General features: G+C 37.8%; 4 protein-coding genes across 17 annotated transcripts in view; 1 reads left to right on the forward strand and 3 right to left on the reverse strand.

The window, feature by feature from the left end:
- Positions 1-34,808, reverse strand: part of HECTD1 (HECT domain E3 ubiquitin protein ligase 1) — a 60,694-nt gene extending 25,886 nt beyond the window's left edge. For 4 of the 10 annotated variants that reach the window (XM_041484128.1, XM_041484131.1, XM_041484129.1 and 1 more), the window contains exons 1-22: positions 34,656-34,808; positions 32,356-32,633; positions 16,965-17,199; positions 15,834-16,061; positions 13,011-13,292; positions 12,461-12,749; positions 12,063-12,139; positions 11,880-11,978; positions 11,445-11,559; positions 10,723-10,897; positions 9,250-9,388; positions 8,888-9,058; positions 7,584-7,806; positions 7,451-7,495; positions 4,801-5,076; positions 4,621-4,697; positions 3,061-3,195; positions 2,682-2,828; positions 2,273-2,367; positions 1,780-1,885; positions 737-871; positions 511-650 (exon numbers count right to left, since the gene is read on the reverse strand). In XM_041484128.1, the coding sequence (XP_041340062.1) occupies positions 511-650; positions 737-871; positions 1,780-1,885; positions 2,273-2,367; positions 2,682-2,828; positions 3,061-3,195; positions 4,621-4,697; positions 4,801-5,076; positions 7,451-7,495; positions 7,584-7,806; positions 8,888-9,058; positions 9,250-9,388; positions 10,723-10,897; positions 11,445-11,559; positions 11,880-11,978; positions 12,063-12,139; positions 12,461-12,749; positions 13,011-13,292; positions 15,834-16,061; positions 16,965-17,199; positions 32,356-32,495 (3,329 nt within the window). In that variant the 5' untranslated portion in view covers positions 32,496-32,633; positions 34,656-34,808. The remainder of the gene's footprint in view (positions 1-510; positions 651-736; positions 872-1,779; positions 1,886-2,272; positions 2,368-2,681; positions 2,829-3,060; positions 3,196-4,620; positions 4,698-4,800; positions 5,077-7,450; positions 7,496-7,583; positions 7,807-8,887; positions 9,059-9,249; positions 9,389-10,722; positions 10,898-11,444; positions 11,560-11,879; positions 11,979-12,062; positions 12,140-12,460; positions 12,750-13,010; positions 13,293-15,833; positions 16,062-16,964; positions 17,200-32,355; positions 32,634-34,655) is intronic. The other 6 variants (XM_041484132.1, XM_041484127.1, XM_041484130.1 and 3 more) reach the window with 4 other exon arrangements.
- Positions 34,809-53,121: 18,313 nt separating this feature from the next.
- On the reverse strand, positions 53,122-118,049 carry HEATR5A (HEAT repeat containing 5A). 5 transcript variants are annotated; one of them, XM_041484105.1, is made up of 38 exons: positions 117,841-118,049; positions 108,827-108,901; positions 107,118-107,365; positions 106,114-106,325; positions 103,244-103,352; positions 102,580-102,729; positions 102,142-102,313; positions 99,998-100,158; positions 97,244-97,499; positions 96,003-96,158; positions 95,033-95,283; positions 92,531-92,642; positions 91,513-91,665; positions 90,211-90,310; positions 89,433-89,542; positions 85,082-85,245; positions 84,789-84,964; positions 83,267-83,372; positions 80,552-80,742; positions 79,960-80,119; positions 78,668-78,857; positions 77,931-78,100; positions 74,700-74,726; positions 72,723-72,861; positions 71,690-71,869; positions 70,628-70,867; positions 69,737-69,918; positions 67,977-68,045; positions 67,372-67,551; positions 65,167-65,401; positions 64,529-64,777; positions 62,800-62,927; positions 61,743-61,890; positions 60,795-61,067; positions 58,223-58,447; positions 56,619-56,770; positions 55,056-55,269; positions 53,122-54,778 (listed from the first exon to the last, which is right to left on the reverse strand). In XM_041484105.1, exons 3-38 carry the CDS (start codon positions 107,241-107,243, stop codon positions 54,477-54,479), a joined length of 6,168 nt encoding a protein of 2,055 aa, XP_041340039.1. In that variant the 5' UTR covers positions 107,244-107,365; positions 108,827-108,901; positions 117,841-118,049; the 3' UTR covers positions 53,122-54,476. The 5 variants fall into 5 exon arrangements, with proteins under 5 accessions (XP_041340039.1, XP_041340038.1, XP_041340042.1 ...); XM_041484104.1 differs by having other exon boundaries at positions 56,619-56,773; XM_041484108.1 differs by lacking the exon at positions 74,700-74,726.
- An 8,759-nt stretch (positions 118,050-126,808) lies between these two features.
- On the reverse strand, positions 126,809-135,885 carry DTD2 (D-aminoacyl-tRNA deacylase 2). Its single transcript, XM_041484134.1, is given in 3 exon segments — positions 126,809-127,159; positions 129,112-129,181; positions 134,251-135,885. Coding segments are annotated over 3 exon segments (504 nt in total). The 5' UTR covers positions 134,359-135,885; the 3' UTR covers positions 126,809-126,833.
- Positions 135,886-146,770: 10,885 nt separating this feature from the next.
- NUBPL (nucleotide binding protein like) lies at positions 146,771-225,569 on the forward strand. The gene is made up of 11 exons (XM_041484116.1): positions 146,771-146,818; positions 147,727-147,874; positions 151,845-151,879; positions 162,388-162,478; positions 174,060-174,099; positions 174,190-174,280; positions 195,396-195,489; positions 206,178-206,263; positions 211,885-212,005; positions 215,881-215,963; positions 224,642-225,569. Exons 1-11 carry the CDS (start codon positions 146,771-146,773, stop codon positions 224,702-224,704), a joined length of 900 nt encoding a protein of 299 aa, XP_041340050.1. The 3' UTR covers positions 224,705-225,569.
- Positions 225,570-288,358: the final 62,789 nt, after the last annotated feature.

Here is a 288,358-nt window from a genome sequence, read left to right on the forward strand (position 1 = left end):
TAAAAAGAGAAATACACTGTTCAATTATTATGTAAATTTAAAAAAACCCAAAAAACTAGTTTGAGCAATATTTGACATTTACTGTAAATTGCATGTAACAGATCAGTTTATTACGTCAAAATTATTAATATAATTTTAGATAATTAGATCACTTTAGATATGTTCCAAACATCACTTTGTTTGTGTTTTTTAAAACACTGTGGCAAAGAAACAAAAACAAACCCAAACCAACAAAATCAAACAGAACCATGGCAAGCAAAAACATAGACCCATACTTCCCCACCCCATCTTTTTAGGGAAGCATACAAACAAATTCTGAACACAAGTGATTCATATTTTTCTATTATTTAAACAGATCAAGAGAAATGTAATTCTATTGATTAAAAGATATCTCCCACTTCTAAGAAAATAACAGATTTCATTTCACTATGAATTCTCAGTCCCCATCCTGCCTCATAGACTATAGTTTATTATGCCTGACCTTAAAATATCTAGCTTTGAAAAACTCACTTTGCATTTGTTCCAATCCAGTAAATAATTCCATTTTCATCAAAATCATGTTGGTGCCTGAACACAAATGTCTGACCTTCTCGTAGTTTTCGTACAAAAACAAATGAAGCCCTATCAAAGTCGTACCACTGCTTTGCTACCTACACATGAAAGAAAAAAAAATCAAATATTAAAGAAGCAGAAGCTAAGTATTCCCTGTGAACTCTGTGTGTGGAATGCAGCTCACCATTTTCAGGAGATACTGTTCTAGAGATTCAACAGTTGCCAATGGCTCCATCTTGAGCATTCTACCGGTTCGATCTATTAAAGACGTCTCCCCCGAGGCACGTTCCAAACGAAACCTCAAGCGTCTTGTCAGTATCTGAAAGAACAGCTAAACATTAATATAGGCTTTCCTGTTTAGGTTCTGGGATTTTAATAAAAACAGTGTATTTCAATACAACCATTTTAGTGGCCTATCAAGTATCTTTGTTGCTCTAATATTTCAATGAAATGCTTTGAAAAGTAATGTCCTAGTACTACCTTTTTTCAGTTAACCAAACAATTCTTTACTATGACAATGTGCAAGTCAATTTCACACTCAGCTAACATTTTCTCACTTTTCCTATGTCTTCATGCTTTTATTTGTTGACTAGAAACTGCAAACTATTTTCAAAATATTGAACAGCAACAGTGGTTTTGCAACTTTTTGCAACTATTTCCTGGACATTTAACATGAAAACAGAAATATTTATACTTCCCTACCCATGTTGCAAAACCCTGAACTGTGCTTTCAAATAAAAAAAATTAAGACTCCACACAAACTGGGAAACTGGGAAAAAACAAGTAATATTTTTAGTCAAGCTGCCAAGTTTCCTGTATAACTAGCTGCTGAGCCTGGAGGCATCTTGCATTACCAATAGAACACAGAGCTGTAGACAGGACCCTTTAAAGCCTATCCCCTATTCTTACTAATAATTGTCTCGTAATCACAGTACCATGCCCTTTAACTAGGGGGCATGTTCCTATATAAAGACAATACCTGAAGACAAAAGAAAGAACACATGATCTCTTCAATCAAAATTTACTTTTACCTCATAGTGTTTAAGTGACAGTAGAGGAACAGCCATGCATTTTAGCATTAGAGGAAACAGACGCCAAAATTTGCTTGTTCTTTACCTAATTCTACCCACATCTACAAGAATGTGACTCTTGGAGACAAGATGTGCAACATAAAACCTTCAGTTGAGCACCTCTCAGTGTGACATGCTGTTATCACTGTGCATTTACCTGAAGATTATACGTAGATCCTGGTGTATCATACAAGTGGAGAGGCAGACGTTCAATAGATTCTAACACTGCTATCAATTTCCGAATTAATGCAACTGCCGGACGACTGTGGAAGAGAACAGGTATTATGTTACCACAAAACAAAACAAAGAAAAAAATTCTACAGTATCTCAGAAAACAGGATCCAGCTGAGGAAACTATCTCAGCATGCTATTTCTACTGATGGTATCTGTTCTACTCACATGGTTACAGCACAGTAAGAAAGATACTAATCTGCACAGTGATGAACAAGACACCTTTATTTTGTCAATAGATGTTCTATAGGTTAGAGACAAAAACTTTCAACTGCTACCTCAATAGTAGATGCTGTCTTTTCAGATCAACTTTCTAGTCCATTGAAATGTAAAGAACAGGTACTTTTTCTTTAAATTATTTTAAACATTACTGTTCCAAAATTTCAAAGAGGATTTTTCTGGTTTGGAATTATTTTTACCTTTCATCATCCTCATTTTCACTGAATGCTGTTTTGAAAACGTTTATCCTCTCTACCAGTTGACTACAGTCTTGTTTCACATCCAAATCAACATTCTAGGAGGAAAAAAAACCAAGTTACAGACAGGCAAAGACACCTATGTAGTGTCACTGAAATCCCAATTTAATGTCTATATGTGAAAAGCTAATCATCAGCCATTCAACCTGAACAAAGTTGATTTATTTTCATTCAAACTAGTCATCTATTGTGATAGCTTATTTCAATAGGCAGACCAGTAACTGGAGCAAGTCTGCCAAATTTTCAGGAAGACAGGAAAAAGATTTATAACAGATCTTTTACATTATGGCACATGTCTCAACTTCATTTTGTTAGGAAGCTTTTCTTTAAACACCTCTGTCTATAAACTCACATTGTTTAAAACTGTCAGGAGTGACTGAACTAAGCCACTACTGCACATTTCATATGGAGAAATAGTATTCTCATCCTTCAACAGTACAATTAAGTTTTCCAGAGCAGTCTTCATTAAATCTCTCCATGTATTTTCTCCTTCAATGCACTGAAAGACAAAAAGATCATTATCATGAAACAAAGTAATCTGTCCACTTGCTTCAGCTGAAAAATCATGTCCTAGCAAAGTACCTAACTAGGTAATAAATGCATTAAAACTCCCCACATCACAGACGAGCTATCTCTGCTTCATGACTCTGCTTCACATCATGACAGACTAGTCTGAACATTATCTGATTTGCACTGATGTCACCCATTAAAAATAAAGGAGATACACTTACCTGCCTGTTTGCATGAAGTTCCCATGCAGACTCTAATTGTGTTGCTATGTTCCTCAGTGTTACAACTACTCCTCGAGGCATACTTTCAACAGCTTTAAAATGATCATCATACAAATCTCTTGCCATAGTGCGTACCTACAAATGGATTTTGATAATCACAAGTCATACCTTACTGTAATGAGACTGTAACTATACTCCCAGATACTTAAAAAAAATGTCCAAGGTTGCGTTAAGTCCACAACAGGCAGACAAATAGGGAAGAATAAAAACCCATGTGCATCACGAAATGGCAAAGGTTGTGAAAGGAAAAAGGTACAGGAGAAATAAATGGAAATACACAAAATCTTATTGACAGAAATGAAATTTACCATCATGTATTAGGTTACAGCATAAAGGGTAGTAGGAAAAGGTATGATTCTCAATCTGTCAATCTCTTTTAGAACGGTATCATGGATCAGGTAACATTTTTAAATGTACAATTAAGCAGGTTTAATACAGTTTCTGAATGCTCTATCAACATTCCTTAAACCAATTCACACTAAGTCCTACACAACCTCTTTTAGTAAGAATTACTCTTTCTACAAAGTATGGTTCACACAAGATACAGATTAGGTAAATTCTGATTAAACAACAGCTTTCTTTTTTAAGGAATTTCCCCAAAAATCTTGCCTTTTCATTATCATTCTATGTGCTAAAATAATACATTACACAAGCTTCAGAACTACACAGTGCAATCTCAGGTATAAGAGAGCACTGTCTTTCTTTTATCATCTTTTATCATCCATATATTATCATTCACACACAGTATTTCAACTTTCAATTTAGTGCCACATTTCCTAAAATATATGTCCTAAAATGCTGCAGATATAAGGTACAGAATATATTGGCTGCACTGTCAGAAACTGCAAGACAGATAAAGACTGAGGATCAGCCTGAGTCCTTGGCATAAGTGGATCACAAAAGGTACTGTGATTTTGTTGTTTTTTTGTAAAGAACTTAATACTTGATTTCTTAGTTCCTCCTTTTTCCCCTTCGAGGAAAAAGAAGAATTTTAAAGAAAGCTAAAATGAGGGTATTTACTCATTTTGCTTCACTACCATAACTCTTAACAATGCAGACTGTTCACTTCCAGCACCCTGTCACAATATCTAGTCTAAAATTACTACCTAGATGAACAGAAGTATTATATGCCTCTGACACAACTGTAGTACCGATTTCAACATCTTTTCTTTTAGCATAAAGATAAAAAAAAACAAACCACAAGACCTAAAGGATTATACAAATGCAAGTCAGGAAGACTGGATTTTGTTACATTTTTAAAAAATCCCAAACATTTTCCTCTAAAGGAGCACAGAATTTACCAAGACTTTTGGATAAAATCACCCAAAGAAGTGCTTTGTTCTGCTTGATGTTTTCCCCTTCAAGCCTCACATAGAATTCTATCTAGTTGTAATCAGAGATTTTTATATTCTAAGAGGAAACTACACCTCCCTAAGAATGTTATAATATTAAAAAAACTCAATTACATTCTAAATATAAAATTTACAGATGCTCACCAACCTTTTGCTTTGTCTTCTCCAGTTTAGATTTCAGTTTTCTTCCTCTTTTACCTGTCCAGCCAGTCACAAATTCTGACCCTGCAACATATATTTTAGAAAAGTTGCATTTTCTCATAGCTATGAAAAGCAACAAATAAAACTCTCTCTTATATGCTTATTCCTACCTGCACATAACACATACCTACATACTTACCCAAGGAAGTCTCAGCTGTAAACGAATGCTTTGTTCCTCTGTTGGATTCAAACACAAAGCCTGGCAGGTCTTCTTTCAGTATTGTAGCTTGCTGACCATCAGAATTGTGAATAGCAATTTCTCCTTCTTTTAAACAGGTCAGTGACCAATTTCCTACAGTAAGTTTAGTTGGCCCTGGTGTTGATAAAATTGGCTGGCTTGTGGTAGATGGTTTTACTTGGCTTCGAGCCCTCTGCAACTTCTCAAGGAACTCACTCCTACTTTCTATTTAAAAAGAAACAAATTTGTTTTTTTCCAACAACTGCTTCCATCATTATGTAGAATTTTTTTTTCAAGAGCAAAACAACTGAGTACATTCAATGCAAAATTAGCTTTGAAATTAAGGGTCTTAAAGTGTCCAAAATTTCAGCATAGTCTATTTCTGTACTTCAACAGTGATTTATTTTACGATCTCATCAAAGCTGCAATGCAACAATGCAACTCTTTCTGAGAGATGCAATTCGGATGCATTAACTCATCATTACAATTATAATAGGAAGATCAAAGAAATTCAGTATAAATTTTTAGTCTTTGAAAAATGGGTCTCAGAATGGTGAGCATGAACTATTCTCAAAAGTGAGTTTTCAGAAATAAGAAATTTTTTAAATTATTTTAAAAACCTGTTTTATTATAGTTCTGTATTTTAATCATTAAAATGCTGAGTACATAACTTTTCAGAAATTCCATTTAAAGCAAAAATGGAAACACCTCATTAAAGATTATTGCTGTTTGCCTTTTGCTGCAATGGCAAGCTCTAGGCTTTTTAAATATGCCCTTTTTTATAATACAAAATAATGCAAAAAATAAATATGCACTTTAAGCAGTAAAGAATGTTGTGCCTCATTTTCATAGCATATACAGAGAAGGTTTATAAAAATAATTGAGATTTGATATGTAAGATGAAAATTCTGTCAATTAAATGTTTTCAGATTTCCATAATTACAATTTAATAAATTTATTATATAGCGCATTGCACTGAAAGTACTATATTTCTACATGTTTGGGAATAATTTCAGGTTCCCTTGGACAAAATTTTGAGACTTACTTAAAGCTTCAGAATTACCATTAAATTTCAATTTTTGCATTGAATTTTTTTTCTAAAAATTCAAGCAAAACAAGTATAGAGTTAATGTGGAGAGGGGTGAGTACAGACCTTCCAAAATGTTCACAGTATATATATTTGACCATCCACCCCAACCTTCATCATGCAATACACACTAACAGATTTCAATACTCAACCCTCTATATTCTTGCCAGTTGTGAAGTTACTAAAAAGTATACCACGAGATTGATCAGTAATGATTTAGGACAGCAGAACATATAGTACAGTTCAGGACTTAAAAGATACCATTCTAGCCTATGCTGCACTGTAGTCAGTTAACAAATATTAATTTTTTAAGTAAAAAAGGCTGCTGCACATGCTTAGAGCTCATGGTTAAAAGTTCAGGCAAATTACACTGCAACATAAGCAATCTTAGTAGATGTCTGAGTACATATTTCAAGAAGCCTCATTTAATCCCACATTTAGCTCCTTTCCCTCATGATATTCAGACTAGGTATCTTATTTAAAAACTTTGGATTTATGCAATCTTTTTTGAAAGACTAATTTGAAGTAACATCTTAAATGCTCAATCTGACTTCCTCTAAGCTCTCTTCACTCCAAATTCATCTGAGCTGTCACCATTCCACACATCTTATACAGAAATAGTCTCATGCCTTTGCCTTGACCATTCGGAAGCAAAAACCAAAAATTATGGCATCCAGGGAATGCCAAATGAGAATTTAAGAATTCTATGAGAATTTAAGAAATTATCTTCATGAATCTTCTTAAAACTGTATTGTACGATAAACAAGTATCTCAACACAGGACTTATTTACCTTTAAAGGCATTAACCTTATTAAATAGAATGCAAAGACACAATTTCTCACCAAAAAACCCATAAATTTATAAGTGGTTTTCAGCTGCATTATGATCAGAAACATTATATAGCATTTTGTGTTCTCGCCCCAAACTTGATGCATGAAGTCATTAGCACTTCATTTCCATCCTGAATCATAATATGTTCTGTTATTTCACTCAACGGCTCATTGAAAACATCATAATATTGCAAAGCATTTTATGCCTGCAGGTTCATAAATGCATGAACTGCTGCAAAAAAAAAAGGATGAGACAATAAAAGGAGGGCTGTTTCTGCATCCAGAACAAGTTGTGTATTCTGTACAGAAAATCAGAACCAGCTGTGCATTGTCACTGCGTAAGGTCTGTTCCCTTATCCTCTCTCCAACAAACAATCAAGACACTGTAATTTGTTTCCCAATCTCGATGAGAAACTTTCCATTACTTTGTCTTCAAACACATGCAAATTCATTCTGCTAGCTAGAAGCAAACAACCAATCACCATTTCAACCTGCTTTTCCTGGGATGGCCACTACAAAGTGCTTTTAATGACTGGGGTGAAAAAATTAAGTATGCATGGAAAAGAATCAAAACAAAACGTTAATACGCTTTTGCTGGCAAGATGTTTACTTAACACAATTCACCAAGAAAGTCAAGTTATGGCCACATGCTATCTGATAAAATGCATCACAATTAACTGACCACCTTCCACCTGTTTACATCCTTTACTATTTAGTAAGCCAATTCCTGCAAAACAAAATAGCTCATATCAAATTATATAAACAAATGTAACGGTCTCAAAATTTAACCTGGACTTGAATTGCAAAAAGTCTACCTGAGCTATCGGATCCTCCTTCAGGGCTCCCACTGGAATACATTGTAGCCAGCTTTCCATCCAAGATAAATCTGAACCATCCATTACTACCATTAGATAGCTCCAGGGCTGCAGCATCACTCCAGATGTACAGGCAGTCCCTTCCCCTAATGATTGACCAGTCTCTCCAGTGGTACGGTTTACCCTGCTGAAGTTCTTTAGCATCCTCCTGTGGTTCATCCTCCTGTAATAACATTGTATTAAGCAATAACCAGAACCAAAAAAATCTCCAATCCATTTAAAAAAGAGGGGAAGAAATCCCAAACAAACAAAAAACCCCACAAACAAACAAACAAACAAACCTCAGACATTTTTAAAAGGAGGAGATTCTCTCTCTTTAGGAGAGAAGAATTATTCAAACCAAAAGTGCAGGAACTATACTACTTCTGCCTGTAAAACATATCCTTAAAAGTATTCTTTAATAGAATAAAATACTTCTTAGAAGTTTCCTTTCACATACAGCTTTATCTACTCAACAATAGCAATGGCCTACTGACTGCAACATCTACCTCTCTTCAAAACTTGAACTGTGAGAGAAGAATCACAAAATGACTGAGGCTGGAAGAAACCTCTGGAGGCCATCTAGTCCAAACCCCTGTTCAGGCAGGGCCACGTATGACTGGTTATCTAGGACCACATGACTTTTAATATCTAACCACTAAAATACAAAACCAGCACCCCGCCAAGAAACTCCAGACAACCCAAACCCCACAGTAAAAAAGTTTAACTACACACTTAACATTTAACTATAAATTTAATTGAATTGTTAACAGAAGAAGTCTGTTATCCATTCAGTTCATCTGAGTGGCAATAAGACTTGGAAACTGATAAATAACTTCAATATACACTTACAGCTTTCATTAATCAGAAAATTATTTTTTTTCATATATTTAACATATTTAATAGCAACATTTTAAACATCTCCAACTATTTAATGCATGGACATCAAAAGAGATACACTTCTGACACAAATACTTTAGGAAGGACTCATTTTGTTTACCAGTCACTTTCCAAACACTAGGCAAAATCAAGCACCAAATAACTTGACCACAAGGAAGTATGAATAGGAAAACTCAGCAGATAATAATATGCTAACAGAAGACGAAGGTAGAGAAGAAAGCCATTAAAACAAGTGGTATAAAATAAGCATTAATTTAATATCCTAACTCCCTTGCCCTGGCCATTTTTGTAACAATGAACACTTTACTGGAAGCGTCAGTTTTACAGTAACCAATAAAGCAAATAAATCAATTCCATACACTTACCTTCTCAGGTTTAGACTCCTCTTCATTTTCATCATCAGATGATGGCCCTGCCAAAGTTGACACTTTACTAATCACACCAAGTCTAGCCAGTTGGTCTAGAAAAAGATCACCACCTTTATCCACTAAATCCCTTATGATTTGCAAGGCTAACAAATGGCCATCATCATCATCCTGTAATACATTGGGATGAAAAGAAAACAACAAAGGAAATCTTGTTACTTTACACACTGAATTGCACATGTGGTCACAGATAGACACTGTAAAAGTTTTAGGGTTAGTTATTAACAAATATATGGAATCAATCAGTATAACTCCCTTTTTTATACTAGTTTCATAAAGAGTAACATTTTCATTCTTCCTACCTCTTGATCAAGCACTGTAGCTGTTATCTCAACTAGTATTGTGGGCAGGTTGTGGCCAGCATCAGAGTCACAAACCTCTTTCAGCAGCGCCTCAGAACAAAAATGTATCATTTTTCTAATGAGCGCAAGACTTGCTTTCCTGTAAAAGATCGTAGGAAAAAAAGTTCTTACAGTGATAAAGCAAGCAATAATCAAAGCAACAGAAAGGTTCAAGATAAGACTTCTTTTGTACTCTATTTATGCATGTTTTCAAAACACAAGAAATTTAATCTGTTTCAGTTCTTGTATTAGTTATTCTTACTAAGTTCTGGATTATCTTTAAGAATAATGCACCTCTGGTATTTTTTGATTCGACAGCGCTATCAGTCTGACATACTTTTCTTCTCAACCCTTTACTAGGTAAACCTATTCTACGTCCTGTCTTTATCCACTTTTACTGCTGGAAATTCATTTCTACACACTTTGTCACCCTTAGAGGTATTCAGCCCTTCATTTTAGTCATATATTTCCTGTTTCAAGATCCCTTTAATTCCAAACATACTATTAGATCATGCAGTTTCCCACACTAAGAACCATAATTATTATGAAAGCAAATCACTCTTGTAGGGTTATAGATGAATTTTTCTGACCAACTTGCAAAGGTCTGATTCATTAGGATAACTTTCAAGTAGAGAGCCAACTACTTCTTTGCACAATCTGCAACAACAACTAATCATGCATAGACTGTTAACATAGTTTCTTATTTCTTTTATTTACAATGACCTAGTTTAAGCTTTCTATCATCAGCTCATGAGGAGTCTGTCTCCACTAGAGGTCTTTTATCTTGCATTTTCACCCAAAGTACCTGTAAACACTGGGAACATAAATAAGAGATTGGAATAAATGTCATATTCTACTTTAAAAGGCTAAGAGGTTATGATCACATGCAACTTATCACAACCATTATGCCATGCACAGTATGCCCTTTTAAGTAACAAATTAGACTACATTTCTGCAATTCAACAGAATTAGAAGCAGCATCTTCTCCAGTTAATACACTGTTCAATAAGTCTCCTAAAACCTTCTAAAAGAGCTTCTTCTAGTCTTGCTGATTTTCTAATGAATGCATCTTGATATAATTTTATTAGTTTTCCTCTACTAAATTACAGCTTTCATTAGAGCGGCTACAAACAACTGTAACCAAACCCTGATGCACAGTCTATACAACACACTGTATGAACATAGCATTCTTTCATCATGCTGCTACAGTCAAGAGTATGCTCTGCTCTCCCATGACTAACCAGGTTTTTTCCAACACATCACTTCACCAGGAAGGAAAAAATGCTGCTTAAAGTGCTAAGTAAAAATCACTCTTGGAACCCTTTCCAAACAATCACTTCTACTCAAATACAAAATTGTCACTAGCATCACTTAAGCATTCAGATTGGCTTTTTTAAGCATGTATTAAGAAATCGTCCCTCATGATAATATTACCTTATTGAAGGCAACATAGTTTGTTGAAATGTTTGTGCAAACACAGGCAATAGTCTTTTCAAGTATATGGGTGCCATTTCTGGATCTCCTTTGGGTTCATTGCATTCTTCCTCATCCTTGTTTGCATCTTTCTTTTTCTTCTCATCCCCTTTGTTGACAGGACACATCCAATCCCCTGCAAAAATTTTTTCCCCCAACACATTCAATTGCAAAAGTCAACAAACCAAACAAAATCCCCTTCTAAACATCCAAGTTTTGTTTACTAACATCCAAGTACCTGAACATGCATTCCTAAAAATATAAAATTTACACATGCATGACTTCTTGAATAAAAGTATTTAATAGCAAGTATCACTGTGGCACCAGCATTCTCAGAAACAGGGAAAGTGCAGTTCCCATGCAGAAAGGATACCAGAGAAGCTACCAAGGCTGACAAGTTCTGAATCCACAACAAAATCCCAGCCTAGCCTGACCCCATAGCTGAAGAGCAGAACAGCTGGCACTGTTCATGCCCGCTCAGTTATTTCTTTAGTAATTCCCCTCATTTAACAACATCTTAAAATACTAATGCTTTTATGCATACTTTATGGGTTAAGGAAGGTAGGGCACAATTTCTTTTTTTTTAATAACCTTAACAGAGTAAAATTCTTATAACTGCATAACTTAACACATATCAGCATTTCTACAACAGCAAGTGTTATGGACTTAAATATTGCACTCACCTGGAGACTGAAGAATAGCTACTACTTCACTATGCCCCCTTTCCCGAGCTTTGTCCAGAGGAGTTTTCCCATCTTCATCTCTCAAATCCGGATTTGCACCATGTCGTAAGAGAGTCTAAGAATAAATATTTTTATGTATGAAAAAAAAATTGCATTTCTTCTTTCAAAGTAGCAAATGTGCTTTTTGTACATCACTCCTACAGTGTTCTTATGCTTTTAAGTATTCTGTGTTTTTTATATCTGTAGAGCCAATATAAACTACTTTTATTCATTACTGCCCTACTGCCGTATAATGAAAAATCTGTGTTTTGATAAATACCGTAAAGAACAGGAAAATATTTAAGAGTGCATGTGTCCAGCATATTGCATTGAAGATATTTTGAATAGAACAAGATGAAAAGTCAGCAGCTTTTTAAGGGTCAGTTTAAATCATACCTTTGCTACCTGAGGTCTTCCAAAACATGCTGCATAATGTAATGAGGATGACCTCTGACCTCTGTTAACATCAGCACCCCTTTCACAGAGGAATTCTACCTGTTAGATAAGAAAAAGGAAAACAGTCTTTATCTTCCTTTACATAAATAATGCCACTTCTTAAGGGTCTATAAATCTAATTACCATTTCCTGAGTTCCAAAAGCTGAGGCCCAGTTTAAAAGAGTTTGTCCTACATCATCCATAAAATTTACTTCAAAAGCTGAAAGATAAAATTAAATAAAATAGTTAAAGTTCCCACAACCATAAAGTAAAGTTCAAAAGTATTCTTTAAAGAAAAAGAAGGTCTTAAAAAATTAAGTGTCCTCAGTAGTTCTGGAAAAGCATTTATGCTCTTAATTGCAATAAAAAAAAAAGGTGGCATAGGTATGATTACTAACAACACTGTTGAGTATTTAACAAAGTAAGCCAACTTGTACATAATGATTTTCAATTAACTACTTCACCATTTGTTATGACAACTCAGATTATAAAAATCAAAGCTAAAGCAAGCACTTCATTTTCTTTGAGTATTTTTGCTTACCTCCTGTGTCAATTGCATCTATCAGTGCATCAGTATCCTTACTGCGGATGCAATCTATCAGTTGCCGATGAGAACGTTCCCCAGAACTATCCAGTCTTCGCAATCCTGGGATTCTGCCTGTAGATCCAGCACTAGATTTTGGCAGGGCTTTTCTGCCTTCAAACAGTAGCACCAAAAGAAGATCTACTAACCGCATGGTATCCAGCACACATCTCTCATCACCCTGCAACGCACTTTCTATAGAATCTGGAAGTTCAGATCTTAGGAGATCCTGGAAATAATTAAAAGTCTGAACAATAAAAAATATACAGGGCTTTAGAAAATACTATCAGAATTGGGTTTCATTTCCATATGAAATGTTTCCTTTTTCCCCCGCTTTAAAAGCATCTTACATGTACATATGTGTGCACATATATATATAAAAAAATAAGATTTATAAATATATGTATAGCTATCTATAAAATACCAACATAAATCTTGCATATATTCAAGTATACAAAGGGAAAAGCCCCATGGAAACAAAAAGCTATAACATAAAAGGATTTCTTACATGTGTTACTACTGGAGAGCCTCTACACAGGGTTGACAACAGGCTTACAATAGTTGACACCTGATTACTTAATTTAGAGTCTGCAGCTGTAGATGGTGCTCCAGTGCTACTCCGTCCAGGTTTGCAAGCTGAAGATGGTCCTGAGGCTGTCCCACCAGCAGCTGCCATGCGAGATAACAACTCCTCAGTTAATCCATGTTTAGCTAATGGGGCTGGGTCAACTCCACGCCGTGTGAATCTGTCAGCTAATGAAGCAAAGCATCTCAAAGCTCCATCTGAAACCTAAGAAAGATGTGCAAGAAAAACTGATGAAGTATCTTTTATTTAAGGTGAGAAGGTGCTAAGGGGATATCCACAAGAACACAGACCACATAAAAGAACTTTATTTTCCCATGGAGCTTGATCATTCAAGTTATATTTAAAGGTCCACATATTTCTCTTAAGCATAAGAAAGTTTTCAATTGGACCAAGCCTAAAAATAGGACAAACTGGGAAAAGGAAATTTTAGTCTTGGATAATGCAGATTATCTACTAAGCACCTGATACAGCGACATGCAAGCATTTTTGTGATAATAAAATACAAACTTCCAAATTTAAGTATGTCACTAAAGGGAGGAAAAAAATCCAACCAACCAACTGCACACAAAAAACCCCAGTGACACCGTGGAAACAAGGCTTACTGGTGATCCTATTAACAATCCAGAAAAAAATACTGCTGGACAACTGCCCAGGAAAGGATTCAACACATTTTCATGTCAATACTGAAAATAAAGGAAGGTTTTGCATTTAACATCTCTCTATCTATTCACTAGAAATATCTCAGTCTTTCACATCAGGAGGTTTGCACTGGTCTATCGAGATAAGTTGCTTCAGGCACATTTGCCTTTAAAGATGGGCAGTAGCAAACCAGACTGATATCAAGAAAAACCCCCACAATACCTATTCTCTAACTAAACTCTGAATCGCTACAGTTCTTACTCCCTAAAATGTCAACTCAGCAGTCCATTTTCAAAACACTGTCTGCTACCACAGAACAAGGACTTCAAGACAGTTACTCATCAACACTCAGAACAAGATTAGAATATTAGCCAGACTTCATGAAGACAAAAATCTTAAATCTCCATTAAATTTCCAGACTTCTGGAATGGTCTGTACACGCCAAACATTCTGCATTATCAATACTCTTTTGCACTGGAATTTTTTCTTTAATGTGCAATGGTCACTGTTCGCGTCCTCTGGCATCTTGCTCCAATTCTTTGACAACACAGATAAACAATTCTGCCAATCTTAATTTAATCTGCAAATTCTCCATAGATCTTTACCTTAACAGCTGTCAGAAATACACAAAAAAGATCACTTGTTTAACACACTGCATTAGCGGCATCAGCAAAAGAGTACTTGGAATGTACTTACAAAGCGAATGAGTACTTGGAAAGTATTCACATCTCTTCTCCCAAACTGCAAGTGTAACACAAAGGCTAAAGACCCAAAATTACAGATAAGATGCCCTTGGGGTCATATTAATTTGGCCTGAACTCATCCATCAAGTGGTGTTACTAACTGGCAGCCCGCACAAAAAGTGATCAAACCCAAGAGTGTAAAAGGACAAGGTAGGGAGCAACAAACTTGAAAAGGGACACAACTGGACAAATCCACAATACACATCCAATATCCACTGTAATTCTTGTTTCATGAATAACATATTTCTCAAGGATACCAGTATAGATATATTTTCTATCATCTGGGTCCCATTTTAAGAATGCTTATCTTTAAGCTTAACTGCTGAACAATTGAATTAATTTGAACTCTCATTCACATCTCCAACAGCCCCAGCAACTGGGGCTAAGCCCTAACTAAGCCCTAACACCTTATAAACTGGGAAACAGTTAAAATAGTACAGACTTAACGGTTTGAATTTCAAGGTTACCTTGCCTTAGAAGATTAGTGTATTAATAAAATTATTTAATGGCTAAAAACATAATAGCTTATTCTGAAATGGTTAGTGTATGACAGCCCCCTGAAAATTTTTAACACCTAAAAATGTATTTTGAAAAAATTATCTCACAGCCAGAGAGATTTAGTTTCCCAAATATGCTGTGCTTAATAAACCAAACTGGAGGCTGGATCTGTGCATGTAGAGAAAGGAATGAGGACAGAGGTCAGAGTGAAATGGGGACTCAGACTGGAGTATGGACAAAAAGCCTGGCCAGGCTCCAGCAAGAATTTGGCTAAATGGTTATTCCACAGCAACAGTATGACATACACAAAAGGAGTCTACTAGTAGAAAGATAATTCCTCTGGGATTCATTTTCTAGATTTTACAAGGGCTACTTCCTCAAGTTAGTAAAACTGAAATAAAAGAAGTGGAGCAGCATTTTACTTGTATCATTTAAGCTGGCTTCCAGTGTAATACTTTAGCATTGACTATGGATGTTTTTATTACTTCTCTTAGTTTGGTAAAAGAAACACAAACCAAATTCATTTTTGCCTCTTACTTATGCTCCATTTTACAGTGATTGAGGTACAGTCATAGAACAATAATTACTTCAGAAACTGCCTCAAAATGCACCAAAAAAAGTTACAGGATTATTTTTCAATACAATTTTCAGAGGTTAAATAAGACTATATTCAAACACCAGTACTTGGAGTCAAACACTAAGCAGTGTATTTATTCTCTTAACATCACAACTATAAAGGAAACTGTCATAATACCCAAATATAACAGGTTCTATGTAAACATACAGTTAGACAGGCTTTAATAATTCCTTTATTAAACATACTGAAAGTTAAATTCACAGCACATTGAGCCAACTATTACATTACCTGATGGTCTTCATGTTTTAATAAACTAGACAGTGATTCCACACAGATCTCTAATGAAGAATCCTGAGGCTCCATTTTGCCACACAGTCTGGATACTACAGCCATAGCTGAATGCAAAGTATCTTTATGAACAAGGTGTCCACTGTCACGAATGAATGTCAGAACACAGTTCAACCCTCCAGCTTCAAACACAGCTCCTGACTCACGGGTACAGATTAATTCTAACACCTATGCCAAAAAAGAAATTTAATTTGAATAAAGTACACACAAAAAGTCAGTTATTTATATCCATAGTCAGATACATACATCCATCTACAGAACTGGTTAAGAAAATGGAACAATAGGTGAAAAAACCAAACCTCTCTTCCTCAACACCCAGAAGGGGCCAAAGCCTCCAGTACTTTACTAGTTAGTAGTTACAGCTTTCTTCAAAAATATGGGAGCCAATACATTCCCCAAAGGCAAGGTCATAATAGGTGTTCATGAAAACAGATAATAAACTCTCATCCTGGGAGAAACACAACTGAGAATTTTCAAACTTGTAAGAGTACTGTTACCCCAGTGATGCACTTCTGAGTCAACTGGAAATAGTAAATAGGAAATACATGCATAAATTCTGATGTCATGGTAATCAAGAACTCCAACTATATGCTACCACATGGCCATGAGTTATTTGAGTCTCTTTAAATGAGAGATTGTTAAGGGTCTTCTAAATTTCTCTAAAAACGTCACAAGGGTGTAGGGGAGCTGTATCTAGTGCTATTGAAGAGCTAGTAGACAATTTTTTTACACCAGGTAATCTATCAGTATCGGGAGGAATTCTTCATTTCTTTGGTAGCATAAAAACAGCCCTTGGCGTTCCACCAACATTCTAGTCACACAAGACAAACAAGAAATTTCTTCTAATATTTTTTATTTCCTTTTCTATACATTTTTTAAAGAAAATTGACCTGTGAAGAGCACCAGACTGACAGTAAGGATAAGCAGTGCCAGCATGTACACTTTTGTCATAGCCTATATTTTTGCATCGCATTTTAATAAAAAGATAGGATTGGAATATAAGGATGCTCTTTGGAAACAGCAAATTATCCAACTCCTTCTTAAAAACATGAGGGTCTTAAGTATACTTACCTTCACACATTGCTCAGCCAAATCTCTGCTCGTTCTGTTGTTAAGTTCAACAACTACTAAACGATTACAAAGTGCTTTGATTGCTCCATCCACTCCCACAATCCTACGGGTGCATTCAGCCGACACATCCAGATAATAAGTTATGGCACGAGCTGTTACTTCCAGTACATTGTCTGGAGCACTTTCATCAAGAAAAATTTTGCACAGTGCTGGCAAAAAAGTTCGAGGAGGGCATCTGCAGGAAAAAAAACCACAATACATTACTATGTTGTGCACACTTCTCTACATTAAGCAATTTCATATGCTTCCACATTAATGCTTTCCATGTACTCATCATTTGCTCAACTAGTTTAGAATTGGCTCAGAACATTCATTTAGAACACTACATCTCATACATGCATGAAAATTCAAATAGGTAATCTGAAAAGATGTTGCTTTAAGAATCCAGAAGAAAAAGATACTCTTGAAATTTTAGTCATGCAGGGGAAAATATTTATGTTGTTGGGATTTTTTCCTAGGAATTAGCCTCATGTCACCAAGTGCTTAAAAGTGCTTCAAGGTTCATGATGATTAATAGCTACTTAATCATGAAATTTTATATACAAAGACTAAAGATTTTGGGTTTAATACACAATTTGATTTTGAGTGGTCCTTCTTCCCTATGTTATTTCCCTTGTCTTTTTATCCTATTTCAGTCTCCTCTCCTGCCTCATTATTTCCCCTTAATCACACTGAGAACATATTTAATTAAGGTAGCTTGCGTCTACTGCATTTTCTCTCCATACCCATGTCTCAGTAGCCTCTGTCTCTCCTCTTCATTGTTAGCCTCATTTCCATATGCAAGAATAATGAAGAATATTCCCAAAACTTCAATACAAAAAAAGCAAGCTGCAATGGTCCTCCTTCTATTCCTCTGACATTACAGACTATAAACTGAAATAATACTTTTCATTATTAAAATGTGGCTGTGTCTTAGCTGTGGCTAAGACTGATTTGGCTCTAAAGTTCTAAGACATGGAGCTATTATTTTAAATCAATTTATCTTTCAGCAACATATTTAGCAAAACTTAGCATTATGATGGCTCACCACAGTGATAAAACACTTACAAGGTGATGGAGGGGAATAAGTGAAGGGGATATGTGCTGTAACAGTACTCAAAATAGCTGGATACCTCAACCCTGGATGTAGGAGACCAGACTAAATCTACAGGAAGCAAATATTTCAAGTTTTCCTTCAAGTAGGGCTTTGGTTTTGAAAAAGATGGCCTAAAACTTTTCTAAATACAAAAAAGAAAGAATAACAACATATTTTTTAGTCTGGAAGACAGGTGATGTACTTGTTGATGAATCATTCTGAAGACTCAAAGGTCATTCAGTATCCCATCTGGTATGCAATGACTCACACAAAGACACCAAATCCTGGGACAGCAAAATGCTAATAGTTCCTTCAAGATCTTACCATGCTTTGTGAAGTAATAGCGCTGCCTGACAAATAAATACATTTCCCAACAATATTTAATGACAAATTAATAAATGAAGCTTCAATAAAGCTCAATCACATATGTAAAATTTATATTGGCCTATCCAGCCTGTACTGTCTGTTATTCTTAAGAAATTTGTTATTTAACTCCACATCTTTAAGGAGGGTTTATACAATAACTTTGCATTTTAGACATTATCCACTGGGAGGAAAAAAAGGTCTGAAATTTGTACTCATTATTAGATGGCCACCATATGATGACATAAGAAGCATGTCAGTACATAAATTTTGAAGTGGACAATGTATTCAAGGGTTTTGGTATTGGATCTTTTATACTGAATTTTATACAACACCAGGCCAATCACTAAAACATTACTATGAACAAGGTTCTTCAAACTACATTGCAATAAAAAAAATCCAATAAACACAAATCTCAAAAAGCCCCAAGCAAACCAAACCCACACACATATTACCAAGTGGAAGGTCGTGAGCTCCACTGTCTATTTTAATACTAGCAAGAGTAGTACACCTTTTTTCTTAGATGGCCACACAGCTGCAGAAAGTTAAAAGCCATACTTAGCAAATCTAAAACCTACATGTTTTTCTATGATTTAACAGCTTATAAAGAAGCACAACACAAAAGAAACACAGCTGTATTTTTTAAATGAAATTAAAGAATTAAAATTCCATCACCTATCCACCAGAGCCAATTACCCAGCAGACACCGTAAAATACTAAGTTACTGCGAGCATATCACTTATAATGAATTCTTTGTCAGCACACAAATGCCAGCGCACTGTATCAGCAATGTTGGCCTTAAAAAAGCACAGCTCTCTAGCCCAAACTTAAGGGTTGAGTGTGTTTTAAAATGACCTTTTTGCCAGTACCTCTAGCAAAACTAATCAGAGACCACTTTTTCAATCAGCAAGTACAGAACAATCTCCACTTGCTGTCAGTACCTCTGTTTTCTGACTTAGAGGAATGACTTCCAGTCTCCTCATAAGAAAACCAGGCTTCATCACAAAATCACAGAATAGTCTGGGTTGAAAGGGACCTCACGGGCAGAGACACCTCTCACTAGACCAGGTTGCTCAGAGCTCCATCCAAACTTGCCTTGAACACTTCCAAGGATGGGGCACCCACAGCTTCTCTGGACAACTATATTGGGTTTGTGTGACCAGGTTTTGGTAGCAGAGGGAGCTACAAGGGTGACTTCTGTGAGCTGACAGAAGCTTCACCCATGTCCTGCAGAGCCAATGCCAGGTGGCTCCAGGATGGACCTGCTGCTCACCAAGGCTGAGTCAATCAGGAATGGTGGTAACACCTCTGTGATAACATATTTAAGAAAAAAAAAAAAGTCATTGCATAGATGTAATTGTGGCCAGAGAAGAGCAGGGTGAGAATACGTGAGGCGAACAGCTCTGCAGACATCAAGGTGGGGAAGGGGCAGGAAGTGCTGGAGCTGAGATTCCCATGCAGCCCATGGAGAACCACGGGGATGCAGAGATCCACCTGCAGCCCATGGAGGAGACGCAAACTGGAGCAGACAGATGCCCAAGAGAAGGTTGTCAACCCAGGGGACTCACACTCGAGCAAACTGTGCCTGAAGGACTGCAGCCCGTGGAAGAGTGACCCACATTGCAGCAGTTTGTGAAGAACTGTTGCCCATGGGATGGACTCACATTGAAAAAGTTCCTGGAGGAATGTTACCTATGAGAGGAACCCCACATTGGAGCAGGGGAAGGACTCCTCTTCCTGAGCAGCAGCAGGAACAATGAGTGATGAACTGACTGTAACCCCCATTCCTCATCTCCCTTCACTACTGCTGCAGGAGGAAGTAGAGACTTAGAAGGAAGAAAGGGTAGGGGAGAAGGTATTTTTAAGATTTATTTTACTTCTCATTATTCTATTTTGATTTTGTTAGTAATAAATTCAGTGAATATCCCTAATTCAACTTTGGTTTGCCTATGACAGTATTTAATGAGTGATCTCTCTCCCACACCTTATCTAAACCATGAACCCCTCATCATATTCTCTCTCTCCTGTCCAATCGCAGAGGGAAACAACAGAGTGACTTTGCTGGGTGCCTGGCATCCAGCCAGGGTAACCCACTAGAGTAACCGTGTCCTGTCACCACATGCTTTTGTAACAAGTCCCTCTCCAGCCTTCTTGTAGGCTCCCTTCAGGTACTGGAAGGCCATAATTAGGTCAGTCCAAAGCCTTCTCTTCTCTAGGCTGAACAATCTCAATTTTCTCAGCCTTTCCTCATAGAAGAGATGCTCCATCCCTCTAATCTTCATGGCCCTCCTCCTCCATGTCCTTCCTGTGCTGGCAGCCCAGAGCTGATGCAGCCCTGCAGGTGGGCTCTCAGCAGAGCAGAGGGGCAGAATCCCCTCCCTGGCCCTGCTGCCCACGCTGCTCTGGATGCAGCCCAGGACACGTTTGGCTCTCTGGGCTGGGAGTGCCCATGGCTGGCTCATGTTCAGCCTCTCAGAATCCCCCAGTCCCGGGCAGGGCTGCTCTGGCTCTGTCCATCCCCAGCCTGTGCTGATACTGTGGCTTGCCCTAACCCAAGTGTAGCACCAGCATGCAGTCTTGTTAAAACTCATGAGAAATCCATGTGCACACTTCTCAACCTTATTCATTCCCCTGAAGGGTATCCAACCCTTCTGGTTTGTCATCCACACCACTCAGCTTGGTGTCATCTGCAAACTTGCTGAGGGTGCACTCAATCTCTTTGTCTATGTCATTAATGGAGATATTAAGTAACACTGGTCCCAAAACAGATCGCTGAGGGACACCACTTGCCACTGATGTTCATCCTGAGTCTGAGCTATTGACCACTACCCTCTGGATGTGACCATTCAACCAATTTCTAATCTATCTAACAGTCCACCCAGCAAATCCTTCTCTCTCCAATTTAGAAAGAATGATGTTAGGAGGAAGCCTGTCAAAGGCTTTACAGAAGTCCAGATAAATGACATCTGTAGCTCTTCCCATGTCCACTGACAGAGTCATGCCATCACAGAAGGCCACAGAGCTGGTCAGGCAGGGCTTGTCCCAAACAACCTCCCTGTCCTCTGTGTGCCTTAGCACAACTTCTTGAAGGCTGTTCTATGACCTTCCCAGGCACAGAGGCGAGGCTGACTGGGCAGTAGTTTCCAGGGTCCTCCTTTCCACCTTTATAGATGGGTTCAATATTTCCTTTTCAAAATTTTCTTTTTCTAGTAACTTGGGACTGCAATGACTTTTCATGGAGAGTGACTTGGCAACTACAAACAGAAAGGTTGTGGAGTCTCCTCTGGAGATCTACAGATTACACTCATAAGCACACACAGACCATACAGATAAATTCAGGTTCTTTTGGCCTGTTGAAGTTCCCTCAGGCTTTACCAGTGTGCCAAGTTCCTGAAAACAAGAGACTAGAAGTACCAGTTCTGTCATTCACACACAGTCTCTATCAATGGTTCAACCTGTGATAGCAGGCAAGCAGGATGTACGAACACATCCCTGGTGCTCCATGATCTTCTCAAACAGGTGGCTAAAGAATTACGGTATAAAATTGCCTAGCTGTCATTTTGAAGGACTTCAATCTTCCTGTTGTAGCTAACTTCTCTATCAATAACTGCATACAAACAAAAGGACACAGGCCAGCTTTATAGTGATCACCCTCTAACCCCTGAATCTGCACTAAGCAATGACATGGGTCTCCTGTGTTTGAAACCATAAGCATCAGCTCTACATTGTCTCAGGGAGAAGAATGTGCCTGTGTGAGTAGTGCCAGAGAAAGAACTAACAGGGCTAGATGGGAACACCAGCCCCACAATGAGAGATGAGGTACAACACTGTCAGAGCCATATAGCAAATGCCCAAAGTACACCTCTCTCTTCTGCTGAGGCAGCTCCACTGGGGATTTCTCTGTGCAGGCATTTGACCAATAAAAAGAGAGGAGAAATGTTGCTTTTATTCAGTGGATGGTCTCTATACCTCAAAACTGTGAAAATGGTTTTCAGAGTAGCCTTTGAGTCTTCACTCATTCCAATCCCAAGCAAAGGCGGCAGAGGTAAGAGAAATCCCCTGCTTACCTGGAAGCAACACTAGCAAACAGGCCAAGCACAGCACCTTCTCAGGACCAGCCTCTTTTTTTAATGAAGCAACAAGTAAGCAAACACAGTCAACACCAGCAGGAACCAAAGAGTGAATCACACAAATAGTTGTGTATGCATCACTGTTACACCGTAATTCCAAGGTAATTCCTTACTGGCTTTCTTAGGCAGCCCAAAACAGATCAAAAGGACCTAAAACTGCTTCAGATATTGGCTGAGGAATATTAGGACCCTACAGACATTCTTTCTGTTCCAACTAAGGCTATGCTCAGAACTAAAATGTATTTTGACAGGTAGTAAAATAAAGCATTCCAGGAATGTCCATAACACAGAAACACAGACACAGGCTGAACATTGGACTCACCTTTAGAAAACAGTCTACATGAGAAAAACAAGGCTGTCCAAACTTCCTGGGACATAAGGGAAACTGAGATCAAAGCTACAGCTCTGAATGAACTGATGAGACAGGATAGCAACCAACGGTCAGCTTTTAGTACACTTCCATCTACTGAAAAATGATGCTTTTGATTTCCAAGAGAAAAATACACCAATAAACCTGCCATTACTGCAAGCATCAACACCCACCAAGGAAAAGAAAAAGACAAGTGCATAATTTCTAAACCATCCCAGTATCAAAACCAGGTTCACATGTTGCTTTTTATCCAGACTATATATTAACTAAAAGCAGTATCTCAGAAAATCTCAGGAAAAAAAGAAACTACAACAAAAAAATTCCTAAAGCTGTAGGTGAAGAATCACTGTTCACAATTACCTATTTGCAGTGAAACTAGCAAAAAGATGGCAAGTTTTCTTTAATACAGAAAAAGCTATACTTTAATTGTGTTTATTCTTTCAAATCAGAAAATAATGGCAAAAAAAAAGTACCTCTGAAGTTCAGGTTTCTATTTAGGCCCTTCTTCTAGTACACATGAAAATGAAAGGAAAATCTTTTTACATTTTTATTTCTAGGGAGCTGTATTAATACCACTTTGGGCACTTCCTGAAGTGCTTCAAATGTGTATTTTAGAAGAGTGATTAGGGACTACTTAGTGAATTAATGAGGTCACTCTGTGTTACTCCTTAGTGAAAGACCGACTTCAAGTTAATGAGGTTACTCTACAACGCACACTAGAACTCTTGCTAATTACTTTAAGTCTTGCAGCTCTCAATGTCCACTCAACTTTATTCTTGTACTTCCAGGAGAAGAGCTGCTGTTAGTTACTATCTTCCAAGTTTTCCACCCACCATGTTTCAAAGATCTTGCTGAAAGATAGGTTTGTCCAAAATAGGCAAAATTCTTTATCACTACTTCCCATCTATATTATGATCCCATAAGATTAGGGTACTAGAGCATTCTCTGTCTCCTGTACTGACATCAAGAAGTAAACCACATTAAAAAGTGCTGATTCTGTATAATTTATATTTAAATAAATATAGTCATACTTTCAGGGTTAAAATGAGTTATTAGGTTGTAAAAAGCATAAAACACAAATTCTTTAATATGCATTCTTTCTCTGCAAAAAAAATATTTGATCTAAAAATATTTTCTAAATAATCATAATCATCTTGATGTCAAGAAAGACTAAAAAAATTTGTCAGTATAATTATATTACTACAGAATTTACAGCACTATAATCAGCATAACTCCCTATGCTGACACACTTCTGAACATTTACACACACACCCACCTCTTTAGGAACAGAAATATCCATACGGATATAAAATTCTTAAATAGCTACAGCAGTAAGCTCCTGCCAGTGCTAATCCCTTAAACTCTAATGAAGTGACTCAGCTGATTTTACAGCTTGCCAATGTAAAAAGATACCAAGGAAGTAAAAATAGTCACTGTAAACTCATTTCTGTAATTACATTTCATGTTTTAATGTACTTAATATCCTTAGCTAAAACAGAAACAATAATAGTGATGACTACACTACTGCCATGCTTAAAAAAAAACTTAAGGAAGGAAAAAAAAAAACCCAGTTCAGTTCATCCCCAAAATAGTTAACAACTACTCCTAGCATTAGGGTGTGTTACTCAATTCCAAAGTAACCGCTGGATTCAGTTGATGTGGAGCCCCTGGCATGTGACAAAGCCTTCAGCCAAGCTGCCTGGTCCAAGACATGTGACTTGTGGCAGAAAACCAAGCTCAGCTGCCTGCCAGCAATAGCTGGATCTTTAATGCATACCATCTGCTGAGACCAGTTAAAAGGGAGAAAATAAGGAATTATATGTGTCTACACTACTCAGTATATCATGATTTTAAATAAAAACTAGAATACTGAAGTTAACTCTCATTAGTAACAGTTTTTGAAGAAAAGTATACCAGATAAACATTTACAACAACACATCACAAAACTTTGAAACTTTTAAGAACATCCTGCACAACTGATTTTTCTTAAAGCAAAAGTAGTTTCAACTAATTTTTTATTAACCACTGTTTTTCCTTTCTGTAATTCTTTCTATGGAAAGAGATCTCAGACTTTCCCTTCATTGTTCTTCTGCTGGAAGACCGTTTTGTTTTCACATATGAACCAAAACAAACAGCAGAGTAATCCAGACCATCCACAAGAGAACCCACACACCTGCACTGCCTGTATGTATTCTTCCGGATTCATCACCAAAACACATTTTGCCCTGTTTTCATAAACACTGTTACAATACAAATGAAGTGTAGAAAACGTCACTCATGCATAAGACTTCAGACACACCATACTGTATTTTAAATGCACACAGAAAGGCAAAAAATTAACTGGCAATTTAGGAACTTCTTCCAGAACTACGAAACATTAAAACTTGCACAATTCTGAATCCCTACTCTTAATTGCAATCACAGCCCAGGCCAATAAAATTAAACTGGAGAATTAACAATTCCATCCTGTATTCGTTACAGTAGAAACTCCACTTCATTAAAAATGAGAAGAAAAATTAATTTAGAATTAGAATTTGACATTTTAAAAAAACTTTCAAGCTTTCTTTTAGCTAAACAAATGATGGAGCTGAACCCTCTTCTGAGTGTTCATTACTAGGCAGGAAGACAATTCGTACTGGACATTAGTATTCAACTACACATTCAATAAATATCACCTGTGTAAAACGAAAAGTAAGAAAAAACCATATGAGGAAACAGCTTCCACAGGATAGGTAATTTCTGTATTTCTAAATAAAATACCATTTGCTTTATTCCTGAATTTATAGAGGACGTGTTAAGCTGCCTTTTGCATTTTTCAGCATCTTATAAAAGCTATGTCATACCTCAGGGTAATAATTCCACATGTTTGTTCTCCAATCTCCAGCATTTTGTAAATATTTTACAGGCTCTTAGTCCACAATAGCTGAATAAACTAAAGAATGTGAAACTACAGGTCTTTCTGCCTACAATTTCCACTAGTAGCAACCTCAATTGTGCAAACAGATAATGCTTTGAGTACATATTACATCTGTCAACATTTCAAAAGGAAATAAACAATTTAAACAAAAAGTGTGATTTTGTATATGTGCCTAAATATGCACATCTAACCATTAGCTTCTTTTGGATTCCCAGGTGCTCAAAAAAAGAACTGACTCACACAAGAAAACTTCCACTTCCCCATTAGCAATCTGCTTAACATCTGTGCTATCTATACCTCTTCTTCAGAGGCCAATATTAAAAATCACTTGACCACTAGTCATGCAAGAAAGGAACCCCGCAATTTGAAATTCCTGTAACATCTTTTATTGGTCTCATCCAATCTGTTAGGAGCTGACACTTTCAAAAGGTCATTAACCTGATGCCTTAACATCCTGCACCCATCTTTTGCGCAGTACTTGCAATAATCACTTCAGTTTAATCTCACACACAAAATTCTGAACAAAACAAAGAATATTTGATGATATCACTAGAAAAAAAAAATTAAATGCCAGACTAGTAAACAGTGACATTGTGATGAGTTGTCTGGAATACCCAGAGGCATGGGCTCATTTAAACAAAATGTGTTTTAACACACACAAATGCCAAGTTACAGATCTTAGTTTAGGTAATACATCAAGCCATACCTAAGCAGCAAGCACTCATATCCTTGAAAGCAACTCTGAAGACAGATAACTAAAACCACACTTCCTGTGCAAAGTTTTGGAAACATCTAACACAACTTGGCATGTTTAACTGTTAACAGCAAATCAAAGGCACTACTACAAACAGCAGGGATGAAGGCAACACTGGGAAGTATTTCTGAAGAACTTTTAAACTGAAAAACTAGAGAAGGGGAGGAAGATCAAGAGATGATGAAATTTTTGCGTGCAGGTACATTTACAGCAAGAACACTACTGGCTTTTAATCTACATAGGAAAAGATGAACTGACTGTTGTCTACAGAATTCATCAGACTGGCCAATTCTTATGGAAAACAGCAAGTAAATTTCAACAACAAAGACAACTTAGGCAGCAGATTTAATAGCAAAACAGAGGGTAAAATTAGGTAGGATGCCCTCCCAGAAGCATTAGCTATACATTATGCTTGTATCAAACAAGATATTCAATACAGTAATGACCATATAAAATATAAGGGCCATGACAAAACAGAAGATGTCAATTTAGACTTAATTTTCCCTTCTGACCTTTGCAACCATTAAGAGTCTCAAAATAACTAGGCAAGTTAATTAATTTCCACAGTACCAGTGACAATGAGGCCACAATTTCCATTTTACAAAGAGCAACCAGAAGGACATTAGTATTTTAAAATTCTTTTAACTGAAAAAGAGAGAAACCCAAAAACAACAACAAAACAGCCCTAAAATCAGGGATAATTCTAAACATTACATTGTAACAAGACTGGAAATATACAGAGCACACCCTACTTCCATCTCAGAAAACCACTCTATAGGATGCTGAAGATCCCACTATACTGGAGGCCACAGAGTAAATTACCCCAGTGCTGGTATTTCACTGCTGCCATACCCTCTGCCTTCATTAAAAGAAAAAAAGCTTAGCAGAAATCACATGAGACTTGCTACTGTAAAGGTTACAAAATTTCACTTGGGAGAGATGTGTGCATCAGTGCAAACCAATAATTCACTAAGAACATATGCTTTGCATGGTTCAATATAATGAAAACTGTAGTCTATTGTTGACAGCAATACTTACTCTAATTTACTCATTGCCGCACTCGAGCACAAAAGTGTGACAATGATCTGACTTTATTTTTTCCTTAAAATAACAAAACAAACAAATCTGTAGGACACAAAATGTGAAATCACCTTGATACCAACAGAGCTGCTCTCTCAGCCTGCTAGTTTTTCCACAATTGTCAGAGGGCACTTTACTGTCTGAATTACAAAGATGCTTTGTAAGGCAGCCCAGATTGTAAATATATTCCTGAAAATCAGCATTCTGGATTTCTATCCCTATCCCTAAAGGAAATTTTTTTTGTTCATATATCTGATTTTGATTTACTGGAGTTTTGCAATCCCGATAAAGACAGAAGAATGTAGTTTTAAGCAGGTGGAGGTAAAGCTAAACTGTTCTACATTAACAGTCTCACTAGCTCACATCAACAGTCTTTGGTCCACTAGAATTTCTGCTTATACTTGCTAGTAAATGCAATAGAAAGATATACACTTCTTCCCTAGTGAATAGATACTTTGAAAAGAAAAAGGTTCAGTGTGAATTAAAGTAAACATATTTGATCTAAAAAATAAACTGAAAGGATTTCTATTTTACACATTAGAACCCTAACATATGACCCTTTGTACAATTTGTTTGTATTTGTCAAATGAGCTGATAACTCCTGATAATTTTTTGCTTACCAAGTCTGTTAATGCCAAATATACAGAGGTAACCTACAGAACAGCCAAACAGGAAGACGTTTTCTCCTTCAGAGCACTAATAAGGCCTATTTCATCTGCTGTGTAAAAAAGGTTTTAAGCAGGTCTTACTTTGTTATACCACCGCCTTAATCTATAAATTTTCATTGTGATTAATTGCTAAGTACTTTGACAGACAGCAACAGAAAGCCTGATCAGAAGAGCTCTAATTTTATTTCACCAAAAAAGTGAAACAATTGCACGAGGTGAAAAATAATAAATTGAAACACCTAGGCAGAAAAGAGCTACATTAATAATGTGAGATTGCAACTAAGAGCCTCTACATACATTTAAACTGTTACAGGTAATTCAAAAGACAAAAAAAGCCTTTAAGTTTAATTAAGTTTGTATTAAATGCATTCTTTAAACTCCTGTTCAAGTGGATTTAATAGCGTACAGTTTAACTACAATTTGGGACTAACATTTCTAATCACAACAGTTTTGCTGTTTTACTCCAACTAAACTACTTAACAAAACCATTTCTCCTCATTCATTACATTTCTGTGGTTCAAGTTAGTGGCTTTTGTTGCTGGTAGAATGTTAGCCATTCTTCATGCCAAGTGACTAGCGGAGTCTGTGACTCATTATCAGCAGAAGATGAATATGCCACTGATTTTTGTAATATTAACATATGAGTAACTCCCAAAATCAATTAATTGGACGTAATATGTAAATCTGGGAAGAAGTAAAGAAACACCAATTATTTGGCAGCACTAGCTGTTAGTCAGCTGCATACCCTGAAATCTGCTGTGATGCTGCTAGAACTCTGCAAGAACATTATCAAATACACCACCCTGCATGTGTGCCTGCTTCCAGTTTGGAGCTGACCTGAAACACTAGTTTCAATATTCATTACTCTTGTACAAAAGCAAACTATTACTTTTATTATTAGCTATATCATTTCCTTCAGAACACGTCTGCAAGTAACTCTTGCACAAATGAAGTGTAAGATTCTGAATCCAACATTTCAACACCTTTTTTTTCCATTCAACTTTGTGCTTTCTTGGCTAAATAAGACTGTGTATTGCACTTAACTCCTTAAGAAAGCAGTATGGAAACTGTGTCCTGGTTTTAGAGATGGTGCATAGCATTCATGACAATACTTCTAATGTGGTCTTGTTTCAGTTTTGCCAGTCCTCAGCATACGCAGCTTTCAATCACCAAATGTATTTCACTAAAATAATAGGCTTCTTCTTAGCTTACATCACAAAAGCAAAAAATTTCTTACGTAAAAGTGGAGTAATACTTAATATTTAAAGTTACTCTAAGCTGTGAAAAACATCCCATTTCATTCTCCAAGAAACTGTTTTAAAAGTCCATCTCAAAGTTGTTGAGTTTCATAGATGAAAAACTTTCTTCAAAATTTTGTCAACATATAACTAATAGAAATGAACAATTCAAAGATCTTCAAATAACATGCACACAGCATCCAAAAACCTGGAAATGTTGTTCTTACTTAGTAGAAGAAAAAAAATTTGTAAAGTCTAGAGGCTGATTTTCTTACCAACAGAAAAATATATCTATATTCTACATCAGGCATGCACTGAAAATATTTTCAAGATTAGTTTCTGAAAAAGAGAGTTTAGCAGCACACTAAATCTCCTATTTCAGCAAGCAGCAATTCCTTTTAAAAACAAGCTGAAAAACAACTACAAAATATTATCCATTATTATTGCAGTTATGCCCTCTCAGCTCATGACAATTTTGGCTACCTGAACTGTCATTTGGAAAGATTTTAAAAATACTTTTCAAGATATCATCTGTTTCTTACAGAGTTCCAAAATAAATGCATATTTATTAAAATAAATCCTTTAAATGCAGGCACTCATAAGCACACAAGACAATCACTGAGTTCTCCACTGAAGACTGTATACCTTTCTCTGCTTCTCCCATATTTCCACTTATGCAGTTCCACCTCCAGTGCTCATCAGACACCTCCCTACATGCTGTAACTCACTGTAACAGCAGAAAACTAACAACCTTCTTCAGCAGGTTCAAAGAGCGGCTTGCACTTGCAGAGAATTAGAGGAGTCCAGTAAGCCCTAACAGCGGCAGGAAGAAGAGTATGGTTGGGAGGGACAAAAAGAATGAATGATAAATGGGAAGGTAATGATCTACCATGTCAGCTCACCAGACACCATGGTACCAGATCACATACTTCACTATATTCCCAGAGCCAATAAAAAGTAGCAGTTTCAACACTATTGCAAAATCACTTCAACAGGCAGAGAACTTTGGCAACTTCTTCCCCTATTTACATTTCATTCTCTTCTTTTTAAGGAAAACTTACAAGAGCAAAAGAAACAGAGAACTTACAAGACCAGTAAAATTACACTATACCAACATTCAAAATAAAAATTAAAATGCCAAATGGTATTTTAAATACTTCTTTCAGACATAAATACTTTTAAAACCACAACAGTGCAATAACAGAGCATTCATTATATACACTTGAAGAAAAAAAAAATTTGGACTATCTAATTCATTTATATTGAAATAAAAGTCTGTTCTAAATAAGATGCATAAAATCCACAACAGGTTTGTTTTTTTGAAAGTTGACATGTCATTCCTGATTCTCAAATACCCAGAAGATACCCTAGAAAACACTTATGCCTAGTTCTACACCAGTATAGAACAGAATATCCTGAAGCAAGCAGTTCACACAGACTAATGAGAAAAATTCATTCTTAACTACCAAGTTTTTTTCTACAACGGTGAATTCTGAGGCTCCCCCAGTATCAGTAGTATGAGGATAGACAGATAAGTTGAACGGATCTCGCTACAGTAAGGCCCTTCAAGCCAAAATTTTACCTGTAAGCTCACCAAGGCAAAGAACAGGCAGCTTCAACTTCTAAAGCACTGTACAAAATTGTGCTCAATGCTCTGCAACTACTACAAATCCAAATTTTAGAGGTGTATGAATTTTACATTTCCTGTAATAAATACAGACATGAGAACAGCTTCTAATAGGTAAGTGAAAACTGTTTCCTTCAGAGCTACAAAACTAAACAGTGTAACAGACAGCTACCTTCTCAAGTGCTTCCAAATTCATACTCCTAAAAAGCAGGACGTACCTGAAAAACACTAGCCATATTTTATTATGAAAAGAAAGTGAGAGCAATGAACAAAACCATGGAAAGGAAGAGAGGCAAGAGCATGAAAATCAGATCTGAAGAAACCAACTAAAAAAGTAAAAGCTGTGATTGCTTACACTTTTGCCGCCTCTTCCAGACTAGTGCTGGGCTCTCACAGGAAGTAGTGCAACACAAGCACAGCAACACTCAAGTAACAGAAGTAATTATATCAGTATTTTGTGCTGTGAGAAATATACAAAGGATAGAGTGCAGGGACTGTGCTATATGACATGTACAAATGCAGTTGAGAAGGGGGGTGGCATGAACAGCAACGTGCCCCAAAGAACGGACAAAATATTTGTGTGAGCAGTGGTTACTGTAATTGTTTGTGATTTTTGCTTGGACCTGCAGAACTCAAAAAGAGCTACTATATCCCTTGATAAAAGTACTGTGAGAGTATGGATACTTATATATATCTATATTCCTACTGCAAAAGAAGTTTTTCTCGACCAAAACAAACCACACACAAAAAAAACAAAAATACAACCACCCCCCCCAAAAAAAAACCCCAAATAAACAAAAGAAAAACCAACACCCCACACATACAAACACACAAATCCTCATCACTTAATTTAAAGAAATGCATTAAGAGCTGCAACAAGCTCCTGTGTCAGAACAGGCACTGTGTATCACCCAAACAACACTACATTTTTAATCAGACAAGGGTACTTCACATGACATTAGCAGAAACACTTGATTTCAGTGATCTAAACTAAAGTTCAGTTTGTAAAAACATTTTTCAGGCTGAAAGTTTCTAGGAATGTTAAATATTACATTCAGCTGCAGAAAGGGGAAAACAACATTCCATAAATGAAAGCCAGAACTACTTACGTTTCAAAACAGCGATCCACGTTGTCTGACATCAGAAGCAGCATGCAGAGCTGTTCCAGTGCTATTAGCTGCATATCCCTTTCATCCCCCTGCCCCATCTGCAGCCATTCCAGCAACGTGTCTGGATCCACATCTGCCATGGTTTTTTATAACAAAAAAAAAGCCGCCTCCACTTCAATTAAAAAGTACCAAAAATATCCTTTAATTGTAGAAGCCAGACTAACTTCAGCACAATTAATTTCTCTCTTCGGTCAGCCTCACGCTTTTGCAGTTTTCACCTAGCAAGAAAAAGTATAAAAAGTAATCATCATCACAACCTTGTTGAACTTTCTGTATTTGCTCCTCTCTAAAATGTATAGCATATGTTTGGGATAAAATTAAGGTAATTTTCACATATCTTATCAGCAAATGGGGTTTTTTCAAGCTTTATAAGGAAATGAATAGTAAAGAGTTTGTTCTGTTTTGAGGATAACTCAAAAATAAAGCTAGAAAAATCGTGTTTAATCCTTTTGTGTATTCTTAAAGCTAAGAGAAAGAAAGTGATGTCTTGCCCATCCCCTCCTTTAATATCACTATTTTATAAAGTGTTCAGCTTTATGAGAGATGGATTACATCCCCATGAAAATATTCAAGTATAGAAAGATAATGAATTTCACATTTTAAATAGAAATCTATAAAATAAAAAACTGAGATGTACAATTATAGACTTTCAGAATCTTCAGAAACCTTTTAAAAGTTCGAATCCTTCATCTTTTAAAACAACATTCAAACATAAGTAAAAGAGGCTTTTTATGTCAAAGGATAAAAAAAGACAACTTAAAAATCACTTTAATTTTCAAGAGTTAGGGGTTTGTTGGGTTATTTGGGGACTTTTTGGAAAAAAAAAATTAATTAAGAGCTTTCAAAAATATCCAGTAAATAACTCAAATAACTCACATACATATATGGAAAACAACATTATTTGCTGGCCCAATGCCATAGTTGTACATGCAAGCTGAAGACCAAAAAAGTCCCCTTGCCTAAACTTTGTGTTTAACAAACAGACAAATTCACCTCCCTTGCCTAAAAACACAGCAAACATGACTATCTTCGTATAAAACCTAATGGGTTACAAACCAATCTCTCCAAATTAGGCATACAAGAAAAATAATACTCTTTCAAAACACAGCTTAGAGAAGAACAACTAGTTTATGAAACTCATAGGTAAATATGAAATGCTGGACACTATCCCCACAAACAGGGGGGAGGTGATATGGGAGGAAGAAGCTTGATCTGGACAAAGTCTGCCTACTTGTTTACTTGCTGCTAATGAGTTAATAGTTAAAAAATAACCCCATCAAGGGCATGTCTACAAAAGGGAATCAGAAATTAGTGTTATATGAAGAAACACACTGAATCAGCTCTTTCACAAGATCTTCAAACTCAAAGATGTTAAAGAAGTACAACAGATAGGATTTTTATATCATTTTAGGACCACAGTATTACAGATCGCTCATCTACAGCTTACCAGTTACATATTTGATATTATTTGACTCTAAAAAGCAATTTAATATTAGGAAACTGATTTTCTGTGTGTTAAACACTGCCTGTGACTCTCCAAGATGTTTACAGACTGCATTTCCTGCTCTAATTCTACATAAAACTACTTTTAGACAGTAAAAGTAGGATCGTATTATAAGTATTCTCTCCTGAACACGACTAAATCGTTATTTCCGGGAGCGGAGAGATGACTGATAGCGAAAGAAACAAGAAAATTAAGAGACAGCGAAAGTGGGGTAAATTCAACACAGGCACCTGCTGTTCTCACATCCCAGACGGGCTGTACAGGAACCCCCGACGGAGCGTGGCGAGCGGCCGGGACCGGCGGGCGAGCCGCCCCGGAGCAGGGCCAGGCCGCAGCCCAACTCACCCCGCGCCGCCCGGGCCTGCTCGCACACACCAGGCGGGCCCCGGGCCCGCGCGGCGCTTTGGGCCCCTTCCCCACACGGCGCCGCCCGGGGCAGGGGAGGCACCGCCTCCACCTCCTCGCCGCCCCCGCACGGGGCACCCGGTGGCGTGAGGGGCTCCCCGGCAGCGCCGCCCCGCTCTGCCCCCGGCCCCCCGCACAGACTTTCCGGCACTCGCCGCCTCCCCCGGCCCGCAGGTCCGGCCCGCTCCCTCCCGGCCCGACAGGCCCGGGCAGCGACGCTCGAGTTCCCGGCGAGCCGCAGGCCGCGCAGGGTGACCCGGCCTGGCTGCTCGGGAAAGGCGCCGTCTCCCAGCGCGGGCCGGAGAGGCCCCGCGCCACCCCCGCCGCTCACCTCAGCCTCCCGCAGCCTCCTCGCCGGAGCCGAGCCCTCCTCAGCGCCACGCCGAGACCGGAGCAGCGGCGCGGCGGCGGCAGCCCGAGCCCCGCGGCAGGCGGCGGCCAGCGGCATCCATGGCGCTCCGCCCGCTGCGGGGTGGGCGGGCGCGGCAGGAGCCGCGCTCGGGGCGGAGCTGAGGCGGCCGAGCGGCCGCTGGGGGCGCTGCGGGAGCCTCCGCGGAGAAGGGGCCGCTCCCGCGGGCCCGCTCCGCCCCGCGCCGCCGCTGCGGAGCTGCGAGCCGGGGCACGGCAAGCCCCAGTCGCGGCCTGCCCGGCCAAGGGTCCTCCCGGCCCGGGTGGCCTTCCCCTGTCTGCGTGGGGATTTATTTTTTTGGAGTTTACAGGTCATTTTATTTCTTGCCGTATTCTGGTTATTTACTTCAATATACTATTCTTTACATTTACGGCGGGGCTTATACTTTTCAGGGGCCACTCTCGAAAACACTTTGATCCCCCTCCCGAACCTCCATTAAAAGGGATCTGGTGAGCGGATTTGAGCGTCGCAGAGCTGGGTCTTAGAGAGCGAAGGTTTTAGTTTGCTCTTACCGAGCAGTGAGTTTGAAGAGCTGCAAGTACCTCGTGTAGCTTGAGACACCTTTTGCACTAGAGTGATCCGCTGCCATACCTGCTGCAAAATGCTGCGCAAGTACTTTGCACATGATTAAAAGACAAAGGAAGTAAACTGCTGAAAATTTAAAATGAGGGATTTTCAAAATAATTTCATTCTCTGTAGTATGACATGTTTTGCAAAGGAATTTAAGCCTATTAATATAAGTACAGTAAATAAGATTATTGTGCATTTGAATGTCACTCCTACCTACATCATAGACATTTCCTGTAATTAGGAGGCTAAAACTACACACTGAACAAAAAGGTAATAGCAGTCATGCTTGGTTAAAACTTGCCGAATGCCGACATTTTTATTGGTAAATGTGGTAATAACACGCCTAGAAGATGTTACCTTTATTGGTGCAGGTTTTATTCAGAACAAAATAGTAGTTCTTCTGTCTCTGTTTCTGATCTCTAAGGCAGCTTAGCCTTTCTATCTTACCATATTACATCTCTGGTAACTGCGACTTGTTCCAGCTCAGCTGAGACTTCAATATGTATCCTTTGCCTGTGCTTGTCCATCAGAGGTCAGGAAAACTTCTGATATGCTTAAAGTTAAGGACACAAGGCAATAGAAGGACTGAGTCTGCAGTCTTTTAATTTAGAAACTTGGTCTTCTTTAAGTTTTCACCATGCAGAAGCAGCAGAATTAGACCAGGCTTATGAGACCTGCATCTGCTAAGTGAGCTTGTTCCTGTTGCATGATGCTAGAACAGTTCCCTTTGCTTTTTTCATGAAGAAAAGTTTCAGATAAAGAAATATTGTTATTTTCTTCTGAAGAACAAAAACTTTGAAATCAAACAAACATTTCACTCTTTTCACATGGAATACAGTTTCTGGTTCAGGTGTCTGGACAGATACATAGTTATTTGTGGACAATATGAGGATATAAAAATACAGATCAATTGAGAACAAAATCAAAATTTCAAATATTGTACTTGAATATGAATCATGGACTTAAAGTACTATTAAGCAGGAGTACAAAACTTAAATACTAGAAATATCTTTCAGATATGAAGTTATTTCTAAAAGGAGAAACATACATACTTCTATGTCCTGTTGCATTAATTGCCCAATTTCATATATAAATTTATTTTTTTTACTCAAAGAAATACATTGAGTAATGTATTACAGCTTCAATTAGGAATCAAGATTTTTTTTCATTCTGATACATTTACAATATTTAAGAGCTTGCTAGTGATTTTTGTTCCTCATTATGTGATTTCTTCTCACCAGAACAAATCTGAAAAATAATGTTGACTAGAAAATTTCTGCTTCATTGATTATATACTTCTTACAATATATATATATGTTCATTGACTGATTGATACTTTTTTTCACTTCCTGTGCTGATGGGCATTCAAATTATTTTCTACACTCTCTTTGTCCTTTGAAATACAGCACAGCAAGTGATACCCCTGAAGTTATTGTTTCAGACTCCCTCTGTGTGCAGCACTGATCCAGACTAGACCTGCCTCTTCAAAAGTGGCTGGTTTTTAATACTTACTAAGAAGGAAATCACTAGCAAGCAAGAGTGCACTTAGCAGATAAGAAAGACATCAGAATTGCATTTGTACGGAATTACTGACATTCATTTGAGTTTTCACACAGCAAAGGTTTGTTCAGATCCCCAAGTTTCCAGCCCGTGTCCATCATTGCATTAGTGCTGGGCCTAAGACTTCTGAAGAAGGAGAACTTTACATGGATTAGTGCAGCCAGAAGGGGAAGGCAAGTGATGGAATATATTGAAGTGACAAGTAATGGAGCTTGACTGTCATAGCTGCTTGAAGAAATTGCTTTCACACACTGAGCATTGTGTGAAACTTGTAAAAACAACTCCCATTCCCCGTGCTTGTGCAAGGTACATACTTTTCAGTCAGTTAGAAAATTACCCAAATGCTAACACTAACTGGCACGCACTTCGTGTATGACCTTGGCCTAATCCCTTAATCACTGCGTGTCTCTGGCTCCTCCTTTACAAACAAGGAGATAGTAATGCTGGAGTCAGAAATGTCTTAGCACTTGTGGAACTGTGAGTTGCTGAGGCATGTTGCTATATTAAGTCTTAAACAATCCCATGTATTTATGACTACACTTGAGCAGACCACACGTGTAAGTGACTGACAATGCCTTTGGAAACTAGGCCACATAGGGTCAACATAGATTGATCTTTGTAGAGTGTTATATTGAGCAATTACCGTCATTTTTGCTGAGTATTTACCTGAAAATTAAAACCTGTCTTTAAAAGAGAAAATGTCAGCACAATTACTAGAATAATGTCAGGGACACATGAACAACAGTAAAATATGCCAAGAGGGTAGCAAGGATCAGGGATTGGGTTGCAGACACAGAGAGATTTTGAGACATGTTGTAAAGGACACCCCACTTGAGACAGCTTCTCAGCATTGCAGGTGGTCTCAAAAGGATTTAATTCTCTTTGAAAAGAAGTCACTTCTGGCTAAGATCCACAAAATCTTCTCACGATGGGAAAAAAACCTAAGTGTTTTCATTTATAGCTCCAAGAAGAATAACATTTATTCCTGCTTTTATATTATATTCAGGCTGGTGTTTTCTGTATGGTTTTAGCTGATAGCAGAAGGAATGTCATGGGCACTCTTAATGACACTGTGTGATGGTAAGGATTGAAAGATTCAGACTGGAATGACTGGGCTCTTGTTACAGAAAATACAAAATTGACCTATAATCAAGCTGAAATACACCTACGATTCAAACAAAACAAGAAGACTCAGAGTCCTTTTTTTTTATTGATACAGCAACTAGAAGCCAGGGTAACTGATGTTTTTGGTAGCTCTCTGCCTACTTCGGTGTACATGCCAAGTTGATGTTTCCAAAAATATCAGTTCTCTGTAGTAAATAGATCAGGAGGTGATATAAGCAGACCCTGAACACCTCCATCAGTTTAAGGGAGTGGTTTACACTGAAGCCCAGTGAAATAAAACTGTTAGGTTATTTATGGATTATTTATTCTTTCACTTTAACACTCTTTTCTCTGCCACCCACAGAATAACACAGTTGAAAACACTGAAAGTACCTACTCCTCCAAATCCAAAAGATTAGTAATTCCATACACTTCATTTTTTTGGATGAATATTATACTTCTAAAGAAAAAGTTACTAAATGTTTACTACACACTTCAAAGCAATGAGGTCATATATTACAGAAGCTTTCTTGCTATATCAAGTAAGATTTAGTTTTATGGAATGTGGCTATTTAAGTATATTGTTAAGATTTTCTTATGGATTTTTTTTTTTTTTAATAAATAAAAAACAGTTGTGAAAAGCTTTTTGGATTTAAATCCTCCTACGTTACCACAGTCTTTTCTTTGCCACTCCACTGTTGCACAAGCCTGGGGAGCACAAACATAGTGTCAGCGTCTTGACTTTCCAAAAGTGCGTGCCAGCCTTTGCAGCCCTGGCACTCGGCAAGCAATCCCGTGCTGCTCCCAGCGAGGTGTGTTTACGAGGTGGCTCTGACGCAACCGCAGCAGGAGCTGGGTGAGAGGTTTCCTCCTCGGGAGGCCAGCTCTTGCCATTGCGCGTCCGTGTGGTGAGCGCACAGTGCCGCTGACGTGACCAATATGCGAGCGACATGCTGCTGTTTACCGGGGCACGGGGCTGAGTCATTGCTCAGCGGGCGGGACTCCTCCTCGGCAGAGCTCAGCTTCCTGGAAGCTCCTTCCTCAGTCAGCTACCCTCACAGCTGACTGCAGAAGAGCGTGTTTTTCAGAAATCTGCCAATACTCTGAAATTGTCTTTCCTTCTTTCTGAAATTATTGCTCAAAATCATAAGCATTAAAGTGCTTTTTCCTAAGTAAACTCACTTACGTGGAGTTTTTTTGTTTGTGGAATGCTTTTTATTTCAAATTTACTTTCTTGCTGTTGCAGGCTGAAGAGTGAGAAGTAAGTAAACTTTGTATCAGTTAACTGGTTTCTACCTCAATTTAGCTTCAGTTATATCACTACTTTGGACAGAAAATAGAAATTAAGCTGCCCTTACTCATGTCCCTTCTACCTCCAGCTGCCAAGGGGAAAGTGAGACAGAACTTAGGCAAGAGGTCTCTATTTCAGGCTGCTAGCTCTACCCTGTCCACTAGCACTGTGGGAAACAGCAATAAATCCTGATCCAAGGCAAGTGCAAGGAAAGATCAGTGACTCAGATCACAGGACTTCTTACTGTTTTAATGGCACAGACTATGTTAGGACTTTCTGAATCAGAAGGTTAATTAAGATTTGGTATTTGTTCCTCATAGTTCTACTGTGTTGTTACAGGAGTAAAGCATATGTAATCCTACCAAGCATTTGATGTGTCTCCCAAACCACAAAAAATAATTTGAATGATCTTTGTTGACGAGAAGACTTACAATAAGAAGAAAGTGTCTTTATCATAAAATGATTCTTCTGTATTCTGGGATAAAAAATTCCATCTAGAGTTGTATTGAAAAGATTGTAAGTTTTACATATTTAAAAGCCTTTTACTGTTCTTGTCATGAAATTATGCCCTATTCACCACGATTAAATACCTTGACATGCAAAAAGAAGAAACAGTCTCAAGCTTCTAAAATCTGAATTTCTAGATTAGTTGCTAACTTAAAAGAGCTATATCGTTCACTCAAACAAGGAAAAATAATCCAAAGAGAGGGGTCGAGCATGGCAAAATGCAGTAATAGCACTGTTCTAGGGCACTTGAGTCAGACAAGAAGAAAATTTTATCATTTACTACTGTAAACACGAAAACTTCCTTGCCCCAGGGACATTTAGAAAAAATGACATTTAGTGAAAATGGGAAAGTAGTATACTTCACTGATGGTTTGATCAGAAAGTTAGCACTCTGCAATCTCAATCGACCTTGGACTGTCGGCTTTGTATGAAAGGGGCCATTCAAACAAGTTAAATCTATACTGTGTTTAGAAATTCTCTAGCAATGTAAATCCAGGTTTCTGCAGATCCTCAAGTCTGTACTTCTGCAAGGAAAGAATGCATATTCCTTAAGGAATATGTTACAGGCAATAAACTGTGTACCAAGTTTTCTCTTCATTACTTTTTGTTAATAAATGAAGATCACATTGTGCATGTATTGGGATTTTCCCTCTATTGTCACCTTTGAACTTACTCCCAGGCTACAAACTGTATTAAATAGAACTGGCTGAAAATGGGGAACTGATTCTGCGAAGACAGATTAAGGACTTTTCATATCAACAGGGCTGATTTTCATTCTCTGCCCATTGCTATTGAATGCAGTAAATGTTGCTGTAGGGATTCCTCCTATATTCTTAGCTTTTGTTTCCCTTTTGTTGATATTTTTTTTAAACTTCCTTAACAGAAATATTTTTAAAAGACCAGAAATAACCCATAAAGATCAAAGCCCTGAATTTCATTCTGTTATGTTGAATGTGAGGAAAAGGATGAGAAACACAACAAGGATATTAAAAACAAATTGACACATTCCTGTTTAGGAAAGAAGAAGCAGGTTGTGAATGAGAAACTCATATGTCTCAGGAGTCCTTACTAGGTTGTACTGGATTAAACAGCACTTCTGGTGGGAGAAAAGATGTGGATACATAGTTACGAAGGTTCCAAACACTATCTTTGCTTACTACATTTCAAACTGTGACCCAGGCTAATTAAGGAGATCTTTTTGATCTGATAGTAGACAGCTTTGCGGCAGAGCTGCATTTTTGTAGGAGAATAAGTGGCCATGGATAAAAATTGGTATAATTATCAGATCATTTGCCTAAGAGCTTTCAGTTAACTATCTAACAGAAACATAACGAAAACTACAAGTTGCTTCTTTTCTAAGGCACGGTTATTGGTGTGGTTTTTTTTAAAGTTTCACTGCCTGTGTTTAAAGTCCTTAGGAGTTCCACCTGATGAGTAAGTGAGTAGCACAGGATAAACAATTCATATCCATTTTTCTTTTTGTACCCATATTTTACCCATTTTGGACCCATTGACTTATGCTGGTAAAATTGAATATCCATGAACAGGTTACAGATTACTTCCACTAGTGTACCGGATTTTATACTTCAGTTTCTGAGCCCCTAGTACCAATACCTCAAAACATTAAGTCAGTAGTTCCAGTTCAATTCCAGCCCAAGTTGCTGCAGCTAAGCTTTCAATATCAGTGTTCTCATTGCATTGATTCTTAGTTATATGCAGTAAGACACAAGCAGTATCTTCTTATCCAAGCATACTGCGTGTGCTTTTTCCTGACAGTTCTGTGTTAAAAGGTTGTATTTTTGTACTGTAACATATTAGCTCTTTGGGGCTTTGTTGTCTGTAAAATTTCTGTGTAAACACTGGTCTCAGTGGACAGAGGTAACTTATTAAAATGATTAAGTATTTTGTGTCAGTCTGCATCAAAGCAAGAATGTACTCTACCCATTTTTTCATACAGTGCCAGCCTTTAGATCAGCAGGCCAAATTGTCTTTGTAAAAAAAAATGCCATTCTACAGATGTCAGTAAGGCCTCACCAGTTTGGGCCAGCATGCAATTGGGCTCAAATACTAGCACTGATTATAGGAATTTAGCTAAACTGTCTACAGCAATTTAAAGTTTTGTACAAGATTCTTAGCTGGCTTGACTTTTTAAGGTGACACCCGGACCCAGATCTCTACTGTTCATTTAGGAAGCAGCAAGTTGCAGATCAAAAGAGTACAAAGACCTGATAGACCTTTTGCTTGTATTTCAGTGAGAAGCATAATTGAGATTGCCTCTTGCAAGCTAATTTATAGGGAGCATTGGACAGCTATTTTGATAGAGAAATGTTATCTGCTTACAACATGTCCTCAAAGTAAGTGGTGTGCTGCACTGACAATGTCAGCAGTTCTTTTGGGGGAGAAACTTTTTCTGTGTCATTTTTGCAGTAACATTTCACATACAACAACTAGTCTGTGTCCCAGTTCCTGCTCTGACCCTGATGAGAGAAGGAATAGCCTGGAGCTGGTGAATCTTTTGCTAATGATTCCCAAGTATTTCACAGTGGAAGACCAGTGTCACTGGCAGACATTTTAAATATTGAAAGGCTCCAGTGAAGATTCAGGCCTCACTGTACATATGAGATAAAAGACATCTCCACCTTAGAATTAACAGCGAAGAGAAAATTCAGACAAAGGCCACAAAGCAGATCAGAGAGTAACAGTCCCTGCTGATAAGATGCTCAGTAGTTTAACTCCAAAGTCGACGTTTTAGTGGTCTCCCAACTCTATTGAGCTAACTCTATTGGATGTGCAAAGAAAGCCAGGAGGAAACCAGAAGCTGTTCTGCATTTGCCCTTCTATATGGAGCATGGCTCCAAGCTAGCCTGCACTTCCTGGCCAAGGGGTGACCCACAGGCAAGGAACATGCACTAGAGGAAAGGATTCTGTCTCAGCACTGGGAAGAAAGGGAACACACAGCTGGAAGGGAGCTGGGCTTCTCCATGTCACACCAACTCAGGGCTTCTTTCCTTACTGGGGAACTTAGAAAACAAACCAAAGCCAGACTCCAGCCCCATCTCACAGACGGGGCTGGTAAGGTTGCCCAGTGTTTAGCATTACTTGTAATATAACTTGATAGGAAAGCAGTAAGCAATGTTTTGAGAAAAACAATTCACTACTGGCCACAGAAGTTATATGCAAATATACTTGCAAGTTATCTCAAGCAGGTAACCTTAAGAAGCAGGCTTAAGACTGACATTTGGAGACAAATTGTGCCCTCCATAACAATATTGTACCCCACCAATGTAGGAAATTCAATCAGTAGGTGCTTGTGCATGTACATGTAGGCAGAAATTAACCCAAAAGCACATTTGAGAGATTTCCTCCCATGGTGTTAGCCAAGACAGATGAGATCTTTGTGTTCAGTGTCTGGTGCCTCATGTATACTTCAGCAGAACTATGCTGTAGCAACAGAACATCCTGTTTTAAATAACAAAGATAATGAAGACTTCAAGATTGTAGCCCTATCTGCTTTTATTCTGTACCTTGATAAACAGTTGTGGTAGATACCCTGGTGTCTCCTAAAATGGTTAGAAGATGCAACCATCAAACCATTCTCAGCTGTAAAATGATGCAGTTTTGTATCTCCTATACGCTAGATATCTGACTCCTTACTGCCTTCCAGTATTAACCTGTAGCTAACTGCACCTAAGGTGATGCTGTGCTCTGACACAGCAGTTTTAGACACCCCAGACGGCTGCTTTAGTAGTGCAGCAGAATTTGAAAGGTAGAGAGAGCTTGTGTCATTATCAACTGTATTCTATAAATCATAGTTGACAAGGGACATAGTAGGGATGTTCCAAAAGAAGAGGATTTGCAAACACCACCACCATCACCACACATCTGCATTCATTGTTTTTAATGAAAAAGTAGCTCACTGGAATCATACCATGAGATACGTTACATATCAAGCTTGAAAAAAGAGAAAATGGCACCCTTGGTCAGTATGTCATTAATATGGTGGTGCTGACTCTGCATTAGCTCCAGGCTTGTTTCACTCCCCACTCTGCTTCTGTAGCAAAATTAATCAGCTTTTTGCACTGGCAGGAGCCAAAACAGTGCTGGTGTATGCTGACACTTCTTGGCTTAGCTCAGTGATGCTTCATGCTGTCAAGAGTAAGCACAAATCACAGATGAGAACTAAAAGCAAGCTTAATAATTAATATTAAAGGGTAGTCCTGCCAGTACAAGTCGTGGTTTGTAAAAAACATAGAATAGCAGAATAAAAAATCATGCAAAACCAATCATGCAAAACTAAACTATTTTGTACTACGATCTGAAATACACAGTTGCATCAGAGAAGGATTCTCTTTCTAATAGCCTTAGATAGTTATAAATGAGACTGACAATTTAAATATTAGAATTAATTTTATTAGTATAAATTATGTAAATAGGAATGACAGTTTCAGTATCACTCCACAGTGATGCTGTTGGGTTTCATTTCAGGTAGCCTCTATTGGTAGAGCTATCTGGCACCATCAATTTAACACCAGACCTTGACTGACAAAAGATTTTGTTCCTCAGGGTCTTTCATGTCAGATGTAGAGCATTTCTGGGACTGTAGCAATGCCTGCCCCAGCATTCCTTTGCAAGAGCTTCCCATTCTCTCTCCCCTTTCCCATACCACTAACACCAACTCTCTGTTTGGTGCAGTTTTCACAGAGGTTAAAGGATTTTTAAGGAAACATATTTTGCTCTCCAGAGTGCCTTAAATAAACCTGCAAAATTACAGCTTCCATGGAAAAAGTGGTTCATTGCTTTTTCCATCTTTCAAACAGGCCTTTCCCACCTCATCCTTCAGATGACAGACATACCCTACACATAAACTTCTTCTATTAAGATCAAGTAGAATGGATAGAAGGGGGTTGGGAGTCCCACAGTGCCCCTGCACCTTGCAGGCACTAACAGTACACTTGTCCCTTGTCCTCTGCCACCCAACCCACAAGCTCCTGCCTTCCCTCCTGTCCCAGCGGAACCCCTTTTTGGGGTACCTTCATTCAGGCCTGGTGATGGGTGTAGCAAGGCTGGGTCTATCTGATAGGCCAGTGCAAACACTTCTCAAAAAAACCTCTAAACCAGTTCAACACCACTGATACAGTATTTCTGAAAAGTAGCCTCCTGTACTACTTTGTTTTCTCCCCAGAAATTATGCCATGTCTAAATCCAATTTGCAGTAAATTCAAAATTTTCCTTGACAGTCTGCTCAATCTTTTTTCCTCTCTCTCATTTTCACTTTACATGCAAAATGACTTGAAATTCCAGGAAATTTCAGTGTTTAAAATCAAGGGGTTGCTATAGAAACATTTGGATTTTATTTAAATTGTGCTTAAGTGTTGCTTTCAGAGCCATGGAATCAGAATGCTCTTTGTAGGCTAACCGTAAGCTCAGACTTACATCCAAGTTCAGATCACACCAGAAGATATCTGAAGAAAGCAGTAAGTGGTGGACCTAGAGGGAAAAAAATGGCTAACACATTTTGTATGTTTCAATACTTACAGAGTTCCACAAACTCCAGCTTGAAAACCAAAAGATTACAGTGACTGATCAGATACCAAAAGTAAAAATATTAAATTAATCTCATTACCACCCTTTCATGAATGTATCCCATCTGGTTTTGAGTCTAATCTACTTTGAAGAAATGGAGTAATGAGATTTTAGACCAGAAACAAACCAGGAAAAAAAGCTTCCCTATTCTTATAGAAACATTTTACTATGTAGTGATAAACAGCCAATTTTCTCAAGTTTACAAATAATATCAAATTGTTATTAAATTTTTGGAGGTTTCCTGGGATTATTTTGTTTTTAGGATTCTGTCTTACTTGGTACAATGGTTACCTTACTGAGAACTTATTCACCGGTTCCAGCATTCTAGATAGTAGAATAGGAGTCAACACTGACAGCTCAGCTAAGACACAGGATAATCTTGGATTTCGAAATGGGAAAAGTTTAAAACCTTGACCACCTCACAAACATTATTTTGGCAAGGAACAACTCTGTTATCAATGCCAATTGATTTGCCTTGCTGTAGCTGTGAAGGCATTCAGAAGCTCTGATTTCTAGACAGCGTTTGCTACCAGCTGCTATTAGGACTTCTAAACCAGACAACCTGTACAGCAGGAATCTTGTTTGCATGACAGTGGTGCCTTGGCCCCAGTGCATGTGTGCCAGGGTCGATAAGGCTCGTCTTTCCCAAGTAACTAGACCCTCTTTTGTGGGGCTGGGATGGGGAGGCACAAACAAGGGCACAGCACTATTTACTCTTCTCAGAATGTTTTCTCTGGCACCTCCATGATTTGTTTCCAGTGCCTCTCTCTCCCCCCAAAAGGACAACAAGCACAATTATTTGTGTTTCTAAAAATCAGTTCCTAACTCAGGCCTACTTTGTGCAGACTGTGTTATCAGCAGCTTCCATTTCTTAACTGGGGAGTAAGAACAAGCTATAATTAAAGGCTGAAGGTATTTATTCTTTCTTCCCTGCCCTGAAGGGACTGAGGTGTTGCCAGCAATTACAGGCAGCTGGCAGTTCCCTGGGATCACAGTACCCAGGAACCAGTAAGTGCACTCTGGTCCCATCTGCCTGCCCCAGAAAAACTCCTCTGCCACTGAACAGTGACACTTCCAGCTTTCCCCTCGCCTCTGAACCCACCAAGGAAGGGGCTTCTTTTCCAAAGAAGATTTTGACCATTTAGGTCAAAATCCTTATCTAAGAAGGGTGGTGAGAACTTTGCCATTCAATTCACTCCTTATAAGCAATTTCCAAACCTGTAGCTCCAAACACGCACAGCGTGTGTGCGCAGGTGCTGTAACCAGCACTGACACAGCAATGGGAACCAGGGCATGTGGCTGCTCTTGCAGCCGATGAGTTACATCACTGCTAACTCGTCCTCCTACTTTGCATAATACATAAAATTTTCCTTTTGTGTGTGTGTAACAAGGAGTGCTTTGCGATGAAGTTTCCGTCATTGCAGTGGCTGTTTTCATGCTCTAAGTGGAGACTGTACAGAATGCGATCCTGTTGTGGCGGCTTTGCATACTTTAGTAACAGGTAGAGACTCCCAGCATTGTGTGCAAGCAACTGCGTTACTTTTTATAGTAATGTTGTTAACTTGTCTCATCCTGTGCTGCTACTACTAAGTGTTTCGCTTTGATTTACATGGGTGGTTGCCAGGCTCTTCCTAAATAATAGGCAGGACAAAACAGAACAAGGAAATCTCACGTAACAGAAAATTGTGTGAAATTTACAAATCAGAGGAGTTTAATTTCTAAAATATTTTTTAGAATTCCAGTCAACTATTAAGTTATATTTCACACAGGCTGTTTTGAAGCAATGAATCAACAAGATGACTGATTTAATTGTTATTTTCTCTTTCTTCTTTTACTACCTAGGCGTGTGTTTCTTGTTCTGCTTCCCCATTCCTTCATTTCTGTCCTGTCCTAATCCTTCAGCATTTCTTTGATTTGAAAAATCTCCCTAGAATGTTGTTGCTTCCTCAGCAGCCTTTGTATTTGCTCCTTTCCTGCTGGTTTTCCCCTGAGCTGCCCCATCTCTGCTGGTTCAGGGGAGCACGTTGCCCTGCAGCACCTGCACCCAGCAGAGGTCACTCAGCAAGGCAGCGCTGGGCGTTGGCTGCCTCAGCATGAGGAACACAACCAGAAAAGGTCCCTAACAGCAAGCTGCACATAGTTCTAGCTAGTTCTGGGATGTTAGCAAGAAGAGGAGCTGGATTTCAGATACTTGCATGTCTGCCTAAGTCCTTACAATTACCAGAGATACACAGATACCAAAAAAAAAAAAAAAAAAAAAAAAAAAAAAAGAGATTCTTGGTGGAATTCTGTGTAGCTGAGTACAGCTTCACAAACCTAGAGGGTCTGGAGAGAACCCCTGACAGTTAATATATTCCTTACCTCCTGAAGGAGAAAATTATGGCATTGAAAGCCATTCCTTTAGGTGAAGTCCAGAACAAGCCCATGTTCTTGAATACAGTTTCAAATCCTGACCACCAAATGTAAAGTTGATCCAGCCAAGATGGAACCAGCCTGGAACAGCTGGTTTCCACAGGCTGTACTGCTTCTGCAGTCTCTCTGCTCTATAGCCAGTACAGTCAACAGCTATTTCTCCTCTGTCTTGGCCAGGAAAATCTCCAGAAGTCTTTAGGAGTGACTGCTGCTTATCCTAAATCATTGCAGTTCATGGCTCTGAATGTTGTTGGAAATGCAGAGAATGAGTAGGACATAGTGTGGATAAATACACATGTTCACAGGCTTCAGCAGCTGCTGCTCTGAAAGATCTCAGGAGAGACATGCTTACATTATGGCCCAGACCAATGTGAAGAGCAGCTCACTTCCGTTATCACTTGAATTTATCCACAAAGTCTGGTAGCACTTGACTAGCAACAGTCTCAGCACAGATCTGAGCCACCATCAGTGGCTGAGCAACACAAACCCACACACAGACACAGTCACACACACCCACACACCCCTCAGTGCTCCTGAGCAGCTGTAGCTGCAGGGACCAGGGGCATCCCAGAACAGGCACCTGCGTGAGGAGCAGGTGGCCACAGAAACCGATTGGAAATGTAGGAAACAGAAATTCAGCAAGAATTCACACATAGCTTCCCCAGGTGCAGCTGTCCTCACACAGAGAAAACTACTTTAGTGGTTCACACCATGCCCACTGACCGTCTCTCCACCCTGTACCTAGATGGGGACACATCTCCAAAACTCTGTGGGACAATCAGCATAGAAGCCTGCAAGTCTTTCAGCCCAAGGATCTGCAGGTATCTACATTTACTGTATGGTGTAGAGGGTGCCTAGAGCTATGTCAACTGGTTGTGGCTCCAACTCAAGACCACTCATTCTTGAGACTCTCTCTCCAACCAGCTTAAGAATTCTCAATCTACAAAAGTAAATTATACCCAGATTTGTTGTTTTCAAAAGGGAACTGGGAGGAATGGACTAAAAATAAGCCCATCTACTCTCCCACCCTCCCCCTGGCCACATTATGTGGCCTGGCAGCTGAATACCAGATTGCCTTGTGCCTCACATTGGAGGGAAAAATATATTCACTTGTACTGCCTTCTTCTATTTCCCCTCTTCAGCCCATCCTTGATTATTTAATAAATGCACTTGAAGAAGTGCCAGATTTTTCCTTATAAGTAAATTATTTTATTCCCCTAACTAAATTTCAGGTTCATTTGGTAGCAGCAGCTTGAACCAGTTATCCTTGTGTTTCCCATAAAACATGCATACATCTGTGACAATTTTTTCTTAGTGTTTGACATGAATTTTACATGAGAAAAGATGAGGTTAAGAGCATTTGCCTTCATAATGATAGGTTGTATTTTCAAATTGCATAATATTTCTATTTTTAGATATAAATCAAAATTGTTTCCAGAATCCCTGAGGCCTATACTTCATATTTCCACAGAAAATGTGTCTCACAAAAAACCTTCTTCTTTTTTTCATGGAAAAGGACACAGAGAACTGACACAGTGGGAAGAAAAAAATGCTTACAAAAATACCATAAACAAAATTGTCCCCAGAGAAGATTATAATAATTAAAAAAAAAAAAAATCCCACTAGTAGCAACAGGGATTCTCAGTAATTCTGTACTGGCAGTGAGATAGTTCACATAAATTTCAATACATTAACAGTGGTTTAAAAAAAAAGCCCTTTTTAGGCTACACAATTGAAGATTATAAGGCTGTAGCTTAGAATGGGACTTTATCAATCTTCGTCATTACTAAATTTAGCCCCTTACCAGCAACTCTTAGAAACAGATTTTCTTCATCTGCAAACCTCTAAATACATCAGTTTTTCTCTGCAATAAGTAGGCAAACTGGCACAGGCACTAATATGCACACAGACAGCAGCTCTGCTCTGGCTGCTCCTCATCCTCACAACTTGTTTCCTCCTGCATGTGCCACCAGCTGGAATGCAAGCACAGAGGAAGGAGATTTGATGCCACATTCTTCCTTCTGGAATCAGATTTTGACTTCAGATAAATGGGAGTATGGAAGTGACATAGGACCATAGACCAAAACAGGTATTTGGCTGCAGAGTGAGTGAATTTGGGTTAATGTACCACAGGTTACTGCAGGAGGTTTTAAAAGCCTGCTTTTGCACTGACCTGTTTCTCAGACAATATCTTCAGTCCTACTTTTACTATATTTAGATGCAACTTCCCCTTTCATTGTTATATGGAATAAACCACTTATTCTCCAGAGAATCCAGAGAATATTTTAGGGAAAAAAAAGCTTCAAAAATCCATAGCTGTACATCAAAATCAAAGTAAGAACTACACGTTTTGGATAAGATGGTGGTGTAGCACTGACATCTTTAGGGTTCCCTTGAGCAGATAACATCATGTATCAAATGCAGCTGGCTTATTTCATTTTGCATAATCAACTTTCAGTATCCATTACTTTAAATATGTTAGAGGCAGGTAGAGCATGCCATGTGTGACCAAATATGCCTTTTTATTTTTACGTCTTTGAATCTATAGCTCACTGTCATTAAACAGCTTGAACTGCTTGCTACATACTTCAGCTAATTGAATGGGAGTCCTCTGTGAAATGTCATCTACAGCAACAGCTTCAGGGTTGCTCCTGCTTGAGTGCTGTAGACAAATCTGAGCACTTCCTTTAACACTTGGCTGCAGAAAAGTCAGTTTATTAGCCAATTTTTAGGATTAGATGTTCTCATGTGCAAAAAGCAGTATCTAGGAACACCCACAGGACCAGGGCTGGCCAAGCAATGCTACTTTCAAGACAGAGTGGAGTGACTCTTCCAGTGGTTTTTGACACCACAGGACAGAGAAGTAGACAAATAATCCACCTTGCTGTATGTTCTCCCTAAACAAAATGTTAATTGCCTAAGGTTTTCCCCCCTGCTTTCTTGCCTAGTCTGAAGTACCATTGGCTAGGTTCTTCCCTGGCAGGAAGCACAAGTGGTTTATTCGAGACTAGTATTGGTCAAGAAACATCATGTTTTTCTTGGAAACTGTTTCTGACTTACTGTCTACTGATATGAGAATGACATTTCAGGAACATGAAAACAAAACATGTAGAGCTAGTGTTGACATTAGGGATGAAGCTTTAGAGGAGACTGCCACAGTGACCTCTCAGATGTCGTAATTGTCACAGATACATCCCACTTTATTCAAATTAAAGCTATATGAAATGCTGCTGAATTTTCCACCTGATTCCCTATTAAGCAGTATTATTGTTACTTCTGATAATCCAGCAAATGATCCTAGATGCCTCCACCACTCCTGCAATTGCAACAATTCACTTTGATACTGCTGTGACAGTGTCGAGGGGAAAAATCTCCTTGGAAATTCCAATTGGTAACTGACATTCATTAATAGAAAAATCTGCTATGCTTCCTATGGATTTGATAATCCTAATTTATGGCTATATGTGCATCACTGGACTGCTACCTCTGTCAGTCACCTGAAGGTGACTCCTGCACCTTGGAACATACTGGGTCAGTCTCAGACTTATTCTAGTCTAAGTAATACTAAGAGAAAAGCTGCTATTTCAGCTGCACTGCTACAGACTTGTATCCAGTTAGAACCCACCACATCCCAGCTGTGTGATGCTTTTGCACAGTTTTGACCAATTGTGGTTTGTTGCAGTCAACAGAAAGTTGTCTGCAAATAATTTTTGCATAGCATTTAAATAGTACATTCCATGATGTACTCATATGGGATATATGCACTTGAGGTTAGACATGGATGGGATCTTTTGTCACACAAACCCATTAAACTTCTTGCATAAACAGTGGAAACACAAAGTACATATGCGTGCAGGCCACATGCTTCATTGCAAAGACAATTAACTGAAAAAAGAGTATTGGTTCTTGTAGAGAAATGGCACAAAAAACAATGAGAAAGGAGACAAGGGACACAGGAAGGAGGAGTGCTGAAAGTGGGGCTCTGGTTTATGGCTAAACACATGTTTGGCTCTTTTTGCTTGGCTAAATACGAGAGCTTGCATGTCAAACAATGCCTAAAAGGAATGAGTGGAATTAAAACCAAAACTGCTCTATGGTCTTGCTTATTTCTTCAGGAAAAAAGAGAATTAATTACACAGGTTCCATGTAAGACTGCATCAAAGACACCTGATATCTAAAGGCCAAAATCTTTTTATAATTGAAACAAGATAACATCTGTAAGATTCTTTAAAAAAATTATAAATGAGTAGTGTCATTCATGTGATCCAACTCATTGTTTTATGTGTATGTAAGAGAGCAGAACTCAGGGCACAAGTATTTGTACTATGTGAATAAATTAATTATCTGGATAAATAAAGCTCACACATTTGTCCTAATTTACAAATGACATTAAGAATTAACAACAGTTCTCTTTATTGGATTAATTTTTGCTTCTGCAATACAAAGATATGTTGAAAATGGTACTTTTCCACATGTGGCCACAAGACTTGATCAAGAAATGTCAAATCACATAATTATGGCACTTCTCAATGCCTCCATTGTGAGCTACTGCAACATGACATTCTAAGAAATCTAGGACTAAGCTGCACTAAAATTCAATTTTTGGCTTTTAATAGCTTTCCTTGGTGCTCTTGCAATTTGAGTATACTTCTTAAAAGTTTTTGAGGAAAGTAGGTTTTCAACAGATTGTCTTGTCATCATCAAAAAAATGTTGGTACATTGCTATACATGACACAATACAAAAAAGCAGCCACAAATACCTTTTGTAGCAACTAACTTCTTCAGCAATGTATTTGGCCATTTTGATAGCAAACATGACTTGACTTTCATTTAAATGTTTTAAGTTTGCTAAGAATCTATGATTTTCCAGAAGCAGGCTTGGGAAACAGAACAAAACAAAACAAAACAAAAAAAAAAACACCCCACCAGTAAACTTGGAAGGGTAAAGCAATATGATAAAAAAAATTACTAATGAGATAAAGATGAGTAACTGCCAAATCTAATAAAAGTCCCTTTTAAGACAGGCAGCAACTACAGATTTTACTTCAATGAAGAGGTGGAACACAGGACTTCTGGTTCTCCATGGAGAGATGGAATGCATCTCAACCATCTTCTCACAGTTCACACATTTCAGCATTTGGCACAAACCAGGGATTTACACATAATAAAATCTCCCTGGTCCTACTTATTTACCCACTGTGCTACTCAGAACAGATGAAAACCTGCAATGTCAAGTCACAGACCTTGATGCAACCAACTTAAACATTTATTATCAGTTTCCTTGAGGCAGCATACAATTTTTTTCTGATACACAAGTCCTTTGAGTTCTTCTACTACTGGATAAAATAAGTAAGACAAATATTAAGTGAAGAAAATTAGCTTTATTTATGTAAATTAGAAAAAAGAATTGTTAGAACTTTGGTCAAATTGTTAATTCTGTACAATTTACAACTATATTTACATACAAAACTTCTAATAAAATACAGTACATCATACTCTTCCTGAGTCACAGTGTGTTTCTCAGTTCTGTAAATATTTTCTTCTTCCTTTTAAAGCAATTAGATTCAAGAAGGAAATAGTATCATCAGTTTGACAGTGTTTGGTTTAGGTAATACTGTATTAAGAAAGAAGTCAATATATTGTACTTAGAAAATACTTTGTAGCCATTGCAGTTTTGATAGTTATTTTTCTATATTAAAATATGTTCCTTGCTAAAAATGTTAATTACATACTTCTTATTATGAGCTTGTTGCACTCTATTTACAGACACAAGACAAGGTGACTTCAAATACTTCCATCTCTCACTGCAGAGATACAGAAATCAAGTTACACGTATAGATCAACGATCATTCACAGATCAGGGAACATCCATCCACTTAGAGCAGAGGTCTGAATTGAGGCACAGTATGTTAAGATTGCTGTCCAGTCCTGGACAGGATATGTAAGCTATTGCCTGGCTCCCCTAATACAAACTTATCGAAGTACACATCCTGAAAAGCGAGACTGTGTCAAGCAGCAAGGCACCGAGCCTGTCAATCCTCCCATGTGCACGACAGTCCCACTCTGGAAAGAGCCCCAGTTCCCAGAGAGGCAATGTAGAGCTGCATTTCACAGCATTTGTTACATCTTGGCCAGCTCAAGATGTTAGGATTAAAGCTATCCATATTACCTTTACTGAGTTGAATTTTCTGAGATCAACAATAAACTGTTATAAGGCTTACAAGGATATTTAATCTGTTTAATGAATGATGCAGTGTGTTAAATTAGTAATTAGCATAGATTACAACCTGCAAGTAAATTTATGTCCTTGTTAAATCCAAAAACCAATTACAGTAACTTATTTTTGACAAATATTGATTAAAAAAAAAAAGTTAACTTTACTTAATGGCTAAGTGTGGGATGCTCCTAAATATATCTATGGTAAAGTACACTATATCTTTTTTAACATAGGCATGTGCATTTCTGATATTTTAGTCCAAAATGATAAAAAAATATGGATTTGATGACCTCTGATTTACTCATAGTGTTTAGAGATATGTAAGAAGTCTTACACTAAGAGAACTTTACCTAGAAACTTGCTTTCTCTTATAAACTTTCTGTAATACTTCAGCACAAACTGAAATACATGATATTGACTCATGACAATCCTTTGATTAGAAATTAAAAGGGACTTTTTTCTGTTGATATCAAAGTGCATAAAATGACAATGTGGGGCTTTAAAGAAAATTGGTCTTCAGCTGAATGCTTGAACTTTTCCCAGGATTTTTTGTATGTTTAGTAGTCTTCACTTTGATGCTTTCTTGATTGCCTTTAACAGCTGACTCAAGCCTGGCTTTCATAGTTGGAGAGGAGGCCATTAGTTTTTTAAAAACTGATGAGTACTGTGGACCAATCTGCATCAGAGTTTGCAAAGCAAACTCATGTAGATTTTTTGCCGAGATTGTAGCAGAAACCAACGCATTTTCATCCAAAAGAAAGGAAATGAGAATGGGAAGAAAGCAGGCCACCAAGTGAGCACCTATAAACATGGAAAACAAAACTTAAATACACACCTTTTAAAAATAGTGTCAAATTCTAACTGGAAGTATTTCTCTAAGTTAACATGTAATTCAAATTGTAAAGCTGCAAATGTTAGCTGAACTGTAGGGTAAAAAACCCAACATTCCTGTGAGCAATTTTCTTGGCAATTAGTGTTCAGGACTGAATTCCTAGTGGTCATTTTGGTTTTAGTTTGTTATTTATGGCAACTTTGAGCTTTTTTAATGCTTCAGGTCCAAGAAATGGAAGTAACTTACGGTGCTGTTCCTCAGCAGCAGCTGTCAGAGCTGTAACCACCTTTATTCCCTCCTGTATGACTTGAAGTTCAGCAGCATTTTCAGGTTTTGCTTTTTCTGTTTCCTGCAGTTTCCCCACAATGGATGGTGCTAAAGAATGGATATAAGGGTAGGACACAGTTTTGTTTGGATGCTGAAAGATGGAGTGCAGCAGCTGGTAGCATTTACACTGTACCTAAAGGGAAAACAAAATTTGCAGTTAAAAAGCATTATAGTTCAAAATACATCTCTGGGTGCTAAATCTAACAGCTTGTCAGATAAAATTTTTGGGAGGGAGAAAAATGTGCCTCACATCTTTAAAATTCATCAGGTTGTAGGCTGCTCATGTATAATACTTTATAGGACCATTATAACTTGTAATCAATTATTAATAGAAACCAGATCATGCATTCTGCTTCTTTCCATCAAGTCTTATATCTTCTGACTTTTTTGAGTTAAGGAAAAATACTATTCTTGTTCGAAGATTAGTATTATTTAGAAAATACTCTCTTCTTAGCAGAAGTGCAATACCAAAAAAGTGGTGCTTAAAATATAAGCACCTGTCAAACTGTAGATACAATTTTAAAAAGCCTTAAATGGTGCAATGGCTTGCATCTCTTTGGAAGTCAATAGGACTGAAACTGCCAAGTTCCTACATAATTTCTGAACAGTTCTGATGCCTAAATACTTGGATGAAATTTGCAAATGCATGCTAATATTTCCTTGCAGTCACATTTGGCATTTTCAGTTTCCTAACAGTGAAAACCAAAGTTGACAACATTGGGAATGTACTGAAACATAAAAAAGTATTATCTTACAGTTATTTCTCAGGTAAATGAAACTTGAATTTTCTATTTTTACACAAATACATATAGGAGAGATACAAGAAAAGCAGCTTACATGGAATTCTGACAAATATGAAATCTAATGCATGTTATTTTCAGAGCCAAACTTGGAAAGGGAAAAAAAAGCCATTTGTATAAATGCTTTTTTTCCCTGATACATTTTTTTTGTGAAGGATAATAATATATTAACTATGGCACTATAATCTAATGCCACTATGTGAAAATACTTATGCTAGGTCAGAACAAGCCATGAATTTAGTTCAGTAAGCTGCATCCAGCTGTGGCCAGGAGCTGATGTTTATGGGACAGTAGCAGTTTTGTAGAAGTACTTGCTCCAGCTCCCAAAACTCACAGCTGAGGGATTTCCTGTGCTAAAGACAGTCCATGTGTGTCGAAGATAAAATGAACAAATAAAATTTGGCAGATGCCTGTAACACCACACAACTGTATTGTGTATTTAGCAATGTATAAAGCACTGAGTGTGATGCAGTAAAAAAAATGAAATGGGAATACAGAATTGCATAATGATTAAATGCACTGCTGGACATGTTCTTGCTCACTTGTTCAAACTTTATTTTAAAATACAACAGATATAGTCAGGAGAGAATTAACTTCCATCAACACACAGGACTAGCAACACAACTAAAATAATATTCATTTAGTACGGTAGTGACATTCTATTAACTTCACCAGTACTTACAAGAGGATCTTTTGAGTCAAGTGTTGTTTTAAACTTCTCAATACAACGCTTCTGAAGGCACTCTACAGTAGTAACTTCTGGGCTGGTAGACATAACAAATACTGTAATAGCAGTGAGAAGGCTGACTTCATCCAGTTCTTGGAGAAGGCCATCTACTATAAACAAAGTAAGAAAACTGTTAGGTTTGCATTAAAAATTCTATGAGTTCAGGTGGTACAAAGAGGTGGAATAGAAATATCAATGTCTGAGCGTCTTTAGGACCCTCACTTTTCAAATACACAACATCCCCTGATACAGTGAGATGGACTTTTACTGCCAATAAAAGCTAAGGACAAAATGGGAATTCTGGGGTGATCATATGCATATTTAGAAATTAGAGCATAATCCTATTCCATTGTTTCTTTGTTTGTACAACAAGTATCTTTGAAGAGCTGGTATGACATATTAAAGTACAATCTATTTGAGAGTAATATAAAATTTGCATTTAGAATATATATTCTTTTGCTCTAAGTTTAAAATAATTTTGTAAAGTTCAACAACAAATTACAATGTAAGAGATTAAACGTAAGGAACAATGATAATACTACAAACTCAGGAAGTTGAAGCAGCAGCACACAGTAAACTGATTCAAGACAAAAAATTCTTTTCTTGCACTACTGTTTTAATACCCTTTGCCTCACTAGAGACACTAACTCTTAGTGGAGAACCTGCACTCAGTGGACAGCTGTCTTTTATGCTCAGCTGTACACTGAAGCCATTGCTCCTGTTTATGCCTTCAAAGCATGGAACTACACTGTGGCACTAAACAATGCAGGAGTAAGCCTGCAAACCCACTGTCCTGGTTTCAGCTGGGGTACAGCTAATTTCTTCTCAGTAGCTGTTGCAGTGCTGTGGATTCAGAATAACAATGGTGTTGATAACACATTGATGTTTTGGTTTTTGCTAAGCCATGTTTATCCTAAGCAAGGACTTTTCCCCTAGTCTCATGCTGTGCCAGTGAGAAGATAAGCAAATGAAACTGGGAGGGAGCATAGCTGGGATGGGTGTCTCAAACTGACCAAAGGAATATTCCACACCATACAACATCATAAACTGGGGGGAGTTACTTGGAAGAGCAGATGATCTGGGTTTAGGAAGGGGGGTCTGGCATCGGTCAAAAGGTGGTAAGAAACTAAACAGTACCTCACTTCTTTTTCTGTTTTTTGTTACCATTATTATAATTTACCATTATTAATTTAAATTACCTTAGTTTCAATTATTAAACTGTTCTTAACCCCAACATAAAAGTTTTACTTTGATTCTTCTCCCCACTCCACTAGGGTGGGGGGAAAAGGGAGTGGGGGTTGAGTGAGTGGCTGTGTGGTGCCTAATTTCCAGCTGGGCTTAAATCACGTTCATGTTTTTGTAGATGATGACTTCTCACATGGACTGCAGGGACAACACTGCACTATAGTTTCAACAGTGCTTGGTAACCAGCTAATTCTCTTGTGACTAAGAGAGAAGTATTTTTTTAGATGTGCATGAATTCAATTTAAATAAAACCAAGCAATGTTTCACACCAACTTTTCTCATTTTTAACTCATAAACCCAGTATTTGTGCCCACCTTGATCCCAACAGTCAAGCACCGCAACCAAAGCACTACGTAGAAGATCAGTCCAAGCATTTTGACTCTTCTCTGCCCGAGCCATTGGAGAAGACAAGAGTCCTTTTAGAGCTTGTAGAGACGCAGCAACTGTCAGAGGTAACTGGCCATCTTGCAATTTCACAGCAGTTTCTTTAAGTACTCCAATAATTAGGTACAAAATAGTAGGAAGAACTGAAACACTCCCTGTAAAACAATGCAAATTAATTTCACAGAATATTAAAAAAATGCAGGTACCTTTTACATTAAAAATATTGAGGCAGTTTTCTTGGATTCTCTTTTTTATATATAATTTATAATTTTTAAGCATATCTGTGAATAGAGGCACGGGTAATTTGAAGAAAATATTTGAAATATTATGTGTCCTGCTAAAGCAAACAGGGAGTCAGACTGTTTGCATGAACTTAAACCTCTTCCCCTTTAAAATAAGCATTGTATATCTTTTCCTTGATGGTTTTACTCCATGAAGTGTGGAATTATGTCATATTCAGGGAAAAGTAAGAACAGAAAGGTCAGAACCACAGAGGAGGTGGTTCTTATGGAAGAGAAGACATGGAAGTACCCAAAATATAGTTGTGTGTACAGTATATACTAGTATATATACTGGTGCATAGTGAATTCTTTGTATATACTACTATATAGAAAGAAGAGTAGAAAAAGTATAAGCATCTAAGTATATTTTGCATGTGAAGACAATACAATGAAGGAAATTAACAGGGGGTAATTTCAAAACTGGCAAGAGCAATGTAATATAATTCTATCACATGATGTGTGGTTAGCCAAGGATGCCATGGCTCCAATCACTGAAGTCAAGAATTTAGTAAGAGTAATAAGGACTTCGGAATAAATATATGTATAAAATGCCCTAGAATTTGAATAGAAGCCTCTAAAAAATATCTTGGAAAAGAGAAGACCTAAGGAGAGAGGCAGATTGTTCCACAGGCTAATAAAGAGACTTTCATGTGTGAGAATCTGATAGTTGATCATAATAAGAGACCACTATAAATGTTTTAAAATTCACAGGAATAATGTGGCTTAGCAGTTTCACTTATTTTTATGTCTTTGAGACTAATAGTAATACAGAATTCTGCATATATTGGAAGTAACCTAGAAACCTGCATACTTATGTACTGCTCCTGTCCTAAGTCATGACTCAGCAAAGCACAGAGTTAAGCATATGGCTTAATATGCTCATCTCATTCCCTAAACAGCAAAATGCTTCTAAGATTCTAATATACTACTGTTCATGAGAGGCCTGTTGAATAATGAGGGTCACTGACTTATGCATAAGTATTTTCTGAAGATGAGGACATCTATTTTTGAACAGCCAAGTCTTTGAAAATTTACTGTTGGAATTCAGTAGGAAATGTAGGTCATGAACATCATTAACTTGAAATTTTTTTATGCAAACATATCATGACAGGTGCCTGAAGTAGGGGAAAAATTATGCAATTCCACAAAGGAATTCTCATCTCTTTGATTATGTGAGCCAACTTTTGGAGCTGCTTCTTTATTCAACTGACTGTATAAGCTAACTTAAGCTCCTCTTTTTAGTTACCTGAACAAAATGCTTAACTTCTCTACTGCAAACATTCCCTGTGATCTGATCCTGCAAATTGTTTGTTTGTGGAATAACATGGACAGCTAAAGACAAAAATAACTACAGTGAGAAGAAAATCAGAGATTATTTTTCATACAAGATAGTTGTCCTCAGATCTAGGCGATGTTTATTTCTTTTCACTTTACACTGATAAATAATGAGCTGCAGATGGAAATGTGAAAAGCAGATCATCACATTACAAGGACTGCAAGGGCTGCCAGCTATTCCAATTGGAGCATCATATTCCCCATAGAAGAACCATTTAACAGAGAACAATTTTTTTAAGAAAAGGAGAAATTTTCAGGGGTGGTAAATGCCAGAGATTTGCATAAGGTGTAACAACAATACTTAAGGTGGGAACAGAGGAGTAGGGCAGAAATGGTTTGTATGTGTGGCATTAATGGTACTGAAAGATATATATAGATATAGATACATGAATATGATATTGAGGCTTGGTGGTGGGGAACCATCCTAAAGTTTGGAGTGAATCCAAAACGAATCATGGATAAAAGTCAACTAATCTGAGAATTCAACCGTAACTCCTTGCAGCCATTTGTTAATGTTCAAATGATGGAAAGGAAAAACACACACTTCCCTTTTAAATTTAATTTATGTCTCCATTATAAATTCCAGAAAAGACAATTCAAGTAGCATATAATCACATAGCTGTTATATACTTCCCTGTAGAAAAGGAATCTATTAATTGCACTGCTATAGGGTGGGAGAAAAAGAGAATCTACTAACTTAGTTGCTTCAGTTTTGTAAATTGTTTTGCAATTTGACAGTCAAAAAATAATTAGAAAAGAAGTTGTCACAAGCAAATCAACAAAACTTGCTGCCAGACTTAGCCAGCTAAGAAAATCAGGTAATAACAAAGGGACAGAAGGACCTAATATTCTTTCATTTATCTTTTCTTGTGATGAAATAGCATACCTTCAGGAGAGCAGATTGCGGGAACATCAGAGAGAATAACTAATGCTGCTGCTACCAGTCTACTTCCATCTTCTGACAGCAACAGACGTTTTCCAGGTAGAACTGCAGGGCTACAAGTCAATTTAGGGTTGAGCTGGGGAAGCTGTCTGACAAGAATACAAACACACAGCTCCAGTGTTGCGAAGACTAATGATTTCCCAGGCACCAGTCCCCCTGTGTCTTTGCCCTCTCCAAATTCTGGTAATGTTTCCTTTTCTGCAGCACCATCATCAACTGAAAGAAAAACAAGAAATATGGCAGAAGTCTGCAGGCTGTTACTTGTTTCCAAAAAGTTTACTTCTTAAGACTGTTTCAGCACCAAATTATAATCTTGACACATATCTATGTGCATGGGTATATATTCAAAATTCTACTAGCAAGCATCCATCCTTCTGAACAAGCAAAGTAGGCAGTGATTGCCAAAAAGCAAAAGGGTGTGCAATAGAGTTTGACATACAAGATCCTGAGGTACCACACCAATATGGTGTCACCTGATACAAGCATTTTGATTCTACTCCCAGTTTTTTCCTTTTAGAAAATGAATGTTAGGAAGTTACAATCAGAGTACCTATGGGAACCCAGCTTGTAACAGCTGTGTGTGCCAAGTCTGTCCATTGCTCAGTTGCAGCTGACCCCAGCTTTTCACTAAGACTCCTCCCTCCCGGACCAGCTGCATTTTCTGCAGTTTTTCTCCTCACTTTCTGCCCTCTCTTCAACACATAAACCACCTGCTATCTATCACACCACCTGAATTTCTTATTTGAGGAGCCTGGACTGTCTTAAGTAAACTAGAATTAGAATCCAACTGTGAAAGACTTCCATTAAGACACATCTCAGAAACCAGTTTTCCAAGAAAGAATTGCTTTAACCCTGATCACAGGTATTCAAACATCTCACACAGTACTGTACCTTCTGCACTTCTCCGCTTTTCCTTCACATGTTCCTGAGCTGCAAAAAGAATCAAGCGAACCACTTCAAGGGCAGCAAGCTGAATATCAGGTGACTCCCTGGTCAGTATCAGTCGATGCAAAACGTTCAGCAGCTCTACACCCAACTCCTACAGTAAGAAAAACATCTAACAAATGTTAATTTTAATGCCGGAGTTTTAGGAACTTGTTACTACTTGTTAAAGCCAACAGTAATACTCTGATCTCACTAAGGAACACAATGTAACTGATATAATCCCAGGACTTGGCATTTTCTTCACCATCCAGCTCCCAGTAACAGCAGTCCCTATCAATTTTCCCAACAAAATAGTTACCATAGTTTTTTAAGATATAGGACACTTAAAACAACTGAAAAAGCCAAAGCAATCTTTATCTTCTGGCTTCTTAATTCTTGAAGGTGGGGACACTACATTGTACCCTTCCTACACTATATGCATTTGCTTAGACAGAGCATCAACAATCAGCAGAATTTAGCCATGTCCACAGGCTTTATTACTTTCACTGGGTCACACGCATGGCATACGGGATGGTATAAACCTTAATTTAAAGAAAAAAAAAAAAAGGAATTTCAGCTTAGTACTTTTTTTTTTGGATCACTGTTGTGGTGTGGGGGTTTCTTTTCGGTTTTGCCTTTTTTCTTCTTACAGCAGCACTGCTTTTGTCCAGTCTTCTTTTACCAACTTTGATTTTTACAGCAGAATTAATTCAACTACGCCTTGACAGAGAGTAAGAGAACTCCGTTTTCCAGAATTTTGTCTTTACCAGGCTCTCATCCTATTAATCTAATTACTCCTTCCTGACAAAATGTCCTCAAATTTTCTGCCCCTCACCTAACAGGTTCCACATTGTGGGGTTTTTTTTTTAATCTCCTCCCTTTACAGCTTTGGATTTGGGGAAAGCATATAATTTACCTACTACTTATATATTGCAGATTCCTGGAAATAGAAGAGATTGTAGAGGTACTGTTCAGACTAAAACTATGCCTTAATTTTGGGGAGCATTTGGTCATTATGCATTACCTGGTCACCACCTATTTTGGACCTTGGCCATGGAACATCGAAGAGTGCCTGCAGGGCATGTAAGCAGGCAATAATGCTCTCCATTGCTGCATCTGATCGAGGTGAGCACAGGAACTCCACACTAATTCCTATAAGCATCAGAAAAAAAAATCCCATGTATACTTGAAATTTTAAGAAGTAATTTTTTCCACTACTAAGTAACCTCACAGAAGGCTGAGCAACTATATAAGTAGCATTTTAAGTCAATTCATCTCCTACTGCTAATATCTTGGGGCAAGACCTCTATTTCCATCAAAACAATGAAAGAAACTTCACCTTCTAGACAGTATAAGACCCAGTTATAAATGGCTACTAACATGAATAAAACCCCACCAATTTGTGAATAAAACACAAGGTCCAATAAACAGACAGGACAATTCACAGTAAGTCTAGAGCAGAATATTTCCCTAATCACTCTGGTTTATGTAATAGAGGGAAATGCTGAAAGTAATAGTAGTTCACAAACTCTAAGGCTGAGACTTTATCTTCCCATTTAAAAAAATGCTAAAAATACAAACTACCACAGCTAGATAACCAGCAGTAAATAAATTACATGAAGCCTAAGTTTGTAAATCCTAGAGCAAGTAAGAGCTATCTTTTTTCTCAGCTTTCAGGACTCCTCAAAATATTGGAGATAACCTTCATATAAACTGCACTCCATATTCTCATCCCAGCTGTATGGCTGTAATTCCAAAACATGCAAAGACTTGGGAAACTAATCAATGTCCAGCTGTGCAACAGAAAAACAGTTTTAAATTCTTTCAGTTTCTCTGTAGGGAATGAAAATTAAAATGTTATTTTATTCAAAAGCAGAATAAACAAGCCAAGTGCCCACAGTCAAATACGGGAAATTTGATGCACTAAGTAGTAGAGGAAGCAGCTTTTGTATCAGAGGTCCCACTTCTAACTGAAAAAGCAATGGAGTTCAAAAGGGAGCTGGTTCTCTGCAGAAAGACTGGGATTCAAAGGAAGACATTTGCAACAAAGTCATACAAACTCATTCCATAAAGGGATTACAAAAGAAAGATACAAAAGAGAGGCCAAGAAAAAAAATATAACCAGAAATGCCTAACTGTGTAAACTTAAAGAGAACTGGGACTGAATTCAACTATCTGATTAGCTCCTGCAGTAGTGGAGGCTTGACAGAGCGTTATATCAATGCAAGGAAACACTTTACTGTGTGGGTGACTGAGCACTGGAGCCCGTTGCCCAGAGAGGTTGGTTCTCCATCCACAGAAATATTCAAAAGCTGTCTGGACATGGTCCTGGGCAGTTGACTTTATGTCACCCTGCTTGAGCAGGAGGTGGACAAAATGGTCTCCACAAGTCCCTTCTAACTTATAAACTATTGTGTGAAGTAAAACTGTACTTCAGTGAAAGCAGTCTGTACAATCTGTAACTGTACTGGTACAAACACTGTAAAATCCACCCTTAAACTTGCATGTTTATGAGCAGAGCAATAAGCATTTGTTTAGGGCTTGTTTAGTTCACAGTGGTTTTTGTACCACATTAGGGAAAATGCCTTACCATGTTCTCACTAGGACTTAAAATTTTTCTGACTGCATGCTTTTCCAAAAGATGCAATATTGAATGATGCAGTTAAATTTGAATAATTAAAAATTATTTGCTAACAGTTTTATCTACATTTTGAGTTACAGCATCTAGGCAGACAATGCACTCACTCACTAACCCAAGATAAGATGAAATCTGTCAGTATTCACGTCCTCAGGAGATTTCACCAGGGGTCTGGTAGAAGAATCTTGACACATGGTAGTTGGGGTAACAGGTCTGGAGAGATTTGTAACTCCTTCATCTGGATCAACAACAATGAAACCTGTGCTAGTGAGCCATAAAGCTGTAGCATAAAGTATCAGTGCCCAGGAGTTGTAGTAATGAGGTCTGGCATTTTCAATAGTCTCTGCTGTATAAAATGTACCACCTACAAGAAAAGAAATTAGTTTTAAGGGTGTAATTTATTTTCAACTACTGTATTTTCTCATTCTTAAAATGGGGTTGCGTTCTATGTATGACTTTTTTTAATGTTCAGTATTAAAATTCAGGCCAATGAGGGCACTTCATTTAGATTTATTTTGACAGAATGCAATAGATTACCTATTTCTTCTTTCAACCATAAAAATAGCCAACAAATAAGAATACCAATCACTCTTCACATCCATGAAATCTCTGTTTTCAAAAGCAGACCTGATCTTTAAATAGGTCCATAAGTAGGCTTATTCTCTATACCATTTAATCTTACTATGATCTTAACACAAGTCAGTTTGCTTACAAGGGACTTCTTAGAAAAATGTAACTCATTTGCCTTTTTACCTTCAGCAGGTAGTTGTGCTGCATATTCTGGAGGCAAATTTAAAAGAGCAAAATCCTGAAGTGCAGCGAGCCAGAGTTTGCTCAGTGTTCCAAGATCTGTCTGTACCAAGTCCAGAAGACCACTGGCTGAAAATGTTACATCTCTGTAGCTTTCTTCAGAGGAGTTTACAATTTTCAAACTGTGCTTGTATGTATCACTTTGATTTTTCTGCTTTTCAACTGCAACTATGTAAACCTGTTGATATATTTGGATAGAGAGTTACAAATATTAACACTTGGAAAACTACTGTGATCACAAGCATGACTGCCTGTTGAACAGGCATGAGATTTCCTAGTATCTATTTCTGCTTCAAGTCCAGTAAGCATGGGTGAACAAGCACTTTTTCTCTAAACGTTCTGAATCCTTTTCCCAGCTAATCATGATGCAAGAATCCCCAAAAAGGGGAAAACTACTAAAATTGCTACCTGCAATTAAGTACCCTACTCTTAAAAATTAATATATTATTTGTCCAGTTTCTGCTTCCAACCATCAAACCCTGTTATAGCTACAAAATGGAAGAACTATCAAATAATATACCTATAATAATGATTCAGAAACAACAGTTTGGCCATTCCTAAATCTTTTTTTAACCGAAATGCTACATGGCACTTGAAACTGACTTTTCAAAATTGTGTGTTACTTCATGTTAGCAGTAAAGAATGAAGAGTACAATCTTGCATACTTTGCAATCTTTGGGTGTTACCATCTATACGTTAATTTCAGTGGTAATTTCCCTAGATACCTCTCTGGTTATCAAAATGATAGAAATTAGAAAGTTTCCAACAAACAGCTCTCTGTAGTCTCTCCAAAATGGCCCTGGAGGGAAGCTCTTCTCAACTATAAAGGACACATTTAGATTCAATGAATCTCAAGTCAGCTTTGTTGAATACTAGTCCCCTGCAATTATGATTTCTGCATCTTTTTTCATCTTTGCTAGCTGTAGTGGGTTGTCCCAGACAAGGAACTAAACACACACCAAGCCCTTGTCCCACACCTCCCTGCAGCAACAGGATGGGGGAATTCCTTCAATTCCTGTAAACAAGAAATAGGTAAGAGTCTAACGGAGAAGGAACTGCCTAGGGCTTAAGTGAAACATTTGTAAATTACAGCTCACAAAAGCTTATAGGAAACTCTACAGTTTCCTTTGAAGAATTCTAGTGATCTTAATAATAGGCTAGAACAATCTACAGATCTTCACTTCTGACAGTTGAGTCTCACATCTAGTCTGAATTTTGTCCTGGCTTCTGACCAGTGAAAGATTGTTACATGCTATTAAAAACCTTTTCTTCATGTAATGATTTTAAATTGATCCCAGTACTTTATCTTTTTCTGAATAGATTAAATAGACCAATCTATTTAAATCTCTCAACAAAAGCATGTTCTCAAGATTTTTATTCCCACCTGCTAGCTTGTCTCCAAGGGCTTTGCTATTTTGTCAATATCTGTTCTCAAATATGCACATGAAACATTGATATATTTTTCTACAAATGTTTACATAAAAACTACCTGTTGCCTACTTTCTCCTCCAAAGTATCTTCCTGGTTATACACTGAAATATCATATATCATCCACCTTCATAACATGTTCACCTTTAGCTGGTTGTCAGCCATCAGCATCCAAGGCCATTACCACTACATCCTAATACACATCTTTTGGAGGTGATGTACATGGTTCACATTTTTGACTTTTAAATATTTAAACTTGCATTTACACATATTAAAACAAGCTGGATTTATTTTAACTAAAGCAGTACTGAACTGACAATATTAATTTTAAAAATATATTTCCAAGATATGAAATGTCAATAGGCAATGAGAAAAGTTACACCTATTTAAAATATTACATTGAGTGGACCATCACCATACATACCATCAACCATTCAAACAACAATTTCAAATCAATATTGAACTATTCAAATATATTAAGGAATTCATGTTTTTAAGTACATTATTCTTGTAATATTATTATTATATTATAATAAAACCTGTTTAATTAGCAGTGCTTTTGTCAAGTTTACAAAGTTCACATACTTTCAGAGGTAGCAGAGCAAAGCATCAGCACCTTCTGTTTAAAGAAGCATGTTAGAAATTGCTGAAAATTCTGCCTGAAAGGTTCTAACTCACCTACCCGATATAAGACTAACATTGCAGAGCTGTTGTACTAACCTCTGCCCAAGCCTTAAGGACAGCTAGTACTTCCATAGTTGAGGTGCTTTCATTATATTGTTCATTTTGTGCTTCTTTTCCAGCCTGCACTTTGAGCAAAGAGGACACAAGCAACTGGTGAACCCTTCGAAGGTCATTAAGATCACTTACTACACCACTTGCTATCCAGGCACTGCATACCTAGTGTTGTGAAACAGAAACCATGAGGAACAAGAAAAAACCAACACTGGATACACTTTTTTCCATCTGTGAAATTATGAAAGCCAGATACAGTTACTCTCAGACAATAACAACAAAATGTTGAACATCCCAGTTTAGTATACTCTAGCAGTGAAAACCAAAACATTAGTGGGGTGTCACAAAAAAAAAAAAAAAACTGCAAAAATATCAACAGCAACAAAGTTTCTCAAAAGACTTCAAAGTGACAACAATCTTTGAGTTGTCACAATATAGAGGTAACATAAGTGACATTATTTTTTGTGAATTGAGGATTTAAAGTTAGGGGATTTAGTTCCTTTTTCTTGTGTTGCTTATCAAGCAAAAAAAAAAAAAAAAAAAATTCAGAGGGTCTATTACCTAAGAAACTTCTGACTTTCAACACTTGCCTGACATGCTTTTGCTGTGACATCAGGAGGAGTTTCGGGAGCAAAGGCAGGCCTAAGTGCTGCTCCAACCTAAAGAGAAGTTATACAACATTTAATACATAATGAACAATTGACTTAAGACTTACTTTTCATAATCAGACTTTGTTACAGGTTTCCTTTATAAAACATAGCTCTTTCATCATTTTTTCACAGCCTGTTTCAGTGAGATTAAAGAACAGAGAAACAGTTTCAGTCATATTTTTATTGTTTTGCCTACACTGAAGACATTGTTCTCTTTGAGGGAGTCTTCAGGGCTGACTTTTATTTTCGTGCACAGTCTAAAACAGAAACAGTAATATCTTCCTTCCTGAATGCCTGACTTGATGAGGAGCCCACCAAAAAAAAAGCAATGTTCTGAACTCTGAATGACTTGCAAGACACCTAGCTAGTAACATTTCCTTACTCAGAAAAAATACAGATTTAAGAAAACAACCTACTGAAGCTGGCCAACTTTGGAAAGTGAAAAAAGGGGAGAGGACAAACCTTTACCTAATAAAGAATACACAAACATAAAGTTACTGGGCTGCAGATGTTTTACTTACTCTCACTGTTGAAAACCATTTCACTAAAGGCTAATAAAAGATTCCCTAGCTGCTTTAGCATGTATTTGAAAATTCATATTTAAGTTTGATGTACAACACTTTCATCCCAAAGAGCAAGTACTACAATAAATGTTTGCGAAATAAGTGAAAGGATTTGTTTTTAATGGCAATTAATGACAATTTCTCAATACCCTCTAAAGCTGAGACTTCATTTATGGAACTTCTGAACAATATGTTAGCAAGTCATTACTTAAGTCCAGAAAATTTATATCCATATTTTCTTGATTATTATGATGTTTTTAAGGAAAAAAAAACAAACCCAGACAATGTAGACTTGATTAACAGTTGCACATCTCCCTGACTTCTCTTAAATAGCTGATGAGGTCTGTGCACAGTATTAGCAGAAACACTTTAAGGGTAGAAAAGCTTAAAAGGAAAGTTATTAGCTTTACTTGTGACCTGCTTGATGGCTTTGGACAGCAAGAACAGATGGTTTATTTTTTCCCCTTGATAGTTTTAGACCAAGACACTTCCTTCCCACAAACAAGTGCCAAAGAATAGAATTATAATGGCAAAAGGAATGTCTTCAGTGTCTCTCCAATTCTATGAGAAAGTGATCTGACCTATTCAGTGCCTGCTAAAAATTGAAGCTTTATGAGGCTTAACACAGCTGTCTGTCATATTTAACACAAGTGTGGTATGGAATGCTAAATGTCTAGGACACCTTTTCTCTAATCTAAACCAAGACTTAAACTGAAATCGACCTTATGAATACAATCCACACTTTTCTAGCTTGTTTACTGGCCAAGATCTCTAAATGTGATGGCTGCTGTGCTAAGGCTACTTATTTCAAAGCAGAGTTTAAAATTATAGTTATTCATAACACTTATTGCAATACTTTCACACTCTGAAACCAATGCTTTCCAAAAAAAAACCCCACCAATGATCTATTTTGATTTTGTTGTATTCAAGAGGGGAAAATGCTGAAACTTGAGAATTTTGGATTATATGCCGACTGAAAAGATGACTTCTAATGAAGTTAAGTCCAAACAAATTAATAATACTTCAGTAACAAAGTAACTGAAATCCAGCTCCATACCTACACACTGCAAATGCAAATTTCTTTTAGTAATTGACTGCAACGCTAAACTTTTCTAAGTTATTATCAATGGTGCTTACATTGGCTTGATACTGCTCCAGGATTACATGACCTGGAAACTCTGGTTCTGGAACAGCGGCAAACTTGCGAACAATAATTTGCAACATTTGAAGCCCAGAAAGACGAAGTTGATCACTGTGATCTGTGGCAGCCATAAAAGCCATACGGACCAAGTCAGCTAAATGCAATACCAAAAAGTCATCTGAAAACAGAAATAAAAAAAAGAAAACAGTTTTATTAAATTTAAATTCAGACATAATGTGTTTTATAAGACTGTTCCAAACATTTTCAAAATGCATATTTTACATTTTATCGTAGTATGTACCAAGGATTCAGGCAGGTTACACATAGATCAATTTTACTTGCTACCTTATGTTAGCTGATCAAGTCTGCTTTCCATTTAAATGCAGAAAAAAATACTTAGAAGAAAGTATAAATATCTTCATGTATGAGACCTTCTAAAAAAGTGTTGAGAAAAACACGTCCAGATAAACACAGGAAGGTACTGAAAAATGGCATTATATTTCTACTGGTGATTATGTAAATTATGGAAAGAAAAAAAGGTGGCGTTTTTTTAAAGTCATACTCCCAGACACCAAACTGTGATGTTGTAGGCTGGTGCCAGCTATCACTTGTGACTGCCAGTGCTTACACAGAAACAAAGCCTTCCTACACATACGCCATGGTACTATAACCAGGAAACTAAGTTTAAATGCTGCAGTAAGATGCCATTCTTTTAGCAAATAAACATTTCTCTACACCTTAAAGAATACAGGCTTATAAACAGAGTAATTAAAGGCATTGATTACAAACAACAAATTTATGATGAATTTCATTAAGATGCAAAGAGCTAATACTCATTTTAAGCATACTTTGCATTCTATGAAATTCTTCCCGTGCTTAACACATACCTCTTGAATCACGCTGTTTCCTTTCCTGAGCCAAAGTTATATCAAAATGTGCACTGCCTGCATTTTCACACTGGCTTATAATTTTACAAACACACTCTGCAGCAAAAACTCTGGTGGACCATCGTGGATTTCGGAAAGGATGGAACCTGTCATCACTGTCAGATGTTAATACAGATACATCATCCCCTTTGGCAGTTTCCTCTTCTTGAGTGGTATCTATTGATGCTACTGTATTGAAATCTGTATTTAGGACACAGAAGCAAAAAAAACCAAACATAATATTCTTTCTAACTGAAACCTACCAAAAGAAATGTCTTTGAAGTCTGTCTCTAACCTCAAATTCATGGTAATTCGCTTCAATCTTGAGATCTTAAAGTAAATGCTAAAATTCAAATATAATGAAACTGTCAACATTTGGTTGATACTACGTGCTGTAAGACAAGACCAATACCATGAAAGTAAATTAAGAACTGCAGTGAAAGAAGCAAAACAAAAAAAAAAATCCCTTTTAAAATTAGTGTGATGCATTAGAAGCTATCACTGTTCCAAATCAAAAAACCTAAATGCAAGAAGTTTTCCTCCTGCACTGCAGGTTAAAAGAATTTCCATTACCCCCACCAATATTCAGCACAGTAATTGATTTTGTGTGCTCAAGACTTCCATTATGATATAACAGGCTTCTATCAGTTCTATCACTAATAGAAGAACTGGTCAGAATACTTTTCTTGCAGGCAATTGCACAGGACTCACAAGCTCAAACCTATTCTGTATTTCCATTTCTGCCATGGAAATGAATTAAGATCAGGAATTAAAACAACAAGCAAGACATCCTACGATGTTTACAAGAACTTGTTCAATGGCAAGAGGACAATCAGAAGAGGGGAAGACATATTCCTCTGAAGGAACTAAGTTAAAGGATCCAATCTTGCAATATGAATGATGATTATACATTTCATAAATGGCAAACATTCAAGGAACTTTAACACTTTCCCTCAGTGACACAGTGTACTGCTGCAGGCCTTATTCTGATTGTGTTCTCAACTACAGTGTATTAAGACTTACCGGCAGAGGCAGCAAGAACATCTTTACAAAGCTTCAGCCAAAAGGAGAGCTTCTCAACTGCCATTGAAGTAAGCATATGAGTCAGGGTCTCTTTGATATCTTGGCACAATCTTGGGTCCAATTCTTTGTCCAGCAAGCCCAGCAATGCCCCCTCCAGGCCTATTTCTCTGATGTTCACATCTGCTAAGAACAAAGTCTGTGAGCTAAGTACTGTACATCACAAAGCAGCATTAATGACAACAGAAACCCCACTAAAGATTGCACATAGGGTATACTGTGAAAAAGTAATTACTAGCCCTGAAATATTTTTGAAACCATTTTTTTTTCACTTTAACACTGCAGCGAACTCATGAATACAAAACAAATGTTGAGCTTTTACAAAAACATAGTAACAACAGGAAGAAAGTTAACCCCCATTAAAAAAATAAGAATGCTACTCTGAATTGCACAGCATTACCATCACCACAGCATCTAGCTCCTGAAAAAAAAATATTTCACTTATCTTACTTCATGCGGTAATTCTAAAACAATGTTTTAACTTGAAATGGAAGTTAAAACTATTCTTCAAAAAGGCATAAAACCAAACACGTGGAAATAATTTGTTAAATTAATATGACCAATTTTTATTTGACCAGTATTACAAATTTTAAATATCAGCAGTTTTTAAAAACGAGTATAGTCTATTTCTTCTGAAAAATTCCAAATGAGCTTGAATTGAAAGCTCAAGTGAAATAAATTTTTAACATCACTCACTCACAGAAAGGAACTTGAGGATGAATTAGTGATCACTCTCAGTCCTCTTAGCAAAAAGTTACTACAACAGCTACTGGCTAGGTGGGCTTAGATTTCCCTGGAAATTTCCTTGCATTTCCTCATTTTATCATAATTTGGTACTATAGAGACAAGTGAGATAGAAAATTTTTTACTTTAAGATTTCAAGAGCATAGCAAAGTTTTCACACTCTTAGCAAAGGGTGTTTAAAATTCACTGTCAATATGCCAAGCTCTTTCATCTCAAAATTTCAATACATTACCTGGAGTAAAATCTTCTTTGCTCTCTTTCACTAGTGCAACAGCATATTCTGACACTTCAGCAGCCTCTCTTTGCACAAGCTGACGTAAGCAAGCTACCACTGCACGTCTCAGTAATAAGTATGAGCTACAGAGATTCATCTGAAACATGCAAGAAGATACAGTAAGATGGCTAACAAACCTCTGTGCTGCCTCAGTAAGGCTGGTACTTTCTGAACACTTGCAGCTATAGCAAAATCTGTTAAGTCAGTAAACATGTAATTGATGCTCTTTTTGCTCAGCCTTCTTTTTTTTTTTTTAAATCCCCAAATGAGAAGTCTTGCCAGTCCAGTAATCAATTTTACAAAACATATCAGTTTAGCATTTTCTCTCCAAAGGCAACTTACAATATTGGTTTGATGCTGAATCCACCTCTCAACCAATATTGTACAAAAACTGCCATTAACTTCAATGCCAGGTGAATCATGGTAACTAACTCTTTCACTACTGGGTATATGCATACAGTGGGCTTGAAAATTCAGAACAGGTCATCATCAGATGTAACTAGAGAAATGTCAGTGAAACCAAGGGTGAGAGAGTCAATCAGGCCTTAGTGAAACAGAACTCCATGCATGAAAGGAAGTTCATGAGGGCAAAGAGAACACTGCTGCAGTTCTATCGTAAAAAAATATATTCAGTTTACGTTAAATTATGTTTTAGAGAAGTTGAGAGAAAGGGTGAGAATTACTGGTGAATGTATGACACTGAGACAGGTCAGCTCTCCTGAGCAGCCTCTAGCAAAAAAAAGTTCATAGCAGCATCATATTTTAACACCAACAGGCCAGTGTGCGGGTTATTTTACTGGAAAACACATGATACTAGATTCACTATTACTGGAACAGGGAGAAACACTTAAAAAACCCCAAGACAAGGGGGTCAAGGGTTTTTTGTTAGAGTGGAGCTTTCTGACTTTTATTTGCTTCTTTCAATTTTAAGACAATCCTTAAGGGAATCCTAAAGACATGATAAACTAGCTGTGCGGTCAGGCAAGATGGCTATACCAGTATTTATGCATCTTCTTCTAAATCAAGCTTAGGTTATCATAAAAAAATTGCTCTCTACAACTAAGCAGTTGTGCACCCTTAGCTGTTAACATCCTTAAAACAGATAGAGCTGAATGTCTGCTGCAAGAAAACCTTGCATTAGGCTGTGCTGCTCATTTGTCAGCAACAAATATAACTAATATATGTTAGTCAAAATGACTAATATATATTAGTTAACATATGCTTAAAGAAAGCAACTTAAGGACAAAAAGAATAAGCAATACAGAATTTTAGCTTTGTTAGATTAACAAAACTAAGCTTCATCTTCAGAATTTCTATGCATGCATATGAATCTACAATACTCAGAATTACATAATTATACACAAAAAGATACACTCTCTGCATAATTCTTCTATAAAGAAAGGAACCTGACTCAATAGGTATGTCTGCAAGGTACATTAATTGCAACTTAAGAAACAAGTGTGACTTTTAATGCAATATTTATGCAAGCAAGCTACACATTCTACTTCAAGTTGGACATGCATAAATTCCGTGCTCATTTTTAACAGGGAAAAAACAGAGGGCCCAACTGAGGCAACCGAAATAAAGCAAGATGCACATTTTTCATCTCTCTCATTCTCCCACATTCTAAGCAGGAGACAGGACTAAATGACAGACACAAAATGCAAGCATCACATTAAAACTTAAATGTAAAAACAGTTCCATTTCTGTACTTAACATATTAAAAACAAAAGTATCCCTCACTAAGCACATAAATGAAATGTATTCCTGCCATCTGCAGAAAGTTAGGAAGGCTCTGGTTAGGATGACAATAAAATATCACTTGACATGCTAAAAGAAATTACATTAAAATGGTTAAAAAGAAAGATAAAAGATGAAATAAAAACACCACTGCAAACTGCAAAGGTTTAGGATTAACAAGGCACAGGGACCTACCAACACAGAATTATCCAACAAGATTTCCTGCACAAAAACAAATGACAACCAGTCATGACAAAACCAAAAATAGATATCACAGTGATATCAACCACACATGGAGACTGTAACATGTAAGTTCAGCATATAAGAAAATACAGAATCTTATCTCAAACATGCCAAAAGCCTAATTTGCTTAGTTCATTTCTCTTATTTACCATGTTGAACACACTTAAATTCCAATCCAACTGCCACTAAAATTAATACTTAAACAACACCAAGACAACAGCACAGCATAGTTATTAACATTGTATAGTCATTGTGTTTCAATATTCATCTTATTGTTAATACCTTAGAACTGAAAACTGGCATTCACTGTGTTGAGGAATACTACACCATAAGCTTGCACAGATAAGCTCTTTAGAAGTCTGTGCTCACCTAAGTTAGTTTTAGAGCTAATTTTAGACATGATTAAAAGCATACTCTGCCGTATTCTGTATAGAATACATCTGTAAACTTCTATTCTGTTGCAGCCAAGAATTCAAATAGCAGGACAAGTATGCATGATTGTTAGAAGCCCCATGAAAGATCCAATTGACAAACAGGGAACACTCTCAGAAGCTGAAGAAGGGATGCTAGATAATGACAAGCACATGTACACAATATAAAACAAAGCAAAACAAAAAACCCACAAAACATGAACCTGTGAAGCAGTTTGTCCACTGCCTAAGTCCTGTTTCACTAGTGCTAGCACAGTTACAACCCGAACTGTTTGAATACACTGAAGACCTGAACCATCTCATGCTGTAGGGGCCTGACAGGTGGAGGAGGCAGCTTGCAGCTGCCTGCACAAGAAATTGTGTTAGCATGCCTAATGATGGAAAAAAGAAATTAAGAGGGAGAAGAGGGAGGACAGGGAGGGTTATGAGAGAGCAGAGGGAGATAAAAGACAAGGTGAAGAAGAAGTGGGGGGATGGCAGGAGAATGAGGACTATGAAAAGGCAAGTCCAAAAGCACAGACGTAACAGAATCCTCGGGCAAAGAGGGTGGAGAGGGGTGTTGGTTCAAATGTTACTAAAAAAAGTAAAAAAAAAAAAATTGGCATATTGGTTTTGAAGACTTTATAAGTAAAAATTCATGTTTCTATGGATGGAGGGGGAAAAGATCACTCATCTGATTGCAGATTCTTTGCCTCTCCTGTTTTTCTTCCCTAAATAAAGAATGCAGTGGTGAATATCCACGTGATCTAGGGTCTAGCTTTTGCACACTACTTCCCCTGAAGATTTCAAAATGCAATGCAAAGAAAGACCATGACACTTAGTTCTCCAAATTGCAGACATTTAAACTCATGAAGAATACCTAGCTGAGTGTCACCTTGCAAGTAAACAGCACATTGAGGTGCAGATTTCAAATCCAGTAACTTATTCCACTTCCCTAATGAGATGGTGATTTAGTGGGTGGAAACTACCTGAATGGATGGTGAGTTTTACAAATGCAGAATTCTTCTTGTGCAATTATCTTTTCACAGATCTGCAAAGCACACACTCAAAAAACCTTGTTTATGACACTCTTCAGAGATATAATGACATTACTGCATTGTCAGTGCCAGCAATATTGGCCTTAATTGTACAAGTTCATGAAGAAAAGGTCATTCATGTGAGGCTGCTGACTTTGGTGGACTCCTCTCCAGGAAGCCTACAGTCATTTCTGGGATAGAGAGGAACACACTCAGATACATGAACACACAAAGCCATGACCCCTACTTCTTAACTGACTAATTTAGTATTAGGAAGTTCATAAACTGCTGTATGAAGTACTTTGAGACAACTTGTAAAAACAATAAAAATCAGTAATATTATACAGACAGGACATCTTTATGAACTTTATGAACTTTGTATGATATCCTCTATATTAGTAGGTATTTGGTATTAGTAGAGAGATTGAAGCAGACTGTACATGGACTTACAAATGCTCCCAAAAGCTACCACACCCTCCAAGCAAGAGACAGACTGACATGTTTTGTTGTGATTTTATCAATGTAATAAAAACTATGTTATACCCAACAACCAGAAAATAATTGTTAGTGTACGTTAAAACAACACCTCAGATTAGTTGCAGCTCTTCTGCAACTAGCATATTCGTGTGTTGCACAGTGTGGGGCAGAAAAACCTTCTTCAGTTTTTCCTAGCTCCTACAATCATGTTTCTAGTCAAATAAATAAAGAAAACGTAAGGAATCTAAACCTGTATGTTTAGAATAAACAAAAATCTAAATCTATATGTTTAGTATTGATACACAAGTGCTACCCAATAGAAGATGTCAATAAGAACTGCCTTGAAATAGATGAGATTAAAACAAAATCCACATTAAAACAAAAATCACACTTGACTGTCTGTGGACTTTTGCTTCTCTCTGATTGACAGTGAGAGAAAATGCTATTTAAACAAAATTAACCCCTCAAAAACCTCCAACCAACGCCCCTGTACCCCAGCCAGCCCCCCAAATCCACCAAGGCTAATAGCTACCAGAAATTTTTTTTTTAAATTTTTTTTTTATAGAACTAAGTACTTAAGAAGAGCAGCTATTCAAAGACAGAGAGATACTGGGAGAAAAGAAAAGAAAACAAAACAAACCCCACCCAAAAAATAAACTCCCCAACCTCTTGTCAAATAGAGCTGAAAAAGTTTTGCTTATTTCTTCCAAAGACCTCATTTGACTATAACTTGTATGTTAGAAATTTTTATACTGACTGCCAAGATGTCAGTACACTGAACCATTACTGCTACAGAAATTACAAAACACAGAAATCTACAATTTTTCAGCATCATGGAACAATAAAACGAAACAAACAACTCACAGAAATTAGTACAAAAAAAAACTAATCCTTCAAGCAAGGCATAAAAAGCAGCAGAGGGAAAAAACTGGCCAACATAAACCAGCTGGTACAAATCCAGAAAAAGTTGTAATGAATAGTATAGCCTGCCAGACAACTGGCCTTAATAAGAACAGGAGAATGTACTTGCAAGCAGTTCAGAAGGCCAAGATTTCTACAGAATGTGCTCATCTTGTAAAGGGGAAGGAAAAAAAACGAAGATATATAGAATACTTGCCTGTAGGAGAACATGAAACACCTCACGCCTACACAACGATCAGTTCCTCTGCTTAAAGAAACATCTGCATTTTTTAAGTGTTTGTGAAAAATATGAACAAATTTTAAAATACATGGATAAGAACTAGTAAATATATACTTACACAGAGGCAGCTTACAAGGTTAGACAAGTTGACGTGTCGAGGAGCAAACATGTGAAGCTGCTGAAGGCAAGAGATGGCTTGAGCTTGAACAAGGCAGTCAGGATTATCCTGCATCACTGCACAGCCCAAAAGGCAAGAAGTTCTTAAGGCTGACACTGCTGTACTGCTGCCTATATTGAGAATAAAGAAGGTTATTTTTTGTTTGTTTTTAAAACATGTATTTCTTTTTAATAAACATGATAACCTGTCTTTTTCCCAAGCCAGCCATAACGTCCATCCTCCTAAATGACAATCCTTGCATCTGTGCTACACTTTGATATCCATGAGTAGGGATCACATTGCTTTCTGGTGATTTAGATGCACATTTTAAATGTCTCCATCATAACTAAAACATAGAAGGGCTCCTAACTCTTGAAATACGAACACCTTCTGTTCTCATGCTAGAATTAAAAGATGTAAGAAATATAAAATGTAAAATTCATGTAAGAATTTCAGCCCATGGCAAGGCTCGGAGAACCAGTTCAAACAAAGGAAATTACGTCAAGAGACACTATTTTTGGAAAACTAGCAGTCATGTAATCTTGATTACATAAAGTCAAGGCCTATGAAATGCTGTCTTACAACTGTGCAAAGAAACTTAGATCTGTTTATTTGTTACATTTGCAACCACACACATTCAGTGTTTAGCAATTTGGTTGCTACAGCAAACCAAGTTGACACATTAGTATGCTACACACCTTGCAGCTCGGGGCCCAGAGTGGTAATGAGTGTATTCAAACAGCGACCAAGGCTCTGATGGACTTCAGCGTGAGCCGGAGGCACACTCAGCAACAGCAGGAGAACGAGAGACAAGGTAGGTTCCACATGCACGTGATACAAGGGCCCAGCCAGATCTACTATTAGTGACAGAGAGTGCAGTGCCCATGCCTGCAAAATAAGAGAAGCAGTAATGCAATCTATATCTGATATCCATAAGACCTTCTAAAAATTCACTAGTTAAAAGTGAAATTCAGTGATGAAATGCAATAGAAGTTGCACTTTTATGTTTCAAAGAAACAGAGAAGTTACATAAAGAAACTTTACCAATCTGATGTTGAGTAAGTAATTTTGAATATTTTACAAGGAACTGTATGCTGTACGATGAAACAATAATTTAAAAATTTTCATTGTTAATAAACAAAAAATTGAATGTAATAGTAAATTCGTTTAACAGTGATTATTATTCCTTTATTATATTCTATTATTTAAAAAATTTCTTACAGTTCCTGGAGCAAGAACAAAATTCTGAAAAAATACTAGAGTTTCTGAAATAACCTATTGTTGTTAGTTAACAGTTAGTTGCAGCAATAGTCACATCTGTTTCATGTAAACAAACAGTTCCTCTTTGTGCAAAGATACTTTGGGAAAGCTTTAAAAATTATTTGATATTTACACAAATACATTAAATACACTTAATGTCTCTTAAAGCTATTCTGATAGATAGCAGTTTTAGCCACAGAGAAATAACATTAAATGGTCTTTAAAATGTCTTGTCTTCCTCAATGATGTATATCCACCAAGTTCTACAGTATTCAGGCTAAAAATCCCTTTTATTTACTATATGACCCTTCTACAAAATATGCTGTGAGGCTAACACTGTAAAACAGACAAAAACTGACACAAACAAAACAAGTCCCCTCATAAACAGAAAATCCTGGGTACTATGTAGTCAAAGTCAAGATATAGGTGAATGTGAAAAGAATCAATCCCTAAAACATCAGATACTGTTTTTGAAATGAGGCTTATTAGTCTCACAGATCATTGAAAAAGAATCTCCCACATCTCATCATAGTTCTTGCTATGGAAGTTGTTGATGGTAGATTTTGAGCAGGGGCAGTCTTCTACATTGCCTTTGCTGCTCCAGCTGTTACCTGTGAGGTATGCATGTGAGATTGTGAAATGTCTTATTCTTACAAGAAAAACAACCTTAAACTCCAGAATATAATTTAGTTAATTTGTAACATAACATTTTTATGTAAGTGACAAGTACCTGTACATCAGGAGAAGTACTGTCCTGAGACAAAGTATAAAGGATTCCAACACATGCATTCAGGTGCTGAGTAGAACTTATTCCTCCTAGGTACCTATACAGACATCCCAGAGCCAAAGAATGACCTGTTCTTGATACCACATCCCTAGCAGATTTTAGCCTATTAATTGAAAGAAAGATGTTAGTTTAATCACCAAGAATCTTACTGTCTAATAAGCACATCTACAAATAAAATTTCTGGCATATAATCAGCAAAAAAATGTATTAGACACTATTATATTCCCAAAATTCTAAGCTCATACATAGTCTCTCATCTGAAGAAAGCACCAAAAATATTTTAGATACACTTAAATGATGGTGCTAGAACAGCAGAAAATTTAATTCATTTGAAAGTCTACATGTTTGCTTAGTTAGTCTCACACTAAGAAATATATGCAGAACTCAGGCAGTGCTTTTTCCTGTTAATTTCTGAAGCGACATCAAATTCATGAAGGAAACCAGCCTTTGAAAATTATCATAATAGGTGTCAGGTGGATTTCTCAAACATTTTATAAACTCAAGCAGTCTCTTTTCATGCTTATTGTGAACTTACTTGTCAAAACTGACTTGCGCTAATCCAGCAGTGAAAGCACTGTCAGAAACCACCTGTGCCAACCTGGCCAAACACTCTGCAGCAGCACATCTTAGAAGTGGATTATTGCTTTCCAAGGCACCCATTACCAATGCCAGGGCAGATCTTCTAACTTCTTCTGAACCCAAACTTCCCCTGCAGTTAGCCAAGTGCTAAAAACAGACATTAAATATATTAAACAGTTAGACAGTAATCAGTGTGCTTCTCTGTCCATCATGCAAAAAATACAAGACCTGCAGAAGGATTTTGATTTTCTTCCCCTTTGTCTGAGGAATTAATCTCTTTCAATTTGCTGTTATGCGAGTTAGATGTCTAATACCACATAACTGTACATCACAGCACAACATTATAGTATCAACATTATGATTTTAGGAAATACTGGATTGACTGCAGTGACACCAGATAAAGCAACATATTAGCATAGAATTTAGGAAATAATATCAAGAAGAAAACCCCCCCCAAAAAAAATCTCAGTTCCAAACATTTGCCTAAGAAGTCAAGAATGAAAACTGCACATGAACAGAGAAAAATGCAAATAAAGCATTAGAGAAAATGAACAAATAACAGATAACTATGAGATCACTTTATTTTACCAATTGTTACATTTTTATTTACCCAGGAAGAAATACAAAAGACAGTGAAAAAGACAGAAATTACATAAACAGAATTTTTCCTTATCTCTTATTTGAATGACACTAGTATGGATGCTAGTACACTAGAGCGTACTAGAACAGGTTTCCCTAAAACTAATATTAAAAAAGGGGAAAAATTAAACAGTGATTCATTTGCACTCAAGAAAACGATGACATCACAAGACAATGTATTACCATAGAAAACAGGGCCGATCACCTTGATTGTTAATCAAAACAAAAACTTCTGTGTACTGTGCTGGTTTGGACTTGGGTAGAGTTAATTTTCTTCACAGTAGCAAGCATGGTGCCATGGTTTGGATTTGTGCTGAACACAGGATTGACAATACTGACATGTTTTGTTATTGCTGAGCAATGCTTATACAGAGCCAAGGCCTTTTCTGCTTCTTTTGCCACCCTACCAGTGAGCACAGTGGGGGTGCACAAGGAACTGGGAGGAAACACAGCTGGGACAGCTGGCCACAATGGACCAGAGGGAGATTCCATACCATATGGCAGTCAAAAGATAGTTATTTAGCATAAATAAGTTTTAAGTAGAATGAGTTACATGGAGGTAAAATACTCAGTGATTTAGGATACTTTCTGCCCAGCTTCACCGGCTCAGCATGAGTAGCTGGTTTAGGTAAAGCCTTAGGCAATAGACATCTAGAGATGTTATTTGCCACCCTACCAGTGAGCACAGTGGGGGTGCACAAGGAACTGGGAGGAAACACAGCTGGGACAGCTGGCCACAATGGACCAGAGGGAGATTCCATACCATATGGCAGTCAAAAGATAGTTATTTAGCATAAATAAGTTTTAAGTAGAATGAGTTACATGGAGGTAAAATACTCAGTGATTTAGGATACTTTCTGCCCAGCTTCACCGGCTCAGCATGAGTAGCTGGTTTAGGTAAAGCCTTAGGCAATAGACATCTAGAGATATTATCACATGGAATGGAGTTAATTTTCTGAGTAATTTTCCTAGCAGCCGGTACAATGCTGTGTTTTGTCTTTAGCACGTGAACACTGATAAAACACTGATGTTTTGATTGCTGCTAGGTAATGGTTATCCTAAATCTAGGGCTTTTTAGTTTTCTGTGCTCTGCCAGAGAGCAGATGCATCAGAAATGGAAATCAGAAGATCAGGACAGCAGAAGCTGCAATTCCTCAAGAACTACCTGCCTGCACAGACAGAGGGAAAGAACCCAATAACATATTAGAAGACCCCTTACCAAAAATCACCACTGGGCCCAGAGAAACGGGCAAGGCATGTAAAGAGCATATGAAGGGTAGATGCATAAATCATAAGCGCATAATTGCCTAGAGATTTTTTGTCATGAGTACCTCTCCAGAAGTACCCAGCTTAAGCTGACCTGATGCTGTATAAGTCTATTAAATAACTTAGTTTTTTAAGATTTGATGCCTGACACTCTGCTACAGGAAATCCAGAGTCATGCTGGAAGAAGGAGGAAGAACACCAGAGTGAGTCTATGTGACAATGAAGAGACAGAGGACACCTGTCTGCTCTCGGGGCTGCCTGCTGCAAAGGTGCTCCTGTCCCAGCAGCTCAAGTCTCAGATGGTCTGTGCTTGACTCCTTGAACACTGTGACAATGCTCTGGCAGCAGCTCTTCCTTTAACATGGAATTGTGATTAGCATATACAGCTGGGAGGAGCCAAGGGAATGTTTGGAGTGATGTTTTTTTGACTTCCCAAGTGACTGTTAGGCACGACAGAGTCCTGCTTTCCTGGAAACAGCTGAACACCTGCCTGCTGATGGGAAGTTGGAAATTAATTCCTTTTTCAGATATGCTTGTGTGCATGGCTTTTGCTGTCCCTATTAAACTGTCTTTATCTCAACACAAGAGTTTTCTCACTTTTACTCTCGCAATTCTTTCCCCCATCCCACTGTGGGGAGAGCGAGCGAGTGGCTGTGTGGCTGGGTTTAAACCACAGCAACAGATCTATTTGAACCAAGAGATGTTGTGGTTAAGTAAAAGAGAGAGAAAGAGAAACCAAGAAGAGAGAGAGAGGGAGCAGATTTACCTTTAAGGAAGTAGAAAAGGCTGACACAACATGTAGATGCACTATTTGCTGTCGAGATCCTTTCGTTTGCTTTATGGAATTCAACAACTGTTCTAACACCTGGAGCCTTAGACAAAAACAGAAAAGAAACCACATAATTGAAAATTAAGGAAATGAATCAATATTTTTTATTTTATTTTAAAATCCTGTAAAAAAAAAAAAATCTATCTATAAAACCAGAGGTGGAATAAATCAACTCTTGAGCATTTTCCTTCAACTGGCATTCCTTGTCTACTACCAAAAAAAATATTGTGCATTCCATATTAAAATATGAACTTCCATATATGAACATGAACTTTTTACATTTGTCTCCTTAAATGTATTCACAGATAATCACTGGTATCTAAGTAACATTGAACAGACATTATTGAAAGGAATCCATATATTATTATGGGAATAATGCATTTTAACTTACAACTGAGAAAGGAGGATGCAAAGGAAAAAGAAATGAAAATGTATTTATCTGCAGCAAATAATTCATGTCTTGAGAAACAAGTGAAGAAAACCAAACTGGTTGGTTGATTGGATGTCACCACCAAAGCTGGTGACAAATAGGGCAAAAAAACCCAAAGACAAAAACAAAATCCACAATAAAAGCAGTCAATGAATACAGAATAAAGAAGTAAAGACAAGTCAGAAGAACAAATAAATAATTTGGCAATTTTATTCGCAGGTATTCTCCTATAAAAACATCTACCTGGAACCTACACTAAACCCCAAGCATTTAAAGTTGTGAAGACATCAAGACTCAGGACTCATCAAGACTAAACACTCATCCCACACAGGAAACTATAAAACCATCACCAACCATAATGATCATGAGCTAACAATCGAGGTCTAATTACAGCAGGCTTTGAAACATAAAGCTATTTAATTTTAAAAATAATTCATCTGCTCTAAAGCTGCATTCAAAAATATTACCACACAGAAGTACACAGAAGCAACTGCATGCAAAAATCTTCAGGAATTTTATGCTTTAGCAATCAGTGTGCTTATAAATGTGAAACAAACCAAAATGCCATGTATGCAGTGAGAAAATACATAGACAAAAACCCAAAAGAAGTTCTTGATCTCTTTCAAGTATTCTTGTACCTTGACAGAACTGTGTTGAGACACGCACTCATTTCTCCCCATCCACTTTTTATGAAGAATGTATTATGCATTAAGCACCATAAAAACTGCATAATATCTCCCAAAATAGCTTCCATTTTGATCTGGCTATCAAAAAAAACCCCATTATTTTTCTGGGTCCACAGATTTGCTATGACAATAACCTCTTTTTGGATGTGCCTTTTTGTTGTCAGTAAATCCAAAGAGAAAAGTCCAATAATTTGGTGGTCTGATGCTATTCAGATGGTTTACAGACTCCACTTATGCAATTCATTATTTTTTCAGAACTGTTTTCTTCTGCAATCAATGTCAAACACTGTGACCATCTTACAACACCTCCTAAATTCCCCAGCAGTTACAGTTACTACTTTACCTGTGAGATTCTGTTATGTGGGAAAACATAACTCCAAAAAGTCGACTTGCTGCACTGATAACAGATAAAGCAGGAGGTAGTGGTTTAGGTACTGAATCCCCTTTTGCAAATTTCTCATAAATTGAGTAAGGGTCATACTCCAGGCTGCCACCAGCTATGCTGTTACCTAAAAGGAGCTGTAAGAAGGAAAAGAGTGATAGCCATATTTTTGACCAAGTCTAAATAAGCACTGACCTAAATAACTACAACTGTACAAAAATACAATAGTACCTCTATAACAGAACAAAAAGTACCTGCTCTTCAATAAATCGGTGGTCAGTCTCCTGCAGTAAGGGACCGAGTAAAAGGAGATCGTTCTCATGACAAAGGGATGGAAGCAAGAATGCAGAGGCATCAATCTGGCTATCTGTGACAGTCAAGTCAGTCACTAACTCTTTCAGAACAGCACTGAAGTCTCCTTTAAATTCAAGAAAAAATATTCGAAACTATTGGTTAGTTACTTGCCACAAGCAACTTCGGGAGCAATATATTTATACTGAAATAGTAACAACCATGTAACATTCCTCCTTAGTCCTCAAATAGTTAATTAGAGAAGACTCTGTTAGAGGGGAAGCCACAGAGCAGTAGCCGACATAAATAAGCTAAGCACCCACAGCAATCTAGAAGCAGAAAAACAGAGACCTTTTTCTTTACAGAAGACATAATGCCATACAAGTGTCAGTAAATTAGTTACATTTACAAATAAAATAGAAGGGAAATGGCAGTTATGAACACAGCCATATTTTCTTCTATTTCCTGAAAATTAATGCTGTGGAATGTATTACGTAATCACAAAGGAATACTTGAACTTGGCAAGCAGAAGTAATTTGAAACATCCATAGGTTTGATGAATAAGCAAAAGCTGAAGAACGCAGTCCCCCATTTTAGGAGTTTGCTTGCAAAAACCAAAGCAGGAGTTTACTGTAGGTTTATTGTAGGAGTTATTTTAAGTTATGATAAATTTCACTGTAGTTAAAACTTCCACATATTGTTGCACATAATATTTCTGATGAGGATGTACACAATACAAAAACAACAACACTGGGCATTTAGAGTCAGACTATTTAGGTGATTAAAATAGTCTTTGTAGTGAGAGAACATTTCCAGTGCTGAATCACATGTGATGAGAAAGGACTGGTTTGCAATTGTGTTGAAAAACACTGCAGAACTCATCTTAAAGAATGTACTTGGTCTTTATATAAATATTACATAACAATTTGTCTCCAGAGCTTTAAGATTGAAAAGTCAAGTCCCCATGAATTGGGAACTATCGCCACTAAGAAGTGGGGAGGGGGGAGAGATGGGCACTTAACACCACATACCAAATTCCTTGCATTCAATTTGGATGTTAGGTGATCACACAATTACATGTTTGCACTGAAGCTGCTTATAAATTTTCAAGACAGTTTCAAGAAGTTTCAAGAAGTGGGACAACACAGTTTTCAGCACCTCATGAGCACAAGCAGAGTTATTAGCATACTTAGAGCTGATAGCTGCAACCAGATACTTAACCCTCCCTGGAAACAGAAGCTATTCTGAGAAGCTGACTTTCTCTCCCCTACCCGTGGAACCCCTGGCCCTATCAGGCTGTTTCCCCTGCAGGCATCTGTTTGTTTGGCCTGCCTCCCTGGCTAATTAAGCAAGCACGTAATTTTTCCAAAAAACATTACTCAAATCTAAATGCAAAATATTTGCACTATCAAATGTATTGCAAGGTGCACAGATAATGTGTGAAAGGAATTGAAACTGAGCCTTTCAAAAGCTATTGCAGTTAACAACTAGAAACTGTTCTTTCATTATTACTCATCATCATGATAATTTTTTATTTTTTTTAATCCCCTACCTATGAATCATACCAGCTTTTGAAATAAAATTTCATGGAGATACCCAGCATTTTTTAACCAAATAAAGTTTTATTTTAGTCCTGGACAGTTGGCAATCCTCAACACTTTAAATTATATTGTAAAGCAGTTCAAAAATTGAACCCAGAATGCTGTTTCAGCATTCTAGCAATTCATCTCAACCTATTAAGAAAGAGAAGTGAATGCAGGGAACGCCTGTATTCAATTTCATGGTTTAAACTGTGGAACATAACAAGCACAAAAAGCTGAAGAATGAAAAGAACCCTAATGAGTTTTCTGACAAAACATATTAATTTCAGACAACAGAAAACAACAAGAAATCTAACAGAATTCAAGCCACTGAAGTTATTTTTGTGAAATTTTCAATTTGGACAATATAAAACCTTTTATATTAACTCACAAGAAATAAATGTTTAGCCTTGAAAACATGAGTACATTATAATCCAAAACCAATGACACATGAAAATGATCACAAATATGATTTGTCATCTTAGAACCAGCTCTCCTCAGCTTAACAAGTTCATACTTTGGATCAGATAAATTACAAATCTTATCCATTCATACACAAAGGAAGACAGCAACTAAAACATGTTAAATGTATTTCACTGATGTTCAAGTTTACCTAATATGTTCTTCTCATATCTGTCACTGCTGAAATAATGCAAAAAATAAATTATGATGCATGTATACTCATGGTAAAACTTTGTAAAATTCTGCTGTTTGAGCAGATATGATTTCTATGATGACAGCAGTGAAAGAAACACTGAAGAGGCAGAAAGTGAGCAGGAAAGGACCAAGCAGAGCCTAAATCATAGTATCTCAGACCTCAGAAATCTAAATGCATGCATTGACAAAGAAGCTCAGGTATATGAAAAGTCTGTTTTCAACTGTTTATTTTCCTGGCTATTTTGTTTTGTTCCTCTTGTGCTAAAGAAAACAAGTTTTGCACATTATTTACAAATACTAAAAGTTACAACTCCTGATACATGTTTCCATCATCAATTTTCTCAACAATTGAGAACAACCTACAGACTTCTATCATCTGGCTAACTACCTGGACTGAAGAAAACAAATACAAAAGAAATAAAATCATGAACTGGCAAAAGCTTCTCAATCAGTGTGTCACTCAGCCATGTAAAATGAGCCCTGCTGTGCAACACAAGAGTACTCCTAATATTGCTCCTATTTATAATGACTAAATGTAGACATTGAAAAAAACATCATGAGTTCCATAGTGACATTGTTTCTCCACACAATTTATTTTAAAAGTTGCCAGTATTTGCGAACACATACAGTTTCTGCATGAAGCTATCATACTGGAAATAAAATTGAAATAATGGTATTTGTTTCAAGTTTTACCTTAGAAACTTTTCATTGCACTTTTAAATGAGGCATACCTGTATGTTAAGATATATAAAAATAAGTTCTGGCAATGTATGCATTTCCTTTCCTTCCCTACTCTCATACTTCTGTATTACACATGAGTGTACATTTCTGAGACTACACCTGTGAAATTACTGTTTTGATTCTAAGGCTATTTTCAAAGATTTCAACAGGTGCCCACTTATTTATAATAAACTTTTCAGCATTTTCTTTATTTTTTGTACCAGAATGCAGCATTCTCAGCTAAGCTGCTCTCTCACAAGAGGTACATTTTGCAAGTCATACTGTAAAACACTGTGTATTTTCAATGAAGTTAGAACATATACAAAAATCCCAAACACACCAAGAAACCCAGCCATACCCAAATATTTGTATTCTGTAACATGTCACTCCTGTAATACAAGAACAAAAGCAATAACTTGCTCTCAGGGGTGGAGGTGTAATTTTCTTTCACAAATGAGTATTATACGCTATGCTTCATTATATACATACTTCTAACATGAGAACAGCTTTAAGGTACAGGTAAGGGATTTGTCCCAATTCCCTTAGCAGTTACCACTAGATGGAGCAGATTGAGTAAGGACTCCCTCCAAAATCCAAAATACAGAGGACACGGCCAATTCAGAGCATGGCTGCTCCATATCGTCTCTATCCTGAAGAATATCCTCTGCATCTCTTCACAGCTGACAAAAACACTATGGCTCCTTACTGCAGTCCATAAACTACTGTACAACACATGATTTAAAGACAACAAAGATATTAAATATTCTAGCTGAAAGTTAGACCCATCCAACTACAGATCAGAGACCTAGATTCTTTTTGTTATGTTCCCCCATAAAAAGTAAGCCGATCTCCAGATTTTGTTGAAATGCTTCTTTAAACACAAACCCTTTATCCACAATCTGCACAGGATCAGAGTAATATATCTCTAATATATACTTTGTTAAATCGATTAATTTGAATTCTTTCAATGGTCTGTATCCAATTAGTTTAAGCTAAAGTTACACCTTTGGAAATTAGGATTTAATGGAAAAGTAAAACAAGCATAAAAGAAAAGAAATTTTTCAACTAGTTTGAAACTGAAACGTTGTCTAACTTCAAGTATCAACCAAAAATAGAGCGAAAGGGTCTATTTGTAACAGAGGTCTGTACTGGAATTAGAAGGGAAAAAAGATCATGAACAGTAGCTTTTCAAAGTCACAGTGACTTTTCTACAATTCATCAAACTTAAATAGAGGGAATAGTTTGTTTTTTAGAAAAGGTGGAACTAATTTTTGCTGGCTGAATATGTGTTGGACAAAAACTTTAAAATGAGCCCATAGTATTCTTAATGGATTTCTCCTTGTATGGAAATACATACCTTCGTAGGCCTTTGGGGGCAATACTGCTAATAATTCATACAGTTTCTGTCTGTAAACCGTTGATGGTGTTTTTAAGGAATTTCCATATGATTTGTATAATGAAGAAAGCCTTAAAATATAAAAAGCACATTATAGATAGGAGGGACTTGAAGTTTTATGTAACACCCCATTTTCATTTGTACCACACTACTGATTGCTTTTAAAAACTATACATATTAGAAGTACATTTTGATTTGCACAAAGAACAATAAAAGAACACCAATTTATTTCACATGTTCTGACAGAATGTCTGTTGTCCATTTCCAAGCATTATTTTCATTTAAAACTAGAGAAACAAACAAGATTCCTATTTCCTTTGATTGTACCTATATTTATGACAACAAACTTTTGTGGATGTGTTTCTCTAAGTTAGAGCTTAGGACCCAAATACATTAAATTATTCTATATTCAAAAGGCAAAAGTTCAATAAAACCTTTTCCAGCTTAGATCTGAAATTAAATACAAAAAATATCCACGTCCAAAAGATGTTTTTCAAAGCATATTTTTGAATTTAGTGTCTTATTTAATAAAAAATAATGGTATATAAATGCAAATGAATACACAAAAATGACCTTAAAAACCCTGGTAAGAAAGTGTTCCTTAGATTTTTCACAACACTGGAATTTGCAAACATAAACACTGATTTTTGTCCCTTGGAAAGTTTTTTCTTTAGAAAGTGCACTAATCAAATACAGATTACTCCAGCAATTCAAATAACAGTTTTATACACACACTTACTGTGTCAATAAATCAACAGCACTTGGGAGAGGAGGAAGAAGTCTCTGAACAACTTCATCCGTAAGAAGACCAGCACAGTGGGAAACAAAGCTTTTAACAGCTAGAAAAGGAATTGGATTTCAATTTACTTAGTGTGAGATATGTTGAAGAAAAAAAAAATCACATTAGCAAAGTAATTACATTCCTACATGACTAATAATGAATAAAAGTAGAAATGAAAAAAGTCAGATGCACTATTTCAGTGTCTCAGCTCGGACATTCATATCCTGACTTTTAATTGCATACATAAATGCAATTATTTATTGCATTTTGTTAAGAACTAAGTGATGGTAAGTAACTGAACTTCAAGTAATTCCATAATAATTATTAAAAAAAAAAAAGGAGGATGATCAAATGCTTACTGCTACTGCTTACTTTACTAGTTTTCCATTAAAATTTTGTTCAATTACTATACTCCAGGAACCAATTAATATGTATATAATTTCAAGAAATCTAAACTTGAGTTTCATTTCCTAAAGCACCTAGAGAATAGACCATATTAAATACCTATTTTCTAAAGAAAAGATATTTAAAGGTTAATTGTTTACGTACTTCTAAAACGAAATAACTATTGAATTCCACACTTTGTGATATATCTTAGTACTGAGACAGAGGGGTGCTGACTATACCAGGGTTCACATTTCTGGAAAGCAAAGCACCCTTTAGTACTCTAGAAACACGTTCAGTATTTGAAGATCACTGGGGTATTTTCTTGAAATCCCACATTCAAAGTGCTCTTTCCTGGCTGAGAATCGCAACTATCTAATTGTAATTTTTACCCAAGTCCTTTGACTTTCACAAACACGTTTGAATGACTCATCAATTCTATTTTGTAAGTTGCTTGCAGAAAACAGAACCACTATTTTCCAAATATAATAGACTGTATAAACAACAGAACATACCCTGCTTTGGATCTTCAGTCATTGTTGTGATTTGTTTGCTAAACAAGAGAAGCAACCCTTCTGATTATCATTTATTGCTTGAAAATAAACTCATTAGAAGAAGGAGAGGAAAAACTCTCTCGGGTTTTTTTGTTTGGTTGGTTTTTTGTTTGGTTTTGTTTCTTTTGTTAGGGTTTTTTCCCTACAAAATGAAACATATATTTATACATAAACATTGATATACAAGCATGTATGCTATATAGGAAGCAAATATAGCCTTTACCATAAAAAATCAGTATGAAGTGTTCTTGTTCCTTCAGAAAGAAAATTAACTAAGAGCCAAATTATAAATATGCAGAGAAAGACAGCAAATCCTGCTTACCACAGAGGGCACCAGCACGACCTTCCAGTGTTACTTGCCAGGTAAATGCATCTCCTCGTGTCTTCTCTGTTTCCAGGTCTTTAGGAGATGATGGAAAGATGCACTTCCACAGTAACAGGATTCGTGGCAGATGATGTTGGACAACTGCAGGACCTGTAAATATTGGCAGCTGTCAGACCAATGCAAGGATTAATAAAATTAAATTTTCTTTCCTTCTCTTTTTTTGTTGTGTTCACAAAATCTTTACAGGAGTGAACTAAACCATATGCTACTTTCCCAGCCTTATCACATATAATTTCTCAAATATTTACTGTTTTGGTACTTATTTTTCATATATAACTACATACCCATTGACACATTTACTAGTACATTACCAAACCAACCACAATGTCTGTTTGTTACAAAGTACAGACCCTGTGGATCACCAGCATAAAAGATCAACAGTAAAGTTCAGAAAAGCAAACACTTGTTTTAGGTTAATTAAGTATAACAATGTTAACAAATAAAAAAAATTTTTAAAGAAAGGGTGTTGCTGGGCAGAAGTAATACCTGAAAACATTAAATATATGACCAAAGCCAATAAAATACATTCTTCATTAGTACTTTATTGATCACAGTCAATAATCTGACCAGTAATACACCTTTAAAAGTTCTGTAAGATTTCAAATGCTTAACAAGAGGGAAATACAAAGTATTAGCTCATTTTTTTTATTTTAAAGTTCTTCATGAACACTAGGACATTTGGTTAGATTCACTTAGAAATTTATTATCTACATTTAATTAATAGCAGTCCCACTCCAATCACTATTTTTCCGACACTGCTCCCAATGAACACCCAATAGTAAATTTGAAAGAGATAACATTTTTATCTCAGAAAGGTTTTCTAAATATTTCACCGTTTGGGGTTTTTACAATTGTTTTGCACCAGTAAATTAGACAAAACCTCAAACAAAAAAAATCAGAGACAGAGCACTGAACACCTTAATGTAGATTAAGAAGAATTGTAGAAAGCTACTACCTAATGTCATGAGAGCACCTATCAAGAGCCATCCAGCCTGCATTCGCTGCAGTGAAATGCGACTGTTCTGAGAAGCAGAACACAACAAATCCTCTGCTACTGTCATGATTACCTTCAAAGTAAAAGAGAAAAACAGAGAATCACATTTTGGTAACTACCAATTCTTTTTCAATACTATTTGGTGTAATACTTAATCCTATTCTCTTGCTCCCAGAGGAAGAGTGGCATCTTCCTCTTACACTATGGCAATAAACTCAAGCTCATGAAGTTGCAGTTCCTGACTTCAGTACTAGTCTGGGACGGCTTCAGCAGTTCTCTGGAGTACTACACAAATTCCTTTGCTGCTTTGTACCCTCTCCTTTATCAGCAGTATAATTTCCACAGGAACCTGCATTGGAAGGATACAGGTGTTCTGATATTCTGTTTATGTCACAATGTATGCATGACATCTATGAATTACAGCTCAGAAAAAGGGTTGAGAGTGGTAATTATCTTTTTTATCCTTGTTGCAGAATAAAGTCTACCATTCTCTCTGACTCTTTTTCAATTCAACAAATGGTATGACTGACAAATAAATTAAAATAGTGTAGTTAGAATTAATCCTATTTTAGCTGCTCCAGAATAATTGCACATGCCCACTATGTGCTAAATGCAAGGTGACTCCACTTGTTACAAAAAGGTACCTACAACTTACTTTGAGGAACACTCTTGTGTCCATGTACAATTACCACAGAACGGCTACAAATGCTCTAAGTATTCTGCATGTAGTTTGCTTCAATTATGTTTCACATATGCTAAAAAATATCTTACATCTTGCATTACATCCAGTCTCCAAAATAAACTGCTCATAAGTCAGTATTCCAAGTAAGAAGTGTCATTATCAAAAGTATAATTGAAAAGCTTCAATTTAAAAAACATCCGTATATAAATTCTTTTCACACTTAAAATGTTATGAAAGGTTGCACATGAAAGTTTGCTTCATTAATGTTTGAGATTTTTACACTTCCAAAGCTTCACCTGACATCTTTTTTCCAATCTGAAAGCATTAGTTTTCCCAGTTCCACAATGCTACCAAGTGGTTGTTAAAGAAGAAATGTATTTGTATAGATTCCTGCTAGAGTTAATACATTCGATTCTAAATTAAAACAGTATCTTTTTTTAATTTTACTACTAAAAATCACTAAAAACTTAGCATACTTACGCTACCTATAAAGCATACATGCTAGAATGGATGTAATTTAATTATTTCTGACAATTTTTCTTTGTGTTCTAGGAGGAATGCCTGATATTTGAAGAATTTTTAAAAACTGAATTATAAGCAATAGAACAGAATGTTAGATATATATAAACTCACTAATTACTTTGTTTTCTTTAGGTTCCACCTGCAACTCTAACTACCCTCTCAAAGGACAATCCATTAATATAGAACAGCTTCTCTACAAATCACTATTGTCTATGTTTGATATTTCCTTGTCAAAACTGCTCTACTCAACACTGGTCTCTTTCTGCTCCTCAGAACAGAAACTAGTCTGGAATCTGGCAGTGTTCCTAGGAAAGAGCAGAAAAGCGCTTTTGTCAACTGTTCTGTTCTTCCCCCGGCCAGCTTAGTACTGAATACAGTGTTCCTCCCACATTTTTTTTTGTGCCCTCCCATACCTCCTCCCTAGCCCTATTTCATCCTATTATATTCCTCTAAAAGAAATCTTTGTTAAGAATTATGTTTCTCTGTTAAACAGAACCTTCAGCTCTGCTTAGGTACATAGTATTTGAATGCCACTTCTTATCTATAAAAGTAGGCAAACTCCATTCATTTTGTTCTCTCTGCATGATCTTTCATGCAATCACAAGGAAAAGTTCATCAGTCAGGACTCTGAATGTCCAGAATGTTGTTAATGCCCACGGACACTGAAATAGCTGTTTCCAGAAGAAAGAATGTAAGTTTCTACATTATGCAAAAAAATTAGCACATACTGCTGACATTTCTGATCCACCATAGTTTTCCAAACATGAGTAACTCAGTGGATAAAATTCCCATTAAGATGGAAACAGCTCCTTCCCCCAGTCTTTATTTCTACAGCTGCATATCCTTAAAACTTCAGAGCACAGCATCTTCTATCTGCACTAGTGAGGAGATTGGCATCTTAGACTGAGTTAATGCAAGAAGCTGATTTCTGTTATATTCTGTAAAACAAAACAAAAGTGTCTATTGGTTGGACTTGACCAAATATTTTCAAGATAATCCATAACTGCAGTTATTGCCGTAAGCACTGACTACCCTGTACACCTGAGAGTCATTCCCAAGAAACAGGAATTTCTGCTCCTGATATATGTGAGAAAAACACATGCTTATTTGAGTCATGGTATGCTTCAAAGTCCTCTTCTTCATGAACCAAAGTATCCCATCAGTATCACTGGGTATTGTGATCAGTCACAAAGAAAACATGCAAATACCACTGCAAAAAAATATAACAACAGCCTATATGAAAAGTATTCATACCATACCTTCCCTTTTCCATGTGGAATTCCTAAAGGACAATGTTTTACTGCACCCAGCAAAGCAGCAACAGCAAAACTATAGCCAGTTACTGCTTCTGGGCAGGATTTCAAAGCACTGAGTCGTTCAATGCAACGATCCAACAGCAGGGACACATAGGAGGGCAGTGCTACTGCAATACAGCGCAAACACCACGCTGCTGTCAGTCTAACTGAAATGCTGGGATGAAGAATGACAGAAATTACTGCCTCCAGAACACCTGAAAAACAATATGCACAAACACACTTAAGAAAGAGCAAGCAGATTGTCAAACAAGCACAGGACTGGCAAACAACATGATCCTATTTCTATACTTCTCTTGAAAAAGTACTATTTTCTTATTTTAAAATAATTGTAACAAATTTAAATAATTAAGCTCTTTTTAGAAAAATTTATCCTGGATGAAATGTAACATTATGGAGAAAATCTAACATATTGCACAGTTATCCCCCAACATACATAGAAAATATCTGTAAGCTTCTGTAAGGAAGTAGAAATCCATGCCATGGATGCAGCTAAGTAAGAACAATAAAGGTACCCAGATCAATCTGTTTTATTAAAAACATTATGAAGTGTTGCAATTTAAATACAATCCTTAATGGAGTAAAATTTAATTAAGCTTTCTTTTTTTTTTTTTAATGCCTTTCTTGTACAGGTTAGGAAAGATATAGAACTCTTGGGGCAATGTCTGAAATTTTCCTACAGCCTGTAAGGCAGTTGACTTTTGCTCCTCCCCCTCACTTTTTTTTTTTCTTTTCTTTTTTTTTTTGTTTAAGTTTATTGGATTAAAACAGAAAATAATACAAGAACTATGGAGGATCCTGGTTAGGAGACTGAACACGAGAAGAACAGCCATAAGAAATCAAAGAAGATCACAGTGAACAAACAAATATAAATTTAATTTATACTCTGGTTCACAAAATAATTCAGGGCTTGTACCTGTACTGGAGTCTTGCAGTAATGGTGCTGCTGTAGTTCCTAAGCCATGAATGAGACTTCCAAGTTCCTGAACAGCACACACAAGCACATGCTGACTCGCTGTTAGATCTGTTGTATTAATTTTTGTTTCCAAGTTACCATCACTTATTGCAGCATCTGATAACAAATACAAGAAAATCACCACGAAATCATTACCAAAATCTAAAAAACAGATGGGAGAAATATTTTTGCCAGGAGTAGTAATTTATAAGTGAGCTTTTACCATTACCATTTTTATTATTGTTTTCATAAAGGGCTACCTTCACTGAGACAAGTACATTTCCTTTACTGAAAGGATGGTGTAGTAACATCTGTAAGGGCAAGAGTGTGGATAAATGGAAAATACCAAATTGCTTATCTTTACATGATGGGGAACAGTAGCTAGCAAGAAGAGTGCTATTGTCTGCCCTACCAAATGTAACTTGAAGACGACATACTTTGATATTACTTGCCCGATTGTACTGCATTGTAGGAAAAAAGAAAGGGAAGAAAAGAATGAAATCTTGCAAGAGCAAGCGAGAAGGCAGAGACATGGAATGAAGAGGGAGGGAAAATCATGATGTTTTTTGAGAGTTTATGTTTTGAGACACAAATCATTATGTCTGTTTAGACACAAAACATTTAGATATTTAAATCAGATACAACATGTACGCCAGAGGACAACAGGTTATGTTCAGGATTTTCTATCTTCTCCTCCAGAAGGACAACGGTGGAAGATCGGAGGCTTTTTCTGGAAGCAGTGTACAAGACCTTATCATGCAAGAGATCTGTTTTCTTCAGGAGAAATGCTCATTTGTCATTTAGGATCAAATGCTTCTTTTTTGAGCCTTCAGTAGTGTTAACTGCTCTGAACAGGAAGGCAGGATCTGACCAGATATGCATTATCTGCCAACCTAACACACTTTACAATACTGTCTGTATACTATTGCAATTATTTCATTTGTTAATGGTTAAAATTACATTTGCCAGGAATGGAGTGTTAAAAAAACCTGTATATACTTATGTGGGTACACACAGACACACACAAGTAAATAACCAGCCCAAGCTAAAAACAAAGCAGTCCATCAAAAGCCCTCTACATTATCATGGTAATAAATCAGCACTATATATTCTGTTTCTGTGGATTCTGGATTAGGTAGTTGGACAATCACTTAAAAAAGGAAAAACAGAGGCCCGAATGGATAATCTTGTTAGACCCATACCTACAACTTTCTTCAGTTTCCAGATGGCCTGACAAATCTCCTTGGCAGCTGCAATCTGAGCCTTTTCCCCAAGCAGGCCTCCTACTGTAGCTCGAAGGATGAATGAAACACAGCGGCGACAGCCGATAGCATCCATCGGACTCTGAACAGCCTTAGGGTGAGACTGAGACACCAGGTCTAGAGCATGGGATAGGAAGGCAGAGAAGTTCCTTTCAAGCCATTGTGCTCCTAGTGTAGAGACAAATACCACATATGCCTGAAAGAGATTTCAAAAGAAACATATTTTAGAGCAAAATATGTGGAAACTCACTGCTAACTGTCCTACATACTTATTTTTTAAATCTTCACATTGCCACAACTAGAACACTAAACTGTAATGATTTATAAATGTATGCATCCATAAATCACACACATTCTCACTCTGCAATTTTTTATAATATGTATTATTTTAATTTTTAAAAATAATTTAAATTACTATCAAAACTGTTATGGGTCCCTTCCAACTTGGCATATTCTGTGATTCTGCACCAGTAATATTCAGCCTGCTTTGACTGTAAGTTATTCAAGCTGCTTGCCCATGTCATCTCATTCCAGAGTGTGAGAAATGGCAGTTTACCCTGCACAGGCACTTGTTATGTAAAACATTGTGTTTGGTCTCACTGAACAACAGCTTTCAGCTATTTAACATTCTGCACATGAACCCCAAATTTAATGTATGAATGCATTTTAAGAACTACTATGTTACAAAACTATAACCCATAACCCAGAGAAAATTTGGTTATTAAAGGGTCTGAATCAGGGAATATTTGCAGCCCCCAAGCACTGTTCTTCAACCCAATGAATTTTAATAGTTTGCCGTGCAATGGAGGTACCATAAAAAGACTGTCATCACAAAGAGAAAGAATGCAGAATCACTTTACAAACCTAATCACCACAAGACCATTTATTTCGACACATAATAAGCTCCCCTACAATTGCCTTCTATGTGCATATGTTGGATGTTTTTAATGAAAAGATCAAGAAAACAGAATACAAAAAATGAGAATATGCAAATGAGCACACCAAATTCCTCATAAGAAAGGAACTTTCTACTACTGCTTGTATCAATCTACTCTCAACTACTGCTTATATCAATCAATTTGTGTATTTGCCTCATACCTACTTTGTCTTGTGTCTAACATTCACAACAAAATTACTCATGTAAAGGAAAGGGAACTATTGTAGACAAAATAATTACACTATTAGATCCTGTTAGCAGCTTATTGCTCTTGACAAATACTACTTTGGCATCATAATGCACCAGTACATTACCCTGGTTTTACAGCTTTGAAACCTGAGGAATTTAATAGGATAAAGACTTGTGAAGAGCAATCCTGCCATGGCTTCATTTTAAACTCTGTCTTGAACTTGGCTTGAACAAATATAAAATCTTCCATATGTAAGTAGTCATCTTCCTTATTTTTAAATTCATAATAAGCTGCAACTCACTAATTAACAAATTTTTTAGCTGCAAGTGTTTTCTATTCACAAGCACTGATAAATTCTCAATTTTTCAAGCTTTATTTTGTAGAAACATTGCACTATTTAAACTGTTCTGGCACAGTATGAGTGTACCTTCTAGCACAGGTGTTAACATAGATACACATGAAAAAGGAGACAACTTTCAAAAACCAGAACAAATAGTCAAAACATTCAACTGAGATATCTGATATATTCCTGGAAAACTAATAAAACTACCATGTATATAGAACATCCTGGAAATCTCTGGCATGCATTTTCTAGGCAAATAGCTGTCAAGGTATTATTGTTCCCTAGTTTTCTGTTCTCTCTGCCAAAAGTTAATGCTTCCACTCAGCATTACCTGAGCACAGAAGACAATTTGTAGCATCTTCTATCTGTTTCACTGCCAAATCTGGCAGCTTGTATCAGTAATTCAAGCTAATTTAAAGATCTTTTTCACAGAAGTTGAAACATACTGACAAACTGCCTTACTGCAAAGGTGGTTATCATACAGCTGTGGGACTGTAACATAGCAAAATAATCACAGCTACTTGTACATAAATGTTCATCATGACCTTTAGTCTTGAGTCACAGGTTTCACATTTGATTATCTACTATTCAGCATGTTTACATTTAAGATAATATTTGCAGGATGAAGCCAACCCAATATTATCCGAAAATTTTGTACTGTTTTTACCAGCAGGCACTACATGGCCTGGCTTCAGTCCTGTTCAGTTTACAAGGTTCTATGCTTTGAGCATCCTGGAACACAGCAAAACAGATGCTGGGTTTTTTCCACTAAATTCTGTTTTCCTTACTTTTCATGCACTTCCTCAAAGCAGAACCATCTTTTCAGAAGTAGACTTGGAGTTCCCTATACAGAAGGAAACTATTTCAAGTTCAAACATTTCTTCTAACTTCTCCCTTTAATTTCCAAATGTAAGGAAATAAGTTTTAAATTTAAAAAATGACGAATTTATTTATATTACTCATTTGAAATTCATATATGTGACGCTTTCACAAGTAGTACATATTTAATTTTTAAAATGTCACACTCTTGGGTAAACAATAAGCAACGTCAGAAATCTTTTTTTCTTTTCTTTCTAGTGTGACTCAAGACTTAAATCCTTATTTTGAAATACATACATCTCATTACCAATACAAAAAAAGGATGAAAGAAGATGTATATACAGAGCAAAGCAATTATACAAATGTTTGGCAATCTCAGAAAATCATAACTGATGTAATCCAAACCTGGGTGACTCCAACTCTAACATCTCTGCTGACTGAACTGGTCCCTTTCAACATATCACCACTGGCTCGTAGAAATCCACAACTTCCACGCAGAAATCCAGTTCCCAATAGCTCCATCGCATCTTCCAAAGAGATTCTGCGGAAGTTATGCTTGGTGGATGCTAAGAATAGATGTACATCTTTAGAGAAATAGTTCAAAAATCTTGCTACATTTTAGAAGTAGAGATTCAACTCTCTCAATTTTAGTAAAAATAATTTGCACAAACTGAGTAGCACAATCAAATCCAAATACTGTTTGAGCATAACTTCACAACAGAGACTAGGACATGTTAGCTCAGTGCTCCAGCAAAACACAGTATTTCTGAAGTTTTTCTGTTTTAACTACCTTTAAGTCATTACTTAATATGCATACTTATATTTAACCACCCTCAGTATTGACCATATATGCTCCCTCTGCAAAAAGGTCTGTAAGGTCTACTCCTACCACCCACAGCTTCCTGAAAGCCCTGGTTCTTACATATTCCAGCTTACCAGCAAACACAACCTCTATTCCAAACCTCAGACAGGGCAGATCCCCCTCTACTACACTTAGCCAGGTAAAGACACAGCTACAGGTCCTCTCAGAAAAAATATCAAGTCACCTTAGCATTAAGATAGTTCTCTAAAAGAGTGAGAAAAATAAAATATGCTTGCAATTGTTTAGGAAAATTATCCATCCCCAATTCCTATTCCAATGCTTTACTTCTTGATAGAAAGTTTATTTAAAATCCATGCTGAGACATGTACATGTAAGCTTAGCACGATGACAGCACACTGTGAAAACTGACCTAATATTTTCACTGCACTTTTCATTCTCTTTCAAGGATTCAAATGAGAAAAGGAATGAGAGGATTGGAGATAAAGATGTCCAGAAAAAAAAATTAAACAAAGCCCCCTCAATATCAGCAGGTTGTCAGACACAATACACAAATTACAGGAGTACAAATTTCTTCATGTGCTGCTCCCTCCATGTCTCCTCCAGCCCCTTCTAGTCCCCCTCCAGCTTCTGCCCCACTTAGCTATAACTTCTTTTTAACTAAAAATAACTAAAATAAAGACGAAACTCCTTGAAATAGCCAACCAAATAATTTATAAGCTTCTTACATAACCTTATCTTAGAGCCTTAGAAATAACAAGTACATTGCTTACATAGATTAAAGGCAACTAATGAGTCTATAAAGAGGTCAGAATATATATATTTTTTATTTTATTGAGAAAAGATAAGTGCTGGGTTTTTTTTTCTGTAACACAGCAATTCTCTCCAAAAATTTCTGGGGGAAATAATTTGTAAACCAAGACTTCAGAGTCTACAATGAAAATACAAAGCCTCAAGTATTTTGAAAGACAGTAAGTTGGGCTGAAAGGCATGTCATTTTGTCATTTGCTGGTTGTTGCACTGAAGGTCTTCTCTGCTGTCATTAAAAGCAGAACAATCAGTCTGAATCACACTTATTCTGCATCCTGTTATATTTTGCTTAGATTACACTTAGACATTTAGCTTGGGGCTTCTAAGAATAAAACCATTCAGTCTGAATCATACAAAGAATTGGAGATGGTAACTTTGTGCCAGGATACTTCAGTCAACCCAAGTCCTGTCTATCAGAAAAAACTGTTACATAGCTGTTGTGTGAACAAAACTGCCTGCAAATATCTGCTTTTGACCATCATTATACTGCTATCCACTGACAATCCAGATGCTGTATTGACTACTGCAGAAAAACACCTTAAAGGTATCCTTAACTTTTTAGTTTGACAGAGAGACTGCCTCAAATCTTAATTATTTCTAAACTGCTTAAATCCATCTTGCTTTTCAGTTCCTGAAGTTACTAATTTCTCTCCATACAACAACAATCTCATAGTGGAGAAAAAGTTTTACTAACTACTTTTCATTGTTCATTATTTTATGAAGATAGATAGACAGATAAACACAACCAAAAAACAGCACTTCACAAGAAAAAACTTCGAAAAAAGACCAAACCAGAGATATGAACAGTTGGAAGAAGCTTACAATGTGGTTTTACTTCAGGCTTCAACAGAACTTGAGTTTCTTATAATCTGACAGATTTTTAGAGATGAGGAATCAGCAAAGAAAGCATATATTTTACCTGTTATCTGCTTAGAGGTTAGAGCTCTAGCCAATAATGTGCCTAAAAGTTTTGAAACCGCTAATCGTACATCATAATTGGAACCTTCAAAGGATTTAAAACATAAGGTAACAACACTATCCAGGTCCGTAGTCCACATAAACAGTGCTTCATTCTGAAGTTCAAGAAGACACTAGACAAAAAAAGGGAAATAAAAATGTTTTGACATGGAAAAGCACTCAGTAAAAATTTTAGTTTGCTATATAATACAATGAGTTCTTCCTAACAAAATAAGCACCTTGCTTCATACTAAAATTACTTTTTTTTTTTTGCCAAGTACTATCAAAGGAACACACATAAGCAAAGAATGTTTCTACTTCCATGTTCATTTATCATTAAAACAAAATTTTATGTTTTAGAGAGAGGGAGCTACTTACAACAGCTATTGGAGCAGTTTACCTTAGCAGCAGCACAGCGGACAGCCATGGATCGATCTGTCAAACACGATCGGGCAGCTTTGTAAATATCTCTGTGACAGGGGATAGCAGCAGCTCCTAAACCATTTAATATATTTTGCAAACTAAGCATGATTTCATAACGACCTTGAGACTGAAAAATGAAAAAGAGAAATGTTGAAGTTTTGTAACCCTAAGCTCCTTGGAAACACAAAACGCCAACTACTGAAATAGGTGAAAAGGCTGGGTCTTATAGAGATCTATTTATACTGAAATAAGTTAAAGCAGATAACTCGCCCCAAAACTCTATAAGCAAATGAAAATAGTAATTCTATGTTCTATTGAAAAGCAATAATTACAAGTACAAAGCCCAAAATATAAAGTACGAGCTATAGAAAAAAGTTCTCATTAATAATGCAATTAAATTTTCTAATTTATCAAGAACGTTCATGAAATCAGATAAAGAAAAGCTGTGATACACCCTTTTATAGTCATAATCCATTAACTCTAGTATTTCTTTAAAATTTAGACACTGATTTTTATCTGACTTTTCACAATTTTTTTTTGTATTTTGGTATCATGCATTTTCTTTTATTCATTGGTCCAGCTACCAGCAGTAAAAATCCTTTTATTTTTCCAATCATTTTTTAAACATGCTGTTCCAATACCTCTGCATTCTTCATTGCTTTAAGCACATTCCCAACGGTGTCAGTAAAACTGTTTCCCAAAATTCTTCCCAATTTTTTGTATAAATAGCCCAAGCATACCACCGCAGCACTAAAACAAAAGCAAATCCAAAGACGCGTGAAAATGGATGCACTAAGAGATGAAAGGGATTAAGACGACTGAAGTAATCAATGTGCAAACAGCAAAAATAACTAAACAGGATGTCCCAAAAATGTAAGTGGATCATCAAAAGGGAAAAAAAAAAAGCTCTGTATGTGGCACATACCCTCTAGAAGAAATGCAGACACAAGGATTGCTAAAGTAACTTGGATAATACAAGAATTCAGGTAATAAATCTTCCAGGACATTTTACAAGAGAAATAGTTCTCATATGCATCTTTAAACCTTAATTTGTTACTACGCATGCCCTGTGCCATGCTGCAGCAGATGCTGCCAGAAGTAGTTAGGGAAAGCTTATTTACAACTTGATGGTTCACAGTAGACTGCAAATGGTCTAGTAATTACAATTCTGTCATTTATGTATCACAGTACGTAATCAGGAACTACCTTGAAGGAAATAAAACTATAAACCCACATTCCTTTCATTGTAGACAGATTCTGAATTTAGCATTCAGGGGAAATACCTGACAAATGGACTCTGTGCTCACTGGCCTTTCCTTTAGCAAAGGCAAAAAATGCTAATATTGAGGGGGAAAAAAATAAAAAAAAGGGGTGCCTAATGAAAGAGCATTTTCCTTTTAATAATTAGTTAACGAAAACACTTTGGTTTTGTATTGACTGATATACAACAGATCTATAAATCAATTAATTTCTTGAATACAAAGAGAAAGAATTATACGTTTAATCAGCTTTCAGCTCTTTTCCAGACCTACTTAAATATGTAGACATTGCTCAGCATCCCCTTCAGCAAAACAACATTTTGCTTATTCCCCAACTGAATTCAAGTACTACATATATAATTTTAAATTCTCATATTGAATAAATTCTTAATTTAAAAAATACATTTAATATTTACAATAATTCCCTGAATGTACAGTAAGAAAAACAAACCTAGTATCATTTATCTCTTACCATACTACAATATTACTTTCACTAAAAACCTGGTTTTTGTTATTGCTTTTATCCAACTCAGTACACACCAACAATTTGGATTTAAATTTTGTTCATGGTGTGCCTGGGCATGAAATTACAATTTTCCAATTTCCCTTCTAAATCTGATGGTCACAGGTACTCTCCCTTAATAAAGTAATAAGCTGCATTCATGCTGCATGACCTGTTTACCTCATTTGGCAGAGCATTCACATCATGCTGAGTTTTAGTAGCAAATGAGCACCTAACTAAGGTTTTATTTAAATGCTTGCCTAAAACATTTTCGTCTTCCACATATAGAAAAGAAGTGATAGTCTATGAGATAAGAGACCAATTCACTGGAATCTGTATTTAAAGGAGCTCCCAGGTGTATCAACATATTGTGAACACTGATGGTGAAGTGGTGCTACAAGACAACATGGGCATGCATGCTAAATATGGACAGATGGAAAGACAACGTTTAATCAAGATCAAAACAAAACAAAAAAAAGCAGTTTTTCTACACTCAACACCAATAATTCATATATTTGCAACCTAGGATGAAAGATTTTACTCAACACACAGTTCTGTAGTCCCAATTATTTTCTGTAGCCTGTAGTCTCCCTGTCAGTTCTACCAGAAATCCCTTTACCAAAACTTTATTGAAGAAAATAATGTTTTACAATTACCTTTTTCTCCATCTCTTTCTTCCTCTTCTTACCACTGCTTACATACCCAGGAACAGGTGGTGTACACTGCCACCTCTCTCTCCCCTGCTACTACTCAGCATTCTGGCTTTATCTCCCATTTCTCCTTTACTGCCAATGGTCTCCCACATCCCTCCTTGCTGTACTGACATCACCCACTTCCTCCAGTGTGGCACATCACAGCTGGAGTGGGAAGACCTGCAGATCTCAGTCCCACACTACAAATCAACTCTAATGTTAATGCATATCATTCTTAAGAATGTAGTATAACAGTAATTTACTTTGCAAGACTAAGATCCTTTATAGCAAAATTATTCCTAACTCAAAAGACTGTACAAGAGGTCAACTGGAACAACAAAGAAACCAAAAAAAAAAAAAAGGTATAAGAAAATACAACTTACTACTTGCAAAATCTATTTTCAGGAATCTTTACTTGTGTTGTCAGAAACAGGTTCAGCATCCGAAGTAAAAGAGGAAGAGAGATCCTGCTCTGCTTTCAACACCATATCATTAATGCAAAAGGATGTTCATCTATCTTTACTAACTTCTATCTCATCTTTATTACCTTCATCTTTAATTTGCTTCACTATAGTGAGTGATGTGCATAATTTTGGGAATGAAGGTTATTCATTACATTTCTGCACACAAAGATTTGGCTTCACATTCTGAAGTAGCAGTTCATGTTTCTCTGCTCTGTTGGTCAGGCTTTCGGTATTTAGTTACAAACATTTCAGATGTTTTAACTATATCCAGTTTCCCACCTGAATTAAGAAATGTACTCAGTAACTGTCTTTTATACCTGCAGTTGTGCTTGTCTGTTTTACTGCTCTTCTCAGCCCTCTCATAACTCTGTTATCCACTGTTGGTATTCTCCCTGGCCTGATTTTCAATTGTCTGGCTGGAGACCACCAGGTGTCTTCTACCCTTTTGGTTCCTGATGCTCATATACAACATGGACTACCAGCACAATCCTTGTTTTATTATGTATTTTGTGGCAGTGAACTCAGATGCATCTCACCACTTAAACCAGTCTCGTTATTACTGGATCTGAAGCTTGAGGGTAAAAACACACTTACAGTTTTGTAGGCAGATAACTTGGTGAGTCATCTTTACTCCGAATGAGTTCATTGCATTTGTCAATTGTTTGGTAAACAGAAAAAGTGTCTCCAGTGCTATAAAGTACAGCTAAATTCTTGGCAAGAAGCCGTCTGGTAGGAGGTCCTGGTGAATTGTTTAATAAAGAAGTCAATTGTTCAACCAGTTTCTTCTGGTTTTCCCTTATATCAGCCTGGAAATAAAATCAGTAACCAGTTAAAGTTCAGTTAAATTTAAAAGTTAGTTACAGATGACTAATTAAAATTGTCTTTACTTTTCATTATTACCATTCTGATAATGACATTCTGAACTACAAATGAACATTCTTGTGCATTTTTATACTTAAAAAAAGACATCTCAAGCATGTGAATTTTAAAGAAGAAGCTGAGCATTAGAAAAGAAAGAACTTCCCTTAAAACAATTATCCAGTCTTATATAAATTTTTTAATACTCTTTAAAAAAAAAAAAAGAACCTGGCACTGTTTTTCATTTATGTATTTTCATCACAAATAACAACCCTTAAATAGCATATGTTGGTTAGTTTATTCTTACATGTCTACATAACTTACTCAATATATACTAAACAGTGAATCAAACAATTGGAGAGTTGGCTGGAAACAGATCTTTTATCATTTGACTAGGAAAATTTTTAAAGAACAGAGAAAGATGTTACATTCCTACTTGGTAGAGAAGCATCAAATAATTGTGCAACATTAGGTGGAAGCATTACTGACATTCTTCATAATGGGGCTTCAAAATCTTGCAGTAATAACGGGAGTTAAAAATAAGTAAAATTCCTTTCATTGGACAAGTGGCTCTGTCACTAGAAGGGTTGTGACCAAGAACTTAGAACATTTAGAAAGCTCCTGTTAACACTGAATGTACTTTTACAAGACATGAGGCAAATAACATTGCAGACTGCTCTTTGATTTTAAACAAAGTAATAAAAAGATAGGCTTTTCTTCTCAAGTCTCATTACACTTACTCTGCTAGTCATTGGTAAAAGTTTTTCCAAAAACTGTAACCATTCAAAAATGAACTCTGCTTTTTGAAATTCACCAAGCTGGTTATATGCTTCTTCATTAAATAGTAAACTGTGAGCCAACTCCATTCCTTGAAATTCTCCTCAAATCTCCCAACAGTGCAGAATGAAAAAAAATCCAACGAACTACCAAAACTACATTAATCAGTTTTCTTCCTCATTAATATCTGGCAAATCAGAAGTCTGAACACCTAAACAGAAAAAAAAAAGTTAATAAAAAGTCAACAATCACGTAATAGATAATATTAATGCTTGACTTACTAAAATGAAAATTTCAAAGGGAAGCCTAATATAAAAAGGAAATTATAGCAGTTTTTAGATGTCCTTAGTAACACCGAATGTTTTTGAAAATGGCATTGATGAAATATGCCAGCTGAAGTTAAATATACATCTGAGTATGTCGGGATTGATATTCCTTCACCTTGTTTTGCATGAAGTGAGGTTTTCTAGTCCTTAATCATATACCTGAAAATAATGACCAACTGACCTCAAAGATAATGATTTTATTATCAAGAACAAAGTGCAGCAAAAGCCGCAACCAACAACTAACAAACTCCTGTTAATTATATTCACAAATATAAATGCTGACATATTATTTGAACACTTTTGGTATTCTCAGTGCCAAGCAAGGCATAAAGAGCCCCCAGAATTTCATTGCTGAGCAAACCTCTAATAATCTCTTCCGGGAAAAAAACCCCAAACCCAAGCCTGAAAAGATTGTTTCGAAACTCAAAGTTCTAAAGTTCTAAAGAAACTATGTTTTCTTTTTGTCTCTCAGACTATTTGAGAACTTCCACATTGTTGATAAGCAAACCAAGATGGAAAATACTTCTAATGTTATCTTCCCCCCACCAATAACTAAATGCCATATGGCCTCAAAATATAAAACAGAATATTCTGTAGGTGTCACAAATAAAAACAGTCAGGGAGATTCTGGTAAAATGTCAACCATATTTTAAACTCCCGAGCAAGTTATCCTTTTCAGAGGTCACTGAGACTGCTGAACACAGTTTTTCTGATGCAGTAACAATATTATAGTGTAAAGTGATCCCTCAAGTAGTAGATGGGCAATACAGAGCTTTGGTAAATAATTCAGCACTCAGGTTGTCATCAAACACAGAGCAGAAGGTGACCTTTACCACTTTCTACACATTGTTATGTAAAATTTACTAAAAAAAAAAAATTAGTCACATTTAATTTATCATGAACTGTCACTTCAAATCTACCTGAAATACCAAGCAGCTTGACAAGGCACCACACTATAAAATGGCAAGCAGATCTAAATATACATAGCACATTATACCTGTACATATTTTTTCTGCCTAGGTACATAGAAGTTCACAGTTCAGTTATCTCACTCCTACAACACTCACAGAGTTTAGCTCTATCCTCGCATTTTTGAAACATACCAAAAAAAAAATAGGATTAAGTGTAGAGTTTCGTTACTGCTTAGCATGAAAATGACATGTGTAAGTCACAAGTGCTCCTTTTTTCCTCTCACCCAAGGCTGTTCTAACGTCTACCATATCTAAACCACCTACAACCACAGCAACTTATCCAATTTATATACCCATCTCAGGATTACAACCCACGATTGTTTTCCCCAACTGAAAAGATCAGAGTTTGCTGTCAGACATTGGCACTTAACTCACCTAGCAGATAATTTCTCCTCATTATCTCTCTGCTGCTCCAGGCTTTTGTATAAAGGATGTTAAAGACTCAATTTTCTAGGAAAATAATTAATACAAAGATCAATGTTAAGAATTAAAGCATATAAGACACAACTGTTTCTACAGAAAACAAGAATTCCAAAGTCTTGCAATACCAACAATGTTTATTAAGTAACAGCTCACCCAAAAAGACCAGACCTCCATGAATATTATTAGCTCCTTATATGCTACATTTAAATTTGACAGACCCACCATATACACCATACAACTGGGGTAATTTAACTACTGAAACCACCTTTCTCATTTCTGTTTTGTTAACTCAGTTTAATTCTAAACCAGTAAAAAGTAAGTTCAAACAGCATTATAACCATAATAATTTTCTACAAAGATTATCCAACAACCAGTGGAACTGGCAAAGGTGATTCAACTGTTCTGAAAAATTCATGTACAATACTATCAATACATGACATGAGGATTATCAATCCATTCTCCTGGCCTCCAGATAAAATTTTCATATTAGAATTCACAGGCAAAAATATTTCCTTTCAAAACTCATTCAACTTGAACATATTCTGGTAGGACATAAAATACATGTTGCATGCTATTTTAAAGGCATTCACTTTTCAATCACTCTTCAAAAGACTGAAGCTGAAAACAAATAAAAAGCACATGTAGATATCAGAGTAATTCAGACTTCTTTTTGCCTGGTAAACCAGTGTTCAGACTACTGAAGAAAAGGTTCAAGATTACCTCACAGCCTTCAAAAGGGTAGGTGACTAAGTGGATGGAGACAGATTCTTTACTTCATAATAAAAACAGGGAAGCTTACCTCCTGATAGAAAAAAAGATTTTCACTGTAAGGATTATTGGCCACTGGGACCGGTGTTGAGAAATTGGAGAACCTGCACCCTCAGGGGTTTCTAACACTTGACTGGACAAAGCCCTAAGCAACACCATATCAAGTTATGATTGTAACTTGTTTCTAAATGAAATACTCCAATTGTATAAGCACACACTTGCAAAACCAATATAAATGTATTTATTTTTAGCTTAAATTAAAAAAAGAAATAATGCTGTGCTGTAGTTGCAGATCTTTATAATGAACACCTGATACATGAACACATGACCAGAAACACTACCATTTCTCAAAAAAAAAAAAAAAAGACTATTAGGACTGAATTACAAAGGCCATGCTTACTATGCAAGGATTAGTTTTGTAGAAACAGATCTGTCCATGCAGGAAAAAAAAAAAAATTAAAAAATACCAGACCTGATCTTTCCACTGCTGATAAACAAGCAAACCTCGATTCCATGAACCTGTATAGAAAGCAGCACACTCCCTATCCTATGCAAAAAACTTATTCCCTTCAAACACTTATTCCCTTTAATAAGCTGTAAGCTGCACACCTGGGACACTCATGAAGTTTCAAAAGTAATGATAAAAGAAGGGCACATGCATACAAACTTGGGAGAAGCAGGCCAAGAATGTAGGGCATTAAGTTCTCCAGCAGCATACAGGTTTTGCAGAGAACAGAGCAAAAGGCACAGTGCTCACAGTGCAAAGCTGAACACCAGCACAGAACTTGGGAACGAGCTGCATTTGATTAATAATAACTGTGTCCTTGTTATGTATACAAGATGTTTCCAGGCAATTTCTAAGGAGAAGAAAACATCAAACCCAAAGCCACGCTGTCCAGACACGGGTGGGACTCTGCTCTAATTGGAGGCGAGGCACAGGGAAGCTCTGGGCTGGTCAAGCACCAGGAAAGAGTGAATGTTCTGTCAACAACTGGAGCTTCTTGGCCATCCTCAGCCCCAGAAAATCAATGCAAGCACAGCCTAAGCATGTAAAGATGCACCTCTATTTACAAGAAACCTGCATTTAGAAATGCTGAATTATTTGACAGTGCTTTCCCCCCAGCGTTATAATTTTGATGCTTCTCAATATGAAAAAGAAATGTGAAAAAATGTGAAATTTAATTGAGATGTACGCTATGCCAATCAACCAAAACAAAAAGGCATACATGCCTGATGACATCTTCATTTGCCAACCAACATGATGCACCGTCCTTTTGGTTTTGTCTTTAGGTAACTGGAGCAATTACAAGAATTACTTTCCCATCAGTACTACAAGAACACAATAATCAAAAATCCCTCTTTTTTTTCCTGTGAGCTAAGTTTATTTTACTTTTATACAACGCTACAAAACTGGCACAAAGATTTATTGGCCAAGGCAGAAGTTGTTCCTACTTACTACTAAAAATTTTTTTTCATTTATCACCTGCCAACTTGACAAGTAGGATTGCTCAAGACTGGTCAGAAAAGAGCTCAGAAAAGCTCTTGGAGCAAGCACTAAATGGAATGTCACCCTGCAAATTGAAAGGAATACAGGGTGCATCAAGCATTAAAAGGCAACAGCAACTGTACTGAAGCTTCTGACAAACCATAATAAGAAAAAAGGGACCTGTAGTTTTTAAATAAAAGGTGACTCATCCAGGGTAAGACTGATCTGAGTAGCTGCCTTTAGCTACTGTCTTTCAAATATGAGAACCAACAGACCACCCATGATAAAGTTATAACAGAGTAAAAAACCTGAATAGATCTGCTATGTGGATCAAGCTCATTCCAAGCTAGGTAATCTCCTCAGGCTTTAAAAGATGAGGGAAGCAGACCACAGTGTGCTGTGTATCTTTCACATGGAAATTTAAGTCAAAAATTATAATATTACCAATGAAAAAGCCATGAGCAATAATGGCAACTTAATGAACTTCATTCTTCCTCTTCCTTCTAACTCTTGGCATATTTTGCTTATGCACAAAAAAATAAGAAGTACCAAAAAAAAGTAATCTGCAATATAGCAAACTCCTAACTGATCTCTCACTAAAATCAGCCTTTAAACTATGACTCATTATTTCAATAACGAGTGACATAAGTAATGGAAATTATTCCACAGACCAAGTTTGTACTTACAAATTTCTTTTCTTTTAAAATTTTTCACATTTGATTTCTGATCCACCAGTTTGTCTCTCTTTGATAGGAACAAGTGCTGCTCAAACAGAAATCTGATCAACCTCAGTTCTCCAAGCATGAGGCTCAGGTGAGGATCTAATGCACAATCTAGATCTAGGTGAGGGTCTAAGTCCTTTATACCTACGTTGTAGTGAAGAAAATAAAGTGCCATTTAGCTTACCTTAATAAAAATTATTTATATCTTTCTAATTTCTAAAGTAGCAACATAATTCTGCACTAAATCTGATATAAGGTAACAAGCCTGTGGATTCAATTTTGTATCAATAACTAATTTAGCAGAGACAGAAGTGCATAGTATTCCTCTAAGGAACTACAGCTGTTACTCATTGACAGTAATGAGTAACAGTAAAAATAATAAATGATTAAGATGAAAAATGACCAGTAATAATAACAACCACCAGTGTTCTCATAACAGCTGCCATTGGGCTGACTACACAATCAATGCCATAACCATCCCACTGCTGAAAATCAGAGCTGAAGCACATGTGCTATCTCCAAGATGACCCTCACTGCGCCACTGCAGTGGTATTTTAACTGACTTCACATCCACGTTCTTTTCTTCAGAAAGCAAGATTTATTATCATCTGCCTAACAAGCGAACCAACACGTTTAAGAGAAAGCCTTCCAGCCTGACACGTTTAATTCCAGCCATTAACAGTTGAGATCAATGTTACTCCTGCAGCACTGTTTAAAAGTTTAATGGGGTGATCGTTAGCAGTGCATCTGAGCTGACTGCACGGAGAGACATCGATGCTCAAACCTTTGTTACACCCTTGCACGTACCTGCTCAGTGTCTTCCAAACACAAACAAAACTCCCGCCCAGCTCCCTTGGACTTATCCCTGACAAGACAAACTGAGTATGATGGTCTTTGCCAGCTGGGCGGAAAACCTTAAAGCACCAGCCAAACACAGCTACTAATGAATGAAACATAGACCAAAACCCAAGAGTTACAGTGTACTGTTTATGCTAGTAGGCAAAAATAAAGAGGTCATCCAGGTCTGGAGAAGGCAAAAAGCACAGGTTCAAACTCCAGCAACTTCAAATGGGAGATATGACAGCCCAGGAAATTTATAGCACACACAGAAATCATCTGATTTAAATAAACAACAATTACAGAATCTCAGTAATTTCATAAGGAATAATAAAAAACTAAAATTTCAGCTTAAATGAGTTTGGAGTTTAGACACTGGAAATATATTGGAGTGGGAATATTCAACACATAAATATGTTTAGAATTACTGGAAGGACAGAGCAGCCTTTGTTTACTTACTGACTTCTACAAACTATTACCAACTAACTCACAGATGCAAAGTCTGCCTCAAAATCTTCAGTTAGAGAAGGCAAAGCTAAATAAAAGCATCAGCGTAAGAGAATCAGTACTGCCACATCCTTTGTGCGGCAGGATCCCCACCATTCAGCTGACTTCTACCTTTTTTTCTATATATACAAGCTTGAAATTTTTGCTCCACAGAGCTACATGAAGCAAGAGCAGGTAACTGCTGCTCCCAACATAACAGTGACCCCTCTGTACGTATTTTATGTTCAGTAGTGCTTATCACTCTCAGCCTTTCACTCAACCAAAAAAAAAAAAGCTGGGAATTTCATGCACTCTTTTACTGCTTTCTTGTATGTATTTTCAAAGAAACATACAATCAAATGTAGGAAATTTCAGCACCAAAACAAGAAGAGAGGGGACGAAGAGACAAAGAGAAATTCAACTCCCCTGACGACTTTGTTTCTTTAGCAGAAACACTGGTATGTTTGACTGATTAAATACTTCATGAAGAGGTTTAAGAACAACTTACAAAACCAGAGCCCAGTCTTTCATTGCATACACACACATACCCGAATTTGTCACTCATTGGTCTCATCAATTTGAGCCAAATTACCCTTGGCATCAAACTGACAAATGCTTTTCATCCAAAATTAATACAGAGTCATAAAAATGCCAGGTATTTTGCAGTGTTATGTTACATTGGGCAGCAGTAGAGAAATTTGAAGCCAAGCACAGAGAAGACGGGACCAACAGTGATGTTTGACAGCAGTTTGCAAGAACGAGCCACAAGAGAAAGTCATCACAAGACCACAACTCAGAGCACATGGAAAAGAATACCAGGCCACAGAGAAGAAGGCTCAAAAAATTTTAAGGCTTTTAAATCAAGCAGAACTGTAACTCTTAATATCAAATTATGAGTGCATTAGCATGTGAAAAACACAGCAAATAAATTTTACAGTTGAGTACTCCAATGTTTTATTGTACATTTTATGCTATAGTGGGACTCAGGTTCCCTCACACATCTTCCTTTTTAAATAAAATATGTACACATTTGCATCACGTGCTTATCCCCAACAGCAAAAAGCAATTAAGAATCTGTCTGACTATGAGCAACAAAAAACAACAGATGATAGCAGAACCACTTCCTCTAGGTATTGCTGAAGATTTCAGACTAGGACAACTTCCCCTTACATTACAGTTTTATAGGCAATTATTCTGTTTAGAAACATAACTCTGCAATCATGAATGTTGAAACAAGATACTTTTCTTTCAGTCTTTCCTCTTAATAGTGCTCTGGATGAAGAAATTTGCCACAGGAATGCTATGTGTCTATTGTCTCACTGAAAATTTGGTAGCATTTTTGCAGGGACTTGTTAAATATGCAATCCAAGTGCATCTCCATATATTGGATGCTCCACATATGTAGGTCTTGCAGTGTTCCCACAGCGTTTCAGGCTGTACTAAAGAACAAATATCATGCAGCGTAAACAGAATTCTTGTTAACTTCTCAGCTACTTCCATCTGTGTTGCAAAACAAAGGGGTTGTATTTCGGTGTTTTGTCAATCATGATGCCCACACAAAGTACATGTCTACTCCCACAGGAACTGTTCCAAATGACTGGTTTTCCTACCAAAATACTTATCAAATGTTATTGATTTCCAAGTTTTGGAGGAATTACCCTGTATTTGAAAGAGCAATGAAGCTTAAAGGCAACAAAGACCTATGTGAAATCTACCAGAATTCTTGCTCTGGGCTTCCCAGTTTTAAAAATATTCACTCAAAGAATGTGACCACCCACAATCCTCACACATATAAGTGACATTGATAAGAACTACAACACAATATACATTTGCTGAAGTGTGAAAGAAGCGACAAGACAATGTCTTCTAAGAATCCTGAATAATTTCTGTGAAGTTTTGAGGACAAAGCTTGACACAATTAGAGAAAAATACCCTGAACAAAGTGCCTGAAAATGCAACAGCAGTTTTAGCAATGCAAAATATTAAAGACATTTTTTAAAAAACAATTGGAAAACATTCATTCATAGTGTTAAAAAGTACATACACTTGCTTTCATGTTTCTTATTATCACTTTAATTTTTATCTCTACGTGAGAAGAATTATCCCACGAAACCAAGGAACAGCAACACTCAGTTACTGAGAAATATAAACAACTACTGGCACACTTTGACTTCCCTGGCCCTCACAACTCTTGAATATTATTTAGGCTCATTTCTGAAAGTTATAGTCAAGAGATAAACTTGGTTCCATTACAGGCACCTCAGAACACTATTTTGTTTACAGTCAACCAGGCAAATTGCATAGAAATAATTAACCAATGCTTCTAATAGTCAGAAAAATAGTATCATATCTGATACTGACAAAGTGAGTTTAAAACACTTTCTTTTTTCCCCAAAACTGCACTAAGTAAGCTTCAAAAAGCAATAACTAGCTTCAGTCTGAATAAAAATGCATAGAATGCTTAGTGTTTATTTCTTTGCAGTTTTGAAACCTGGTGTGATAGCAAGGCAAGTGCATGAAAAACATCCACCTGCTAACAATAATATATAACAATTTCAATATATGTCTGAACATAGCTTTAGTCCTGACTATGTTGTAGACAATATTGTTTATCTAATATAAACAAAATATACCAACTAAGTATGCTGATAGGGTGGGGTTTGTTGTTTGTTTGGGGGTTTTTTGTCACAATGACAGAAGTTTCAGGAAATGAAATTATTCGTTAAAATGTTAAATTGGCTTACAGTAGGTGATGTATATGCATATGGATTATCCAAAAAGCAGGTTGATTTTAGCTGCCAATCTTCTGTTAAGGTAAATGCTGAATCCAGTCTAGCTTAGCATTAAATTAAGCCACAGGGAATTTTTGTTGAATATATACTGAAATCCTGGAAAAGGATACTTATTTTTCCTGAAAATCACTATAGCTTTTACTATGACTAGACTTCAACTGCACTGAAACACCGAGACAGAAATTTAGCAGCAGTAGCAGAAGCCCTCACAGATGCAAACTCTGCAGGAGACTTGTTTGGCAGATCAGAGATCACTATCCGGGCACAAATCACACACATACCTCACTGCAATGGTTCATTCTCTAGGTATTTTATGTGGCTGTTCCCCAAAGAAAACTCCAAACAGCTCAAAAATGTAACTGCCTAGAGGTTTAAAGCCTTTGTGGTCTGCAATGTAGATATAGATACACTGTGTGTCTTTTTAAAGGTTCTGCTACCTGAACACAGTAAATACAGGTAAAAGCTGAATAAAACAAACATCCTGCAATCTGAAAATGTTTTTGTGAGGTGTTTCTGATCTCCTGCCTCATTAGTGTTCTGAATCTTAAAACAGATCATCCTTAATTGATTAATAGTTTCTGATGTGTTCACATAAAACACCACAAATTAGTCAGTAAGTCAGATATTTTACTGACTACAAAAACAATCCTATGTTCAATAATCAAGCACAAGTTTTCAATGTATGGCTAGACTTAGTGAAACAGTAAACTGACTTCCTCCCCCCACCTCCTTTTCACTATGTCAAACCACCAGGAAAAGAAGCCCAAGCCCCATTCATCACAAAACCAGAAGTAATCTATCTTCTGTGTCTCAGCTGTTATTTCATACATGGATTGAGACTATTACATATCCTGTAGCAAAACACAAAAACATACAATATAGCTTGACTATTTCTGAAGACAGAGAAAATATTTCTCGCATGTGAGACTAAAATAAATGTACAGTTCATGGTCACAACTGCAAACACCTAATCCTACTAAATCAAACCCCAAACTCAATCAATTACTACAATTAATGAATCCAAAACTCAAAAGATGGCAAATTTCACTTACAAAAACACAGAGCTGGACACAACTTTTATCTGCCTTCCTCATCTTCTATCATTCTTCCACCCATATCTCAATAAACTTTACGTTTAACTAAACTTACACCTATTACTCTTTCCCACATTCAAAAATGGCCACACGAATGCAACTTTACACATTTTACATCTGTGCAAGGTTTTTACCAGTTATATGGTGTAAACTGAGTCATTGTCCTATCCAGACAACCAGGAATTCAAACTGCAAAAGCTTACGATAACATTTCCAGATAGCAGAATGTCTCTTACTTCTACCCCTCCCCAAATACTCTTAATAACCAAGGTTTATAAGAAAATATAAAACCAAACCCCAAAATAATGGGACCTCGGTGCAAGCGAATGCCAAACCCCTGCCCGAGCCTCAGGATCCCGCACAGGGCAAACACCCCCGCTCGCCCACCCCCAGCCCGGCGGCACGGCCGCTCCGCCGCCGCTCCCCGTGACACCCGGGCGGCGCCCGGCTGGCCGCCCCCCTCCCCTCCCTTCCCTTCCCTTCCCTCTCCTTCCTTCCCTTCTCTCCCGAGGCTGAGAGCTGCCCCTGCCCCGCAGCCCCGGGGAACGGGGCGCCACGGCACGGGCTGGGCTGCAGGAGCCCGGGAGCCGCCCGGCCGCCGGCTTTAGAGCTGGCTGTGCGTGTGACACCCACCGACCCATCCGGTGGCTCCGGGGGTGATCCAGCACTTTTCGGGCGCAGGCCTCGGGCAAGCACAGCCCCGCAGGACTCCCAGCTGCGCTCGGCCCTGCTGCCCCTTCACACAGCCCCTGCTGCCCCGGCCCCCCTCAGCCCGCGGTACCTGCCGGCCGCAGCGCTCCCGCGCCGCTCTGCGGGCTCGGCCCCGTCCGCCTGCCCGGCCGCCCTCCTCCAGCGCGGGGGGGCGGCGGGTCCTGCGCCCGAGCTGCCGCCGCCCGCCGGCGGGGAGGGGGGAGGAAAGGGAGGAGGAGGAGTATGAGGGCGACTCCGGTGCTCAGGGCTGTGCAATCGGGCCCGGAGCCATCGAGCGCCCGCGGCGGCCGGGAGGAGGGCGGGAGCGGCCCGGGGCGAGGTGCCGCGGTGCCGGAGGGACGGAGTCACCGCCCCGGGGCGCTCCGAGGCTCCGCAGCGATGAGCGGCTGTGCGCTAGCGGGGCGCAGCCGGGGGCTCGCGGTACGTGCTGCCCCACCAAAAACAGCAACAAAGCAACAGCAACCTCCTGGTGATGCTTCGTGAAGGCAGCTCAGCTGGCACTGCTGGGATTTGTACCTGGCTGTGATCAGTGTCTGCCATGGCTTCTGATTTCCACCCCGCCCGTCAGGCATCCACGTCCGTACTTCCCTGGGAGGGCCCCTGGGCACTGCACAGGACAGTTACAGGAACACGCCCTTTATATTAAGCGTTCGTCGAACCCAGCATTTGCAAAGCTGTTACTCCTGGGTTTCATCAGTGTAAGCCGTGATCCCAAGTCAAGAAGTAATTTAGTGTCTTACAGACAAGGTCAGCTGGAACTCCTCCAGGAATTTCACCTCGTTTCTCCTTCTGCATAGGTGGTCCAGCTGGAGGACGTTGCTTTGTCACTGGGAATTACTTCCACCCTTCCAAATTTTAATTAGCGAACTCACTGGTCATGAGAAAATATCCATTGGAGGAGTTTTCTTTAATGCATTCTGTGATCAGTTTAAGTTCTATCTTAGTAAGAGGAAAGTATGTATCTCAATTATTTTTCAGTTTTAAAATAAACAAACAATAATCTTATTGTAGTTTTCCAGCTGATTCCCAGACATGTTTGGAATCCAGGACCCAGAATTCTCTCCACAAGTCTGCATTTTCTGGGACTATCTTCTTTTAACTTGTGCAAACAGAATCTCAGAATCATTAAGATTGGAAAAGACCTGTAAGATTGAGTCCAGCCTTTGACTGATCACCACAATGATGCTAAATGCTAAACCATAGCACTAAGTACCATGTCCATACATTTCTTGAACTCCTCCAGTGATGGTGACCCAACTTCCTCCCTGAGCAGTCCGTTCCAATGTTTAATGACCCTTTCCATAAAGAAATTCTTTCTGGTGTCCAACCTGAACCTCCCCTGGCACAGCTTGAGGCTGTGTCCTCTTGTGCCGAGGAGAAGAGGCTGACCCTCACGTGGCTCCAGCCTCCCTCCAGGCAGCTGTAGAGAGGGAACTGTTGTGGTGAGGGAATAATGCCTGGGACACAAAACCATAGGAGCAGAAATTGTGTCTAAACCTTGCATAAGCTTGTACATTTGACTTCACATAGGTTCAATACGTAAAGTTTACATGCAGGGGATCCTCTGTGAACATCTGTACTCAGTTATGCAGATGGTACTGCTGAGAAATATTCCAAAGAGCACATGCAGGGTTGCCTGATTACATTGTGCTGTAGATGCCATGAGCACCAGGCTGCATTACCATATATAGACACTGATTTCATTTTTACTAAACTGACTGTGATAAAAAACATGAGCACTGATGCAATGACCTTTTAAAAAAAAATTCTGGCAATGGATGTGGTAATGAAGAATATGCCTCACACTTGAAGCAGGAAATTATTTACATATTATGTTTCACAGAAATCAACTCCACAAACTCGTACTGATGTAAAGGAATTAACCTGTTTTCAAAAATCACATACATTCCCAGGAAAGAATTATCTGCTAAGTTAACTTTATTTTGATCAGGAGCTGAATTGCTGTTACTAATACAGTGATTTGCAATTCACTTGTGAGAAAGGTCAGCTGAACAATTTTTAGTCAAAGACTGTTATGTGATGGCTTTTCCCATGAGGAACTCCAGAAAAACAAGGGCTTTCTGACAGTCCTGAGGTACCAGAAATTCCGGCCATATTTGTAAAGGATTGATCATGTTTAACTCAGAAACAAACAAACAACACCAAATCTAGAATAATTTTTGGAAGATTATTGCTGTTATTATCATTATTATACCTATTATTCACTCTGTTATGGTAGCAGGTAGAGACCCACTCAAAATTAATATCTCATAATGCTGAGTGTTACATGAACACAGGGCAAGACAAAACATCATTCATTAAGAAGTAAAGACTTGCTCAGTTTTTCCCAAGATTATCTTGCCCAGCCCCCCAGAACACATGATATCCGATCTAAGTAATGCTTTGTTAATGCTAAACTGATACAAATCAATTGGAATAACAAGGCATATTGATGCAGGATGCTCCTTCCATCTCTGGGTACATCAGCTTTAGGGTTGCTTTGTGCCAGCACTGCTTACGTAAGGGTAAGAGTCTGTCTTCATTGGATTTAAAGCTAACCTTGATTTTTACTATTATTTTTCCCTAAACTGGTCAACAGACTGTTAGCCATGCACTGATTCAAATTAGCATCTACATTAGCAGCTATGCATGCTATTTTTTCCCGCATTTTCAATCTGAAATTTTAAAAAAAAGTTGTGCAAATTTATTGTAATTTGTTCTAAAACAGAAAAAATAGGACAATTAGATGCGTTCACCAAGTATTAATTCAATTTTCCCTTTCCCCATTAGCCCTGACTGCGCTTCAATAACAAGTTACTTAAGAAAATAAGCAATGGCAAATAATTGAAATGCTCAAACCTACTGATCAGTCTTCTCATTAGTCTATTTTGGTAAAGTGGGTTGACTGATTTAGAGCATGAGTCAGTTCTGCCATACAAATTCCAGACGTAGTAGAATATCTATACAGTCACATATGCCTCTGAGCTAAATATTTTCATTCTTTCAGCTTTATAATCCTCAGTGACTCTAGAGGAAGAAAAAAGAATGCATGCCTTTGAATTCAGTGGGACTGTCCATGCATGAGTAAGAATCATAGGACTAGGGGCCTGATTTGAATCAAATGTTACATCACCAAATAATTACATAGCAAACAAACCCAAATTCCATTATATTTTAAAATAATTAAGAAGGGATATCTTTATATTAATTATAAGAGTAACCATTTAGTTTTACTTTCTGGAGGCATGTAGAACCCAATACATTTTGGCCTGTCCTAGCTTTTGCAATGTTTTAGGTACCAATATTGCTTTTTTTTACACATTGAATGTCAAAAATAATGTATATTTGTATGCTACAATACTGCTAGGCTTCTTTTTATTACCAACACAATTCCTTTTTGTGCTATCACAAAATGCAAGGCCTGAATTCCTGCCAAGCAATTACACAGTCCTGCTGTTATTTTAAATCTTAAAATGCAAATAAAAGTATTATGCAGGCCTAGATAATGTTAGATACAGCTACCAAATGGAAGGGGGAAATAAGTAAGTTAGATCTAGGGATGGATTGCCAGCTAAATACTAAGGCCTCCCAAAAACCTTTTACATTCAACGTTAATCCAAAACTTTCATTGCCAGTCTCTTTTCTAATGGAACACATCTAAATAGCATTAAGCTCCTTTCTTGCACATTTTAAACACATACTGATGTAATAGGGCATCTATTATGGCACTTACACCAGTAAATATAATTAAGGTGAATGGAAAGCAATGTTAAATTCAGAGTAATGAGATACATATGAACTAGAATAGTAAGACAGGAATGCCATTTATTTGCTCTCCCATGCTGTCTGGATCACTCCTATTTTAGAAATACTATGAGGTCTTATTTGTACTGATACCACACCGTGCTTTGAGGTACTCAAAGTGCTCCGTGAACATTAGCTTAAGTCACTTTTGTGAGACAGAGGCTAAAGTAGGAGGCAACTTCCTGTAGCTCCAACAAAGGTGAAGAGAGGTAAAAGTGTACTGCCTTCTAATGGAAAAAGAGGATCTGTGATGATGTTTTACTTTTAGTGAAAGGGGGAAAACCCAGTGGTTTTAAACCTCTTTCCCCCCTTTTCACTCTTTCTTTCAGATCACAGATGGAAAAAGTGGAGCAGAAAATTGCTTTGCCCAAAGCCACACACTGGCAGTAATTGAACTAGAAGACAGCATTGGTTTAAATAGAAAGTGTAATACATTCATAGTATTTGGGCTATTCTAACTGCTGTTTTCTCTTGTCCACATACACCATTTACTTTCCAGCTGTAAATGCATGGTGCTTCTGATAACAGAATCTTTTGGGAATCTCAAGGGGTTTCCCAAATTCTGAGTTGCTTTCAAGAAGCTTCAAGAAACAAAGAAGCACTAAATAGGAAATACCAAATTCATCAAGTTTTAGGTGCTGTTTCCCGAAGAAAAACATTAAGGAGGAAGCTCTGCTTTTTGTTCTTGTCCAGCAATTGTGACTCTGATGTCTCAAATAAAGCAGCTGGTGGATCTCCCAGACAACCCAGTCCTGTCCCACTGGGCTGTGCAATACATTAGCCAGTGATGGTCACTGTTTTGTTGCATGTGTAGTCTTAATGATCAAGACACTGAAAACAAAAATAGATAGCCATTTATTAGATGATAATTGAGATGCAAAGTATTTAAGAAATTAAGTCAGTCACAACAGAGTTTGATGGCAGATCTCAGGTAATAAATTCCTGTGCATTTGTGGAGATCAGTCTCTCTCTGTGGCTTACTGCTACTCCAGCTTCCAAAGAGAAACAATGTCTTTGAAGGAGTCCATATAGAAGACAGGAACAGAAACTAAAAGCAAAAAATAACGGAAGCTTAAAAGCGTCATCCCTCCTTCTCCAAAGAAGCTGTTTTTATACTAGAGGTGAGACTGAGGTTCAGCAGATCATACTTTTAAATCCAAGTAGATGTGAAACTTTGTTCTCGAAGAGGAGCTAAAGAGCAGTTGCTGCATTGAGTCACAATGAAGAATTTTTGTGGAGCTTTTGTGGTAAATGAGATCAGACATAACAGATGCATTAAAAAAATTGGTGAAAAGCACCACAAAGGCTGGCTGATATCCAGCAGCCCATCAAGTGGCTGCCATTTCAACATGGGGAAGTAACTACCTGCAGAAACTGTTATGTGCAAATCTTGTTAGAGGCTAAAAGAAATCCACCCTATGTTTAGAGTCACACCAAATTTATTTTAATTGCAACTGTAGCAATTTAATAAAATAATTATTATCAGTCCAAATATAATTATTGCAGAAAAATAAAGGAAGCAAAATTAAAGAAACTGTATAGAATGTCTCAATAATAATAACAACAATAATAATAATACAGTAAAAATTGTTATGCACACACTATTTAGTACCTACCCTCACCCCTGTTCCTGGTGTCATGCTTGACCTTTCACCTCCTTGTAGCTTCCACCTTGTAGAGGGAGCACTGTGGATCATCAGCATCTGGAGTCCCATGCCTGCAGGAGTATAATGTTGATGTTTATAATTTCTTCTCTCCTTTTTTTTTGGCAATATCTCGCACTTGGGTTCTTTTTATACATTTTCTAATAAAGTTTTACTCCTTACTTTTCTTTACTGGCCAGCAACTACGTATTTTTCTTTTTGTTCATCTTAAGTGGTTTTTTTTTTGTTTCTTTCATATTTTCTTCTCATTCTTTCTTCTTTTTTTTTTTTTTTTTTTTTTTTTTATCCCTAAGAATAGTTTTGCCCATCTCCAGGTTTGTATTTCTTCAACTGACCATTGGCAAGTTGTTTATAGCCTTGGAGTGTCCAGTGCCAGCCTGTGCTCCATCTCTTAAAAAACCATGCCTCTACTTTACACTGCAGTTGGTGTCGTCACTTCTCAAAGTTCCTGCTGTTTTAATAGGTCTGTATTTCTGTATCCTGTAACACCATGTTAGAGTCTTAAATACGGTGTTACAGGATACAGAAATATAATTCTACACAGAATAAATACTAATTATTAGTATCTATATAACAACTGTGATTACACATAAAAGTGAAACAAATTAGCCATAGCCTCCTGTCCTTCATAAAAAAAAAAAAAAAAAAAAAAAAAAAAAAGAAGTTACAGTCAAATCAAATAAAACCAAAGCTCTGAGAAGCCTGGGGAAAGTTCCTGTGCTAAGCCTCCATCCTGAGCTCTTGGAAGACTCGGGACAAGGCCTGTGGACTGTCACTAGCAGTAGCAACACAGTTGCAAGTATTACTGGGCTACATGCTGTTTATTAATTTCCAATTCTGGATTAATATTTGTATGTTGTGAATTCATATGTTGCATACTCTATGTAGCAGCAGAGGTAAAAATTTCCAGAAAGGCCATGGGAAGGAAGCAGGAACACTGCTGACTAGAAAACAGGCTATTGCCCCTGAACTCATCAGTGAGTGGTTATGAGCCCAGTTCATAGTCCACACGTGCTCAGCTTCAACACACTGGGTGTGTGCGCTGCAAACAAGGTCACAAAACCCTGATATTGCAAATTCCTGCGTGGCAGTTGAATCAGAGACATAACAGCAAAAGGACAACTCCTCACTTCATAGGTTATTTCAAGGAAGTGGGGAATATTAAGCATCTTCTAATAGATATTCTCTAAGTATAGAACAGGACAATTATATGAGTTTTTGCCTAGTCATTACAAAAAACTATTTAAAGCAGTCAGGTCATCTGTTTAAAGCATATATTCATGGTTGGAGGGAATAAACATTTGGCTTAGAAAAAGTTATTTTAATCAATTTTTTCATCAGTAGGGTCCAGCATGTTATTCAGAAATGGCTTCCTTCAGTAAATGGATTGTGAATCAATAGTAGATATAAATAAAGCAGTACAAAGGGCACAGCATTCAACAAGCTGCCAATCCATGGAGCAGAGGATGACAGAAATCAGTATTCCAAGATGGATACACAAATAAATCAGAAATGGGCAGATAATACATAAATATCCACCTTTTTACAAAAATTTCAGAGTTCTGTCTGGTCCTAAGAACCACTGAAATGTACATTAATACTTATGTGCTTTATATGACAGACTGCTATGAGATGGAGTTTAGTTTGAAGTCTGTTTTCAAGCTTACCCCTCTTAGAAACCTCTTAGAAGTTCTTTAAATATAGAGAATTAATTGCCAGGCTTCCAAAGGTCTTTCTGGAGACAGGAAGTAAAAGCTGCAGACTTTGTATTATGCCTCAAAGAATCAATTCTTGAGATAAACTAAATACCCACAATTCCTGTAAGGTCTGTGAAAAGTGGTGTTACTCAGCACTTTTTAGGATTTGACCTCCAATAGAAAGAGGAATTACAATGTTTTTTCAAGAACACAGATCATAATGAATTTGTATTAGTCATTTGCATCAGGACAATATTTCATAATATCATTGCTACAGACAATATTATTTAAATGTTGCTAGTAGGACCTTTGAACATGACTCATACTGTGTCTGTCATAACTGTTAATTATTAATGAATAAATATGTCATTTGGGTCCTAATAGCTAATATTTCCAGGCCATTTGTGTCAATGGTTGTTTTCAACTGTGAGAATGTCAGTTGCCAGGAATTCAATAGCCTTATTTATTTCATAATTATTTAAGCATATATTATGCTAACCTGCAAAAAAATCTCATTACTCTCTTATCAAAACTGTAAGTTTTGTATCTGTTAAAAAATGTGATTCTCATGGCATAGTTTGAGCCTACAGATTATACATTCAATGTTTTGTACAAAATGAAGATAAGGACAGAGTATTTGTAACTACTAGCCTACAATTTAGGATTGTGCAAGCTGTCATCCTCACTAACCATAAGGTTTTACATTTCTTCCAGAATAATTTCTTATTCAAATGGCAATTCTGGATAATTGCTGCAAACCATATAAATGTCTGATTCCACTTTGAACCCTTCTGAACCATAATGCTGGATAAAAAAAAGAAACTTGATTCACAGGATGAACACATTTGTATCAGTTTTGAATTTGCCACATTTTAATACAGCTGTTCTGTTCTTACTGCCTTTCCAGATAGAATTTCCCAATATATCTTCTTAGCACCATCTGTTAATAATATTTATAACAGAACTGCATAGGGGATCAGATGGGAAGGGAGCCCCAAATGTACCAACACTGCCTATAAAAGGAAAGCTAGTCTCTGCCTAGCAACTTCAATGGACAAAAAGCTGGAAGGAAGCAATAGGGGCAGAGGGAACAATGGGATGGCTGCATACATTGTACCATCTTTATTTTTGTTTGCATTTGAATGTTTCTGTTCTTTTCCCGAGGCTCTGCTATGAAGAATTGAGTAGACAGCAAAACCACAGTAACAAGGACATAGACCAAGCTATAGCAGGCAGCCTATCAAAACACATCAGAGATTTCAGAATGCAAACTTCAAGCAAGCAATTTAGTGATACTGCTGGTTTCTAGATGTGCCTCACTTATTCTTCCCTGCAAAGCCCATGATCAGTCCTGTACTGCCCTAAGTCTCCCATCCTTACACACTCCAGTTGAGGGGGATGGACTTTTTTATTTAGTACTTACTCTAAGAGGCTAAAATTCAGTGAATTTGTTTTCAATATATCAGTTAGTTAGAAAAACATTGTCATTTTATAGATAGAAAACATAAAGGTAAAAATTGATGGAAGTACATCTAAATTATTCTTTTTTATCTATAAACCATTTATTCAAGCTATACATGTAATACTTCATTATTTTTTAGCAAAAAATTTTTGCATTATCTCATTTTTGTGGATATTTTGAATTATTGGATCAATATTAACAAATATTTTGACCACATTTCACATGCATATGAACAAAAAACACATACTCATTATAGCAAGGCAGTCTCAGGCATCCTCCTATTTAACGGAATTGGCAACACCAGTACAGATGAGTGGAAGCCTTTTTTAAACTATCTCCCAATGCAATCAAGTAATTTAATGCTTAGAAGAAAAAAAAAAAAAAACCAAAACAAACAAAAGACACCAGTACTGTATTGTGGATACAATTTATTTTTTCAAAATTCGATCAGGTGAGTGTAAGGTCCATTTGTATCCAGTTTTAACACCTGCCTGTTTCCATATGTACCATGCTTGACAAGAACACCGGCTTCCATGCATTTGGCATTGGCAGCCAGTTCTTTTTCACACAAAGTCACAAACTGAGAATAAAGTTCCAACCCTTTTTCTTTTTCAATGTTTGCATGGTACTGCATCTTTCTTCCCTTTGGTTTACCACCTAGGGTAGCTTGTGGTATGATGAGTACATCGCCTGGTAAATCAAGAACAGAGACAAACTTGCCGTTTTCATTTTCACTTAATTTAACATTCAACAGCGTATCAACTGCAAATAAAAATAAAATAAGAGTTAGTATTACTGAAGTGAAATAAACAGGACACCATAAACAAGACCCAACAAATATTTTGACAAACCACTGAGTAAAAGAAACTGTTTATTAATGAACTGAAACATGGACAATCAATAACTACTTAACAAATTAATATGTCTGAGTATTGTGAGGAATGTGAAGGATATTAATATTATATGTCTAAAGTTTTATTTTTGGGGGAAGTGATTGGCTATTTAAAATCCTAAAGGTGATTCTAGTTGGACACCCCCAAAAGAACCCAGGATGCAATTAGTGAGCCTTCCTTAATTGCTTGATACCCAAATAGGTAGCTTTTGCACAACGCTCTGCATTGTAGGACACACCACCCTCAGTGCACTTTGGAGAGTGTTCTGCCCTGACTCTCTTTTCATTCTGGTAGCAGCAGTTTGCAGCAGGACGCAGCACTGATCTGAGCTGAAGGCACAGCTCCACGGTTTGGTCTCAAGTAGAGCAAGTGTCCTTCAGTGCTCCACTTCGAGATGTGCAGCTACCAGTTTGTCACTTGAGACAGGATGTGGGCAGGAAGGTCAGATGCAATTTGCCTTATAAGCCAGAGCATATAAACTTGCAAACAAAATCAATGCATTTACTAACTTTAGATTTTCTGATGTTTCTGTAACAAATCAAATCATTACCCAACTCTGTAAAAGCTGGGAGAATACTAGTCATGCCTCCAAACCCTAAACATAAATGTTTAATGTTGTTAGAAGCAAAAACAGCTGAGTTGTGATTCAGGAACCAAACCCACACACTTAACCAGATTCAAAATATATTTAGGAAACATATTCTCTAAGAGAGGCACTCAAGAAGGATGGTCCTAGATGAATCTCCTGATAGGAAACAGAACTTTCTTTTTCTGGCCTGTTTTAGCTGCCCCACAGCTAAAAATGTAATTATTCTTAAGCTACATTCAACATGGAACTCTCACTAGCACAAAATAAATTTTATATCATAAATATTTAGCATTACAAAAGGACTGTGCCCTCCAAGACCAAGAGAGAACCCCCCTAGGAGTTGCTCTCAGCATTTTTAATAACACTTGTACTTGTACTGCTGATCTCAGCCGGTAGCCTGAAACAGACTGAAATAGTGAAATATTGTTACACAATCTTTATCCAAATCACTAGTATCAGCCAGCCACAGAAAAGGGGCACTTTTATCTGGAATATGCAGCATCACAGAATTTCCCAGGGGAAGCAGTGCTACTGATGGAGGAAAGGAGGGAAAAGAAATAACACAGAAGTAAAAAAAAAACCCACAAAACAGAACAGAAAAAAAAAATCAAGCCAAAACAGCACTGGGTAAAGACAGAAATTGCTACTATTTGACCTTCTCCACAGCATCTTCTCTGCTTCAATGTAAATGTTAAAGTGGATGTGGAGAAGAAGACAAGAATTGCAGATGTTGCTGTTATTGCTTCTGAACCAGAGAACTGCACATGCTAACAGTGTATGTAAGCACCACTGAAGTGACATGGGAAAGACACTGTTTCATTATCCACACAACTCCCTCTACCGGCTATGATTTTAAATAACCTGCACATACAGTGAGATCAGTGGTAAACCACTTATCAAAACAAGCCATGAACTATTTGAAATTCAGTTCTGTCCTGGACTGAACTTATTGCCCGACACATGTACTATGTTAAACAGCAGGTGCAGCATTTTCTTTGTCTGCCAGAATGTTATCAGGGAAATTTGTTTTCTAGGTTGGTCATGAGCAGACAGACCAAGAGGCATGGACAACCATCAAAAGCAACAAGACAGACCAAACTGTTCTTTCAGCCAGATAATCGAGTTAGAACAATGCCATCTCATGGCTTATCCAAATGGCTGCTACCTTCTCTGCCTCAACTGCTCTTCTTCATTTTCAAACAATACAATAATGTCTATGGATTATATCATACCAATTTTTGGGACAAGATCCTCATCAGCACCTTTGAAGAAGCATATGTAGATAACAAGTCCTCTCTGGATCTACAAAAGATTACAGAAAACTATGTCAATGTTTCTCATTATCTATGATGCATGCCTATCATTAAAATGATCAAAAATGACAAAACCACGTAACAAAGAGTAGCTTTAGTTATTCAGTACAGCTTCAGACATTGAGTTTACACACCACACTGTGGAAGATAAGATATATTCTCATTATCTGCAAAATGCTTCTACATACAATTAAGACAATTTAGAAGCCCCATGGGAAGCCAAATTTAGTTGGAATGTAGAGTGTACAGTATTAACATAGACAAGGTGACAAGACAAATTAGTATACTTAAATCCAGCATAAGAAATAATTTAAGCTTTTTTCCTATCAAATGTACAGCTAAAATCAATTTTCAGTATGAACCATGATATTATTTCCAATTATGAAACATGAAAAACACCACAGGACTTCTCAAAGAACTGAATTTTATTTTGATATTGAAAGTCATTTAGTACAATGTAATTCTGAAAAAACCAGAGAGTCTGTTAATTAAATATTTAAATATGATGCCCAACAACTCTGAAGTTGTTCAGAATATTATAAAATTGTTCAAAATACCATTTATAAGCCTGGGTAAAATTTAACTGGCAAAATGGAACTTTTCAGCTGGCTGGTATAAAGTAAAGGATATGCCACATCTTCAGCATTCAGAGCAACTACTTGTAAGAACTATGTATTTGAGGGAAGAATTAGGCCTCTGCAGAGGAGAAAGCACGAGGAAACTCGTGTAGCTTTTCTGCTCACTTGGTCAGTCCATAAGGAATGCACGTGCAACAAGCCGTGCTTTATGAAGCCAAACTGACAGGCTGTGCAGCCAGCAGCAACTATGTCTCACGCACAAGTATACCTGCATGGCTTATCTTCTCTGGGAAAAATCCCAAAGTACCCACAGGCAGACAGGATATAAAGAAACCTCCCCATTGCCTTGTCAAGAATAAGTATATTTTTCATTTTGTTGGAAGAAACATACATCAACTTGTGAAATACCACGGAAGAGATATTAAATAGATTAGCACAGGAAGGAGTTATTAATACCAATGCTATCAAAGCAAAATGATAGAAAATGTAACTTTCTTAACAATACCTTTAAAAAAATATTTTCCTCTATTTGTTTTTTTTCCCCAAATGATAAAGGTTTTTAGTGAAGAAATATTAGCTGTACGCATGAGATTTTTTCCTTTTATTACTGCAGAGATTAAACAAAATGCTCAAGGCAATGACGGAGAAAAGCTATGCCTTCTATACTATTTTTCTAGTGACTAACTTCTGAAAAAAGAGAATGCTCTTTATAGCCAAAATGTCACGTGCTGAGAACTTGAAAAAGTTTTAAATGGCTCCTTTCAAAACTCTTTTTTTTTTGTACAGTCTTACAGCAGTAACAATATTCTGCAAGCAGCTAATTTTAAAGACACAAAAAAGTAAGTAAAGTGACCCCTGCAAATCCTAAGGCCAGACAGATAAAGTAAAACAAAAATCATTCTTTTTTCCAGCCTCTGCCCTTATTTCATGTTTGTTTTTGAATAAACTATTTATCACAAGATGAGACATACATATTGAAGAAAATTAGAGGGACAGGAGGTTAAATGAGAAAACAATTAATTCAGAGACAAGTTAAAGCTGATAGAGGATGCCTCTAATCATACTGCATGTTTATTTTTTTCTTCTAGAACACTTTACAACCATGATATAGTTGAAAGCTATGCAACTACTTGTAAGCTGAAACTTATGGTTTCAACTATGACTGAAAACTCTGGTGCAACATGTACAGCCATGTTTCAACCCCTTGTTAAGTCTTAGGTTATTCTTTAGTTTTCTTAATTGAATAGAAGATGTAAAATTGAATGCAATTACAAGACCAAACCTAATAATAACATGTGTCAGTCTGACCCTTATATCAGTGTTCCCAAGACTGTATCTTAGGATACACCTATATCAGGTGTCCTAAGACTTGTGCTTGTTGTCAATGTAATGTGTAAACATTCTGAACCAAAGCAAAACCACTGCCATTGCTGCAGGTCCTCTGTAACCTATCAAAGCCTAGCTGACTGCTCCTCAGACTTATATTTAATGCACAAAAATTCGAGCAAAATAACACAAATAAGAAGATCATAAATTCAACTTGCTGGTGTGCAAATAGGCACTGCAAGGAAGCTACTCAGTGACTGGACAGGAAAATTGTACTCTATGTGGATTGACCGTGAGCAGTAAAATGCCTACATAAATAAACCAGCAAAGCAAGATACTGTGCAACAGTGACATTTATTAGAGAGTGTCTTCAGTAATCATCAGATCAGGCAACCTGCTGAACCAGATCATGAAAGGCTGAAGTACCCAGCCCCAATGCCATACAGACAGCCTTAGCAACACTGCCTCCAAACGCTGCTTTTCAGCTCTTTTGCAGGAAAAGACAAAAAACTGACTCCTTTCTCACCCTCCTTACTAAATACATTCATCTGTATTTTTCAGGATTTCATTAGCAAAACTGAAATATATTCTGCAAAATATTATCTCTACATTTTACTGCTTTTTTCTCCAAGAAAATGCAATGGATAATAAAATCAGAAATACTTTTAATTCTTAGAAAGTCAGTTCATGAAACTACCTTACATAAATTATTCAGTGACATTTCCATTTCAAGTTCAGATTTACTACCCTCTGGGAAGATTTCTTCATATTTCTTATATTCAGTGCAGCAGAGAGAGATTACATTATCTGCCCCAGGTCACAGAACAAGTCTGTGCCTGGTATTTTGCACGTCTTTTTGCCATAGTAACCAGAAAACAAGTCACGGGAAATAAGATAAGGAAAAGACAGTTTTCCTTGCACGAAGTGTAGGCACTTATACTTTTTAGCTGAATATTCATTTTATGTTTTTTTTCTCCCACAGTTATGAAAGACACCAAACCTTATTTCACCCCTACCTTTACAAGAAGAATTCCTTTTTTCCTTCCCATTTTGCTGTATACCTAAACCTTTTATGGAGGGTATATAACCAAAATTCTCCATAAACATGACATTCTGTGCACAGTAACCCTCAACAAGCCAAAAAACTCAATCATGAAAACACAATGAAGGCAGAGATTCATGCATGTATACTCCTAACCTTTTTCAAGATAAAAAACATCTGCTCTGAAGTTCCTAAAGTACCTACAGGGGTCTCTTACAGCTCAGAAGCTATTCAAAGCCACCTACACAATGTGCCACTTATACTATGCTAGAAATGTCTCAAGGTGACGTCCTACTTTTAATTGGTCATAAAACATCAGGAACACATTGGTTGACCTAAATAATAGCTGATGATGTGTGTACTTTTTTATTTTTGTGGTTTTGTATTGACATGCAAAAATAGGGAGTAAAATTACCCTACCAGAAAATGTCAGCAGCAAAATTTCCTTCCAATAACCTCTAAAGTAGTCATACTAGAGAAAAAATGAACTTCCAGTTGGCTTTTTTTCTGCATGGTGACTAGTTCTTGTTAAAACAGACTTCTCTTAAAAAGCCCCAGGTACCTGGGAAAGATTCCCAAGTACCCATGACAAATATTAGTAAGGTTCATGTCTGAAAAATATCTGCTGGAGATGACCCAAATCTCTTTCAAATTCCTTCAGTGATATCTACTACTTTCCTAGTGATTTTGTAAATTAGAGAGATAAACTATATAACCTCCTTGCAGCAAAGTTGTTCATATCTCTCAACCACAACACGTACCTTTTAAAATAGTTTAAAAGAAAGACAGCAAAATTACATTTCTGCTTTTCTTTACTAGATTAAAATTACTTCTGTGATTAGCAAGCTAGAAATAGATTATTTCTCCTATAGTTATTTTATGCTGGACTAAGTGAATTTTATTGTAATTAATCTTATACTGAGAGGCTAAAAATGTAGTATACAAAGACACACTACGTCTGTGAAACACAGTATCTGTGAGATGACACCTATTTCCTCCCAGTAAAACATTCTGGCTCCCCAGACCATACTGCAGAAACTAGTTCTGCTGGATCCACCTACCCCTTCTGAACAAGGAGAGAAATGTTTTAAGGCTAATGGGAAAGGCAAAGAGTGTACTCTTCAGATGTGCTGAATGAATGCATAAACCCTTTAACCGTGCTAGAGCTTTCACTTTTTAAAATTTATGCAAGTGACTATATTAAGCCCCTTCTGTTGTAACAAAAGACAAAACCAAAAAAAGCCATGGGCTAAACAGCTGACAGTAGCAGAAATGAGTTATTCTAGCGCAGGTAACTCACAAGCAATGACAACTACAGCAGGTCAGTGCATTCCAAAGGGCAGCCTTCATGCTTTGCTAAAGAGCCCTGGGCTGCCTGCATATATACACAGCACAAAGAGTCTGCAGACCTACCTACCTGTGCAGAAGACTATGGGAGGAAAAGGGGGAAAATACGTTTTCCTTAACGTGAGTGGTGGTCTACATGCTAAATTTCATTTTTAGTTAGTGTTGTGGAAAAAAACAAACAAACCGAACAACATCAGAACTACTGCTGCCACAGTCCCATTGCCCTACCTGGCCTTTCTTCTCCAAGTTAACACTATCTCACAACAAACAAAGCCGACAGCCGAGCCCACCAGCCAAGGCTGTAGTGTTTCTGTGAGTGTATTTAAGAAAAGAAGGAACAACACAGTTAGAAGAGAAGCGTGTGGTCGTGGAGCAGTCATGATCCTGACGAGACTTCTGCCTGCGGAGGACTCTGTGGCCCACATGGAGAGAGAAAGAGCAGCAGAGGGCAAGCGCTGTGCGCCTCCTGCTGCTCGTCCCTTTGCCGAAGGGGCTGACTGCAACCTTTGCTGATAACCAGGGGGCGAGGAGAGTGCTCTGGAGGGGAAACGACACGAGGCTAGAACAGGGCTCGAAGCGCAGCCCAGCCCGGAGAAGGAGCAGAAGCTGTCCCCCTCGAATGTCCGAACGCCCACCCTCTCCCGGCGGCGCACGCGCGCAGGGCACGGAGCGCTTTCCCGCTTGCCGCCACGGCCGGCCCCGCTCCGCGAGAGAAGGGGCGATGCCGGCGGTGGGGGGCGGCCCACGGCCCACGGCCCACGTTACCCAGCATCACTGCGCCTCGGAGCCGCTCTCGGGCGGCCGCACCTGCAGGCGGGCGGAGAGGCTCTGCTGCAGCAGGGCCCGGGCCCGCGCCGGCCGCGCCGCCGCCATGGCGAGCCCGCAGCGCTGAGGGCGGGGCCGGGTCACGCCTTTCCGGAGCCCGAGGGTCACGGGCGGCGGGGAGCGTGAGGGGGACCCTGTGCGGATGGATAAACGGGGGCTTATGATCCGCCCTCTCCATGGAGGGGGCTGAATACAAGCTTTGGAACTGTAGAAAGTATTTCTACAGCTCTACTTACCGATGCCGCCGGAAGCGGGCTTTGGTTTCTTGTTTTGATGAGAAAAGAAAGATCTTGTCTTGTGCTGGGGAAATGTTACATGCTTGTGATAAGAGCGGCGTGCTGTATAGTTTATGCATGGAAAAGAAAATCTGAATATTGCTTGTTATTTCTTCTGTTCATTACTTGTTTGTGTTTCAGGTGGCTGAGATCAGCTGGAGTATTTATCTTCAATGATACTGCATTGGAGCAGAGGGAACAGAAAATGCAGTGAGAAGGGATCTGGATATCTAGTGGTCCAGATCATCTGGGAAAATGAAGCGCATAGTTTTGAAATGAACTCCCATTGCTAATGGGAAAAGTTAAAATATTGCAAGTGGTTCTTTTATTATCTTCCAGGTTTTTTGCTACATACCCTGATACTCCTTGAGCAGCTGCAAAACTGAAAGAGTTGTGTCTTTCTCCCATAGATGAATTCTGACAGAGATAAGTTTTGGACAATACTGCCTTCATTCAAGTCAGGATAGAATGATGTGGAATTCAGTATCTCTCTCCAAATTAATTTTATGACTGGAGATTTCATTTTTACAACTGTGTTTTAAAATATTGTAATTTTTTTAAAATAAAAAAGTTAGTATATAGCAGTGTGAGTAAGAAGCTGAATTTTAGTACCTGGAATCTATCATAGAGTAAGATTACCAAAGATACTTATTGAACAGCAAGGGCCAATATGCACTTCTGAATAATCAGTGTTACATACAGGGATATAGTCAACTTCTGTCTGTCATTTTAAAAAGATTATTGATGTGTGTCCGATGAGGTTGTTCTTCCCAAAGCAAACCTTCCTGGAAGAACGGGAAATTGCACTAGGTAGTTAGTGTATGAAGTAGCTCATTTTTTGTTAGCTGTATGAGGTGTTTTTATTCAAACTCTGCTAATTTTATGTAAAGTACCTTCTGTCCATTTACTTGAAAACTGTATCCCCAGACTCATTAAGAAGAGTTTAATGAGGTAGAAATCCATTTAAAATGAGAGGGTTTTCCATATATATTTGTGATATAAATTGATTGTTAAAGAAAATGGATTTTGCTACAGTCTGAGCAAATTATAATAAGCAGATTATAGAGGGCTATTAATATATAAGGATATTGATTGTTATTTGGTGCTGTGCCATTATTTACACCAGGGTATGATGGAGAACATTTATTCATGTGCAGGTTTCACTACAAATGCCTGTGAAACATTGCATAGGAAAAATGAGTACGACATCATTGTTTATGTATGGATTCTTGGTGGAATTATGTCGTATTTTCCTTGGGAAGCTGTTGTAGTGTGCTTTTATACTTTGTAATTATTACTTTGTAATAGTTTTGATCTGTTGTACCTTGAATTTCTTGAATCTTACTGGCTTATTGTTAGATTAAGGGCCTCTCTTTTTAGGCCAAGGAGTGATAGTAAATTTGTTGGATAAATTTTAGGCATGGATTTGGATTTGACTGTGGGTTTTATATTAAAAAAAACCCCCACCTCCTGACATCTAAAGAATATATCCATGCATAAAATATATTGGTATTTTTATCAGGTACTATATAAAGACATTTTTCTGCATGTTTTGGATTTGACAGTTGTCCCAGAATATTTCCTGTATCCTCTCTGCTTGTTGTCACTGGATCTGAAAGTAGGTATTTTGAGAATGGCACCCAGAAGACATTTCTGGTTATTTTCAGATCACTTCTCTTTCAGAGGGGCAGATGGCAGTCTCACAAATTGCAGCAGAGGTGTGTTTTTCCTTACCCTTTGTGGGAATGGTTAAGTGTCTAAGTTTAGGACGTGTTTGGACAACACTCTCGAGCACATGGTATGATTCTTGAGGGGTCCTGTGCAGAGCCAGGAGTTAGACTTGAAGATCCTGATGGGTCCCTTCCAACTCAGCATATACTGTGATTCTGTGCATATTTGGAACAAATCCTTTAGTCAAGAGGTAGGTGGATGCTGGAAGGAAGCCTGTGTGGGGACTCAGCTTTCTCCTTGTCTTTCAGTACCAAAATGATCTCAAGTGGTTGAATTCTTCCCTGGGGATGTTTTATTTTGAGGATGTTTTATTTTATTTTAGTTTGAGTTGACTGCACCTTTGAAGGGACAAGATGTATCTGGGATGTTTTTCCTTTGTCTGTGGTGTCTGAAACATGATCACTGGTCTTTCATGGAGCTATCACATTGACAGAGTTGCCCCTATCTGTTTTGAAGAGAAACTATACAAAGCTGCAGCAGCGCTTAGATAGCAAAGATACAAAGTAGGTTGCTGGCAGGGGTTATATCTTGGTAGAACTTCCTCCTTTGGGACAGATGGAGCTGAAAGAATCCAGAGTGTCAAGGGAAGAATTAGGTAACATTTCATTTTCTCCATTGCCAAAGTTGGAACTCTTCCCTTGCACAACAAACAAAAAAATTGCATCACTTAGAATCATTTAGTAAAGAATCCTCGGTGGGAGACGCTACTGATGTGAAGGGTGAGACAGAATGTGCCAGCTGTTAAAGATTGCTGTTAAGAGACTCATCATCAGAGAATGGCCTGGAAAGTAGAATTTGCAACAATGAATTGCAAATTTCCATCACAAGGTAAAGATATTTCACAAAATAATTTGTAAATTGGGATTCATGTTGAAATAAAGTAAAATTTCAATTTGGCTATGTTGAAACAATAGGTCAATCATCAAATAAAAAAGATATTCCATATCTCTAGTCCAAGATGTTTAAACTGCCACAGGACAGCTTAGAATGTTAATGTGATTTGTTTCTGAAGTGATGTTTATGATCATACATCTTGAACTGAGTCAAGAGTCCTTCATTTTCTGTTGGAGGGTGACCTCTTTTTCTTCTCTTTTTCTCCCAATTTACTTATTTTGTTTCTCTTTTTGAGCTACTTGCCTTATCAAAGATAGCACAAATAGGTTCTCTGCCTCCTATATTTGGTGATTATTTTTTGTATCCTATTTCTCAGTCTGGTTCAAGACCCAGTTAAGCCTACTGCAGCCTCAGAAATGTTAGTTGAAATGCTGATTAGCTGGAAGAGACAAGGTACTGCTCAACAGCAGTGTGGGTGCAGAGAGAATTAGCTGGTGATTTCAGAATAATTTTACTTCTAAGACATGTTATGATGACTGTATTTAGTACTGACTTATTCAAAGTACTGTCCAGAGATTAGGAGTATGTCTGCCTCCCAACTATTATCCTCCTTCCTCCAGAGGTATTTAAATAAGAAAACCAAAGAGGGCATGAAGAATTTTCCTAGTACAAGTCAGACAGCAGAAATGAGCAGTCCTGTCAAAGACTACAAGTATGGCACAATGCCTGTGCAGAGCTACCAGAAACAGCTCTTCCAGAGAAGAGACAGACTGAAGACTATAATCTACTTTGCCTTCCAAACTGTCCCCCAGGTCTGTCCAGCATTTGAAAGAACCATTGCAGACTTCTGGGGGAAGGTGGTTGAAAGGAAGATGGTAGTGTAATATTTATCTTTGTGCTTTGTACCATACCTCTGAGGAAGGTCACGGCTTCTTCAGTCCCAGTTCTGTAGCATCAGAGTTGGTCCACCTCTTTAGCTCTTCCAGCAGAGCCAATTTAGTGTCCCCACAAATGTCAGAATTGTTTGCAATGAAGTCTGGTATTCCTGTTGTGGAAGTACAGTTCTGTGATTTGAGCAGTTGATTTTATCTGCTAGTTGTGTTTAAAGAAAGCAACAAAAATTTAATACATGATTAAAAATAGATTAGTGTTTTGTTTAGTCCTTCATACAATTACAAAACAGACACTGAAATGTGTTATAGCAATCAAAAGTTAATTAAACTTTTGAAAAAAATAACAGATTCAATGTGAAAGCTGTGTCAGATACAATTACTGTTTTTTATTGTGACAAGAAGAAATTTGCATCTATTAGGGGAAAAACGTAGCCAGATAAAAGACACACAATCTGCTTGTTTACTGTGATTGCCTAAAGGAAGTAAGAACAGTGTTAGTCAGTTTCTTTCTCATTGGGCCTAATGTGACATTTAGCTACTCTATTTTTTCCTGCTTGGGTGTCTCCTGAACCAAATCTTTGTCTGTATGATTGACAGGCATTAATGTTAAAAGGACTTCTGTATGGTGCTCCAGTGGAATCAACAGAGCAGTGGGGGCAGCCTACCTGCAGTGCGTGCCACGGGGTCTCACTGTAACATGATGGACTGCTTAGAAGCAAATGTTTATTCTTTATTTTCATGGAATTCAGCTGATCCCATACACTCATATGCTCTTTCTTGTGCAGAGCCAATCTTGAGTTTCAACACCTCACTCTTAATTCTGGGATTCAGTGGGAGGCTGAACAGTCATGAAGCTGGCTCATGAGGAGTCCCTCACAGGTCAGCAGTTTTCTGCCTTACCATTAGGAATGGCATTGCCAGATCCAGGTTGATCCCTGCAGGTGTATCCAAATGGACTTGCTTCCCTGGTCTCCTGAGTTTGGGATCTGGGTTCTACACAGCAGGAGCACATGAAAACAACTTGGGTGTAGGACAGTAGTGACTCAATGGTGAGGGAGGCAGCACCCAGCACTGAGCTAGAAAAGGGTAACCTTGTGGTCAGAGGGCCTAGAGCAAATGGGGCAGGAGTAAAAGAGCTCAGTGACAGTCAACAGCTGTACAAGCTGTTTGCCATCCCTGAGCAAGCTCAGCAGGGCCACCCAGGCCACCCTTGACCAGTCAAAGCCAGCTTCAGCTTCCTGTGCTCTGTATGGAGCTGCTGACCACACAAATTCAGAGCCTGGCACTGCTCTGGGAGGTGGGGGTCTGGTTTGCTTCAAGACCCTGAGCTAGCCCATGCCTGGCTGATATAGATGGTGCTGCAAACTGGGTTCCTCCTGATGGAGGAGGTATTTAGTACAGGCACAATAGAGCACAGCTCCTACATTCTTTGTTTTCCTACCATCAGGGTTGGTCTGCTGCATCATACTCCTCTACCCCTCCCATGTATAGCAATAAAAGTCTGTTCTATCCAAGTATTGCTGCATCACTGCTCTCTTCACTTTATAAACAATTTTGCATCAGCAATTAGTACTACAGAATGGGGATGTGTTATTTAATCCCTTTTTTTTCATCTTCAGTGAGAAATTTTGATGATAATATGAGGATGTTGCTATAGACAAAGATGTGTCCATATCTTCTAGGGTCTGAAACTTGAGCTTCCATGTTTTTGGTAGATGCCAGATGATGTGTAACATCAGAGTATTGACATAAATCCTCACATTATTAAAAATGGACATGAGATGTGGCTTTTTCTGTTCCTTTCACAAACACTATGAGAGTCATTTATTATTCTCTCTGTACCTGGAGGACTCCTTGCCTCCAGTTACTGTTGAGTATGCAGGCATAATAAGGCTGCATGTCATTTTTTTTCATTTATATGGATGATTTTCAAAGTGAAACTCACCAACGCTTCAGGCCAAAAGCTTTCTCCTTGAGTCACAGCTCCTATCATTTTTTCCCCTCAGGCATACTGATCCATAGCTAGTCAGGGAAGCATGCACAAAAATGATAGGTCATTAGGAAATTCTCTGAATGGCAAACCTCTGAAGTCAGCCCAGCGCTATTTGCCATACATCGTGATAAAATTTGTGTGTTTGAGGAGGCACTAATTATATGCTTGGTCTGCCATTTATGAGTTGCTGGAGCTGTTGTTTCCAGAACACAGCAACCTCTTTCACAGCATAGTTCAGCAAGATTGCCAGGGAACAGTGAGCCAAGCAAGGGTTGACAGATTTTGGCATTTTATTCCCTTCAATGAAATAATATTGCATTGCAACACAAATTGATACCTCACTTTGCCATAGTGCAACATCATATACTGGTACAGTGATGTTGATCTGTGGGCTTTTCTTAAAATTATATTTTGGGAACTCATTTCCCTTAGAACAAACGGCAACTGTAAGACTTCCATTTACGATCAGCCTTTGGTTTTTGATGGTTTGTTTCAGTAATACAATAGTTTAAAAAATCCTTTCTTTATATATATATATATACATACATACACCTTTCATTATTTTAACCCACATACATAAAATGTGACCTTGGGAAGAAGAAGCAAATGTTTAATACAGTGAGATAAATAATAAAAGATTGTAAATTCTAATGAATATTCATGGAGTCAAATAAGATAATAAACATGTCAAGAAATTATGTGGCTTCCTGCTATGACTTCCAGTGTAGATTAACATGTTTCAAAGAGTAGTGTCAAAAATTGTTTTTCAATTTTTAATTTTTGCACTTTCTCAAAGCACCAATTTTTGTAATGCATGTTTCTGAATTAATTTAGGATGATACTACTAATGTATTACTAGATAGCTCAGAAGCATTGCAATGATAGGATTTTTCACATATTCTTTGATTGGCTTATTTTTTTTAAGCTGCCAAAGAGTCATGGTTTCTTTCTTTTACAAAAGATGCTTAATTTTGCTACAGAATGAAAGTGAAACATTTTATCTTCAATATTTGAAGTTATAAAAGAACAGAAAAATAGTATTTGGTATAACTTTTTCTTATAGAGCTTTTTATTTCACAGATAATTCTTGGAACTGCTGGAGGCTTACATTTTTATGATTAACAGAATAAAACAATTACTCTGTAACTTGGGATATTTTAATATCAATTACAGATGTTTTATCTTTCCTTGGATACTCTGTTGCCCATAGGAGAAAAAATAATCATGTCTTCATAGTAACAGTCCCAGTGAGGACCATATCCAGATTAAAAAATCCTTCATTTTGGTGCCCACAGATAAATTCCAGCACAAATATGACAACTTTTAGGTCCTGTTACAGAAAATACAGATCTAATAAAGCACTCTGTAACTTGGAGAATGATCCAGCTCAGTTTCAGGTGAACCTCTAGGCTACATCTGTGCTAAGAATCAACAGTGGGAAATACTCTTGGCCATTGCAACTCATTTTTACTCCCTGACATAGTTTTGGCCAGGGCTTGCTCACTAAGAAAAATATTCTGTTCCTAGTTCATCAGTTAAGAATCAGTTAAAAACCTCTGGCTCAGTGTGAAACCTTGAAGAGTTACATTCACAGCTGAGGAAGAACCAGAGGATTGTGTTCCAAGAATCAGTGCTCTGGCTTCCCAGGATAGAGTGTGCCGCAGCTCTACATGACAATGCTTCATACAGGGGGCACTGACAATGGGGAGTGTTCTTGGGTCACAGTTCTTTTCATCTGAGATTGGTCCTGGCACATGAACCTCTGGAGCAGGCTGCTACAATTGTGTAAGGTTGTCAGAATTGTGTAAGTGGTCCATACACAGCCCGAGTTTATTGGTGCCTTCTGAAATTGCACTGCTACTGCAGGGATTTATGAGATAAGTATTGAATCACTATGGAGCAAAACTGAACTGGTTTAGAACATTGTCACAGACATAGTTATGAAAAATCCTTTTGCCAGGATCTTTTCTCCTGAGAAGCTGGGAAGCTTCAGCTTCTCCATGTTTTGCTGCTTTGGAATGTGATTTGGAGAATTGTTTACCCAGCATATGAAATTGTTTTTACTTGGTGACCAATGACAGCTACCTGTGTTGAGGCTGTGAGCAGTCACAAGATTTTGTTATCATTCCTTTCCTTTCCTTTCTTTTCTAGCTTTCTGATGGATCCTTTCTCTTTATTCTTTTTAGTATAGTTTTAATATAGCATTTTAATATAATATAATATCATAATAAATCAGCCTTGTGAAACATGGAGTCAAGATTCTCATCTCTTCCCTCGTCCTGGGACCCTCGAACACGACCACAGAACATTAACCACATTTTAAAAATAATTACACAAAACCCAGTAAAAATGGATATAATGTTTCAATCAGCACCATTGATGAAATAAGACTGATTTGCTACATAAAACTTGTTTAGGCTCAGGGTTCTGTTGTTAACAAAAATGTTTCCTGTAAAACAAGCTTGTTACTGAGAAAAATGAATGAAGAGCAGAATTAAAGTAATTTCAGAAACTGAAACTGTGATTGTTGTTGTGACTCAGATCTGTAGTGTCAAATGGTTTACTGAAGCTTTCAGGAAAGTCACCATCATTTTTTATTCTGTATTTTATACTGTCTAAAGCAACAGAACTCTTTCTGCACCTGAAACTCTTATAATACCAATTTATCTCCATTACTAAAAATAAATATAGGAAAGAAGAAAAGACAGAAAATGCCAGTCTTCCTTCAGTGTTGGTAAAATATACAGCGAACAATAGGAATAGTTTCAAACCCTTTGTTTTTATCTTCAGTTGTGAAAATACTGGTAATTTGTGTTAATTCCATTCATGCAGGGAATATCTATATAGGTAAGGTACCTAAGAAAAATTATATGGCTTTGTAACAGAAAGGCGTATTCAATAAAATAAACTTTTAATTTTCTGCACCACTTCCTAAAGGTTGGAAAAATTGTTGTAATATAAGCTGCATCTTCACTGTGATGTGACTGTTATTATAGAAAGCAATGTTAACCTGAAGAACCTGACTGACTTCAGAAGAATCTAGTAACAATTTAAATAAGGTTTTCATCTCTGCTTGATTGTGAAGGACTGCATTGTTTAAAATTCCACAGGAAAGCAATATATAAACTAAATCAATATCAGTTCTTAGAGACTTTCTTCCTCCTTTAGTGAAACTGAATGAAAGCAAACAATTTCTTTTCAGTTTTAGATTTGGCAAAGCTTTCACATAGGATGAAGCTACTTATGTTGTCTTATATTTATTGGCAACACTATTACACATGATAAAGAAAAATTATTAAAATTTTACTGTTTCTTGTGTGTTTTCTTTGTGCTTGTTAAAGGTGTTGCATTTTCAAATACTGCCACACATAATAAACAGATTTTTTTCTTAAATTAGGTAATATTTTATATGAAAACTCAGGTAAACCTGCCTTGTTTTGAAGGGATAATTGAAATCGGAATGTGTTAAAATCCCTTGAGCCAAATTTACTTTGCAACAAGTGGGCATAACTGCCTCCATGCAGTGACATCAGTGATGTTGACCTTGGTCTAAGCCTAGCAGGAAAAAGACTTTAGAAAAAAAATTCCAGTGAATGACAGAGGGTAATACCACAACAGAAGGACTTTCCTCATATATTCCTGCAATTGTTTTCTCCCCTAGTGTCTGAAATTCCCTATTTACACATTTTAGAGATGTGCCTTATTGATATATCTGGAGCCTGTTACCTCCAGGTATGCCACTGTGCCCCCGTGCACAAGCTCTGCCAAGCTGATGCTGGTCTGTGTAGGACCAGATCAGCATTTCGGCATTAAGTAAAGCAATGTGGAAGTTGCTTTAACTTCCATGAGGAACACAGCAAAGACAAAAAAAGGAGCTCAGACCAGTAGGCATTTTGGCTTGGATTATTCTGCAGCCTGATACAGTTTGTCAGCCTCACAGGAGAATGCTGTTTTGGCAAGAGCATGGTCTCAGAGCTGCCAAAGGGAGGAGGCGGCAGCTATCCTGAGACACAGTGAGGCAATATTGGCTGAGCCAAGAGGAAATGCTAAGAGCCCAAGGCTCATTAGCCAGGACAGAGCCCTGAACCAAGTAATTATCACCACGTGACAAAAAAAGATAAAAAGCATAATTTTTACCTTATTTATCTTAAAGGTACCAGCCAGGGAGGGAAAAACCCCAGAATCTGACACTCTCATGCCACACACACTCATCCTAGTATGCAGTGTGTACCTCTGTGGCCAAAGGTTGCAGGCCTGGTCATGAAGCTAAAATGATCCCTTGGTTCTGAAGAATCTTTCTTTTGCCATTCTTTAATATATTTTCTAGTTCAAATAGTGTCTGAAATAAATGGCTTTTATGAGAAAGAGTTTGCAGTTACTATATTATTAATGTGGTACTATGCAGACACCCAGAAATGAGAAGGGATACTTTTTAAAAGTCACTTACATCCTACTGCACACAAACCAACCTAATTATCTACCAAGTAATTTTTCAAATGTTATTTTGTTTTTAAATTTTGGAGTTGTTTTGGCAAGAAATCTTTCCTAGCTATACCTGCATACCCTTAATTGATTTGGGGTAGAGAAAGGATACATTTAAACACAAGACAATCTAATTTCACACAAAAATCAGTTCTATTTTTATCATGTTATTGTTCAGGTTGAATAGCAATTTAGAGTCTATGAAACATTTTCCTACATTTACTTAGAGGAAATATTATCAATTTGCATTAAAATTAAATATTGCATCTTTCATTTTGTTACACTTCTGAACTCTGAAGTGGAATTTTCTGAAAGATGCTGATACTACCTGTAGTTTCCATCAAGACTCATGTCTGGCAGTAAAAATTTTGTTAATTTTTGGTTGCATTTTCCTGGACTCATATTTTACCACTGTATGTTGTGTTGCATGTTGTGCAATAATATACCAGTCAAACAACATAGAACAATATTTTCAAATGCTAAAATGTAAATGGGAAGCCAAGAGCAATTGTGAGAATTGTACAATCCAAAAAATTCTCTTCACAATTAGGAGAGATGGAAACACTACCCAATCAAACTGCAGTGCATTCCACTGAAGTCAAGGCATTTTGAAAATGCCTGCTGTATTGCTGAGCAAATTGATTTCCTTTCTAATGGCCAAATGAAACATTTCATACTCATATTCAATACAAGCTACTGTCATGTTAGCTACCTTGCTAACAGGGTAGTTAACAAACTAGTGCTTGAATAAATTATTAAAACTAAAAATATTGAGGATTGTTAGCTCAATTTCAGCTTGTGCTAGATCAGCTTTACAAAACCCCACAAAAATATTTTCATATTATTGTTGTCCGTGTTGGAGCTATTCTCAAAATGAAGAAGTGTGTTGTACATTTGCACCATGTTCCTTTCCCTGTAAAGGCCTCGAAGTGACCCGTATCTCAAGTGTGTGCCGAGCCACGATCCCTCAGTACCGACTCCATTGATGTGACATGCACTGTATCTTGCACTCTAACACTGCCTCCAACTGCTCCGGGTAGGAAAAACAATTATGCAAATTTCCTGCAATGCAAAAGGTAACATGATTTCCAAAGGCAGTGAAAAAAAGCCCTGGACTCTATATCACAGTTTCAAAATGCAGTGGCTTGTTAGTTTTCAGTATTCTTTTTCAGTTTGGTTTGACAGTAGGGTAAATTATTGGGAAATGATTTGACCTCTTCAGGTGTCTGTGGACATGCAAAATACAGCTGCCTGTAGATATGCAAATTATGCTCATGTGGGTACATCAAAAATGTAGGCTAAATGAGAATCACTTCAAAGATAGGAAAAAAAAATATTTTCAGCATTGTAATTTATGTGTTGTAGCTGAGCACTGGAACATGCCTTTGGCTTGCTTGATTAGAACTTTTAATAATATAATTTAAAAAGAAACATTTAAAATGGTGAAAATTCTGCTCACTGTGAAAGAGAGGAAATGTTTATTATAATAAACACTTTAAACTGATGTAAAAACTGATGTAAACAAATCCTCTGATCCATTACACAGTACAGCAGACACCAACAAAAGACTGTGTCTACACTGTATTTTATATCTGCAAACTAATGACCTGAAATTGCTAAGATCTGAATTATTTCTATAAAATCACTTAGCTGAATAAGGACTATTCACAAAATTTTATGAGCAAATCATGTCAAACCAATCTAATTTCCTTTCACAAGGTAGTTACCAGGCTTGTAGGTGGGAGAGAAGCAGGAGATGTGTGTCTTAAAGCTTTAAGCAAACCTCACATGACATAAGGAACAGAAATGGGTTTTGATGAACTTCTACTGAGTGAGGGTAAACTGGATGATCAAAACTGTCACCAGAACAATGTTCAGTGCCAAACAATAGGACAAGAGGCAAAGGGCAGGAACTGATGCACAGGAAGTTCCACCTGAATTTGAGGAAGAAGAACTTTGTTGTGCAGGTGATCTAGCACTGGAGCAGATTGCTAAGAGAGGCTGTGGAGTCTCCCTCACTGGAAATATTTAAGAACCGTCTGGATGCAATCTAGAATGACCCTATCTGGGCAAGGAGGTTGGACCAGATGATCCACGGTGGTGGCTTTCCAACTTGACTAATTCTGTGACTCTTAAAAAACCCAACGAATCAAAAAATCCAAATTAAAATAAGCAAAAACCCCACCAAACAGGTGGCATCTGTCTCGGCTACAGGTCTCTTTGTTCTTTTACGTAATGATCCAAAGGAGGAAATGGGATATATGCTCGCCGCTTGCGCCGCTCCGTCCGCCGGCTCCGCGGTGAGTGAGGCGGGAGCTGCGCCGTGCGCCGCGGCCTCCGGGGCGGGCGAGGGCCGGGCTGTGTTGGGCTGTCCCTGTGTTTGCGGGGCTGCCGTGGGAGCGGCAGGCGGGACGGTCTGTCCGTGCGCGGTGCCCTGACGGACCGTGTCCTGTGGCAGCCGGTTCGGCAGCAGCGTCCCTGCGGGAGGGGATGCGGTCGCTGCAGGTGTTGACGGCGGGGGCGAGTCTGGGGCAGCGCCGGGCCGGGAGAGCAAGATGGATGGGCTCTGCCCCGTTTTTACCCGGACTCGCGTGAACTCCGTGGGAGCAGTGCGCGGCGCCCGTGGCGGTACCGCTGTGCCAGCGAGGAGCAGGTGGGACTCTGCCTGCGGGGATGCTCGGCTCGGCCGCTCCGTCCGTCCAGCCGTGCTGGCCCTCCGTGTGGCTCTCCTGCGGCAGGAGCAGCGCCCGCCCGTGTGCGGTGCCTGTGGCACGGCTCAGGGCAGGGACAGCCCTCGGGCAGCGCCTGTCCGGCACCGCCTGCCCTCAGCACCTCGGGCTCCTGCTCCTCCGCTGTTGCTGTATTTGTTGTGCCTGAAACAGCTGTACCGAAGTCTAGTCTGTTTCATAAAGGTTCCGACTTCTAAGCAGTGTTTTGGTTTATTTCAACGCAGTTTTTTTTCTTTGACTGTTAAGATCGCTCATATTTAAGTGTTTGTAAAAAAAAAATATGTGACTGGTGTTATTTCAAGTTGGCCCGGTCCTTGCCTGCCTGTGAAGCAGCCTCCCTTTGGGAGAGCCCCTGTGCAGAATGTTTTTAAACAAATGGTGAAAATTTCTCAGTGTGCGTGTAGTTTCCTCCTGTCGGTTTTCTCTGCGAGAACTGCGGGTTGGTGCACATGCATTCACTTGCTTTTTGCTTTTCTTAGTCCTCAAGCTCTGGGGATGAGGCTCTGAGGGACAAACGTGCTCGGATCCTGTCACGAGGGCTGCCAAAGCAGAGGCCCATAGAAGGAGTTAAGCAGGTGGTGGTTGTGGCTTCTGGAAAAGGGGGAGTTGGAAAATCAACAACAGCAGGTAAGATTTCTTTATTTTTTTAATAATTTCCTTTGCACATTTTCTAGTATTTTGCATGGAATATTAGGTGCTTTAGGAATATTGTGCCATTACGTTGTGATTGGGTTCCATAACACTGCCCTTCACCTCTGACAAGGGTTGCAGCCATTGAGAATCTACTTGGATACAGAAATCTTGGCTTTAACTTAGGTGTGAATTTAGTTTTGAAATCATATCTTTGTAATAGTGCAGCACTGCCCTGAGACATCGGGGCATCTTAAGAGCTGATGTAGGCTGAGGTGAAAGGGATCATATGCTAGTGCAGTGTCACAGTTCTTCCTTCCCATGCTTACATGTGCTTACAGTGCCTTTCTCTGTAGAGGATACTAATATTTAGAAAGTTTCCAGATCAGGACTCTGTTCAATTTTCTCAACTACTTATGTAGGTGTTTTATAAAGAAAAAGTGAAACAGTACTTATAAACCACACAAATTGATCAGAGCCTTGTGAAGTACCTTAAACTCTTCTCTCAACTCTACCATTAGGTTTTGAATTAATTTTTCTCTCATTTTTTCTCTACCACCTGTTCCTAGATGGTAGAATGAGATAGTACATGGGTTACTAGTACTGCAGAAATTGACTTGAACTTAAACACGTGACGGAATGGAAAAATATTTGTTGTGCCAACATGTGCAAAAAAACATCTGTTGTGCCTTCTTACAGTGGTTGAGGGAAGAATGACTGGTATCACCGACCTGGACTTGTGCAAAACATTTGGCAGTGTCCTGCATTACATCCTTGTCTCTGAACTGGAGAGACCAGGAGTTGATGGATGGACCACTTGGTGGATTAGCAATTGGCTGGATGGCTGCACTGCATCCCAGTCTGGGTCCTCCAGCCTAAGAAGGACCTGTGAGAATGTGTCCAACAAGTACCACAAAGATGATCAGAGGGCTGGATTACCTCTGCTGTGAAGACAGGCTGAGAGAGTTGGGATTTTTTAGCCTGGAGAAAAGAAGGCTTCGGGGAGACTCTTAGAGAGCCTTCTAGTAATTCAAGGGGGCTTACAAAAAGGAAGGAGTGTGACTTTTTTTATGTGGGCAGATAGGACAAGGGTGAGTAGTTCTAAACCAGAAGTGGAGAGATGTAGATTAGCTGCTAGGAAGAAATTCTGTACCGTGGTGGTGGTGGGGCACTGGAACAGATTGCCCAGACAAGGAGTAGTTGTCCCATGCCTGGAAGTATTCAAGGCCAGGTTAGATGGGATTTTGGACAACCTTGTCTAGTGGAAGGTGTCCCTGCCCATGGCAGGGGTTTGGAGCTGGGTCATCCTTAGGTTTTGGACAACCTTGTTTAGTGCAAGGTGTCCCTGCCCATGGCAGGGGTTTGGAGCTGGGTCATCCTTAGGGGCGCTTCCAACCCAGTCCATTCTATGATGCTATGACACTGAAAGTAAGCTTCTTGGAAAAGAAGTCTGTAAAGTGTTAGAAATGTGTTTAATGATCTCTTTCTTAGAATCTAGACTGGAGAAGAATCATCCTTTAGTTGAAGGATGTCTGCTGTTCATCTTCTTGTGTTGTGAATAACACATGGATGTAGCTCTTAATGTATAATTTTGGTGTTTGTATTTTAGCCATGTTTGAAACAGACTAGTTGTCTAATAATTTCTAGAACAGACTAATATATCTGTATAAAAGCAACTGTTCTTAAAAAAAAAGGTTTTTTTTTCTATTTAGCTATTGTCTATCCTGTACATAGGATACACCTATCTATACAAAGACATGCAAAACAGTTAAAACTTGTGTTTCTTAACCATCAAAAGGTATATCATTATAATACATAGACTGGTTGTTGCAGGTTACTAAAAATACCAAATACCTGTTCATCAATTGACAGTTTACAAAACATAATTTGAAAAGCAAATTCAGATTATTGTCCTCATGTCTGCAAACAAATTCATCAATTGACAGTTTACAAAATGAACATAATTTGAAAAGCAAATTCAGATTATTGTCCTCATGTCTGCAAACAAATATCTGAATTTAAGTTCTTGTAACTGGTATCTGTGTGCAATTTCTACAAAAAATTTAAGACATGTATAAATAATACTTAGAGCTGCGAGTTCATTCCTGTGCATTTAAAAATAAAAGAAAATCAGGCATTAAATAAGATATTGGAAATGTAAATGAAGCATTTACATGTAACTGTAATGGACAGCCTTTTTAAATGAATGTTTTAATTCATAATATTGAGAAGGAAACATATATTCTTGTTGACTACAATGAGGATAAATTTCATCGTTCAAAGGAACAATTGAATATCAGATAAGTTGTATAAACAAAAGGATTGCATGGCATCATTACTGAATTATGTACTTAAAATTATATTCTTAGTTGAGGTTTGTGGGGAACATGTTTGGTGACAATTCTGCTGATGCATTTTGAGAGCAGGAATTGAAAAGAAGGGAGACTAGTAAGCACCTCTAATTCCTAAAGCACCACAGGAAATATCATCAGTCTTGTGTGTTTGTCAGGCCTGTCAGGGCTTTTTTTGTTTTCTCCAGTATAGTTGCATTTCATTTGCTCTGGATCTCCATTGCAGGAGAAGAGTGTCTGCATTCTGGTCAAGTTTGTCAGGGTCATTCCCTAACCTGTTGCATAACTCATTCTGTTTATTGCATATGGCTTTCATGTTGTAGTCTCTGTTGCTTCCAGTGCTTTTTCGTCTTCTGGAATAATTGTAGTCAATGATTAGAAGAAATTATGTTACTCTAACAGTGTTTTTCAATGCGTATTTAAATACTGTGATTGTTTTTTGTTTCTATTTTCTATACCAAAGCTTCTAGGAGGTCTCCCAACGTAACTGATGCTGGTGAGCTATTAAAGATACCATTTGCACATGCTGTTTAGTTATGAGAGTTAAGTACTGATGGAAATGTAAAAGCTTTAAACAAATGGTCTTTTTAGTTGCTTCATCTCTCTTTGTCTGGTTTTTTTTTTTTTTTTTTTTTTAGTTACGGGTGCTTTCAGGTAGATGTGACTTTGTTTTCTGACATAAAAATCAAGCGAAAAGCATGCGTCTCACCTTCTTCCTGAAAACATCTCTATTCAATATATGACAAGAAATCAAAAAAAGAGATATGATCATCTTTTTGGTCACTTGTTATAATAGTTTATGTCAATGCTTACTTAATTTCTAGTTTTATGAAAGTTCACTATAGAATGTGGTGAAGGTTACTGATGCCAGTAATTTTGTTTTATAGTATGGTGTCTCCTTTCAAAAGTGGCTACTTTGAAAAGTTTTTTGTAATTTTATTATTTGGCAAAATACTGAGACTGTATTTTTGTGGTATTCACATGCCCTCTGAACAGACAGAAGCTGTGAGAGAAGTGGAGAAAAGAATGATCAAAACAATTCTTATCTCATTTGCTGCTCCTGTGTTTGTGAACATGTGGAATGTGTTGGAAGATTATTTACCTGAAGGAATTTGGTAATTGGATTCTGCTGAGGACTTTTGTTTCCTTGGCCAGTCACGCAAAGCTGTTGGGAGACAGTCATGAGTTTCTCTTTAGTATTTTTCAGTCATTAGAAGTAAGTTTAATATAGTATAATATAGGATAATAAAATAATTAATTAGCCTTCTAATATCATGGAGTTCTGTGCATTATTCTTCCCGCCTTTTGGGCATTATAGCACTGATATATTATTATTTTGCAGTGTCCTCTAGAAACTACAAGTCTCCAAGTTTTTGTAGATTAGCTTGGGTTTGTTTGCTGATTAACAAACATGGACTGAAATGTAGGTACTGCTGTCACTTACACTGCTAATGTTGTAGAGATGCAAGAAGCTGAGAACCAAGAGATGATGTCATTATTAAATAAGTGTGTTTATTTATATTTTCTCTTGTTAGCAGTGATAACATTCTCAATATTTAGGAATTAATTTTTTCTGCACTTAATCTCTTTGTTTTTCCTCCTCTTCTTTCTTGCAGTAAATATAGCCCTCGCCCTAGCAGCAAATGATTCGGTAGGTAAACATTTAATTATCAGCCTTAATGTGAAATGTGTGTCATAAATAAAATGGTTACTGCTGAGGGCAGTCACATACATTTAATGTAATTAATGTTTTTATTTAGTTAATTTCTCATTTGTTTTTGGTGGGCTTTTGAGTTTATGTCAGTTTGTTTATATTTTATCAGTACCATGAATAACTTAGTAGATCTCATCCTGCTTCTGGGTTTGGCTCTGTCCTTTTCCTTGTAGAGAATGCTTTTGCAGGTTGGAGACAATAAATAATTCTACCACGTCAGAACAATGACTTGAAAAAAATAGGTGTTTGTGTTGAATAGTGTTCAAAACCTTTTTTTTTTAATAGCTCCACAGGTTTATAAACAGCTAAGGCAAAAGACCCCAAAACCTATGTATCTTCCCTAAAGCTTAGAAATACAATTTTTTGAGTGATTTCCCAGCTCAGTATTTCTAAAACCGTTCCCTGGACTATAAATATGTGGTAGAAACCATTCAAGAGTAAAAGCCACAGGTGTATGTTATGCCCACCTGCTGCTGTAGACTGGGAGTCGTTCCACTGTGTACATTACTGCACACAGATAAACTCAAAAGCAAGCCTCCTTTGCAGTGGGAAGATGTATAATGCAGGCTTTGTACTCCTAAAACATTAAATACAAAGTATACTCAAGTACTTTAATCAGGCAAATGTAGCATCTTTTTGTTGTTAAAGACAAGTAAACCAAAAAACATCAGGTGGGAGTGAGGGCTACATTCAATCTGCAAGCTTCCTGGAGGAATTTTGTAAAAAATTTAAAAATATTTCCATAAACTCAGTCACATTTAATAAAAAGGGTGTTTAAAGCTGTTATATGAAATATGTACTCTTTGTGATGGTATCTGATCTTGTTATTTCACAGTCTTCACAGTTTTAAATAGGCTGTTGGAATAATTGGATCTTGGAGAAAAATCTGTCACCTTGAAAAGCAAAACTGCTTAAATGGTTCCTTCTAATCAACTTTAAAACATGGCATTTGCTCTAATACTTTTGCAAAAAAAATCAGTCTGCAGTGTGATCTCTGTTGTGGAATGGTAGTTGAGTAGCTCCATGGAAGCCCTGTCAACCAGTTGCACATAACTTTCTGTGCCAGCTTATGAGTTTTTAAGATGGTGTCTGATACTTCTCAAACATGCAGTTTTATGCATTGTAAAAATATATTTAAAGTATCTCTTAGTAATTCTGACATACACAAGTTTTGAGATTATGCCCTTTATCAGGAGTTTTGATGTTACAATTATGTGGTGGTGTGTGAAATTAGAGGCCAGCATCTGGTGGATGTTCATCAATAAAGAGCAGCTGAAATTGATGCAATGGCTGTGAATTGTGTGAACTGGTGGTCACAGGTTAGCAAGCTGTTACTATGGTGAAATGGTGCATTGATGTAGTTACAAGTTAGAAAGTATGAAATAAGGTGGATTAAATAAACAACTGTTTTGTTTGTTCATACATTAATATATTTTTTCTTCTGTGGTTTATTTTCCTCAAGATAATTATGGCATGCATCATGTTTATGTTTAACCTTTGGGCTTGAAGTTGCTGTTTTGTTCATTTGTGTACTCATATTGTATTTCAGTTCATTAATTTTGTGAGATAAGGTTTTAAAGTTAGAATCTCTGTGACCTTGTTTCTGTCTGGAACTGTCCAGTGCTCTGAATTCTAGAAATCATTGCAATTTTCAGTTTTGTAATGGTGAATGAAGTAAATAAGGAAGTGTTTTTTCAGAGTCCCTTGGTGTCTCCTGCTGTTTTATAGTGAATTTCTGCTATTTTATAGTGAATTTCTTTGTCTTCAGGTATGCAGCAATGGATGCCTTTATTTTACATCTAGTGACTATTGATTGTGCCTCGCCTTGCCATGGTTTTTGTTTTTTCATTGCTATTGTTAAGTTCGTCTCTTTCAGAAGAAGCAGTAATGATTGTTAGTAGATCAGAGCTTTAGGAGGCCCCTGCAACTTCATTATCTGTCCTTATGTCTCTTATAAACAAAACACAAATTGATAGAAACTGATCTTGAGCTTCATGTACTGCTTAAAGGAGGAAAGAAAGGACTTGTGGAGGAAAATAGGTCACCATGGCTATAAAGGTCTGTGCTTCCTTCATTAGTCTGTGTTACAAGTTCGCTGCTTGTAACTGGTGTTCTTTTTCTAAGATAAAACAGGTTACAGATTATTGAAAACTGTTTTCTGGTGAGTGAGATCTGTGACAGATGCTCTCCTCTAAGAGGAGATTGGATTAGAGTAGTTTCTTGCTGCTTTCAGGAGCAGCTGTGACATCTTGTTGTTTGGTGTTACCATAAGTTAGAAGATTATCAGTCAAAGTGTAATGGATTTTTTGTCCTCTTGATTAAAGAAAACATCCTTCCATCTTTTAAAAATTACTTTCTGTAGTTAAAAAACTAAACAAAACCCCTGCTGTTTCTACTGATACATGTATTTCAATTTTTTTTTTAACATGGAAGCTTTTTCAGTTATTGTAGTGATGGCCTGAAATACTAAGGAACCAGCAGAGACTTGGACATTGTCATGGTCTCACAGGATTGTTGGCAGAACTAGGATTAGAATTTGAGAGTTCAAAGTCTTGCATGCTGGTGCTCAGTCTGCTTTGCATATTTTTACCTCATGGTTACAGAGTAAATAATTCAAGACAGAAGTTCATTTGGATGCCTAGATACCATGTCCAAGACAGAGTTGTTTGATGGGTTTTTTTTTGTTTTGTTTTGGTTTTTTGTTAGTTGCTTTTGTTTTTTGATTCTGAGCCAGGGAAGACAAGCAGGGCAGCCTCTTATACCTACCTGGAAATATTAGTTTTTTTGGTAGCCTGGGTTACCTGTTACAGATGGATTAGTTAAGAAATATATAAGCTCTTGGGCCTGTAGCAAGGCCTATAAATCTATACAGTCTTCTTTTTGTGTTAAGAAATAACATGAAGTTTTACCCTTGTGTTCTATTGTTAATTGCTTGCTTAGTTTGACAGCTGATTCTTTTCGTTCTTTTGATGTACTAGCAGTCAGTTGTGCTCCCCTAGGAGCACTTGGGAAGAATTTTTGGGTTTTGTGCCAGGACAATTCATATTCAGACTAGAATGACTATTTATGAAAGCTGCCTGGCCAGAGACAATTTATTGTAGTAGAAACAAGTTGAATTAATAGATGGCAGCAATAATAGGGTAGGGATTGCTTGTTTATGAACAGAGTATTTTAGTGAGCAAACACCAGCTGTGCATGACTAAGGATGGCACAAATCCAGTTGGGAGGCTTCATGCTTGTGCTGTCACTATGAGGCAAGCTCCCAGTCAGATTTCCTTTGGCTCGCCTTTTCGTTCGGGAAGATTTACATTTTCACTATAGGCTGAAATGTTTTTTGTGTTGTGAAGGACAGAGGAGGAAGCAAAACCATATGGACCAAGTTAGCATGTAGGCATAAGCAAGTGCCTTCTGCCTGCAGTACTGGGGGCACGTGGTGAAAGGCAGCAGCTTTCCGTATTCTAGCGCAGCGCCGGGGGTTAGCGGCTGGTGGTGCAGACCAGGACCCAAACGTGGAATGCACGGGGGGTGATTTTGGTGCGGGGGAGCGGATTTCCCTGTTTTGCCCAGCAAAGAGCGCGGTTGCCGCGCAGCGCGGGCTGGCGGCCGCGGGCCGGCAGGGGGCGCGCGGGCCGCGGGCGCTGTGGGGCGGGCGGGGCGCTCCGCGGGGCCGCGCTGCGGGCGCGCCGTGTCCCCGAGGGCCGCCGGCTTGTCCCCGCGCCTCTTCTTCCCTTGAGACAGAAACCTCGCCTGGGTGTCTGACCGCTGCCAGCACGAGCGGGGAAAAGCTTTATTTCTCATGCCTAGATAGTAAGTTACAGCATGGTAATGGTGTAGATAGGAGCCAACTCTTCGTGTCAACTCACTACTGTGGTAATAAAATGAATTTTAATTTCTTCAAACCGTGTATTTAATCAAAACCCACACATTTTGAAACTACTCAAAAACCACCCAGGTTACTTTTTTTACATTCCAGCTTTTTTTTTTTTTATTATTTTTTTTTTATTTATTTTTAAAATATTTGGCTTGTGTAATTAAACCATTTCTCCCCCGGCTAATATCTGACTGCCGCATTCGTAGATGACTTTACGATGCATATACATTTCTTGCTGGTAAGGAAGACGTTCCATGTGTGAAAACAAATCTAGAAGAATTTAGACAATAATGGGATCCTTCACTGAGTAGCATGAAGACAAGTTTTGACTTTTGTCCTCTTCCTATGCAGCTTTTCTAATTGTTTGGGTTTGATTCCTAGGCATCTTTAACTCTGTTGCATAGAGAATCAGAAGAATTTAGTCACTGTAGCTAAGGTCTTCATGCTTGTTTGTTAATGTTGAAAAGTTTCAATAAAGCTGGAGATGCCAGTTAGAATTGATTTGCTTTATTTACAATGATAAGTTAGCTTCTAGATCAATTGAAAAAATGAAATAATAAAGCTTTAAAAATTTTGCTGTTTTTGAAATACAAATGAATAAAATTAAAACTATATTTTAAAATAGCCCTTCTAAAATGAATTACTTGAATCAGATAACTGTATGCTGAATTTGAAGAAATTTTTTTTGGTCTGTTTTGAAGTTAAATACCTGAAGTTAAATATCCTTAGTCTTCAAGTCATTGAAAGATACCAGAGAGACTGATGTGAAAGGTGGAGCTTTTTTATAATAATTTGACATGACATGCTGTGAAAGTGGAGAGGCATCTTGTAGAGATGTGGGAATGCTGGGGATTCTATTTTGGTAATTTTATTTTCCAAATGGTTTGGTATTAAATTTTTTTTTTCTTCAGCAGGATGGATAATGTGCAGAAAGGCCAAACAAGGTTGAATTACTGGCATGCAATTGTTAACAACATTGAGTAGGAGCTAGTGCAGCCTGTTGTGGAGAAGAAGTGCTGGAGAAGTCCTGTGGCTGGCAGAAAATTGAAAACACTTCATATAAAGGCAAAGGGCTTTTAAACCATTAGCAGACTGAGTGTTTAAAGCAAGTTTGCATTTCTAGGATAGAGAATGAAGAAACTGCAGTGGTACGTTTTTTGCTTTAATCCAATTTACAGCTAGGCATTTAACTAGCATGCAGCTGAAAGAGTTAGAGAATTAAGGATTAAAAGATGGCTATTCATTGTACCAGTATGTGAAATGAGGAATCCATAGCCTATCCTGATTTTAAAGTTCCCTTTTGTCCTATGTGTTGCTGCTTGCACTTTGGGATTAGCTCTAAGTCTATAATGATATTAAAAGGATAAATTGAGAGTCCTGGTGGTGGATTAAGAAACCAGCTTTAAAGTAACTGGCACCTTCACTTGCAAAGCTGGAATTTCTGTCTCTGGAGTGGACTACAGCACTTGTAGTGTAGGAAATTCTTCACTGTATAGAACAATAACAGCTCATTAACCTGTGCCTTTATTCCTCCCAGGCCAAACACCCGGGGACTCGTGGTTGGCAGAGTTGACTTCAAAGTAAAATGCTATCTACTAGCATCCAGTGGGGATACATATACCCTACTAAGTATGGGAAAAAGTCTCAGAAAATATGAGCAAAAATGAAATTAATGCTGTCAAAGAGTCTTTGGATGTTTAGCAGTAACACAGGCTATGTTGAGTAACAGCTATTTACAGAAATTTTTTGTGTACTGTTCTTTTTATTAGTCTTTTGTCAGGTCTGTTCCGCAATAAAACATTTGGCATCTTGGAAAAAAGTGATATCACCAGATTCTCTGCTGCACACAGAATTGTGTGGAGGGGTCCTTTGTGGTATGTGAATGAAACTGGCTGCATTTGGTTGTAAATTTCTTACTGGAAAATATAATTGATTTCATAGTCAATATTCCCTGAAAAACCGAAAAAGGAACCTACATAAAGAAAGTGTAGGGAGGGATGCAACAGTTCTTAAGGATCTGCTCAATGAGCTAAGAGGAGGAAAGATATGGATCTTTTTTGTCATTAGCATTAATTTATGCCACCTGAACAAGGATTATGTACAGTAACATTTGCCTGCCTAGGAGAACAAACATAATAGCAATTGAATACTTTCTAATCTGCATAAGGAAAAGAAAAGGAGGCAAAATTTATTAGTTTTTTACATGACCTCTGTCAGCCAGGACTTTGGCCTTCAACAGCTTCATTTTAGCTTTATCCCCCAGAAGAATTGTGACTAAGTTCAGAGCTTGAAAGTCATTAATTTAGAATACTGCTGTCTTCCAGATCTCTATTACTCACAAGTCAAGTGGCCAGGTTCAAGGAGTAACTGAAATTTAATTATGTAGAGAATCTTGCCAGAGAAGGTAAAGGAAAGGATCTTTTTGGTGAGGTTGTCTGTGCCTGTAATTTGTGCACTGCACAAAATGAAGCTGTAGAATTTTCATCTCTCGGGGATAGCTGCAAGAATATTTTGTCTATTGATGTAGCATTTGGTTTTCTTGTAAATACAGAATCTGTACCTGGTGACTGTGAAAACTAGTTTTTGATTCTTCATGTAGGTGAGAGAAGTTTCTAAATTAGAATGAAAACTTCACTGTATTTTTAATGGGTTAAGAGCTGCAGTGATTATGGAACTTACAGTACCTCACAAAGAATGTTTGTCAGAAATCTTTCGAGAGGTCTAATGGGCAAATTAAAATTTTGCTGAGAAGATTAATGATAGTGAAGCAGAAAGAATTACTTAGTCAATGATGTAAAAGTAGGAGATGAAGATGAAGAGGAGTTATAGTTCTTTATTCTGTAAATATTTTTTGTGTTCTCGAGGTCACCAGTGGTCAGATGAGACCATGACAGTACCAGTATTGCAGAAACAGCACATCCTAGCAGTAGTAAGCCTGTACTAGAGACTGTTTACCTATGGTGGGGGAGCCTTAAGGTATTGATAAGAAGGTAAATGTGAACATTTGTGAGTTTTTAAGTAGAGCTTTTGCTGACATAGGAGTACTTTTGTGTTTTCATGTGCTCACAATATATTTATTTCTGATTTCATTGTCTCTGCCTGATGGAATTTCGATAAGGATCTTATGCTGCATGAAGAGGTCAATGATACTGCATGTGTTTGTGTATTTTTTCAAAGTAGCTTCCAGTGACCATCATTAAATCGTATGGGAATGGTTACATTGTCACTTGTATCTTCAGTGCTTAAGCTGCAGAATTTGCAGTAAGGTAACCAAAAATAAGGTCTCTAGAAATTATTTTCCAAGTATAGTAAACTTGAAGATCGATTCAAACTTTCTTTCACAGCTGGGCAGGTGAAAGGAAAAGGACAAATGTTAACTTGAGAACAGCTGTTTTGAACTTGGTTATTGCAATGCCATCTGGAGAGATGGAATGCTGTTTGTTTAATAGCACAGGAAAGAAATGTGTTTATAAGGAGAAAATACAGCCATGAGGAGGTGGTGGACTTGTGTTTTCTGAGTCCTTTTCCTGCCAGAGTGCCAAGGGAGGCTGTAGCAATGGTGTGTGCTGTGCTCTGAAAAACACTTAGTACCAGGGGGACTTCTACGTGCTTGGGGGTGCTTTAAGTATTGCATTTCTTTCTGTGTAATGAGTATTACTTAAGAATAAAAAGATGCACCATTGGTATGAGAAATATATGTATATCAAAATAATGTCAGAAGACATAAGAGGAATCTTGGAGCTTTTTTCCCCCCTCCTTTTTTTTCCTAGGTTGCCTTTTTGGTTGTGCTTTTGATTCTCCATAATCTATTCCTTCTGCCCAGATGGTTTTCTTTACCTTGTGTGATATTAAGTATGTTTTCTTAGGATTTGTTTTAATACAATGCTTTGAAAGATATGTTGTTTTATATGAGGTTAGGTTGTATGGGGAGAAAAAACAATTTATTAAAATCTAATTTGATTTTTAAATTATTGTAACTCATGCATCTGGATTATATTTCACTCAGCATGAGAAGTATCTGGTAATTCTGATTAACAGTTTCATGTGGTAGCATCCAGGTGTGTGCGTATTATTTCTTCTCTTGGGGGTTTAAAACATTGTAAATGCTGGAAGAAATTACCTGGACTGTACTGTGCATGTCTGAAAGAATCCCTTGGTAGCTGCCATAATACTTTTCTGAGATAATTAAATCTTGAGTAAAGGGTTATTGGCATTCTAGGGATGTTTACATACTGGAAAAGCAGGGATATTTGGGTGAAGTAAAACCATAGCTTATTGGGCCAATGCTTTCTGTGTAAGCTGCTACTTCTAGGCAGTGTGAACTCTACTTACCTAACGTGTTGAATTGCTTGGTACAGAAAAAAACCCTGCCTTAGGCTATCTTAAGTGAGGTTTTGTCAGTGATTTAAAGATTTCTGAAAGACCTTTTTCCTATAATCCTGTAAAAGCACCAGGCTTACAGGAGCACTTGTGCTTCTGTTAACATGAATCATAGAAACTTGAGAATCTGTTAATTATTCTTCTGTTTGAAGACAACAATTTTATTGAACCACATCCATATCCATGAAAAGCAGTGCGTGTCAGAAACAGGCACTTCTCTTACTTTTGAAGAAGTGTCGAAGTTTTTTAGAGAAATTGTTGTATTAGCTTGGTAATTTAAAGAAGTTGCTGAATTTGTAAAGTCCTCTGGGATGTTCTTCTCCAGTGTGGATCTATTTATTCTTTAGTTCCAGAAGTTTTGTACACTTAGGTTGGATAATACAGATACAGTAGATGCAGTGCTGCTGACTCCTAGGAATGAGTGGCCTGTAGTGATGAGTACCTGATTATGTGTCCAGGAGGTCGTAAAGTCATTCTAATTAATTTAGGTCATCTTAAATCTTTAGTCCCTTTGGTCTGAAAGTGAAACTCTGGTGAGTTGTGAGATCATTGCAGTCAATCAATAGTCACAGTCCTTGTATGAGGGGGAAAATCCTCACGAAATTCAGGGGAAGTATGTCATCAGGTTTAAAACACTGTGTGGGTTTTTTAGTAATTACTTGCTTTCATTTGGGAAGGAATTAGGTAGAACAGCCTGTAGATGATGTTTTGATGGGTTTGATTAGCTGCAGACACAGATCAAGGGACTGAGTCATGAGTCTTCCTCATCTTTTAAAATATGCATTTTGTACAAGAACAAAGAAGCTTTAATAGTTTGTTTTCTGTGTATTTACAGTCTAACATAAATATGGGTATTTTAAGTATTTTTGAAATTGCAGCTTTCAACAAGGCAAGAAGAATTTGTTACGGTAACTTCTGAACTTCTGTGTATTACTTTTCACAAGACATCATAAAGAAAAAGTGTTAAAAAATCTACATTAAATAATCTGTATAATTATATATGCTTTGCTCTGTTTTGCTAATAAAAAGTATATTCAATAACAGATTCCAAATTTGGTTGATTTTTGCAGTAAAAACTTGTTTTTTAAAGTACATAGTAGGTCAAATATGATAAAAAATTAGGAAACCAATTTAGGACAGCGTCACCCAAAAAATGAAGTACACACTTTGAAACACTGACAGTGGAAGTATGATTTGGCTTTGTTGGAAAAGCTCCTCTTGCTGCTTTAACCTTTCAAACAAGCTCTTAAACTTATTTGCAATTTTGCAAAATGTTGAATACAGTTAGCTTTCTATATCAGAGAAACTTGACATTCAGCACTTTAAAGGGCGTGCTCCTTACCACTTAATTTGCAGAGCTTATAATTGGTACTATGTCTTGCCATCTGTAGAAAAATAGTTTACTTTCCACAAACTATGTATGTGTATCTATTAAAAAAAGAAAGGAGTTTTGTAAGTCTAGACTACATAGCTGAAATAATTTTTATTTCAAGTTTATTGCCTAATGTACCATATGTAGTTGAATAAGCCCATTTTTAGCATACTTTTGTGTAAATATATTTGATTAAAATGTTATGCCTGCTTGACTAGCTTCAGAGACTTGCGTTTCAGTCACTTCAAGATGTCTGCAAAAGTGTACTCTAGCCACTTAAATGGATGATAAATACATTTATGTTTTTCACATTCTTTCCAATCACTGTATGATTTAAATTACATTCATTTGCATATACTTACAAACCTCCGTTTTTTTGGGTTTTTTGTGATTTTTTTTTCTGGGTTTTTTGTTTTGGGTTTTGTCTAACAATAAAATTTGATACCTTGTTTAAAGTGTTAAGGTGTTAGTTTTGTATGAAAGTACATGGAATAGAGAGAATGTTGGTTATAATACTTGTTAATATGAAGTCTGTGGTGTACAATTTAAGTAAGAAACTGTATGGATTCTCTGTGTGGAGAGGAAGGATTCTCTGTGTGGAGAATCTAGCTCTTCTCAAGGCAACTGACCCATCTTGTGGATATTGTTATATTTCATTTTTCAATTGCTATTTAGAGAGAAAGGAAACAGTGATAACTGATGTCTCAAATCAAGGTCTCATTTTTATTTCTTTAAACAGTATTGGATTTTGTTCAGCTAATAATACAGAAAGGAGGACATTTTGACAATTACTTCTTTTCTTTTTCACTTTTACTTTCATAGGCGAAACAAGTTGGTTTGCTTGATGCAGACGTATATGGACCTTCAATTCCAAAGATGATGAACTTAAAAGGAAACCCAGAATTAACACCAAGTAAGTGGAAGGGATTTTTCTTGCTATGTTTTCTGTATAGGGGTGAGCACGGTCCATTCATAGGTGCCGCCTTGGTGTGGCACAGAAGGATGCAAACAGAAGATAAAGACTGAGTGTATGTATGTATTTATTTGTTTCTAATACTGAGGTTACTTTCAAAGCTGCCTTGTACAACTAGGAGCATATTCAGAGTCTTATTTTTTGTTAAACTTGGTCCATGCAGTCTCATGGATTTTTGATAGAGACTCTGGATAGGAATGTTATTTATCTGTAGTATTAATATTGTTATATAGTATCCTAAAATAGATAACATTCAGTTAAAAAACAAAACCCACTAATCTAGGGAAAGAGACACTAAAAAAACCAGTAAGAGAAGGATCATTACAGTAGCTTGTTTGAAATGTCGTTAAAATGATTCTGTTTTATTTCTCTTAAGGCAAATGTGCCGTGCCACTTCACTCATTTGTATTTGAAGTTGTGCATTTAGGAACACAGTGGTGGTCACTTCGCTACCAGAAGGTGAAGACAGTAGATAAAACTCCTAATTTTCCTTCTGCTAGGAAGAATTCTGGAGAAACATAAATTCAGGTGGAGCAGTCCTCAGAGAAATAAGGTGACGCAAAGCAGAAAGATCCCATCAAGTCTCTTTACCTTTCAGAAGTTTAACTTTCACCCAGGCCAACCAAGGATGGAAGGAATAATGGCTTTATCTTGATATCCTGTTCACAGGATTTTTGAGTGTAAGGCAGTGTGGTTTTTTAGGGTGTTAAGGACACTGGGGTGATATGGTTTTTGTAATAGCTGGTTTTGATTATTCTGTGAGGGAAGGCTTGTAAGTAAAAAAAAAAATAAAAAACATGTAACCACATACGAAACTAATCACACGCTGTAGCAGCTGGTTGGTGCATTAAAACATACTTGGATCCTTCTGAAGAAAGTACAGACTGGCCATACATGTTGTCAGGGAGGATCAAGGACATCTACCAGTTCAAAGAGGACACAGAAGAGCTTCAGTGAAGCAATCAACTGCAATGTTTGTGGGCAGCAATTGCTAGGTAAAAGGAAAATTAAATATTCCTTCTGCTTCTTTTCATGCCATGACCTCTCTTTTATCACAGAAAGGTTTGGGTTGAAAGGGACCTTTGGAGGTCATCTAGTCCAACCCTCCTGCAATGCGCAGGGACATCTTCAACTGGATCAGGCTGCTCACATGTCCTGATCTTTAGTGTTTCATGTCTACCACCACCCTTGGCAACCTGTTTCAGCGTTTCGCTAGCTTCATTGTAAAAAACTTCTTCCTTATATCTAGTCTGAACCTACCCTCTTCTAATTTGAAGTAATTACTTCTTGTCCTATTGCAGCAGGTCCTCCTAAAATGTTTGTCCCCATCTTTCTTACAAGTCCCCTGCAAGTACTAAAAGGCTTCAGTGAGGTCTCCCTGGAGGCTTCCTTTGTCTAGGCTGAACAGCCATGATGCTCTCAGTGCTTCATCGCAGGAGATGTGTTCCTTCCCTCTATATCTACTCTAGTGTTGTTGCAGAATGTTTGTTTGTAACTCATCTTCATTTGTGTGTGTATGTGATTATTTGATCTATATGTTCTCACCTGGTATAAAGCATGCAGAATGAAACAGTGTCAGTATCTTAAGAGGTTTGTTACTAAGCTTGCAGTATCAGCTTCTTAAAACTTAATGTGGCACACTTAGGATTTCTTATATAATTAAAATTCTGTCCCTTTATGGTTATGCCGTGTACTCTGGATAAAGAAAAAGTAATGTATTTCCTTGTACTGAGGCACTGCATGTGCTTATACAGACAGCTACCAAATTGAGTACTTCCTGCATTTAAGAACCTAGCTCACAATGCAGGTTTTATTTAGATAAATTCCTTAGAGAGTAGGAAAGTACTTAGTTTTATTTGTTGGATTTTTGTTGCATCTTTTGAAGTCAAAAGGCTGCTGAGTGATAAATAAATAAATAACTGGGCCTTTTCATGTACCATCAGTAGGATTTGAATTCCTGATACAAATGAAAGTATTCTTGCATTCACTGCTGCTTTAAACTCCATTGAGGATGTATGTCATACAGGCTGTGTTTTCCTGTAACAGATTTTGTTGCTATGAATTTTGTATTTGAAGTGCATTGTGCAAGATGAACATAAAATGGACTATGTTGTGGTGTTCAAATCTCTCTACGTTTTTATGGGATGTTGACTTTCGTCTCTCCAATTTTTCCTCACTGTCTGAAAAATGGATTAGATCCTTTAGAATTCCTTGGTCATTTTGGTATGTATTTTATCAATCCATGCCTAATTTAAATCCATGTCTTGGACCACAAATTAAAAAGCAAATTGCCCAGTCTATTTCTTATGGTTGTACAAATCAACTTGCTAGGAATGCTGGAACTTAAGACTGCATTCACTCAGATATTGAGCAGCTCAGTTTTGTTTCACGACTAGATATTTCTGTAAACAGCTGAATAGAATTCTCTGTAAGCTTTGTTTTAACATGCTTCAAGCATTGTTAGAAGCATGGAATTCAATGTAATAGAAAAAAATTGGAAGATTTCCCTGAACTGAAATTTCTGCTGTTGTCTTGTAAACACTAACATTTTGATCACTGAAATATATTTTTTCTAGTTCTGTGTAGAATGCACAAGTAAATATCAAGATTTAAAGAACATACCCTTTCTTTAACAGACAGTACAATGAATTTGTATATTTCAAAAGCTTGACAGATGACACAAGTCTGCTGAGAAAGACAGTAATTTGGTATGAATAACAAGACAGAATTTGTATTTCAGGGATTCTGTTCACTACTCTGTGTATTTTTAACTATTGAGTTGATGAAACTGACGAGTAACAGCAAGAGAAGTACTGTCAAAGATGCTTTAATTGCAAAGTAGGAATGACATAGGAAACTTTAATCAAAGTTTAATCAAGGATTCCTTTAATGAGTGACAGATGGGATAAGCTTGCAAAGAAGTGATCAATCATAGGTGTGTGTATATATATATGGTGCATATAGAGGTGTATATAAATATATTGATATAAAAACATGTATGACTTGTATTTTGCTATAATGAGGCTTAGTGTTATAATCTGGTTTCTTACTATATTTTCAAGAGTAAAACAAGCTCTGAAGAAATACTGCATACCAACTGAGAGAGCCCAGGCAGTTCTGTTTCAGAAATGCATAAACTATGTCCACATAACAATAAGTCAGTTAAAGACATTTTTCATAACATAGCAATCAGAAAAAAAGTTTGAAGTCCTAATGCTTTCTTCAGTGGGAGGCATGGATTTGAAAATGAATCTGTATAGTGATCCTGGGAGGTTCTGAGCGCTTCTGCAATCTTTGATTTCTGTTTCCTTTCTCACATGAAAAGGAGTTAAGGATGCCCAGTACCATACAAAATAAGTCCATGCAGGAGTTATTACTTCTGAATAGAAATTATTATGGTTATGCTATAATTTAAGCATTCAAAATGAATTGGGTGGTTTTAGTGAGGAGTCTGCATAAATGGAAGATACAACATTAATTTAATTTTGCAAACTGTAGTACATTGAAAAGTCTGCTAACATTTAATAGGCTGTCATTCAAAGTACTTTAAATGGCCAGGGAAATGTTGGTTAATAAGTTCACCACTGAATTTAATTAGCTAATGGAGGATTATCTAACTATGGAATTAGTATTAACATTAGCTACAATATCTATACTGGGCAATGCTAATAGCATAAGTTACAAAAGTATTACTTTTATTCTTTCCCTAAGTAATTTATTTAAAAGCAGTTTTCTGGCTTAGTGAATTGCATGATTTCATTTTTTTCCTTTTAAACTTGGCATTTAAACTAGATGGCAGAGAGTAAAAACTATTATATTGCCAAAAACATTTGCCATTTTGCCAGACAGATAAAGTTTCTTTATTTAGTTTGAGTATGAAGGTTTTGGTGCGTAAATCTTTGACAGGTGACTCTACTCTTAGTATTTCAAAACTTTATTGCCATTTTATGATAGCTTCAATGTCTTTCATTTCTTAATAAAATAGTATATTCAAAAGATCACTAGTAGACATCTGTTTTCACAATTTAGAATAAAATGTAATTTCTTAGAGAAAGCTAACTGTTTGTGGCTGCCCCATTGAATCTAATAAAATTGCAGGAACTACAGAAATGGGCACCTGAATTTTTTTCACTGGGATACATTTATGTATCTTAAGACTGTGATAGCAGACTCTCATAACAGAATGTGAAAATTTAAAGTAGTTGTGACTGTTTAAAGATGTCTGCTGGAATAGTATTACGTGATTGTGGCGCATTCATTTGAGGGTCATAAATAGAAAATTTGGAGTGGACTAGTGAAATAGACAAAGTATTATGTAGCATAATTATTTTGAAGAAATGTCTTGATGTTTGCTAAGGATTTAACTTTAAAGTAAGGCTTGAAGTCTTGAAGTTGTATTTATCACACTTTATCAGTGGAACTGCATCATGATAAATTTAAAAAAACCCATATATTTGATTCTTTAAAAAAAAATATCTGCTGCTGATACCAGCTCTTGATTGGTGAGCAAGTAATTTTTAGATTGTCTGTAGTCTCATGATATATTTTATTGATTCTATTTTGAAGGTAGCTGTAACTGAAACCCTGTTTTTCTTTTGGTGATGTCTTACCCCAGTTTATCTGGTGGAAGTACAGTAGTCCCATGCGTCTTACATGTGACAAAATAATAATTGAGAATGTCATAATTAATTGTTGTTTGCATTTTGGAGGCTTTTTCAAATGTGATCAAGTAGTTGAAAATAACAAGATTTCTTGAATGTTGAATATTCTATTCTGGACCTTGACTATTGCCCTCAAACCTGTAACAATAAACCTCAAGGTGGATTAGTCCAGCTATTGTTGAGTTCACTTGTGGAGAAAATCAAAGACCTTGGAAGGGAAAAGAGATGGAGGATACGCAATTCTGCAAGTAATTATTTATAGGCATACAGTTGTTAGCTGCTGCTTAAAAGGAAAAAACCTCTAGGGAATTAATTTATTAAAATTTTATTCTTCATTATACATAAATTCATACAATTACAAAAAGTATAAGATGAGAAATGTAGTGTAGTAATTAAAGCCTCTTACTGAGAGCAGTCTTTTTGGATAAATGGCAAATCAAATTTTATCAATAGAGAAAAATCAAATGCCATTCCAGTATAAATTACTGGAACTCTGTAACCTGAAATAATATGCTTGAAGTACTTGAAAGCAGGTTTGTGTTACTTTTTATGTTGTTAATCTTGCGGTGCAGTAATTCCAAATTATTTTATTTGAATTGTGGCTAGCAGATACTTACTGTATTATAAAGTTTACTCTTAGAGGTACAAATTTTTTTTTTTTTTTTTTTTGTTCAACTGGTATTAAAACTGGAATTAAATTCCAAAATGGCTGTGTTATAGGAACATGGTAGATATTCTTTTCACTATGCATGCATAAACAAAAAAAATAAGTAATGCTTTTGTAGAATGAACACATTTACCTTTTTGTTTCAGAGGAATAAATGTTTCCATTTCTCTGCTAGAAGAAAAATTGAAGGATTGCAACTAATTCTGATTTTTCTCAATATTTTTAAGTTGCAGTTTCACTTTAGCATTTTTTTTTTCTTGATGGGCTTCTTGCTGTATTATTCTCTCTTTCCTTCTCCTTATCTGCAGTACAGTATAGTGGCTTTTCCTAATAGAGAAATGAAGCAGAATACATCAAAAACAGGAAAGAAGTGGTTTAATCGTTTCCCTGTAGAGCCCAGAGGCCAAAAGTGACAATAAGAGTTGAAGAGCTAGCATCTCTTTCCCTTTGCTTTAGTTGCTGATCATAATCATTTATACACTGAGTGTGATGCCTTATGGTGTGGGGTATCCCTTTTATAACTTGAGATCAGCTGTTCTGATTGTGTCCCCTCCTCCTTCCTTGTGCACTCTCAGCCTGCTTTGTTGGTGGGGTGGGGTGACAAGCAGGAAAGACATGGACTGTGTAAGCACTGCTTAGCAGTAGCAAAAACATCCCTCTGTTACTAACACTGTTTTTATGAGAAATCTAAATCAGCTCCATACCAGCTACTATGAGAAATAATAACTCTGTCTTAGCCAAAGTCAGCACAATTACACATAATCCCTTGAACAGTTTTTTTTCCTCCCATGCTTTTTCTCCAAAATTTCCTTTTTTTGTTTTTTGGGGTGGGAGGGGTGTGTCTTGATTACAATATTGAACCTAAAAAGGCTGAATTGACACAATTGCACTGAGTTCTCTAGTTTTGCTTTGAAAGCAATGAAATCCCTAGTTAACTGGAATGTTTTTTTTGAAGTTGTGTCTTAAATTAAAGCTGATGCATCTCTGCCCCTGGGGTTCCTGCTGCTCCCTGTTGTGCTCTGCTGTCTGGCACCCTGTTACGTGACTGACCAGGGCAGTCCCCCTGTCACAGCAGCAAGTCATTGCTTCAAATGACATGAGCTTTCCCAGAGGTTTTTCTGTGTCAGGACAGATGCTTTAAACTGAATGTTGGGTTAGTCTGTTTAATTCCTTGTGGATATAATGAATTAAAAGAACCTGCCTAAATTAGTCTAATAAAGCTTTTGATCCACTCTAAATAAAATTTTTGTCTCCTTGGGGATCTGAGGGCATTTCAAAGTGTGGGTTGTTTTAGCAATCATAAGGAAGACATTTGTGATGGAAGGTAATGGCGTGATGCTTAAAACTAGCCCTGTGTTTTAAACCTAACAAGTCAGTGCTGCTTTAAAATGTAACAAAGATGTTTCTAAATCACTGTGCTCTTTACTTGTGCCAGATTTGCTTTTCAAGTACAGTCTTCCAGCAAGCAATTAGTTCTTTTGCTTTTAGGTAGAACTGCTGAAGTCATATGTGCAAAACTGTTCTGTTAATGAAAAAGCTTTTACAGAGCTTTGTTTCTTCTGCAGTCTGTCGGGAGGAAAAAAAAGTGTAATACCTTCTCAGGTAATGGGACTGGTAGACCCTCTAAATACAAGAATCAAATCTCTGGGGGCAAGTTGCATTTCATTATGCACATATTTCATGAAATTGAACCGTGAGCATGGAATTATGCTCTTTAAGTCTCATTACTAGTTTGCTTTGGTTAAGTATTTGGGATGTCTCTGTGGTTAGATAACACTATTAGTGCAGGATGTAATGGGCAATCACAGCCTTCCTTGTGTGGAGCTCTTCAAGCTTAAAATACAAATTGTAGTATTTCTGGGGCAATCTGCAAATAAACTGACGACACAGTATGAAATCAAGCCTGAAATCTCAATTAGTCTGTCACTTCCCATAGAATATTCTAGGCTTCTGGCATAAGCAGTTAAAACAATGATTACAGTTAAAGCAAGGATTTAAAATTTATGACTTTGACTAACCTTTTGGTGACAGCATCCTTTACCCTCTTTCCTAGATTGGTGTCACTGTTTTATTTCAAAGTACCTTGGAGCCCTGTTGCTATTCATTCCTCTCCCCTCTGTGGCTTTTCTTTCCTCTTTACCATTCTGTGGGTGGAATTCACTTGTCTCTGCTTAGGAAACCAGTACTACTTTAAACAAGCCTGGAGTATGGTGTCAGGCTTCTAGCTGCCCCTTCAGGAGGTATGTCTCTCCCTGTGCCCTCTGTCAAATCTGCTGGCCATGTACAAATCCCAGCTCTCTTAAGGCATCCGGAGTGGCAGGAGATACCTATGTTTACACATGTAAAGCCCAACCAGTGTTTTTACTCTTCCTGTCCAATGTCTTCCTTCTGTCTGTCCGTCTCCCAGAATCCCCAATTTTCTCCTTAGTTCAAATACTTGAAAACTCAGAGCAACTTTTCTGCAATTGTGCTTGCTGAGCCAGGGAGCTCAAAATACATTTGCTAGGGTGTTGCATAAGCTACCTTTGCTTTTTGTAAGCAGTATAATGCCTTCTAAGGAGGTGTAGCATAACATCACACTATCTTGTGGCATAACATTCTTTACTTACCTGATGGGGTAAGACTGAATGTAAGCTTTTGCTTGCTCAACAAACCACTTCCAAAAACTAAGCCAAGAGTTGGAATGGCTCCTTGTGGCTTAACCCTGGGCTCCATCACGTGTAATTGTTATTTGGGAAGACTGACACCATAATGTTGAATGTACTTCCTTTTCTTTTTTGTCTCCCCAGCTTATATGCTGAGCATGAGGCCATATGGTGTGGGATATCCCTTTGGTCAGTTGTGGTCATATGTTCAGGCTGTGTCCCCTCCTACTTTCTTGTGTACTCCCAGCCTGCTTGCTGGTGGGGTGGCATGAGAAGCAGAAGAGTTTTTGAAAATGTTTTCATCACAAATCCAAAACATATCACCATGCAAGCTACTGTGAAGAAATGTAACTGTACTCCAGCCATAAACATATACATACAGATATATGTCATGTAGTTCTGTACATACCTTCTGTGCTCTACTGACCCTCTGACCCTGGCCATCGTTGAACAGCTATGTCAGTCTTTTTAGAGACAATGTGGAGTAACACAGTTATCTTATTAGGATAGTCTGTTTGCAAGGCTGGATTTGTTTGGGGAGAAAAAGCTTAGTGAAAAATAATTACAAAATGCATCTTCATTGATGTAATGAACATCCATCTTCATTACATCAGTGTTACTCTTCCCCATGTGAGTAACAATTCAATCTTCAGACCAGTCCCAGAACTCTCTTAATCAGCAATCTGCTATAATGCTTTCATGAAGGCACATCTGCCTTTTCTAGTGCCCTACTTGTATTCGATCAGAAAAGACATTTTCTGTCATATCATTGGTGCTACATTGATCTTACTGATCTGATTTTGAATGTTCAGAGAAAACACGACAGTCTTTCACTTAGGGCCACCAAGCCTACTGGAAAATTACAGACTAGGTGATTTTATTTATCTCTTGGCAAAGGTGGTATGGTATTGCTGTGTGTTGTGATTTGAAATCTGTTTTGTTGTGTGTTGAATTTTTGGAGCTGTATGGTAGGCTTCTGATAACAGAAAAGTGTACTCTAAAAGCAATGGGAATTAGAGGTGTTACTGAGATCTCATTAAGCTAAATCTTCTTTACATGTTATGTTTTAGGAACTCTTCATGAGACCCACAGCGAAAGGGAAGGAAGGCCTGTTGCTTTTCATGAGACAAGGGTGATTACCAATGCCCACTGAAGCACTTTAGATTTGAGATTAATCTTAAGAATGATTTTTAGCAGTAGGCAAACAGTGGGGAGCTCTGCAGTATTTTGTATTACTTTGAAAATATGCGGAACATTATAGCCAGGATATACAGCAAGTTGTGAATTGTTCCTCTGCATTGTATAAATTTGATTAAATCTTGCTGCTCAGAGCATTTTATAATCCTTGTTGTTACCAAAGAAAATAAGATGCAGTTTTAATAAAAGGAAACTCTGCTGTTGATAAATAAACCATGCATATATTTTTAAAAACTGAGGCCCCTTTTGCTCCTCTGTAGGTCAGTGTTTATCTACTCACAGCAACTCGCCTGTTTTATGAAGGAGACGGAGGTGTTAGAAAGTGTGTGAGCTCAGCCTGTGTACCTGGTCTCTGTGCAGAAGAAATTGTCCATGCAGCTAGTGGATGTTGAGATGTCTGTTTGTGTTTGACTCACATAGTGTAGAGCAGTTGGACTGAACTGAGAAGTGGCTTAGTATTTTGGTGAGCTTCCCAGAATAATGCATCTTTTCCATTCATCTTATTCTCCAGTTCCTGAGCCTCATGATCGGCAGTCAAAGCTTGGCCTCTCCTTTTTGTTTTGCTTTGTCTTAAAATTGTCCCTGTTTTGTGATAAAAAATGAAGGAAACTTTGAGTCTGCAGTGGTGTGCAGTGGTATACACTGTTACAAATAGATTTTTCCTATTTCTTCTTTTTTAAACCACTCTCTTAGGTAAATATGTAGTCATTTCTCTCAATACTTCTGAAGTATTTTAACTTGTGGTGTATGTCTTGTTTACTAGGTCACCAAAACAGTGCCTAGAGATGGCTCATGTTCCAATGTCATCAGCCTCCTCATAACTAAACTGTCTTACTGCAGGAGGTGAAGTAAGACTGTGATTGCTAGAAATCTGGTTAGACAGTACAATGCCACCGAAGTAAGTCCTGACTCAACACTGAAGAGCTGCAGAAGTCAAGAAGAGCTGTATGCACTGGTGCAGTGTATCAGTCCATGCCAATCTCTTTTTCAGTAATAGCTCCCAACTCATTCCTGAATGTAATAGTCATACAAGTGATTTGTTTATCTTCCTGTTTTGTTATTTTTGATTTGTAAACCAAAACATCCAATTTATTCTCCACCATATTTCTACAAAATTACATGGCTTGAATGCTCACTTACTTGATTGCTTGAAAGCTTTCATCTGTAGAGTTTAGCTGTTTAATTTGCGTGCTCTTGGTTATTTTGTCTGAATTTGGAATTCAGCTTTGAATGCACTGTTTTTAATTTACTCATATTGTTTTTATTTTACTCTCTTTATTTTACTTGGGGTGCATCAAGGATTTCTGTCAAAAATCTGCATTATAGTATATTTTCTATTGTTTAAAGTATTCTTCCTATTTTCTGCTGTCCCTGCCTGTGCATGCTCTTCCAGGATATCAGCTGGACCAAATAAAATGCCATTTGTTCTTTTCTGTGAGTGTGTGTGCCATTTGGAGATAAGGTGTGGCTTTAGATGGTAGAAACCACAAGGAAGAGTTTTGGCTTTTGTGAGATTTTGTTTTGAATGCCTTATTTTTTATTGTTTTGTTTGCTTTCTGCTTGCACCCCCCTTTGCCAGCAGAACAATTACAATATTCCCTCCCTGCTTTTTATTCTTGACACTGGAGGGCATAGGAATAAGACATATGACAAGGACAATACATCTGCAACATTCAAATAAGCATCTTCTGTTCCTACAGACATTTTAGAAGTCCTGCAGATTTCTGTCAACATGAAGAAATCCAGGACTAATTACCTGGAGCTATTGACAATGTATAGTTTAGGGATAGCTTTATTTGGTGTCTCTGCTTGGGGGTTTCTGTAGCACATTTAACAGAAGGAGACAAATTCCCCAAATCTCTGGTATGTTGATGGGAATACTCTTCTGACTCATGAGATTAGTTAATAGGATAGATTAAAAAATAAGAATTCAAGTCTCACCATGTTGTATGACTTTGCTTTTGTTCCAATATAAATGACTCAGCTTTTAGTGATTCCTGGTAATGAATCTATGCCTTTCAGCATAGGGATTTCATAAAAATAGATTGATTTTGGCAGCACAAAGTGACATTATATTATGGGCAAATACGTTGTTATTCTGGGAAAAGATGAATGTTATTAGTAAAATGTAACAACCAAAGAAAAAGTGGAGTCAGATTCTTGGGCAGAATAGGTAATTCCATACATGTAATGAAGGGATGAGGGGAGAAAATAAGCCGCTGTTTAAATAGAGAGGGAAAATTGCTCTAGAAAGATAAAAAAAATGTGTAAGCTCATTTCTTTAAAAAACCCCAAAATACCCTAAAACCATCTCCCCTCCAAAAAAACACCCTTGTTTGCTTTTGTTTTAGAAAATCTAATGAGGCCCCTTAAGAACTATGGAATCGCATGGTGAGCATATGTTTTTATTTAAATCAAGCTTCTTTTCAGATGTATTTGGTATTGTGCTGTAAAGCTCAAGTTTTTGGTTTGTTGTTTCAGCATGTCTATGGGTTTCTTGATAGAAGAGACTGCCCCGGTTGTGTGGAGAGGGCTCATGGTCATGTCAGCTGTTGAAAAATTGTTGAGACAGGTAAGGCTTAGTTATGTATTTCTGCTTCAAAGTAACCACTTATTTTGAAATGCATTTAACTGATACACGAGTGTCCACAACATTATTTCATGTTAGTGGTGAGCATTTTTGTGTCTTGGTCTTCTTAAATTCAGGTAAGGGGGAAAGTTCTGTGAAACACTTCTGTGTTTACCTATCCCCCTCAAACAGAGCTGTTGTTCTATGCCTTTTGCCTTCTGTCTCATTCCTTTTTATGTTTCTTTATGCATTTGTTAAAAAAAAGGCATTTTGAAGTTGCCTAAGGATTTGAATGTATGGGTATCTGTGCAGATCTACAGCTGCATTCCCTTATGTGCTTGTTAATTCACCAGGACTAAGAATTCTTGGATGGCATTTGATGTGACAGGTACAGGAAAATCATTAGCTACAATCTCTGTGTAATGCAGATAGATTGTTAGTTAATAAATTTTCTGGCATGTAGAAGTGGGATGACTTCTTTATTCTGTGGCAGATTTTTTTTCTTTTATTTTGAAGAGATCTGTGGAGTGCTAATGAGACAAATAGCTGAAAAAATGCATTAAGGTTGCATGTTTAGACTTTGAAGTGACCCGAATTGTTCACAGCTGACATCCATTTTAGGGATCTACTGTGTACAGCCTGAAGATCACAAGGTTTCTCTTTGTCTTCTTTAAATGCTTCCACGTACTGTGTTTCTTTAATGACTGAAAAGAATATTTTTTCAGCCTTTTTCCATTTTTACTGAATTCTCCTTTAGCACGCATTTTAGAATACTGGCACTTACTCCTCTGGTGGTGGCAACCATACACCTGCCAAAATTTCAGGAAGAACATCTTTATCTTGAATTGACCTTTAAAAGTAAGGGGTATCCATGCCAATAGCTGTGGAGACCATCTTGCCCCCTTTGTGTGCTGTGTTGCACTGCCTGGCTCAGGAAACTGGAATGTAAAACGTGGAAGGTAGAGCTAAAGTTAGCACCTGCTGTATTGGCATGCTCTGCCCTGGGAGACTGGAGGCTGGCAGGCACTGCAGTGCTGTTCCTCAGTCCATAGTGTCCCAGATGGGGAGCGTGTGCCAGCATCCTTGTGCAGGGTGCTGGTGATGCTGTGTAATGAGCTCGCTGCTCCCTAGCAACCAGTGCAGTTACATGCTGGCCAACCATGCTGTGGGAACGAGACAAGTCCATTAATGCTCAGGGCATCACTGATTTCCCTGGCAATGAAACCTAAGCTGTGAAGGAGGAAGGCTTTATGGCTAAATTTCTCCTGCCCACATGCGTTTTGCTTCTGCATGATTAGCAGGTTAGTCCTAAATCTCAGCTGGAAAAGTTTGTATCTCTTTCTTTGAAGAGAAGCTCACAGATTACGGGGAAAATGAGCAGGTCTGTCTGATGTCCAGGTGGCTTTAAGAAAGGAAAGAATGCGTGTTCCAGACTGAGACGTGCTATTTTGTTTTTAAAAACTGTAATCTCCCTTCTGCAGTAACCAGCCATTCTCAAGAATGGGTTAACTGTAGGACCAATAGTTTATAACTCTGGACACCTAAACAAGAGAAACACAGCATGTGATGATCATTTTAACAATACTATTGTTCTATTTTATATTAGAAATTGTTTTGTGATCTGTTTGGGACTTCAGAATTTTTTGATTTCTCTTTATCTGTTCTGGTCTTAGCTATTACCTCTTGTTTAACAGGATAAAGTTGCTTCCAAGAATAAAATACTTCTGCTGGTATTTAACTTCCTAAAACCATATTCTTAAGAAGTAGCTTCTCATTAGCTGCATAGAAACCGTTTAAATTAGCTCCCTAGTCTAGATTTGTAGTATAATGTAAGTGTAAGAAGTTCCTGTGCATTCAGACAAGCTGGTAAAAATACTAAGTTATTAAAATAGTTACTTCAGCCTAATAGAAAACATAGATATTCCCAGACTTTTTCCCTAAAAGCACTGGTGGTATTTCATATTTGTGTTTACTGTTAGGTGGTGGAGAGGTTTTTTAATTGTTTGATAGCATCAAGACTATGCATTCACTCTATGAATAATTTTGGATGCATTTTGTTTTTTTCTATATGAACAAAGATGTTTTCCAGAGTTTATCATGCTTCTGATACTGCGGCAAAGCATTTGAATTGCATAGTTTCCAAATTCTGTAATGGGCACTTGTTAACACATAAATACAAGTGCCTGTAATGTGTGTTTCAATGCTTGTCTTACACTTGGAACTTAAAAAAAATTATGTAATTCTTACTTTGTTAAATATATTTATTAAATATATACATAAGGCTTTTTGTATGTACTTACTGCATGTGATCCCACTCTTTGTAATAGAGGTTTATTGAATAGTGTCAGACTGGTAGATAACAGGCAATAATAGTGAAGTAGTGAGTGGTGAGTGCTTGGTGTTTTTCTGGTAATGCATATCTCATGAGCAAGGTAATTTTCTACAACACATCATATTGTTCTCCTTAAGCAGAATTTGAAGGAAATGTACCTTGCAATACCGAAAAAAGTAAGCAGTTTAGGGTGTTATATTACTTACACTACCTATATATTGATGTGCGTGTATCAAATTAGTATATAAAAGAAAATATACAGCATATTGATTCTGTAAAAAAAATAATTGATCAGTAGAAAAGAAGGAAAGTGATGTTCTTAATCTATTGAAAGAAAAAGAAATACAGGAGGACATTATATTTCACCTGTAATGAAAGTGAATTGCAAACACTAATGGAGCATTTGATCTTTATAAACATATGCATAACTCTTTCTGTTAAATATATCTCTAGTTTATAAGTCTTGAAATTGCCCGAAATTTTGTTGTGGCTTAGAAGTGACTTCTTTGTTAACACAGTAAGATGTACTGTAGGCCCATTTAAACTTCAGGATGGTCTATCACTTATCTGGGTTTTGACTCTTATTTCCCTGTCACAGTTATCGTCATGTAAAAAGACTTTCACCTCTGTTAACACTTCTTTTGAATCTTGCTTACCTGTAGGTGAGATAGAGTATTTTTTTTTAATTTAAGTTTTAAAAAATATCTCTTTTCTATGAGGGTATAATTACAGTCCAGGTAAGGAAGCTTTCATAGCTCTCCAGTGTCATCCATGGCATTAGGCTTTTTCTCTGCAATTTTCACTTCACTTGAGAAGCTGCCTACTCTTTTGTCTGGTCCCACTTACTTTATTCCTTTACTCTGTGAATCTAGACTCACTGTGATGATATTTGGTTCAGATTAAACAACCTACCTTAAAACTCATCATCTTGCTGTATTTGTTGTGGGACTGACTTACGATTAACCTTTAGGCTAAGCACAGTAAAGATAGGATATTTTTTGAGAGTTGCCTAAAGCCTGCACTTGAACAGTAATGTGTCTGAAAAGCTGTTGAAATAAGTATCAAGCAGGTAGCTAAGAACCTTAGAAATGAAAAGATTATTTAAAAAAAAAAGACAAGGCAAGCAGAACCTGCTCTCTGATTTGAACTGCTTTTTCAGCAGGGATTTCCAATACCATTACCACTATCCTGTACACTCCGTATGGCAAGTTTTCTAGCACCATTCTCTCTTCTGTCGTAGGCCATCTTGACAGTTGATGGCAAAGGAGCAATTAGAAGGGTGCACATAGAAACCTGTTGTGTGTCTTGGAATGTGTTGTGGCAATTATTCTGCTAAAAGGCTCTGAGAAAGGAAGTGGCACTACTGACTGCCATTTACTATCTGCTATGGTCGCAGAAGCAATACAAATGGAGGGGGTTTCCTGTTTAGGAAGTAATCAGTAAATGTTTTAATATTAAAAGTTAGGAAGTGTTGGTTTCTCTGATCTTGGACTCACTATCTTATTCTATGTGTGTTACCTAGTTGAACTATCAGCAGAGAAGGAAAAAAAAAAATCAATATTCTGCACACAAGTTTGCTTCTCTTTAAAAAAAATCAAGTAGAAGTGGGACTACAGATAAAATCAACTGCATATTTTATTATGTAATATTCTCCTTGTATCTTTGTCCTATCAATAGATAAAGTTATATCACTACTGGAAGCAAACGTTGCCTACACAACATGGATTATAGATACCAGCAATTCTGTTTTGTGTAAACAGTCCCCTTGAAACTAGCCTAGAAGTCTGCTCTTTTTTCAAGGCATGGATCTCAGGTTGATGAACACCCTTAATAGGATTTTTTACCCTGACATGACATTTTAACCTATGTTTTTGCAGGCTAGTCAGATCTTAAGAGGTAGCACTCTTGTATTTCTTCCTTATCGTAGTTTTCAAGAGTGTTCAGAATATTTTTTGCCTCTTTGCTATATTATGGCTGTAAAGCAGAGTCTCAATGCTGCTAAGTACTTGTGAATCCTGAAGGTTCCTTTGATGTACTTGACAAGGATGGAGCCATGTTCCCAGAAAGATGAAGTTTTTCCTGCAATGGCTGAATTCTAATGAGTCCCTAAAATGCTCTTATTATCATCAAATAATTCATTGAACTCTTTTTTGTAATTCATTGAACTCTTTCTTCCTGCTTATTTTAGCATCACTTCAGCCTCTGTTTTAGTCAAGGTAGGTGTTGAAAGAAAATTAAAATGAAAGAAAGTTTCACTGGGATAGATATAATTAGAAAGGAAGAATACAGGGAAGTTAGCAGAAAGCAAATTAAATAAAACTTCCAATGCAGAGCCATCATCAGCAAAAGGAGGGGCCTTGAACTTTGATGCTTGGACAAGCTTTATCCCCTGTAAATTCATGTTGAAAACCATAAATTAAACAGAAGAAGGATCAAAGTTATTATATTAGTTAACCCAGAGCTTATTAGGACCGTAGTCTAAAGATTCAGCCTTATCCTTTAAAAAAATTTGAATTCAGTTTGTGATTATTTAATCTGTACATAATTTTGAAATTTGGCTAGTAATGAGGACTGTGTGTGCTACTTCCTTTCAAAACCAGCACCTGCCCGAGATAGTGATGGTAGCAATTATATAGTGGAGTGTATGAATGTATGTATATGTACTTGGACCTTTTTTGTAGCACAATTCTCTGATGCTCAGTTATCATACATAGGTAGTTGCAGAGTATATCATGTTGTCACTGTGAAGAAAATTAACTCTACTGCAGCCAGAACCTGCACACATACTTTGTAGGGAATAGGGAAGATACAGACAAATGGATAAATATTTTTTAAAATACTGACCAGACTATGGGTTTTGAGGTCTGGGTTATTTCAAGAGCCCATATGAGAAAGCTGCCATAAAAGCACCCATTGTGTGAATAGAACAGTAAAAACTCGTGTTTAAAGATTTGGGATTAAGGTAACTTGGAAACAAAAGTAGTATTTAATTTTTGGTAAGCAAATACTATGGAGGCTATTTTGTTTTGGGTTTCTGATCAGTCTGAAGTGACTCATCTCTGTAGAGGAGATTATAGATATTCAATATTGTTTTTGTTAGAGTGGCTTTACTTAGTAAATTCCTACATGGAGTTGCTACTGTTTGAGAAATGTGTATGTAGTAATTGGTATCCTTCTTTCCACCATTTACATTGGAGAGGTTGCAGGTGTAGACTGGGGCCAGAATTTCTTTAGATGTGGTTTATTTAGCTGTAAGTTAATGCTGCTCTTGAAAAGACAAGAATAGGTAAAGTATTGGGAGCAAATGTATTTATACCTGGTAAAATAGCTACCAAGCTGCCATTGGCTGTTTTACTGTGCCCATTCTAGGCAGCAGAATGTTCTGTATATGGTGTCTGTAGACATCAGTCCAATCTTGCTTGGCATGTGTGTGCGTAACTCTCTTGTCTTATAGCTCAGAAATTCTTCAGCCTGTAAATTTTCAGCTTTGCACTGCCTTGTGTCTGTGTGTATAAATGCATTTCTTATAAACAGAACAATGGAAAAGCTAGAGGAGAGCTTTCTGCATTAGGAGGAACAGTGTGGATTTGATTTGAAGCAGTAAACAATGAGAACATAGTCACTGAAGTAGTTAAGTACTACATGCTGAGCCATCTGTCTGATTGGTTAGTATGGTTTCCTAAGAGTTGTCCTTTGTCATCTGTTTGTGACTGTGTATTGTCTTTTGCCTTACATTTTTGGGACCATGGAAATTTTCTTCTATGTTTATGCAGTGTTCAGCACTGTAGTGAGTTACCATTTTTTGTGAGAGATGCAGAGACATACAAAGACTAGTATTTACAAGTTCAAAATAAATATAAACATTTTTCTTGATACTTTTTAATATTTATGCAATAAATTTATAAAACCTTTTCTCTTTTGGGCACAATATGTTTTGTGTTCCTGGTTCTCACTGTCTGTTTGTATGAATGACATATATGTGTTAAGAATGCCTGAGATCAGTGTAAATGTATCACTGGCATTCAGTCTCTTTTGCAGATACATATGCAATTGCTTAGCTTTTGATTGTACATGCTACCGTGCCTGTATATTCTCCAGCAAGGAGCCATCAAGGTGATACTGGGGTGTGAAGCATGTAATGTGCAAAGAGACACTGAGGAACTGGGTTTATTTGTTTTGAGACAGTTAAAGGGAGATACGAACTGCTGTCTTGAACTGCCTAATGGATACATACAGAGAAGATGAAAGTAGATTCTTTGTGGACATGCACATTAATAGCACAAGATGTAATGAATATATGTTGCAATGTATAGTAAGAAATGTGAGGGGGTGTTAGTGGTTTGGTTTTTTACAGTTGAAGCAATTGCATGTCAGAACAGGTTGCCAGGAGAGATTCTTGAAACTCTTTTTTGGAAGATATTAAGAACTCAGCTGGGCAAGAATCTGAGTAACCTGCTCTAAGTTGTTTCTGCTTTGTGCAGAGGTCCCTGAGGTCCTTCAAACCTAAGTTGTTCTGTGAATCTGAGATTAGTTCTAAAATTGGCATTCCACTGCCTATTTAACTGTCGGTCTGTAACTCCATTAAAGCTCAGAGAGAAGAAAATGGTTCTGCCTATCACAGAAATCATTGGTTAGAGCAGTCAGTCAAAACCTAAACTGAATGTAGGTGTCTCTCTAATATGACTGCCTTAATCACTAAGCAAGGGAGTCATACCATTGAGTGTTGCAGTCAAATGAACATGTTTCAACATAATGACTGAGACCATCCTTTCCTCAGTAGCATTTGTCTCTTTAGACTGTCAAGGTGCTGAGGTGGAGACTTAAAAGTCAAACCCAAATAGGCCTTATTTTTTGAGTGAGCATCCTTACTATGAACTATGAAAAAAATAAGATGAAATATATCTTTTGTTTTCCTATCATACCTCTTGTTTTTATAGAAGTACCTTGATCTGGGAGAGGTTTGAAGCATGCATTGATGTCCTCTCAGCCACTAAGAATTGAGTAGGGATGGCAAAAAGAAGTTTTGCTGAAGACTTCTGGCAATTTTTTTGCATTAACTTTAGTAGTTTACTGTCTAGGATGCAGGCCTCTCTGAAACTCAGACTAAGAGATCTGGCCATTCTCTGTAGTGCATAGAGAAGCATACACTGATTTTGTTCGTTTATTTTTTGAATGTTGCCATCGGTGTCAGCCCTGAGTAATTTAAATACCATTTGGACAAAGAAAAATTCCAAGATGGTAGCAAAAGTCATCTTAAAAGAGCAAGTAGAATAAATCTTTTACGTTAAATTTTTTTAGACAAAAGGCAAGCAGGACCTTGGAGACATGAACTGAAGGCTGCCACGTGTTTAAGTGTTTTTTAAACAGGAATACTGGTGGTATTTATTTATATGGAAAGTTTCAAAATGTGGACTACAGGAGAAACCTAATGCCGCTCCTTTTTTTTTTTTCCCTGACGAAGGGGTCTGTCCTTTCTTTCTAGCTGCTGTAGGTTAGATGCAAAAAGGGACGTTGGTATTGCTGCACTGAATATTGGAGTTCCTCAGTGGTTGGTGTCCTTCAGGAATGGAAATTTAAACCAAAACCTAGCCTGAAACTACTGCATACATAGGGTGGTGGGAATACATCACTTGTCATTCCCAGTGGTACTATTTGAGGGATTATTTCCCCCTTCTGGATTTATCTTCACACTCTTTGACAGTGTCTTAAGATAATAGGTGGACATTTGGATTTTAAGGATAGCAAGAACTTGTCATCCCTTAGATACATTTCTTAAACAAATTGGCAGAAAGTACCCCTTTTGCTGTGTTTCGTCACTTATATGGTAAATGTCAGAGATGAAATTATTGTAGTGTGGGCAAAAAACTGTCTTAGCAGTACAAAATTAGTGAGACAGTATTGGTGGATGGGAGAGAGTAATGAAATGGGAATTAGAACGGTACATATTGGGTCAGGAGGAAGACAATAACAATTTGATGGCTCGGATTCTTTTGTAGCTGTATTTTCAGTGAATTGAAAGGATACCCAGAATAGTAATAGTGAATCAATGCTGAAAATTATTCTTATTGTAAATGTAAAGAGCAAGTGAAGAAGAAGCACTGCTGTGAAGCCAGATGACTTTTTTTTTTGTATGTGGATTTTATTTTTAACACTTTTTGGTTTAGGAAGGGAACTCTATCAAGGGATGAACATTGAAGGCATTTAACTTGCATTATGGCACTACATTTTCAAGACAGGAAAAGAGTGAGATGACACAATGGGAAATTTTAGCAAAAGGGGTAAGAAGCATAAATAGTTCTGTTTTTCAAACTTCTCTAGTCTTTTTGTCATCTGGTACAAATTAAAGAGTCTGTGCACACTTGTTTGTGTATCAACAGAAGATATGTACCAGAAATATATATGCTTAGTGCAGATCAATACACTGTATTTCTCTTTCTGTGTTTTGTGTTTTGGCAAATATCCATCCATCTTAGGATACTTGCTAATTTCAAAACTGACATGTGTTTCACAATATTCATGTGTTTATCCAATTTATCTCCAAGTAATTGAGGCAGATAGTCAGTAGCAGATATTTACAGTTTACGTTTCATAGAACTAAACAAAGCTGCTATATGTATATGCTTATATTATAAACAACAAAGATTGTAGTTTTTTGTATATTTGCAGTGTATAATTCTAAAATACAGTACTGTTACTTGCTGTGTCACAACAGTGAAAAATTTGCCAGCTTTTCCACAATTACAAAAATATTTCTTCTCTTTATTTCTTCTGTTTCAAGGTGCCTCAGCCCAAGGTGGACTTAGAGGTGGTTAGTTCAGGCTAAAGTCTGACACCTTATAGTTTTGGCAAAAGGAAAAAGTTAATCAAAGCAATAAGAGCAGTTGCATCTTTAGGGAGTTGGAAAGTTTTCTATTTTTATTTTTGAAATCTAGAGTATGAGAATGAAAAGATCCAGACATTTCATCCCTAAACGAAGTTATTGATATTAGGTATTTGTTCTATTTAGAAAGCTCCTTTGCTATTGGAGGTATTTTGAAAAGAGGAACAACACAGTAATAAATAGTGACTGAACTGCCAATGCTAAAACTGCACTAGGATGTGCTACTAAGACTGCATCTACATCTGAAAGATGGTAAACAATAACTCTGAATACTTGTGAGATTTTTCTTAAGTCTTTAATAAGCTTTCCTTTAAATCAAGGAAGGTCAAGTTTTGTTCTCTTGTTTCATCACTGAAATTCAGGAAACTATTTCAAGGGCAAGATAAGATGACCCATTCATACCATACAAAAAATTTTTGAAAAATTCTTATACTCATTTTTTATGTTTCTTTTGTTGAGACTAAAGGACAAATAAACCAGTTTCTTCTCCTTCTGAACCAACTTAAGTCAATGGAAATCTCTACACTAATTTCTACACCATGGTTCAGCTGTGATGTTGATGTTTAGAAAAGCTTGCTACAGGAATTTGTATAATCATCACTAATTTGCTCATCTGTTAATAATCACCTTGAAAGGTCCTGTCTGTCCAGAGAGAACTGCCTTAACCAGTCCCAATCAGTATGTATGTATTAAAGAAAACGATGGTACTTCCTGGAGATCAGAAGCTGAATGTCAATGTGGAGATGTACTGTAGCCAGAAATGTGGGAGATGACAGAAAGCTCTTTCTTTTCAATCCTCTGTCCCCCAGTTAGATTACTTCTATTGTCACCCTTTGACTTGTGTGTTCCTGTGTGTTTTGTGGTGGGTGTGACTGAGTGAATGTGGGCTTGATTCTTTTTGTTTCCAGCTGAAGCTACAGAACCTGTTCTTTAGCCTTTCTTCCCTTAATGGAGCAGGATCCATACAGCTCCCTGTTGCTTTATTGGCTTGCCTTAGTAGCTGATGTGAAAAGGGATTATAGTTGCTGAAAGGAATTGACAGTCATAGAGAGAAGTGTTAAGAAAACCAGAAAAACCCAAAAACATGAGCCAACATCTTACTGCTGAACTGGAAGCATTTGCAGTAAATGTACTTTAAATGTCTTTGAGGATTAAAAAAAAAAAAGGCAAAAAAAAAAAAAAAAAGCCTAACAGCACAGTGAGAATGTATTTACAGCAAACATTTCTTGGCCTGGTTCCTCAGCTGTCATGGTTATGACTGTGCAGTTACTGCTGCTGTGGGAACAGGCTGGGAGAGCGTTTTCTTTGCTCTGCTTCCAGTAGTCTCATCTCTCACACATATTACACAGGTATGCATGTGTCTGCTCTCCTTTGCATAAAACAAAACAAATGCAAAACATGCAACTGTTTTGCTGGGTTTGTTGACTAGACAGGAAGAAATGGCCGAGAGCTCATAGTGTCTCAAAATGGCTGTGCTGGGGTTGGATTTTTTAATTTTTTCCCTCGAGGTTTTAAGGGGAAGTGGTTTAATGTTTCTCTGCAGCAAAGTTCAGAACTGTGTGCCTAAATGGCACCTAGCATCATTTTTGGAAAGAGGTAGTGATTTAAGCATGATTTGAAGTGTTTGCTAAACAGGAGTAGGGGTGGTAGAAGAATGAGGGAAAGAGAAAGCACTGCTTGTTTTCTTTTCTAAATGAAACTTCCATTATTTATGTAAACTTTTTCCAAAAAATAGGAGACACTTGATGCTACTCTTCTACTTCCTTTGTTCTCCTCCACTAATAAGAGGGTTTGTTCTTTGTTTCTAGCTGCTGTAGGTTAGATGCAAAAAGGGATGTGGGCATGACTGTACCATGCCTAAGAGGCTGGTGCCCTGCCTGAAGGAGCGAAAAGTTAAACGAAAGCTCAGCCTGGAGTCACTGCATACCTGGAGTGGTGAGAATGCATCGTTTATCATTCTCAGTGGTACTGAGGGATTACTTTGCGCACCTGGAGGTACCTTCACACTCTTTGGCAGTGCCATAGCAGAATAGGTGCTGTGTCTTGGAATGCTGAAGTTTAGAGCTTGGTGTTGAATAAGTGGAACTTGATGATGTAAGTCAGTGGGAGTACGTTTGCCAAGTGGAATGGAGTGGTGCTGAAGATGTTGGATGAGACGGCTATAAAGAAAGGCCTGTGGGCTCAATTTCTGTCTCTGTCCTGGATTTCGGCACCTACATGTAGCCTTATTGGACAGCTGTGTGGAGTGAAGATTTAAAGCTAAAACTTCAATATTTGTTGTTTATAAGCATATACATATAGCCTGGAGGTGAGAGGTGCAAGTTTGGTTACGTTGGCAGTTTAGCATTTAAGGTTGTATTACCTGCTACCCTGGAGAGTGCCCTGCAATCCCATGCAGCAGTCATAACCCTCTGCACTACAGCTAGAGATAGATGCAAGATTCCTGAGGGTGGGACTAGATGTGTGAAGGGGAAACATGACCAGATCTGTGCAGGAAATTCAGTTCACCTGAAGCTTTAGCTGCCATCCTTGTATAGGATCATGGTGGCTTCTGTGGCTTTTGCATTTTTGCTTACACAGTTTTGTCCAGCTAAATGCCACCTCTCTGGGAAATGAAAATTGACATCTTCCCATTCCTAGGTAGGTTCTCTAACTGTGATATTAAGCAGTTGCTATTATAACAGCAGAGCCACAGGCTTTGCGTTTTTGGTTTTTTTTGTTTGATTCTTCTCTTTTTTAATGGGCACATGTACTCACCTTGTGTTGGATTCAGTGTTGCCAGTGGCAGGTGCATTTAGAAACTGTCTGCTACATTGGGCTTGTGAGACTTTCTCCTTTCCCACAAATGTGTGTATAATTAATGGATCCCAAATTGGCTTCAGGTTGAAATTTTATGCTCAATGGAGATTTTCTGTTTCCTTTCCTGAGCAGTCAAGGTGTTTGGGAGAATGTGTTGGTGGAGCTCACCAAAGCTGCTTTTTGAGCATGTTTTTTTCCTCTTTTTCAGCTGTTCTTTTTCATCTTTTTGATCAAAATAGAAGTGGAACCTTGCTACCTTGGAATATTGATTGAACTTTGACACATTGTTTAGCATTACACATTAATTTTACTTATTTAATAACTATGAGTATAACTGTATAAACAGATGAAAAAAATTAATATTGAATTAATGTATGTTAAACTGATTGCACAGAGTTGTTTCTTTTCTTTTTAATAATCCAGCTTGCATTCTGTCTGTTGGAAGCTGACAGATTGATCCTTCACTCAAACCATCCTCCCATATCTCTTTTGCTCCCAGAAAATAACTGCAGATATCCAAGAATAGCAGCAGGTTTTGTACCAGTATTCTTTGTAGAAAGTGATTATTTCTCACATCCCAAGTGATTGACACAAACGTAAAGTAATTGTGCTTAAGGTACCAGGGATTAGTGTCATGGGGCTTTTTCCCCCCCTCCCCCTCCCTAACAAAGGAAAAACTGCTTTTCTGTACTATTCATGAAGCTGTAGAAGATGTTTCACTTCTTACTGTGTTTTGCTCCATCAATAGTATCTTTTAAAAGAAAGATTATGTTCTCCTAGCAGAATGCTGCCTTTGGAATCCAGCTCTTACTATGCAACTAAAGTGGACACCCATTTAAATTCTTTTTTTGCTAGATTTTTTTATGCTGTATAAAAACCGATTAAATAAGAACTGGAGCTAAAGAAAAAGATAGGAAGTGAATAAAAATATGAAGACTCTCCATTGCTTGGCAGTAATCTGTGGATGTCCCTGAGACTCATGGTATCAGCACCTTCAGCAAATTAATTAGCTTTAGAATACAAGTAACACTTTTCTTGTTGCAGATTCATAACTGAAGACACTAGTCAATGCAAAAGCATCGTTCTGTGGGCATAGCAATTATTTTGCCAATCTATAATTTCACACTTTAATAGATTATCTGTTGTCTAATTCTTAGTAAATGCTCTTGCTACTCCAGGAATATGATATTCAGCACATCTTTAAATTGTGGCTGTGGTATGTGTGTGACTGCAAAATGCGCATAGTTGTAAAATTTATTTGTTTTTACGTCTTGTCTGTGTCATTAATGCCCTTTCTGTGTTCTGCGATTTGTAAGGATAATGTATATGCAATTTTTTCTTGCACCTTTCTGACCTAAAGGCAGTTTTTTTGACAGAGAACATATACCAACTTCAGAATCACAGTCCCATGGTCATGAATCTGCTCTGTGCACTCTCATACTCTTGCTTACATTCTTTTCTCACACTCTTTCGTCTTCTTCAATCTTCCTGCAGAGTTGAAAGGTTCTATATTTTGTGCAGCCTTGTTGTTCCTTCTTGTTGGAAGTATTGATTTTTGTGCTTTGACATAATTCAAGCAGACTCTTCAACACTGGCTTCATTTGCATGGGATGACTTTTGAATTCAGTGACTGCTGAAGATGTACTTGTGAATTTAAGTACAGAAATTTTGAAGGACAAATTTAAATCCATAGTGGTGAAAAACAGGTTGTTTAAAAAAAAAAAAAGAGCATTTTTAAATTTAAAGTTCATGTTTCAGCTGAAGGCTAGTTACTTTAAAACCTGATAACTTCTCACCAGGCAGAAAATTAAGTTCTATATTGAGATTTACTGTCTTTTGGCCTCTGTTCAGTGGTCTACATCTAATTGATTCTATTTTAGTTTTTATGCTGCACTCTTTATGGTAATACTGGAGGGTTTTCTTCAACAGCATTTTAAGTTACATGAATAACACCTATCATGTTACTTTCTTCAGTAATCCTTTTGCAGAAGGCCTTAGACTGGCCTCTGTAGAAGTTCCCTTTTCTGTACAAGAAAAGAATTGCACATTGTAGTTGAGAAACAGAATTTTCTGACATTATAATCTAATGATTTTTAGTTTAAGTGCTGATTTAAAACCACTGTTTCAGTGATGGTCATTAAATGGTACCTACAGTACTCTGTTGGTACCCCAGTAAGGAATTTATCATCTTTTTTCTCATGCCAGAAAATGAACTGAAACTTAAGAAGAAAATTCTATTTACTTCTCAAGCAACTTAAGGAAGTCAAATAACATATGAAGCAATTTAGGAACATGGCTTTCCATTTCATAGTTTAAGTATTCAGTCTTAGATTATATATCAGCTTTTAACATCATTACAGAAGTATAGGCTGAAATACATATGGGGAGTGGGCTTATTAAGCTTCTCCCTTTTGATATTTGTTGCCAACACTTATAATATTTCCTTCTGTTGTTGTTTTAGGGAAAATCTGATTCAGACAGCTTGTATAAATTTTATGAGCTTAAGTTTGGTCCTGATAATACGGCCTTAAAAATGTGTTATTTGGCTTTGGGCTTGATAGCTAAACAATTATTTTGTCTTTGTGTATTAGTAAGGAGAACTCAAAGAGAATTTGTGGTTTAGATTATGTTTTTAACATAGCTGCATCAACCTGGTGATTAGTTTAATTAGAAGATGTGATGCTAGCCTGGTTTCTTCTGATTTGTTTACCTTTACTTAACTTTTGTGCTTAGTTTTATTGCAAAAAAGACATTGAAATACACACTTGCTTATTCCTTAATTCTTTTCTTGTTGCCATTATTCAGCAGCTGAACTACAGGCAGTTCTGTATTGTAGAACCTGGGAAAAGAGCCCCATGGTGTATTTCTGAAGAAAAGTTTCTGCAAATGATGTATTGCAGACTATGTTTCAAGGGTAGAGAGAGCAGCAGACCAATGATCAATCTCAAGACTGTGTAATACAAGTTTGCTTTCCAAACTGTCATCTTTTAGAGAACAGACTCTGAGAAGTGGGAATCACAGCTCCCAAAAGCTCTTTGGAGTAACAGCTTGAACCTAGAGGAAGAGCCTTTTATATGTGGTAGTGCTGAGACAGTCTTCATCAGAATTATTCCTTGTCAGTCACCCTCAGAGATCATCCCCAGCCTCTTGTGGGCTTTCCAGACTGCCTCACAGCTGGGTTCCATCTTCCCTTCAAGCTAATATGATGTTGACTGGGCTTCCTGAAGAAGCTTGGTGTTGAATGTCTTCCTGTCTCCTGGAACAACACACAGAGAATAGCCTCTTTATTGTTGCTTTCTGGCAGGTGTTTCATTTTGTTGGTTATACAAATGAAGGTGACAGAATACTTCAGGTTACTGTTTGCCTTCAGTTCTTAACATTATTAAAAGCATTATTAAAAACAGAGAGGAAGAGGAGGAGGCCAGTTTCTGTTCTGGTTGAGTTGAACAGCACTCAGGCATTCTTCCTAGATACTTACTTCTAAACGTTACTCTTAACCTAGACAGAGAAAGCCTGGGAGAATTTCCTTCTCCTTGTGGAAGTCTTTGTAGCAGACTGTTCTTACGGTTCACCTCAGTTTCTCTCTGAACTTGGCACAGCAGACTGCTCATAAATACCTTAGAGGGAATTTGAACTGTTGCAGTGTATCTGTTTTTCATGGTGTTACATTGCAAGGCTTTGAGATTGGTTTAGCATCAGAGGACAAGTCAAATGGGCAGTTGTGTTTGTTCAGAAAGTGTTGAGTTCTGTTAAGCACTGTGGCATATCCTGTTGTGCTACTACCAACAGAAAGTTTCCATAAGGGCTCAAAATCTTCTGGATTATGTCTGGGGAGTGTCTCCTTTTTTTATCACATACTTCTAAAAGTACATTAAAAAATTAGATTAAAATGCCATGTTTCATTATGCTTTTCCTAGATTATCTGTTTGCTTACACTGTGAAACTATTTACTTGTTCCTAATGATTGTGTGTGTCTAAGTGGCACTTTGTAAGTAATTTTTCAAGGAATTATTTTATTATATCATAATTTTACTATATTATTTTCAAGGAATTGTTTTATCTTAAAATATATGGTTTTATTTTAAATGCATGTTTTATCTTAACACATAAGTACATGTGAATAGGTAAATAAATCTTCATTTAGGAACGCAATTTCTTACCTTTACTTTGTTCTACTGTTTGCCTGTATTAAATCATTAACATAGACACAAAGTAGTTAGGAGAGGAGGATGGATCTGGCAGGAATAGAACTTAAGCTGCCTGCAGTGTAGCGCTTGCTGTTTTTCTGATACTGGTGTTCGGTTGGGCTTGCTGCTGCCAAGTCTGCACCTGCATAATGCTTGATTGTAGCTCTGCATGTATTCCTCTTAATATGAACAAATAAATAATATCTTCTGTTATTTACCAAACAACCAAACATGAGGATTACTTCAAAGTCATAAGTAGCAATCCCTTTTCTGTTCTAATGCTTTTTTTATAATTTCTGCCTCATGCACAGAGGATGCTCAGGCTTCATTCCTCAGCAGAAATGTCATCTATATCTCTGTGTTCTACCTTGGGTTTAACTTGCTATTTAGACCCCCTACTCAAAATGCATATCTGGTATTTTGATTATGGATTGTCACATAAACAGAATGATTGATTAAAGTAATTTACATAGAAGCATTCCTGGGGTTTCTGAGCAAGGGAAAATACACAGAAGCACATGGCACTTAATTACTTTGCTTAACAATAAATGTCAAGTTAAACCTTTTTAAAAAAAGATGAATGCTGTGCTTAAGGAAAACGCAATTACATTTCTATGCTTTGAAATGTTTTACACACTGTATACATTAGAGGGGCAAAGACATTAACACCTCTGTACACGCAAAGGTGCTGACAGATTTCAGATGCTACAAGGCAGGCTTTTGTAGCCCTGTCTGTCTATTGCTTGCAAAGGGAACTCGTTTACTGTAATGTGCTGTTAATCTGAGCTTATTTTCCTGTGTGAAACCACATTTGCATACACACTTCTGGGAACTCGCTGAGAACATGAGGACAGTGGTCCCGATTTGGTAAATTGTTGCATATAAACAGGATTTGCATTCAAATTAGTGTGTTATATCACAGCCCAATTATGTGTTCCATTTTAATAATGTTGAATTAATGGCAAAAGTAGATTTCAAAAAGCCACTCCTGATTTTATGTTCCAGTTCTAAATTTAATTAAAAATGCCTTTCCCCTCTTTCTTTCTACTATGCTGCAGTTTAGTAACAGACCTGGTATTTCTTCTTCCGTTAAATAAAGTGTACACTTCTACAACAAATTGTCCAAATTACATTCAATAATGTGTTTAATAAAAAATTTTCATACTGTTGTATTCCTGTGGGAGAGTAATGGAGGAGCCAACTGAATGACATCCAATCCTTGCAGAACAGAAGCAAGTAAGAGTATGTCCACAGTGAGAAATGGGGTTACGTGCAGCATTCCCCAGCCCAAGTCTGAGCAAATCTGTATGTCTAGACACTACTGCTCACTACCAGGCAAATAGACTAGCTCAGTTCTTTCCAGAAGTTTTGGCTGTATCATTTTGGTGCAGCTCTCCCTTCTTGCCCTGAATTACAAATGAAGAAGAGGAAAATGAAATTTTGAGGATAATTACTTGACTGCATTCAAAATAAAAAACATGGTTAGTTTTGATTAGGAATGGTTTTCCAATCTATTTTCCCATCTGACTTTCACCAGTTCAGCACCACCAGCAGTGGCATGGCTCAGAGAGGTTTGTGGAGGGTAGTTCTCTTATATATTCAGTACTTAGGGACCTTGGCTTCTTTACTATGGCTTTTTCTGAACTTGTGGGGCAAAATCCTGTCTGCTGCCTACTCTGCACAGTGGCAAGATGTCCTCTCCACTCCTGCTGGAATGGTGTAGCTTCTCCATTTTTCTGTGCTCAAATTTCTAAGTATTAAAACAGACTACATTTAATTTGATAGGCAGCTCATTTCTTTTTATTTCAATCCATGAATTTGAAGAAAATATGTGAAAGAAGATGTTTACACTGCTACAAATTAAGCAAAGCATTTTAATTTAATTATACTATGTGTTAACAGGGTATTTTTCCTGTTGCCTAGCAATGAGATTTACCATGAGATTCACCATGTGCTTAAGACTCCTTTATTAACTTCAGTTTTCAAAGGTTTGTAACTTTATTAAAAAATCATTATTTGTAGGACAATCCATAAAGTGCATGTTGGATGTTTAGGGGTCGCTTACTAAGGAAGTTTGAGGCACAAAGCTGTGGTGCCCTCTGATTTCTGTACCCTTTCTCCCCTACTACAATATGGGGTAAATTCTGAAAATAAGTTCTTGAGCAAAACTCTGTTTATCCCCACAAATCTGAATGTCTAGGAAATGCTTTGATCTGCTGGTGTTTGCTGTCACCTCCAGTAGTGTTGCACAACTGTTAATGCTTGGTATGTTGGGCGATCACATGGAACTTGATGAAGGAGACTAGTGCTTGAAGAAGTTGGAGGAGGAGCAAAACATTTGGTAAGACTGAAAAGAAAAGCTCTAGGTCAGGCCCAGAAAGTCAGTTTGTTTCACAGGAGGAGCTAGCTTAAAGTTAGCTTCAATTATATGCAAAAGCAAACAGCTTTTAGCTTGAGGAGAAAATGTTTTCCTTTCTAGTTACCTCTGATAAGGGTGGGATTTGGATTGTTTTGTACTACTCCATATGGCAGTGCTGTACCTAAAAGGACTTGAATGTGAGCTCCTGGAGAATAGGGCTGAAAACTACTAAATATCCAATTTTTTTTTTCCAAGAATATATCCAAGAACCAAGTGGTTTTGGCAGACAAAATTATTAGAAACTGTGTTAGAATGACAGTAGTGCCATGCCGCTCAAAGATGTGGTGTTTCCAGACTGCATCTTGCTGCAAGGCAGAAAGCAAAAAACCAATTTATTGATTCTATTTTGTAGAAGCATTTAAGGAAGGAGACTATGATTACTGTAATTGTATTATATATTGCATATATATATATATAGACTTAACAAGAGATGCCAGAATCAAGCTTCATGAAGAGGTGGGAAGGGGGAGATATTTTGAATTAATCCTTTTTAAAAACTAAAACTGCCTATACCTACCTGGCATTTCAAAATGGTTCTGATTATTATGAAAGATTCGGATTTTGCATATTGAGATTTGTACATGTAACTTACAGAAGATCTGTGTGTTTAGTTACAAGTCTTCAAGGAATGTGGCTTTATGCGTGTTTTAAAGTACTACATCTATGTGATTTAAATTTGTCACCTTTATAATGGTTGATTTTTAATTAAGAAACATTGAAATTTGAAGTTCATGCCTTCATGTGAGTAAAGTACTTTTTACTGGGCAAGGAGGCGTTCATCAGCACTGGCATTTATCTGGTGAATAACTAAGCAAGATCAGTTAAGAAAACTAGAGTGAAAACCAGACTTTTTTTTTCAGCTAAAATGACTTCTCTATGCTCAGTATGTTTGTTTCAGTATTGTTTCAGTATGTATATTTTTGCACATATGTGTAGTTTTTCTTTGGAGTTATGTAGTCTCAATATGATTATGAATAGTAATTGATTTTAGTCTGCTAGATGTAGGTTTTTTTTTGACAAAATGCAGATATTATAAATGACATAGATCAATATCAAATGTGAAAAAATACAGCATTTGCTTTGGTTAACAGAAGTGGCATTTCCTGTTTAGTTAGACTGTCTTAGGCATGGTTTAGTGTTCTTGCAGCCTTTGTGTAAAAAATGAGAAAAGGGACATGTGCCTGAGAGTCCTTAATTTAGACACCTAAAGTTAGAATTTTCAGCTAACCTTTATCATCCCTGTTCTCTCCTAAGTGCTCTGAAATCTTCCTTCTTCCTTAGTCTTGAAAAATTCCATTTCTCACTGGAGTGCTTAGTGGGTTAGTGATCTGGATTTCATGTAGGATGTGCTTCCCTAGAAGATCATAATCCATACAAGAACTGAATGAAAATGAGTGAGTTGCCCTGACAGGGTCTAGTATTCCATGCAATAACTAGGGGACTGGCAAAGTGTTGATTATTTTTTGCTGTTAAAATGACACTTGAGGAAATGTGTAAAACACAATGCTCTAGTTTGGCATTTTCCTGTTTTAAAGCAGCTCATACTGTTATATCTTGTATGTGTTGTATGAATCAGAAACATACCATATAATTCCATCATATCTGTTGGGAAATACTTAGATAAAGTATAGGTAGGCTGTCCATTATATAGAGTAGGCCTAGAATCATTTCTGTTCTCATTAAGGAAACATTTATCTCAGTGCACTATGCTCTAGGGAGAGTTTTTTCCTCTCCTGGAAAATCTATCCTAGTAAAAACATGTTAAATAATCACAGCATTTTCATAATGGAGTCTAATATCTTTAATGGGTACTCTCATTTGATGTCTAGCAACAATTAAACTTGTCTAATTTTGGGATATTAAGAATGTTGTCACTCTGTATCATTATTGTAGGTAATTTTAATTTAACAAATCTGGGGTGTCCTGTTTCTTTATTTTTCTTTTCTCCCAACACCTGCTTTTCCTGGGAAAAAAATCCGGTACTGGTAGCTCTGACTTCATAACAACAAAACATAAAAAAAAAATGAAATATGTATGTAGTAAATAAACTACATAGTAGTTTCAACAAGTGATAAGATGGAAGGAAAGTAGTCTTAAATTTATGGAAATAATTACTTAAGTGATATTTGTTGCACAAATCCCTCATTTTTAGCCTGAGTTTTACCTGACATTTGCTTCTAACCCATGATTAAGCAGCTTGAAGTAAACATCTTAAGTCTTGGTAATTTTTTTTTGGAAATAATTAAATAATAATTATGCCAATGAAGTTAATAATAAAGTTGTACTCATAGTTTTGAGTGAACAGCAAAGATTGTGTCTCAGGACAGTAATGTCTTGATCCTGTGCTGAAAGTGTGACTAAGAGGGCATCTCAGTATTATTCTTTTAGAGGTCCTTGGTTCACTTGTTTACATTACAAGAAACAAGGACTGCACTAAACCACAAAGTGCCCTAAATAAAAATGTGTACATCTCCACATATGTTTATATTGTTGTCTTCTAGGTTGACTGGGGTCAACTGGACTACTTAGTGATTGACATGCCACCTGGGACTGGAGATGTACAGCTGTCAGTATCACAGAATATTCCAATTGCAGGTATGTATATTGTTGACTGTTTCAGAGATTTGTAGTTAATTAGAGTTCAATATCTTTAGAAAAAAACAGTCAAAAATTAATTTTATTGTTTTTTCCAGCATGCTGAAAGATTGTTTTATCAGTTGTATGGTGTTGGAAACATTATCAGTGATTTTTAACATGTTAGCATTACAGTTGTGTTGCTTTCTTTTAAGCTAAGTTTTGAAAAGATGGAGAAGTCAGCTGTAACTCTTGAAGGAAAGACAGTCTTGCCAAAACCTGCTGAGTTTTGTAGTAGAAAATTTCCTTCTCTGTACCTACTACATAGTAAATAGAATAAAATAAAAGAGTGATTCATACCCATTTTCTTAGGTGCAGTGCCTGGTAGATTACATGTGTCAGTAGCAAAGCAGGAAGGCCTTTAACTCCCAGGGTTTAAGCAATGAGGTGAAACATGACTATGGCACAGAGGTTTTTGCTGAGGTAGAATTTAATTGGATAATGTACATAAGGGCAGTAAAATTATTAAGTTAAAGAGTTGTGGCTTTAATAGGGGCTTTTTAAAGTAGAGTGGCTATTGATAATTTCTGTTTATTGCAGTGCACTTAAATGTCCCGATTTAACATAGAAGCGGTCATTAGACTCTTGATTTTTCAGGGATTGTTGTGCCCACTCCCCACAGAACTCTTCACTGCTTTCAGGAATGTGAGTGGTTATGGTGGTGCACTAGTTCCTCTGGGACAGAGAGGTGATAGAAATTACTTTAATCCAGTATGTCTTCTAAATTTTGCTGATGCCTGATTTTTATTTGAATTGAAATGGCTTCATTTTGTTGAATTTTATTGAAATTTTATTGAAATGGCTTCACTTTGTTCCTACAGTTGTTCAGTTCAGCTTATTTTTTCATCAATCCTAGCTTCTTAAAATTAGGAGTGATAGCATCACTTTACATTTGTATTTCCCATTAGCTGGTTTTGTTGACTGTGTTGAAGCTGACTTTTGCTGTTTAATAAAAACAAAGCATTCTGCTTTTGATGAAGACAAACACAGCAGACAAGGAGTGATAAGATATGTAATTCCCTGTGTTCTTAGTGGCTTGATGAATTTCTGGTTTAGGAAGAGTTTTCTCTCTTGTTTATTGTGGCTATTTTTCACCTTCACTGGAAGGATGAATTTTTGTGTATTACAGCTTGAACTTTTTCTTGATTCTTCTTTCTTGGTTTGCTCATTACTTGCTTTCTGCCTCTTCTTTCAAAGAATGCATCACATTGTTTAGTATACTTTTATTTTCTTCACCTTGGTTCCTTTCAAGAGTGTGGAAGAGAATGTTACAGATCTTGATGATCATATTTTTGGAGCAGTGTACAGAATTGAGTTGGTTTTTGCAATTTGTATTTTCTAAGCATTCTGTTGTCTTTTACTTGGTTACAGAAAGTATTTGATGGTGTGCATCTCTGTTCCCTTTCTGGTTTTCTGATTCTTTCTTTATCCTTTGAAGATGCCTTGAACAGTCATGGTATTAGTGGAATAATTTCTCTGTTTTTCCTCAGAGACAACATATGTATCTTAGTTTAGTAAATTTAAAGTGCATTATCTAATTTGCATGAAAGTTGTTCTTTGATTTGCATTCATGCATATGTGAGATATAGTATTTGCATTATGATTCTTTCATTATTAATCTGTGGCTTCCTTGGGATAGACAGTGTAGAATATTTTAATTTTGCCTCTAAATAAATTTACAAAACCTGCACACATATTATTGCCAGCCTCTTACAGAATTTTCTATGAGTGAGAGAGAGAGCACTGGTGAAGATGTTTTGTTTCTGGCAGGTTTGCCAGATGGGACATGAAAACCTGTAGCTTTGCAACATCTGAGCATAACAGAGACACTGCTAGGATAGGTGAAATGATATTGGGTTTTAATTTTACAAGACTGGTTTATTTTCCTTCATCACAGGTCCCATAGCTTTCTTGAGTGACTAGGGGAATACTTAACAGGTGTAAGAGCAACACAACAAGATATGTCTTATAATTCCAGTAGTCATTAAAGAGACTGTCAGCCTCAGACAACCTTGGCTAGAGCAGGAGTTTTGTGTGGGTACTTTTCCTTTAAATGAAGGTGGAAAAGGAAACTACTGTGACTTTTGGTTTTATTAATCTTAGTCACTTTACAAGGAAACACCTCTTATTTAGTGTATTAATCTTTAATAATCTGTAACTTTGCTCATGTTGCAGTCATTCTTCAACAAACTTGTAGATGAGGAATGTTATGATAGCTTGAAAATGTGGTACCTATTTCTGCATAAACACCACTGCTTTCTTCAGATGCAAGTGTGCTTTCCAAATAGAAATCCAGGGTCAGTCTGGAGAAAATGGCTTTGTTCATGTCCATTATTATTTAATTTGTGTTGAGTTGTACTTCCTTACTTCTTCTTTATTCTTCTGTTCCATCATTTGCCTGAACAAAACTTCCAGAAATGGGTTCTTTAGCATGTATTGAGCATGCATGCTTGGAAAACTTAGAAACATCCTTAAACGTTTTCCAGCTTTTTAAGCATTTTAAAAACAGAGGGTTTCAGCTGATATTATGATGTTTGCTTTCAAGAGATAGTGTGAACTAATGATATTATGGAAGATAAGGCTTATGATTCCTTTGCATTACCTAGCTGCTAAATTGAGAAATCTAACTCTGTGGATTTGTTTGATCATTTAGCTAAAGGAGGCATAAATTTAATAAATATTATTGGAGATGGGTAATTAGCCTCTGTAAAGACTGGGAGAGTAGTTTATTATTCTCTCCCTTCAGAGTGGGAGGGCTGTGTGGGAAGCAGCAAGAGCATCTCTGTTCAAGAGGCAGTCTCAGAGCCCTGCACAAGCATTTCTGCCTTGTGGAGAAGCTGAATTGTGGGGGCTGACCATTAAATTAGGCTGTCTGCTGCCCTCTCCTTATTAATGTTTAAGTGAAGTCACTGTTAGTGAAGTGTGACAGCTTGACAGCTCTAGAGACTGGTCCTGTCTCAGCTGGCAGTACCAGCTCCAGGTTAATACTGGAATTATTCCATTTGCTAAAGGTTTGTCATACTACCCTTTTCTTTGGATATTGAGGTGCCATAGCAGTGAAAACCATTAGAAGTGTACATCTGCCCAGTGGGAAGCTGACTGAGACTAACAAAGAATTTCACATCTCACTGAGCAATCTTAATAATTACTGACTGTTTGTAAAGGAGACAGAAAGGTAAAAGGCTTTAGGTTTCATTTCAGTGCTCTTAATTTTCCCACCTTCTGGAAGTAACTTTTTTCCCCGTACAAAGCATATATTATAATCTTTGTAATAATAACCTCTGAAAAGGTTGTTAATAGGAATCAGAAAGACAATTAGTCAAGGTAAGCGAAGTGAAAGCCATGTGAATACTATTTTGTTCCTCAAGTTCTATAAAAGCAGAAGCATTGTCATTGCTAGTCATACAGGAAATTACTTTTGTCGCCTCTCATATTTAAAATCAACATAACACAGAGTTCATACCATTTTTTAATTGCCTTATCCTAAAAATGGTGTAATTTTTCTGAATGTTTGCATCTTTCAGCAGTATGTATGTCTTAATTATCTCCTGAATGCCTTTTTCAGGTAGGGCTGAAATATTAAAGGAATTTTTATTAGTTCAAATGTAAATTTTCAAAGAATTGTAATTATTAGGATTTCTTTTGGCAGCAGTGATTTGATAGATTATTTTAAATGAAACCAAAAAGCATATTTTTTCTCTGGTGGTTAAACATTAAAAAACCTATTTCTATTCAATGTACATTGAATAGAAGAAAGTAAAAGGATCTCACCAACTTGAAGACATTTGGCATTTTTAAATTCTTTGTTATGTGGCACACCAAACTTGCAAACCAAATTATTTACTCATATTTGTGGCAGTGTCACACAGACAGGGTGTAGTCTTGTGCGCAACTATTTTATAGCAGTGTGTGGGACTGAACAGAACCAGATCTTGGCTCAATATATAATAACATAAAAGAACACAAGAAAAGGGAGTTGCAGGTGATGAGCAGACTGTCTCTTCAGAAATGAACATTAAAAAAAGTAAATGGAGAATTTAAAATCAGCTTTAAAAAAATACTGCTGATGTTTTATAAATCTGTGCATGATTTAGCATGGAAAAGAATTGTGACTTGTATAAGGGTGACTTCTGAAGTTTTCTGAAATGGAAAGCTGAGTAGGTATGGTATTGTTCTCTTGTCTTTTCTGAAGACAAATGATCAAAAAAAACCCAGTGCTGCAGTACAAATTGTGTGTAGCATACAGTTTAAGAAGTGTATCTGTATTCTGTCGTTATTCTTTGTGTGTTTGTTTACCCCTTGTTGCATGTCTCTTATGTTGGTGTGCGCCACAGATGCAAGGCATCTGATCTTTGCTTTTGCTTTAACGGTAATATACAATGTTATTCTCCATTTCTGAGCTTGCTTTCTTCTTCTATGGTGCAGGTACATAATTAGTTTTTGCAATAAATTTTTGAAGCTGTTTTACGGGACCCACTTTGGTAATAGTAAATTTTACTTGAGCTAATTCTGAATGGCAAATATTTTTAATATCATATTTTTGATGTAGATTTACTCTTCATTTCATGCTGTATTTTGATGTTGTAGATAGCTGCAGGAAAGGAAAGGCAAGTGAGTTTAGGATAGATTAAAAAACAGAAAAAAACCCTGAGTCACACCAGTGGGGATTTAAAAACAGTTCTTTGTATTTATCCAAATATAATTTGCGTGTTGGAATAGTCTGCTTCTGTTGTCAAAATAAATGTAGTTGACGAATGCAAATTATTGTCAGGGTTATCATGCTTTGGACACTCCTGGTGCTTCATTATGAACTGTCAGGCTTGTAAACTTAATTTAGAGACCAAAATATAGTATGAGTTTACACATTAATACCTCACATTCTTTTAATATAAATTTAAATTTCATTCTTGACTCATGGAGTTTGATTTAACACACATTGCCTGTTGAAGCTGAATTGATAGTGTGTTCAGCTCAAGTTCTTTAAATTATATTGTTTCTGAAAAATGGTTTCCAGGTATTCAGGAAAAAATTGTGAAGAATAGAGGCTTTGCAAACGGAGTTTTCTGAGATCTGGCAGCAGTGGCTAATTGTATGCTAAGTGCTAGATCAACTGCAATTGCCTTGCTAGTTTTTAGACCAATTATTCTGAATAGGAAGAATAAACTAGCCTAGTGTACAGCTGACAGTTGCTAAAGGTGAGAGAAATCTGTATGAACAATGCTACTGTGTTTTCTCACGTAGCTATTTCTTCTGAAAAAAGTAAGTGTTCAAATCTGCTCCTTACCCTCCCCACTTCCAGGGGGGAAAAAATAAACAACAGAATGGTTTGGGGAGCTGATTTTGAAGTAATCTCACTGTTATCTTTTTTCCGCGGTAGAATCACTCTTTTACCCAGTTCTCCTCTTTGGATTGGGACCTCTCATTTAAAGAAAAAATCATATTCATTTGTCAGAGAGACTATTTGGAATTTGCTCTTGCTTAGTACAATTCTCATAATAATCTAGACATGATTGGCAAACGCGCTTGAAAGCAGGAGGTGGAATGGAGTTGAGCAGAAAAATGCTAATTCAGATAGCCAAGAAAGAGTGCAAAGTGGCAGTGTCTGTGAGGGATTAGCTTTTTGTTTTAGGCCTGTGCTTTGCAGATAGTGTTTGTTCACGGCTGTTATTGTGAATATTTTCAGTGTTTTCACTTCACTAAATAAATACTTCATTGTAAATTGCATTAGTGTGACACGTGTTCAGTTTGCCATGACCAAACCAAATTTTTTACCACAGTGAGAGTTGTCCTTCCACACCTTTCCCCATGTGATTGGTGTGAAATGGATGATATAATACTTACTGATCAGTATAGATGGGGGCAGTTTCAGCTTTAGCCAGCTGACAGTTCCACAGAGCAGGAGGAAGAATTTCTGGTAAGATTTCTGTTCTCTTTTCATATGGGCAAGTTGGTAATGTCCTGATCTTTTATTACCTGCTTAGTTGTTGGGCAGAAGAGGTTGTGTGGCTGTTGGAAACATCCCCTGTCTGAGCAGTTGTTCAATGACTCCTCCAAGAAGAAGGTAGCAAGCAGGCTGGAGGTGTGGTGCAGCCAGGATCTAGCCTTTGGAGCAGTTCTGAGCTATATTATGAGGTTGAAGTGAGGATCCTGTAATGCAAAATCACACTTGTGGGTCTTTTAAGTTGCGGTTTGTAATAAGATGCCATGCACAAAAGCTAAAGGAACTTCTTTATAAGGTTTATCCTAGAAGATGAACCATTTTCTAATGTTAGTTTATCTCTAATTGTTGCCAGTTGAAATTACAGCAAAGACAGAAGTCTTTGTTCTTGCAAGATTTTTTCCTGCATCTTCAAGTGCAAAGATGTATCTGTAGTTGCAGGCAAATTTCATCTATGAAGGGACAAATTTAACAGGTCAGAGGGGCTCTGAAGAGAGCCATGGTAGAGAAGTCAGGTTAACAAGGCTGTTTATGAAAGTTTGAATTTAATGCAGTGGAAAAGGTAGCAAAAACTACAAGAAGTGCATGAGTAGTGTGGTCAGATCAGGCCATCTACAGCTTTACTGAGGCCTGAATGTGGTTCCTTGCCAAGAGCATTCAGTGGCTGTCAGTCAGCAGACAGGATTGTTCTGTGTCCTCCAGAACTGTGTCAGTCTCTCTGGTCAGTTGCACTTCACAGCTTTTGAGGTGGCACTGTTTGCTAAGAGGCTGATATAAGATGTGTGTGGTGGGATCCTTAATCTTGGATGAGAGACACATCCAAGTCTGATTCTGAAATCTGTCTGTGAAGACACTGGAGGGGAGAAAGAATGTATTAGGGACATAATTTTCATCCTAAGGTAGACCTTCTACACTGTTGCTGATGAGCTGCTTTTTAGAGCTCCCTGGTTTTGGCTTGGGTACAAATTGACTATAGCTAAGGTTTGGTGAGATTTCTCACCTTATGCTTTGTAACTGCAAGCATCTAATGTAAGCCTTAATGTGCAGTGAATATAGGTGATATCTTCTATATCCAGAAATTATAGGCTGTTTGAGCGCTTGTAATTTGCTGAGCACCAGTCCACCGGAAGGGTCCCAGTGTGCTGTGTAGGCACATCTTTCTTTTACTGAGGATTAAGGACACGGGGTTGAAACAGAAAGGCAAACATAGTGTTACAGGGTATTGTTAGTTCTGCCTCTAATGTATCCTAAGGATTTAAAATACAGTTAACATAGTTTTTACTCATACAGTCTCCTCTGGAGTGCTGAGTCCAGTTCTGGATCCCTCAGTACAAAAGAGTCACGGAGCTCCTGTAGGTAGACCAGCAAAGGGTAAAGAGTAGGGGATGGCAGCATGTCACTTGTGAGGGACCAGGGGCTTTAGCCTGGAGAAGACTGAGAGGGGATCTTATCAATGTGTATAGACTGAGGGGAGAGTGTCAAGAAGAATCTGGGCTCTTGCTGGTACTGAGCAGTAGGAAGAGAGGAAGTGGGCAGAAACTGAGGTACAGGAAATTCCACCTGAACATAAGTAGGAACTTCTTTAATGTGCAGGTGATTAAACACTGGAACAGGCTGCCCAGAGAGGTTGTGGAGCCTCCGTCACAGAAAGTACTGAAAAGTCATCTGGACAGAATCCTTAATAACATACTCTAAAGGACCCTGCTTGAGCAGGGAGATTGGACTGGGTGATCTGCCCTGGTGCCTTCCAGCCTGACCCAGTCACAGATTCTGTGTGATTTGGTGAACATGAGTCAGCTTTTTGTCAAAGGAAATGCATTGAAATTTAAAAAAAATGGAATGCATGCGTAAATGGGTAAGTCAGTTAAACATAAATGTGCTCTACTTAGATATCCTTAGTATGCTCAAGGCACAGAAATTATTTTTCTGCACACCACTGCAAACACAGAATTTCTAGTATGTTTCAGTGTGCGATGTGATTAGATTGTAGTTTCTGCAGCTTCTCCATTTGATTTGTCAGCCTCAGATTGTCTCATTCAGATGCTTTTGTAAACATTGCGCGTACTGCTTCGAGACATACTGTGTGCATGAATTCCATCATATTTTGTTACTTTATTGATCAGAATAACTCTTTACTGTTAGATATTCCCGTTAACTGTATAGAGTCAAGATAGCAAGGAAAGTGTAGGCCGTGTCCTTTCTTGCTTATCATTTGAATAATTTTCTAAATTAAACATATGCAAACTTATTCAGAGAGGGGAGCACCGTGAAAAGTCTCATTTGCCATTTTTGGTTGCTAGTAAAGGAAATAATGCTGCAAATAATTTGAATTCTTGAACTTCAGGTTGGGTTTGTTGGACTAGCAGATGTACCAAAGAAAGAGAGAAGATACTTGTTTTATAAGGTGTTGGTGTAAGTCAGTACAAGCTGTCTTTGAATAAATTTTGCCTGTAATTAGCTCAGAATAAAAAGGAAAATAGGAGAGAAACAACTAACCCTCAACAGCAGCTTCTTGAGCATGTTGGCTTTCATTCTGTGGAAGAAGCCATGGAAAATCTCCATGAGCATCATTTTAATTAATGTATTTCAGGAGCCAGAGGATTTTTGTACAGACAGTTGGTGCTTGTGGCAGCCCAAACTCTGTAATGTGCCATGGGGTCATTTTGGCATTTTTGGGTTTTTTCCCTTTGGATGAGAATTTGTTAGTAAAAAATGTCTCTCCATTAAGCTGCTTGTGGTTCTAATGGGTATTTTTGTTGTGCATAGTTTGTCCTTCATGCCATGCCAATGATTAGATTCTTAAAACAATAATGAAGCACAAAATGTAGACTTCATTCTTGTTGACTGCATATTAGGTTCTGTATGAAGATCCAGGGATTGCTGAGCCAGCATCTTCAGAGAAGAGTGTGAATAAAAGGGCGTATACACGCAAGACACATATTTCAAATTTTGCTTGGAAAGAAAACAGTAATAAGCATTTTTTCAAGTACTGAAACATTTTTGTTTTACAAACATGCAAAAATCTCAAGGACACGGAGTCTAAATTATTTACTTGTAGCCTGTGCTTTTAGGGGAAAGTGCATTAATTTTGTGGAATTGACCCTACATTTCAGTGCTGCTTGTAAAGTAACCCTGTGTTTGTTGAAATGAGGAGCTAAGGTGATTTCAGTGTAACTGAAAAGCTTACACATTATTCTTTGTAATGCCATTGGAGACAGGTTGGTTTGGGAATATTAGCAAATTATTTGGATGCCAAGGTTTGAGCAAATAGGGAAAATTGCATTTGCTTGGTACATTACATGTGCCGTTCAGTTTTTGGACTTGTGTATAACACAGTGTAAGGCAGAGATTGGCAGCTTTTCAGGAGTGAGGTGCCAGATTGTATTTTTCTTTCACAAATTAGAGGTTAAGAATGCTGGCTGAAAACATTCAAACACGCTGTCTGGCGGTGTTTGGAAACTGCTGGCTGTCAGCAGGCAGGATCCCACCCGGCAGCAGGCTGATAGTGTAGGGGCAGGGCTCCCTGTCCCAGTGCTGCCATAGCCAGGAGTGCTCTCAGCATGCCAGGGCTTCTGGTGCTCTGGTCCCTGCCTGCGATGCCAGGGTTGCATGCCTCTGGAAATCTACCCACCTCTGCTTTTGCCGTGTACACAGAGGATTGGGAGCTGCAGGCCCAGTAGGAAGCTATCCCAAGCATCTAGAATTCTCTGTTTTAATTGCTATTAGTGTGAAGTTTGACATAAATTTCTTGTGTGTGGTTTTCATGTGACTCTACTGAAATCTTTGTAATAGAGACTTCTGACACTAGATGGTCAATATGAAACCAAAGCTAATCAATTGACCAGTAATACTCTCTTGTTCATTACATTTTTATAAAATAGGGACAAGCATGAAGTTTTTTGTTGCAAGTTTTGAGGAAATAACATTTGAAACGCCTGAGCATTTGGAAAAAGATGGTCTTTGTGAAGTGATGTAGAATATTCTGATGTGTGTGTTGGTTTTTCATGCTGTATTAATCAAGAAGTAGTTACAGCGTGGGACAGTAATCTGTAGGCTTACTTTACTTTAGAATCTAACTTAGACCCGGAGCTCTGGCTGTTTTGTATGCTTAATAACTCTCAGGAGTGCAAATTATCAGGTAACCTGGAGCCATCTCTGAACGGTGACCAGCACTTTATTCAAACCTAGTGCAAGTGTGCATCAGTTTCTCTTCCTTTGTGGTATCATTTATACAAATGCACTGGTGTCTAGTGTGACATGGTTCAAGATAGTGTAGCAGGTGTGGAAAACAACAGTGTGATTACAAGCAGCTGTCTCCTGCTTTAGAACAAGGCTTATTGTTAAATTAAAAACTTTCAAATATAATTATGGCATGGGATTGTTACTGTGTAGATATTCCCAGAGTACCACCTCTGCAATCTGTCAGCATGTGGATGGTTGTATGATACTAGATAATTTTTCTCATTTAGAAAGTATAAATGGTTTCTACATAGAAAAAGTTATGATGAAAGTGTCTAAAATATTTTTATCACTTCATATCATATCTCAGTTATTTTGACCATTATAATAAAACCTGGCATAATTTTCTTCCTTAAAAGCATACAAGTTTGTGACTACTGTGAATTTAGTAGCATGTACTAAATATTTAAAATATTTAGCAGAATAATTAATAATATACATTTTAATGGGATTTCATGGTTTTTTTCCCCAGGAGCTGTGATCGTCTCCACTCCACAAGACGTGGCTTTATTGGATGCCCACAAAGGAGCTGAAATGTTTAGAAAAGTCCATGTACCTGTAAGTCTCTACATGAAAAATATCGGTTGATTTTTCTTTTTCCAAAATGTAAAAAAAAAAAAAAAATCCATATGCAGCAATATATGAACATTCAAAAATCACTTGAATTTAATAAATTCTTGTTAAAAGGCTTAGAATCCATCTTAATATGTACCAGGAACTTGGTTAGACAGAAAGGAGAGAATTTTCCAGGCTGAAGCCTTAATAATAAATGATTTGTTTTAAATCTGTTTGTTTAATCATGTGGAATGGATCAGATTGCTGCACAGAATATCTTAGGAAGTAATGCATGCCTTTCAGTTATACTATGTGTCCTCATTACATGTCCTCTTCAGCACTGTCTCTGTTGGAGCTTCAAATTTCATGAAATGTAAAAAAATCATTTTTTGATATTTTTTAAGAGGCGAACTCAAATTTTTGTGGGAATATGCTTGTATCTAGTTACTTTCCCATTTGAAGGTCTCTGTAACTATTGTGACAAGTAGAAGGCTGCCCAGTCATTGTTCTTCATGAGGTTTATAGCTTATATCTTAGCTTACATGTTTGAGAAATGAGAAATTTAAGAATATCCACAATTAGGAGAAAATATTAAACAGGCTAACATTCTTGACCTGATATTTTCTCTGGGTGCTACAAGTTGCTAAGTAACTGAATGTAGTACTGTAGAGTATGTTTACGTAGAGATTGATTTTTACTTTGAAATGGGCAGTTGGTGAAAGAATATGATTTGAAATGCTTCCTTATCCTAAGCTGTAAGAAAAAAAAAAAGTTTTCTTGTTTACCTGTGTGAAGCTCACTTCTACTCTTTCTTAAGAAAGGAAGTTTTTTTTATAGCTAGTGTTTTCCTAATTAAAAAAAATGCAACAGAAAGTTGAAGTGAATGCTTTCCCTTTTTTAATTTACAGGATGGCTTAACAAAAGAAATACTTTGATGAATTCCTTATTACTAACTATTCTTTGAGCATATTTGCATCAAAATGAAAGCATTGTGACATTTATAATTTGCTGCCAGAAGGAAAACAAGAGGAATAACACAGAGAACATTTTGTTTTGATTTTGTTTGGGTTTGCTCAAATGATGTAAAATGGTTTTCTTCAATTTAAATTGTGTTCAAGTTAGTGCTTCACTGAATTTTCCTTTTGTTTTAATGAGAAATTACCAAGACTGTTTTCTAAAATTGTTTGATTCAATGTCCTTTGAAGAGAATGGCCTCCAAGAAAATTGTGCATTCATAGGATGGGTTTGGCTAGTACTGATTTGACTAGTGGAAGATAAGATATTAAGTACGATCTGTTTTGGTTCATTGGAATTATCAGATCTTGTCAAATCAAGTGAGAAGTCGCAATAAAGCTGTTACACCACATGTTGTGTTTGAATGTGCTTGAACCAGCTATCAGGCCTTACCTTTTTCATTACCCTGCTTTACTTTATTTTACCCTGCTTCATTTTATTCTGCCCTGTATGTACACATGTACAAATATGTCAGTTGGTTGAGTCTTAGGCAGCTACTGCCTATGTATTACATTTCTAAATGTCAACTAAATATGAGGATCTAAAGAAAGTGAAGTGACAATTTTTCATGGACAACTTCAGACCTGAGGTTTATGTCAAAGAGGTGGAATCTGCAGGTCTGTGCTAAAATTACATATCCTGCATACATAATTAACTGATCTTCAAATTTCTAATCTCTAAAATCTTTCATCTTTCAGAAAGTGCTTGCAAAGACCTGACTTTTCAAAGAAGCAGAGAGGCTATAGGTTGCTGAACTCTGAGTATGCCTTCCTTTTTTTAATGAACTGTAAGAGCCTGAATGAGAGATGCAGGACTCCAGGTGGCTCTTCCAAATGCAGTTACTGTGGTCTCTCCCATGTACATACAGGCCTGTATCTTCCACCTTCCCCTCACACCCACCGTTATTAGTTGTCGAAGACTCAGATGACACGTGTAGTATTAACACAGTAAAGTCACAGTTGTTAATGTTGTTTGTCCTTTATTGAAATTGAAGTAGAAGACTGAAGGAGCTAATGACAATCTGGCAAGGAGAGTCAGCATGAAAACCAGGTTTACAGGGCAAAATTAATATTTTCAGTTTTAGGATACAGTTGCTAAAAGAGAAGTGGCATCTCTTGTGCAGTGGAACACACCTACACTTGCAGTGAAGAAACAGTTTGCCTAGTGTTGCTGGCTCCTATCACAAGTTTCAAGATTCTTGTCTGTTATGTGAGTTTGGTCAGTGTTTCCTTGCTTTCCTAAGGGTGACTCAAAGTGAATAATTTTGAGTATTTAGGGGAAAAACTGCCTATTTCCACCTGCTGATGCTGAGTAAAGTTCATTATTGTTTATGTTATCAATCATATCCCTGAAAGAAAAGACAGGGTTTTAGTTAAATCTGCAATTTTTCTGGAAGTTTCCTTGAATTGAAAGGTTATGCCGTGGATTTTGCAGGTTTCAAAAAACTGCTTAGATAAACCCAGCTATGTATTTCCTTCTGAGGTGTACTGAAGTGGCTTACTTTGCTATGTTCCTACTGGTATTTCTCAAGCATCCAGAGTAACCAAGCCACTATTATGGCTTCATGGTGGGAGCAGATATTAGAGACAGAAATTGCTCATTACAGGATGAAAGCTAGGAAGACAGAAATGTTGTGCATGTTCACTTGAAGCACTTCAATGCCAAGTGGCTGACACAGGAAGTTGATGGCAGAGGAACTGTAACCCTGGTCACTTCAGTCCCCATCAGACTTCAGTCAGACCTCAGCACCATCCATCCTTAAGTAGAGAGAATGACTGCAGTGGGTTTCTCAGGGATTCTCTCCTAATGCAAATACAGAGAGCTTTCATTTCATCCCTGTATTTTCTTTAACTTAGAAGGTTGTATATTTGGATTTAAGTGTGATTTATTGTGTATCCAAAAGGTTGGCTGAGCACAAGAAGTATGTAAACATTCAGAAACTGTGTGCAGATAACTCCTAATGAAAGGTTTCTTCATTTCCTGTTATTTCTTGCCAGAAGCCTCTTTGCCATTTAAAATAACGATTAGACTAAATGGAATGCAGCTCCATGCTGCTGCCACAGGTTAGCTCCTGAATTGTGTGCATCCAAGTTTTCATGTCGTTCCTGAGCCAAGTTTGCCAAGCTGAACAAGAACTAGAATAGAATTTGCAGACACTTATGAAATAGTTTGTGTAGACAGTAACAGCTGCTTTGAAGCTATTACAAGTCTATTTGAGCAGGAAAATGAGGGTTATTACTGACTTCATTAGCCAGACCTATTACTTTTTAGATTTAAAAGCTCTGAAGGTCATAATGAGCTCACTTCTGTAAATATATGTGCAGAAATAATGCATGGTAAAAATACACTTCAGTAGTAAAGCTGTGTATTTGGAAATATTCTATTTTACTTAGTATTTTTAAGTGATATCTTTATATTCCAGAAGAATAAATTATATATTATTAAATACGCGTTATTTATTGGCTGACAAACAGGACCAACACATAAAAATGAAAATTATTATATAATGCTGAAATGTCATTTCCTTTTAGTAAGGTTTGTTTAAATGGAAACAAAAAAGGACAGTGTGTAAGGCCTCTAAAACTGGTCTGGCATTGGAGCTGTATCTCAGCATTTGCTTTTGTATTGGCTGAAGGACTTAGTTACTAGGTTATGAAAATATTAGCAAAACAGCTGTAATAATGCTTAACTAGTCACAAAACAATAGTAGACTACTTTTTAGTCTACTATTAGTAGACTAGTCTTAGTACACTAATTTTTCTTCGATGATAAATTTGCTGAATCTTAAATGTTGTATGAGTATTTGAAGAGGACAGAAAGTTCAAACCCCAAGATACCTGAAAATGAATTAATTAAAGTGTAAATTTCAAATTACTTTTTTTTTCCTCTGTGTGTTTTCAAAAATGGCCCCCATATATCGTGGTGAAAATAATATTGTTCTTTTGTCAAAAATACACTTTTCAGTGTTCTTCAGTTTACCGACAGAGTAAAAACTCCATGACTTGACTTTAGGGGAGAGCAGGATGAATGCCTCCTTAGAGGTCATCCGTAGAAAGCTGTGGCTGTATAGGTCCCTTTTTACTGTCCCTGCACCTTGTACCCCTGGATATTTCATGTCTCTACTAATGTAAGAACTGGATGATAAAATGATCTGTAATAATGTGCCAGTATATAGAATCTTGTTCCACTTGCTTCTCTGACAATCCCTGGGAGAGAGTAGAAAAGGGGGAAAATCAGTTTGAGGTGTTAATTTTTTTTTTTAACATTTTTAAAAAAATTTTTTGAACATATTATTTCTTAAAATGTTTCTTGCTTTAAACCGTCTGAGAGTTTTACATAAGTAAAGGAAGATGTAGCAAATATACTTTATGGTGGTATAGAAAATACAGGTGACCATCTTTTGATAAATTTCAGCTTATAGCTAAGGAAACTTCTAGTATTATATTGTAAATAACATACTTTTTTATTTTAAATTCAGTGCCAGAAGTTGTACATTCACTTTTAATTAAATATATTTGTTGGTCACACTGAACACTGCTGTTTCCTCCTAGATAATGCTTCATTAGCATAGTGGATATGTTTCTTCTCTGATAACTAGAAACCACCTTGTTCAAGCACAAAACTAGAAGTTTCAGGAAAATGGAGAAGTAGAAAATGCTACAAAGTAAATAGCAATATAAATGGTGTATTCTAAAAGTCAGCTATAGTGTATGTGACCTATCTAGGTAATATATAAATCTGAAAGTGAAATGTTGTAACATTGCATCTCTTAAAGCAGATGTTCTGTTCCTTAGCGGGTGGATATAAACTTCCACCCTGTAGCATTTGAACACTGTTTTCGTCACTTCTGGAAATGTTGCTCTCCCTCAATGTAGAGTTTTGTTTACTATGTGAATAAAATTAGATTATTAGCATTATTTCACATTGTGAAGGAAGATTTTTTATTTGAATGGCTTGGCAAATTTTGATTTGACATATTTTATAAAGATGACGTTGAAAACCTGGCATCAATGGAAAGGTACCCAGGATGTGTGTATTAGATTTTTATGCTATGGGTTTTGCCACTTACTTTGATATAATTATTTCTATTGTTTGACCTTTAAAATGTGTTTCTGCTCTGCAGAAGGATAACAAATCTGGTTCTTTTGGAAAACATTTCCCTACAGGATAACTTATAAAAATGCCTTAAAAGCATGTCCGATTGTGTAATTTTTTGTAATGGTATGTTTTTGTTCTCTCTTTCCTGAAACTACAAAGGACAAAACTGTAAATCACAGCATGAAAATTCTTCCAATATTCAGAGTTTGAAAATGAAATACTGACAGGGAGAGTTTTTGGCATGTTAGGTTTGTGCAAGAAGTACTTTTTGCTGCACATAAGGCTAGTAGTCTTCAAGAGGTATAAATGTGAAGATATTGAATAATGCACAGATGATGGTGCCACTGAGATGACTAATAAGAGCTGATAATGATATTAATGAGTCTGATTCCTATTTTAAATAATCACTCTGTGTTGGTTCTTAGTTGATAATCTGTTCTACATTATCAGAGATTAATATGGAAATACCAGTGCTTTGTTTGAGCAGTTGTTCCTTTCCTTTCCTTTGACAGGTTTTAGGACTGGTACAAAATATGAGTGTTTTCCAATGTCCCAAATGTAAGCATGAGACACATATTTTTGGAACTGATGGCGTAAGAGATCTGGCAAAAACCCTTGGATTGGATATTTTGGGTAAGAAATGGTTTTATTTTTGAAGAAAAATCTGATGGTGTGCATGAAGCGTTAACTGAACGATGAAACTGCATGGTGATAGGTTACTTTGGATTCAGACTGTTTTCTGATATAATGGAACTAATAAGTAGTATGCTGTGTTCCTTGTCAGTCTTATAATGGTGATGTTGACTGCATATGAAAATTCTTGAATTGCATCTTAAATCTTTGTATTTCCAAACAATCCAGAACATGAATTGTTTTGATATCAATGTGCTACGTTACCTGAAATTCATTATGTGCTTGTCTATACAGCAATTTTTACAAATAACCAAGAATTCTATTTAGTCTTAGGACAGATCTAAACTCTGTCTAGTAATATCAATAAATGTTTTCTCAATTATTTTGTTACATATTGACTCAGTGGAGGCCTTGTAGGAGCTTTCTGGTATGTAAACGGGTCTTAAAAGCGAGCTGGAGGCTTTTTACAAAGGCAGGCAATGATAAGGCAATGGAGAATTACTTTAAACTGAAAGAGGGTAAATTTAGATTAGATATTAGGAAGAAATTCTTTACTGTAAGGGACTGGCACAGGTTGTCCAGAGTTGTGGGTGCTCCATTCCTGAAGATGTTCAAGGGCAGGCTGAGTGGGGCTCTGAGCCACCTGCTATACTTGAAGACATCCCTGTCCACAGAAGGGGACTTGGAACTAAATGATTTTTAAGGTCCGTTCCAACTTAAACCATTCTGTGATTAGCTGTGATTAAAGTTATCTGTCGTGCCTGTAGGCTAAAATATACATGGATCTTTAAAATACACATTACTGATGTAAAAAGGCATGGTTCAACCTGCGCTGTAAGTAAAGAATATAACACAGAGTAATTAAGTTGGTAAATGGGGTAATTGCATGTGCTAATGATGTGTTTCCATGTATTACTCTAATTACCTCAATGATTTTCCATAGCTAATTCATTAAGAAGAACCAGGAAGCTCACTTAGAAAGATCAACACAGAAACATCAAGGTCTGACATAGACTTGAGAGAGCAAGGCAACACATAATTAAAGACATGCTTTTGGGCTATCTTTTAGTTTCCTGAATATGTAATGAGTTGTGATCAGAGCCCAAAGGGACTTCTACAGCCCTGGGTTATGTGGATGGATGCAAATGCTCTGCAAGCAGCTGAATCAAACATGCATTTAGATACGCAGGCACAAATGATGTACCGTGGCATTGGTCCCATAGGTGGTTTTTGTTATTTCCTAAGAGTGCAGAACTGATTGTGATTGGATTTAATTAGGAGTGATGTGAGAGATGTACAGATTTAGCAGGGGATAGATGAGATGTAAAAAACGAAGCAGAGTGAAGTTTAACTTCAAACTGTCAGTGCAAAACCAGACTAAGATAAAGAATAATGCCCCAAGAGCTAAAGTTTGAATTACAGTACTTAATCTGATTAGTATGCTCCTCCTTCCAGGGATGACCATTACATAATAATACCATATGGCATTGTAAGAATTACTGCTTATGGATTTTATGGTAATCCATCCCAAATGGAAGTTTTATCTCAGTATTACTTGAATTCTGCCCAAAAATCTTGAGAACATATTTTTACATATATATCTGTAAAGTGCATGTATTTCAAGTTAGTAATTCTAAATTTATTTTGCCTATATTTTCTGATACCTGTGGCTGTTCTGTTTGTTTAGATAAGCACCTAGTACTTCTTGGAAATGCAACAAGATGTTTGTCACCCCACATCTGACAAATTCTGCAAGCTAAGAGTGTGCAGGATTGAAAAGTGTCGTCCTTCCTCTTGCTCAGAGTTGCCTGCCATTAGTATTACTGAATACCTTATTTTTGTTTATGACAGAAGACAGCAGTTGCCAGGGGACTTTAAAGTGAAATCAGTTATTTCATATACTTCAGACTATCTTTTATTTTTACTGTTCTCTAAAGAAATATGTGACAAGGTTTGTGAGAGAGACTTTGTGCTGCTGATTTTTCTCTTCCTGTCTCTGAAATTTTTTTCCTGAAGTTTGAGGGCTGTAACCGTGACCAGAAAGCTATGCCAATGGTATGCATGATACTGAGATAATAATTTCTGTGTGTTCCATCCTGACCTTTGCAATTCCTGACTTGTTTAACACTTTCTGGTTCCTGACTGTCAGCAGTGACTGACAGGTTTTAAAAATTCTTTGATTTTTCTTCTTACAGTGAATTTGAATTATTCTTTCTTTGCAGTCAGCAGTAGTTGTTAATATCAGAAAAACTTACGATGTCAAGATCCCATCACATTGGGTAGTGAAGAATAGTGCAAAAGTTTTATCTTCTCAATCCCTTACCACCCAAACAGCTATGCAGATGGTTTTGATGTCTTCTGCTTAAATTAAATTTTTAAAATTATAATGCATTTTTCTTTATTTCCTTAGTGCACTTCTGTTCTTACAAGTCCTGTATGCTCCTGTAGTACCAGCACATGTTTGTAAGTCTGAGGAGGAAAAGAGAGAGGCTGCTATTCTCTAATTATTTGAGATTGTTATTAAGCTGATGTTGAAGAAGTGTTTTTTCATTGACAAAACATCCTTATGAAAAAAGAGATTAGTCTCTACATACAATGAGAGTAGGAAGTGAATGTCAGGGAGATGTACAAATTACTGTTATTCAATTAAGAATGTTTATGGTTAGAAAACTTTCAGAGAACTCCGTGAATTTTTTAAAAGAATGAATACAGGAACAGACTATTATACCTAAATTTATTAATGACTGAAATAAATAAGAAAAAAAAATTGAGGGAAATGGACTGTAATTATCCTAAATAATAATAAGGTTGTTCAAATATTCAGCACGCTAATCATGGAGCTACAGCTTTTGTGTTTACTATTTGTTTGTTTTTGTTTGTATTCCTACTTGGTTTGGGTTTGGGTTTTTTTATTTCTTAAAATTTGTCAATTTTCCTACAGTTTTTTTACTGTTTCTTTTTCTGAATACATTGAATCTCAGTAATTTACAATGGCCTTGATTTGAGTTAAATCAGGTTGCTAAAATGTATGAATTAAACTTACACGATTTCTGATGTGTCAGGATTGAACTAAGGTAGGCTGTTCTGTCTTCATCTACCCATAATGTAAAATGTAACTATGTCTTCCAGTAAAAGAAAATTGGTCTTCAGTTTACTTCAAAATTATTTATGTAGCAGTAAACATAGGAATCTCCAAGTTTTTTGTAGTGGTGAAATCTGTGTGTCAGAAAGTATGTCTCAGAATGGAACAGGGCTGCTAATTGATTCTCCTTTAGAACGTTCCTTTCCTCTCTGGCAGTTCTCTGCTCATTATAAAAGCAGAATATAAAGAAGATTTCTGTTGGAAAGAAGAATGAACTGAATAGCTGTCGACTTTTTAATTGGGTCCAAGGCCTAATAAGGACAATAACAAATGCTATTATTTGGAAATTAAGTATTCAAAGAAGTCTTTGAACAGTGATTAAAATCTTAAAACAGCCCTGAAAAGAACTCACAATGAGGAGATAGGCTAAACAGTAAGTTGCATGATGAACAGTTGCCTAACACTCAGGCAATTTATTTCACATAAATAAAATAATTTGTATCTCAGTCTGTATTTTTCTGTGTTTGAGGCAAAAAGCCCTTGCTTTTCTAATGAATTACTAAAACATGGTCCTTTCTATTCAGAGAATGAAAAATCCAAAATATGTTTGGCGTTATTCATTATGGATGTAAGGAAACTATACTGCAGCCAATTTTCATTTTAAATGCTATTTTTTGGAGCTAAAGCAATTCAAAGAGTATACTGAATGGGAATTGGATTTCAAGTTGCTTTAGGGTTATATTTAAGAAATACTAGGTCTTCACATATGTGTGTCTTGGTATTTTTTATGCAGGAGACGTTCCACTGCACATCAATATAAGGGAGACGTGTGATTCAGGACAGCCTGTTGTGGTCTCCCAGCCTCAAAGTGATGCTGTAAGTTTGGTGCACTGCACTTAGTACAACAGAAAGCTCTCCTCTCTCCTTTGAAAGTGAATGGAGACTGCTGCTTCTTATTGCTGTTTGGAAAGAAATGGGTTTTTGAATGAAGTAAGGAAATAAAGTAAAAGAAGGTAGTCCCAGTAAGTAACTCAGGCCCTTTATTTTGGAGTGCTGGTCATCTGTTCTGCTTCTGTGAGTTTGGTTTTGTTTAATTAGGCTGAATCATTCAGAATAGACAAGATTTGATCCAGGTCCTGGCATGCTAAGAGGAGGAAGGTCAGTGTCAAGCCTCATGAGACCTTGCAGCTAATGTAGGTCCTCTAAAACTGTCAGTTAAGCCTTTGGTAGCTGAGTCTGGAAACTGTCAAAGGGTCTTACCCAAAGATGTTTGGAACAAAACTTCATATTGTCAGTACTTGGGTTGTTTTCATCAGGAAGTGGAGCAATTTGCACACAAGAAGAAATGGATTTTTTCAGTGTATTTACCATAACATTCTATTGTCAGTGGAAGATGCAGGTTGGTGAGGTGGTGGGAGTCAAATATGCAAATCTGTAAAGAAAAGTAGTTGCACATATAGAATTTCATTAATGCTGACAGAGTAAGATTTCCCTATTTTCTTTCTCTGCTAGAGTTTGTCTGCCAGGCTCTGTAGGGCAGGGTGCTGTACACAGTATATGGCATAATACAGCCCCACTCTTGACTGCTGCTTAGAGATAAAGATATATAGTGAAAAAAATGATTAATACTGATAACAGATGGTAGAATCAATTCACAATAAGATAGACTGTACCTATGGAACATTTGAATATTAGCTTTTTCAATGTCATGATTGCTAGGCATGTGCTGAAATGTGTTTTTTTCCTTCCCAGTACTTTAGAAGGAAACAAAAAAAAAGGGAGGAGAACATTAACATTGTTAATCCAGTGATATTGACATACTGAACAGGATTCTGGAAGAACAGTGAGAGTCTTAAAATGGTAATTTTGTTTTGAAAGAGAAGAGGTGTGTTGACTATGATGTGTTGATTCTAATTGAATGCCATGTTTTTGCTAGGTTTGGGCAATGCCCATAGTATGGAATAATGTAGTGATCTTGAGTCCAGGTCTATCTGAAGAGGAATCCCTATAATCCATATGGTGGTTTCTCTCTGGGAGGTTTGATCAGCAGTGTGAGGGTTTGAAAGGATGTATGGCTTTGGTCAAAGCTGAAGTAAAACAGCTGGGAAATTAAGGTGGAAGGCTCATGGTATCTGAAATCTGTAATAACCAAGAGTTTGTAGCCTGCTGGACTATTGAGCGAAGAATTCAGACATGTATGGGATAGCATTCTGAAAATAAAAAGGCAAGAAAGTCTGTTGTGTTGCCATCTGTTCCTCCTTGAACTATGTTCTTGATAACAAAAGGGTGGGTTATAATCACCATTTGTGGCAATTACGTTAAATATGCAGAGGAATAAAGATTGACAAATATGTGTGACTCTGGGGAAGACTCAATATCCTTCTCTGCCTTTGTGTCTGTGAGATAATAGTTCTCCTCTGAGAAATGTGTTTTTTAAAATGTCACAAATCTCTGTAGAATTAAAAATAATTTTCCTTCATCCCTGGTTTTCTTCTCATTTTAAAGATAGAAAAAACATAATTCTTATATTTTCAAAAAAAAAAATTAAATTCTTAGCACATAACTGATGGTGGGAGAGGTCGTATAAGGTCAGATTCTAATGTTTAATACATGACAGTCATCACCATGTTTCTCAAATAAACTGAAATTGTGGCTATTCATGCATTAACAACTTTTCAGATAGAGAACAATGTCTGCTGAAATTCTCTGCTCTTGTTGCTTAAATGTGCAGGGGATTTTCATACAAAATTCTATGCTGATTTTGTTAGAACACACTTACAAATCAAATACAGAATCATAGACCTGAAATAATACCTAGCAGATTCAAACAGTAGGGAATAGGGATGGTGATTGACTTCTTAGAAACTCAGCATGTTGTCACACCTTTTGAGCTCTTTCAAGCCTAGAATAAAATGGTTTCTAAAAAATGTTAGTTAATACATTTTTGCTTACACATCTGCCATGAGGTTCATCCTGCCTTGCAGATATATAAAAGTATACCTCTGACTATACACTAGAATTTCAAAATGTCTAAGCAAACTTGTCTAAATGTATTGTTTTAAAGCTTAGATGTAGTTGGTGGGAAAGGGGTTTCCTTTTCACGAATGACAAGGAAATTACTAAGAACTAAAAAAGGAAATTACTTGTAGAATGGAGCATGTGTGAACTTAGAAGGTTCTTCCTCAGGGAAGGCACAGAATACACAAGACTAATCTGCTTATGGAAAGTATTGACAATATAGCTGAAGGATAGGATGGTTTGATGATTGGAGTTCTCTTTTGGTGAAGCTTGAGGCAGTCCCCTGGGAGAAATAATAGTGCTGCTAAAATTATTTTTTTCTTGGTATAACATAGTCTGTGTTAGTGTTTCTGTCAGCTTAGTTGTTTAAACTGTGGCTTTTTTGGTGGCTTTTTCTTAATAGTCTTTATTGATAAAACTTTGTAGAAGTGGAATATTGCTGTACTTGCATGGTCAGCCTAATGCAGCAGCTGGGAGTGTCCCAAGATCCTCTACAAGAAGCTTATAATTTTTTACTGTAATCAACAGTGAGGGCTTACCTTGTGGAGTGAGACCCTTCTGGAGATTAACTGAGCGTTTTTCTCCTCCATCGCACTGTGGAGGTGGATTAGCTAGCCAAGGCTTCATTTTTTTGCTCACTCAAACAGACGCAAGAGTCACTGGACAGCAAAAGCTGGTAAATGAAAATCAGGAATGCTGCTAAAATGGTAGAACTGGGGAAAAAGGCAGGAGAAAAGGTAGAATAGGGAAAACTAATGAGGAATCACTGAAACCAGGTGAAATTGATCGTGCACAGATGTACTGGATCTTCCTGTGGACCATGGGAAAGGAGCCAGCAGCAAAACAGGTGTTTGGAAGGGGCATCCTGAAGCATGCAGGTAAGAAGACTAGAGGCACAGCAAGAGATACAGAACATGATTAATTGCGGTGGAATTATTCTTCCATCAAAGGAGCTGCTTAAATACCCAGTGAACTCTCCATCACACTGGGAGAAAGATAAATAGAGGTTCTTGAGAGCTCTTCCTTCTGTGAGCATAAAGCCCAGAGACTTATGGAGCAGTTGGTGGTTATGTTGTGAGGAATTCCTGCTAGAAACTTGGGGTATATCACAGCCTGGATGGCACAGTGGATTTATCAATACCTGGGCAGAACAGACAGGCCATCTGTGATTGCTGAGCACCAAACTCCCACCTGTCACCTCCCACCTCAAACAAGTCCAGAATACATTTGGTGTACCAGTATGTCCATTCGCATCCTGTATATACAGGTAAAGGATTTTGAGTCAAATAAGTTGCACACTATTTTATAAGGGAAGAGAAAAAGCCCAGTCAGGTGGAAAGCAGGGGCAAAAGGCATCAGCAGTCTGATGGAGCAGAGCAAAATAAATTAAATCAGAACGTTACAAACCTTGCTATGGTGTCATCCAAACAGACAACTCAAATTTGTATTCAGAAACACTTTTTCTGTAGAATGCTTATGAAAAGGTGATACATAAGTAGGGTAAAAACATGCAGCCTTTTAAACATTGCAAGAAGTAGTTGGAGAAAAATTTAACTACTGGTAGCAAAAAGTCATAGAATCCTGTTTTGTGGTTTAGTTGTCATCAGTAATTCTGTTTAATGAGTGGTCAATCCAGGGTGTGATATTTTTAAAAGAAAAGCAAACCCTAAAGAAAGCTGCATGGTATGATTTATAATATGCCTTTATCATCAAGGCTTCCTTTGAATCATCACAGCAGCATTTGGTATGTGTAGGTTCAAGTCCTTCATTCAGGGTGTAGACAGTACAATGCATCATCAGATCCTCATTTATGGTTCTGTCTGCTGAAGAAAATGCCGAGTGTAGGATAGTCTCTTTGAAGGATGTTACTGTATTGCATTTGATTTGTGCTGTTCTACTTAGCCATGTTTTTTGGGCAGGATGTGTATTTAGATGTCTGTAAGGGCATCTTAGGTTAGCAGTATTACCCAGCTGGGGCTGCCCCTAAGAATGTTAAAATTGCTGATATATAGGATTAATAGGAAGTTTCCCATGGGCACTGTGGATTTTTCTTTGAGATTTGCATTTCGTAAATCCAGTTTACTTACCAATCTCATCTATTTCATGTTACAATGTATGGATTGACTTCTATTGTCTCAGTAAATTTGCCTTTCTGACTTGAGACTTCGTTGTAATTTGGTAAGAGTTGCCAGTACATGCCAAGAAGAATTAGCTTGTGGAGCTGCCTAAAGGAGGGACAGAATGGGATAGTCTCTGGACCTCTTGCAGCAACCAAGAATTTCTCTGGGTGGCATGAAGCTTATAACTGAAGTAGTCTTATTTAAAGCTGCATCATGTTGTCGTCATGTTTTTAGTGCCTTGAGCTGACCACAGTAAAATAGACATTGGAAGGCAGCTCCAGTCTTGCACTGAAGGCTAGCGTTGTGTCAAAGTAACAAGCAATTTCCATGGAAATTAAATATATTTAAAAATCTGATTGAACTGGCAAATGGAACACATTTGTGCAGAGAGTGCTAAGAACCAAAGTTATCAATGACAGGCTGGCTATGCTTATTTTCATGTCAATGGTAGCTAAGACTAGTATTTGTCCTTGTGATAGTCGCTATTTGATTAGTTGCTCATGGTGGCTAGTTTCCTTCAGCAATTAATAAATTGTAAACCCTAATAGGTCAGTTGAGCAGATTTAAATTCCTTTTCCTTCTTTACAGGTATACTAGCATCCACAGCATTTGATATTCCAGGCAGTCAGGACTTGAACAGATTCTCCTTTGGATTGCTGAACTGGATAAAGCAGTTTAATAGTCTTGGAATCTTGTAAACAGAAACAGACATTAGAAACCATGTCAGTACTGGGATTTATGTCCTGTGTATGAGGCCTATAACTGAGTGATGGGATCAGTGTGTGTTTCTGAGTTGCTGGTCTCAAGTTGTTTGTATGCAGTGGTTTGGTTGAAGGAACATGTGATATCAGCTTCTACCTGCTTTTACTTTGTTGATTGTAAGTTGAGTTCTGTGTTTGTGTGCCAGTTGCACTGTAGTGAGCTGTTGGCAGGCTAAGATCTGCACTCCAGTGAAAGCAAACCAGCAGGTCAAGCCACACCAGTCCAGTCCATGACAACAGGGCAGAGTCAACCATGCCCTGTACAGTCTGCAGTAATCTTAGTAAGGTTTTTAGGGAGAATGAAATGCCGTAACTGAAAGGCTAATGTTTCCCTAGGATTTACTGTAGGGCTTAATTAGATGAGCTAGTAAGAAGTTTCCAGTTTAAATCTACCCAACTTGTATTAGGCCATAATAATACAGATCCATTACAGAGTGATCAATCAGGATCTTCTGCTTATTTATGGTAAGTAGGACTTTTCACTTCATGTCCTCGTGGACTTCTTTACAGGTTCTCTGTTTCCTACTCCTCTGTCTATGCTTTCCTCAGTTACTTCATTGTCAGCTGTACCCTTGAGGTCTTAAAAACTGTGCCCTGCTGGCACTGTGCCACTGTTAGAGAGGGGAGCAGTCTCTCACATGGCTGTTTCCCTGCTTTTTTTTTGACCCTGTGAGCATCACCTTCCACCTCTACCTCTGCCTGTCCTAGTCCTGCTCTCAGACACCATCTAGGCAGTGTTCATAATAAACAAGCCTGGGTTTAGGGTATTCTGTCTTCTTGCACGCTTCTTCATCCTCGTGAAGTGGGATGAATGATTACTGGTATGTTGTTGTTAAATATAAAGTTGTCCGTCAGCAAAAAAATGGTTTTCAGAAAATCTGTAAACCATTCATTTAGAGCTTTCAAACCTGAAGGGAGTGACTCACCTGAGAAGTTTGCTTTTATCCTCTTAATGTGAAAAAGGTTATGGGTGATGAGTAAGAACTCATCCTTTATTCTTTCTCATCCTTTACTCTTTTTCTGCTGGTTTTCCACCTTGAAAGGAAATAGTAAACCTTGTCCATTTTCATTTGCAACCCAACTTCTTTTGCGTAGTAATGATGGATTAAACAGCTGAACTGAGCTGTGCTTTCTGTCTACGCATGGCACATTGAAAAGATCACGAGTAGGAAAAGCTATTCAATAGACATAGGGTTGTTTTTATGTAGTGCATATTCACAGTCACCAAGATTCCATTTAGACCTTTCAGGTATGTTGATTGATAGACAGGTCCTCACTCATGGCTAAATTTGTTCAAAGACAGAAAACCAAGGCTCAAAATGGTTGATTTTTGCCAAAGCCAGGTGACTGGTAGAGTTCTGCAAGGACACATATGAGATACTGGTCTGTTCAACAGACAAAGTAGTGATCCAGGAAAACAAAAAACCCAAAGGTCAGCAGGCAAGACACTGGACAGTGTCTAGTTATGCTGGAATGCTGGCTACAAAAAGCTGCGTCAGGAACCTCCTGTTGCAAAGTGGTGATCAGCTGCGTGGCAAATGAGTGTCAGTGTACATTGCTCAGACACTCATTAAAAGCATTTTGTGGGAAAAGTATCTAAAATTTATCAGGCTCTTGACATAACGTAACATTTATACAAGCAGTTGAGTGTGCTTATAGTGAATTTATAGTTCTGTTTACAATTTGGTCAACTCTGGAGTAGGCAAACAGCCTGGGCAGTCTTTAGAAGGGGCCAGGTACTCTATGCAGGTTGTTAATTGACTCATTAAAATGCATGAATTGATCTGTGCAAAGTGGGAGCTGCCTGTGGGACTGTTCCAGATAGTTTGAAATTCCCACCTGAAGTGCTCCTACACCGATTAGTCAAATATTGAACTGCAGAGGCAGCTTGACTTCAGTCAGTCACCTCACTTCAGGTGTGTCCATTATCTTGTGTAGGCAAGTGGTTAATTGAGGGGTAGCTGGACCACCCAGGGCATTAATTGCTGAGCAAGGTGGGTGTTGCACACAGGCTGTTACCCAACTGCGCTGTGACTGTAGCCATAGAAGTTTGAAATTCCTGAGTGTGAATTAAATTGTAAACGTATCATTCTTGCCACAAAGTCATGTACGTGAGAGAAAACAATGCTGTCTTGCTCTCTGCATTCCTTACATACTCAGAAAATTTTATGGCTTCAGTTTTAAGGGGATGTGAGCACTGCGACTATGAGGGGGACAGAAAAGAAAATCCCACAAGCCAGGAGCAATCCCTAAAAAAGAGGAGACAAACATGAGCAGTGCATGGCCCTGCAAAAGGCTGACACCTTGTTCAGAGCAGTGACAGTGAGTGCTGGTGTCCCTGGTGTGACATACAGGGCTCTTCTCTTCCTGCCCCCCAAGCTGTGGCCTCTGGCATGTGTCAGTTTGTTTGCTGCTTTAAAGGCTCATCGGCGATACAAGACTAGTTTATGGTTAGAGCCATCCTGCAGGAGAAAGGAGAAATCAGTGTGGTAGGGATTATTGTGGAGATTTGTCTGAGGAAAGAGGGAAAGGTTGTCAATGTGGTTTGTGTATGCAGACTTACTGGAGAAGATGGAGTAGGTTGGTCACTGTCTTGCAGAAGAGCAAGCTCAGTTAGGGGAATTTGCTGTGTACCTGACAGAGAATGTGATGCACCGCCTGGAATCTGAAGTATGACAAATTCAGATTATAGAAAAGGTGTACATTTTAACAATGGAAGTAATCAACCTCTGGAACAATGTGCAGTGTGTATATACATACACACAAAAATAACTATTTTAGTTAAACATTCTTATATAAATCTTTGATATTTTTAGAAGATGTTCCCTTTCGACTACAAGTTGTTGAGCTTGGTACAGGAATAATTTGGTTTAGTTTTGGGGCTTGTTCTGTGTTGAACTTTATACAGTGTTTTTATATAAATTCTTTGACATGAGATTTGTTAATAATTGATGGTAGACTGATCACGGTCCTAGCTGTGTCATGGTTTTTAGAGATGTTAGCATAAGTATGCTTACTTTGGTTGCTCTCCATAGTCCTGCAGTTCTGTGCTATTGTGCTCTCCAGCTCATGAGAGGTGTCTGACCAGGTGTCACAGGCTGGTGTGAAAGAGAGCTTTAACTGTCTGGATTTCAGTGTTGCAGAATTAGTTCTTTCCAATACCTACTTAGTCTTCTGGAAAGGTGTCTTTTTTTAAAATACTTTAAATGTCTGAATAGGAAATTCCATAGTGATAGTCTAGTCTGTAATGAATTAAATGTCTCAAAAAATTTTTTTTGAATGCTGTTGTTTTCTCTGATTCTCTATCCTCTGCATCCTGGTTGTCAGGACGAGGGAAGTTTATAATTAATAGTACCTGTGGGACTAAAGAATCCTTGTCTTCCTCATCACTTCTCTTCCAGAAGAGTATTGACTCTGCTTGTTGTTAAAGACAAATTGTTCAGTTAAATTTAAATTCCCTCACCAATATTTTTCTATAATGCTTGTGCTTATTCTGGTTATTAATGCATTGTTTTTCCTGAACACAGGCCAAATTTAACCCATTTATTTAAACATCTTTGATTGTCTTTTTGTGCGTAAAAGAGTACCTAATTACTTATGAAATATTCCTTTCTGTAGAAAATGGAGTGCTCAATGTATGTTTCTGTTTTTGCAGGCTAAAGCCTATCTAAAGATAGCAATGGAAATATTAAGAAGACTGCCAGTACCTCCTGCTTGAAGCATTTACCACTGAAATTTAGCAAAAAAGTGATCTTTGATGCAGCCAGTGCAGAAGAGTCCTGTTACCTAAATACATGGACGCCATATGTTAGTTCTAAGAACTTCTTTAGGAATGAATTTACCAGAGGTTAAATTATGATTGTGATAATTACTGTTTTTCACATCATTGTTTGGCCATGTCCAAAAGGATTCAAGTATGCAAATGATGAGAGACAGTATTTAACTGCTGAATTGTAACATCATCAAGCAAGAAGGGATGAAGTACATGTTTTCCGTGTGCCCTATTTTAAAGTCAAGAATGAAAAACAGCCTCTCCATGCAAGTAGAACGATGGTATGCCAAGACATAAATTTAATTTTTTAAGCGGGATTTTCAATAGTCTAATTTCCTTCAGTTTTTGTTCAGATTTTTACATGGTTAGCTGTCAAACTGACCTTAAGTTCTGCAGGATTTTAAGAAGCAAAATCAGTTCTGTAACTGTTGTACTGTACTTTTCTGTGTTCATCTTAAGATTAAAAAATTCCACATATACTCTGAAGAGTTCTTGTGATGGATGATGAACAAATTCATTCATTATCGGATAAAGTTCGATCGTGAGGCAATTCACAGTTTCGTGCAGAATGGATTACGTGACCCTGAGGCTTGTTTCTCAACTGTTTTACATTATAATGAACCCAGACAGAAGACAAGGTAACAGAGGTCTTCACTGAAAACCAGATGTTTTTCCTGAGCTCAGTTTGACACGGAATGCAAATGATCAAGATAAATTAAGTTTATGATTGTATATTCCTACTACAGTGCAGCAACTTGGAATTTGAATATAAAGATATATTTTTGAAGTAAAGAAATATTTGGTCTTCAAACTGCGTGACCTTCTGGTTTATTTTTTTATTGCCTGTGATCTTTGTGTTGGTGTGTGGAAGTGAGAGATTATGCCTTCAGGGAGTGAGTTTTCATTTACATTTAGGTCTTGGAGTTGACATTTAGGCTTTTTTGTCTACACAGCCAAGTATCTTAAACGTACATCGTAACCCTACCAGAGAGTGAAGTTAACATGATAGGGAGTTCTGCTATTGACCTCTGAGGGACCAAGTTTTTCCCTGTATTCCAAGTACTTAGTCAGGATTTTGGATGTAATTTTTTCTTTTTGAAATGATACAACATAAAAAAATGGTGTACATTTACATTAGAATATTTAAGTAATATTCTTACCCAGAGTTTAGATGAAAAATCTAGACACAAGTGATGAGTTGAATTTCAAGCTTAGGTGATTTTCTGAATATGTAAATTATATAGTCCAAAGCCGTTGATTTTTTGCATCGAGTCAATCTCTGAACCTCCTTCCCTGCACCCTCCCCCATGAAATCTCATATCAGTGGTCAACTTTTTCAGTAGCATATTATTGTGGTCTGTAGAATTGACAAAATACTCCGTTCCTGTCAGTTGTCTGATGTATTTTACAAAACTTAAAGCTGGCTTAGTGTTCTGTCTATGAATGCTGCTTAGTGTTCATACTTCATTGATAACATTTTTTAAAATGTTATCATTTAATGATAACATTTTTTTAAAATAAAGTTTTGTCTTTACATAGTTATTAGCTGTGCTTCACATAGCATAATTGTTGATATGCATGTCTGTAAATAATCCTTTGATGATTTTGGCTAGTATAATCTTATATTTCAGTAACAACCAGGATTTATGACTGTTTTTTAGCAAAAGACAGTGATATAATCTGAATGTTAGTATTTGTAATTCTCATTCTGTTAAAAAGTTTTTGAATGTCTGACACCCAGTTCATGTTGAGCTTGGGTGAACAATCAGTATACAGATAGGTGGTTGTTTCTTTCTCATTATTTCTTGAGTTAGTTGGAGAATGAAATTTGCTTTCAAGTTTTCTTTTATTTTACTTCTTTTTACCTTTTTTTCCCCCTTTTAATTAAGTACTGTTGTTTTGCTCTGTTGAATCTTTCAGCTGCAGAATTATTTTGAATGCCTTTGTCAAGAAACTATGTTATAATGATTAAGCACAGTTTCTGTGCCAGGCTGAAAATTCCTATTTAGTTAACAGTTTTGTGGAAAGGTTACACAATGTAGTTGATTTATTGGTACATACATACATACATACATATATATATGTAATTGTACAAAATTGGTAGGACATTTCTGTGTTTAAGGACTCCAACAGTCAACCTAAATTTAAATTGAGAACATATTTGCTTGATTTTCCTCATTCTCATGAGTGAAAAACTGTTTCCCAGACCTTCTCCTGCAAAGTAAATGAAGGGCACTGGCAAAGTGCTGCTGCTTCTTAATGTTATGGAAATACATATTTGTATTTTTTTATTATATAGTATACTATTAAATACATAGTAATGAATTCCAGTCAACATACTACATTTGAAGTTGTGTTCATAAAATCATTGATGTAAGATGTTGAATGGGGGAGTTGGTTGGATCAGTTGGAGATGTAGCAGGAGAAGGTGGTATTTAACTGTAGTTTATAAATATAAATTATAGGCTTGACACACAGTGCTGTTTGCTCTTTTCAGCTCCAATATTTCACTTTAGTCGAATTGATATTCCCTAGCATGCTAACATGTTTTTGTTCTAAAAATGCTAATCCTAGCAGGAGGCCCTGGCTTTTCCAAGCTGTATGGGTAGATGCTTTTTGCTCACCAGCAAGGGAGAGTTACTGTACTCCTGGGTTACCAGCACAGAATTACTGGAGTCTGTAGCACTGTGAGTTCAGTTGCACACTGGAAAATCCCACAGAGGAAGAAAGAGAAAGAAAGAGGAAGGCTAGGGAAGCACAGGACCAAACAGGCAGGAATGGGGACAGAGGCAGTTGTCAGTCCCAGTTTACCTCCTGTGTAGGTTAGCAGCAAGATTCTCAAGACTCCCAAAATCCTTCTGCGTTGCTGTCAGACATAGTTGTGTGTTGACAACATGACCCTTTGTATAGTGACCACATTTCTTGTGTTTGCAGATAATCCCCGCAGTTTCTTGGGTGAGGAGCCTACGGGCTGTGTCTTAACACAGCGCATTTCTTGTCTTTCAGAAGTTTTTGGTTTTAATGAAAATTAAACTGAAGGAAGGTACAGAATTGTTTGTGCTAGTGAAGTATTCTGCTATAAATTTTTTACTGCTATGTTCAGCTAATGAATTGTTCAGCCTTTGAGACTATAGTTTGTGCAATACTTAGGTGCTAGATCCTCACAACAAAAAAACCCTGTTATTTGAAGTTATGAGAAAAAAGTAGTTTGCAGGTTTTGTCTACTAATTCAATTAAACTTCAGACTAACACCTGTTTAGTTGCTCTGATTGAGGTTATGAACTAATATTAATGCAGAGGAGAAGTGGCAGAAGCAGGTCATTTCAGTGTATTAACAAAACACCTCCTGTAAGTCTGAATTTATTTCATACAGTTGGACTCACTTAGATCCAGTTCAGCAAGTGGAACCCCCTTTAACATCTTTCCCATAGGAAGTGTGGGTTTCACTTTGACCGACTGCTGTGTGACAATTTACATTTTGGGATTTTGGTACTTACGTGCAAAGCTTCTTTCAGAGTGTCCCCAGTCCTGACACTGACACTTGAGCTCAGTACCCAACTGCCCAGGTCACAGGAGCTGCTCTTGTCCTTCCAGGTACTGCTGGGGACAGGATCTCCATGCTTATTTTCCTACATGGTTTGCGGTAGTTGTCCAAGACACGAGAAACTTGTTCTACACCCAGCTTTGGTTAAGAAGATTCAAATCCGTAGCTCCTAAACTTAGGAGAGGTCTTCAGTCACCCGGCTTAGTCTTTGCTCAGGACCATCATGGAATGTTCATGACTCCTGATAAAGCTGTATTGCTTGTGGAGGAAGTAAAGAAGTGCTAATCACAGCTGATTTTTTTTTTTTTTTTGGCTTAATGGCTTGGGCTAAGCTTTCTTTGATCCTTGTTCCCAGCCTTATTGATTGCTTTTAGCTAACAAGGCTATGAATAAAATTATCAATTCTTAATTTAATGCCTGGCATTTTAGATGCTTATAAATTTGAGATAAAGCTCTAGGGTTTTACATTTGGATTTTGATACCCACGTGTCATTTTTTTTTTCCTCTGGGCCACATCTGGGCCTATATTGTTGTTGTCATTTTTATTTAACAGAAATGCTTCCTGGTGGAGATGGCTGGGGGAAAGCCTCCTACTTAAGAACAGTTTACCGTAAGATGAATCTGAATTGCTGATTTAATTTCAGAATTGACTTATAATGGCAGGAGTTATAGTGATGATTACATTTTATTTTGGCAGCATTTCAGCCAAGGCATTGGTTTGTCAGCCACATATCACAAAGAAGCAAAAGAAAAAAATAATTCCCAAAGTAGTTTTCAGCCTAAATTTAAGACGTGCCTTTTTTATTTTTTTTTTTTTTTTGCTCTGTTTTATGTTATAAAGATATTAAAGTGTGAAGAAAAAGTATATTCAAAGGTCTGTATTTTTCCATTATCTTTGTGTATTCGAGAGGGTGGGTGTTTTTCAGCAAGAAGAGGATGGGCACAGCCTGTTCTTCCTTATGCACCCATTTGTCTCAGTTTCTCTATTTGTATGAGTCTGGATCTGAATACCCACTTTAATCAATGCAAATAAAGGACTTCTCCTAGGGAGTGTGTGAGTCTCTGAACAAGCTAGTGGGGGGGAAGAACATCTGCTGTCCTTTAACATTGTTTTGAGGGCTTACAGATTTATTTGAAGTATTTTCCCTCATACCGCTGGGGTTTTCTAAAATTTGTGTTATTTCCTGTGATCCAGAGGTTTTCTGTTTTCTTTGAGAGAAAGGCAGGTGACTCCCCACACTTGTCTACCCCATGTATGCATTCTGTTACTAAACAAGGTCTGTCTTCAAAATACAAACTTCTGGTTACTTTTTCTGAAAAGTTAGCTTATGACTAATGATTCTTATCTAATGGTTCTTATCACTTTTTACTTTTAGGGACAACTTTGCCCCCCCCAAATAGTTATGGAGGAAATGCTATAATATATAAATGCTTTTAAAAAACCCAGTTTTGCTGCATATTTAGGAAGAATAAACAGGGTGAGAAACTCTCTTTTTTTAGCCAAACCACATTTGGTAGGTGTAATTTTGGGATGTTTGTCCACGGTGTAAATGTTGCAAATATTTTATCTCATTTATTCAAGTGCTAAGTGAAGTTCAGGAGCCTGAACACTCTCCTGCCCAGCAGTAGGCATTTGAGGGTGATGTGGGATGAATCTGTAGCTGGTCAGACAGGCAGGGATGAGTTTCCACATTGACTTATTTGCTGAATTGGGAAGTTTCTACATGTCTCTTTTTAGAGGAGGAATTTCCATATAAATGGGCTTTTGTCTGTGGTACCTTGAGGCCTCTGATTAATTACATTTCAGATGGAGTCAGGAGATTTTGGGTTTGTACTCCACACTTCCTTCTGCAGGATAATGGGGCCCAATGGCTATTTTGGAGAGTTAGTTTCTAAAACAAGTGGTAAAAGGCTGGGAAAATACACCTCGGCTTTGAAAACCAACCCCACATTTGTTCACGAGTGCCAGCACTACTGGCATCTCTTCTGTAATGCATTAGTATCCTAAGCTTTTAGAAAACCTGTTAGCACTCTTTAAAAATGCATTTCTTATTAACACAGTGCTACTTCACTTCTGTCTTATTTCTTGACAGTGTAAAGAAACCTCTTTTTGTAGAGGAGTTTTCCTTGCATTGTTAATGCATCCAAGAAGTTACTCCTCTAGAGAAAGAAACAACAGAGCTGTTTATGCTGAGTACATTCTTCCCTGTAGGGTTAATATAGGAAATTGTAGTCACTGTCTCAGTGAATTGTTGATTTTGTTACTCTGATGGGATACACATCTTCATTAAAAACAAAATGAAACTGCTGATAAAATGCCTGTTAATTATTTAGGGCTTGCAGTTCATGAACATTGAAAACATCACACTCTAGCGGAAAATTTATTTAAAATACTTGTATTTATAGATTTTTAAAAATCTGTTTTACTAAGAAAGTAATGGTATTTAAGATGTTTGGACAAGGTCTTTGCTGTTGAAATGGATTGCTTTCCACTGCCTGAAAAGGTCTGCCATTTTCACAAAGAATATGACTCAGAGAAGTTTAGCATTATTCCCCATCAGTGCCTGTCTACAGAATCCTAAGTATGAATCTGCAGTAGCAGGTGACAGGAGGGAAGAGAGATGACGTACCAGTATTTGCCTGGAATGACCTCATGCCAGGAAGCAATAGGAATTTGATTGGCACAGCAAAAATTATAAGCAGCATTACATTTTTAGGAAAGGTAGATGGGTCAGGGCAAAGCAGGGGATGTCTTATTAGCTGGTAAATGTGACTGGCATATGAAAGGAAATAAAACATTACATGGTCAGAAATAAAATAGGAAATGTATCTTTCCCACTTCTGCCAGAAAAGAGCAGCCATATCACCTGGGGTGCCTGGCACCCTGGGGTTTTGTTGGTCCTGGTGCTTCAGAGAGGTGACAGGACTCAGCAGAGCATCAGGACACTATTAATGTAATTTAGGGAAGCAACTGAAAAATGTATTCAAAAGTGAATAGTTGAAAACAGAGTTGATACAGAGTGTTCCTTGAGGAAAGGGATGTCTCAGTCCTTGGTCAGTCTGTTTCACATCAGGTAATGTGCCATCCCAGGTGATAGTTTATTAAAGTTCCCATTTTAGCTGTCTTTACCACAGGAGCTGAAGGTGAATGCAATAACAAGATCTATAATCTCTGCAAAGCACTTTGCCTTACACTTAGATGATACCAAGTGTCAGGAAATTTTGGAGTACCTTGCTGAATTATGGTACCTGAGCTTAATAGGCAGTTACTTGAGGTTTCATTCTATTCCAGTGATTTTTTTTTTTTTTTTCTGTAAGGAAGGTTTTACATTTCCATTGCCAGCACTTCACTATTGTTGGTTCCTCAGATAAAGATAAAAAGATTTATGTACAGGGGCTCCAGAGGGAATTTCGTGCTTTGATATGAGATTATATTATTTTATTTAAAACAAAACGGTCAATGATAGGGTTGTTCTTTATTTTGTTTATTTTTAAGAACTACAATCACCAAAAGGAAAGATAGCAATTGGACATAATTTTGGATAGTCAGTTTGGAACTCTTGTAACCAGTTGCTAATCATACCTTAAGAATATGAACCCACAACAAAATGAAGCTGTTTTATTTTGAGGATATGGGTTTCTTTTATTTCACCTTACTGTCATTGGCATGGAAAAAATAAAGAACTGTGGCAAATAAAATGCAGTCCTTAGAATTGAAAACCATGCGAGTTAATGGTCTTTGTTAAGGATCATGAAAATATACCTGCTGAACCCAGGTTCTAGATGCAGCATGTTCTTGCTGTTCTTGGCCCTGGAGGAGCCAGCAGCATTCAAACAGCAGTTTTTGCCTCTTACATGAACTCCAAAGCTCATTCTGTGATTTGCAGTTCAGAAAAGTCACACCCTGAACTGTGTCAGCATTGAACCTTTAGACTGTAGGTTTGCTAGCACAGGAAGTGACTCACTGAAATGTTTGTTCTTCACGTTGTTATCTGCTCTGCCTGGGAAAACAGGGATCTATTTACTCCGTAGTGTGTTGGTGTTCCTTATCAGACTGTACGATGTGCCTTGCCAGGGCTGGTGCAGGTCGGTGTTTGTCAGCTGCTGCTGTTCTGTTTGTGGGACAGTTGCTGTGTGTAATACTCAGGAACTGTGTTCATGTTCTGCACCTGCAGCAGACCTTGCAGTTGTTACAGGCTCTGATCTCTGCTTTGATTTGCTTTGCATTTGAGTAATGCTGAATTATTTGTAGGCAACACCTGAACCTCTAATTCTCAAGTGTTACTGTTCCCAAGATAAAATCCTGCACTGAGAATGACCTCTGGAAATGACACCTTACACTTGTGACTCTAGTGCTTTGGAAAGAGCTCTGCATGGGCACTGGGAGAGCGTGGCAGAGCTGTCCACTCTCATTAAGGGCTTGTTTGGGCCTCTTGGGACACAGAGACAGCTAAATGTAAAAAATGATATGAGGAAATTGCCTGCCATTCTATATTTGAATATGAACCAGGAGAGAAAATAAAATGGAAGGCTTGTGACTCAAAAAGGAGAGATCACTCAGTGGTTACAGTCATGGGCAGAGCAGACTCAACTTGTCAAAATTAGTTCAATTTATTACCAATCAAATCAGCATAAGATAGTGAGAAATACACTCAAATCTTAAAGCATTTTTCATTCATTCTTCCCCTCTTCAACTTCACTTCTGAATTCTCTACCTTCTCCCCACCAGCTGCATGGGATGACTAGGAATGGGAGCTCCAGTCAGATCCTCACGTTATCTCTGTTGCTCTTTCCTCGTAAGGGAGAGGACTCTGCACGCTCTTCACCTGCTCCAGCAGGAGACAGTCAGTCACCCACGAACTTCTCCAAAGTGAATCCTTCCCACAGACTGCAACTTTTCATGAACTGCTCCAGTGGGGGTCCCTTCCATGTTGTGTAGTCCATCAGGAGCCGAGTGTTCCACTGTGGGTCCTCCATGGCACCACGGCCCTGCCAGGAGCCCACAGCATGGGCTTCCCGCAGGGTCACCTGCTCCTGCATGGGCTCTTCCACAGGCTGCAGGTGGATCTCTCCTCCACCCTGGATGTCTATGGGGTGCAGGGTCACAGATGCCTCACCATGCTCTTCCTCACAGGCTGCAGGGGAATCTCTGCATTGGTGTCTGGAGCATCTCCTGCCTCTCCTTCTTCACTGGCCTTAGTGTCTGCAGAGTTGTTCCTCTCATATATTCTCCTCTGTTCTCTGGCTGCAATTTGCTGCTGCCCAATAACTCTTTTTTCCCCCTTCTTAAATACATCATCCCAGAGGTGCTACACTGCTACGGACAGCTTAGCAATGACCAAAAGCAGGTTCATCTTGGAATCTGTACCTCTCTGTAGGCACACAGTTTGTGGTGTTTGGGAGTGGGGCTGGGGCCAGCCTCATGCCCATGGGCACAGCTGTGAGCAGCAGGTGAGCAGCACTGACAGCAATGAGCCATGGAGTGCCCAGGGGCTCTGACCAACCACCAAAGGGAGCAGAGGGCACACAGGGGCAGGGTGTGAACATCAGGGCATGAAAGGCTGGGCTGAAGAACAAGAAGGGCAGATGCTTGCAGCCTTGTGAAGGGAGGTGATGTTGCTCTGTGTGGGCAGATGCCTGAAGCCCTCTGATGAGGTATGGTGTTACTCTGTGTGGGTGAATGCTTAAAGCCTTCTGAAATTGTGTGGTGATGCTCTGTATTGTGGCTGTCTCAACTGCAACATGTGACGCTTCTGATTTCCTCTGAGGTTCAACTGCAAAAATAGAAGTATATGTTTGGTTTATGTTTAAGTAACTCTTAGGTTTTGAATAAACCTTTACTGTTCCAGTGTGCACTTGTCAAGCATGGTTTGGAGCAAAATGTGATGTTTCTAATGCTTCTTTTGGTCTTCAAATTATTTTGAAATTGAATTAATAGTCTTTAAAATATCTGTTTTCTTTTAAAAAGTAGCAGTGTTTAATATGTTCAGCTAAGAAGGAAAACTCAGAAAATTGTTTATGATACAGTTTCATAGTTTCCTATGGGCCATATGAAATGCATATTTTCTATAGCCTCTGCTCTCTGTGTTAGTGCCAGTAAAATATAAAATAATAGAGCCTGGCATCCATGGAGCAGACGGGGTTGAATGAATTGCAGAGAGGTAGACTTGTTGTTTGCATAGTAACAGAATGTAAGTTGCCTGTATCTCGGAGCCAAGCTCTTAGTAATGGTGTCTCTGCAAATTAGAAATCTAATTGTAACTAATCCCTAGTTGTAAAAAAGAATTCATTTCACTCCTGTGATGTGCTGGGGAGAAGCGGATCACTCTATTTCTGTACAGGTTAGTTACAGTTATTTCTGTAGAGGGCCAGCAGCAGTGAAGTTTCCTAGCAATAAATGCCAAACTCTTCAAGAGGATTGTCTCATTTTGATTAACATCAATTTTTTGTTATGACTGTACACCAACTATCTGATTCAGCCCTTGAAACTCCTGAATTTTAACCTCCAGGGATTTTTTCCCACAAGACATCTGGGAGTTTATTTTGGCACATGGTCCAAAAGTCATGGACTGACCTCCAGCCTGAGGTGCACAGCTCTGTGTGTGCATGGGGGAGGCATGCATTGCAGTTGTCCTGATTCATCCTCTCACCCAGGAAACCTCTGCCTGGCTACTTTAAGTCTTGCTTCCTTGAAGGGTGTTTTGAGCATTTTTGCTCTTTTAATGAGCTACACTGGAAGATAGTTTTGTGAAGCAGAAGTTCCACAAGAGCAGAAATACTGTCAAAGCCTTCATCCAGGAGCTTGTATTGACTGCTCATTACCAGTGTTTGTCTTTTGTTTTTTTTTCTTCTGCTGTTCTTTTGGTGTAAGCAATGTCAAGTGATCTGACAACAGAAGATCACACTGCCTTCAGAGGGTCAGATGCAGTTGAAATGTATTTCTAGCTCCACACAAAGTGTGTGTGGGCAGTGCTGCTCTGCCGTGGGCCCTGCTGGCTCCTCACACCTGGGGATGGGGATCGGGGTGGTCCTGCTAAAGGGCTGCAGGACATTGTGTGCATCTTGGTGTTTGTTGTGTACACCTTGACCAGCCCCTTTCCTTGCCACAGGGGCTCAAAACACAGAACCTCCTCTTGAAAGGGAAAAATCAGCCTCCTTAATTCACTGAGAAAGAGCTATAAAATGGAGATGTTTTTCCTAGGGTTGCTTGCTATGAGAAATTTTCCTGACTGAGTGACCCCCTGGGAGTCATTAGATGTGGGCATGAGCCGGTGTTGGAGCTCAGTGACAGGCTGTGCAAGGCTCATCTCCCAGAGCCCGTGGTGAGGGCATGGCCTAGCCCTGCTGCCTCCAAATGTGTTTCACTGTTTAATGCTCTGGAGGTTGTAAATCAAATCCAGGTGTTAAAGATCCCTTTTGTGTCCTGTCCAGCACTTCCTGCCCCTTTCTTGGAACTGGAGCAAGGTGTATGTGTCTGTGGATGGGTGGAATGTAGGAAAATGGAGATAGTGATGAAGGTAATCTCACCCCTAAGGAGTTACAGCTGTGCTAATTATCAAGCATTAGGAACAGGCCTGCCCTTAATAGGCCACAACTAGATCCAATTAGGAGGGGTATTGTAAAAGAGTAGGTTGGCTGGTCAAGAGGTTAGATGGAGTTTGTTGGCTGTGCTGAGAAGAAGAAGGAGTCAGTGCTGTGAGGAGCTGCCCATGAGAAATCACCAAGAACGTGTGAAACCTTTGCAATAAGATGGCAACATGCGTCAGGTGTGGTCTGTTCGGGTGCCACACCGGATCCAAGTGGAACGTGGTGACAGTTTAACAGGGAATGAAGTTCTGCATGCAAAGCTGAGTACTGGGAGCATGCAGAAATAGAGATATACAGAAGTCTCTGTGTGTGTTTACAAATTAACTGCAGGGGCTTTTTAAAGAAAAATGTCCCAATAGTTGCATGTTTTTCATTAGGAGGCAAGGAAGAGGGGGAGAGCAAAAGTGCAAAGTTGTGGTTGTACGGGGAAGCTCTCACACATGTAACTACTGCAGTAATTCTCTCAGGGATCTGACCTAGTTATTCCCTTTCAAAGAGAAACGTGATTTTTTTTTTCTTCACAATGACTCTAAGAATCACTCTTCTTGACATAACTTGCCAAAACTAGATGTTCCCTTTCATAACTTTAATATCACTACTCCATTAGGGGATGAAAGAACAGCCTTTATTAATATAAAAGGAAGTAAGTAACTTGGGGGAAGGGATTTTACCTGTAAGTTTCATTCTGCATTGCAAGCACCTTAAAAATCAGAGTCATGCTGTTGAGCTGTTGTGTCATGTAGAGTCACCTTTTTAACATCAGAGTAAAGTCACAGTGCTGAACTCTTCAGCACAAACAGTTTTGTGGAGGAGTGGCTGCCATTGCCTGGTTCTTCTGCTCCATCAAGGAGATTGTTTCTCTAAGTGGCTGTAGCAGAATGCAGTAACATAGCAGTTTATCTCTATAATCTTTCATGGGAATAGGATTTAAAAAATCAGATTATAGTTACTAGAAATGTGCTGGAGTGCTTTTGTGTAGCTAACCACACCAAACATGTAAACTGCTTTCACAGAGAGGCAGGTACATGAGACATGAACACTTTTATTCAAAAAAAATTTTCCCCATGAAAGGTCGATTACTTGCTTTTCATTGACTTCTGCCTTTCTTTAATAAAAGAAAAACCCAAACAAAACAAAAACAACCAAAACTCCCTGGTTCTTACTTTTTCTGTTTGCTTTAAATGCCTCAGTTATTGAACAGTGAACATTGAGCTAGGTCTTAAGTTCTAAATAGCAGGAGGTTTTGGAACTTTGGGTGAAGACATTGTGAATGTACCAACCCAAGCAGTATAGTCATTTGAGGTCAATTCCATTAATTTAGTTCTTTACAAGAAAATACCTTTATTTTTCTTGGCTTTATCTGCATGACAGATGCCAAGAAACTTATGTTCCTTGGTAATTTCATATTTATATGCCTACCCATACAATATGTTAAAATACGCTTTTTTTCAAGACATTTATGTGTTCTTTTAAAATATATGTACATTTTCTTTACATTTTCAAAACAGGATTGGTAGTATGAAGGCTTTGATTTTCAAACTGGAATGAATTGCATCTTATTTCTTAAGGATTTTTTTTTCTAAATTTTGGTATATTGTATACCGGGCCATTGTTAAAATGATGTGCATTAATTTAAAATCTTGTGACAAAAATAAATAGATGTGCAGTTACCTCAGATCTTTTTCTAGGTGTATAGTAATAGGATATATACCATGTATAGTTGCTTCTAAATCCAGCAAATTGATTATGACGATATTTATGTGACATTCTCTTCTACAAGCTTGCAGTTTACATTTCATGAAGCACTACAATGTGCATTTATGACATTGTTTTGAGCCAGCTTACATTAGCAGTGTGATTTTGAAAAGGGAAAGAGAGGAGAGTAATCGTCGTCCCCTTTGTAAAGCACACCTGGTGTGGCATGCTAAGGCACTGAATAAAAGAGCTGCCTTGCAACCTCTGTGCTTTTTGTCCAGTTTGGAGGTGGCTTGATTAGATACCCCTGGGGTCTTCCCCTGAGATCTACAAAACAAATAGGTTTGTCACAAATGTTAGCAGCAGAGGCAAGGAAACTTCTGGCTGAGAAATCCTCTCTGTTATATTGGTAAAATGAAATACAAGGAGATGGCACAGATCACAGCTTGGCTCAGGTAATTGGCATTCAGAGGAGGAGAGTTGGGCTTTAGCCCAACTTTATAATGCTAAAAAAAATACACAAAAGGGCTGGAATTATCTCACTCTCCAGTATGATTGCCTTGAATACAGTTTGTACTAAGATGTAATCTTCATTTGCATCCTGAATACTTGGTGCCTGCATATCGTGAAGGTATAATGTTTCTACCGAAAATACCCACGTACTCAAATTTGGCGTACAAAAGAATCTCTGCTCCAGGGAACGAACAGGTCTGAACTAACTGAATGCCTGTGAAGGGATGTAAAGCTGTCTGTAAGAAGGAATGCAAACCATGTTACCAAAATGGGAAGATTTTTCAGCCCGGGTTGCTCCGTGCCTGTAATTCCAGCATACGCACAGCAGTAAGGTGTTTGTGGAGCTATTTTGTATAAGGACACAATACTTGGTACATTTATTTATGTGTGTGCCTAGGAATGCTCCACCTGGAACCTCTGTGCTGTTATATTTACTCTGCATACAGGCCTGGCTCTGCATCCCTGCTGCCTGCCAGCACTTGGGCATCGCTGGCGTCACTGCGTGCCCCGCGTGCGGCACAAGTCTCTGCTGTCCCTCACACTCCCCCTTGGCAACCCTGAGTTTGTCCTGGGGAACAAAATGTACTTCCAAAAGAGCTGTAAGATCAGAGAGACCTTCTTCAGCTGAAATAAGTAAATCAAGGCCAAACCTCACCACTTTTGAAGAGTTCTATTTTTTTATTCCTTTGGGTTCTTTTCTTCTCACCACCGTTACCACAGTAGACTCCTGTGGGTTGAATGCTTGGTTACTCTTCCTCATGTGCAAGAGATAGTAACAGAGGAAATAAGTTGATTTAATATTGTTTTCATAGAACAATTAGGATACTTCTATTAAAATGATGTTGTTTATATCAGTTCAGCTATCTAGGTGTGACTCATGTAATTTTTATAGAATAAGGGGCTGTCAAACAGTTGGTTTGGAAACTGGGAGTGGAAATTACTTCTACTGAGGAAAGGTCACCTTAAGTGTGTATGAACAAATACTGCCAGATGTTCTTTCAGAACAATAGGGAACAATCCATCACTTCTATTCCAAGGGCTTAATATGCCCTTATTTTAGTATTTATCTCATGCAAACAGTAATCTAAAAATTCTTCTGCTTGTCTCATTGACATAAACACCTTCAACAACACACTGAAAGTGACTTCTGCATCTGTTTGCCCTGTAACTTATTAATAAGCACATACTTTTTTCTTTTCAGAGAAGTGAGACGATACATTTGAGTTTGATTTTTTTTTTCCTTTTGTACTGCTGTAAATACCTATATTTTCTGTCAAGAAACCAGGTAGTGGACAAAACCTTGTAAAGTTCAGGGAAAATATCTTTTCAATACAAAGATACAGTGAAATGCTCAATAGGGAACCCAATCCTGTGAATAATTTCAAGAGTCAAAACCAGTACCTAGGTTTGCTTTATGATTTTTCATTAGAATGATGGCCGTAGCCTGCAGTCCTGTCATCCAGATTTTTCTGATATCTGTTAGCAATACTTTTTTCTTTTCCATGCTGAGATGTGGTTTCTTACATTTCATAGAGTTTACATTTTCACTTCCTGGATTTGTGTTTCAAGGTTACTTCCTTGTGACTTGGAGCTTTGATAGGGAAGTTACAGCCTCTTTGTTTCCAATATGCTTTCATGCATGATATACCTCCTTATATGCATGCTATGCCTGCTAAAGAAATTATAATTACCAAGTTGGCACAGTCTGTCTATGGCCTGTCAGGGCACCTGAACATTTGCTGAGTATTGGTTCTTCTGCACAGTGTGAATTAATGGAAAGTTTTAAATCCTGAAGTCTCTTCTCTAACCTGCTGATTTGCAGGGGGAGCATTATCAAAATAGGGATCTGAGTGGGTGACAAAGGGACTGACCATGTGAGTTCTTGGTGTATTTGCACAATTTGGGATAATTAAAGCTAAGCAGGAATTGAGAAATGACTGTGAAGAGCAAAACACTTTTATACAGCTTGAAAACAGATGACTTCAGACACCATAAGGTTCCTCTCCTGTGACACCTTTCAAACAGCTCTCACAGACTTCAGCTGGCACCAGCTGATGCTATAAAGAGAGAATTCAGCCATCACTGGCCTTTTCTGGCTTTTTTTCTAGCGGGGAAAAAGAAGTCAGAGTAGCTAAAATGTGGCAGATACGTGTCTCAAAAAGGTGAATATTTTAAACCATGTATTTGTTAATGTGGCTACCTCTCTAGGCAAATCAAAATGAAGGTGAAAGCAAAAAATCAAGAGCTAATATTGACTCAGAATGATCTTAAGTTCAGTACAGTTCTTAAAGTTCATCCTCAGGTTCTTGTTCCCTTCATGTGTACGTCCCTTCCAGTGTGAGATCCCAGGGTGACTGAGTGTTCACACAGACCAGGAAAGCTCCAGTTTTCCAGTTCTCCAGCAGCTTTCCATTTGACAGTCGTGCACCTGGCTCTGACCTTACTTGTTATATTTCACCAGCTGCTGGCTGCTCCTTAGTCACAGTATCCCCAAAGTTCCTGGAGATTTTATTTATTTAATAAACTCTGAGATAATGGGTATTTGAAATTAATCAGATCAGTGAGTAAAAGTTGTATGGAGAGCTCAGAGAATGACATGCTCTGTGCCTGTGAGGAGCAGTGCTGCTCCTCTCTTCTGCTCCCTCCTGAGTTGCATCTGGAATAATAGCCTGAGGTGCTTTCCAACAGCAGTGTCCACAGCTGCTAAAGCAGTGACCCAGAGCTACACAGGGTGAGGAGAAAGAAGGCACCAGTGTCACAACTTTGGGGCTGAAGTGGGTTTTGTGAGACTGGGTCATAATGCTCCCATGCTCATGGAAAGAGAAGCAGGGATCGAGAGAATAATCTCTGCACTCCAGTGTCTTTTACTAAGCCACAATCTGCTTTGGAAGCTTATTTCTGTATGCTAATAAAATGGAGTTGCCTTTCTGGAAAGTGTCAATGTCAGCACAGCACGCAGACTGGTACACAGACTTTTACAGTGAAAAAAAAAGAGTTCATAATCTCTTTTACTCGAGTAATTGCTGTTCTTAATTAATAAGTCTTTGTTATCTCCAAATTGAAGTAATACTGTTAGCTACTCGTGCTTCCTGCTTAGCTTTACTTAATTGTGCAGACATTTGAGTCAGCAGTGAGTAACCTGGAAGCCAAGTCCAGATGCTAGCAGGTTCCCCTGCTCTGGGGGCCCTTCGTTCGCGAGCTGCCCCTGCCGTGCTGAGCGCGTGGGGACGGCCGTGCTGTGAATGTGCTGGCCCAGCAGACGTGTGTCACTGCCAAAATGCCTCACAATCAGACATCATTTTTCAGTGTCACATTCCCTTTCGGGGAACTCTCCTGACACAGGCTTTTGTTTTCTCCTTTCTGAACAACAACGAGGTGCTCAGAGTTTGGGAAGTAAAACCTGCCTGAGACTTGGGAGGGCTTTGGATGGTTTGCCTACTGCCTCCCTTCCACTGCCAAGGAAGCAGTGGCCATGAAAGCAGTTATTTTTCCACTTTCCTCCCCTTCTCTTTAGCTTCACAATGCCCTCTGAACCTGCATTTTGAAGGATTATACTAGGAGATGTAGGACTGAAATATAGATAAACTTAGCTGAAAAAGAAATGCAAGCCCCCCAAATTCTTTAGTTAGGGCAGATGGTATAATTAGGCATGCTAACAGTGCAATGCCGTGAGTGTGATAAATCCAGCCCCTTGCCCTGTGACTGTGATTCACTGTGGGGTGTACCCAAGGGGTTTCACTGGGCCTGACTGGGTACCAACCTGCACATACAGCTGTCTCAGACTGTGGGTGATGCCAGTGCAACGCGGGGCTGCCTCTGCTTGAGACTGTTGCAGTTGTGGTGGACCAACAATATAAGCAATGTCAAGTTTGCATGTGGAGGGGAGTGTCTCAGGGTGTCAGCTGGGAGAGCTGGGAAAAACTGATCAAGGAACAGCCATTCAAAACACAGAAGCTCAAGTACAAACTCACCATTCTGATAGTGCTGTAGAAGTGAGGAAACCCAAAAGCTTGTCCAGTCTTTCCAGCTCTACTAGTTGGTCTAACAAGAGATATTACCTGTACATTCAAACTTTTCAGGCGCTGCATTTTTCACTGCTAGGAGCTGCACAGTTAGAGGTTGTGGGCCAAGTTTGGTGAAAGGAATGGCACTTCCTAGCATCACTGGTTCACTGGCACAATGGACTTGGTCCAGTCTGTCATGTTTCTTCAGATCCCTTCAGGTGGGAGGACAGAAGCAGATGTGCCTTCCCACCAAGGTGTCAGAGAAGCTCAGCACAGTAAAAAGACCAAATTGATGTATTTTCTATGCACTTACCTGGTCTCTCTTCCCCTCAGCACAATTCACTCTTATGGCTGCAGCAGGCAATTCTAGGATAACAGCAGACTCCCTGGGATCCTTGGTTATTGTTGCATAAATCCAGCTTGAGACCTGTATAAAAAGCAGTGAAGCAATGTGACACAAAAAATGGAAGGTGAGAGTGGAGCATTTGCTGTATTGACTCACACCACCGATGATCACTTTTGCTCTCTTTTGCCTACTCTGATTTTGTGGGCAGAATTTTAATCCTGTCTCCCAGTGTTCCTGTGACATTGTACTCGCCCATAGTTTTCTTACCTTAGTGTGAGGTTCTACCATTGAGAAGCTTGCAGGAGCTTTCCTTCCATTCCCTTTGGAATTCATACCCATCTTTATTTTGTTCCCTGCTGTGAGGATGGAACAGCATCCAATGCTGTAGATTATGCTTTTATATAAATCTAATTGTAGCTGTACAAAATAAAAGGCAGAATAAAAAAAAAAGGTGAAAAAAAGAATGAAATGTTTTGATTTACTGGATTTTTAATGCTCTTTTGTGGGAAATTCCAATTTTTCAGTCCACTCTGGAATGAAGCCATTTTTGCAACTGAAGCAGTTCACGTGAGAGGCATTTTGAAATTGGCCAGCACTGTGTGCTGGTCTGCACTGCTTGTCCACCTCTTTCCAGCTGGCTGTGCTGTGCAGCTTTTGCTGTGGTCAGTGGTCTGACCTGTCAGGAAGCATCGGCAAGGTTGCCTAAGTATCAGCCTGGGGAAAAGACCGTGGCAGCAGTGAGCACCTTCTGAGCACCTTCTGCTGAAGCCAGGCAGAAAAGACGCCTGGATAATGGAACAACGATGGAGCAGCTTCGCTGGCTGCAGTCCTGGCTTCAGAAAGTCTGAGGGGAGAGTTTCAATAACTTTATTTATCATTTGCATGGCAGTGTCCTCTGCATAAAGGAGAGAAAACAATGAGAGTCATAGGAAAAGAAAGCAGAAGAGGGGAAAGAAAAAAAGAAGTAAAAAGTTGATGGAGTTTTCACATTAAAAAAACAGTAGCAAAAGTACTGAAAAGTTTGTTAGAGAACGAAAAGGGGAAAAAAAAATGAAGCTAATGGAGCAAAGAGTTGACTCCATGTGTCTTAAACATGCTGAGAGAAAAGACCAGGTGTGACTGAGAAGCTACAGAAATAGAAATTATTGACAAAAATGGGGAGAAAAAGGAAAGAAGAAAATCACGTGAGGAAAAAACCATGAACATGGTGAGGTTCCCTTCCTAGTAATTTTGTGGCAACAAACAGTGGTTCTGGGTGCTGTTTTCTGTGCACTGAGTGAATGATAAGCACCCTGACTTTTGGTGCATTTTCCCATCTACTTCAGTGTCTTGAGGGGCATGATGCTGCCCTGAAGTCTGGTAACAGGAACAGGTTATGCTGTGAAGTTCCATCACTTTTAATTTATCTGGCCACCATGGATGTCACAAGGAAGGAGTATCTTGCAATTACTCTTTAATTATATGATTAGTTAATAGGGTTTCCTATTAAACACCATGTAACTACATGAAGATTACCATGTAATTACCTTTAGAGGATCCAAAACTAATTAGCATATAACCTGTATTCTTGCCTTGTGGTTCAGAAGGCTATAATCTTGTAATGATATGGTGCTCACTGTGTTGTCAGCCTGCCACTACACGCTAATTTCCATGTAGTTAAACGCACAGTAGTTTTCACACAAGTAGTATTTGTGTTCTGTTACCAATTGTCCCATAAACTTGTGCCCCTGTTGGCACTGACAATGACTTCAACCAATTACATTTTCAAATTGCTATGTGAAAGTCTTTTGTTATACCCTTTGCTTGCTGCTGTGCTGTAAACTCAGCTGGATGTGAACAGTAAAAGCAATCTTGAAGCAGGAGACTTGATTAGCTTCCTTCATTTGCTTCACCAAATCCAGTGCAAAATGCACATGTCCATGTTGCTGATGCTTACTGTTCGTTTGTGGGAGGCAGTGGCTTCTGGGTATTGAATGCTGCAGGTAAAGCACCAGTTCAATAATCATAATAATATAATGTGCACTTTAAAGGTAAGCATCCCTGTCCAAGTTTAAGTGGAAGTAAATTCCTTCTTTGTTTTCAATTTTAAAATTTAGCTGAACTACTGGTGAGCAAAGCTCACTTGCTTAATAAACAGAGGCTAGGTTTTATCTTTTACCAGACAAATAAAAATATTTTTAAAAGAATGTCTCTATGATTTTGCATAGATAAGAGCAAATAAACTGTGTTTATCTGCAGCCTATTCTTTGCTATTCAGTTCCTAATGAAGAGCTCCATCATATCTCTTGGCTGGGATAGGACAGGAAAAATGACCACTATAAATAGTGGTCATTTCAATAGTTCGGTTGATTTTTCCATTTTCATTTTCTTTTCCTATCTCTTTTCTCAACATCTACCTTTCTGAAATGCATTCCATATATTTTACAGTTTTCCATGAACCTAGAATAACCTCAAACACATAAATCAACTCTGTTGTCCTCCCCATTCCTCCCCACTTTTTGCTCAGAGGGCCTTGCTAAGCCCTTCAAGGAGGACCTGGAAGACACTGGCATTGGAAGTCATGGCTAAGACATACTAGTGAGGTGGGCTGATTGTGGTTTGGGCCTGATTAATTCTGTTGCCCAAAGAGTTTGTGCCCTGTTAGAGTTCTGTCATTTGTGGGTGCAATAAATTCACATTCCCATGTTCAGGCTGCCCAGAAAATTATTCAGCAGAAGACCCGAGGTGAAACCACGTTGTTGCAGATCTCGCTGGCCAGACTTTGTGTGCTTCACTCTGACAGTGACATTCTGCTGGGTTTGAATGTATAGGTTTTTTTCCCAACTAGTTCTGTACCCATCTTCCAATACTATCATGTAGACTGTATTTCCCTAGCTTATTTGTGCTAGGGAATAGCATGAGAGACAGTGTCAAAAGCCTTAATAAGTCAAGATGATGTGCTCTTATTCTTTTCTATTGCCATGCCTGCTTCTTTGACAAAGAAGGAAATTACAATACCTTGGCATGACTTGTTCTTCACAAATGCATTACTGGCTTTTACTCATCTCTCTCTCGTTCTCTCTCCTGCTCCCCCTTCTTCTAAGATCTTTGAAGTAGTTTGTTTATTTGCTGCTTTTCCTGACTGCTTTAAAAAGGTTTTCCACCTGAAACCATCTCTGAGATTTTTTTTTATGTATTACATTCTTTATAAAATTCATTGTGTCTCCCTATCAACCCTTTCTGGTGTGTATCTCTACGCTAAGATACAAAACTCTGCTGCTGCTACAGTACTTAGATTAGTCTGAAATTCCCTAGCTCTTCCATTCACCTCTTTTAAATAAGAGCATGATATCACTGTTTTTCCCTTTTTCTAGACCTCATCATTTGATATTCATGAGCTCTGAAAGAGAATTGCTAATGCTCATGACACTGTTTCACCTATTCCTTTGAGTATCCCATGATGAAATTAGCCTGACCAGCTGAATTGAAAACATCCAGCCACCCTCTTCTATCTTTTTTGCTCTTCCAGGCAGCTCTATTAACCCATCTGTTGTTGGTATTATTAGTGTTAGCAAATTCATTACATGAATTCAATTCTTTGGCCGCTTTGATATATCAGCTGGCAGCTTTCTCCCCTGTGACCAGCAAACCAACTCTTGTCTTGGTCTTCTTTTTACTAATAACCTATTTATAGAAATACTCCTCTTGGCACAATTTTTCTTCCTAAGTGTATCTCATCTGGCCCTTTTCTGGTTTTGCTCAGCCTTCATTTTAGATCCATTCTTCTGTGCCCTAACTTTACACTTTCAAGTATGTTTCCTTCTTGTCTTGAGAACAGTGAAGAGCTTATGATACAGAGAGATGAGGAGATAAGCACCACTTTTTATTTAAGTATTCTGAATAGACACATGAGATCACAGGTGTGTGAGAGGTGTAAATATACGACTTTACAGGAATTCAAGTGCACAAGTGGACACAGGTTTGGCAGAAGCAGAGTTACCAGAACTCTTTGCTGCATGTTGTTACTTGGGACTGATGATGTGATTTATCATTTCAAAGGAGATTTGAAGGGAACAGATCAGGCAGCAACACTATGGAACAGAAGACTCTCTCGTTGTGCAGGAAAGCTGCAGGATAAACTTGGAGACATCTTTCATCTTCTAGATTGTATCGGTCGTCATTTTTCTCTGTCATTCTTCTCACATTTCACTTTTCTCGTCTACCTTGAGTTGTCAGAAAATCCATGTGGAAACAGGGAAAGCCCAGCATATCCAGGCAAAGGTGGAAAGCATCCGGATGTCAGCAGGTGCCCTCAGCTGTGGTGTCTGTTAGTAGGCTGAGAGTGAGCCACTGCCTTTGAGGTTATTGTGGTGGCACTGGAGTTGTTTGTGGAGCTGGGATTCTAATCACCAGAGGGGTGGAAGCTGCACTAGTGATGAGGTCTGCTGTGAAGTCCTCCTTGGCGTTTTGTGTGATCTCAGGAGCACAGCAGGACTATTATGTAGCACCAGAGTCTTGTATGCTTATACTAATTTTAGGGACAGAAATGAGAAGAGGAGCTTTGGCAGCTCAGTTGCTTCTGTTTACTTGAAATCTCTGAAGGTGACAAACCCGTGAGCTCTTTACCAACACTGCAAAAAGAATCAGTTTCTTTACCTTTGGATATACTTATGCTACTTTGAAATAAATGATCTGTAATGAAGCTGTTTTCACCTGGGGTGCCTGAAATCTGGTATTTGATGCAAAGGTGCGTACAGCATTGTCCATCTTTGTCTACTCTCTGGTCTGTGATGTACTAAATAACTTTGGGAACATGTTGTGCAGCTTGTGCTGGCTCTGAACCAGAAGCAGCTTTGTGTGTTTGATAATGAGATCAATGCCATTGGGGGCAGACTCAGTGCTCACTCTCAAGTTTAGTGCATGATGTGTTGTGCTGTCTGCCAACAAAAGATTACTGCAGTACTCAAAGTCTGGCTGCCTGGAACCTTTTTTATTTATTTTTTTTTATTGGTAATTTCTCTCCTGTTATGGAAAAATCCTAGTGATTTAAGAGGATACTGTTCTGGGTGGTGAGAACATACATAGTTGTCTAGACTCTTAAATGCAGGAGAGGGAGAAATCTGTGGGATATGTTAAGTTCAGATCTGGGAACAGGTGCAGTCTCTTTCTGAGGTAGTAATGAGGATATTAAAAGAATAATATCCTAAAATGACAGAAGTTTAGTAGCTGACAGTTTGAACAGGTGGAGTTCACTTTTCGGAAGCATATGAAATGTATTGGTGGCAGTCAGCATTTGATTTCTTTAAATTTCCTGTCGTCACAAAGGCTCTGTTCTGAATGCAGCTGGAGAGAGCATCCTGGCTGAGCCATAGCACTGGTACTTTACTGAGCTCTTAACTAGAGCTGTGCAATGTCCTCTTGAGCCTGCACTGGTGCTGAGCTCAAGGGCTGTCCTGGTTCTCCTTCCCTGCCTAAAGGCAGAGTCATTTGGCTGTGTGACAAATGTCACATGGCCATGTGGCACCACAGGCTGGCTCCTGTGATGGCAGATTCACTGAGGGTAGACTCCGTACTTCCAGCTTTTATGAGTTCTGCTCCCAGATCTCAGACTTCCATATAGGGCTGGATACCTTGGCTTATCTCCTCCTGAATGGGGTGCTGTGATCTGGACAATGCAGCAATGGTGTGTTTTGAAAATTTTTCTTGAATTGTCCCAAAGAAAAAGTTATTTAACACATTTTAATTTAATTTGGATTTGTTTAGTCACCTATAGTAACCTTTTATAGTCTCTTTTATAAAATGTAGATTTTAAGAGCACATTTTTTCTATCCATCTTTGTGAGTCTCACTTGAGAGCAAAATACAGTTACCCATCAGTAGCTGTGCATGAAGAAGTTTTCTGAAGAACCAGTCTGTTTTCCAAACATTTTCTAATTTTTTTTCTGTTGTGGTGACTCAGTAGACACAAAATCACCCCAAACACTGTGGTGTGTTTGAGCTGTATGGTTATCTTTCCACAGCTGAAATAAACAAGCATAATTTCTTTAGAAACTTCTGTTACCCTCTACTGTTCTCTATTGTAACTCACTTGAAATATTCACCCTGTGGATGTTAAAAAGGTCGGTATCAAAATCATCTGCTTGTGCTCCAGCCCTGTTATGGAAATGTTACTAAATTGTGTCATACTTATTTACAAAGCTACGTGATTTAGGTGAAAATAAGTCTTTCAACTGTAAATATTTTACTTCTAGTAGTACTGCTGAAAAAACTTCAGGAATAAAAAAAAAGGTGAGTTCTAAAAAAAAAAAAAAAAAGGCTAAATGAATTCCATATATATAAAGATGGTATTTGTGCTTTTCAAACCAAAACTGACAGGAGACTATTACGAAACGTGCTCTGACCATAGCTATTCATGGACAGCGTAAGACTTGGCAATGGAAAAGGCACTACTTGTGCATGATTCATGTTTCATATTCACATAGCATTACCTCAGTCTGCTGTCATACAGAGCTATGCTCAAACAAATAATCACTAGAACCATTATTACCTTTTAACATATTTGGCACAATGTTTGAAGGTGTACAGACATGATATAATGTATTTTTCTAAGCTGTAGTGTGATGAACATGTGTCTTAGCAGCCTTTGTCACAGACATTTCATAGACTGAATATCCCAAAACAACTACAGTGTCTCAGTTACTGAGACAAATGACCGTTTCTCTTTTTTGAGCAAAAGAAATTTAAATCTTCATTCAACTTGCTGGTTACATTAAGTTGCTTAAGTACCATAATTTCTATCTCTAGGTTTTCACTTTTAAATCTTCCAAGGATCCTGTCCACAGGCTAAGCTCACAGTCATAAAATCTGGCAATGAATCTGGTCCTCAATAAATTTGAATTTTTCTGAATCTTTGCTGTTTCTGTAATGTGCATTTGATAGAAAAAAAGGTAGTGCCCTACTGCCCATATTAGAGGTTCAATTGCAAGAGGTGACTTGGACTATTTCCACTTCTAAATCTGCTATGTTATATGGCAAGGCAGGACAAATGGACTCTCTATGGATGATATCCCTTGCATAACAAAATTAAGAAAACTGGCCAAAATTATATTCATGATCACTAAACAGAGATCACGTTCACAAAAGAGCACAGATGAAAGGGGAAAAAAGTGGCAAAATAACAGATGAAATCAAATACTTTTTCACCAAGGTGCTATGTGATTTTGGGACTCTTAATGAAAAGTGCAGAATTAGGCAAAAAAATTTTAAGAAGGGGATTAAACATATACATGAATTTCAAGGAGAATACATTGCTTGATGATGTTGACTGATGGAGCATTATAGTAACAGAACATGATGTATAAAACCAAATATTTGTGCTCCTGTATTTGACCAGAGTTTTAACAGCTTGAATGACAATAGCATCCTTTTTCTTTACCTCTCAAAAAGCTGTGTATTTAATCTAAGCTAATCTTTTAAACATTGTGTGTAGTGTCATGGGAGAAGGAGAGACAAGGAGCTATTTCCTTAGCATTTTAAAGCTTTAGTTTGGCAATGAGCTCTCTGTCTGCACCAGACAGATACTTCATCAGGCCTGGACAGCAGGAGCTCTGCTGCTTCTGCAGAGCTTGTGCAGCTGACACTACCTGTGAGCGAGGATGTTCGGATGTGGGCCGGGGCAGGGACAGAATGAAGCCACACAAAGCTCCATCAGGACTGTGCCATGGATATGATCTATAGTGATTACTCTTCTAATATCATTTGTGTCTAGACAGACATGTAAGCTCTTGTTAGCTGATGAGTTGTGCTAATGGCATTGGTAGCGATGTGTCTTCAGACAACCATTTACTTCCTCTGAGAACTGCATTTATGATGTTCCATGAAGACTGTACACAATTCAATAGATGTTGAAGAGCCTCTGAATGGTTTTTTCAGTCTTGATGTTTTGTTTTAAATAGCATGTCATTTACAAGACTCCCAAAGACGGATAGCTTTCCCTGCTAGCTCGCAGTCACTCTGCAATTATATGGAACAGACATTGAAATGATGATGGTGGCGTCTCACTGCTACATTTTGCTGCTGCTGTGATCTAATGTATTTCAGCAACAAACTATTCCCCCTGCGTTTTGTATTCATCAGATGTCGACATTAACACACTGTCACTTCTAGCAGCTATACTCTCTTTTTTCAAACTTGTAAAATGTTTTCTATTCTAGAAAAAATGTCACCGTATAGCTGTAACTGTAAAGGTGGAAGTTGTCCAATGCAAAACTAAAGTGATGCCTTACCTTATAAAATCTTATTCTGAGTCTTAAGATACATGTAGTGGCCTTTATGGAGTTAAGTGTACAGGGACCAAATTTCTCATCCTGTAAGCTTAACTTATATTGCTCTTTGTACACATCTGCTTTTGACCAAAATACTGAAGTGATGGACACAGTGACATTTGTAGCTATTGTTTTAGTTTGGTTTCTTGATGATGGTCTAAAAACACCTGTTGAGGTTCTGTCCATTCTTGACCACAAGATAAAAAGCAGAGGTAAAAAAGGATTATACATGCCAGGTTTTGCTCACAGATAGCATCACACTCATGCTACTGAAAAATTCTCTGTGAGGTTCCAGACTTTCCTGCACCTCCCTGGGGCACGTGTGCTTGTTTACTTCACAAAGGTATCACCTATCCTTAGAGAAGTTCACAGTTCACACCCTACATTCTGTATCTCCTTTTTTATCTCTGTGATATAAAAGTGTCAGGTTAGTTTTTATAATGGAACAAAACAAGGAGTTCTAGAAAACAAAGGAAAAGTATTTGTTTGGTTTATCCCCATGGCTGTAAATCAAGAGATCAAAGAAGTATTGAAAGCGCAGCATACTGAAACAATGAGCAGAGAAAATTTCCTCAGTGTGAGTTGGATATTAATACATGTGGAAGAGACTGCAAAAAATGTGAACGTTTTGCTTTACCTCTTATCTATTTATTTTTCTCTGCATATTTGGTTTACAAACACATATTGCAATGAAAGTTCTTTTCACACATCCTACTGGTTGAAGATTTAATTTCTTGTGCATATCTAAAAATACATAGAAAGATAAGAAAGAAAGTCTGCGTGCAGCTACTTATGTGAGGACTTCCTCTGCGTATGCTCAGTGTTTTAAAACTGCATCAGCAACAAAAAAAAATGCACACACAGCCTTTACTACTGACCTGCACTAACTCTTCACTCACCAGACAAAACTCTCCACTTGAATTTTTTCCTACTGCTAGTGTGTACCAAGGCTGCACCTTTGTGCACTGTATGCAGCTGAAGAATCTTCAAGATCAAAGCCTCATGCCTAAGCATAATCTTGTTCCTGACATGTCATGCCAGGCCCTTTTCACTGTGAGTGCTTTGATGCAGCAACAGTCAGGAAAAATAACAAACCAAGATCAAACTGAGAGAGCAAGGAGGCAATGCAATGTGTTCTCACGGCTCCAGGCTTCTGCATTAAAGCTAATATGTGCAAACCCCCTGTCTGGATAGGCTTCTCTTCACTACTATTGTTTTTCCCAGTTTCTGTTTCCACTGTCATGTCTGGAGACTTCATGCTCATGTTCTTGTAAGATGAAAACATAAAGGATCCAGGACAAGAGCAAGAGACTATTTCCAGCCATTTCCAGCGCAGAAGGAATGGTGCAACCCCCCTTGATTCACCCAAAGCTGGACCTGGCCATCAGTAAATGGAAATGCAGTGCGTGATGTTATGCAGTATCACCAACCTGGGAGATTTGCAGCAACCTTGAAAACGCAATGTTGTTCCTCTATGGGGCCCTTCTCTGCTCAGGAGTGGCTGTTCTCAGTGACTGATGCTCAGTTCTGAGTCTCCTAAGGAACCATCAACATATTTTGTTCTGCCGAAAGAGGCCAGGACACTGGGCTGAGAGTTGGTATCAGAGATTTGGAAACTCAAGAGAACTTCTAGGACTTCTGAAAAGGTAAGCAAGGTTCCCAAACAGAAAATTGAGTGCAGAGAGGAAAAAAAACCAAAACCACAACCCTCTGTGAACCCTATTTGAATACTACAAAATTTCAGAAATGCCAGGAATGGGAAAAAAAGAGCCACCTTGGAAGTCAATGAGGAGCAATACAGAAAAACTACAATGCTGATATGATTACTATTTCAAACATGACTTCTGGTAGGAACTAGAAAAAAGCTTTCTTCTTTTTTCCTCCTGGCAGAATAGGACTGCTACCACCCTGGCTAGCAGTTACATTGGAATACCATGTTCCCACTCCAAGTCGTGTCACCTGAAGAAGATGGCAGTTCTGTGCAGGAAGTCTCCTTGGTTTCCTCTCTGTAGAGAGGGCAGACAAAAATGGTTGCAAAGAGAAGAAGGTTTTTCACTAGAGTCAGGGCATGGCCCTCCATGTCACTGCTGGGGATATGTGTGTGCAGCTGAAGCCAGAGCACCTCAGAAGGTGCCACAATCCAGTAGAAGACAATGGCCCAGTTTCACAGTAGTCCTGCAGCCTCTGAAGTCTTGTGAGGTGTGTTGGCAGGCTTCCAGCTGCAGGCACCTGAGCCCCAAGGCACAGTTCAGGAGTTTGTGTCTGTGGCGTGTCAAGCACATTTCTTTATCCAGCTCCTGCAGATGTGTGGGCATTCAATTAAAGGCAGAAGAAAAATGGCTTGGTATTAAGCAGATATATGATCTCTTTGTGCCTTCACCTTTACCTAGAAGAAAGTCCTATTAAATTCAGTGAAAATTTGCAGAAGCTGAGATTCTAGGAATGAATATGGATTAAAATTGCTTCACTGTGATTATTTATGGCAGCACTTTTTATATACTAGACAAGTTATAAATCTGTTGAGATGATAGGGAGAAGTTCACTTTATGAAAAAAGCCCACTGGATTGCATTTAGAGAGACATACAATAACCTAAACAACTACTTCACTTGAACATTGTCATCTGTACTTGCTTCTCCTGGCCTGTCTGTAAGGATGTGCCAACACATAACCAGCAAGCTGAGAGCCAGTAGGGAATACAGAGATTTTTCTTCCTCATTGGAATCGATGCTTTCTTTACCTTATCATGAAATACTGTCAATAGCTGGATTTACCAAGTTTGCCATGGCTCACAACTCTTGTGTGTTCTTACAGCTTCCCTTGTATCTTGTATTTCTTTAGGCTGGTTGCTGTGATTACTTAAGCTATCTGCTTTTAATTAGCTGTCTGTGAGCAGATGTTTTAAGGTGCCTGTAAGTAGATTTCACTTATTCTTGGTTTTTGCATAATGCAGGAGGTAGCACGCGACAGGGGTTGTTTCTCTAGCACAGTTACACTACTTCCACTTTAGTACCATCTTTGCTTTTATCAATAAAAATCCTTTTGATTGTTTCTTTGCCAGATAAGCAGAAAAATCCCCTTCTGAGCCAGAGATGGTATTACTGGATGGGGGCAATGCCAAGTTTTCACTTTTGCTTTCATTATATTAATAAGAGATTTTCCTTTCTCATATCAACAGGAATGAGTGCTGATAACATAAATAGAGCATGGGTTAAATTCCACAAGTGACATTAATATTTGCACTTTTTACAAATGTTGCCTGTAGCAATTGCATTTAAACTCCCCATCTTCTTTCCACCTTCAATCATTAAGTGATTCACCTGTGTTTTAAGACTGGAATTCTCTAAAATAATTCAGCACAAATCCAAGTGCCCTTCATCTGTTATTCTCTCACCTGCAGTTTCTCTCCCCTTGGACATACCAATTCTTCAAACACTGGCCCAATAGCAGGACTTAGTACCTGCATCAGCAATCAGAAAACAAACACAAAACCCAAAGGAAACAACCCCATAACGTGCTGCCATTAGAAGATCTAAGTGAGAAAGCTGCTACACACACTGTGCTTTTAATGAGATGTTTGCATCGTGATTTTTAAAGCATTATATTTACAGTGTTAACTATTAGTTGGTCACTGGAAAAAGGTGGCGTCCTTCAAGATGTCACATTATCCTACTGCATGTCCTATCCTAAAAAACCTATGAGTATGTACTTCTGACTGGAAAATGTGCTAATGAATTGATTCAAGCAAACCAAATCAGTCACTTTCAAACTCTCAGACACTTCTGAATAAAGATCTAACACCCACACAATGTGGATCATCCTCAAAATCTTCATTCTTTGCCATGAAAATTCAGAGAAGTTTTCTCTACTGTCTCATGGAAACAGGCTCAGACATGTTATCCTGCCCACAGTGATGGCAGCATCAAAACTGGCAGACTTTATGTTCATTGCAAGAACGTAATTGTCAACCATTTAATATCTGAGAAAGCTGAGGAGAGAATGTTCTCCATTGTTATACATAATAAAAAGTAATAAACAAAAATTATTTTTTCATAGACTTTGAATAAATAAATATTAAAACATTTTAATTCAGGAGAAACTCACACAGATATACTTTGACTAAAGATTAGAAATATGCAGTATAAATACTTTTTTAAAGGTCAATACATTTTCACAATATATATTCTCATAATTGTTTTTCTAACTTGAAGCAGGTATAACTTGCATGAATATGAAATGATTTGTGAAATAAGCACATGATTGTTTTCCTACAGACAGTGATTGTAGATGCCACTGAATAGAAAAGACTCAAATGATTTTTCTTTGCAGATGTACAAATATTTACTTTCTGGTTTAAACTTTGTTTTATAATAATATGCAATGAAAGAAAGGTATACAATAATGAAGTAGTCACAGAGCTAACAGAGACTTTCCTTAACCTTCTTCAGAATCATCTCCTAGATGAAACCTTGTCTTTAAGTTAAGGGCAGAAGTCAAAGCCAAAGCTCTAATCCAGATTGCCTCTGGAACAATGCTTTACATGCCCCTTTTTCTTTTTGCATGCTTGTCCTGCTTATGGCAGGCAAGGGAAAGAACAATGTGAAATATTGCAGCCTGTGACTGGTAAATGTGTGTGCATGGTCTGTGTCTGGTCCTGTTTCAGTTATAAGAGGGATGCAACGATCTTGGTGCCAAAGCATTGACTCTACATGCGACAGCAAGGTTATGTTAACTTGATTGATTTGATTTGATGAGCTGCATTAATAGTGCAAGCTTCTGGACCTCATTTGCATTAGATGTAACAGGGAGAGCAAAAAGTCACAGTAAGAAACATTTTTCAGTATAAGGGAAGGAGTATGTGAGCACACAAATCAGTAGGGTCACTGGGAACTGCCTTTCTGGGGAACTCTGGCCATCTACTTCAGAAGGGATCAGAGTTAAATAAATAACAAAAGTGATGAGGCGCAAAGGCTGCATGCAAATAATATCCATTTTCCTAATGAATTGCCCACTGTCAGTCCTGGAATGTGTTAACTGCACAAGCTGTAATAGAAACAAGAGAAACTTCTTTTTTCAGTGATGTGCAGAGCTGCCAAACTTATTATCATATCACAGACATTCCCCACGAGCTGTGTATATCCTGCATGCTTGTGCTTTCTTATCACTGAACATTAGAGTCTATATTGCACTACATATTGCTCAGCTGCTTCTCTTTCATGGAGGCTCATTTGTCATGTATTTTGGCTTGTGCAAGGATGAGATTAACTGCCTTCTAGTTGCTGCCTGATTCACTCCTACTTTTCATAACTTCTCAATATAGTCAGCTGTATTTGTTCTTAATGAGTGTATTAATTGGACTTAATCACCTTGTTTAGCTGGAAGAAATACAAGATTCCCTGGCTATACATCTTTGGTCACTGTTCTCCATGAAAGCCAAACACTATCAGAAAAGGATCCCTACTCCCCAGCTTCAATGATACGATCCCATTTCTCCTGTCCCATCCTCTCTCAAAGCTGTAGATCTTTAAATTTTCCTCAGTGTGTTTTCTGTATGCAGTTGGGCTTTGGTCACTGCTTCATCAGGCACAGACCTCTCTCTTTCTAAGCTTCACCTTCTATCCTTCCCTTCTTTTCCTGATGCAGCCTAAGTGATTCAGCTAATAGTTATTTGACCCACAGCTGCACGCTCTGGTAATACTGAAGCAGCAATGAACATACAGGGTATATTCACTCTGTGCACATTTTAAATCCACCTAAGCAAAATATGGAATACTGTTTGTTCCTCTAATGTGTTGATGAGGAACAGTAAACTCAGCCAAGGCGGGTAAAATTTCTCTGAAATTGTTACTTTGTCCAGAGGTTTTCTTTTTCTCAATGGATTTAAATCCACTGCACAGCAGTTATGATACTGCAAAATATAAGATTTTGCATCAAAGCTGAAAGAGAAATATTCCAAGCTGGAATCAGAGTTTTTCCTTCCTATGCATGTATGTCATTCTATCTATTGTTATTTCTCTGAGAGAGCAGCCAGGGGACAAAATGAAGAGCATCTTCCTCCAGTGGTGCAAAAAGTCTGTATTTCAGCAATAGAGGTCTGTCTCCTGGCAGGCACTGCCTAGAGTTTTACTCCCTGGTGTGCTTTGTTTTGCTTTCAGACTCTTCCCTGGAACCAGTGCCTCAAGATGCTTCCCTTCTGGTCACTGCTTCTGCCCTCCCCCACCCTAACTGCATCTTGAACTCTGCCAGTTCCTCTTTTAAGAATGCAATGTTCTTGAGAGCTGACAAAAATATAATTTGCAGTGGCATTTCATTGAGTTACCCGGCTTTCCAAGAGTCAGGGTAACAGCCTGCAACAATGTGGCCTGCAAAAAAAAAAGGTCAATAAGTTGCTTTTCAAAATTAGTAATGCACAAATAGCAAGTCACGCTCCTCTGCCTTGCTTCTGCTCCGCATCTAAAACTTTGAGTTCCCATCTGTCAGTATTTTCTCTGGGACATCTTGTGTCTCAGTGTAATCTTCTGTGCCATTTTCTTTGGCAACATTCACCAGAAGTGTCTTCAGCAATTAAGGCAACTTGAGGTGAACAAGATCTCCTCTATTTTATTCACACCCCATGTTCTATGAAGAAATCTCTGGTTGTCTCTTTTCATGAGATAAGACATATGCAGCACACAGTAGATAGCCATAAGCCTACTTCAGTCATGTCCATGTTTTGCCTGGATGTCAGATAATCGGTTTAATAAAGCCCAAGATGTTAACTTTAATGCAATTTAAATGCCTATACCCAAAATGTTTCTTTTAAAAGCCTAACCTTCAGTTGTAGTATATTTTAACTTTGTAGGCTAATTAATTACTTGGATAAGAGCCTTTAAAAACATAAATCTGCAACACCTAAAGACATTATTATGTCCATAGGTCTGGAATTAGGGCTGTGGCAAAGTGACCTTTTGAATGCCCTGCATCCATTCCCATCATCCTTTGAAACACACTGTCTGAGCAACATATGGTTAAAAGAACAATCCAAGGCAGGGCCATGCTTCTATTCCAAGTCTTCAGGGCATGTTGTATGGACTATAGTTACCTCATAGCTGTGTCCTTGAACTCTCAGCTACTGGTTCCTGGCCTTCAGCTGAGAAGCATTTGGGATGGACTGAATTAGTCCTCCTGGCCTCCTCCAATGCCAAGTCAGATTAGGTTAAGTCATTTTGGTAATGGTTAAACTTTGTAGTGAAATGTATTAAAGTGTTTTCCTGCATTCATCTTCTGCTTCTCATCACTTTGAAACACTAGGAATTTACTGTCTGGAGCAGCTGTGACATATTTTCTTCTTGAACTGCTACAGCTGTTTCCCAAGCAAACTGAGGAGCTTGGCACTGACACCCCTGTACTTTTCCATTCATATTGCCTTTGAAGAGAAGGTCAGATTCTCTTAATAAGGGCCTCCAGCCCTCTGAGGGCTGAGAAATTTCCTTTTTGCCTATTGGAGAAAAGGCATCCTGGCTTAGCTGCAGGGCTGAACAGGTGTAGTGTTTTGAGGATCTGCTCTCAATACCAGGTCCTAAATAGTGATGTGCAGACCAGAGCTGCTTCTGGCTTAAGTCACTTGACGTCGACTCTTCTTGCCCTATCACTATGATAAAATTCAAGCAGCTTCTTTGGTAAAACCAGCTCTGGGAAATAGTCACAGTCTGTGCAAGCACCAGGAAAATTATGGAACTGGCCCCCAGAACAACTGTGGCCATCACTGTACCTGATGGATTGCTGCCATAACCTTGTAGGGGTCTGCTCATAAACCCGTGGGGTGGTTGGGAGTGGGTGTACATCACTAGGAACTGAGTTTTGTACCTGGGGTCTGTACTCAGCACAGTTTGCACAGGAGATTTTTGCCAGTAGCTCCCTGAAAACTCCTCAGGAGGGTGCCCAGGAAATGGGGCAGTACAATGATGGCCAGGAGGACATGGGTGACATTGGCACAACAGCCCTGGATGCACTACAGAGGAATAACTGAGTTTGCTACAGCCTTTCCATGTGAATAATTGATTCTCTCTGTCCCTTCTAACCCAGGAGAAGCAAAAAAAGCTAAAGGAGACTAATATTACTGAGCATTTTTCAAAAATAAAAGATGGTAGCTAATAATTACCTCAGTCTCAGCTTAGGAGTAAAATAACAGTAATCAAATGAGCTGGGGACAGAATTAAGCACTGTGCCTAAAAAGCAACAGCCTGAAAAGAGTAACAGGGGCTTTATACCATCATCATAATCAAGTTGAATGAATGCACATTAGCCATCACATTGATGTTAATAAGAAGTGAATTCCTTTTTTCTGGATGTAGATTAACAAGTAAACTCTATGCATTAGTAGTAGTGGAAATACTTTGTCTAAACCACAGAAAATCAGAAACTCTTGTTTCTGTTGAGGAAGGGGTAGCACCCTTCCTGATGAAGAAACTCAGCTGCAAGGATTTTTCAGGCAGCATGAGGCAAGGCTGCTTGCAGGGCAGATCCCAGCATTATCCAGCCCTCCAGCAGCATTTGCAGACTGACACAGCAGCCAGCTGCCCGTCCAGCTCTCCCAAGGCTTGGCAAGACTTACAAAAAAACCCGGTCACTTGGAAAGGGCGGGTTACAGTAGCAGGGGATGGTAGAGCTCTGCGAGGGAAGTTACAAGTATTTCATCCCACAGGGATATAAATCTCTCTCCTCAGAGGCTGCTCTAACTGCTGTGGGACTGCAGCCAGCTGGATATTGCATAGCTGCACTCCTGTCAGGGCCTGGGTGCTAGGCCTCTTTCCAAAGCCTGGCAATTAAACCAGGAAAACATTCAGTTGAGGGTTAATTTAAAGCCTCAACTGCAGCACTAACCAGAACAGGAAATTCCATCATTTAGCAAGAGTGGTAATGGTTCTTTGCCCTAGAAGAAGCATGGAACAAAATGTAACACTGTGAATAAGTCTTTGCCCCTCTGATGAATCAAGATTCACCTTTGCAGGTATTTTACTGGATAATTTTGACCCAGTCATAAAGAAAGAGGAACAAAAGAAGCCTTTTTTGTCCTCCCCCCGTCTTCCCAAGAAATGGCTGGTTGTCTGATGAGCACTGTGGGCTCTCACTGAGCTCTCCTGCAGGATGCTGCTCGCCAGCACTCAGGGTATGACAGTCCCCTGCTAGCTGTTCAAGCAAGGCACTGTGCTGCTTAGAGCAAGGACTGAGGGACAGCAAGGATGTCCTTGGAAAAGAACCCCTGTCACGACATGACAGCCTGCGGGTGCGGTCGGGATGAGCTGTTCTCTCTGCAGGGAGAAGCTCCAAAGGGATTGCTGATGGCTATTGTACATCTCTGACAGTGTTTCAGTGCAATCTTTCACCACGTGTAAAACTTGAAGATATTGCTTAATCTGTTCATTAATTTTTGTGGTTTCTTTTGGCTTGTGAAGAGGCACAGAGTGAACGTAGCTTGTCTGTACATCAGTCCAAGACCTGTTGAACTTTGCTTTGAACATTGCTTTTCTACATACAAATATCCCTAGTGGAAGAGAAACTGAAGTGTATTTTTTCCCAGGATGTGTCTTTACTAAGGCTATTAGACTGTTTTTTTAAGCTTTTTGTCCCACTGAACATTTAAGTGCTTTATTCAGACTATTTCATTCAATCTCCTCTAGCAGCAGGAAACAGTTTTGCTAAACAGCCAGAGAAGGCTTTGAGAAGGAAGAAGGTAGTTAGTGTAAGTGGTAGCAAAAAGTAGGTGGAAGCTACTCCTACTTTCTATTTATTTTCTATTTTTTTTTTCCATCTGCTCTTTGTTCTCTTCTCAGTCTACTGTTTGGGTAGAGCTTGATATGAATAGAGTGTGGTGGAGGGAAGAGTGAAAAGCAAGAGCCCTTGCCCTGGTTGCTCCTTCTGGATTGCTGACTGCTCACCTGAGCTCAGCCATGCTGTGAAATATCAGAAGGCCTGACCAGTTTTATGATGTGCAAGACAGTGAGGTGACATGGATGCTGATGTCTTGAAGAGGATCTAAATGAGAGCCTTTATGGCAGCTTGGAAAGCTCATGGACACTCAAGCTCTCACGCCTTTGCAGTGTTTTTTGCTGGAAAGCTGAGGTTGTTGCTTGGACTGTCAGCTGATGTCTGTGAACCCTTTCTTTAGCTCCTATTTCTCTCTATGAAACATGCAGCAGTGGGCTTAGGACCAGGAGTCACTAGGCAACAGGATGGTTAAGATGTTGAACCCAATTCACCTTTAGAAATTAAACACGTATTTATTTCCTATGTGCGGTCCTATTTGCAATCTGGCAAGTGCAATTAGCTCTTGTCTCAGTCTCTATAGATACATAATGCTTTTTGTTTACTGAAATCCTTCTACAAGGGCTTGCGTGTTTGAGGACTCATCAATAAATCTGGCAGGCTCACTGCTGTATGTTTCTAATCCCTTAACCATTTATTTACAAACAACAGTTGGGTGTCTATGCTGTGCAAATTAGTCAATAAGAGGAGAATTTAACAAAAGGCAAATGAAAGAAGATTCAATTTTAACTCCTTGTTTTTCAGTTTCTAAGAAAATACACATAGATACCCATTTTTGTGGAATTTATGTCCCTTAGAATTTATTACCAAGTTCTTAATTTTCCTTTTTGAGATACTTGCTTTGTGTAGCTGTCAGAGTCCAAGTCTAAAGGTGGGGTGAGACAAAAATACCTGTTCCATACCTGGGGATATCTTGAGTGAAAAAACTTCATTAATTCAATTTAGCACCAGTAATGCAATTCTAGTTCTAAAGCTCTTCATTTCTATGGAAGATTTTCAGCTGTACACTCTCATTCATTCACCTTAGTGAGCATGCCTAGTTAAGCCTCACCATATTTTGCAGGGGAAATGGGAGCACAGATCTGAGTGCCTTCTGCTGTACAGCTGGCACACCTGCAAATCCATACAAAGTCAGGACCTCACCATCTAACTGATTCTGGACTACACTGTTCAGTGTTACTGGTGTACATATTGTTATTAAATGAAATTCAAGTCAAACATCATCCATATACAAGCTCTTCTGTCATATCTTAGAGGTAACTACCAACTTGTTATTAAAATTAGTTTAAATACACATGTACGTAAAAGAAGAAGAAAAAATGAAGAAAAAGAAATTCCAGAAGCAGTTGATTTTCACAAATGGCTTGATTTTGGTTGATACCAGTTTGGGGTACCAGGCTTTAATGGATATGAGCATGAACTGTGAAAAAGATGCTTCAGTATATTTCAAAAGGTGCAGGTTTTAGAAAACTCAAACAGTAGTAACTTGAAAATAATAGCCTATAGTATTCTGTAGTAGAATTCTGTAATTGCTACATGCTTTTGGGCTATTTTTTTCTAGAATGCTGGTGTTTTTGTAAGATTGTTTAGACAGATGTTCTTCCTTCTTTGTGTAAGAGCTATTTGCACTTCTGGGGCTCAGAGATGTTCCTTCTGATGTTGAACTGACATCTGGTCTCTGTGGCAGGATGTCTGCAGGTAGAATTGCTGTAGAAATGCATCTGCTAGATAATTTAGGTACACTAAGTTTTAGAGTTGTGGCAGACAAAATTTGTAAACTTACAAATCCTAAATGTACATCCTACTGAGTGTGAGAATTTAGGGACTTTTCAGGTCAGATTTTTCTCTTAGATGTTTCTGTTCCATCTTGAAAGTACAAGGACAGATTAATGTAACATTTAGTTCTTGAGAATCTGAACAGTTTTCTAGGAGACTCAAGTCAAAGACAAAATGGGGAACTCCTGAGCCAGAGGGAGCAGTATTAGAGGTACTTACAATTGCCTGGCTGTGAGACTACTCACTCCAGGGTTGTTGGTGATTTTGTAAGGATGGATGAGCATGGGAAAGGTCACAACACTGCTTGTTCTCACTGCTCTGTCCTACTAGGATGACACAGTGAGATAATGGGATGAACTCCTATTGGTTCAGAGAATGATTTTGTGTTTGAATTAGAGAGTATCACAAATACTGGTCTGGTTATCTTTGGTATCTGCAGACCATTGGAGTATTTTCACTTTTGTAGCTGTTATAAGTTTCACCCTACAGAATATGCCTCTCTCCAAAATGTATGGCCTTCGTTTTTCTGTCCATGATTTCAACAAGGAAAACATTTGTGTGAGTACACTGTGTCATTTATGTGCCATAAATCCAGCTTCTGGATATGTCAGATTTACTGTGCATGCATTTAGATGTTAGAGTCATTTAAAGTCATCCTGATCATGGTTAGTTCTTATCTGCTTCAACCAGGATACCAGATATCCAGAAAAATAGCCTAAGTTGTCCTCTTACACCCAAACATGTCCAAAGTACCTTGGACATACTGCAGCCAGGCAAAGAATTAGACTGTGGCTCTCTTGTGAAAGAAACCATGTAGTTTCCTCATGCTTTTTGGACCTCTTTAGATGGACTTCCTGCAGTCAGAGAAGAGAAATAATGCCATGTTTTTCTGCAAGGACTGAAGCTGCTACCCTTCCAAAGCAAACAAGGCTGCTGTATCCCACATTCCAGCAGAAGAAGGAATCTCCTGAACTCCTCTGTAGTCTCAGTCCTTTGGGTCATGCACTCCCATTCCAGCTAGGCCAGGTGTGAGGCTGCCTCAGTCTCTTTCAGATGGTTATTTGCTCAAAACATGAAGCCTGTTGCAATCATTTGTCCTTCCCTTTTGCAACTACAAGTTTCTGTTCAAGCTGTGTCATTTTAGGAAAAAGTAGAAGAGATGGAAGAAATCTAGCTGCCAGTAGAAAAGGAGAAAGGAAGTATATTGAATTATCCAGTGTGTCATAGGAAATGCTGTTGGAAAGATAAGGTGCACGTCTGTCACTACCTAACGTGCCTCATCCAGAGTTTGATAACTCTGATGTTTGATAAGCAGCTCTCTGTTTACAGTTTTGCTGTCACAGCCAAATTACCTATTCATGATGCTGGGACTACCTTCAATAGGACAGCTCCTACAGAATTCCTTTGCTTACTAGGTTTGCTGGTGTTCGTAATTCTAAATTTGAATGTACAACTGGATAGAAAGTTGTCTTCCTGCCTCAAAGCACTGAATGCTAATTACATATGAAGCTACTTGCAAATGGCCAGCTTTCATTGTGGTACCTCATTATTTCAAGCTATATAATTGTCCTCTAATAGGAATTCTTGTACTGGATCTTGGTTCCTTCATGTGAATTTCCACAGGTCCACCATTTTAAGGCACTACTTCAGCTGCAAGACATTGCAAATGACTTAGTACTATTTAAAGCCAGTGTTTCTCAAGGACAGAAGATCCTTTATTTTGAACCATCCCTAGTCAATCAGCTAAAAGCGTCAGATTTGTCCTAATCCAATAGGGTCTCCAAAGAGTTAAATGCATTCCTTGGGAGAAATGCTACTGAGACAAATTAGATATTCCAAGCAGAACCAGGTTCATTGTGTAGTTTGCACATGTGAGACAGTGCTATTCATGGAGTTTTTATCAAGAAAAAATACTAAACTTGTCAGAAAATAGCATGTATTGGCCTAAATTGTGCAATTCTCATTCATGCTTGTGAACATTTGTACAAATAGACCCATTGACTTCACGATGAAAGTGTTTCATTATGATCTTTCCTATTTCAGTGATCTTTATGTGATTTGAAATAATAAAGCACCACAGGCCCATTGACTTCAGTGATACTTCTTGGTCCACCAACATGAGTAAGGGCTGTGCAATGTAGTTAAAAGGATCTTAATAACAAAACCTCTGTTATCTAGCTAAATATAACCCCCTCCACAACCCTGCCATAGAATAGTCACAAAACTGCCTGGGCACAAGCTCCCCCATCCCCACACATACACACACATCCCCCTCCAGTTTTTCTTTCGGAACAAAACCAGCTGTAACTAGAGTCTGAGTTTTGCAAATTGAAAGGAGCTTGTAGCAAAAAGAACAAAAGTGCTAGTGTGCAGAAGCCACCCTGCAAAGAATGTTGGCAGGAGAGGAAGCCAGGCCCTTCCACTGCTGTAACCTTAAACTATCATTTGTTGATGGTGGTGTATTTCTAATAAGAGAGGAAACAAGAACACAAGAAAAAGGGAGATGGAGAACTTGAGACCTTTTGGAGACTAGGCTTTTCACATTTTTATGTAGCCTGGTAAGGCAGAAGAAACTCTTTATTGAGTGATAATAGCATCCACTGCACAATTTACACTTATGTGAGTGGGATAGTACCATAATCTTCAGGCTTTTCATTTTACAGGGGCGAAACCAGTAAAGAAAAAATGCTTTGTTGCTCAGGTCTGAAGTGCAGACAGATATAGGATTGTGGCTCCAGTTTCAGAGAGAGCTGATGTTTCTCCACTGAGCAAGCTATTTAGCTATCAGATCAAGTGGTGTGATCTGGAGCACAGTGGTGCATTGCTCCAGTGTGAAAATACTCTGAAGTTTAGTGTCTCTCTGCACACTGGGAAGGAGTCTTGGTTAAAAAAAGCCCCATTTTAATAGCAGTGCTGCTGCTTAGGGAGCTGCAAAGCCTGATGTATAGATTAATCTGTAGCTTTGGGCTGAAGGGCTGGTTTTACTTGCAGAACAAAAAAATTCTCTTTAAGCATTCTCTGCTATGTGAAGAAAACAAACTAGTGTTTATAAACAGTCACCTTTTACCTGAGGATCTCTAAGCACCTCAGAAACAGGCAGTGTTCCTGCACCTATTTGAAAAACAAATTGTGAACAACAGAAGTTGTGATAAAGCCCTGCCTAGCACCCACATGTGCTGCCTGGCTCTCTCTGACCCCAAAACACTCCAGTAAAAGGAGTTTTCTATGTGACTTTTACAGCTGCCTTTGACCTTGAGTGGTTGAGGTTGAAATCACAGTTGCAGAGAAGTCAACAGCAATTTTGTCCCTCAATGTATTGTCCCAGTTAAATAGTAGATATTGTAATAAAAAATATTTCACAGTCATCAACCCTATATGAATTATCAGCAGCTGTCAGCTTTTATACTGAAAAATATAGGTCAATAAAAGACATGGTATCTTTTAAAGTTATAATGCTATAAGGATGAAAAATCCAGTCTATTCCAAGGGTTAAACCCAAGCTTCTTCTCTAAAGTTTCTATGGCAACTAGATGCAATCTATAGTGATATTGTAGCTAATGAAATGTTTCTTCCAGACCAACAGGGCAACATGTAGCATTCAGTAATGAGGAATGTCTTTGGGGAAGGAACAGTCGCATAAAAGATGCGTTCTAGCAAACTATATTGGATGATAAAAGCCTGCAGTAAAGTGTGTCCTGAAGTCCAAATTCCCTTCTGTTTATTCACAGTGCTTCCTTCATATCTGCTTTGATAATGAGGAACACTGGTAATAAGAACAGTACTTGAGAAGGAAGAGAGTAAGGAAAGAAAATATATTTGATCACTTCTTTAATTGAATCATAAAAAAGAGAAAAAATTATAAGCTTGTAAAGAAGATCTCTTGTGTGTTTGAAAGAGGTTTTCTTTATGAGTGGAATAGCTAAATGTTGACATTTGATGTCAGCATGCTATATCATATCTGTATGTGCTCGTGTATGAATTGTGTGGGTACAGATGAAATCTCCTCATCTTGACTTCTCAGAAGCTGAAATCTATATTAGCCTCGATGCAAACCCCAAACCACACATTTTTCTGCTGTATTCAGCTCATCTCATAAAAGACAAATCGGATGAAAGACGTGAAAGCCGTGCATGTGTCTCTGAGCACCTCAGACACAGCACCGTGCACCTGAGCAGTGGCACAAACTCCCCTTGTGCCCTCGGGCCCCTCATGGCAGGGGCTGCCCATGCTGCCAAGACCCTCTGCCTCTGGGAAGCAGCTCCTTGCCTGTGCACAGCAGCAGAGCTCCTCCCCTGCTGAAGAGGGAGGAAAGGCAGGGCAAGGCAGGGTGCAGGAGCTGCCTTGTGGCTTTGTGGTCTGCATGGGAAGGCCTCTTCCCTCCTCTGCTCTGCAGGGTGCTTAGACACTTGGGCAAGGCTGCAGCTTTCTCCTTGCAGGCCCTCCAAACCTGCAAGAAATCAAAGAAATCTGTAAATAGACATGACCACATACATCTGATTTTTCAGGTTTCTGAGTTTCTAGAAATGCTTTCTTACACAGGCCTTGAAGAACTCTATGAATATTGTTATTGAATATAATTAATATTATTGGGAGGTATCTAGACCTAATGGATATCTCTCAGACTGCCTCCTTTCAGTGCAGTTAGTTGTTCTATGTTGTGCTATGTTTATGTTGTACATGATACATCTGCTCCGCTGTAGTAATGCTGCTGTTGTAGCTATGGCAGTCTAAGAACACAAAGAAATCAAACAGGGCCTCCACCACAGAAATCCTTTTTCAGGGTCTGGAAAATAGCTTAGATGCTAAACTGCTTTCTGTTTCTTCCAGTGCTGTAAATGGATTCAGTAAGGAAAAGCATATATGTTCTTTCCACTTGCCTGGCCTTGCTTCAGACACACACACAGAGGAAGAGAGTAAAATGGGTTACATGCAACACAAATTCTTAACCTGGTCAATGGGTGTCCAGAGATATGGGTGCTTTTTTGGCAGGGGAGTCTCAGAAATGCACTGAATATGGAAGTGAGCAGCAGCTTGTGCTCAACACCAACACAAAGAGGGGCTGAGGGACCTGGTGCTGTGGTTTCTTAGCCACAAGATAAGTGCTTTGTTAGGCCCTGGGTTTTTGGCTTTGTTTTGCAGAGCAGTGCTGAACAGTGAGAAGGCTTTGTCCTTTTAGCTGCACCTGTCAAAGATCTGCATGTCCATGTGACATTGGGTGGTTTTATTTACATATCTACATTTGAAGACTTTTAGCAAATCTAGTTCTAAACATATAAACTGGTTTTAGAAAACCCTCACAGATGTATTCCTGCCTATGCACTATTAAAGTAGAAAAGACTAAACTCTTCCCTAGTGATGGGCTGGATAAAAAACAGTGTTTCCTTAGGCAAAATTACCAAGATTTTTTTTTAACTTTCTGGTTCTTGAAGTGGCATTTACAGCCACAGGAAATAAAGAACAAGGTACCTTAAAACATCCTTGTAAACTTTATACAGTCATTTAAAGTGAAGCACAGTAGTAATTTATTTCCAAAAGGTTGAACTTTGTAAAAATTTTTGTCACTCAGGGAAGCTTTCCTTCTCCTTAGCCAGGTTACATTAAAATGTATAATGCCTCTTGTCTGAAAGAGGCATTATGCCCTCTGTCTCTCCTCTTTTCTCCACTCATATCAAACACTTTCATGGTTAAAGTATTGATAGATAACATCCAGGAACTTTATGTTCTTGTACATATTTGCCATTGTTTTAGCAGCTGCCTAAAAAAAATGTCCTACAGTATTAAACAGAAGCACTCTGTTTTCAGCTTTGTCCTTATTTTGGAAACTGTTTGGATTACCAAAATGAAAACAAAACTGCAAGCAGGAATACGTATGCCTGAGAGGAGGATTCTAAAGCCACATTTTTACAGCCTTCAGTTTTGTGAAATATAATGAAGATCTTTTGCTATTATCTATCTGAGGTTCAGAACAGACTTTCTGTTTTAGAATTCACCTCTGTGAAGAACAAAACAATCAACACAGTCCGTCAGGATCACAATAAAATCTCGTGTCATCAAAATTCAATGAAGCGTTCACGGGCAGTGGGAGCGCTTTGGGAGGACAGACAGTCATTTTGGTGGTCAGGGTACTGCACGTGTCAGCATGGCAGCTGCTGTGCTCTGAAAAGATCACTGTGCATAGAGCTCACACACAAATAAAGCTGGCCAGGAGACACGTTAAGTTTGCTATGGCCAAAGAGATTAGATTCTTCTGCAAAAGTAAGTCAATGTTGTGATGAGTTTTGCGTTTTTATTAATTTCATGTCAGTTTCATTAGACAACCAGCTCATAAATACACTCACTTTTTGAGAACAGTCTCAGAACAATTAATGCGTATGAGCACTGATCAGTTATCTGGTGAACTGTGTATTGCAACAACTGAGAAAAATGTCTTTGAGATGGGTTATGACTTTGCCTTACAAAGTGTTAGGAAACTGAAGATACTGAATAAGCCCATCCAGAACATCATAGACTGAACTTGCTGAGACCCTGTCCTCACTTCCAGCCTTGTGCTTGCCCTGGTGCTTGTGTGGTTGCAGATCAAATTGTTACAGAGAAGTGATGAAAACCTATCCTCCATAAAAGTCATTAGTTCATGGTTAGATCAGCTTTTTGGCCAAGCTGATCAAGGCTAGGAACACACAAACAGGAACAAGGGGGGAAAGACTTAGATGGATTTAAGTTGCCCTTGAGGCACTCTCTGGGGTTGCTTTTGCATTACATTGGTAAAATTCCTGAGAAGGGTGTTGGAAGACCAAACCTGTTGGTGTATATTCAGTGAAATTTGTTGCTTCCAAGAGGAAGGGTCTTGGAAAGCCCTGATGTGAGGAGGCTTCTTCACCTTGGTGAGTGGATTTAATTCCTTGGATTTCTACAGTGTGAAGATAGAAAACAGAAAACTCCTTGCAGAATGTCTGCCCTTCCCAGTTTTTCACAAGTCATTTTTGTTCTATACCTAAGGAAAATGTGGTCTCTCACACTGCTGAACCAGTAGGAAACAGCACACACAGGATCCCTGCCCCTTCCATACCATGGGAAAAGTGCTGCATCCTGACTGCAGTTTGTGAAGTCCCACATTGCTGTCACAAGTGACCTGTCCTTGCTCTCTCGTTATTGATGTGTTTCCTCTCTGTACTGGAAGATTCTTGACTCACAGAGTTTTTCAGCACATGACTCTCATCCCAGTGAATCAAACACTGTAATATAAAGCTCATCATTTATCAAGCAGGCGCAGGGCTGCATTCAGATCTGGTGTAAAGGCTATATAAAGATTTCTGCACGTGCAGTTTTTCTGGGTCACTCTGATTGTTTTGTGGCAGTATAATGCTTCATATGAGCTGGGCCGATTGTGGCTGGCATGACAGCTCCAGCAATGTGAGATATTAGTGCTTGCTGTTTTACCAGCACACCTACAAACTCAGTGTGCAGCAGATTTGATGAATGTGGTGGTGTAAATCCTGAGATGTCTATAAAAGCATTGCAAGCACTACAACTAGGGAAGGGTTTTCCCCAAAGCACCAGCAGGGGGGTATGTACAAGAAACTAGATTTGGATCCTGAACTTGCTCCTTAACTCAGAAGAGCTCGTGTGAGTTTTACACAGAGAGCATATTGGTCTTTTAGCAAGAACACTGCACTTGTGGAGTCAGAGGTGCAAAACAAGGAGCACCAAACAGCAATTCTTCTCAAACACAAGGTATGTTGTCATGATAAAAGACCAGTTGAGTAAGGAGGCAAGGATTATTAAATAGAATACATTGCACTCAGGGAGCAGGCCTCCTCTTTACACACTGCTCAGTCATCATAGATACGAAGGTCAAGGCTCATCAGTATTCCCGCATCTGGACTCAGTGTTGTAGGTAAGAGTTCGTTGTTCTTTATGATGAAGTCTTTGCTCCCCAAATAAATAAAACTGTCCATATCAGGTTTGTCTTTTAAAAAAGGACGTGCAGGTTTGCACAGCTCCTGACTCCGCAGGAAGCTCTAAAACTGAGAACAGAGCTGGCTGAAAACCTGGGGAGTGAAGTGCGCGACAGAAGCGAGCGCGCTGCTGCCGCCTCAGCGCCTGCCGCAGCTTGGCTCGTCCCTCTCGCCAGGTAAAGCACTGGGGCAGTGCAAGGGGGCTGAGCTCTGACGGGGCCCCAAGCCCTCGGGGGGCTGCGCATCCCGGGCAGAAAGCTGCGGGGCGAGGAGCCCTCCGGGTGTGTCCCGGGCCGGGAGCGCGGCAGGAGCCCGGCACAGCTCCGCTCCGGCCCTGCCGCAATTCCCGTGCCCGTGCCGCCCTTCCACCGCCTGCAACCCGGGCGCCAGCACAAACTTTTTTTCTTGAATATTCTTCTAGCGCCGGTAATGTCACTAGGTGACCTAAATCCTTCATTCACTCACGTTTATTTTTAGCGAATGTCAGATAAAATAAGAGCATCACTGTGCAGGGAAGAAAGAACCGACTGTGTGAACTTTTTTCCTAGAGGTGAATGGTCTGTGGGGAAATTAATGTCAATTTTTAATCACAAAATCACAATAATATTTGACTGCCACAAAAGTATTTGCATTTCAAATGCAGGGGAAGAACTATAGTCTGCTCCTAAATGCATTAAGTAAATAAATACAAAGGTATATAAAACTACTTTTGAAATGTGTAATTTAAGTATAAGATAGCTGAAAACAAAGCTGCTATTCACTTATAGATGAGAAAAGAGAGACATTAATTTATATAATTAGGCAGTTAATTGTCATAAATGTTATTTAAAGATTCTAATCATAAGCATGCATATCTAAGTAAGAACTTGGAGATTATTTAGCATTCATAAACTTATTTATTCTAATGTATTTATATATTCTAATACATATACATTATATGAGCGTATAAATATATATAGCTCTATATGCACAGCACATCCATTAACATACAGTCATCTATTGAAGCTTTTCAGGTATTTCAGATTGTTCTATAAGTCTCCTTTCCCTTTCCAATGTGATCAGGTGTGGTAGAAGGCCTCACTGCAAATGAAAGCTAACACTGCTGTTTAAAAATAAAATTCTATCCAGTCATTTTACATGAAAAACAAAAGTTATGCATGTGTATGTAGACATATATATTTATGATTACAGTGTTCCTAATGGTAGTATGGAAAGGCTGAACATGTACCTGAATGTAGGAGAAACAGCTCTGCTGAAGTGATAAGTGAAAGCTGGCCTCAAATACTCCCTGTATGCAAACTTTTTGCTGGCAGAATTTAATCAGTGTAAACATTTTTTCATTTTGAATGGGGCTTAAAGAAAAAGGGTCACTAATAATAGGCAATGAAGTAGAAAGATAAAGTACTTGAAATGAAATAATGGATTAGAAAATGGATTAAAAAGAGATTTTTTTTCTTTCTATCAGGAAACTCACCATTAATTCCAGGCAACAATATTCACTGTGTCAGTTCCAGGTTTTCTGTAAGTTCATGTCTGCAGCAGTCACCATTTAATCAGTGATGCAATGAAAAGACTTTCTAGATGTTAAAGGCTAGGCCTTGCTTTGCACAGGGAAGTGCCTCTGCACTCCAGTCTAACAGTGTGTCTGGGACCCTGGCTCTGTGAACCTGCTGCCCCAGAGCCCTGCAGGGCTCACACCCACCCTGAACTCCATGGCATTGCTCTGTCAGCCTGGGCAGAGCTTTTGCTGTCCAGGTAACAACCTCTGATTCCCCTTTCTGTGTTTGCTACACATGTTCCAGTGAGACTTGACACAGGACTTGTCGGGGAGAGCAGATCAGCTTCAGCGAGGCTGAAGTAGGATATATAGTGTATAGGTATATAGTGAAATCAATTTACAGACACCTTTTATTTCTGGGAGGAATGGTATTTTGTGAATTGGATTAGTAGTAGAGAAACATTTCAACTTACCTATTTTTGGAGGCATTACATAGAATTTCCTGTGCAACACTTAGCATTGCTGAAGGGTAAAACAAATTCATGCCCGTAAGAGAGCCATGCATAAAAATGGTCTTAAGAGTACTTGTTTGTTAAAGCCTGCTTGGACTCCATTAACTGTAGCAACTCCTGCTTGGTGTCACTTGCCATCTGCTGGTCCTCAATTAGCTCATCCCCTGGGAGCTGAGCTGCACAGTGCTTATTCCCATGGCTGCTCCTCACAATTCCGGTGAAAGTGCTCCATGCTGCATGAGCTGCCCACTCCAGCTCTTAGTGGCTCTCCAGAGGGACCAAGTGGATGGACTGTGTTCAAAGTGTTAGGCAGGAGCCATTCTCCCAGTGGAGGCAGCACCTGTGCCAGGGACCTCTGGGTACGACAGAGCAGAGAGGCTGGGTGTCCATACACTGGTACATCCAACAGGAGCTGGGGCAGAACCGCATGCTCTGTTACTCTTCACTAATTTGCCACTCCTAATGGCTTTTATGCCAGCATAGATGCCAGAGAAGCTCCTTTGTGACTTTAATGCCACAGTCTCATAAGCCTAAATCAAGAACATTGTCTTAATAGCTTAATCTGCAGCTCATCTGAGTGGAATTTGGATAAAGACAATAACTGAAACTTTTCCTTTATGAGAAAATATTATCCTAAAGCACTGCTAGAGGTATTGTCTAGAAATATTCCTTTGGATAACCTCTCAGTGCCTGTCCAGTTCAAGAAGTGCCTTTGCAGGTAGAGAGATGGAAATGTTGCCATTAGAGGAGCACTGTCCTGCTGTAATTTGGTTGGCTTTGTCCTTCAAATGTTGCTTTTCAAAACCAGACTATCACTGCAGCAGCCTACTAGAGATTCCTCATGCTGAAATAATTTCTTAAGCAATAATTTGCAGCTAAAATAACCAGGCAAAATTTAAAGACATGAATTTTAGGAAGATGAATGAAGTTTTCCTGCTTTTTGGAATAGCAGCATAGTTTATTATTGCCTGTAGTCCTTATGATGAGGATAACATGGCCATGCTCATAGGAAGTAACTGAGGAAGTGACCATTTGTGCTGTTGCTGCCCAAAAGTCTCCAGAGCATGTGGTTATTTATTTATCCACTGCAACAATTGCTCTATAAACACACAGTACATTCTTGGAGAGAAGCAAGTCAGGATCTCTCAGCAGGGAAGAGGGAGCCCACTTGTGTGTCCCACCCAGCAGAGGCAGCCAGCCATTGTTCGGGGCTGGGCTCAGCTCTCGCACGGGGATCTCTGCCGGGGTCAGCACAGCCCAGAAACCACCCCCGTGCCAAAAGACCCTCCTCTGAGTCCACATGAGACACTTCAGCTGAGGCAGGTGAACTTGTCCACAAGGAAGTGTCCCATTTTTGCTGCCCATGTTAAATAAAACGCGTGAGAAATTAAGCATAGAAAATGATACTAAAGTAAAATGGTTACTGAAAGGATACAAATTCCATTAAGCACCAGCAGCACTGAGTTCAGTAAATAGAAAGGTCATCTTTCTGTCTCTGCCTCATTCCCAACTGCAGCATGACTCAGAAGAACAAACAATTCAATAGGTTTTGTTAGATGCTTGCATGCATTCTGGGGTTTTTACTACTTGAAATTTCATTTGGTTCCCTGATTGTACCACAATCCAAAAACTAAATACTTTAAAAAAATCAGTTGTAAACAAAATAATTTTTTGCATATGTTTAACAATCAAGTGTCCTGATTTTAGAAAGATTTCAGTCACAGATCATTTTATTACATGTCCCTGCTTAAAGATAATAAGGGAAGGGAGAAGTGAGAAGAAAAGCCATCTTAGATTTGTACATGGATTGAGAGGTTGAAAGTGCATACTCAGCAGGTGTGCATGTGCTTTGCACATAACCATATCAGTGATAAAGATTGTCATAATCTGAAGTGAAGAGGAATAAAAGGAGTGCTGGACACCACCAAAACTTCACTTAAACCATTAGATTTGGGCTGCCTCTCTCTGCAGGGTGGGCTTCTTTCCAAATATTTTCTGCCCTCCAGGACAGGCAGAAAAATCTAATCCTTGTGACCTTTTCTTTAAAAAAGCAGAAGTAATGTTTGCAGCATGGTATTTGTATGCAGGGATTAGCTCTTGATTTCTTTGCTTAGTACCTCAGGGTATATTTTTAAAGTACTACACAGAATTTTGGTCTCACTCGTCAACTTCTATTGACTTTAAACCTCATGAGTCACTTTGACAATATATCCCAGAGGCTTTCTATCTTACACTGGCTTTAATTTAAATTCCCCTGCTCTTGGGGGTTTATTTCTGAATTTAGGGTTAGCTTGCATGGGAAGCTGGCTTTCAGGAGGATTTTCCTATATTAGAAATGTTCTGCTTCCAGGTTATCCCAGTATTATTTTATGTTCTCATTTTCTTTGGGTGAGGCGGGGGGAAGACATTTTTGTTAGTATCTGCAATTTCTTGTACTTACTTGTTTTTTTCATGCCAACAATGGCTGCATTACTTCAATGTCAGTATGCACGGCCCCCTTGTGAATGCTATTGTAACTCATGTGTAACTGTAAAGGTATGTACTTGGTAAGACCCATAGTACAACAAAGCCTAAACTCTGTAAGTAAAACCTAGCAAAGCACTTATACATTATTTTCTTTAAAGAATGGCTATTTTCTTCTCTCTTAGGAAAAAAATCCTAGCTGATTTTCAATATTAAAAATGCCAGTGAGTCATGTGATGTCATAAAGCTCTATGGAAGGGATATGCTGCTCCATGGCAGCTGGATGCACATCAAGTCCTCCGCCTGGTAATCTGTTAAGGTGGCCAGACTGGTGGATTGGTCATTATCTTTGGCTCTCACTCAGAAGTTAAGTCAAACAGAGACATATACAAGCATGGGTGAAATATTTTGCCAGTCCCTAGAAGGGATAGGCAAATCATAGTTTCTCATAGTTCACTTAATTAGTCCTCCAAAATGGTAAAAAAATAAATGACATTTAGAAAGGGAGCTCAATGAGAGACAGGTCTGTGCTCTGCTAAGTGTGGATGACAGCTCGAGTTACCCTTAGCTCCTCTCATTGACTGGTAGCCCCAGGTGAGCTAAAAGGCAGGGCAAAGAGCCAGCTTCCTCAGCTGGAGAAATCCTGGGCAGTGTTAACCACCTTTGCCAGGCTGTGCCATCATGTACATCTGGGTAGAGCATCAACCAAGAGTGTTGACAAAGGCTAAGTATTTCCCTGAAGTGTTTGACAGAAAATAAACAGCTGGAGCAGCTGGCAGTAAATTCTAGCTTCCTCAATAGCATTCTGGTAACAATGGGAAGAGGAAGGAGAAGCCAAATAAACAATACCTCTGTTATAATTGGCACAATAGTCTGATTTCTCCTCTTGTGTCTTATGTGGTCATATACAGTATGAAAACAGCAACAAATACTGCCTCACTAAAGGCAACTGTTCTCTGTTTGGGAATTCAGGTAGCAAGATGCTGAAAATTCAGGCTGAGCATTGCTTTCAAAATAATTTTCTACTTTGCCATGAATTATGAGCTGATCTTCCATTTTCTCACTGTCTTTCTCATCTAATGGACAAAACATTGCTCCAGGATTGGTAAGCATATTGAAAACATTAAACAATATCAATGAAATTCTTATTATTATTGGGCAGAGAAAATAAACTCTCAGTCTTTCCTTAGTTCTTGCCAGGGTAATGGCTATGGCATTTCTACACATTATTATCAAGAGTACTAGCTTCATTAAAAAAAACCCATTTTTTCTAGCACCACTATTTCTCATTTGATTTTTTTTTTAATCAAATGCTTTACAATCCTCTAATCAGCATAGGTGTACTGCACTACCTTTGGCTAGAGCTGGCTGCCTTGGAAAAGGAAGATAAGATTTTGTTAGATTTAACTATTGATGAAGCTCATGTTATATTCCATTCCATTTTCATTGCACCTTCAGATCTTACTGTTTTCCCCTTTGAAACTCTTTCTACAGCTTTGCATTTTGTTTGGATCAGTCTAAGGGGCCTGTCATGGTCTCAGCCACACCTTTTTCTCCTTCCCTGCTACTTCTCATACATCTGTCACATACATGATTTTCTGATTAATCAGTAGCATTCAACTGAACAAATTTATTCCTAATATTTGGTATCAGATCTGGAATTTTCTGTCCTCCTCCTTTTGAAATTCAGTTAATGAGACGACTGAGTCCTTCAGATGTGGACATTGACTTCCAAGACAAGTTCCATACCCTTTTTCTGACCTGTCCTTGCTTAATTTTAGTATCTTTTAGTGTCACATGCATGCCCTAGTATGCATGTGTCCTTTAATAACTCTCCCTTCATGCATAATCAGCCCAATTTTTTCTTTCCCTGTTTTTCAGTTTTATGACTAAAGGGCATTGTTTTAATTTCCTTTGAATATTGAATATCTTTACTGTATTCTTACACCTCCTGACTAGCAAAATATTTGTTTCTTGGCTGACTGTTGGTTTTGGTTTGGCTTTTTTTTTTGTCATTTCCTTATCTTCAGTAATGTTTTTGAGACTTTTCCTACAAACCTCTGCCTTAGTGTATAAATTCCAGATAAGATTGGCACCTTTGACTTAATGACACTCCCACTTTCCTGAAGATAGAGGTGAGCTGTTTTGCCTGGCTGACTTCACTAGTCCCCTCACTTCCTGAAAGTTTGTCCTTCCGAGCCTGGAGCTTTCACTATTATGAGTATTGCAACTCTTGCAGTAACAATAGTGTAGTGTAAACATCCGTGGCAGCTTTGATTTAGGTTACTCTTGCACTGCTCTAACTGCAGCAGTTAGACTAACTTACTCGGTTTCTTAGGTAGGTTTTGCACCCTGCCCTGAGTTCCAGGGTGCTTTATTTCAACCTCTGCTAATGTCCCAGTTTATTACTTGAACCACTGCTTATGCCCCAGTTTACTGAGTTACAGCCCATGCTTCTTGTTTGTTCTTGCATTTCATTTAAATGGCATCAGGTTCACACCATTCAATTCATGAGTTCCTGTGATCAAATTCTTTTATTAATGTCTTCACTAATAACAAAACCAAGCTTAGAATAGAATTCTGCCCTGTTGCTTTAACAGTTATCTGGTAAAAATATCAATTGGTTATTGTACTGGGGAATAGCAAGCCTCTGAATTATTAGTGGCATTTCCCTCAACCTTTTTGCTTGGAAAGCAAATGTCACTTACAATTAGTCACCTTCCAAAGCCACAGATTTCTCTTTATGTACACAGAATTTCCTCTAAATAATTCTTGGTCAGAGGAGAAGTGGTTTTGACTAGATCTCATTGTGTCACTTGTTCCTTAGCAGTAGTCTCTCTTTTGGCTGCTGTTTTTTCTACCCTCTGAATAATTGGATATGTTTGCTCTTAAATGTCTTCATTTCTCCTGTGGTGGAAGTTACATCACTTGTTGCAGATCCAAAAGAAAACAATAGAAGGCAATTTCTTTGATGGACTTTCTGCTGCAGTTTGGTATCCTACCATTATCTTTGCGTAGCATCAACCCTGACCCTAATGAGCAAATTTCCCTTCGTATCCTCCCAACTGGCAACAAGTCTTTGCAACCCTCCTCCGTGTATCTGGCAGAGATGACTGGCTGTAGCAACATCTGCAGGCAAGTGAGGAGTAATTGTTATTGAATTGTAGTAAAGAGGCATTTCAGGGATGTGCTCTTAAGTATTTCAGAGTTGAAGTGTAACAAAGAAAGCCAGGGAAAATTCTCTCAAGGTCACAGAATAAACTACATTCTTGTTCCTATGCACTCTCTACAGACATCCCTTCAATGAAAATCTGATTTAAAAATTAGTATCTTGAGTAAGTCATGCTTTATTTATGAAATTTGTTTTTTTTATTTCTTTATTTATTTTGTATTCTCAAAATTTCTGCTGAAAGGGTGAAAAATTGGTGCCTGGAAGCAAAATTGGAGAAAATTCAAAGCACTAACATAGAAATTCTCCTTGCATATTCACATAGAATAAATATTTCACATTTTGTCACTCTGTTCAAGATATTTTTTGCCTAAATTCACAGACAGTTTGTGGTTAAGTTTTAGAAAAGATAGTGGATCTCCAGTCACTCTGTTTAAATGAACTTCATCATATGAAAAGGTAACTGAGTATATTAACTGTACAACACAAGGATTTATGTTCATTGTAATTTTATTGCAATACCTGTGAGAATTTTAGTTCTCTTTATTACTCTTTCTGAAAGAAGCTAAAAGTTACAGTTCAAGATTTACCCTAATGCATTTACATTTTAAATCAAATTTTGATTACAAATTCCAATGGAAATTATCCATTCAGAAAATCTAAATCTCCATAAAACTGTTTATTTTTGAGCAGAGTTCTTCAAAGTTAATACAAGGTATTTACATGCATGCTTGGGCATTTACCTACATATCCAGATTTTTATTCCTTTTTCCACTTCATGTGTATACAGGGAAAGGCAAAAGAAAAGAGAAGGAGAAATAGGAGACAGAAAGTTGAGAAATCTCTGCTTTGATTGCTGATAAAATATTTTCTACAGAAGTCACTAATGTTCATTGAGATTGTAGAGAGGTTTAACCACCACCACCACCAATAAAATATTTCAATGGTTTATAATCTCAAAGAGTGAGATCCTTTCAAATTTGTTTCCTCTTTCTGTGACAAAATCTGCAGCTGGCTCTTCAGTGTGCTTTGCCTGATAGATTTTGTTCATCAGCTCCCTCATTTTTGCTAGGCAGCAACCACTCCTTCAAAAATCCCACCTAATTGAGTGCGCTATTTTGGGGTGTTTTTTCTTGCAGCTGGGAAGCCACATTTTTTGCCAGTAATTTGTAGTCTCTGCTTATAAATGAAACAACTTTGTAGCTTCCTCAAGCTGAGTTTTTGGAAGCTGTTTGTCAAAGCATTTTTTGTAGTTCAAGGCAGAAACCTCCACTACGGAAGTAATGAAAAACATTTGGCAACTTGTGGAATTTGTTGATACTGTTTTTTTCTGGTTTTAATCATAGAGGTGGTCTCCTGCTGGGAGTTTCCCCTGTTATATAAATCTTCTGTAGAGGAGACATTTCATGTCTCTCTCTTGTAAGACATTTTGGATTCTCCAGATTCTTCCTGAAAAGTCTCTTTCTTCTCCTGTGGCCTGCTCTTTAAATTTGTTGGTTTTTTTTTTTTTCCCTATGGAAACTATACATATTCAACAATACTTTAAAAAGTTTTAAATATTCTTTCTTGTTTTTTTTTTTTTTTTTTTTTTTTTCTCTTTTCAGTTGTTTTTTTTTTTTTTTTTTTTTTTTTCCTCTTAAAGGCTTTTTTTTTTTTTTTTTTTTTTTTTTTTTTTTTTTTTTTTTTTTTTTTTTTAATTTTACAATCTCAGTGTTATTAAGGTTTAATTCTTAGACTTCCATGCATTTTCATCTTTATAAGAACAGTCTTCTGGTTCCTAGTGGTTCACAGTGCTGGAGAGATTGTAAAAATATTAACATGCTCTTTTCTCTCTCTGAAAAACCGCCTGAGACAGATTTTTCTCAAGCCTGTTTCATTTCCAATTTAGTCAAGCCACTAGGCTGCATCAGTAATTCTTCCTCAGTTAAGATTGTTTGAAGCAAATACCATATTTTCCTATTAAAGCATCTCCCTATTTCCCTCTAAAGAAGCACTGCTACTGGAGACTGCAGGGCTGGCTGCACAGGATTGTGAGGTATCAATTTTTCCCTCACCAGCCATGAGTAACCCCATTCACAGCCTTCAGTCTGATTATGAGTTGTCAGATGAAGGTTGGCTGAGGGTGGTGGACCTGTGCAAAACTTGGGTCTTGGTGCACAGACACCGATGACAGTGGTGATTTTCACTCTGAGGAACGACCTTCTCAAGTCTTTTGTTGGCTTTGGCAGATGGGCACAGGGTGGGCAGGCATTCTCCTGCTTGAGGGATGGGGCAGAATCCCCGGGGATCATCTCCATTGCAGGAGAAGTCCCATGTGAGAGCTCTGCCACAAAGTGCCAAAGGCAAGAAGCAGGGTGCAATAGCCAACAACACAATTGTCAAATGCAGCAGGATGGGATTTGGTGCAGATTGAATATTAGGAATTCAGCAGGCTGACATCTGGAGGTGGTAGAGCCCTAACCAGGGGCAGCAAACTATAATTATTTTCTCTTTATCTTCTCCTAATGTGTTCCATGTATCTCCTTAAAATGGGAAATTTTCAAGGGAAATATTGACCTCTTCCCACTTAGAGCATGGTGCTTGCTACAGTGCTGGGGCCCCAGAAGGCAGGTTTTCTATTTCTGGGTTGCTTTCTATTTCGATGTTTGCTTACCTCCTAACAATAAGTAGTAGTCTAAGAAGTTACACTTGTGGTATTTAAAGCCTCTTCTGTAGAACCAAAAGATGTCTTTTCCATTAAAAAGTGAATGCAGAGCATTTCCAAAGGCTCTTGACTTTGGTGAAAAGACCCTTTACCCAGGAGGCAGCCTAATCTTTTAAACTTTCTTCTCGTGAGCCTGTTTTTTAGATAGTCCATCTTTGCCTGCTAGCATACTGCTCTTGATAATGAGCCTGTCGTGACATCAGGTTAAAATGTATCACTACAATTAATTTCCGTAAAATATATTGTTCAGAGGATAATGAGAACTAAGTTCTATTTTAAAGCTGCTCAGGCGGTGCAAGACAAGAATCTAATTCTTTTAATGAAAACCGACAGACTTTTACTTCAAAACCAACTATACTTCATTAAAACTGTGATAAAAGCCTGCAAAGTAGAGCTAAAATATTGCAGCTGGGATTTCTTCAAAGTAAGAGAAGGCTTCTTATATTGTTTCATCATGACATAATGTGAATGTGATGGATTAACTCTATTTCCAGACACATTTACACCTGAAGTTTTGATTTTCTTCCTTCCTGATCATATAATTAAAGACATTTGGAGCCAGACCCAAGAAAGGACTTCTAGGCATTTTAGGTGGAATTCAGCCTATATCCAACATTTTAATGCTTAAAACGTTTGCTTGATTTGCCAGCTGATCTTGAAGATACCAGAATTCTTATCTTTTGAGCTAAAGTTTTCCAGGTTTTGGTGGTATTTTTTTGGACAAGCTCCAAAGTGTCACTGTTCTGTGATAGGATGTAATCAAAATCACAAACTGGACAGTAGACACTTTTCTTCCCAAGGGCTTGGGGCTGCAGGTATTTCTGGAATGCATTTAATACTACTGACCCCTCTAAAAAGAAATGTGTGGTAGCCATTGGCTTCTTGTAAGGTATAAGAAGAAGCACATGACATTTCTTCTAGCCTGGGGCACTGAGGTGCCCTAAGAGGACCTGGATTTGTCCCTTCCTTTTGACCATGTGAGGAAATGGGATCGTGTTCTCAATGTATGGCATATTCTGAATAGGGGGAACCAAAGAGGAGCAGAAAAGAGATTAAATATTTCACTGAGCTAAGGAGAAGAACACTGAAGGTGGTAGAACTTTGTGACTAGGAAGTTAAGGTAAACCTCACAGATGCTAGGGAGGTAAATTCATATATTTTTCAGTCTTTAATGTAAAACACTATTTTATATTATCTAGTATTTTTTTCTAAATAAACTGATTCAAGGCAAAATGATTTTAAAATTGCTATTAATGTATAATGATGCTGTCTTCTGATAAAATGTTGCTCTTTTGTTTGTTTTTTAAATAATTTAATGGCAAAAGGTGCAATAAAAATACCAACCAATATAGGAGGGGTAAAATGAGTACAGAATGATGTGGTATATTTCTTATTTCTCACACATTTGTAGCTTGCAACAGTATTTTGCCAGTCAAGCTCTTTAGGAAAAAGTAATGGTGATATACATATGATGATCTCATCTGTATCACATGGAAATAATTTGTGATTCAGGTGATAGCTGGAACACACTATCCTTATTATGAATTAGCAGTTCAAACACATTGAACTTTTAAGGATATAACTGTTTAGGTATAAACTTAGAGTGTGATTTCTTATTGTTTAAAACATCAATATTTAGGATTCTCGGTGAGTAATAATTTCCTGTGTGTAAGAGGAATCATCCTAAGAGATGTCACTGGCAGCCTGGCTGTGTGTGTCATTAGAAGCTCTGGGGGGGCACTCAGAGACAGCCATGACATGGCATTATGGAAAGAGATGGGTTGGTAGCAGTGCCATATGCAATTATGGTGATATTCCTGTCGACTCATACAGTGAAACAACTCATAAGACATGGAGGAGGTCACCACAGGAGAAGGTACTACAATTGGGAAGTAAAATTATGTTATGTGGCTTTTCTTCACCAGAAGTGCTGATGCTGTGGTGATGATGAGGACTTGGATGCTGCATGCCAAAGGAGACTGCTAAGAGACATCTAAGGGACAGGATCGCAGTGCCACCAGAGAATACTTTGAAACATTTGTTGGGTTCTCTCAGAAAACAACACAATGCTGCAAAGAGAATATAATTAAACTTAGGAAAGGGGAGGAGAGCAAAACAAAAATATTATTACAACCGTTTGTGGACATGTAATATTCCCACATCTTGATCATTGCTTTAAGTTTGGTGATTTAATCTCTAAATGAATACAGAAGAATTAGAAAAGAACAGAACAAACTATAAAACTATATATTTTGCATACCTTCTGAGTAAGGCTAGAGTAGAACAACTTCTGGGAGATAATAGATGCCCACAATTTCATAAATGATATGGGAAAAGAAAATGGGCAACAGTAGGTGAATATTTGTGTTAGTATAAAGGGGATTCTGATGAAATAAGATTTTAAAACAAACCAGAGGAGTTTGTGCAATTATGCAAGTTCAGCTGTAGAACTGAAGGTGGTGTCTAATACAGAAAATGATTGGAATAATCTATGAAAAATAAGGAAAAATCTTAACAGATTATGTAAATCCAACATTTATCTTAGAAACCCCTTTTACTCCTGACCTAGGTGAAATTAATTCAACTTGACTTTACTCTGACCTGATATGGATTTCTCAGGTGGAGAGAAGGCTGGTAACATGAAAACTGTAGTTGCTAGAAGAACCATGCTAACAATGTTCATGAACACAAAATATTGCTCAAAACGTCTTACAGAAAGCTGTGAAAATTAAAATAGAGATAATCCACAATCTCTCTCACCAGCCCAATTGAAATGTGTGAAAACTTTTTAAGTCCTAAATATAAAAAAAAAAAAAAAAAAGAAAAGAATCTCCATTTCCAGAGATGCTATCTGTAGCTGGTTTAAAGCTACTTATGATTGCAAAGCCTACTACAATACTTTAGGAGTGCTGTGACACAGCCTGCAAGCTAAGTAGGTGTGAGCATTTTGTAGAAAAAGAGGAAAGAAGGTGTGGGGAAAAAAGCTTCCTTACTGTTCCAAGGTGAGAATTTTGATAGCATCTTTTCTACCCAACTGTAAAGGAGGAAAATTTTTTGTACAGTATTGAGAAGAAATGTTGATTTGCAGAAATAAATTAGTTCCTTACAGTATTGTTTATAAGTACTGTGAAACATAGAAACCATTGGAAATACCACTCCCAGTGCTACAATGTGTCTGTTTCCCCAGAATACATGCATTTTTGTACAGGTTTAATCAGGATTAGACCATCCTCTGGGGCTATTACTTTAATGATTGGTTTGTGAAAGGATATTAAAAATCATTGAAAATATTACTGAGTTCATTGCCTGATCTGCCAGTAGGCAGGATCTAAACAAAAGCATTATTTCCCCTTGTGAATCATGAGTACTATTGATTGTCTTTCCAGTAAATGTGTAGAGCTATAGAAAGAATATTATACCTTGTCCCTGTAAGTCATATTCTGAGTGAATGAGCTTTTAGAAATGGAAGTTCTGGTGATTTATATTTACAGCAGCCGAGTTTGAATTTCAGGAGGATGCTTGGTAAAATTGAATGAGGATAGAGCCTGGATGGCTCAGCTTGTGCCCAAAGAATCACAGGATGTAAAACAATTATTATTATGGTTGCTGCTAATAATGAATAGAGCTTCTGTTTCTCTCTTTCTGTGGATCCTTGAGGCTGAAACCATGCAACTTACCTCACATGCTGTTTGAGAAGAAATAAATATGTATATTTACTGGTAAGAAATGTATATTTGTACTGGTAAGAAATTTTCTCTTATTTCATGCAAGCCCAGTGCTGCAACCTGCTAAGCAATCTTGATATACATTTAAGGTGTATGCTCATAATTTTTTATTAGTCAATTGACATATTTGAGTTCTTTAAAATCTTTTGAGCTTTGGCAATCCCAAAGGGGTGTCGTTGCACAAGACCTATATTGTCTTTCATGAAATTTTAGCAATACGGGAATTATTGTAAGACATGCTGAATCACTGACCTGCTAAATAATATCTATCCAGATTCCTCTGCACCCAACAGGAACTCACCTGCTGACGTTTGTGAAATGGGAAATTATTTCAGATGAAACAATAATCATATCACTATTAAATTCCCCTTAATTACTCTGCCTTAGCTTTGGAATTGCTTATTTGGAATGACCACTGCATACATCCATCACCATGCTCAGCTGGGTATTTTCAGCTCGCTTACATCCATGTGTGTATTTCTATTTTTTATTATTATTTTTTTATTTTATTATTTTTATTATTATACAATGTAGAAAATCAGCAGAATGCTATCCTGGGGAGCTTTCAAGGTCAGCTTGCATGGGGTTCTGAGCAACCTGAGCTAGCTGAAGACATGTCTGCTCTTTACAGAGGGGTGGAACTTGATGACCTTTAAAGGTCTCTTCCAACCCAAACCATTCTGTGATTCTGATGAAGCTGTATCACTGCTGCTTCAGTGATCAGGAAAAGCCCCATTGTGTGTTTGGTAAGCATAAGAAAGTGGGTGGACTAATATATCTGATAGGACACAGCCAGTATTTTGGGTTAACCTGACCCCTCTCTCTTCCTCTACAGACACTTTGTTAAGAACAGAGAAGGATGATAAGGATGCTACTTTTTAAAATATCCATGTTGAATTATTCATTGTATCTTAATAGTAAATAATCATATGCAACAGGTATTTTTCCTCTGGCTTGTTGAATTTCAGTATAACTAACCTCCAGTTATTGGCCTCAGGGAAAGAAGCAGTAGAACAAATCAGCCTTATTTAAAAATAATTACTGCAATCCTACAGTGCCTGTCAGTTGTTATTTTCCTGTTTTATGTCAATGTACAGTACATGTGCAAATAAGCCTCTGAAACAGGGAAAAAAAATTGCAACCTATTAAATAAAATTGAGAAAGTAACTGGTGGATTTAGTAAATATGATTTTAGTAGAAGTGAAGGGCCCTTTCTATATGTTTTATTAAAATCCTTTTGAGCACAGCAATAATGAATTGCTATCATAATGATAAAAGGAATAAGGATTATTATAATTTTGATCCAAATAATTGCTATGATACAAAAATGCATTTGGGGGCTCCTTTTGTGGCTTTTACGTCAGCATTTAAACAAGATTAATTAAATTTAAGCAGGATTAAGTAAACTTTTGAAAGGGATAGAAAGTATGTTTCACTAGTCTGCTTCTTTTACATTTCAAAAGTACAATGGCTGTTAATAAGATATTAGTGAGAACTGCATACCTATTTAATTTGACTGGTGCAGCAAGGCCTTTTGATGGATCCTGGGTACTCAGGAAGGGAAAATCCAGCTCATTCCCTACTCCCACATTTCTGCATTTAAAACACTGCAGAAAGTCTACAGGTCAAGGAAGATCTGAAAAATAAAAAAAATCTCTTTCTAAAATCTACAGCAAAGTCACGGACTGGATGGGTGTTTTGGAAGAGGGCGTAGTGATCAGAGTCGTGCATATGCACGTCCACCTCTTCACCTGGTGGCTCCAGGGAGAGCCTCCTCCCGCACCCTGGCCAGGCTCCCACTCCGGGTGACTCTGCCTGATGCCCGTTCACAAGGTGCTCCTTCCCATGACGAGACACTGACTCCACGCTGATCTTAGGCGCACTTAGTAGGGATAGGTTTCGGTGTCAAGGAATCCAGCTCCTGAAGGTCCCTGAAGGCTGAGCATCTGACAGCCTTTGAACGACCAGGGCCGCTGCTTGCACGGCGTCAGCTCAGCGGGTTCAACGGCACGGTCTTTTCAGAGGAGTCGCTTATCAGAGAAGGCTTAGGATACACACGACTGAAAAGTTGCCATATTTCTCAGCATTTTTCCAGCCTCTCCCAGGCTAACATATTAGGAGGACTGGGAGGTGGGGACTTGTGATGAGCTGCAATGCGCTGCAGCAAGATGCTGCTCAAGCAGGCAGCCTTCATGGAGCTCGTGCAGTGTGAGGTGGAGTTCTGCCTTGGAGCAGGCTCAGAATATGAAAAATTTATTTCACTGTCCTCAGATCTACCTATTGGAATGTAAAGACAAATGAAAAAGTATTTTAAGTTTAAAGTGGAAGTTTATTAAACTTATGTAAATGGGTAGACTGCTAAGAGGACTTTCCCAGCCATAAAAAGAATATAAATGTTTTTGTTACGCTTTATTCTTGTAAGTTGATAATTTTTTAATAACCTATTTCTCAGTGCTAGAAACCCTTGTGCTTCTGAATGAGGCAGGGAGGACTTTGTTTCTACTTTAACAAATAAAGATGCTCTCATAGCACAGATATAGACATAAATTTTGGTACTTTTTATATTGTAAAATTTTTAATAATTTTTAAAAAATAATAAAAGCATTCCTGTTCACTTTTTACACAGAGAACATTAAAATAAGAAAAAATGTCTGCATTTATTCAGAAATAATAAAAATAATGCATTTAAAATGTTAATGAAGGCTGGTGAGTAATTAATTTTAATAATTTTGTACATTTATTCTCCAAATTCTTAACTAGCCTCTATTAGTGAAATACATAGATAATGAAAACGAGAAAATGGATTTCACTAGTTAATTAAAGATAAAACAGGGGACACTTTCATGGTTTTCTTTTCTATTCTATTTTCTATCTTGTGTCTCTCTGTCTCAGTTTCAGAGGGAGGCAGAAAGTCAAGGACTTGCTTCACTAACAAAGAGACACTTCCCCAGGTGCATTCCCATTTCTCCCTCTTAGTGCCAGGCAAATGTTTATTTCCCTTCTCTTCAGCTGGCAAAGGGACACACTGTGTGTCTGATTCTCCATCCAGAGGAACTCTCCACACCCCTCAGTGAAGTGATTGTGAACTTACCTTGACCTAACTGAACAGTCACTAAAATCAGAATCCAGCTCTACATCTCTGACAAGGGATGGAATAGCTGAACAAGAGTAAGCATGGAGAAAAGACTCTCCTTTTCTTTTTCTTCTTATTTTCCTCCATTGGCATCTTCAGAATTCCTTCTGAAACCTGGAGACACAGGAGGTGGGAATGCTGCTTTTACTCCAAACTGAGGAATCAACAGGGGAATGTAATTATTTTGCAACAAATGTGAGAGACATGCATCTTAGATCTTGATGTCCTATTTCTTCTGAGTCGTATTAATAAAGGCCTTTGTTTTTTTCCTATCAAGGAAGATATGGAGCAAGTTTATGTAAGAATTATAGAAGAGATTTAAGTTATTTTAATACTATTTTTTAAAAAAACTGGAGGTAAGTATAAAACTTTTCTTACCTTTTAAGTATTTTTTCATGTGGCATTTATTGTTTTAGTGATGAATGGTTGTAAGTTACTTACTAATGGTTGTTAGTTACTTACTAAGTGAAGTTAGCTATGGTGAATCTTTCAGTTGTAGATCAAGGTTTGTTTCTTTACACACTCTAAACGACTTACATAAATTCCAAAATTCCTTCATCTAAGAATGCACACATGTACAGACTAACATATCTTCTTTGGAAGGCTTTTCCTCTGTTAGAAACGGTACAGTTGTGGTCCTTTTGGAAATACGGATCCTACTGGGATACTTAAAAATGCTCAACAGATGTAGATAGTTAAACCTCAGTAATAGGTGCATCTTCATGCATCTTCAGTTATGTTTAAACATTTTTTAAACATTGGAGAGTGGGAAATTCCACTCTGAGTCAATTTCAGATGTTTTTATAAAGTTTTACTCTGCAGACATTTTTCATGGTTTTGATGTGTTGCTTCTATCAGTTAGAAATTAATT

The sequence above is a fragment of the Pyrgilauda ruficollis genome, unplaced genomic scaffold (genome assembly GCF_017590135.1).
Source record: "Pyrgilauda ruficollis isolate IOZ18807 unplaced genomic scaffold, ASM1759013v1 scaffold63, whole genome shotgun sequence".
NCBI classification, from domain to species: domain Eukaryota; kingdom Metazoa; phylum Chordata; class Aves; order Passeriformes; family Passeridae; genus Pyrgilauda; species Pyrgilauda ruficollis.

Coding starts and splice junctions, on each gene's coding strand:
- HEATR5A (XM_041484104.1), bottom strand. CDS start 107,243: ATGGAGTTGGCTCACAGTTTACTATTTAATGAAGAAGCATATAACCAG. Junction 78,101..78,667: donor TCTGGGCCCCGAGCTGCAAG/GTGTGTAGCATA, acceptor TTCTCAATATAG/GCAGCAGTACAGCAGTGTCA. Junction 72,862..74,699: donor TGTTGGATAATTCTGTGTTG/GTAGGTCCCTGT, acceptor TGCATGTTTCAG/ATGAATCTCTGTAGCTCATA.
- NUBPL (XM_041484116.1), top strand. CDS start 146,771: ATGGGATATATGCTCGCCGCTTGCGCCGCTCCGTCCGCCGGCTCCGCG. Junction 147,875..151,844: donor TGGAAAATCAACAACAGCAG/GTAAGATTTCTT, acceptor TCTTTCTTGCAG/TAAATATAGCCCTCGCCCTA. Junction 174,281..195,395: donor TTGAAAAATTGTTGAGACAG/GTAAGGCTTAGT, acceptor GTTGTCTTCTAG/GTTGACTGGGGTCAACTGGA.